This window comes from Trematomus bernacchii, unplaced genomic scaffold (assembly GCF_902827165.1).
Source record: "Trematomus bernacchii unplaced genomic scaffold, fTreBer1.1, whole genome shotgun sequence".
NCBI classification, from domain to species: domain Eukaryota; kingdom Metazoa; phylum Chordata; class Actinopteri; order Perciformes; family Nototheniidae; genus Trematomus; species Trematomus bernacchii.
This window is the reverse complement of record NW_022987648.1, coordinates 14,252,522-14,467,937: the sequence shown is the minus strand read 5'-3', so window position 1 is coordinate 14,467,937 and position 215,416 is coordinate 14,252,522. Positions and strand designations below refer to the sequence as shown.

At 39.6% G+C, this 215,416-nt stretch overlaps 3 protein-coding genes and 151 non-coding genes across 156 annotated transcripts; 152 read left to right on the top strand and 2 right to left on the bottom strand.

Annotated features, from left to right (window-relative positions):
- Window positions 1-11,115: 11,115 nt before the first annotated feature.
- tsc22d1 (TSC22 domain family, member 1) lies at window positions 11,116-45,268 on the top strand. Of its 3 annotated transcripts, XM_034134277.1 has the most exons (4): window positions 11,116-11,350; window positions 11,811-14,464; window positions 42,417-42,468; window positions 43,647-45,268. In XM_034134277.1, the coding sequence occupies exons 2-4, from the start codon at window positions 11,892-11,894 to the stop codon at window positions 43,914-43,916; spliced, it is 2,895 nt and encodes a 964-aa protein (XP_033990168.1). In that variant the 5' UTR covers window positions 11,116-11,350; window positions 11,811-11,891; the 3' UTR covers window positions 43,917-45,268. The 3 variants fall into 3 exon arrangements, with proteins under 3 accessions (XP_033990168.1, XP_033990167.1, XP_033990170.1); XM_034134276.1 differs by having other exon boundaries at window positions 11,116-14,464; XM_034134279.1 differs by lacking the exons at window positions 11,116-11,350; window positions 11,811-14,464 and adding an exon at window positions 41,521-42,105.
- A 927-nt stretch (window positions 45,269-46,195) lies between these two features.
- serp2 (stress-associated endoplasmic reticulum protein family member 2) lies at window positions 46,196-52,282 on the bottom strand. The gene is made up of 3 exons (XM_034134531.1): window positions 52,132-52,282; window positions 47,412-47,484; window positions 46,196-46,658 (listed from the first exon to the last, which is right to left on the bottom strand). Exons 1-3 carry the CDS (start codon window positions 52,213-52,215, stop codon window positions 46,618-46,620), a joined length of 198 nt encoding a protein of 65 aa, XP_033990422.1. The 5' UTR covers window positions 52,216-52,282; the 3' UTR covers window positions 46,196-46,617.
- Window positions 52,283-75,454: 23,172 nt separating this feature from the next.
- trnaa-ugc lies at window positions 75,455-75,526 on the top strand. Its single transcript has one exon. It is a non-coding gene; the product is annotated as a tRNA-Ala (tRNA).
- A 2,333-nt stretch (window positions 75,527-77,859) lies between these two features.
- Window positions 77,860-77,931, top strand: trnaa-cgc. Its single transcript has one exon. It is a non-coding gene; the product is annotated as a tRNA-Ala (tRNA).
- Window positions 77,932-78,015: 84 nt separating this feature from the next.
- On the top strand, window positions 78,016-78,087 carry trnag-ccc. Its single transcript has one exon. It is a non-coding gene; the product is annotated as a tRNA-Gly (tRNA).
- A 555-nt stretch (window positions 78,088-78,642) lies between these two features.
- trnaa-ugc lies at window positions 78,643-78,714 on the top strand. The gene has a single exon. It is a non-coding gene; the product is annotated as a tRNA-Ala (tRNA).
- Window positions 78,715-80,698: 1,984 nt separating this feature from the next.
- trnaa-ugc lies at window positions 80,699-80,770 on the top strand. The gene has a single exon. It is a non-coding gene; the product is annotated as a tRNA-Ala (tRNA).
- Window positions 80,771-81,169: 399 nt separating this feature from the next.
- Window positions 81,170-81,241, top strand: trnaa-cgc. The gene has a single exon. It is a non-coding gene; the product is annotated as a tRNA-Ala (tRNA).
- Window positions 81,242-82,132: 891 nt separating this feature from the next.
- On the top strand, window positions 82,133-82,204 carry trnaa-cgc. The gene has a single exon. It is a non-coding gene; the product is annotated as a tRNA-Ala (tRNA).
- A 505-nt stretch (window positions 82,205-82,709) lies between these two features.
- On the top strand, window positions 82,710-82,781 carry trnaa-ugc. The gene has a single exon. It is a non-coding gene; the product is annotated as a tRNA-Ala (tRNA).
- Window positions 82,782-83,180: 399 nt separating this feature from the next.
- trnaa-cgc lies at window positions 83,181-83,252 on the top strand. The gene has a single exon. It is a non-coding gene; the product is annotated as a tRNA-Ala (tRNA).
- A 966-nt stretch (window positions 83,253-84,218) lies between these two features.
- On the top strand, window positions 84,219-84,290 carry trnaa-ugc. The gene has a single exon. It is a non-coding gene; the product is annotated as a tRNA-Ala (tRNA).
- Window positions 84,291-84,485: 195 nt separating this feature from the next.
- Window positions 84,486-84,557, top strand: trnaa-ugc. Its single transcript has one exon. It is a non-coding gene; the product is annotated as a tRNA-Ala (tRNA).
- Window positions 84,558-85,182: 625 nt separating this feature from the next.
- trnaa-cgc lies at window positions 85,183-85,254 on the top strand. Its single transcript has one exon. It is a non-coding gene; the product is annotated as a tRNA-Ala (tRNA).
- A 505-nt stretch (window positions 85,255-85,759) lies between these two features.
- Window positions 85,760-85,831, top strand: trnaa-ugc. Its single transcript has one exon. It is a non-coding gene; the product is annotated as a tRNA-Ala (tRNA).
- Window positions 85,832-86,230: 399 nt separating this feature from the next.
- Window positions 86,231-86,302, top strand: trnaa-cgc. The gene has a single exon. It is a non-coding gene; the product is annotated as a tRNA-Ala (tRNA).
- Window positions 86,303-87,124: 822 nt separating this feature from the next.
- trnaa-ugc lies at window positions 87,125-87,196 on the top strand. The gene has a single exon. It is a non-coding gene; the product is annotated as a tRNA-Ala (tRNA).
- Window positions 87,197-87,391: 195 nt separating this feature from the next.
- trnaa-ugc lies at window positions 87,392-87,463 on the top strand. Its single transcript has one exon. It is a non-coding gene; the product is annotated as a tRNA-Ala (tRNA).
- A 626-nt stretch (window positions 87,464-88,089) lies between these two features.
- trnaa-cgc lies at window positions 88,090-88,161 on the top strand. Its single transcript has one exon. It is a non-coding gene; the product is annotated as a tRNA-Ala (tRNA).
- A 505-nt stretch (window positions 88,162-88,666) lies between these two features.
- On the top strand, window positions 88,667-88,738 carry trnaa-ugc. Its single transcript has one exon. It is a non-coding gene; the product is annotated as a tRNA-Ala (tRNA).
- Window positions 88,739-89,137: 399 nt separating this feature from the next.
- trnaa-cgc lies at window positions 89,138-89,209 on the top strand. The gene has a single exon. It is a non-coding gene; the product is annotated as a tRNA-Ala (tRNA).
- Window positions 89,210-89,560: 351 nt separating this feature from the next.
- Window positions 89,561-89,632, top strand: trnaa-ugc. Its single transcript has one exon. It is a non-coding gene; the product is annotated as a tRNA-Ala (tRNA).
- Window positions 89,633-90,298: 666 nt separating this feature from the next.
- On the top strand, window positions 90,299-90,370 carry trnaa-ugc. Its single transcript has one exon. It is a non-coding gene; the product is annotated as a tRNA-Ala (tRNA).
- A 399-nt stretch (window positions 90,371-90,769) lies between these two features.
- Window positions 90,770-90,841, top strand: trnaa-cgc. Its single transcript has one exon. It is a non-coding gene; the product is annotated as a tRNA-Ala (tRNA).
- A 351-nt stretch (window positions 90,842-91,192) lies between these two features.
- trnaa-cgc lies at window positions 91,193-91,264 on the top strand. Its single transcript has one exon. It is a non-coding gene; the product is annotated as a tRNA-Ala (tRNA).
- Window positions 91,265-91,930: 666 nt separating this feature from the next.
- Window positions 91,931-92,002, top strand: trnaa-ugc. Its single transcript has one exon. It is a non-coding gene; the product is annotated as a tRNA-Ala (tRNA).
- A 399-nt stretch (window positions 92,003-92,401) lies between these two features.
- trnaa-cgc lies at window positions 92,402-92,473 on the top strand. The gene has a single exon. It is a non-coding gene; the product is annotated as a tRNA-Ala (tRNA).
- A 351-nt stretch (window positions 92,474-92,824) lies between these two features.
- On the top strand, window positions 92,825-92,896 carry trnaa-cgc. The gene has a single exon. It is a non-coding gene; the product is annotated as a tRNA-Ala (tRNA).
- Window positions 92,897-93,522: 626 nt separating this feature from the next.
- Window positions 93,523-93,594, top strand: trnaa-cgc. The gene has a single exon. It is a non-coding gene; the product is annotated as a tRNA-Ala (tRNA).
- Window positions 93,595-94,099: 505 nt separating this feature from the next.
- trnaa-ugc lies at window positions 94,100-94,171 on the top strand. Its single transcript has one exon. It is a non-coding gene; the product is annotated as a tRNA-Ala (tRNA).
- A 555-nt stretch (window positions 94,172-94,726) lies between these two features.
- trnaa-ugc lies at window positions 94,727-94,798 on the top strand. The gene has a single exon. It is a non-coding gene; the product is annotated as a tRNA-Ala (tRNA).
- Window positions 94,799-94,993: 195 nt separating this feature from the next.
- On the top strand, window positions 94,994-95,065 carry trnaa-ugc. Its single transcript has one exon. It is a non-coding gene; the product is annotated as a tRNA-Ala (tRNA).
- A 399-nt stretch (window positions 95,066-95,464) lies between these two features.
- Window positions 95,465-95,536, top strand: trnaa-cgc. Its single transcript has one exon. It is a non-coding gene; the product is annotated as a tRNA-Ala (tRNA).
- Window positions 95,537-96,247: 711 nt separating this feature from the next.
- trnaa-cgc lies at window positions 96,248-96,319 on the top strand. Its single transcript has one exon. It is a non-coding gene; the product is annotated as a tRNA-Ala (tRNA).
- Window positions 96,320-97,030: 711 nt separating this feature from the next.
- Window positions 97,031-97,102, top strand: trnaa-cgc. Its single transcript has one exon. It is a non-coding gene; the product is annotated as a tRNA-Ala (tRNA).
- A 711-nt stretch (window positions 97,103-97,813) lies between these two features.
- trnaa-cgc lies at window positions 97,814-97,885 on the top strand. The gene has a single exon. It is a non-coding gene; the product is annotated as a tRNA-Ala (tRNA).
- A 351-nt stretch (window positions 97,886-98,236) lies between these two features.
- trnaa-ugc lies at window positions 98,237-98,308 on the top strand. Its single transcript has one exon. It is a non-coding gene; the product is annotated as a tRNA-Ala (tRNA).
- Window positions 98,309-98,707: 399 nt separating this feature from the next.
- trnaa-cgc lies at window positions 98,708-98,779 on the top strand. The gene has a single exon. It is a non-coding gene; the product is annotated as a tRNA-Ala (tRNA).
- An 83-nt stretch (window positions 98,780-98,862) lies between these two features.
- trnaa-ugc lies at window positions 98,863-98,934 on the top strand. Its single transcript has one exon. It is a non-coding gene; the product is annotated as a tRNA-Ala (tRNA).
- Window positions 98,935-99,284: 350 nt separating this feature from the next.
- On the top strand, window positions 99,285-99,356 carry trnaa-ugc. The gene has a single exon. It is a non-coding gene; the product is annotated as a tRNA-Ala (tRNA).
- A 605-nt stretch (window positions 99,357-99,961) lies between these two features.
- Window positions 99,962-100,033, top strand: trnaa-ugc. Its single transcript has one exon. It is a non-coding gene; the product is annotated as a tRNA-Ala (tRNA).
- Window positions 100,034-100,431: 398 nt separating this feature from the next.
- Window positions 100,432-100,503, top strand: trnaa-cgc. Its single transcript has one exon. It is a non-coding gene; the product is annotated as a tRNA-Ala (tRNA).
- Window positions 100,504-100,803: 300 nt separating this feature from the next.
- On the top strand, window positions 100,804-100,875 carry trnaa-ugc. The gene has a single exon. It is a non-coding gene; the product is annotated as a tRNA-Ala (tRNA).
- Window positions 100,876-101,541: 666 nt separating this feature from the next.
- On the top strand, window positions 101,542-101,613 carry trnaa-cgc. Its single transcript has one exon. It is a non-coding gene; the product is annotated as a tRNA-Ala (tRNA).
- Window positions 101,614-102,168: 555 nt separating this feature from the next.
- Window positions 102,169-102,240, top strand: trnaa-cgc. Its single transcript has one exon. It is a non-coding gene; the product is annotated as a tRNA-Ala (tRNA).
- A 711-nt stretch (window positions 102,241-102,951) lies between these two features.
- trnaa-cgc lies at window positions 102,952-103,023 on the top strand. The gene has a single exon. It is a non-coding gene; the product is annotated as a tRNA-Ala (tRNA).
- A 351-nt stretch (window positions 103,024-103,374) lies between these two features.
- trnaa-ugc lies at window positions 103,375-103,446 on the top strand. The gene has a single exon. It is a non-coding gene; the product is annotated as a tRNA-Ala (tRNA).
- Window positions 103,447-103,845: 399 nt separating this feature from the next.
- trnaa-cgc lies at window positions 103,846-103,917 on the top strand. Its single transcript has one exon. It is a non-coding gene; the product is annotated as a tRNA-Ala (tRNA).
- Window positions 103,918-104,001: 84 nt separating this feature from the next.
- Window positions 104,002-104,073, top strand: trnaa-ugc. Its single transcript has one exon. It is a non-coding gene; the product is annotated as a tRNA-Ala (tRNA).
- Window positions 104,074-104,423: 350 nt separating this feature from the next.
- trnaa-ugc lies at window positions 104,424-104,495 on the top strand. Its single transcript has one exon. It is a non-coding gene; the product is annotated as a tRNA-Ala (tRNA).
- Window positions 104,496-105,100: 605 nt separating this feature from the next.
- trnaa-ugc lies at window positions 105,101-105,172 on the top strand. Its single transcript has one exon. It is a non-coding gene; the product is annotated as a tRNA-Ala (tRNA).
- A 398-nt stretch (window positions 105,173-105,570) lies between these two features.
- On the top strand, window positions 105,571-105,642 carry trnaa-cgc. Its single transcript has one exon. It is a non-coding gene; the product is annotated as a tRNA-Ala (tRNA).
- A 300-nt stretch (window positions 105,643-105,942) lies between these two features.
- On the top strand, window positions 105,943-106,014 carry trnaa-ugc. Its single transcript has one exon. It is a non-coding gene; the product is annotated as a tRNA-Ala (tRNA).
- Window positions 106,015-106,681: 667 nt separating this feature from the next.
- trnaa-cgc lies at window positions 106,682-106,753 on the top strand. The gene has a single exon. It is a non-coding gene; the product is annotated as a tRNA-Ala (tRNA).
- A 1,134-nt stretch (window positions 106,754-107,887) lies between these two features.
- Window positions 107,888-107,959, top strand: trnaa-ugc. The gene has a single exon. It is a non-coding gene; the product is annotated as a tRNA-Ala (tRNA).
- A 399-nt stretch (window positions 107,960-108,358) lies between these two features.
- Window positions 108,359-108,430, top strand: trnaa-cgc. The gene has a single exon. It is a non-coding gene; the product is annotated as a tRNA-Ala (tRNA).
- Window positions 108,431-108,514: 84 nt separating this feature from the next.
- trnaa-ugc lies at window positions 108,515-108,586 on the top strand. Its single transcript has one exon. It is a non-coding gene; the product is annotated as a tRNA-Ala (tRNA).
- Window positions 108,587-108,936: 350 nt separating this feature from the next.
- On the top strand, window positions 108,937-109,008 carry trnaa-ugc. The gene has a single exon. It is a non-coding gene; the product is annotated as a tRNA-Ala (tRNA).
- Window positions 109,009-110,466: 1,458 nt separating this feature from the next.
- On the top strand, window positions 110,467-110,538 carry trnaa-cgc. The gene has a single exon. It is a non-coding gene; the product is annotated as a tRNA-Ala (tRNA).
- Window positions 110,539-111,043: 505 nt separating this feature from the next.
- On the top strand, window positions 111,044-111,115 carry trnaa-ugc. The gene has a single exon. It is a non-coding gene; the product is annotated as a tRNA-Ala (tRNA).
- A 399-nt stretch (window positions 111,116-111,514) lies between these two features.
- Window positions 111,515-111,586, top strand: trnaa-cgc. The gene has a single exon. It is a non-coding gene; the product is annotated as a tRNA-Ala (tRNA).
- Window positions 111,587-112,563: 977 nt separating this feature from the next.
- Window positions 112,564-112,635, top strand: trnaa-cgc. The gene has a single exon. It is a non-coding gene; the product is annotated as a tRNA-Ala (tRNA).
- Window positions 112,636-112,984: 349 nt separating this feature from the next.
- Window positions 112,985-113,056, top strand: trnaa-ugc. The gene has a single exon. It is a non-coding gene; the product is annotated as a tRNA-Ala (tRNA).
- A 398-nt stretch (window positions 113,057-113,454) lies between these two features.
- trnaa-cgc lies at window positions 113,455-113,526 on the top strand. Its single transcript has one exon. It is a non-coding gene; the product is annotated as a tRNA-Ala (tRNA).
- An 84-nt stretch (window positions 113,527-113,610) lies between these two features.
- On the top strand, window positions 113,611-113,682 carry trnaa-ugc. Its single transcript has one exon. It is a non-coding gene; the product is annotated as a tRNA-Ala (tRNA).
- A 399-nt stretch (window positions 113,683-114,081) lies between these two features.
- On the top strand, window positions 114,082-114,153 carry trnaa-cgc. The gene has a single exon. It is a non-coding gene; the product is annotated as a tRNA-Ala (tRNA).
- Window positions 114,154-115,367: 1,214 nt separating this feature from the next.
- On the top strand, window positions 115,368-115,439 carry trnaa-ugc. Its single transcript has one exon. It is a non-coding gene; the product is annotated as a tRNA-Ala (tRNA).
- Window positions 115,440-115,778: 339 nt separating this feature from the next.
- trnaa-ugc lies at window positions 115,779-115,850 on the top strand. The gene has a single exon. It is a non-coding gene; the product is annotated as a tRNA-Ala (tRNA).
- Window positions 115,851-116,250: 400 nt separating this feature from the next.
- On the top strand, window positions 116,251-116,322 carry trnaa-cgc. The gene has a single exon. It is a non-coding gene; the product is annotated as a tRNA-Ala (tRNA).
- Window positions 116,323-116,673: 351 nt separating this feature from the next.
- Window positions 116,674-116,745, top strand: trnaa-ugc. The gene has a single exon. It is a non-coding gene; the product is annotated as a tRNA-Ala (tRNA).
- A 195-nt stretch (window positions 116,746-116,940) lies between these two features.
- Window positions 116,941-117,012, top strand: trnaa-ugc. The gene has a single exon. It is a non-coding gene; the product is annotated as a tRNA-Ala (tRNA).
- A 399-nt stretch (window positions 117,013-117,411) lies between these two features.
- Window positions 117,412-117,483, top strand: trnaa-cgc. Its single transcript has one exon. It is a non-coding gene; the product is annotated as a tRNA-Ala (tRNA).
- A 351-nt stretch (window positions 117,484-117,834) lies between these two features.
- On the top strand, window positions 117,835-117,906 carry trnaa-ugc. The gene has a single exon. It is a non-coding gene; the product is annotated as a tRNA-Ala (tRNA).
- A 399-nt stretch (window positions 117,907-118,305) lies between these two features.
- Window positions 118,306-118,377, top strand: trnaa-cgc. Its single transcript has one exon. It is a non-coding gene; the product is annotated as a tRNA-Ala (tRNA).
- A 505-nt stretch (window positions 118,378-118,882) lies between these two features.
- Window positions 118,883-118,954, top strand: trnaa-ugc. The gene has a single exon. It is a non-coding gene; the product is annotated as a tRNA-Ala (tRNA).
- Window positions 118,955-119,591: 637 nt separating this feature from the next.
- Window positions 119,592-119,663, top strand: trnaa-ugc. Its single transcript has one exon. It is a non-coding gene; the product is annotated as a tRNA-Ala (tRNA).
- A 339-nt stretch (window positions 119,664-120,002) lies between these two features.
- Window positions 120,003-120,074, top strand: trnaa-ugc. The gene has a single exon. It is a non-coding gene; the product is annotated as a tRNA-Ala (tRNA).
- Window positions 120,075-120,473: 399 nt separating this feature from the next.
- On the top strand, window positions 120,474-120,545 carry trnaa-cgc. Its single transcript has one exon. It is a non-coding gene; the product is annotated as a tRNA-Ala (tRNA).
- A 351-nt stretch (window positions 120,546-120,896) lies between these two features.
- Window positions 120,897-120,968, top strand: trnaa-ugc. Its single transcript has one exon. It is a non-coding gene; the product is annotated as a tRNA-Ala (tRNA).
- A 616-nt stretch (window positions 120,969-121,584) lies between these two features.
- trnaa-ugc lies at window positions 121,585-121,656 on the top strand. The gene has a single exon. It is a non-coding gene; the product is annotated as a tRNA-Ala (tRNA).
- A 665-nt stretch (window positions 121,657-122,321) lies between these two features.
- Window positions 122,322-122,393, top strand: trnaa-cgc. The gene has a single exon. It is a non-coding gene; the product is annotated as a tRNA-Ala (tRNA).
- Window positions 122,394-122,476: 83 nt separating this feature from the next.
- trnaa-ugc lies at window positions 122,477-122,548 on the top strand. The gene has a single exon. It is a non-coding gene; the product is annotated as a tRNA-Ala (tRNA).
- Window positions 122,549-123,309: 761 nt separating this feature from the next.
- On the top strand, window positions 123,310-123,381 carry trnaa-ugc. Its single transcript has one exon. It is a non-coding gene; the product is annotated as a tRNA-Ala (tRNA).
- A 399-nt stretch (window positions 123,382-123,780) lies between these two features.
- trnaa-cgc lies at window positions 123,781-123,852 on the top strand. Its single transcript has one exon. It is a non-coding gene; the product is annotated as a tRNA-Ala (tRNA).
- An 84-nt stretch (window positions 123,853-123,936) lies between these two features.
- On the top strand, window positions 123,937-124,008 carry trnat-ugu. The gene has a single exon. It is a non-coding gene; the product is annotated as a tRNA-Thr (tRNA).
- Window positions 124,009-124,203: 195 nt separating this feature from the next.
- Window positions 124,204-124,275, top strand: trnaa-ugc. Its single transcript has one exon. It is a non-coding gene; the product is annotated as a tRNA-Ala (tRNA).
- Window positions 124,276-124,470: 195 nt separating this feature from the next.
- trnaa-ugc lies at window positions 124,471-124,542 on the top strand. Its single transcript has one exon. It is a non-coding gene; the product is annotated as a tRNA-Ala (tRNA).
- A 399-nt stretch (window positions 124,543-124,941) lies between these two features.
- trnaa-cgc lies at window positions 124,942-125,013 on the top strand. Its single transcript has one exon. It is a non-coding gene; the product is annotated as a tRNA-Ala (tRNA).
- Window positions 125,014-125,364: 351 nt separating this feature from the next.
- On the top strand, window positions 125,365-125,436 carry trnaa-ugc. Its single transcript has one exon. It is a non-coding gene; the product is annotated as a tRNA-Ala (tRNA).
- Window positions 125,437-125,835: 399 nt separating this feature from the next.
- On the top strand, window positions 125,836-125,907 carry trnaa-cgc. Its single transcript has one exon. It is a non-coding gene; the product is annotated as a tRNA-Ala (tRNA).
- An 84-nt stretch (window positions 125,908-125,991) lies between these two features.
- trnaa-ugc lies at window positions 125,992-126,063 on the top strand. The gene has a single exon. It is a non-coding gene; the product is annotated as a tRNA-Ala (tRNA).
- A 1,232-nt stretch (window positions 126,064-127,295) lies between these two features.
- On the top strand, window positions 127,296-127,367 carry trnaa-ugc. Its single transcript has one exon. It is a non-coding gene; the product is annotated as a tRNA-Ala (tRNA).
- An 822-nt stretch (window positions 127,368-128,189) lies between these two features.
- On the top strand, window positions 128,190-128,261 carry trnaa-ugc. The gene has a single exon. It is a non-coding gene; the product is annotated as a tRNA-Ala (tRNA).
- Window positions 128,262-129,443: 1,182 nt separating this feature from the next.
- trnaa-ugc lies at window positions 129,444-129,515 on the top strand. The gene has a single exon. It is a non-coding gene; the product is annotated as a tRNA-Ala (tRNA).
- Window positions 129,516-130,397: 882 nt separating this feature from the next.
- trnaa-cgc lies at window positions 130,398-130,469 on the top strand. The gene has a single exon. It is a non-coding gene; the product is annotated as a tRNA-Ala (tRNA).
- Window positions 130,470-130,820: 351 nt separating this feature from the next.
- On the top strand, window positions 130,821-130,892 carry trnaa-ugc. Its single transcript has one exon. It is a non-coding gene; the product is annotated as a tRNA-Ala (tRNA).
- Window positions 130,893-131,447: 555 nt separating this feature from the next.
- On the top strand, window positions 131,448-131,519 carry trnaa-ugc. The gene has a single exon. It is a non-coding gene; the product is annotated as a tRNA-Ala (tRNA).
- Window positions 131,520-132,401: 882 nt separating this feature from the next.
- Window positions 132,402-132,473, top strand: trnaa-cgc. The gene has a single exon. It is a non-coding gene; the product is annotated as a tRNA-Ala (tRNA).
- A 351-nt stretch (window positions 132,474-132,824) lies between these two features.
- trnaa-ugc lies at window positions 132,825-132,896 on the top strand. The gene has a single exon. It is a non-coding gene; the product is annotated as a tRNA-Ala (tRNA).
- A 144-nt stretch (window positions 132,897-133,040) lies between these two features.
- Window positions 133,041-133,112, top strand: trnaa-ugc. Its single transcript has one exon. It is a non-coding gene; the product is annotated as a tRNA-Ala (tRNA).
- An 822-nt stretch (window positions 133,113-133,934) lies between these two features.
- On the top strand, window positions 133,935-134,006 carry trnaa-ugc. Its single transcript has one exon. It is a non-coding gene; the product is annotated as a tRNA-Ala (tRNA).
- Window positions 134,007-135,767: 1,761 nt separating this feature from the next.
- Window positions 135,768-135,839, top strand: trnaa-ugc. The gene has a single exon. It is a non-coding gene; the product is annotated as a tRNA-Ala (tRNA).
- A 410-nt stretch (window positions 135,840-136,249) lies between these two features.
- On the top strand, window positions 136,250-136,321 carry trnaa-ugc. The gene has a single exon. It is a non-coding gene; the product is annotated as a tRNA-Ala (tRNA).
- Window positions 136,322-137,144: 823 nt separating this feature from the next.
- trnaa-ugc lies at window positions 137,145-137,216 on the top strand. The gene has a single exon. It is a non-coding gene; the product is annotated as a tRNA-Ala (tRNA).
- A 2,655-nt stretch (window positions 137,217-139,871) lies between these two features.
- On the top strand, window positions 139,872-139,943 carry trnaa-ugc. Its single transcript has one exon. It is a non-coding gene; the product is annotated as a tRNA-Ala (tRNA).
- A 1,447-nt stretch (window positions 139,944-141,390) lies between these two features.
- Window positions 141,391-141,462, top strand: trnaa-cgc. Its single transcript has one exon. It is a non-coding gene; the product is annotated as a tRNA-Ala (tRNA).
- Window positions 141,463-142,283: 821 nt separating this feature from the next.
- Window positions 142,284-142,355, top strand: trnaa-cgc. The gene has a single exon. It is a non-coding gene; the product is annotated as a tRNA-Ala (tRNA).
- A 1,398-nt stretch (window positions 142,356-143,753) lies between these two features.
- trnaa-agc lies at window positions 143,754-143,825 on the top strand. The gene has a single exon. It is a non-coding gene; the product is annotated as a tRNA-Ala (tRNA).
- A 144-nt stretch (window positions 143,826-143,969) lies between these two features.
- Window positions 143,970-144,041, top strand: trnaa-ugc. The gene has a single exon. It is a non-coding gene; the product is annotated as a tRNA-Ala (tRNA).
- A 399-nt stretch (window positions 144,042-144,440) lies between these two features.
- trnaa-cgc lies at window positions 144,441-144,512 on the top strand. The gene has a single exon. It is a non-coding gene; the product is annotated as a tRNA-Ala (tRNA).
- A 759-nt stretch (window positions 144,513-145,271) lies between these two features.
- Window positions 145,272-145,343, top strand: trnaa-ugc. Its single transcript has one exon. It is a non-coding gene; the product is annotated as a tRNA-Ala (tRNA).
- Window positions 145,344-146,163: 820 nt separating this feature from the next.
- On the top strand, window positions 146,164-146,235 carry trnaa-ugc. Its single transcript has one exon. It is a non-coding gene; the product is annotated as a tRNA-Ala (tRNA).
- Window positions 146,236-146,634: 399 nt separating this feature from the next.
- On the top strand, window positions 146,635-146,706 carry trnaa-cgc. Its single transcript has one exon. It is a non-coding gene; the product is annotated as a tRNA-Ala (tRNA).
- Window positions 146,707-150,551: 3,845 nt separating this feature from the next.
- Window positions 150,552-150,623, top strand: trnaa-ugc. The gene has a single exon. It is a non-coding gene; the product is annotated as a tRNA-Ala (tRNA).
- Window positions 150,624-151,022: 399 nt separating this feature from the next.
- On the top strand, window positions 151,023-151,094 carry trnaa-cgc. Its single transcript has one exon. It is a non-coding gene; the product is annotated as a tRNA-Ala (tRNA).
- Window positions 151,095-151,600: 506 nt separating this feature from the next.
- trnaa-ugc lies at window positions 151,601-151,672 on the top strand. The gene has a single exon. It is a non-coding gene; the product is annotated as a tRNA-Ala (tRNA).
- A 921-nt stretch (window positions 151,673-152,593) lies between these two features.
- trnaa-agc lies at window positions 152,594-152,665 on the top strand. Its single transcript has one exon. It is a non-coding gene; the product is annotated as a tRNA-Ala (tRNA).
- A 144-nt stretch (window positions 152,666-152,809) lies between these two features.
- On the top strand, window positions 152,810-152,881 carry trnaa-ugc. Its single transcript has one exon. It is a non-coding gene; the product is annotated as a tRNA-Ala (tRNA).
- A 172-nt stretch (window positions 152,882-153,053) lies between these two features.
- On the top strand, window positions 153,054-153,125 carry trnaa-cgc. The gene has a single exon. It is a non-coding gene; the product is annotated as a tRNA-Ala (tRNA).
- A 759-nt stretch (window positions 153,126-153,884) lies between these two features.
- trnaa-ugc lies at window positions 153,885-153,956 on the top strand. The gene has a single exon. It is a non-coding gene; the product is annotated as a tRNA-Ala (tRNA).
- Window positions 153,957-154,355: 399 nt separating this feature from the next.
- trnaa-cgc lies at window positions 154,356-154,427 on the top strand. Its single transcript has one exon. It is a non-coding gene; the product is annotated as a tRNA-Ala (tRNA).
- Window positions 154,428-155,405: 978 nt separating this feature from the next.
- trnaa-cgc lies at window positions 155,406-155,477 on the top strand. The gene has a single exon. It is a non-coding gene; the product is annotated as a tRNA-Ala (tRNA).
- A 2,795-nt stretch (window positions 155,478-158,272) lies between these two features.
- Window positions 158,273-158,344, top strand: trnaa-ugc. The gene has a single exon. It is a non-coding gene; the product is annotated as a tRNA-Ala (tRNA).
- A 399-nt stretch (window positions 158,345-158,743) lies between these two features.
- Window positions 158,744-158,815, top strand: trnaa-cgc. The gene has a single exon. It is a non-coding gene; the product is annotated as a tRNA-Ala (tRNA).
- Window positions 158,816-159,321: 506 nt separating this feature from the next.
- Window positions 159,322-159,393, top strand: trnaa-cgc. Its single transcript has one exon. It is a non-coding gene; the product is annotated as a tRNA-Ala (tRNA).
- Window positions 159,394-160,370: 977 nt separating this feature from the next.
- trnaa-cgc lies at window positions 160,371-160,442 on the top strand. Its single transcript has one exon. It is a non-coding gene; the product is annotated as a tRNA-Ala (tRNA).
- A 2,795-nt stretch (window positions 160,443-163,237) lies between these two features.
- Window positions 163,238-163,309, top strand: trnaa-ugc. The gene has a single exon. It is a non-coding gene; the product is annotated as a tRNA-Ala (tRNA).
- Window positions 163,310-163,708: 399 nt separating this feature from the next.
- trnaa-cgc lies at window positions 163,709-163,780 on the top strand. Its single transcript has one exon. It is a non-coding gene; the product is annotated as a tRNA-Ala (tRNA).
- Window positions 163,781-164,286: 506 nt separating this feature from the next.
- On the top strand, window positions 164,287-164,358 carry trnaa-ugc. Its single transcript has one exon. It is a non-coding gene; the product is annotated as a tRNA-Ala (tRNA).
- A 921-nt stretch (window positions 164,359-165,279) lies between these two features.
- On the top strand, window positions 165,280-165,351 carry trnaa-agc. The gene has a single exon. It is a non-coding gene; the product is annotated as a tRNA-Ala (tRNA).
- A 144-nt stretch (window positions 165,352-165,495) lies between these two features.
- trnaa-ugc lies at window positions 165,496-165,567 on the top strand. The gene has a single exon. It is a non-coding gene; the product is annotated as a tRNA-Ala (tRNA).
- A 172-nt stretch (window positions 165,568-165,739) lies between these two features.
- trnaa-cgc lies at window positions 165,740-165,811 on the top strand. The gene has a single exon. It is a non-coding gene; the product is annotated as a tRNA-Ala (tRNA).
- A 1,231-nt stretch (window positions 165,812-167,042) lies between these two features.
- Window positions 167,043-167,114, top strand: trnaa-cgc. Its single transcript has one exon. It is a non-coding gene; the product is annotated as a tRNA-Ala (tRNA).
- A 976-nt stretch (window positions 167,115-168,090) lies between these two features.
- trnaa-cgc lies at window positions 168,091-168,162 on the top strand. The gene has a single exon. It is a non-coding gene; the product is annotated as a tRNA-Ala (tRNA).
- A 505-nt stretch (window positions 168,163-168,667) lies between these two features.
- Window positions 168,668-168,739, top strand: trnaa-ugc. The gene has a single exon. It is a non-coding gene; the product is annotated as a tRNA-Ala (tRNA).
- Window positions 168,740-169,138: 399 nt separating this feature from the next.
- On the top strand, window positions 169,139-169,210 carry trnaa-cgc. The gene has a single exon. It is a non-coding gene; the product is annotated as a tRNA-Ala (tRNA).
- Window positions 169,211-169,704: 494 nt separating this feature from the next.
- trnaa-ugc lies at window positions 169,705-169,776 on the top strand. Its single transcript has one exon. It is a non-coding gene; the product is annotated as a tRNA-Ala (tRNA).
- A 399-nt stretch (window positions 169,777-170,175) lies between these two features.
- Window positions 170,176-170,247, top strand: trnaa-cgc. The gene has a single exon. It is a non-coding gene; the product is annotated as a tRNA-Ala (tRNA).
- Window positions 170,248-171,223: 976 nt separating this feature from the next.
- Window positions 171,224-171,295, top strand: trnaa-cgc. The gene has a single exon. It is a non-coding gene; the product is annotated as a tRNA-Ala (tRNA).
- A 505-nt stretch (window positions 171,296-171,800) lies between these two features.
- Window positions 171,801-171,872, top strand: trnaa-ugc. The gene has a single exon. It is a non-coding gene; the product is annotated as a tRNA-Ala (tRNA).
- A 193-nt stretch (window positions 171,873-172,065) lies between these two features.
- trnaa-ugc lies at window positions 172,066-172,137 on the top strand. Its single transcript has one exon. It is a non-coding gene; the product is annotated as a tRNA-Ala (tRNA).
- Window positions 172,138-172,536: 399 nt separating this feature from the next.
- Window positions 172,537-172,608, top strand: trnaa-cgc. The gene has a single exon. It is a non-coding gene; the product is annotated as a tRNA-Ala (tRNA).
- Window positions 172,609-173,585: 977 nt separating this feature from the next.
- On the top strand, window positions 173,586-173,657 carry trnaa-cgc. Its single transcript has one exon. It is a non-coding gene; the product is annotated as a tRNA-Ala (tRNA).
- Window positions 173,658-174,634: 977 nt separating this feature from the next.
- Window positions 174,635-174,706, top strand: trnaa-cgc. Its single transcript has one exon. It is a non-coding gene; the product is annotated as a tRNA-Ala (tRNA).
- Window positions 174,707-174,946: 240 nt separating this feature from the next.
- trnaa-ugc lies at window positions 174,947-175,018 on the top strand. The gene has a single exon. It is a non-coding gene; the product is annotated as a tRNA-Ala (tRNA).
- Window positions 175,019-175,778: 760 nt separating this feature from the next.
- trnaa-ugc lies at window positions 175,779-175,850 on the top strand. The gene has a single exon. It is a non-coding gene; the product is annotated as a tRNA-Ala (tRNA).
- A 399-nt stretch (window positions 175,851-176,249) lies between these two features.
- trnaa-cgc lies at window positions 176,250-176,321 on the top strand. Its single transcript has one exon. It is a non-coding gene; the product is annotated as a tRNA-Ala (tRNA).
- A 505-nt stretch (window positions 176,322-176,826) lies between these two features.
- trnaa-ugc lies at window positions 176,827-176,898 on the top strand. The gene has a single exon. It is a non-coding gene; the product is annotated as a tRNA-Ala (tRNA).
- A 762-nt stretch (window positions 176,899-177,660) lies between these two features.
- trnaa-ugc lies at window positions 177,661-177,732 on the top strand. The gene has a single exon. It is a non-coding gene; the product is annotated as a tRNA-Ala (tRNA).
- Window positions 177,733-178,131: 399 nt separating this feature from the next.
- On the top strand, window positions 178,132-178,203 carry trnaa-cgc. The gene has a single exon. It is a non-coding gene; the product is annotated as a tRNA-Ala (tRNA).
- A 505-nt stretch (window positions 178,204-178,708) lies between these two features.
- Window positions 178,709-178,780, top strand: trnaa-ugc. Its single transcript has one exon. It is a non-coding gene; the product is annotated as a tRNA-Ala (tRNA).
- Window positions 178,781-179,179: 399 nt separating this feature from the next.
- On the top strand, window positions 179,180-179,251 carry trnaa-cgc. Its single transcript has one exon. It is a non-coding gene; the product is annotated as a tRNA-Ala (tRNA).
- A 977-nt stretch (window positions 179,252-180,228) lies between these two features.
- On the top strand, window positions 180,229-180,300 carry trnaa-cgc. Its single transcript has one exon. It is a non-coding gene; the product is annotated as a tRNA-Ala (tRNA).
- An 854-nt stretch (window positions 180,301-181,154) lies between these two features.
- Window positions 181,155-208,313, bottom strand: LOC117485994 (alsin-like). The gene is given in 43 exon segments (XM_034134713.1): window positions 181,155-184,009; window positions 184,552-184,648; window positions 185,017-185,166; window positions 185,642-185,703; window positions 185,854-185,899; window positions 186,018-186,197; window positions 186,375-186,473; window positions 187,206-187,363; window positions 187,961-188,075; window positions 188,182-188,337; window positions 188,936-189,072; window positions 189,333-189,410; window positions 189,774-189,885; window positions 190,157-190,321; window positions 190,548-190,646; window positions 190,933-190,998; window positions 191,347-191,454; window positions 191,456-191,526; window positions 192,011-192,077; window positions 192,590-192,660; window positions 193,570-193,593; window positions 194,310-194,438; window positions 194,694-194,825; window positions 195,298-195,454; window positions 195,769-195,834; window positions 196,385-196,580; window positions 196,859-197,030; window positions 197,562-197,789; window positions 198,744-198,821; window positions 199,101-199,197; window positions 199,799-199,967; window positions 201,508-201,683; window positions 202,018-202,105; window positions 202,354-202,562; window positions 202,656-202,780; window positions 202,917-203,111; window positions 203,210-203,242; window positions 203,382-203,566; window positions 203,717-203,941; window positions 204,124-204,284; window positions 204,747-204,877; window positions 205,444-205,694; window positions 208,216-208,313. Coding segments are annotated over 41 exon segments (4,941 nt in total). The 5' UTR covers window positions 204,767-204,877; window positions 205,444-205,694; window positions 208,216-208,313; the 3' UTR covers window positions 181,155-183,970.
- Between the last annotated feature and the right edge of the window lie 7,103 nt (window positions 208,314-215,416).

The following is a 215,416-nucleotide window of genomic DNA, read 5'->3' as shown; positions in this document are numbered from 1 at the left end:
GATCCAGTAGTGGGCTAGAATACTTTGCAACTCACAAATACTTGATTAATTTTCAAGAACTAATTTATCTTTACATATATTCATTGTTTACCTGAAGGACAAAGCAACTGGAAAATAAAATAAGATTACGCCTACACACTGAAAAGTCTAAGACAAATGTCTCAGGTGTGTGTGGTGTTGGGAACTGCAGGCTGCCTATTAAAATTACATGACAGTAAGACAATCACCAACTGTGTGTTTATATTATAGATTCTAGTGTCAAGGCCTTGAACTGTGATGTACTTATAAAGTGATTGAGGATTTGTTTTAAATAAAATCACCACACTGCAAACTTGGGCCATATAGTATTACAGCAAAAGAAAACACTGCACACCCTGCAAAGTGAAGAGGCGGAATAGGAGGTTTAACAGGCCAGCAGCTCATTTTTGCCCTGAAGCCAAACCAAACCATAATGGCCAAATTCCTTATCAGTTGCTGCAACTACTGCAACGGCTGCTGTCCTCTTAAAACATATCCTTCAATTAAATTGGATGTCAAAAAAATGGATATAGACTGAGGTCCTAACCTACCATAAAGTCCAGACCTCTCAATCACCACCCACTTATTATTCAGCAATGTCAAACTCAATGACTGATTATCAGGCCACTAAAGTCCAGGGTCAATCCTCACAATGAATGTATAACACGTCCAGACTGTAGGTGGCTTTTTTAGATTGACTCTAGCCAACAGGTACATTTCGTCACACATATTTATACCACCAAACTAACAGCCTAAAGGGGTATCAATCTATATAATAGTAATCACTTTTTTAAATTGTTGTGCCCTTATTTTGAAATTCCCTGCATGCATATATATATATATATATATATATATAATTATTTATATTGAAAGATTTAATACATTACTGGAATAACACGTAAAAATGTCCTATACTGAATAGTTCATATGCAATCAAAAATGAGCTCATAATTAATATTGTAACAATATCAAACATCCTAAAAAATGTAATAGGACGGGGCATAATACAACAGGCTTAATTAAACAGAGTGCTTAAGCAATTGTCAAAAATGATTTACAAGGCAGTGGACTTGGACTGAGGCAAAACACAACAAGTCAATTTTCATTTAATATTTAGCAGCTGGCCCTGGCAAAAATAACAAGAAAAAGCATTTCATAGTCTAATGTTTAAAGACATGCTAGACAACAATACTCACATGTAACATGACTTAAAGTTACTGCTGTTTAAAAAAAGATTACTTCTAAAAAATGTTTACTCTGTGGTGTTACTACTTTTATTTTGCACAAGATCTAGGTATTGTGTCTATTATAATAGGAATATGTATTTGATGTAATGAAGAGCAATTTAAACTGTAGTTTCCTTGTTTGATGTTATCTTTTTTTTCTTCTTCATAACAGGGTCATTCATTTAAAAGCCCTAAACAAATCATTATTTAAATAAACTCATGTGACACTCATTAGAGCAATTATGCACTGATTTAAGACAAAGTTAATGCCCTACCAATTTGTAACTATTTCAAACAGACTGTCATTTGCATTGAAAAATAAAGAGGACAAACCACAGCGTGAAAAAGGGAAAACCATCGCCATCCCTCCGGTGGGGGGGCGCTAATCACTCATATAGACGCTTTACTTTATTTTTAACGGAGATCGTAGCGACACCACGTGGATCAAGATACAACCTGCACTCTTTCACACTGTTGTGGAAGAGCTAAACCAGCAGGACATAAATTATGTACACAGAGTTTGAGAGTGAATCAAGATTAGCTTCCGAGGTCATTAACATGAATCATTGGAGACTGACTCACATGTAATTGGTCGACTAGACAACGGCATCTGAAAATACAAACAGGGTCAATTAAATAAATTATAATATTGGATATACAAACACAAAAACATTGGGTCCCATTACTTAATATGAAATGACATTTAATATATGACTGTCTGGCCACAACTGGTAAACGTTTTTAGAGGGTTGTTTATATTCATTATGACAATTTTATAAAAACTCATTTTGAGGAAGTTAAATATATAGTTTATAGCATTTGGATTTATTAAATAATTTTCCATCTCCATTTACCCCTGCAGCTGACTTGTATGTATTGCCACCTTGTGGACAACTGCAAGAAATGGACATGGTGCTACTGTATGAATGATGAATGAAATAGCAATGAGAATAATAACATTTCTACACACTCCGTAGCCTCAAGATTTGTTCTCTTCTGTATGATATGCTTCTTATTATGATTGAATAATTATGATTACACTAGGACAGGTAAACTACAGTGTTTCACATGTATGGCAAGCCATCGTAAAGCACCAGGGTTGTTTAAAGAAAGTTCAAGGCAGATGCAATTATTTTACTTTTTAAACAGCTGGCCAGAGGTGATAGCAAGTGGTTTTCTATCTCCTTCCGCCTTTATTACCATTGCATATTATGGTACCCATAAGATGAATACTAATTATCTTGTGGACATAACATTCTTTACTCTAGGTTCAGTCTCTAGTTAAAGGTTATCACATTCATGCCCCTAAGAGGATAAATCCTCTCCTTTTCTAATTACCTTCTCCTCTAGTGTTCAGCTGGTTTGGCTTTTGACTAGTATGACACCTTGCACAGCACACATTTAGCTAAAATGAATTATACCTACCATGACTTCTATGTAAAATTGCTATAACTGTATTGTCCTTGGCAGGGACGTGCACAGGTACGGGCTAATGTTGCCCGGGCAACGGCCCGTTTGGCCTTTTTGGCTGACCTGCCCCTCTGGAGAGAGCGAGAGTTTGTTTTTCTTTTTTCTGTTGTGGCCGAATCACAAAAGTCAGCGCTGTCATCTGCCGGTGCGTTAAGACCACCTCAGTGTCGGATTTTGGAAACTTAATTTTGAGTTGTCTCATCATGGCAGTTAGGGTATAAGGGACAAACCAGGGGACTTTACTTCCTCTTGATACCGTCGGTTATTTACAAAAAAACACCTAAATATAGCCTAGGCTACTTGTTGTTATTGTGCTTCTGTCTTTCTGTGTCTTTTCATATGTAAACTCCCTCAACGGGGCCGCTCGCTCTCTTTTCTTGATCGCCCTTTCGCGGGTGAACAGTTCACTGTCCCGCTTCATTGTAGGATTTCTGCCATCTCTACCACTTTAGTTTGACCATCTCTGTTATCAAAGGTGGGGTAGGTAAGTTTGAGAAACCGGCTCGAGATACACTTTTTGTTATATTCCATGGAATTTTCTTAACATCCCGATAGCAATGAATATCTTAAGTGCTTTGACAAAAAATCCATAAAAAAATGTCATCTGTGGAAGCCGTAGTACTGTAAAAAGCACGACCAATCATTTTAGCCGGCCGGCTAAAATAACTGGATGGCCTACCTGCCTGTCAGCCTTTTCTGTGCACAAACTTATCTCGTGCCCTCATTGGTCATGTGCGCGTTCGTGTGTGTTGGAGGAGGGGCTCTGTAAGGAAGTGGCAGATTTTTTCCGGCTGTGTATTTTCAAATTCTAGAGCACTCGAGCTGGTTTCTCCAAAATTACCTACCCCACCTTTAAGTTATGGAATACTAAATAAATAAGTAATTAGATACCTTACCGTTACTGCGCTCATAAAGAATGATAAGAATAAGAATAATGCGTATTGAACTGGTTTCATTAATTAGTGAGTTTATTTAAGGTAATTAGTTAGAGGCCCTATTTTATCAGTAGCCTATGTATGTCTGCACAGCAGTTACAATGGTCAAACTACATTAGAACAGAATTGTCCCCATTTTGTCTTTAATAGTTACTAACATTAGATATTTTTGATGAGATATGGACCGCAAAACAAAAAATGTCCCTGGTTTTCATTTTTAGAATGAAGTTACCGAATGCAAGTAGTCGCCTTAGCTTATTTTGTTATGAGATGTGAATTACTGTTCAATTTAGTTGATGTAATAATCGTTTGGTTTCTTTTACATTAAAAACAAGTTACGATTTTCAAAAGGTCTTGTGTTTTTTATCGGGGGGAGGCCCTTTTTCCAGTTTAGAGCAATAGCCCCTCCAAATGTCTGTGCACGTCCCTGGTCCTTGGTGTAAATAGTTACTGGGATGCAGATTTAATAACAAAAGGGTGCAGGGAGTTGTAGCACTGGCTTATAGAATAACTTCCTGTGCCCCAAATGGATTACTCAGCAGTATGAGCTTTAACAAATGAGCCATATCTGTTCAACTCAAATATTTTGCTCACAAAACTTATGAGTCTCCTCTGTCGGCTGACCAGCTGTCAGCACATTCACAAAAAACTTAACACAGACAAAGCTCTCACGGAAACACAGCCCTCAAAGTGTCCCAGCTGCTGGCCGCAGTTTATCTGCTTCATTGGAACTTGTTGAAAGTGTGTGTGGGTTGGGGTGTGTATTTAGGACAATGAAGCCTAACTTCATCCTATTACCTAAGTTTGAGAACTACAGAAACAGTCTATCAGTCCTTCGCTGGTTGAAAGATTCAGAAAGCTCTTTTCATCAGGGATAAAATGAGCTTGGCAGCGAATGACAGGGAGTTTTGGCTTTCCTCTCAAGGTCAGACACGCTTTGAGGTAGGCATTTTTGTTTTGCCCACAGTCTGGGTACATTTCAGAGGCCAGGCTAGGGAGATAATTCAGCCACAAACTGAAATACCAGCACACTGATTTATTCTGAACTATGTCCACCGTCATACCCTAACCTTTAGATGCTTAAAAATCATTCTCATATTTATATCATCATTTCTTTTTTAAGGCCTGATCAAGCACTTGTCTCAGTGAAATGATAATTTCCTCCAAAAACTGAAATGATTTGGCGTTAATGTAATATCAACATGATTGCCATTGTTGTGTTCTCTTCAGTAAGTGCTCACATTGCATTGAAGGGCTGTTTCCATGGCAGCTCTTAGTTGGCAGATACAATCTCAGCACACTGTCAAATATTTTACTTTTACATCATTTTGTGTCTTCATTTTGTTGTAGGTAGTCGTCGCTGAGTTGTTGTCAGAAGAGCCTTAAATCTGCTGTTTTGCTGGAGCCATTCTGAGATGATGAGCGATTTGTGATGCTGTCCATTATGGTCTCCATGGAAAAACTGTACACATTAAGTATGTCCATCTGCAATGAATATTTCTTTTTAAACACACCTGTACACTGAAATGTGGCTCCCTCAGGTGGAAAGGCTGTGTATTGAGAACATTTTGTGTAAGGTCAAAGGTCATCTGGCAGGTTTATTTCAACCTGTAAGAGCTGCTGTATATTTCTACCACATGTACACAAATGCTGTTCTGTCATACTGTACATTTCTCATGCTATCACTACTATTTATTTCAACATGAGGCGAACAAACATGAAATTAACTATATTGTTTACATTTATATTCTGTGAACATTCTGTGTTTTTGTAAAGGCTTTTCTATAGGGATGGGCTATTGAAAATTGTAACTCTATTGTCTTTGTCCATATTAAATAAAATAAACTTCTCATTCAGAGGCAGCAACTGTCAACAAGTATAGTTTAATATGTTGTATAAGTTCTATATTGTTGATGAGATTGCATTATTTAGCTGTATGTGAAAGTTGAACGGAGGATGTGTCTCTTTCGGTATTTAACAATGACATGGATCAACCTGAAGGGGGTGTTATAATAAGAGGCTTCTTTCTTTTCTTTTTTTATAAATAAAGCACAATAAATTGAATTAAATAAACTAACTTATAATGAGGGGATATATATATATAACAAGACACCTGCCTATGGATGGGGCTATTATAATTTAAGGACCTAAATATTTGGACATTGACCAAAATTTAAAAAACTAATGGTTTAAATGATAACATAGAGTTTCACTTTACCTATCATCATATATATATACATGATTCGATATTAGAACACAAAGTCATGCTAGATATATTTCTACAAGTTTGATTTGTCCTCTAAAGACAAATCATAACCTAATTTACATAGCACACACAACCTATTTTTACCAACACATCTCATGGCCTCCGTTGTTTAAGGAAGTTTTGCCAAACGTTGTTCCTGTGGACTTGAATGTGAGTCTGTGCCATCTCCTTTATTATTAAATACAGTATTTCCACTGGCTGCTCTCAAGTTTCCCTTTCACTCATCAGTCAGGCATGCAGCTCTCAGGTTTCTGCTTTGATTAATTCATTGTGCTGACTGTATTTATGCCTGTCAGTGCAATAATGACTTAATAAGAGACCATTTTTATCATGACTTGATTTTTAAAGGCAAAACCATGACATTGTATATTCTCTTACTTAAACAAAAACATGCATGAAGCTGCCAAGTATAGACATGCTTCAAACGAGAGACTCAGTGCCTATGCTACAAAAAGTCAGTGTTTAATTTTATTTCATGGCAAGGTCATAGATCTTTTGACAAGACAGTTATAGGGGTGTGATGTATGTCTGCTATGCTGTACATCAGGAAAGAACATGTCCTCAGGCATTCCCCTCATTCAGCTACAAGAACAAAACAAACACTGAAAGGTTGTGTGTTTAGGCAATACATTCCTGACTTTGTGTGTTTCCATGCGGCGATCCCCAGAGGTGGGATGTTACCTAGTACATTTAGTCAAGTACTGTACTTAAAAACAATCTTAGGTTATTTTTCTTTCCTTCAGTATTTCCATTTTATGCTACTTCATGGTTTTACTTTAATACAACGTGGAAGCAAATGTAGTGGGCTTCTTTCTACTCCACCATGTGTATATGGCATCATATTAGAAATGTGCAGATACAAATCATTAATGAAAAATAAAAAATAAACTAATAAATTATTATGAATTATCATGGATTAAGCTACTAGGCAGGAATTTAAATAGCTGACATCAACATAACCTTTACTAGCTGCAACATCAGTGATGCTTACACATTATTTAATGCCTCTCCTTTACTAATTTTTTTCTTTTGCCTTAACTACTTACAATATAGCACCTTATTACTCTGTGACTTTAGTGTTGATATTTCTTTGGACTTTACTAAATCTGCTCTGAAAAAACTGTCAAAACTGCAATTTTTGAATTTGAATAACCTGTTATGGTGTATTCCTTTGAATAATCAAATATGAAAGTGGATATGAACTCTGCTCATGAGGAACACACATGATAAGTATGACTATGTGAAGCTGTGTTCAGCCCTGTTCAGCCCCATTGCATCTTCTACTGGCTTCTATAGTGCGTGATATTTCTTTTTTACTCATTCTTTACAGTGACTTACATCAGTGCCAAGTTGGGTTTGTTTTGCAGTATGTTTGGGAAGAAACATTCATGAATGAATGTAGTGGGCCTGGGTATTTTGACATCTAGTAACAATTCAAGTTTATTTATATAGCCCAAAATCACAAATCCTATTTGTCTCAGAGGGCTTCACAAGTCAACAAACAACACACACTGTGATCTTCTGCTGGGAGGGCTGTCCAATGAAAATATAAGCCAGCATCTATTCTGGTCTCCATTCAGAGCGGAGAGGCTCAGTGGACACAAGCCCCAGACAGAGACACAGACCCCCTGCCCGCATCACTGGGCATGGCCCTGTACTCTGCACGTCCAAAGCCTCTGTTGTTTCAAGAATGTTAGGTTGGTTTCACCACCATCACCACCACCACCACCACTCTGCTCCCACAGATCTGTCTTTATATTCTCAAAGTACGACAACTATATACTTCAGAAAGCATTGACTTATGGTCAAATACGTGCAGCTAGTCTAAACAATGCCTCTCTCATAGACAACTAAAGAGATTTTGTGTGAATTCACAGAAGCAATTGGCATGCTGAGATTAATTACAAGAAGCAACACCACATGTAAAAATACTATATTATAAATAAATGTAGAATTCAAATTGTTTACTAAAGTAAATGTACAGTCGTTTGACCAAAATGCAAACAAAAATATGTTTTACTTTTAATTTCACCCAACTGTATAGTGTTAGGTTGTGACATCTATAAGGGTTTCATATTTTATGACCTCATCATATATTTTCTGTAAAAAAACTTAACCTGGCAGACAATGTACCTTGCTAAAAAGTAAAATATTGTCTTGTTAAATGCATAGTTGTGAAGTTCAATATGTATATTCTCTGTGTTTCTGCATGTATATCCTCCCCTGTGTGTGTAATGTGTGTAAACACAACAGAGTGGGGAATGACATTTCCCTGTAAGGGATTAATAAAGTATATATTCTTCTTCTTCTTCTTCAAGGGAAAATCACAAGAACTTAGAAACACAAGTGCCTTTTTTGGATAATTTGTGTAACCGTGCAGTAATTGTGTATTCCCCAATTGCTTTGCACTGCAGTTCGCAGAAATGACCTGTTACCTGTGCTACATTCATTCGACAGATGCCTTTAACCGAAGTGACTTACATTTGATGAGCAATTTGGGATTCAGTGTCTTACTCAAGGGCTTGTAGACAGGAGCTGGTAATTGAACTGCCCACTTGATAAATAGCCTGAGAAAAAGCCACCGCTAACTACCTTCTTAATGTCGAATTAAATTGCAAACAACCAATGAGAGGCTCATCCAACAACTGCATATCTTCCAAATCAGCTAAATAGAGAGCATAAGAAGTGTTTTTTTTACTGGAGTGTTTGCAAAATCAAAGTAGAGTCCAAATTGTTCATTATAGTGGGGCAGCAGTACAATAGTGCTGGGTGTTTTTTGTTGTTGTGGAGTGCCAGTGTGATTTAAAGCTGCTGACAGCACCAGACGCTTACACTGCACTAGGCTCCTGCTGTCTCTCGCCCTCTATCATTTGTGTCGATGGATATAGCCTGTCTGCCCGCCTGACAGCCGATCTGTGCTTCTCTTCTCTCCCTTCTTGCTCCTCCGCCTCCATCTCAACTCCTCTTCTCTCTGTTTCTAGCACTCCCCCCTCCTTACTTCTCTTATGTTCAATGCTTTTGACATTCATAATTCCAAATGGCTAAGGTTGGAAAACCGAGCTAAAAAAATACATCTTTTAACAAAAATATATCCGCTATTCAGCTTTTTTCTCAGTTCTGCTGATTGTGATCCGGAAAGTCACTTGCATTAAAGCATCCACATATTGAGTCAAATGCTAAATAAACACTCATGAATGAAGAATAATGTGTAGCTTCGGCAAAACTAACAATGCTTTGGAATAATTAATGTGAAGCTAAATATATACTGCACTAAAGGGAAGCCTGTGTAAACTTGACTTGTGTAGGATATTGAAACGTTTTTATGGGGAGGTGTTATTGCCGATGAACTAGTAGAGCGAAGCCTTTGTGTTGTTAAGAGTCAATTCAATTGATTGAGTGAATATTTATAATGAATATTTTAAGTGATTAAATATAGCTTTATAATGTTTCAAAATGTTTGCTTCTGTATTAAAACTAACTGTAATGTTACATAACATATATATATATAAAAAAAGATATATATATTCAAATATTCACCTGATGTAATTTTGTAATAAGGATTTTGTTTTGGATTATCAAGAAAAAAGCAAGGAAGATAAAAAGTTGAATAAAAAAGGGTTTTTAATTAGAAAAGGATCTTTATGTCCAGATATGAACAGAAGAGGCCAGAACAGAGAAAATGGAGATGTTTGACCAGATTACAAGAGTTCATTGACCTTGAGTGGCAACATCACAGACCAACAATGTCTCACACACACACACACACACACACACACACACACACACACACACACACACACACACACACACACACACACACACACACACACACACACACACACACACACACACACACACACACACACACACACACACACACACGACAGAGAGAGAGGCCCACAGCACCTGTGTGTAGAATAATCCTTCAGTGTAGTTAACCTGTGTCTGCAGAGAGATCTAGCAGCTCTCTGTCCACCTTTGTTTCAGAAACATTGTTGTGATGTTGATGTTTTGCTCGATCCAAAACAATTGCTCGGGAGGATGGATTTCATTGATAGGATATTTACAACCTGATTCATTTGTTTTTTGGGTTATTTTTTATTATTTCCGCAGAGATATACCCATCCCTTGATCATTAAATAATATATGTCTACCTGTCAGTAGACACAGTTTTTTCAAGTCAAAAGTCAACTTTATTATCAATACCTCTGATTGTGTTACAAACAGGGAGACTGAAATGTATATAATTGTACATATAATTTCCTGAAAGGGGACCTATCATGCAAAATGCACTTTTGTACGTCTTTTATACATGAATATGTGTCCCCGGTGTTCCAGGGAACTCACCAAGTGTCAGAAAACACAACCCTCTCTATTTTCCTCCATACCCAAATCTCTAAAAAAGGGGCTGCAACGGATCTGATAAAAACTGATCCAGATTTGAACACTGTCCTGACGTCAGGACAGTGGCGCTACGGCTATTGGGCCAACTCCACCAATCAGGAGGAGACAGCCACGGCCATTGCCGTTCGAAAGCGCTGGAGACGCTGTAGTACATATGCCAGGCCAGTAGATGGTGCTGTTCTCACTGAATCTGCCCTTGCTAAAACAGAGCTAGAAATTGTCAAATTGAGCAAAATGAGGCATGGCTAAAATGCATGATCTGTTTGGTATTTTGAAAAACAAAAAAAAGTATAAATATGCCTTATATAGGTATGGTCCTACACTATATTATTCAAATATAGCATGATAGGTCCACTTTAAATAAAAGTACAAGTATTACAATGGACCAATCAAAATAATTAGAAATAATGTCAAATACAGCGATATTAACATTAAAATATAATAAGCATAAACAGAGGATTATATTGCTATATCATTATTGTATGTGTCTTGCAATTAAAGTAAAGCCACACATTTGTCCTGTATTATAGCATATATATAATCAATATTAAATGTTTTGTATAATGTAAATACCTTATCATATACTTCATATATGTATTTTTTCAACTGTCATGTTTATGTATGTTTTGATAGGGGCTATCTATCTATCTATCTATCTATCTATCTATCTATCTATCTATCTATCTATCTATCTATCTGAGGGTGCGCCCTCTCCTCGGCTCTTTCCGGCTCTTTCCGGTGATGTTGATATTGGGCTCGTCCCCGCCTCTCCCAGACTGCTTTATGTCTGGCAGCAGAGACCATGCGCGGTCGCCATATTACGGAGCACCCCTCCCCTTCAGCCCGTCACAGGCAGCACGGAGCCACAGCAGCGGTGCAGGAGGCAAGCTACAACGCTGAACAACGCTGGGGAGGACCAGTGATACAGCAAAACCAACGACAAAACGAGGATTCAGTGGCATGGATTTAACATTTGTACGCCGCTATTAAGGGATCGTATTCGGTATACATCTCTGTGCACCGGAAGAAAGGTTGCTTGTTTACATTTTCATTCCTTTGAGCACATTCAGCAGCTAAAACGGCTCGCTATATTCTATGTTTAGCTAGCCGGTGAAGGAGACTGGCAGCTAGCTAGCTGACGTTACTCCTCTGTCAGGCTAGCATCTACATTAAGACTAACTTATCTAGCAGCTATTTGCTTTCAGTACGGGTGGCATAGTTTCTCATTAGAAAACCTACAAAATGTTAGCTTGTGTTTACAAAGCCACTAACGGATATCACTGGTGATTTAACACTGGCATCAGCTGACGTTAGCTCGCTAGCTACTCAGCGAGCGGCCACTAGCTTCTCTTGCCTCGCTAACTGTCACCGTAAAACACTTCATCGTGTTTTAGAGGCTGTAAATATTGGCATAACTTCGCCTGACATTTGCAAACAGTCAGTACTTGGTTGATATATTTATTTTTCGATTGTGTTGTCTGTTGGTCGAAGTGTAGTCAAAACGGCGCCGTTAACGAGCTGCAGCCTTATTGCATACTGTCAGAGAGCAACCACCCCCCGGATCCTCTCGAAATGCATCATCCGGACCCTGCAGGAGACTCTGGCAGTGTTAGAAAGATGGCGCACCCGGCTGTCTTTCACAGAAGGGGTAGCAACACAGGCAGCGGGAGCGGTTCCGCGCTGTCAACACCGGCAAACCCGGTCGTCAATAACAGCCACGTCCCGGCCGATGATTACCAAGCCTCCCTGTTGATTCAGTGCCAACCCCCTGCTGGGTCATCCTCCCCGGGTCCCCATCACATGCCACCCCACAGCCTGAATCTGCATGCCCAGCCCCAGCCCACACAGACTGGAGCTCAGATAAAAAAGAAGAGTGGCTTCCAGATTACAAGTGTGACTCCAGCTCAGATATCTGTGAGTACCAACAACAGTATTGCAGAGGACACCGAAAGCTATGATGACCTGGATGAGTCCCACACAGAAGATCTCTCTTCTTCTGAAATACTGGATGTGTCTCTATCCAGACCTAATGACATAGTGGGAGGAGAGAGGAGCTCTTCGGAGGAGACTCTGAATAATTTCCATGAGGCTGATACCCCTGGAGCTGTCTCCCCCAACCAGCCTTCACACCCACATGCCATGAACCAAGCTCAACAGCATGGTGGGACCATGGTGAACGGGAATATGCATCATCACCATCACCATCACCATCATCACAACCATGCCCAGGTCTACCCTCTGTCCTCTGGGCCTGGGAGCACTCCATCTGCCCTCAATTCTGGAGCTTTACCCTGTATCACCCAGAAAATGCCTTCTAACGTGGGGGGCCCTCAAGAGAATGTTTCCCAGGCCGCTCAGCCCCAGGGGGTTGTGGCCCCGGGATCCCTCCCTGGAATGCATAGCTCTGCTACGGACACAGTTAGCATAGTTAATCCCCAGACCAGCACTGTTAGTAATGTGAATATGTTGAGCTCTGCCAACGTGCCTGTGAGAGGGGGGATAAGCATGAGTGCTAGCAGTAGCAGTGGTGGCTTTCCTTTCAATGTGATGAGCAGCAGTGCAGGGAGCGGAGGTGCTGTTATAGCCGCAGGTAACCTTATAACCCCCACCTCTAATGTCAACATGATCCAGCAACACCAAAACATCAACTCCAACATTACTATGACTACTACGACTTCTGCTGTTAGTGCCTCTGGAGGGATGGGGGTCCCAGCTGGGATCCATGGAAGAGTTGGATCTGCCGTGCTGCAGCCTGCGAGTGCTCCTAACACATCTGTGGCCCCTGTAACATCGGCCCCTGCCCAGCCTGCCCCAGCTCCAGCCCCTGCTGTGACTACCACCAGCTCTCGCTTCCGGGTGGTGAAGCTGGACTCTAGCTCTGAACCCTTTAAGAAGGGAAGATGGTTATGCACTGAATTCTACGATAAGGAGACCCCTGCCTCTGCTCCAAGCTCCGCTGCGTCGGAGACTGGCTCTCACAACATGCGTCAGTTTGTCTCTGAGAGTTTTGCTGGGACCTCAGAGCGAGAAAGCACAAGTGGTAGTTCAGTGAGTAGCACGATGAGTACACTGAGCCATTATACTGAGAGTGTGTGCAGTGGAGATGCTGGGGGACACCCAGTACCCCAACACGCCTCCCCTCCACAGGGATATCAAGGAATCCTCCCCAGTGGTTTAAGCATGGGAGTGTCCCAACCTTACATGCCCCCGCACGATATTACCCCCTCGGCTCCAACTAGCATTCATCAACCTGCTTCCATGCAAGGCCACCAGACCGCCATCCCGACATCCGCTTTACCCCACCATCAGCTCACTTATGCCCAGGCAGTTGCTAATCCGCCCTTAGGCTCCACACAGGGCCTGGTAGGTGTTCAGCAGCAACAGGGAGGCTATGCCCTGCCACAGCAACCACAATATAACCACCAAGCAGCCGCGGTGCAGGTGAGACCAGCTGAGTACACCCATTCACACCAAGGTGTCCCCCAGGCAGTTGCCTCTCAACCTCTGTCCAACCAAACTGGATCAGCTCCCTCCGGGTCTGCTAACGGATTATGTCAGATGATAGGAGGCCTGCAGCAGTCACTCCTTCACACACAGACCTCCTCCTCTAATATGCCCTCTCATGTTGGAGCACCAGGTCTTGGCCAGCGGCCTCAGAGCCACCCAGGCCACCTAGGCCACCTGGACTGCCAGCAGCAGACACAACAGTCACTCTCAACACAAATCCAAAATCTGGGGACCCAGCTGCCCACAACAGTCCACCAGAACCAAGTATCTGCATCAAGTGTGCCTCCACCCAACCCTCAGAGCGCCCCCCAAGCCCACAACAGGGGTGTTCCTCAGAGCCAGGCGTCTTTTCTCAGTTTGTCCCATGACCACAGCAGCGCCCTTGCTCTGGCTCATGCTGCCCAGGCCAGTGCCCTCTATGCCAGTCTGCCTACCTTCACCACCACGCAGCTGCAGGACGCCCACCGGCTACTCCTCCAGCACCAGTCGGCTCTGTTGGGGCTGCCCAAGCTGTCCGGAAGGGAAGTTGGGTCTGGATCCAGCGCTAGCCAGGGTCAGGAAGCTGATGTCAACGCCGCTGCCGCCAGTGCCTTAACTGCATCAGCTGTTCTAAAGACTGGTGATGGAGAGGATGATGGGTAAGAGATTATATTTCTTTACTTTTTCTTTGGATTTATTTAATTGGTTGTAAACATGTATTGGCACATTTTGTCTAGATTACTGAGAGATGCTTCCTGTAACATGTGTGCTGGTTGACCCAATCGGCATTCATAGTGTGTGATTGATGCTGGATAATATCACTGGTTGCTGTGGCAGCCGTGAGGGAAGAAAAGTGTCATTGTGTTTCTCGTTAGCCAGCAGACAATTGCCAGGCTTCCACAGGCTGTCTGTCCTCTTTCAGTTGGACACAGTGCAGGGTTCAGATGAATGTGACTTGTCTTTAACAAGTGGCTGCAGTGATTCGACATTTTACTCCTTTCTTGAATCCTGATTGTCTGCCTTACAGCGCACAATTTCTGCTGGGTGCACAGATCGCTGTACACACTCTCTCAGCACATTATTTTGTTGTTGAAAAGCAGGAAAAAAGAAGGAGGAGGCAGGATTATTTAATTAGAGATAGCAGGTGCTAGGTTGCTGCAAATACAAATGGAGCAAACTAGTCTTATCCTACAGATGAAACAAAACATTAAAGACTACTTCATTTTGTTTCCCAAAGCAGGCCTTATTCATAATCGTTCTACCTTTCCGTTGAACTCATGAGGAGGGGATGTCGGTTTACTAGTGGACATGAAAAGTGTTGTGCAGTAGTCCTTTCCTTCACTGAAAGCTTATTGATTTAATTAAGAGCTCTCTCTATATTCACTATCTCTTCTTTCTCCCATCTCTCTTTGACACTCCTCCAGCTGTTACAGTTTGGTTGTAACGTGTGCTGTGAACCCGCTGAAAGCTCTCCTCTGGAATGCCTTTCCAACAAGTTTCAAGCACTGATTTCTGAGGTTACAGGGGAATTTTAATCACCCAACAACAGGAAATTGTCCACATTTCAGCCGCTCTTACAGTCTTAAACCCGTTTTCCCAACCTCTGAAAATGTTATTATAACCTCCAGTTTCTAGGATGTTTTGCATGCCTCAGTTATAATTACAAAGATGAGGTTGATGACTTGACTAGTTTTCATTCTAGGAATGTTAAGGGTAGCATGGATTTTATAATGATGCTCGTTCTGTTTCAGTCCCTCTTTATGGGCTGGTAAATGGATACTGAAGGATGGCTACTGTTATCACATGACGTTTAACTCTGGGGAATGTGAAATCTATGGGGATCAGGTGGATTATTGTCTTTGATGATAAGTAGCATTTGGGTGAGACCAAAGCCCTTGTTTCAAATGAGAAGATTGTCCTGGTGAATTAGGCTCACAGTACATTTCTATGTAGTTTACCTGCTGTCACGCGAATACAATTAGGGGACAGTGCCTGAAGTTGAAGTCTGTGTTTCACTCACTGATGTGTGGCTGCAACTGAAACTGGACAATTTCAACTAATCTTAACCAACAAACCTCATTGGTAAAATAACTGCTAAAGTTTGCTATTGCACACTTACAAAGAACACACACTAGGCATGGCCAAATCAGTCTTGCGATGTTTGATTTTGATAATCAGCTGAAGCTTAATTCACTGTTAGGTTAGGCTTCAATTCTAAATTCAAATAACTGACAAACCACTGATTTAATCTGAGCACCCATGTTATTATAGCATAGAAATAGAATTGTAATTTTTCTTTAGGTGAATCTTTGCTCCTCATGAATAAGAGCACACACAGAGCTTTTCAGCTGCTCATTAGGATGTATAACCATCTTTGAGGTCACACTTTTCAATATCTTACTGCTATACTGATTAGTGTTACTCTTACAATAAAGATGTTTCTTTCAGCATACAGTCCAGCTACTGTTTCTGGATCATGGCTGTGTCTTCGTAATTGTTAGGAACTTTTTATTTAATTTGAGGTTTCCTACCACTTGCAAATGTTGTGTGTGTCACTTGTGTTCAGGAGAAACTAAAACCAAGTTCAAACTGCACAGTGATTGGTTTAGGGAACCTAGAATAGTATTTCCAGCAAAAATACATCAACAAGCTGTCTTTCGTCTCAACCAATAAAATCGGGGGTTTTGTTTGCATTTATTTTCAATTTTTACTCATTTGGACAACACAATTTGCTAGCCTATATGATTACAATAAGATTGCACTTAAAGTTCATGTCCAGTTTTATTGAATCATTGCTATAAATGTCATTTTCGTAACAGAGGAGGGTCTGGTATTGATTCCTTTCACTTCCCTGCCTCAAATGATGGCCATTTTGTATATTGCGACATTAAAGTATATGTGATAGCACCTTTTCAAGGTCACTTTAATGGAACCATACTAAGATCCAGAACCTTTTGCCTTTGTGTACTAATTGCAGAAGGGCCGGTCCATCTCCATAAAAGCTGATCTGTTCATGGTCTGAGTTTACAAGCAAGGCTGGGGGGGGGTCTGTGTGACATATCAGTGGTTGTTCTGTTCCCGGGGTCTGCTGTGAGGCTCCTGTCAACATATTTTCAGGTTTTTAGTGTGTGGGATGACCCTAACCCCCATAAATCACCTCCTAAGGCGAGGTTGTAAAAACACCCGGGTCTCTTTAGAGTGTCAGTGCAGAATAGTGTGTGTGTGTGTTAGAGAGTGTGTTTGAATGAAGGAGGCTGTCAATTGTGCATTTGCACTAACATGCCTTGCATTAAGGGAATATGTTCAAAATGGGTGGGTGGTCTGTGCGTGTGAGTGAGGAGACAGCTGCGTCTTGACTGCTGGTGGTTATAGGCTCATTCACAGTAAAACAGTGATTACAAAATAGTAATGAGCGAAATGTAAGTAGTATGAAAGTATTCTAATGTGCAATATGCATATTTTCACATGCATGAGTCTTTGTCTTTGAGGATGTGGTTTGGTGCTGCGCTGCGGTTCTCATTGTCAAAGTTTCCGATGGAAGACAGTGTTTTGACGAAAGGTAATGTAGGCCTGCTTGCAAACTTGGCTAAATTAGTTTGGTTAAGGGTCTACTTAACTTTAGTGCATGGTCTTATTTTCTGTTCCTTTTTTATGTAAAACCCTTTTAAAGTTATTCTTAGTATTGTTCATTATTATGTAGGTTTGTGGTGAGATCTGGCTGTGAACTAATGTCAGATATTGCATTAATGTATCATGTTTAGTTTGTTTGAAGTTGTTCAGTCCTAGCTTAGTTAATAATCTTATGTTATTGAGACAATGACTCGGGGTAATTCCTTTTTTCAAAATCAGATGTTTGGTCTAAGTTTATTTTTATACATTTTTTCAGTTTAATATTAGTATTAGCCAGTGACATGGTCATCTATTGATGTTAATACAGTTATGTTTTATTTTGTTTTAATACTTGCCCTATCAGACCTACTATAATGGTAAAAACAGGATATTACATTTCTACTAATAATACTACAAATTATGTGTGTTTTTAGAATGGCCAACAATGACGATGGATTGTGGTAAAAGTTGAGCAAAGTACAACTTTTTATTAACCAGCCTACATCTTTTTTCTCAAGACCTTGCTCTGCCAGAGAAATGGTCTCATTGAAACAAATGAGGATACTGCAACACATCCCTATTGTTAGTCTGAATACAGACTAAGTGTGAGTGTGAAGGCTCAGGGGAATGTGGCTTTGGCTGGCATAATGATGGCTATCTCTGCCGCTGGCTGTTTTGAATGTAATCTTGCCACTGGCAGTGCAGAGAGCCAGTGTGTGCTGGGCCCGTTGCTCATTGTGCAGAGATCAACGAGATCCCCAGAATTCCCAACACACAGAGGAAGTGACCCAACCTGACCCAACCTGACCCAACCTGACTCAGTCAGACCTACTGACGCTGGTATAGAGCGGTGAGGGCACAGCAGGCTGGACCAGATGGAACCAGATTGAGCAGAGTCCAGCTCTGATAAATCCTGTCTTTGTGTTGCCCCACTGTTCCCTCCATCAGTGCCCACTCTGCAGATGGTTTTGTACGATCATTGGCTCATGGAAGGTTATACTATAGAAACACCTGATGCCCAGATGTTCCAGTCTTCTAAAGTGAGTCTTAGATAAAAACAGATTTTAAACAGTGGCCATACTTAGTTTGTTTTTCTTTCAGACCACATTTCCATTAATGACAGCTGTATGAGTTTAGAGGCAGACACTCTAACCCTGTGCCAACTTAGCCTTTCCTCTGCTGTTACATTTAGCTTGCGATCAATCATAGATCGAATCTTGTAATAAATTGCTAAAGGCAGCATCTGTGGTGTAATACTATTGTTGTCTTGCTCTAAATATTGTACATTTTGAATAACAAACACTTGTAGTATTTTAAGATGGCTCTAAAAGTTCTAGATAGCCATTTTTGTTGTGATCTAAGTTACAATGGATTCCAATTTGTCATGGGACTACATAAAACATGCATGTCACTGGACAAAATAATTTATATTCACAAAATTATACACTTATTATACTACTGAAACACTTGGATCACTTTACATTTACAAGCATTTTTATTTCATTACAAATAGGACATATCTTTTTTTGTAAAATAGGGCCATATATGCCAATGGATCCAATCCAATATTGTCCCTAGCGTTTATCGATTCAATGATCAATGACCCAATTTCACTGATGCAAATTAACGACCCAAATCACCTCTTTGAATTATGTTATTTGCACCCCGAATTGTCTCATCCCTAATTCTTATGTTGACCCTTTATCCGTTTTATTTTTTTACTTGATCATTTTCTGAAATTGATCTGCAAATTAGCCATGGACTTAAAATGCACACGGGTGTATAGATTGGACAGATGTTGAGCTTTTTAAGCTGTGACAAGCATTTACTGATGTAATGAAAAACACTAATTTGCTGTTATTTTTGTAGTATATGCACCAATATTGTGGCAGTGTTTGTTTTTATATATCGAGCTCTGGCTTTTCCACAGTTGCACTATAAAAGGTGTCTCAGTAAAAGTAAACAGCATTTGTTATTTATTTTGCTGCTGACACCTCCCCCATCCCAGCACACAGACCGAGCCAGAGAACACCAGAACACAGCAGAGCGCTAACAGGCTGTGTGTGAGCGACAGGGAGGGAGGGAGGGAGGGAGGTCTCACTACACCACATTGAATATTTACTGTCTTTCCATGCCAGGCAGTGAGAGCATGAATGGCAGGATAAAACTAAACAAGAAGATTGTGAGCTGTTTACTGGGTATTAATAAAACAGAGTTTAATACAAACCACTTGCACGTGAACATCTCTATAAATCCCCCCCTGTCTCTGTGTATTTGTGTGCAGATGCATCATTGATTTCAATTATCTGCTCGTCCCCCTTCTCTCAAATGGTTTATTTTTCCATCAATAAACAGGATTGTTTCACTTAAGAGTGTGGCGGGAAAACTAATGGCTCGTAATGGAGGATAATGGATTGTGTTTTTAGCAGGCCTTTCATCTATGGGAAAATTGCCCTTCCACCTCTAAATGCACGCACGCGGACCAGCACGAGCACATGCATGCACGTTGCACGCTCATATATATCCACTGAAGGGGTTTGTCTGTAGTGCAGGGAAATCAATAGACTGGGGTCGTCCTGTTGGATTCCGGAGAGGTTCAATGTTCGCCTCATTTGTTCTGGGGGAATAAGACAGTTTGTAGCACTGCGGGGATCAATTGTTAACCAAAATTGGATTGTCATGTGTTCATATCCTTACTAGTAGGGATGTCCCGATCACCTTTTTTTGCTCCCGATCCGATTCCGATCATTTGATTTTGACAATCTGCCGATACCGATTTTTCCCGATCCGATCTTTATGCAATGCATTAAGAGAAAAAAAAGGTAACAGATAACGGCTGGTCATCCAACGCGATGAATTCAGCTATCTTGGTTGTTATTTTTTTGGCCTTTTCACTGTTCTGGGGCAGTTTCTCTTTCCTTTTAAAAGTCTCTGAAAGTGTCGGTTGTTTCAGTGCCGTTACCTGAGTGGCCGCTGTGTACTCGTCGTGTTGTTGTTGGTGTTTGTATTAGATTGGTCGTGTTGAACGTAGCTCTGTTCTTTCCACCACGCGGAACCTCCGCCTTGCAAACATTGCATCTGGCTGTTACACTGCCTTCGCTTTCAATTTTATAATACTTCCAAACTCCTGACATTTTCTCTGTCCCGACTCCCGAGGCACCAGCTGAACGTAGCCTCTTGTTAGCTTACTGCTACTATTAGATACTGCGCCCTGCGATACTGTTGCCAGATTTGAGAGAAATAAGCAACCAGGTCTATGAAAACAAGCCCAAAAGAAGCAACACATACATGATGTTGTGTAATTTTAAACCAAAACTAAGGCCTCAGGATGACTTTAAGACGTGAACATGGTCATTTTTCTTTTGTAACATTAAATAAAAAAATAAAAAAAAATAATAAAAAAAAGAAAAAAAAAGAAATCCCGATCCCCGATTTTTTTCTCCCGATTCCGATCTTTTGAAAATCACGTGATCGGCTCCGATCCCCGATCACGTGATCGTATCGGGACATCTCTACTTACTAGTTCAGGAGAACATGGACTAATATTGAGTCGTTGTACTTGTAAAAACAGAGACTATTTTTTAAACTATTGTTCATGGATTGACACAGGAATGACCTAAAACCCTTACAAAACGCCTACCTGAATTAGGGCTTTTACCTGGATTATATGAGAGATGTGTATGGCATCTGTGGCATGCCAATCACATTCTGGTTGCTGCTCAGACTGACCCTCAGTTCCTCCTGAAAGGGCTCTGGCTGGTCGGTTGACTGACAGTAGAATGACGGTGCATTAAACGGAGGAGAGACGGGTGTTAAATAACCTATCCCTCTCTTTATTTTGCCAAGAAAACCGTTTACTTTATATTTTGGCTGGATGTCAAATTTGATTTAAATTGTTTGATACTAATATTTGAGGCAGATATGCCTATTGCCGCTACAGTAACCAAGGTAACCACAGTAAACAATGCTGCTGTAGGTGCAACATGTTTTAGAGAAACATGCTGTGACCATAGAGAAAGGACTACAGGTTTATTTATAATAAAAACACAGTATACATACATAGGATCAAATTGTATTAATATTAAGATTGGAAAACTTGGAGTCAAATATGTGCAAGTTGGAGAGACTTGCTGGAGCTACTGTATTATTGTAACGTGCCATATTAGAGGAAATTAGTATTACCTAGGTAACAATACATTCTTCTCATCATGTTTTACAGAAGTAACTATTTTGTGGCAATATAAACCTCCGGTAATCTACGAGGTGTGGCCTAACATCAGTGTGATGTACTATGAAGGGGTGTTGATGGAGGTTTGATGTTTAGCCTCTCATTTTTTTTTTTAGGCTTGAGTGGGCTGCCACTGTCATCCCCCCCCCCCCCCCAAAAACATGCAGACATTGTGCTGAATCATGGCCGGCATTCCTGTGGCCAGAACACTGTCCAGTCAGCTCCAGGAATCTCTATATCTTTGCATCTCTCTCTCTCTCTCTCTCTCTCTCTCTCTCTCTCTCTCTGGCACACACACACACTCTCACGCACACACTCACACATAGACAGAATGCATTACATGACTTTGCTATTGGCGCAAACATTCCTGCTTTTGTTATCCATATCCAATCGTTTTTTTAAAGATTTTACAGGGATAGAAATGTCCAAGGTCATCCGATATAGGCGAAGTGATTGATAAAAATGTATTTTTCAGCCTGTGTGGAGGGTTGTGTTGATGGTTATTGGAGCGTTAGTTGACGATTGAACGGTAGGCAGATATTAAGGTGCTTTTAAATGCAAAACTGCAACTCATATTAAGTGAAGCACAACATTTAGTAAAATAACATGTTGTGAATTTTGGAAATTATAACAAATCACAACTTGTGATTGAATACGAGTTAGATATTACTCGCTGGACATTATTATTATCATGCCATAGAAGTTGAGAAGGAAGTAAGAATCTGTTGGGACTGCACCAAACCTTTTTTTAATTATTGATTAATCTGATGATTATCAACAGGATAAATTGGTTGTTATAAAAAATATCACAAAAAAAGGAAACAATGTCCAAGGTGTTGCCTTTTTAAACATCTTTTTGTCCAGTATTTAAAGATATATTTAGCGCAGAGGAAACATCAGAGAGGCTTGAAGACTGATTAAGAGTTTTTGCTCTGAATTATTGTAACAAGTAATTGATACATACTACACACTACATGTCAAAAAGGTAGATTAAATGCACAAATTGAACCATGGTTTGGTAACTGCAGGGAAATGCAAAGAGGTTCGGAAGGACGGATATCCACAGATAGATGTCGTGATACTAAAATGCACCTTGAAGCAAAGAAAACTTAAATTAAACATGCTCCCAGTCTATTAAAGTAATAGTTTGACATATTAGTAATTGACCTTTTTCTAAGAATAGACAACAGATAACAAGAGCAATCTCATGCCTGTGCAAAGCTGCAGTTGGGACAGGGTTAGTCTAGCTTGGCAAAAACACCATGAGTAAGAGAAAATGGTTAGACAGGCTCTATTTAAAAAAACACAGATGTTCTGCTGAAATATTAGAACGAGTCTGATGATCATCATGAAGTGTCACAGGGGGAAAGTTGGTTCATGTGGTTTGCTCAGGCTCTCTGTGAGGCTGTTATGACGTGAGATCTATCCAGCGAGTGTCTTTCCCACAGGGACGATATTCATTCACTCTCGCTTTGTGTGAGCTAATCCCTTTCTCTACGCTTTGTGGCTGAGTGAGGAAGGCTGCTGGAGGGACAGAGTGATTTCTTTTTGTGTGTGTTTATCAAATTAATTTTCTCTCAATAGTCTAGCCAGCTGCTTCTCTTAATAGCACAAATTAAACAGAGAGCCACTTCATCATTTGTGTGTCTGGTACTTAAATGTCCATGTACTGTCCCTATTATTTCCCATATATTGAATTTATTCAGACAGCCCACACAAATGGACTTGCTCTGTTAATGTGGGTGAGTTCATTTGATTGTGTGTGCTGGAGATGCACTGTTTTAAAAGAAATAGAAAAAACTATTCAATTTAAAAGTGTAAAGCAATCTCTGTTTGAAATAAGATCATTTATTAGGGTTACACAGCAGGGTGATTTGCATAGTCATCTCAAATTTAAAAAAAAATAATCAGAATGTATTATATATTCTAAATAACTATAACTATAGAGACTGTATGGTTACAATTCAGATTTTAAATTGGTATGTCAGAGCCTCTCCCCCAATTACTTTTAGAGTGACCAGATATACATTAAACAACCTTTTTTCCTTTCCTTTGGATTAATGCGCTGTTAGCAATATATACCTTATACATTCCCTATGGCCTGTTTTGGCACGGATACTCTAGCATTAATGCCAAATATTTTCAGCTCTGTAAATAGTGCTGTACTACCACCTGCTGGTAGGCAAGCTGTGAACTGCCTACATACACCAGGCTCATCCTATGGATCTACATATATTGGGCTTCTGAAGGCTGCTTTTCGGCTGGTTCGAGCCCCATATGTCTAACATTGCCTGCAGAGTGCCGTGTATATAGCTGCTGAATGAATGCTACCTCCCAGCATGCCTTCATTGATGCTGGGATGGTAGTATACATTTCCTTTTTTACCTGTAAGACTTGGAATGATTCTACTTGACTTACTTGGCCAATACACGTTCAGTCATATTTTTACTATGCACATCTTTTTGTAAGTTATATATTTAAAAGTCAGCTTTTCAATTTATGAGGTTTGCATGAGATAGTTCGTCCATCATTGTTATCATTAAATCATTTCTCATTCCTGAATGAAACATGTTCAGTGCGTGGTGCTGCAGTTGGAAAATGAATCGGTTTGAAAAGGTTTACGCATTCTTGTGCTTCATCATCTGAGACTTGAGACGGAGTCATGTGAGAGTTATTGAGGTCAAAAGCAGTCATAAGAGTTGTTGCATTCACAGAAATGATGGTGTGAATTGTTATGAAACAACTGGGGTAAGGATGAAAGGATGAAAGGAACTCATAAGCATTGTTTAAATCCATTCACAGTAAGCATATTTATGAGTAAGAAACACAATATTTTACAGAACAAATCTCAAATTAAACTGGGAACAGTTAGTCCATGTGTGGCTTATTCCAGAAGATGGTTCGAGGAAGAGGGCTGCTGTCCTTCATCCTATTGGTGCTTTAAGTAAGACTCAACCAAAGTACTCCACAGTGTGGACATGAGAGAAGTGGATAACTGTTATTCGACCCTAACATATATTTAATGACTGTAAATCGCATGGTTGGTTTGTAGTATTTAAGTGTGATTGTGGTTGATGAGGTCTTGTAGGAGCTCATGCCTCTCCAAAAGGGCTTAAGGGAAATATTCCAATGATTTCAGCAAACATCTATTCTTTCTGAGTAGACTATGGTTGCCAAATTTGGGGAATATTCTAGCTGGGAACATTCCGTGGGAATGGAATTATTGTGAATGAAGTCTAACTGGAATATACGGATTATGTGCACGGATAAACTTTTTACCATATCAAAAGGAGACATAGTCCATTATCTTGCCAATTCAATTCATGAATTTGATACAAACAATGTTAAATGACCCAATGTGTTTTCAATTGGACTTTCAGAATCAGAAACTAATTGTCAGTTTAAAAGAAATTGTCTTTTTCACAAATCTAGACAAAAACAGATTTAGAGAAATGTATTCCACTCTAGGATTTAAGGAGCCTTGGATTAAAAATGGGCTACATGTCCCTATAGTGGCTCATCAGAAACACTACATGACAGAAAATACCTGACATTGTTTAAGGCTTTGTTCAGCAAATCACTTTTTTATTTATCTTTTCTTTTTCCAAATAAGTAGTAATTTAAAATAAATTCACTTTTAAATGTTTCCATAATTGCTAATGCAGCCCAAATAATGGTAATCATAGGCCCTGCATTTAAGTAATGAGCACTCTTGTGACATGTAAAAGTATATCATGCTCACAGACAACCAACCACCTTTTTTCCCCTTTTTATCTCTATAGTTCAAATGTGAGGATACAATTATGACAGCGTTTATCGTGGTAAAAAACATAGCTTTTTTGTTTGATGACAGAGTTTGCAATCATGATGTGCTTTTCTAATGTCATTCACTATCAGATGTCAAATTAATGTTGCTTTTGTGTAAACTGTTTTTGTTAAATACCGTACAGAGATGAAAGCGTGCAGATTGAATGAGGCTTTGTGTTCAAAGAAAAGCAGTGAGCGACTCAGCAGGCTTGTTGAGTCTGGATATGTCAGACACTTCAGGGAACAACAAAGGGTTTGGGATTAATTGGTGGCGTTCTGGCAGAAAGCGAGTACTTGACAGGAATTCAACCCTACAGAAGGAGGTCTATTCAGGTCCTTAATTGGAGTTGAATTAGTATTGACTGAGTCGGCAGTAGTTTCCACCAGGTGGCAGTGTATACCAACCAGTCTTAACAATAATACAATGTACTGATTAAGCATTTGCCTCGCAGTGTTGTCTTTCAATAAGTCAGCTGTTTTTTTTTTTTATCGATTTTAGCAGGGCGGTATATTTTGGCTTCTTGGTTGTCCATTTTTTTTAAAGAGTCTTTAACAGCTAATTACTAGTGTAAAGTAACGGTGTTTTATGCTCAGGAGGAATGTTTTCTGTTAGGATCCCGTATATATTTTTAAATTATTTGATATATTGAAGAAGAAAACTAGCTTGTGTGTACCTTGTGACCCCCTGTCATTAATCAGCTTTTCTCTTTTCTTCCTTTCATGTTTTCCTGTGGCCTCCCCTTTTTGCTGCAACAGGTAAGACTTATTTTTAAATAATTGTAGTTTTTACTCACTTTTATCCAAATATTACTTTAACAAGTGGCTGCAATAACAGTTTGTTATCCATATTGATTAATCTGCAAAATATTTTATAGATAAATCCATTTATTGTTTGGGTCTATAAATTGTCAGAAATTAGTCAAATAAATTGGGCCAAAAATATTGTGTTGAATACGATGAAATACAGAGAGAAGCAAGGAATCTCCACTCTTGAGGCTGAAAACAACATTAATGCCATTTATGCATGAAAAATGACTTTAAATGATTATCAAGATATTTGGCGATTCATTTGTTGTCAACTGGGTAATGATTGCACCATGTTTAGTATATTCCAGGTTATAAGAGAGCAGCATAAGGCTCAAAGAGAGCAGCATGAGGTTATCCTGTTGTCTGTTGCAGTCAGAATCACTTCTGATTCTCAACTGAACATCCTGAACCAACTGTCCTCATGTTACACCTAAAGCGGTGAAACAGTGGAGAATCTCAAGAATTGCTTAATCAGACAAGAGTGAAGAGAGTGCATGAGGTTGCTTCCTATGTAGATCCCAAGTCTGCCACTTGTCCAGTTGCTCCTTTTACTTGACACAAAGGACAAAAAGCATGTAAACCAAATATCATTTAAAAGGATTTGAAAGGAATTGCAGGGGAACCTTAAATTGAACTCTGATTTGTCACCAGAAGATGGCGTTGTTGGTTCCGGTTACTCTTTCTGCATAAATGTGTTGCTGGACACGTTGTATTGGCATTTCTTACCACATGTTGGAAACCATTCCTCTGTTTAGCTGCATTGTAAATTGGTGAAACACACTTTTTGTTCATGAATTTTGGTTACCTATTGTACTCAGTAATATGGTATTCACTGGGGGTGTCTTTAGAGAGCATGCCAGCAATTTGCCATTTAAGGTTGATTACCAAATCAGACCAGGATGCAGGTACCCTGAATATAAAGCAGGAATACCCAGGGAAGGATCACCTCAGTGAGAGTGGCATGAGGAGGATGATGATGATGATGATGATGATGATGATGATGATGGGGTCTGTGTTGTCTTTCCTGATTGTAAGGCCGTGCTGAAAACAAGAGTTTGTTAGTTTGTAGCTAAGCCAAGCTTTTGATAGCTCTGATGTCGTCAGAGCAAAGTTAATCCACTCACTCAGTCCTCTGTCCTCCCCTCAACACACACACACACACACACACACACACACCAGGGCATGTAGCCTAATTGTTCCCAAATGTTTCAGTGATTTATTGATTGTTTGAACTCTCCCTGACCTAATTCAGCAGCAACTATGAGAACCTATAGGAGCATCATTCTTTTCTCTATACATGTATACAATATATTTTATATAAACAGGAATAAGTCTCATTGAGATGTAAATCTCTTTCCCAAGAGTGACCTTGCCAAGAGAACAGCAATAATTTTTCTAGAACAATAAAGACAAACAACACAAACAGACCATAAAACACACTACAAATGAACGAGCACAATATCTACTCATCTGAAAAACAAAACAAGAATTCTGATGCATGAAACAGGTAAAATGGGAATTCAGTGAATTTTTATATATTATCGCAATTTCTAATCATTTGGTGTGCAGTTTCCAAAGACAATCAATGCAATAGCTTTGCTTCAAGGCAACATTCCCCTTTGTAAATGCTGGGACAAACTCAGATAAACATTACCATTCTCCATCAATTTCCTGGCCGGTCAATGACAAATCAATTCTGGCACACCCAAACCTTCAGTCCCTCTGTTCTCAGAGACGCATCCCAAATGAGGACGGAGCAGAGTAAATCGACTGCAATGGTAAAAACTGGGTCAGAAAAGCACGGGGGGTTGGGAGAAATGGAACTGTAAAACGCAGCAATCCAATCTCATGTCAGGAGGACATTTAGATGAGGTTTTTCACTAGTTGCAGGAGGTTTTAAATACTATGTATTTTCAGAGATGTTAAACAGAAAAGTTATACGAAGTTCGGCTGGGAATTTGAAGAAGAGAACAAGAAACCTTGCTATTAAGCCACTTTTTGAACTGGATCTTAATATCTAAAGGCTGTTAATAAAATAGCGGTTTGTTTACCATAATACTAGCTTAATTTGACCATTTACATACGTTTTTTACTGTCTGACATTTTCCAGCTTTTCTATCAGCTAATAATGTCAGAAGACATTGTTGAAGTTGCCTTCAGGAAAAACTCTTGGAGGATTCGTCTTTTTGCAGGAGAAGTGAGCTTTGTCAGAAGATAGGTTTGAAAACAGGAATTCTGCTGATGCCAAAAACATCTGTATACGTTACCAGTGCGTCCACAGCTTGGACTGTTTTAGTTACGAGGATTGCTGATCCTGTCAGAGGGAGATTTGCTGAAATGTAGAGTAGGGCATGAGGGAATCATGACTCACCTGGTCATGTGCTTCGGTGGAGTATCTGAATAAACAGCCTCCTACAATGTGGAGGCTGCGTTTGTGACCCAGACATTAGTGTGAGTAAGCTCTCCTCCTCCATCAGCCTTTAAGAGATAGGAAGCTCTAGAAAAACAGAGATGTTGGAATCGAAGAGGAGGATACGCTTGTTTTTTATGAGCACTAATAAGAGTTGAGAGTAGAGATGTGGTTTCATCAATACCAACTTGAAACTGTCCAAACATGAAAACTAAGCACAGGCGACTTAGGGGTCTCTCTCTGAGGCCCCGGCTCCACGAGGACGAAAACGGGTTGAATCCGCATATTTCTCATGCGTATAGCCCTCTAAGCTCCACGAGGCCGTAAGGGAAACGTAGAAACAGACCCCGCAAACGACAACGGGTCCAAAGGTGGATAGATCTGGGAACGGAGCGCTCTGGGGGGTCCAACGGGGCCGTGGAGTCGCCTATACGGTCATTCGTTTTCATAGCCCCGCCTCTCCCCCACAGGGTTGCTATCGTGCTCCAGTCGCTACTGACCATGCTACAGTTCTTTGTGCAACATCTACAGGAGCTCCTCCTTGAATTCAGATTATTTATCTTTATCTCGATATGGACATAAACGCGAGTGAAGTCTAATCTGACAGGACGGAGACACGCAGCTCCTGCCGCTGTGATGCAGCGGGAGCAAAACACACACTTCAAGTCAGATCATCACCCTTAGCTATTTTAATTACCTCTCAAACTAAACTAGTTATAAATATGTTCATTTTTACTGTCGGGTCACTCATTACAGGATCAGCTGCTGCATGAGACAGACACTGACGCTGTGAGAAGAGAGGAAAAAGAGACAGGCTCTGTGTATTTGATGATTATATATCATTATATCGTCGTTATTCATTTGTTTTAAAGCTCAATAAATAACAATGAAGACCTTTGACCGGCACTTTTATAATTTTGTCCGGAAGATTTAAACTTTAACACACGCTGACCGGCGAAAAACTCTGCCCGGTTCTGTCGGCCCCCACCGCGGAGAATACACAGAAGTGCAGCCATGACAACCATTCTTCTTCGCTGCTTTTGTGGAGGAAGTTGCTGCTTTTGTGGAGGAAGTTACAGCGCCACGTACAGGTTCGGCATATGTACTGCAGCTTTTCCAGCGTTTGGATGTAAACGGAGCCGTCTCGTGGAGCTTGACACAATCCGGTGTATATTGCGTGGGGACGGAAGGTTTTTTGCGGTTGCATTTGCGTTACTCCGATGCGTTTTGCCGTATTTGTCCTCGTGGAGCCGGGGCCTCAATAAGGACATGTCCTCTTTTGATGCATTAGTGAGAGCAGTGCTTTGTTTATATGAATGTGAAAGTGCAAAATATTTGTTATCATAATTTCAGCGACACTGCTGCAGCTCAGACTCACCCATTGTGTGCATATATAGCTGTGAGGTGTAACAGTAACTTGTTGGAAATACTAAGTTTGAGTTCACCTTTAGCTCAGGGAAATATTAAGAGACCACTCCAATTTTTCCTTCAATCTCTACATGTATGGCAGCCAGTGTTGTAGTCAAGTCACCAATTCACGAGTCCAAGTCACTCTCGAGTGCACTCTCCACTCTTCGAGTCCAAGTCACCAAGGGAGAGTCGTAGTCGAGTCCAAGTCCAGGTCCGAGTCACCCAAGAAGAGTCCGAGTCACAAGTCTTCATGTATTCATCTTCGTGGATATATGTGTTGAAATGTAGCTGCTCCTCTACATTGCTTTTATCCTGTCATGTTATACTAATGTGTCTATTGAACTGCTGTGAAGCGAGTTTGGCTACAATTCTTGTAATAGGTGCTATACAAATATAAAGCTTATTACTAATATTCATATTATTATTATTATTGTAAATGACCTTTAATATGTCTAACTATATTTAAAATGGGTTACCTTTTAGAGAAGTGATTATATTTGTATGCCAATATTTTCTTATGGTAAAGTTTTCATTTTGCACTTTTATTTTGATAGTAATAAGATCGGGACTCTTATTTTGAAGGAACTTTTACCGGAAGTCAATGGACAACGGAGCAGTGTAAACATACATGTATAATGACGGATAGATGACGAATAAATTAACATACTAAATAGTTGCATTCGGTTTTTAGCACCTGGCTGATAAGGGCACAAGCTCTTACGTTGGTAATGATTGTATAAAAGCAAGGGTGTGCAATAAACAGATACCATCAGTTAGAGAGTCTGACCATCATTCAGCCGGGGACGCTACAATTATTATAGTGAATGTTTAAATTCTATCAATAAATATTGAGCCCCAGAAAGCACCTGGCTACTTAGCATGCAAAATGACCATTCTGCATGTTAAGTAGCCATGTGCTTTCGTGTTATCGGCTGAATCTTTATTTATTGATTAGATCACGTTACTCTGATGATAGTGTTCAAGACAGCCTATATGTCTGAACTCGATCCTTAGAGTAATGTGTTACGGAGCCTTCTCTTCAATATTGTTTCCACATAACGAGCATTTTGCGCTGCTCTTTTCCAATGTGGAAGCAGAATGTGTGAAAACATACAGCACGATGCGGGGTGTGTCTCTAGACATCTTTAGACTGGAATAGCGGGGCCCATTACGTGAACTCGCCTCGCAGCCGGTGCACACGCCAGGATAGAGGACATCAGACTCCAGAGAAAACTAGCTCGAGTCCAAGTCGGAGCTTCAATGTACAAGTCGAGTCCGAGTCATCGTGGGGGGAAATATTCACGAGTCCGAGTCCAAGTCATCGTGCACGAGAATTCACGAGTCCAAGTCCGAGTCGCGTCAATTAGTGCACGAGTCAAGAGTCGAGTCACGAGTCCCGAAAAGCGGCACTCGAGTACTCCATCTCTGATGGCAGCCATTCCATTCCAGTGTCTGTTGACCTCCAACACAGAGAAATGTTGTCAGTAGTTTGTAGAATAATAAAAAAAAAAAATCACTTTATTCAAACACATGCCTATAAATAGTAAAACCAAAGAAACTGATTATGCGAATGTCAAAAAATGTAATGCGTTTACATGCAATGTATGTGTTAGCATCACTACATTACCCCCACCCACCCCACAGTGGGCTTCTCTCCTCATCTTTGCTCTATCTTTATTGCTGCGGTCGGCATTACTCCTATCCTCTGTTGTCTGGACTCGGAGCGCTGTGTGTTCTTTGGATGCTAATCCTTTTAATGCCAGGTTTCACCCCACATTACTCAAACCTGCTGCTCAATCACACTTATGCAACTTGGATCTTCTGTGAGTGTGCAAGAGAGTGGGGACCTACTCTGAAACAGGTTTATTTTCCTCCCTGAGGTTAATAAAGAGGCTATTTGTTGAGCAAATTGCTACTGATAGAATTTAGTAGAGGGAGGCTATGATTGAGAAAGCATTGGTTAATTCCTTTAGTCTTGAATCATTATATGGTTGTTCAAGGACCACGCCTTTGTTTGTTTTTGCATGTTAAGGCTATTTGCTTGATGTGATTTGCACAGAGTTGCTGTGTATTGTTTTCCCAACCATGGCTGGTGGTTAAGGTTGGTCAGTTAGTCCGGCGTCTTCTATGGTTGGAAAAAAAGAATGACAAATATTTCTTCTACCATCATATATCATAAGTTGTATTTTATGAAATGCAAACCATGAATTTGATATGTCAATACATAAATGTTTGCTTTTTAATTCAGAAAGGCTTTACGCTAAAATATGAGCCAATGATAAGCTACATTAAAGGTAGGGTATGTAAGTTTGAGAAACCGGCTTGGGATCGCTAGAATTTGAAAATACACGACCGGAGAAAATCTGCCACTTCCTTACAGAGCCCCTCCTCCAACACACAGGAACGCGCACATGACCAATGAGGGCACGAGATAAGTTTGTGCACAGATGGAAGGCTGACAGGCAGGTAGGCCATCCAGTTATTTTAGCCGGGCCGGCTAAAATGATTGGTCGTGCTTTTTACAGTATTACGGCTTCCACAGATGACATTTTTTCATGGATTTTTTGTCAAAGCACTTAAGATATTCATTGCTATCGGGATGTTAAGAGCATTCCATAGAATATAGCAAAAAGTGTATCTCGAGCCGGTTTCTCAAACTTACATACCCTACCTTTTAAGTGCAAAGATATATAAAAAATATCAACTTTAAGAATCGAACATGGCGTAAAAAATACAAAACATATACATCAAACCATATAGAGTGATGCAGTGATGACTTATTATGAAAGCAGACACGGAAGTTAGCATTGTTTTGCTCTCTTAACAAAAAGCAATGGGATTTTGGAATATGGCAAACACACTGACATGTGCTCAGCAGGATAATCCTGTCACATTTCAATAATTTCCCAACATTCATGGAATAGATGAATGGTAAAGGCAATCGCCAGAAGTAAAAGTAAACATAAAGCTATAACTGACCTACATGACGGTCTCATGACTGCATGGAACCACTGCTTAGCTAAAGGGCGGACTCGTGTTCAGTGTGATGCTGTTTAGTAGTCTCATTTAGTCAGTTGTGAGCAAGCTCCATCTTTAAGACACATAAAGTTTCAGACATTCATCAGGGTGGAATTTACTGTCGTTTAATGTGTTCTACAGACCTTATTTCAGGCATCTCACAAAAACTTTGAGACGAGGAAACCAGGAAGTGCTAAATGCTAACTCATTCCCGGGCTTAGAACTGATTCCTGCACCGCTCTTTTAGAGTGTATTTGTCTTTGCTTCTGTTTTCCGCTCTCCCTGTAACCCTGACCCTTTGAGACAGTATGAATGCTGAGGCGGTGGATCTAGGCATTTCTAGCTCGTGTCTCTGGGTGACTCTCTCTCCCTCCTTCTCTCCCGCCGGCTCTCCCCCAGTGTGTGCGCGTGAGTATAGTATAGAGCGAGCACTAAGGACTTGCTGCTGTCAGCCCAAATGCCCCAATAGCACCTCTCTCTCTCTCTTGCGTACGGAGGCCAAAATGGCCACTCATCATTCCTCCCTTGCCTCCCTGACTGACTCACTCAGTAGCTCTCAGTCATTCTCCATAGTCAGGGTGTGACTATGGAAAACCACTGCCAGGGCTTACTGGTAAAGTCTGTGTGTTCTTTCCACTATCAAACTACAGCACAGCCAAAAGCCTTTACAATTCAACTATTCAATAGGCCTCTTTTATCATCGCTGGGTCATGCCAGGCCCCTTTTATTAACTTTCATTTCCGCTGAAACGCAGCATATGTGAGAGGAGTTCCTCTTCCTGGGAGTAAGACACATTTTGCCAATAGATAGAAATAAGGAACTAAACCAGAAACATAACTGACATACATATAGGACTTCTCTCCAGGGCTGCACAATTAATCACAAGTTTATGAAGAAGGGCAATATCCAATACTAAGGGCAATATTTTGTAAAAGATTCAATATTTTTCTGAATTAAGTATTGTAAAGCTACAGAGATCGTCCGTCACACCATAATCATTCTTATATATTTTTCAACGATGCAAATAATGGTTCAAAATTATCTTTCCCTCTCATATCACAAAACGTATCGCAATTTCCAAATCAGTCAGAAAAATTATTCATCAAATCATCAAAACGATGTCTTTGCATAGCTGAAGCAAGTTTATCAGCAGTGCTAGTAAACATTACTAAGGAAATAAACCCTGTCAGGCGGCTGTACCCAACAGCCAGTAACTGGATAGATTGCCTTTCTGTGTGTGTGATTCGATCATTTAATGATGTTTGAAATTGTAGCTGAAGAGCACATTTGTTTGATGAGTAGAAGACATGCATTAATAAATGGGCCTGCTGCTCATGGCTGCATACATTAACCTTTGTTGCTTCACAAGCCAGACTACATTTGATCAGAGTAGTTGGTGGCATATGATTCAAGTGAATGAATGGGAAGCATTCACAGTGATGCATTCCTCATTAGAGAATTGAAGCAGGGAGTGAACTATGTGTAGTGTTTAGAGGATGACTTCTACAACTATCAGTTATAGTCATTGTTGATATGAAATTAAGCATGATGCTGCAACTGCACAGCCTGTTTGGCTCAAGTGTATTCAAAAGCTGCTTTGGGTTAAAAGTTGGATGACTAAATTAGAAGCAAAGACTGATGATAGCCCAGCAACAGGTGTGTTTTGCACTTGGCTGTTAGGACAGATGTTGCTGATGTCTGACAAACGTGGCCTTCATCAGGCTGGGGCTGTGCAGTTTCTAGAGCACATATTTTTTGCATTTTCCATATAGGGAAGATGTAAAGGAACCTTGGGTTTAGCTCGTACATCAAAGGTTTAAGCGTGTAAAGCAGAAATCCCTCCGCAATAATTGGGTGTACTCTTGGACTGTGGTGTAGTGTATGGTGTATTTGCAGGTTAAGACGATACATAGTGAATATTGAGCCTTTAACATTTAGAAAACTTGTTTTTCTTCAATTTAATAATAATAAAAATAATATATGGTTGATATATAATATATCAACCAAAAAGGTTGATAAGCAAGAATATTATTTTTTTTGATAAAAAGTGAGGGAGGCAGAGGTTCAAAGTGCTTAAGCAGGCTTCTGTATAACCCAGGTCAGAAGTCATGTGATAGCGATTCACCCCAGCACATGGAGTCTGTTAGGACAAGTGAAATCCCCGGCATTATGCCCCTGCTCTACCTGTTGTTTCTTGGCCGGCTGTCTCTAAGCCGCGGAGGCCCTGCGAGTGCATGTTGTGTTTTCTGTCTGCAGAGGCACTAAGCCATCTTGAGGGGGCTTTCAATGAGAAATGACAAGATAAGACCCTGAGGCACAGGGTCACTATCGCGCTGGCATCGAAAAGTACAGCGTGTTCAAAAATGACAATCTGAACTGTCCTATAGGGTTGGAGAAATAGATTATACCAAATGTCACCAAATATTTGGCCAAAGATATCGACATTGGGACCATATTTGAGGGTTTGACGGTTGATTGGTGCTTTGACAAAATATTCAATTTTTTATATATTTAATATTTTTGATAAATATCAGTGATGTGGATGTATGGTGATGCATAATTATCGAATGCAAATTAACATTTAGAAAAAGAACTATTAGAAAATGACATCGCTCTACTGTTATGCAGCCATTAAAGCCTGGAAAATACAACACTTAAGCCAAATAACCATATTATAATATCCTCATTTGACAATATGGATATCAATATATAATTCTAAGTTCTACGGTCAAGTCTGTTATATATCACATTAAAATGGTGCTAGCACTGACAATTATTTAATTATTTATTAATCGTTTGTTCTGTAAAATATCAGGAAAAGGTGAAAAACGTCCATCCCAGTCTCTGAAAGGACAAGATGATGTCCTTAAACGTATTGTTTGGTCAGCCCATAACTTATAGAAATGCAGTTAATTATATTATCAAACAAATTAAAGCAGGAGTTTGAGCTAAAAACTGCCTTTTCTGCCACTTTTGATGCAACGATTGTTTTTTTCGGTAAGCCGATTATTCCAAAAAATTGCTGATTATTTATTCGCCAAATGGCTGTTGATTTCTCGATAATTACTGCTAATTTGAACCTTCTATATACAAACAATTGCAGGGGACATTTAGATATTTATATTGCATTTACAGTACATCTACATTCATGTGTGCTCATAACATTCCATCCTGCTATAGGGCCACATAATTGTATGTTCCCAGTAAAAAGAGAGCTGCTGAAGGGTTGTTGAAGACTTGAGTCTTAAAGTTATTGTACATCCATGTGTGGGCTATAGAGGGCGGAGGATCACGGAGTAGGAGCAGGGAAATCACTGGACCACATGCTAATCCCAGTTGATGGTTTATGTAACTCCCAGGATCACGTGATCCCACGTCACCACACGCCCAGCTTCTGTCTGTACGCAGTAATTCCCTCACCAGTCAGCCATTCAAACACAAATGGATGACATAGACAGAGGAAAATGAGGAGCACACATATACAGTCATCATAACCTGGCACGCTGCCTCTGATTCCCAATGCAGCCGCACTCACCAATGCATCTGTAGGGAGCGACCCAGATCTGTTCACTACATTAAAGAAGGAGCGAGGGGTGTCAGAAAATACTACACAAAGAGGCTCGGGAGGCTCTGATACTTTGGAGTTTACATGATTCCGCTGACGGACGGCTCCATGAGAGCACGGGGAGTACGAGGCCATGACGAGATGGCAATGAAGCTTTTGTTCTGGGAGCTGGAGCAGCATCTCAAAAGGTAAAATAAAGACAGGGGGTCCCCAGAGAGGGCGGCTCAGCATGGGCCAATCACTACAGTAGCTGCACACAAAGGGCTCTCGGCTATACTGTTTCCATTCAGTCATTCATAGCTTCAGGGGCAGCTTTTACACTGTGGAATACTTAAAGCCTATTTTTTAAACAGGTTTGCTGGGTAGGCATATCTCAAGTGATAATCTAGGAGAGTGCGGTGATAACAAATGAACTGTAGAAAAGTGTGGAAAGAAAGATGACATGCATCCGTTATGTACATTTGTGACATTTAGTAATCAATCCAGGAGACTGCGAGTAACCAAACCCACAGCGTGTTCCTTTTTTTGTCACTGATTTGCTGGCCATATTTTGGCTGTTTTGTAACAGCTCTGTTGGTCCGTTTCACATGAAGTCACCTCTTCTTCTGCAACAATGTTGCAACACATAGGTAACTCCGGTAAATTCCTTAAAACAGAAGCTTGACTTCCTTTGTTATGATTGTTTTGTTGTGATCTTAAAGGCTTTCTGTTGCAGTGATCGATCTGGGGCTGTTTTCATTTTGAAAATATGTTTTAACTAAAAGCTGGAAATATACATGCAGTGCTACATGGACACTAGTTTTCTTTAGGTACACCTGTACAATGTAATGTGAGTAAGCCCTGTAGTAAATCAGATCTCAGAGGAATGTTTTTTTATGTTGTTTATTATTTTAGGCAACATTTAGTGGTATCGCTGGATTGTTAGCATTATATTGAGAGGTATTTCTAACATTTGCCTTCTATGTAGATAAGCTTTGTTTATTTTATTTATTTTTCTTAAAGATAACCCATTACAATATACTGTGACCGATTCTCCATATATTTTGATAGAAATACAAAAATCCAAGTCATATTTTGTATTCTATGCATAGTAGAATATATATTTATATCTGAAAATTGTAAACTATGTTTGGACGCAGTTTTGGATATTTGTTTTGCAAACCTGACCACGAGCAATTTGCATAAAGTTTGGGTCATTTCCCTCTTACGGACCGTCCACACAGCAGCGTTAAAAAAATCTTGAAACGCTTCTGCCCATTCACTTTGAATGGGGTGACGTCACTTTCCCTCACTTTTCGCCGAACTGCATTGTGGGCAGGCGAGCGGAGATTTTCAGGATTTTCAGGATTCAAAGTTGAACAATGTTCAACTTTTGAGGCTGAGGTGGAAGCGTCAGCCAATCAAATCCCGTGTACGCAAATCTGACAGTTCAAGCTCTAGCCAATCAAACGGCGTGTATGCTGGGAGAGACATACCGCAGGTCATTTCCTCATATTCCAAAAAATGGAGGAGAAATTAGCGGTAGGTAATCACCCGGTGCTTTATGACCAGTCCCTATTTACCTACCGGGATACAAACCGGAGGAGCCAGGCATGGAGGGAGGTGGCAGAGACAGTGGTAGGTTTTCGCCTGTTTGGGGAGTTTATATCCAGTTTACTTCAAACTTTTTTGCTTCGTATGTCGGGGGCGGGAGATTCATGTGATTGGTTGTTGGTGCCTTGCTCGCAAAAAATCCCCAAGCTTCAGATACGCCCACCTCCAAGATTTTTTTAACGCTGCTGTGTGGACGGTCCGTTAAGGTGCTTCAGTGGGTCACTGGGCTGTTGTTGTTTTTCAGCAAAGCAGCAAGGCCATGCAAGTGGTGTACCAATACAGCAGTATTTCTGAGATGTAAGCATCTCCACTAAGCCCCACAGGAACAGTCAAATGTGTCCACTCAACTGGTGCAAACTAGATATGGTGATTTAGCAGTTTCTTAGATAAAGAAATGTTATACATCCAAGCAAATTCCCTGAAGGTGTACAACTTCTTGACAATAAACCAGATTCTGATTCTAAGGAAAAAGTCAATGTTGTGTTCTGAAAGGTCAAAATATTAACTTTAATTTCCAAACCTCACTAATCAGACTAAACAATACTCTGGATGTATTTTTTAAATCATCATGTCTTGCTTGAAATGTGACGTATAAAAGTAAATTGTCTTAAAAAAATATATTGTTAGCAGCCAATTATAGTTCCAGTGTGTTTTCAAACTGTGTGACTCCTCAAGAGCTGCAGTTTTGGCGGCTATTATGATCTGGATAATTAGTTAAACCCTTCTTCTAGTCAGTGAGGAGACCGGAAGAGATAAGAGTAGCTTAGAGTCTCTCATTAAGCGATTTGACTTCTCAATAAGTGTTTGACTGGGATCTGAGGTGAGCAGCTGACGGTACACACAGGCTTGTCTTCTCGGTACTGGTGCTTAATGAGCCAGGACTATGCTGTGACGCCTACATTAGCATAAGCAGCTATTGAAAATCCTACTATTCACTTTCAAATGACTTGAAAAGGTACTCAACCTGTTCTCTGTTCAGGATTTGAATATGTCTCCCTATCCTCCCCCTCTCCCATTCATCTTCCCCAATACTCCATTCGGCTTTGGAAGTTTCCCCGCGGTCACCCTCTTTAAACAACATCTGCGCTTCAGTAGTACTTAGCACTTCAATTACTTGTTTTAGTACTATTTGAGGGTGTTTTTTAATATAAACCTCAGCATAATTCATAGATGGCCTCCTTTTTTTGCTCATGTTTGCTCAATGGGACACCCAACTTTATTCTTGTATTTTATTGTAGTATTTAACAGTTGTGTGAGATAGAGCTGCAATGATAAGTTGAATAATCAATGAGTTGCAACCAAAACATTATCAACTGTTTTGATGGATGATTTCTTTTAAATGTTCATGCAAAAATGGCGGAAAATGCAGTTTGAAGCCTCCAAAAATATGGATATTGGCAGCTTTTCTATGTTTTACATACCTGAATATCGTTTTTTTTTACTGACAAAACAAGATATTTACATATCAGCCTTGGGTTATTATCTTTAATTTCATAAAACAAAGGATGAATCTGGAAAACAACTTTCAGATTAATCAATAAAGTAAATCACTGTTAGTTGCAGCCCTAATGTAATAAAATAAATCAGGATTCTGTTTTTGTTTCTCTCAAGAGGTCTGCGTAGACACATGATTTTTGAGGTTTTGGGTGTACCTGGAATGTGTGAGAGCGGCCTTTCAGACTGTACAGGAGGTGTTTTTGTGGGGGGGGTGGGGGTCTTATTGAGTATTATGTCGATGTTGGGAATTTCTGTATGGAGCAGTTATTATAGGTGCGTCTGTCTGACCCAAGATACTCCTCTCTGTAAAGGCATTTTTGGATGTGTAGTAACATTTGAGTCAGATTGACCTCATTAAATTCCCATGACTTCCATTGTCTTAGAGACCTTTGACAGGTGTTTCATCTCCCATGGAAATTGATTATGTAGTATCTAGCAATCAACAGTTGAAAACCTGGGGTGTCTGAACCCACCGGGGAATTATAAAACCCATGGGACATGATTTCAATCAAGTCAGGGAATGTCCAGGCATGTCCAGGGACAAATGGCATTCTCAAGCCATTTGTCCCTGGACATGCCTGGACATTCCCTGACTTGGCATGTTATTTATTGTCTTATTTTTGAAGAGCCAGTTGGTGCTACAGGAGAGTATAATGATGGATTTGTTGATATGCACCTTCCAATAGTTCAAGCCCTTCGCGCTAAGTAAGACTCAATCATTTTAATTAAATGTTGGAGGTTGTTTTGCCAGGCTTTCTGTGATGTGGCTAAGTCTGCACTGCTGTACAGGGCCACATGGGGGCATCATATGTACAGGCAACATGATAGCACTTTATAAACATTCACAGAATTTGATTCAACCACTTCTCCTGGTGTATTTCTATCTGATTATTATCCCATGGATATTATGCCTTTACTGTAAATATCAGTTATTTTCCAAGGTGGAAATATGATGCAGGCCATTTTGATGTAGGTATTTAGGATTTGTAGGCTATATGTTGGTGTTCCTGAAACAGGGTGATTAATCTTGCCGAAGAGTAGTGTAAACATTAAAATATACACTCTTCAAAATATAGGTAAATGATCCAGAATATGCGTTAAAGTCTATGAAATAAATACTTATTTTTTTATCCAAACCTGTAACATGTTAATATTTACTATTGCATTGTGGAGAGAGAACACTTTACCCAACACATTGTTTCTACATTATCCTAGTAATTTCCTTACTGTTAAAACACTTTGATTTGGTTCATATCTCGATAACAAAACAGAGGGCCTCATCATATAACTTTGCGTGGGACCTCAAGTTGGCCAGGGACGGCCCTGGAGGTAGGGTAGGTAAGAATGGAGAAACCAGCTCGAGTGCGCTAGAATTTGAAAGTACGCAGCCGAAAAAAATCTGCCCCTTCCTTCAGACTTCCTTACAGAGCCCCTCCTCCAACACACACGAACGCGCACATGACCAATGAGTGCACGAGATAAGTTTGTGCACAGATGGAAGGCTGACAGGCAGGTAGGCCATCCAGTTATTTTAGCAGGGCCAGCTCAGATGATTGGTCTGCTTTTTACAGCGCCATGGCTTCCACAGATGAAATTTGTTTATGTATTTATTGTCAAAACATTTAATGTATTCATTGCTATCGGGATGTTAAGAGCATTCCATGGAATATAACAAAAAGTGTTTCTGAAGTTAATTACCAATACCTACCCTACCTTTAAGATACGGGTACATTCCTTTGATTATAAAGCCTTAGGGGCTGACACAGATATTTAAACAGTAGCTGATTAACGTGCATTGTCCAGCCCAAAATATAGCCCTTCCCCTGTCCTGTTTTCCAGCACTTCTGCTCTTTCTCTTTCCCTTCCCATCCGGTTTCCCCCGGTTTCATCCGCCTTCTCTCTGTTCTCAGACTATTTTATGATAAACGCATCAGCTGAGCAGCAGGTGGGGGCGTTCCTGAATAAATTACGCAAATAGTGTCACTCTCGACCAATCAGGGGCCGGGCTCTCTGTGTGTCGCTGGATAAATTATGCGGGCTTGTCCCGAGCTGCAGTTTTTTTGTGTGTGTACCTCCGAGATGAGCTGACCTTGGATTGTATTGCTACCGCTGCTGTCGGTGCACCACCCTTAACGGACAGTGTTAGAAGAGCCCGTGTGGATGTGCCTTATAGACCGAGGAGGTCGAGTCGGGACACGGGTGTGTTTGTTAGCGGACTGTGAAACATGACCAGCATGAATACTCCGTGCTTCACCGTGGCTATGGATCTAGGCGTCTGCCAGCTAAGACATTTCTCCATATCTTTTCTGTCGTCGTTATTGAGCGCAGAGAGCTCACACGTCAAACTCGACAATGGGTAAATACATATATGTTACATATGGAGCACTTTTATTCCCGCAGAGCTGCCTGTGTGTTCAGGGGTCGGTAATGTCTGTGTGATGGAGGAGGGATGCTACGGTATTGTTACACCCAGAGGCCACACTGCCATAAACGCTTTCCAGGACATCAGGAATTGTCCCGTTGATTTTATAGACATTTCCAGAAGCTTCCAGTAACGACCCACATTTCTAGCAAGAGCAAAGGAAAGGCTGCGGCTCTAAATGCTTTTGTATTAATGTTACACTATAGCAGTCTGTTTTAAAACATTTCCCTTTTCTTTTTTTGCAGTTCCTCGGGAGCCAGTGTTGTGGCCATAGACAACAAGATTGAACAAGCAATGGTGAGTTTCAACTTCTTCCCTTTTGCTTGGTGGAAAATGTTGTTATATACTTCATACTGAGTGGGTGTTTAAAAACATTAGTTAACAAGAAAATATAGGCTATTTAAGGATTTGTATTGTGATGAGATGCAGTTGAAACAGTGAGTTTATTCATTTAAAACCTTAGTGACAAAATAAAAAAAGGACTAAGTTTTACTGTGGAGTGAAATTAGTGGAACTTTGAATCGTACTGTAATAACCACTCCATAAATAACTGTAAAGATATGATGTCTTCAAAAAAACTGTTCATGCTAATGTAAAAGTATTAAATTAGCTAACATTACCTGAAACGACCGGCTGTTCCCGACTTGAGACAAAGTCACGAACGTGTTATTGAAGTTTATTTTTCATTTCTTTATCACACTACAGTTGCTAAACTATGATAATATTTTTTTTCATTAAAAAATCGTAGTTTTATTTTCTGTTTCCCTTTGTTGTTGTCGCTGCTATCGGCTCTGTTGCTAGGCAAACTGTAAGGCTCTCACGCCTGGTTAAATATATCTCGGCCTCTGATTGGCCCACACGTAAATGTGGACAGGGTTAATGACGTGGCACCATTGAATATACTCAGTTTCTCTTCTGCAATAGTAGCGAGATTATGTTTTATATGGCATCACATTTAAATATATTTTCCCACTTACTACACGTAATTATTTAATATCATAATTTTTTCAGCACTTCATCACATTATAAATTGTGTTGATTTTTAAGTTATTCTTCATTCTTATTGGAAGAAAACTGTTTCATATTATAGTAGGTTACAAGGCAAGGGAATGCCACACTATTTAAAGTGTAATATTCTTACACGTGCAAGTGATATAGGATACAGGATTTGCCCATAAATGTTTAGTTGTCATATGTAGGATTATTATCTTAAACATACACATGTATGACAAACGCAATATATTGAACAGCATTTTATGTGTACTTCATTGTCATATAAGAGCAGTTGGCCGGGGCCAGCACCCCAGGTAGGATAGCCTGATATTCAGTTGTTATTTAAGTGACTTTACATGACAGAAATGAGATATTAAACGTCAAGAATGGACCACAGGTTGGTTAAGATGATTGCCTAACTCTTCTTTAAGTCAATACGTTTTTATATTTCAGTCATTAACCCATATCTCTTTGTGTCTCAGGACCTGGTGAAGAGTCACCTGATGTACGCCGTGCGTGAGGAGGTGGAGGTCCTGAAGGAGCAGATCAAGGAGCTGATCGACCGTAACTCCCAGTTGGAGCAGGAGAACACCCTGTTGAAGACCCTGGCCAGCCCTGAGCAGATGGCCCAGTTCCAGGCGCAGGTTCAGACCGGCTCCCCGCCCGCGCCTCCAACAGCGGCAACACCGGGACCCCCAAACACCACCCAACTCACCCAGCCCAACTCGCACAGCTCTGGCCCGTCGGCGTAGCATGGTTTGCACAGACTGACGGACTAACTGAAACGTTTTTCAGTTCTGCTACAGCAGCAGAGCTAAGCCTTGCCTTCTGCAGCTGGAGGCTACGCTGTCAAGACAAAAATTTGCACATATTTATCTCTCAGAAGGATGCAGCCAGCGGGACGAGCAGCGCAGTGCTTTACAGCATGGCGGTGGAGGGGGACAATTTCGAAATGCTGTGTGGGGGGCGGTTGGTTTCGGGGAGGATTCAATCATCAGAACATTTGCCAAAAAACCCTTGGACATATCAATGAGAATGTCTTACCAAGAAGAAACAAAACTGCTTATCAGTGGCGATAATACCCTTAGCTATAGATTAAAAAAAAATCACTGTGCCTGTGTCTGGATTTTAAGTGATGTCGATTTTACTGATGGTGGCGATGGAAGAGTACGAGGTAGAGGATTGTATTAGCTGTTACCTTTTTGCTGAATGATGTAAATAAAAAGTGGTTCCCTCTCAAGGCTATATCCTAAAGTTACAGGCTGAGATATTCGAGAGAAAGATAAAAAGGCCTTCAGAGTGACAAATGAAGAATGTGAGCAATTATTAAGACAAAGTCCCCATCTGGAATGGGGGAGGGGTGGGAGGGTGTTTTGAACAATACATGGCAGCATTGATGACGTTACTTCAAATGTGGGTTGCTGGGATGAACAAACGGTGGTTTCTTATGGAGGTGATGATATTCTATTTCAGTATTTCACTTTCAAGCTCCTCATTTTGCCCTAGACAAAGCTCATCATTGCTGTTCTCTCAACCCTGCAGTGGCATGTAATTTAAACCTTATTCGACAGGGTTGAGACATTGGGCTTAGCTGCATTTTCTCTTTTTCCTAAAAGTTTGATGGGCAGAAGAAGATGTATATTTCTGTATAGTGTAAGTACCATGTAAAATAAGGAGGAGAAGGAGAGAAACAGAGGTTATCTTGGTCACACAGATTGAAACGGGTGAGCGAGGAACGTCTGTGTCGTCTATTTTTAATGCTGTATTTTCATGACTGGGTGGACAAGAGTTTAGGTTATTTAACTTACAACACAACAGCCAACAATGTTATCCATATCCCTTACTGCAACAATAACTTAATGTAAAATCATTTTTCTTTCTGGCGTATTGCACTTTTTTTTGACTGAAGTCTTTTTGGATGAACAATATCTTAAAACTCAACATAAAAAACTTTTTTTCGTAACATTCTGTGTATCAGTTGTATGCTCATGTTCTGTGCATGTTTCTGCAAAAACCGGATAAGATATAGTAACATAAATACCACAATTGCACTTGACAGTTGTACATCACAACTTTCAATAAACTGCTTAAGGAAGAATAATCACCTGGGTCAGCTTCTCTTTCTTATTCCTCCTCCTGAGCTCAGTCTGCTGGATGCTGACCGGCCGCTTGTCGTGTCACGCTGCTTCCTGTATGCTTGCTGTGTTGCTGAAGTCCTCTGCTTCTAGCTGTCATTGAATCACTGCCAGCTATGTTGTAGAACTCTCTTGTTAGCAGTCAGGTAAAAGCTATGACCAAGAGGTGTTTTGGTTCAAACTGCTCATGGATGGCCCTCTGATTTTAGACCAAAAATAATTGCCAACGCTATACATGTTATTCTTTCCTTGGAAATGTCTGTATAATTTGGCACCACCTAAAATTAGACAATATTATTTTCTTACATTCACTTTAACATATGCTGTATGAAGGCTAGGAATTCATAAACGATTGATGAATATATTTGTGCTTCAGTTTGAATGGAGTTGTTCCCTAAAAGGAAATACTCTCAAGAGACACAACTGCTATTCAAGTTAAACAACAAGCTAAACCAAGGATACTCTATTTCCTTATCCATAGGCCACTTTTGAAAAAGGATAGGATGCTGGGTCATTTTATATTGATAATAATGAATGAACGAATTCTAAGATGTCTATAACTCATCTTTAACTATGATTTAAGGCCATTCTTGGCTTAGTCCGGACCTCTAATGGAGTGTCTGGGAGTCCTTCACTATACAATATATCCTGGGGCTGCTGCATAGTCATGCATATTGTATGGACAATTACAAGGCTTAGATAAAAATGTCATAAAGGTCGATGCATTTAAAACTTTGCAGACATACAACAAACGTAACTTTTAGTAAGTTGTCTACTTTATTTGATTAGTTATTTTACAGGGTGTAAATACCCTTAATACAATCCAAGCAAAATGGTGTGTGTGCACTGATAAACACAGGGACTTGGATGAAAGAAGTACAACTTGTTCTTGACATTTATTTGAAAAAATATTATTTTCACACAGCACAGACATATACTTGAACAGACAGATATGGCACATATCAGCAGGATTCACTGGCTGCACACACTCTCACGTCAACAGTCAAAACTCTGTACACACAAGTGCCAAGCGAGTAATGAGACACACATGTTCTCCAGCCGGCGTGGTTTGAGACTGTCCATAGAAAAGCTGTCAGTACCACAGAATGCAACACTGTAAACACTTATGGGGGGGGGGGGGATGTCCCCGGGATGTCCCCAGGATGTCCCCAGGATGGGCGGGAGGATAGGGAGGCTTCTTTCTATGAGGGCTGTAGCGTCAGTCTGCGTGGCCTCTGGATGGGGTGGGGGGGGTGCAGGTGCAGGTTAGCCAGGCTCAGTGAGGGTGTGGGGGTGAGGTACGGATGCTTCTTCTGCGTCACATCCCCATACGGATGCTCTGGATGATCTGAAATATGGCTGAGAGACAACCAAAATACAATCAGCGCTGTCAAAACCCCGCAATTCTATGGATATTTTTCAGAGAAACATCAGTAAAGGAAAACATAGCTCAATTCATAGCTGAACTCAATTCAGCTGCATCAGTTTCAGGGTTAGTTATTGCTCAATGTAATGTTATTGACACTACTCTAGTTTGCTACATTATGATTTGAATCCACCAGCATATGAACATATCTTGTTGATGTTTGCATAATTAACCAGCGATTTTCTCACTCCCAACTCTTGGGCCTAGGCGTTTAACTCTGACACTCCCTGAACCCCTCAATGCTGCCACTGTTATTATGACAGGATTAGAGAAGGAAGTCGGGGTGGTTGGAATCAACAATACACAGGACTCTAAACCAGGGGGCTGCCAAAAGTACATTTTTATCTTTTTAATTTACAAAAGTTAATTTAAGTAATGTGAATACCTGTGTCCCATACGTAGCTTGAGTTACTAAACAAACATACTTATTTGAACACACACCAATATTTTTTTCCTAACACTAATCAAGTAGTCACAACGATAGCCATGTGTAGAAGTCTATTGGACAACCCTGCACGTTGAAAAGTGACACTAAAGGATTTAAATGTGTATTAAAAAGTGAAGCCAAGGGGTCCTAACCAATCGTTCGGAGTGAGAACTTGTTGAATCCGGGACTATATTAGCTATACTCATTTACTTCATTGCGCAAACAGACCCTTTCTTTTGTAAGAAACAAAAGTGCATACCTGATCCACACACAACAAATACAAAGAGGGCAAGCAGCCAGGGACCCACAGGATACTTCTCCTCTTGTGGTCGCTATGGAAAACACACACACATATATCCTTAGTGTATCAGCATTTCAACAGAAATGTGACAGATGCTGCAGAGCGAAAGTAAAATAGCTTTACATGGATAGATTTACAAAAGGGATTCCATTTCCATCCCGCTCAGGTAGTTGTTGCTGCTGCTTATTTCCTGGTCACCCTTTGTCCTCAAAACCTGCCACCACAGATGATCGGGTTTGTTGTGCTGCTCACCAAAATGACCACAATAACAACTTTGTGGTTACACTGAACACAGCTGAGTGTCTAATTATACACTGAGAGGTGCTGAGTTAGTGTTTTTTGATGAGTGGAACAGCATGAGTCAGTCAGTCTAGACCGATTTAGGGAGAAACCATCAGCCTCCAACAGATGATTTCATCAGTTTGGAAGTGTTATGCCGCGTTTCCACTATACGGCCTCGCTCGGCCCCGCTCGGTATGGCTGGGCCGCGATTGGCCTCGTTAGGACCAGCTCACTTTATGGCGCGTTTCCATTACAGTTTAGGAACTGGGGTAGTATCTATAGTAACGCAGTATAGGCGGAGCGACGCTGCTTAAAACTGCCGTGACGTCATCTTCAATGCGACACAACAATGGAGGATGTGAAGATGTGAAAGCGATCGTTTGCTTGTTTTTTGCTGTGTGGTTTATTATCACAAGAAATAGACAAGAGTTGTTTCGAAAGAGGCGACGTATAGAAGAAGCTGACGCGAGAGTTCGGGCAGTCCTCCTACGCCGCAGAGACTACAGGACGACTCGAATCACTACTAACTACGATGCTACTTGGTAAGCTAACGTTCGCTAACTAGCAATGTGTTTAGGCTCACGCTCCCTATACGACCAAAGTATTTCAAGTATTTAATTAATTGTAGCTACCACTTTTACGTATTAAAATATGTATGCTTTTGTTTGTGTATTTCAGAAGTTACCGACCGAGCTACCGAGTGGTGGAATGTGATTGTTCCATCTTTCACACACAAAGTGGGTGGAGAACTTCAGGATGCCTGAGGAAAACCTACGTTCATTACATGAATTCAAAAGAGGGCATTATGAACAGAAAACAGCGAAGTTGTCATTCAGGAATTAAGGTGTTTAAAAATGTGTAAAACTGATGTGTTTTTTCATGTTTGCAAAATGTAATACATGTTTATTCAGTGATAAAAGCAATAAATACTGAGGACATTGTGAGAAAGCGACATTATTGTATAATATATGTTAAAAACCGGAATGTTTTGCTCGTTATAAGTTAGTCAACATTACATTACATGTTACTTGGGTCTGATGCGCACCTGAATACCTAGAATGTATAATGTAATACCTAAATATTCATTGTATTGAACATAAATACATCTTTTCTTTTTCACATACATGTGTTTGTCAAATTATTTAAACCAAAAAAATGTTATCAGAATTGACTATTTAGTAAATATTTGAATTTCAAGCACCAGTACTGCCCCCATAATAATAATAATCTAATAAATGAAGCAAATATCAAAGCAAACTATAAACATAAATACAAAAGTGTAAAACACAACAGAACTATATTCATAAATGCAAGTGTAAAAAATTGTTAACATGGATGGAGGCTAAAGTATCCACAGCATAAAATAATATGATTATGATGGTTTGTCTGAAAGACACAGCCTCAAGGTTCAAGGTTTTTTATTTTGTCATACGAACATAGCTAGTGTAGTTATGACAATGAACATCTTAGGTCACAGGCTCCTCCAACAGTGCAACACAATAACCCAGATCAACAGAAATATAGTGCAAGTAAATATTAAGCGCTGTGCACCGCTCTCTTTGTATAGGTGTTTTATTTTGTTCTCTTCTCTTTGAAATATATAAGCAATGTGTTTGAGTCTAGCACAACGAGGGTATTACAATTGAGTAATTTTTACTACATGTATTTATCATGTATTCTTAATACCATTATGTAATGTTATGTTTTAGAGGAGGACCTCAAGCTAGCAAACTCAATTTCAAACAGTATGCAGAGTTGTCCTGCTAAAGAGTTAAAATGTATTATTTAACCAAGTATTTATTCTCTTATTTGCTTTAATTGCAACAGATGATAAAGGTTTCACTGTGATAAGTATTCTCTTAAATCCATAAACCCCTGTACAGTGCTTTGTGGACGATGGTGTTTATGATATTTCTGACTGCAGAGGGACGCCTAGATGATGCCATCTTTCTGTGTGATCGCTGGTGGGTGCAATTATTTATCAACAAGCAATAAGATAAGACATGGCATTGATTCTGCTGGGCCAGTTGCCGTTCCTGCAGGGCCAGATCGTCTCCTCCTCGGTTTGTGCTGTTGATGCAGAGGACGTTGTTCGGAACTGTTCCTCCTCGCTAGTCCCAATGTAATCATCTAGAACAGAAACATGACTTGTAAATTCCACAAACTACTGCAGCACAATACTATAAATAGCAACAACAACTATAGAAAAGACAAACTGAACGTAAACAATGGCACATATGGTGTTAGCAAACAATAGCTCTCGCTAATGCTATCTGCCTAGCTAGCCTTCGGGGCTCCATAAAATCATGGGTTGTCGAACATAAATGTAAGGATAAAATAGACTTATTTGTTAGAAGTGAGCTTTAGAACAGATAGGGACACAAAGCTTTCAAGCAAATAACAGAACGTTAGCAAAAACGTACCATGCAGACTCCAGTAACGCCAGTGTCTGTGTAGAGACCTCCTGAAAGACTTTGATATTGCGAGTTGTCCCGTCGAGCACCCGCTGGACCTTATCATCTGCAATATAATGGACGTCGTCACTTCCTCGACCGACCATGGTGTGCTTTTCTTTGCCATTGTTGTAGCTCCTCTGTTAACAAAAATGCTGTTTGTAAAAATGGATTATCTAGCGCGCAGATTGTGACGATTCTCTCCGACCAATCAGCAGCCGAGAGCGTTGACGTCACAAACTCAGCCTCGTTGTCTCTGGCCCTGGCCCCACGATTTTATGAGGCCAGAAAAACTGTGAATTAGGACCCGCCGGCCGGTACTAGGCCAAGTGGAAACGCAACCACAAACGGGCCGCTGACGTCACAGCCCTCTTAAACCGGGCTGCGGGCTGTAGTGGAAACGCGCCATTAGATGGTTGTCTGCTTTTGGTGAGGGAAGTTGTTACTGTCAGTTAACGATTCTGGAGGAAAACAGAGCCTGAGCAGCCTCAATGTTTGACCTTTAAGCTGCTGTTTAAATTACATTTAGTGACAGAGGAAGAGGAGGATAATAAATAATTGTCAGATTGTCAGACTGTCAGACTGTAATGGCTGGGCTGTTAGCAAGAGTCTCAAAGGGTTGAAGAAGCCTTTCTTTTTCACTGCTAATTATGGCTAAATTAACTGAATACAACCCCCTTTTAAATAATGTGTGGATAGCAAAAAAAGGTGATTTGTTTATTGTTGGTTGGAAAAGAGATATATCATGGCAAAGAGAATAAGTGGAAGAGTCTTCATCAGCATTTCTTGACCTTGGAAACTATGAGATCAGATACTAAATGGACATTGTGGTGAGTTTATTTTGTCAACTGCTGTTTCCAAGGTCAACAATGAACCTTGAAATATTTTCAGCCAACATGGATGAGAGGCCCTCAGAGGAGTGGAAACTAATGTCCAAATCCATCAGCTTACAAATGTGATACAATCAAAAGTATGATTGTTTTGTCAACTGTCACAAAGTAGTGGTAAAATCACAAATCCACAAGAGCAAAAGGTGATGTCTTCAAATCACAGTAAAGATATTCAGTTTACAATAAACAGATAATCAGCTAATAATCACATTTGAGAAGCTACTATCAGTAAATAGGCAAACTGATTGATATGACTCAAATGATGAACACATTAATTTAATCTCAAATCAATAATTGATTTATTGATCGGTTTATTGTTTGTAATGTTTACCAGATAAAACATAACACCTTGGTATGCTAACTAGTCACTACACATTTATATCCCAATCATAAATGAAACTACAGCCAGTAAATCCAAACATCTGATGCTGTCTTTAGACTCAGACATATGCCTGGTTGTTATCATTTATCTTTCGATTAATTAATAGTTTTTTCTATTACATGTCAAAAAGACACTTAATTTGCCATCACATGAACATTTGGTACACTAAAACTATCACACAATTACATTTGAGATTTAATTTATTGGAATGTCAGCTTTAAATATTGATTGGACTCATTTACTGATATATTTTTGGGTTTTTCACCTGGGTAATGCTTTAAAAAGTGCTTCATATCACCACCAACATTTTGGCATGTATTACAAAAATCAACCAGCAGCACTGACCTAGCTATATCCGAGCCTACATTACATAACCTGCACATGTTTCATTATCATAATTTCACAAAAAAAAAAAAGAATAACGTCAAGTGACACTGCGGAGGGCGGTGTGAATAAATAAGATGTTTAATGATGAAGCAGCTCAGCCTGGTGGGTCATAATGTATCACATAGGAAAAAGATGTGTTGCTGTATGACATCTGTGTGATAAGCAGGAGGACACACTTCACCACCACCACCACCCCTCATCATGCTGCTTCCATACTGGAGAGAACGTCACCTATCTGGGCTAATGTCATGCTGGCACCTCGCTGCTGTCAGTTAGCGGCTCACCAGCGTCTTGGCCACGTTTCCTCTCTGCGTGATGTTCTTGCTGTGTTTCTCGTTGGCCATGCGGATCCTCTGTTTAGCCACCATCTTCCGGCACGATTATAAAACCCAGGATAAATTAGTCTGCTTTATTTTTCTGAAGCTCCAGGCTTTCGACAGCACCCCTGCATCAAGCTAGGAGACCTCTGACACTTTAACACCGGAAACTGGATGTAATTACTTTCAAAATACGAGCATGGGATTTTAGAGGAACAATGTTCGCATTTTAAGAGGAGGTATGGAGAGACATTTTGTATTTTACATCAACAGTAAGTGGGGTTTTACTCTCTTAATGTGTTGTAAGTGTGTTCTGATTTCTCAAAACAACTTAAATGTAATATGTGTATTTTAACCTTTTATTCTGAAGGTCTTCACAGGAACTAACTTGCTTCATTTTGGTTTTCTTCACGCGGCTCCTCTTTGCACCTCGCGAAGATGAGCGCGTGTCCAGAGGCGCGCTCCACAATTGATAATAGATTTAATTGATAACGTTCAGAAGCGGAGAAAGAAAAAGTATTTATGTCATTATCACATATTCTACAATATAAACAAGCAGAGATCAAGCAGGTCTGTAGTATTTAAAATACGATTCCTTGGGAAAATTCACATTTTACAGCAGTAGCCTACCAAAAACCGGCCAAGATATTCGTTAAATATAAAAATTATTTGTGAAAAAATATATGCATTTAAATAAACGAGATGTACAAATATATTTGTGCAATTCCGAATGATGAGCCTTGAGATACATTTGTGTGTGTTTATTAGTTATTTGCATGATTTCTGCTCTTCATAGAGCAATATAAAAACGTCCAATTAGACTAATTGTCTTTATATTCTCTACATGAGTAAAACTCAACAAAAAGAAAAACAAAGACAACTAGATAATGCAATTCCTGAAGAAATTGCTAGTGGGAATGCTTTATGCTGAAAAGCTGACGCTGAATTGCTATGCTGAAATGTAATGTGTAAGAAGAAAGTGAAGAATTTAGATTGAAATGATACATGAACACTGGGGGCTTGAATGTGTGATGAGAGAAGAAAAGAAAGTAAAAAGGCTTGGAAAAGCAGCAGAATATTTGAACTGCAAACTTTTGAACTAACTTGATGGCGAATGATCTGTCGCCATGCCAACGGCATTTGATGACATCCCATAATACGCTTAGATGCGTTGATGGCTGCATCGTTACCAAACCTGTGAAGTTTTGGGCCATTTGGAGCATTTTTACTGAAGTTATGAGAAAACCGTGTTTCATGGCGAGCATTGTGTTGCCATGGCAACGGCATTTGAAGAAATCTCAAAACTGTCCTGTAGATGTCTTCACAGCTGGACTGTTAGCACACATGTGAAGTTTGAGCACTTTTTGAACATTTTCATAGGAGTTATAGCGACATCGTCTTTTATGGCGAAACGGCATATGATGCATATGATGAAACCCCATAATTGACGTAGAGCTGTTGAGGGCAGGACCGTTAACCATTATCTGAAGTGTGGTGCTGTTCTGACCCTTTTCATAGGCATTACGACAACATCGTGTTTTATGGCGAGGGATGCGTTTCCATGGAAACGGCATATGGTGAGATGTCAGATTGGACGTAGAGCTGTTGAGGCATGGAGAGGTGATATACAGGTCAAGATTGTGGGATGACCGGACCGTGTCCATTGGAGCTACAGCGACATCGTGTTTTATGGCGAGGGATGCGTTTCCATGGCAACGGCATATGATGACACCCCATAATTGACGTAGAGCTGTTGAGGGCAGGACCATTAACCATTATCTGAAGTCTGCTGCTCTGAGCATGTCAGTTGGAGTTATGACATCATCGTGTTCCATGACACAGGTGTTTATATTTGAGCTAACGACGTGTCCAGAGATCAGAGGTTTCCATGGTGATGTGCAGTAATCAGTGAGAGGAGAGCATTTTCATTGTTCTGAATGAGAGATAAACCTCTTACATGTGAACGTTTTGTTGAAGAACCGTAACGGCCCCTACACACGGCGGCGTGCGTTGTCGCTTGCCGGCGGGCATATCTGAAGCTAGACCAACAACCAATCACCTGAATCTCCCACCCCAGACACACAAGCAGCGGTTTGATTGGCTAGAGCAGTGGTTCTCAAACTTTTTCTGTCAGGCCCCCCCTTTGGAGAAAAAAAAAAGTCGGGCCCCCCCAACACAAGTCAGGCTCAGTGGCGGCGCCAGAGATTTATTTTGGGGGTGCTGTGGGGTAGCTTGACGTTTCATAGAGGGTGCTCAAACATTTAGGGTTTCCCATTAATGTACCGGTCGCTACAGTGGAATTTTCTACTGCAACAATCCCCACGCATATACACAATGTACCCGCGACTGTTACAATGAAGGCTCGATAATCAGCTCACGGCATATAGGTGTAAGCAGGGGTAAAGTGCTATTTTTATAGGTGATGTGTGGACCTCACATAGGGGGGTCCGGGGGCAAGCTCCCCCGGGAAGATTTATTTTTAAATATTGAAGTTGAATGCATCAATCTGGTGCACTTTGAGAGCAAAATGAAGAGATCTATGGATACATCTCTCAACACCCATATGAAACAGAACTGTAAGCAGATTTACTTTTTCTTTATGGATATTTTACAAATCACCCTTTTAAATGTTATTCTTTTTTTACTGTCATATAGTATTTCATACCTGTTTTTCATTTATTCTCTTATTTTTTTATAACTATAATGATCATATAAACGTGTGCCTCGGAAATAATTGTTTACATTAATGGTGACCAAAACGTTTGAGACCCACTGAGATAACACTGAGAGAGTCCTTTAGCTCACTGAGTCTCTCAGTCTGACAGGAGAGGACTCTCCTCCACTTTGTTGTTGAAAAAACTCCTTATATCCGTTAGCGTAGCTCGCTAGCACCAGAAGCTAACAACAACGATCTCCGGTATCGGTGCGCTCTCTCTCTCTCGCTCGCGCACGCACACAAAATGGCTCATTCCACACACACACAGAGCCGAGCTTCAATGAAACACAGAGACCCAGACGTACTGTACTGTATCATATTATTTTCGAATCAATAATCTTTCAAATTATGATTTTTTTTTTCTTTATCTTTTTTTTTTTTTTTTTAATAACCATTTTTCCTCCTGGTCTCTCGCGTCCCCCCTGTCATGCCTCTGCTCCCCCCAGGGGGGGGCGCGCCCCCAACTTTGGGAACCACTGGGCTAGAGCTTGTACTGGCATATGATTAGATTGGCTGACGCTTCCGTCGAAGCTTCAAAAGTAGAACATTGCTCTACTTTTGCAGCGAGCACCGCGAGAAAAGCTACGCTTTGCTCCCACAATGCAGTTCGGCGAAGCGTGATGTCACCCCATTCAAAGTGAATGGGCAGAAGCGTTGAAGTGTCAACGCACGCTGCCGTGTGTAGGGGCCGTAACAGATATCGGTGAAATTTCAAAGCGTGAAGCATGTCAAAGAACTTGAGCATCTGAAGTGTACTTTTTGTGTACTTTCGGGTTAATAATGTGGCCTTTTTGGCAGATTAACTAAAGGTGTGCGGCTGCTGTGGTGGGGAAAGCTGAGGCTGAACTTACAATGGGGTTTAATGGAGACATGTTGAAAGTTTTTGTCACTTCATGCCCTCAAGAAGCATTTTGTTTAATTATTTTTGCTTAATTTTTTTTTATCTTTCAAGCTACGAGATGTTTTCCTACGTTTCTCATGAAAAATTATGTCTCAGGAATGTAGGGTTTGGGAATTATGGCAGGTTTAAAAGAAAATATGAAGGCAAAATTAAAGCTCCCATGTCATGCTTTTCCGGTTATTACCCGTCCCCTTGTGTGTTATGAAGGTTTTTATGCATGTAAACGGTGTGCAGAGTCAAAACCCTCAAAGTACACCCTGTAGCGAGTAAAACTCTAACACAGAAAATACCTCCCCAAAACGCCTCGTTGGAGATACGTCACTGCCCATTTGATTCTTCCGGGTACCGCCTGATGTCATGCGGTACCCGGAACGAAATGGACCAATCCCGAAGAGCTATGGCCACACCAGCAGCGGCGTGTTCCTCCTCCAGAGGTTCGAAGAACCGGCATTTCACAGACGAAAGCTTCCAAAACATTGCCCAGTTTGAGGCCGGATATGCACAGCTTGTTTGGACCGTTTGGAGCAGGGGAAGATCTGGGTATACAACTTGTAAGTTTGCATTGTTATTTGTGTATTTATCAAACAAGACTGTTTAAATGTGTAAACTGTGTTGGACTGCTAAGCCATTGACACAGTGCTAACTGTGCTAACTAAGTTGCTAGAGTTTCCATATATCAACTCTAATATCAGCAGATGGCCTTGCATACATGTATCTCATAGCAGGAGAATGTCTGCATTCACACACACGGAATACTCATACAGTATACTGTACTGTGATTTACCGTACATTGTGACCGTACATATACTGCATGTAGCTAACGAGGCTAGCTGTATGCTAGCGCAAAACAATGTATTCATGCAAGTTACATTGTATGGTAGCAGAATACCCGTATACGATTGCAATTATAAACACGTTATTGCTAGCCTAATATGAACCACTAGCTTTTGTTCATAGTAGTTTTATTACACTGCATTATAGTTGCCTTTCCTCCAAGCTAACGTTCATATCGTGTTAGCTACCAAGGTAAACAAAGCTAGGTTAGCATATTAGCAGGCAAGCTGTTCATTACACAACTACTACTAACGAATCTAAAACAACTAAGTTTCTCTAATATTTTGTGATTTGCATTTGATTTCGTCCAGCCAGATCCTGGCGGACAATCCATGACGTGCTAAAAGGCACTTCTACTACTACTGAGGCGTCGTGCTAAAAGGCACCGCACCGACTGTGCGCAGGCAAGATGCGAGGAGGAGGAATGGATGATATACCGTGTATATATGTATATTTATGTTCATTTTGTACATTTCTAAAAATAAAGTTTAATGGAAATACTTAGTAGGCCTATCCTTTCTTCCCTGAATTCATATATAGCAAACCATGATTTGATTTCTCATCAAACAGTAGTAGTTTATAACGGGTAAAAATAACTTACTCTTTGTTATGAGCGGCTCGTAGGCCACAAAGACAAGGAGACATACACGAGTTTACAAAACCACGGCACATTTATTGTGGTAAATGCAGAGATAGGTGGTTGAGAGGATCGCAGAGTTAGTCTTCCTGCAGCCGCTTTGGAGAGAGACTGGGGCCGTAGTGTCCGGAGGTGTCCGTGATCGTGCTGATTAGCCTCTTCAGCTCCACCCCATCGTAAGACAAAGGCCCTGGGGCCGTCACACTCTTCTATAACAACAGTTAAAAATATATATGTATATAAAATATACGGCTGTGCCGACGCCATGATAAGACTGATGTTACGCTGAGAGCAGCCGGGAAAAGCACTGTTAGACATGGGCGCAGCCTCTCTGGTGGTTGACTAATCAGAACGAGTGGCCGAGCTGACCAATCGGAGCACACTAGGCTCACAGGGAGGGGGGGGCAAGAGCTCCAACGAGTCGTTTAGTGGAGAAAGTGAATACTGCTGAATACACATGCTTGACAGAGATGCTGTATGCGAAACCAATGTGAGTTTGGAAAATTGCACAGTATAAATCTATTTTAGTATACCTCAACAATGTAATTATGATCAGTGGAAATGGCCATGACATGGGCCCTTTAAATCTGTCCAGCTGTGACATCAACACGCACTCTAAAATCTGAAGAAGGCCTCTTTACCAAGGTCTGAACAATGTTTAATATCTCTAAAAGTAAGAATCAGATTTAAAAATTGTGTTACACGAATAACGTCAGGAGGATGTATAACATTTTAAAGTTGGAATGAGGTTTCTGAGTGAAAGTATGAAGGAGCAGTTAGCAGTTGAAGAAGGAGCAGTTAGCAGTTGAAGTTGCATGAAGATTGTTCAAGTCTGAAGAGTTTCTCCATTGACTTCCATGTTAAAAATGTGATGAATTATGGGATGTATCTCTGGAATTATGAAAGTTATGAATGATAAAAGTAATAGCCATCGATTCCCGACCGAGCTGAACGTTTTGATGTTTGAACGGAGTTTCTGCGATGTTGAATGTGGGAGAAGAAGAGGTGCAAAATAACCCGGCGGAATAATAAAGAATTTCGTGCGTAGCATAACAGATAGTTGGAATGCTGTATCAGCATTCCCACTAAATAAGTCACAATAGTGATAGCAGTAGAGACACAACCTTAGTTCTGATTGAATAGTAGCCATTAAGTAAACCCACCTGTAGCTGAAGTAAATACAATCCTGCTTCATGAAGGATTATCAGCACAACAAACTTTATGTAAAGTTAAATCAACCCATCTCTAAACCAACTAAGCCTGAACATTTAACGTTTATGAAGGCAGGATTAATAGTAGGACAGTGAAATGGTGCTCTAAGACTGAGTTATTGATGGAATACACGGGTGCTAGAACCTCCCACTGTTAAAGGTCACCTATTATGCAAAATCCACTTTTCCATGTCTTTTATACATAAACATGTGTCCCCTCTGTGTTAAAGGAGAGGTGTCATGCTTTTCCGGTTATTACCCGTCCCCTTGTGTGTTATGAAGGTTTTTATGCATGTAAACGGTGTGCAGAGTCAAAACCCTCAAAGTACACCCTGTAGCGAGTAAAACTCTAACACAGAAAATACCTCCCCAAAACGCCTCGTTGGAGATACGTCATTGCCCATTTGATTCTTCCGGGTACGGGATGATGTAATCCCGTACCCGGAACGAAATGGACCAATCCGTGGAGCCGTTACGTTACGTCAGCGGAGCCGTTACGTTAAGCCCCCCGCTGATTGGTCCAAATTGACCAATCCACGGACTTCCTCACACACAGGCAGCTCTGCTGATTTCTCCTCCCTGGCTGCAGGCTGATAACAGACAGTTGGGATCGCGGCGAAATTCTCCCTGCAGACCCATTCTCACAGCGTTTATCAACCTTTTTCTTACTCAGTATCAAGCCACACTTATTGTTTTTAATTCGGCTGTGAGTTTGTGTGTGCTCAGGATGAGTTTGGCTGTGTTTCGCTATGTATCCTAAACAAGGAAACAACACCTCCACGGAGCTCAGCGCGATTCACAACGTCCCGACCAATCAGAGCACACTGTGCTGTGCAGAGATGCTGTATGAGAAACCAATGTGAGTTTGGAAAAATGCACGGTATAAATCTAGTTTAGTATACCTCAACAATGGAATTATGATCAGTGGAAATGGCCATGACACCTCTCCTTTAAGAGATTCTGAACGTTTCAGGAAAAAAATATTTGCTCACTTTTTGTCCTGATCCATTTATATAAAAACCTGTCTGAAATTGAGCTGATCAGATTTTGGCCACTTTATGATGTCATAACGATTTTTTGGCTTGTCTAACCATTAGCTAATAACCAACCAAGGTAACCCCCCCCCCCCATGCCTCAGCTTTACCCAGTATGATGTGCACATGTTTTTATATCAGTTACGGCTGACTTACATCATTCATCACTCCGTCCGACAAGACATCAAGCCAGCTGCTCGGAGATAAAGGAGGGCAGAGAGAGAGAGAGAGAGCAGAGGTTGCCTAGCAACTGCATCAAAGGGTTTGCTTGGGGAGTGAAAGTCCAGCAACGGAGAGAAGAAGAAATGTCCAACTCCTCTAAACAGCCAACTTATAATTAAGTGTGATTGAAAGGCGGCAGGCCAGTTTCTCTGCTATATGTGTAACAGAAGGATTCCTTTGGCTGTATCAGTCACTGATCGTTTGTACTGATGTCTTACATAAATGATAAATTACAAGACGTCATACACCTGTACCACCAGAGCATGCTGGGATAGAAAATACATTGAAAGGGTCCCCTACAGCAGACTCAAATAAACCAAATAAATCTACAATTTAATATAGTTTTATTAAAGAAATAGTTTGACATTTTTGGGAATATTTTCTTGTCAAAGTTTAGGATGAGAGGATTAATATTTATCTCACGTAAATTAAAGGAGTATTTTATCCAAAATAACGACAATTTGTATATCAACAGTTATTATGTGCTACCTTGAAATGTTGAAGTTGTTATATTTTGCTGATGTTAAACAAGACCTCTCTTATTTTGTTTTATTCTGTGTTCCTTGTGAAAGCATGTGAGAGAAATACAAGTTTTCTTCAAGTATTTAAGGTAACACGATGCGAATAATTGACAAAAAAAAATAGATTTTGGGGAGTTTAGAGCCAGAATGGTTTTAGCTTGGACTGTAAGAGGGCAGAAACCAAGATCTTCCCCACTTATACACACCCACACATGTTTATATTGCCTGGTATACATTTAGCAAAATTCTCTCAGCGCTGTGGTTTGCTTTTCCGGACTCCTTCCAAATGGTTCTTTACAAGTTCCCTTTAAACTCATGATGTTTTCCATCAAGGTTAAGAAAAGATCCTCTGCAAAGGAGGAAGGACATGTTTTTCTTAGTATTAAAAACAACCCATTCATGTCAAAATGGCCTTGAAATCGAATGTGAACAAGACGTTATAAACAATCAAGGATGTGGGCAATGCTCGTGTTGAATGCAAAGACACAAACAAAGCTAAATGTGAAACAAAACGTAAAATACAGACATGAAGAAGCTCTTTTTCTCTTGTGTTTTACATTGACACATGGAGATATGAGAAAATGCCAGTGATAACACATAATAAGAACATATAGCTTTTATTGAAATCAGACAAAATGAGAGAGTTTGCATCTGCCTTGCCCTTGGATGATAATTATGCAAAAAAGTCACCTAAACATGAACACACGCAACAGCTGTTGCAGCCTTTAACTGGGGAAATACCTATATCCTTGAATCCAGACAAACACCTTCAGGAAAAGGATGTGAAATCAAATACTATGCAGGACAACACACAGGAGGTAATGTGAAGTGAGCATCTCCTGTGGTGCAAAGCTTCCCATTTATGTTACTACAAAGCCATTTGTCAGAAACACCACCGCAGCAGGATCTATTTTCAGATTGAGAATATATGACCTACATTCTGCCTTTTTTTTAACCTGCTCCCCTAATTACAGCCAAAACACACCATGTAAGGGAGAAACATGTAGTTGAACCACCTCTCTCGAAGAAGGGAAAACCGTAGTTAACGCTAGCAAAATAAACCTGACATGCGAGGTGAATTTAAGTAAAGAGAGACGAGGGTGGAGGGAAGGAAGTGTTTGATGTTTTCTGCATGTGAGGGTGTGACATGAACAAAATAAGCTCTGTATGAAAACATACAGGCGGGTCGCTGGGTTGAAACCTCATTACGCCCCAACAAGCCCCCTTCTTCTCTTTTGATCACCAGGCTCATTTTTCCCGCCCACTCCCACTAGCCTTGATGCTTCCGTGCCAGACAGAGCTTCATCTGTGATTTCATATCCAGTAGCTCGCTCCAACACCAGCAGCTGTATTACGGTCGGTTTATTTTATGTCAGCAAACTGTGATGTTCAACATCATTGCTGTCAGTGTATCTGCTCGCTTTCTGGATCCCTCAATACTGCTGTAAATGTGTCTGAAAATGAGCTGATCAGATTTTGGCCACTTTATGATGTCATAACGATTTTTTGGGTTGTGTAACCGTTAGCCAATCACCAACCAAGGTAACTGCAGCCCACCTTATCACCTGAATCTCCTCTTAGAGCACCATTCTGTTCTTTTTAACCAAATATCTCTCAAAGGGGCGTGGGGAGTGGAACCTTATTTTCATCTAAAGCAGTGTTCATCAACCAGTCGATCACGAGTGTGGTGCGGGTAGATCACGCACCGTTAAAAAAAAAAAGAGTAACAAAAGAAAGAAAAGTAAAAAAAAATAATAATAATGTTTTTTTTTAATAAAGTTTTTAGATGTAAGCCTATCATCCACCACCCCGTTAGCAGGTGCCACTTGATTGACGTATCTTTGAAACATTCCTTGTCGCTCCCGAAAGTAATAGACTGACTTCAAGTGATGATGCATATTTTTGAACTCACTGCACTTATGGTAGATACCAACTACAACAAAATGAACATATTTTACCGTGATTTAATTGTAATACACGTTTCAAAATGATGCCGGAATAACTACATACTGATACCGGTTAGTAAAAAACATGAATTAATGCTTTGACAAGTGTTTTCTGAATGGAGATCAGATCGATCAGGCTAAACTAACGTTGTAGCTGCTCCGTCCAAACTCACAACAACATGATACAGACACAGATACAACAGCGACTGTATTCACCATGACACAGACAGTCTGTGGTTTGTACTTGTTTAACTTTTGTCCAGTTTCTGAACAGATATGAGGAGCTGTGAGCTCTGAGTGCTAACGGCTGCTGTCTTGGTTTTCTGATTCAACGTCAGTGACGGCAGGCTGAGATCCTCACCGCTGATTGGCTACCGCGCGAACGCGTCATTTGCATCAACCGCGTCTGTCCGCGTCTTTGCTTTGACTTTACATGTAATCGCGCCGCCCCCAAAATCGCACCGCGTCCGGTGTGAACGCACCAATGGTCGATGCACGGATCAAGAATGTTGTTAGAATTTTGAATTTGTAAGAATTGTGTTAAAAATAACTAGTTTTAATGTTAATGTTAAGTGTTGCACTTGCATGAAGCTTCAGTGGATAAGCCTCACAGTTAAAATGGCACGTTATGTTATCTGCTCACTGCAAGATGTTATTTTTGTCTTTGTTGTTGTTGCTGTCAACAAAATAATGTACTCATTCACTACATACAAGCTACATACATTTATATTTAGGATTGTAATGAAGGAATGAATGAAACTTAAAATGATAGGTATGATGTAAATATATATATTTATCCTTTTTGACATGTTAGTTATGTTGTGTTCTTGGTTTAATCAAATTGGAAGTTGCACCAAATTATTATTGTTTATTTGCATTACACAGTACAGGTACTATGTAATGAAATGGTTTCTCTGCATTTGACCCATCCTATTGTTAGGAGCAGTGGGCTACCATTATGAACGGCGCCCCGGGAGTAGTGTAGGGAACGGTGCCTTGCTCAGGGACACCTCGGTAGCACTTGGTCTTGCCGGGACTTGAACTGGTGACCTTACAGTTGCCAAGCCAAGTCCCCTATGGACTTCGCCACCACCATTTGATGTAATTCAGATGCAATTAGCCTACATAAAAGGCCTCAAATTGGAAGTACTGTCTGGGCTGTCTGTTTCACTCAATTGCAATAGGTAGATCTCGCCTTTCACCAAGGCCGAGGTCGGGGATCTTGGGCTTAAAAAGGTTGGTGACCACTGATCTAAAGTAACAGACACAGAATCAGCACTTTTGAAATAGGGCTGAAACAGAGGGGTTTATGGGATGCTATAATGCACAATCTGTTTGGTATTTCAAGCCAAACACTTCAGAGACATGTTCTGTATATATCTGAGACCTATAATATATTGATAAAAAACAGTATAATAGGGGACCTTTAAACTTGAGTTTACTACTAGCTAAGTATTACAGGGTGTTGGCGTTTTTTTTACCAATATTCAGATGATGGGGGATACAGCAGCTCCACCAACACAACTTGAAGCAGATTCCATTCTGGCATCAAGTTTACCTTAGCTGGTTCAAATGTCCCCCGAGAGACTGGGAGACAGAGGTGTAGCTATGCACCGCACCCCCGCCCTCTCCAAATATGTGACCCACTTTGAATGCCAGACTTTAGAACTACCTTGAGATGTTGGTGTGTGTGTCTTTATTTGTGTTTCACTGTGTTTGTCTGTGTGTGTTGGCAGCTTCTTTATTATAGCAGTTCTTATACATTTTATAATGTAAACAAATAACCTTATGCTAAGTATGCCACTACAAGCTTCAGACGCTTCCTTTGACAAACTGAATAATTATGTTTGGGAATCAATGCACACAGCTTCTAAATGTTTTAGATACAGTTTAAGACATGTGTTTAGATTAAGATCAATTTAAGATGACAGCCTCTGGGCTTCCAGGACACCTTTTATTTTACAGACAGTGGATAATGGAAGGTGACCTTGTTTTCTACCTCAAAGTGTTCCTAATGGAGGATTTGCTTTTTTAATAACCCTTTCTTTGGACTTTTTAAAGTATTTTAATTACTACCTACCACGTGCAACATCTCCGAACTTTGAGACCACACTGTCTAATTTCCAAAAATATAAAAAATGTATTTGTGTGTGCTGTAAGAGTGTGTACCGCTTTCTGAAACTTATCAACCTTAAATCACAACCACTCATCAAGTGGAGGTGTGGAAGTATGTGTGTAGTTAAGACAACTCAGATGTAAAGCTCTCTGGTTGGTATGAGCATCCTTTCATATGTCTTTTGAGTCTGAATCACTCCTAAACCATCTTCACTCAAGTTCAGATCATTCACCACAATTTGAACTACAGAAAAGGTGAAATGGTTGGAGTAAAGCTGCAAACCCAGGTCTTGCAGGGGTCGGGAGCTGGGTCTGGGTTTTTGGTGATGTAGGGGTCGCTCATCTCTCTTTGTTTTGTCGATTATTCCTCCTAAAACTTCTTTGTATAGGTCTTCTGTCAGTTATGTAACGGCGGCTCACTTTATTCTGTTCTGCTGTGTTGAGACACAAAACCAGTGTGCTGGTTGAGCCGCTAACCGCTGCTGTTCTAACACTGGATAAACAAAGCAGCCGCTGACAAAAGAAACACAATGACGGCAAGCCTGAAAACCCGAGAGAACACAAGAACATTGGCCAAAGGGCAATGACACACACACACAGTCATACTTATAGTATGTTTGTGAAGGCAAAGATGGACACACACATGGGGAGAAGCTTGTACATGCAGAAGCCAGCTAAAATGTAAATGAGTCAAAGAAAGTCATGCAAACAATAATCTTTGTGTGTGTGTGTGCTCCACATTGTTTAGTGAGTGAATGTAGTGAAGGAACACAGGTACAAAACAATGGCTCTAGCATGTTGGGTTAATCAAAATGATGGCCTGACTCCTATAGAAAGTGGTAGGGTTTATTACATTACATTTAGCTGACGCTTTTATCCAAAGCGACCTACAATTACCGATTATAGGGACATTCTCCCTGGTTAAACTAAGGGCTAAGTGCCTTACTCAAGGGCACACTAGTGGTGGTGTTCCAGGCAGGATGTGTTCCAGGTGGGATTTGAACTCACAACCTTCCGATCTTCAGCCCACGTCACTATCCATTAGACCACCACTACCCACTATACCACTATAATGTGATATTAATACATTTGATAAATCCAACAAAATAATCATTATTTTCTTTAAACAATTTGTTCTGGATTGCTCCTAGTTTTATTGTCCTGTTTCAGCCCTCAGAACACAGTGGACAGACAATGGTGTGTGTTACTCTGTTAACAGACCAGACATGTGGAATCCCATGAAAATTATGATCCTAAGGCGCTGCAGCATTTTTCAGACCATACACTGAAACCTGCACTGTTCATTTCCTACCATGTGACACATTTACTGTTGGGGAGAATTATGTTCATTTTGAAAAGATAACAGCCAATAGTAGGACTTCATTCGAAGCCTCAGTGACAGATTTTCAGGTTTATTGTGCTAATCTTGCTTTGCTGCGGTTCAGCTGTAGAACTCCAGATGGTAAGATGACTGTGTGTGTGAGTGACACTGCTCTGTGGAAGCCAACCTCCTTTTTCATAAAAACTGTTTACATCCCTCCTAGATTATCACAAATGTTTTGCTTTTCTGCCCTTTGCTATGCCTTTCTCAGTCAGTCTTGCATACCTGCAGGAGTAAACATCCACCTGTTTCTGGTTTTACACATTGTTTCACCCTGTACTTCATCATTATTCACAGTCACAGAAGTCTCTGAAGTCTCAGAAGTCCAAGTTTTACTGCATGTCATTTTTTTTTAAAGTGTATAATCACTGCAACAAGACGAGCAAACATTGCCGTCATATTTTGACTTGGCGATCACCCCAGACAGTCAAGCTCTTTTTTCCCCAGTTCAAGCGCTGTATGTTATTCAACTTATTCGTGGTGTAGCTTGTAGCCTGCATGGATTCCACGGCAACTAAAGCTGTTATTGAGAGTTTTCTGTGGAAAGCCTCACTTTGTATTTTTATTGGGAATAAAAACAAGTTTTATACTTCATCTTCCTGAATCATTTGAATAATTCTTCCACAAATATTTGAATGCTTGGCAAACACATAAACCCACTTGTGTGTTTGTTTTTGTGTGTTTTGGAGAAATATGCTGGAAACTACCTGGAGACCCGGGCCTTCCCCAGGATAGTCCTAACGAGTGCTGAGTCTCTCTTTACCACAGCCAAGGTCAACACACACACACACACACACACACACACACACACACACACACACACACACACACACACACACACACACACACACACACACACACACACACACACACACACACACACAAACAAACAAACAAACAAACAAAATACAGATAATGTAATCATGGCTGATTTTGGGGTGTCAAAGGTCTCTTCTGCCTGGCAAGGCTCAAAAGCAACCCCAGAGTTTTAAAACTAATAAGAGGTCAGCAGCGAGGACACTCACACCAAACTTCTTAATCTGTTGCAGAAAATGAAGTGTCTGGTGGGACTTTTTAGTCAAATGGTAGCTGGTGTTGGCCTATTGCTTCAGTGTGGCATATTAAGAGCTACAAGTCTCCCCCTAACATTTATCCCCAGCTGATATAACTCTAACCTGGAACCCAAGTGATAACCCTCAAATAAGATAAAAGAGAACCAACCAAAATGTTCTTCCTTTTCAAAAATATTTATATATATATATATATATTTCTGGGCCAACAGTAAAAGGCTGTGATTGCTCTCGGAGGCCATTGTGAATTATATGATTTCATGCTTTTAAGGCAGGTGTTGTTGGATCAGAACCAGACGCATGAGCTAAAAAAGTATTTAAAACAAACAAACAAAAAGAACAAGGCTTAAAGCCCTGCTTGTACAACCAAACAGTGATGAATGAAGTGAAAAACGTGGCGGGGGTTTTGCCTGGGTGTGGTGCAAGAGAGAGTAAAACACAAACATTTGGGCTAATTTATGGATCAGTTCACCCACATGATAAAAATACTTTCTCCCCTGAGCTGCAGAAATCCTACAGATTTGGATTTTCATCTAAATGTTTTTGTCAGTTTTTGAGATGTCTTCTCTGAATCTGTTAAAATGTAGCTTAATGAATCTGCAGACTGTTTGCTGTAGTTCAGTGATGCTTTACTGTGAACAAAGTTGCCTCCTGGCCCAACCACCATTTTCGTATTAACAATTAAACATTTTTATGACACTCTATCCTTAGACTGTTATATCTCAGTCCTGTGATCAAACTTTGTTTTTCTTGTCTCCTTTTTTCTCCATTGTTATTTCATGAAAGCCCATTGAGAGGAACCATTTGATTCTGGAAGTCATTATTAGTCCGAGCAGCGGGAGCGGAGGACTTATTTTAACCCCTCAAATTATTATTATTATTGGCAATACAATCAATTATTGGCATTGACCAAACTAAACCAATTAACTCTGAGCCTAGAAGGTGAAAAGAGTAGTTCTAAAACTGTCAGAGCTGGTGTTACGGCTGCCGGATTTGTCACCCCCTGTGACTTTGGCCTTGATTTGCCATAATCTCACAGAAATAGTTATTCTCCTTTAGTTTAAGCAAACACGAGCATTTTAATTTGGATTCATGGTGAGTATAGAATGGCAGTTTTTTTCCCCGGATGATGATGACCTCATACCATGTGTGTGTGCGTTTGTGTATGTTGTGAAATTCCTCTGGTTTTTCCTGACGACATGTATTGGGGCCTTAGGACAATCAAACTCATCTCGTCTACCTCTCACCCTGATGTGAGGAGCATTCCAGCAGGACTCCAGATGCTGACACAGGAATTAGAGCTAGCTGTATATTGATATGTCATGCAAGATTAACAGTGTTTGAGGTGTCTTTATGAAAACATGTTAATGCAATTGACTCTCAGCATGAATGCATACAGAGGAAAGGTTGTGACTGTTTCAAAAGTGAAGTCACAACGAGACAAAGATTTGTTATTAACCTGAGTTATCCTACTCCTTCCTGTCCTTCGTAGCCACACATCAATAGTAGTTGCACCTCTGAGGTAATATTTAGCTAGGCTATTTGTGTGTGTGTGAATCAGACATTCCTCATACGGATGTGAAAAATAATTACATAAGTTGTGACGTGTGTGTGTGTTCCTTTCTGTGTGTGTGTGAATCTCCTCTCCCAGTGTTTTTTTCCTGCAGATGTCTTTAATACCACCAGCTCCTCATCAGGCCTCGGAAACACAGAAAGAGACGTGTGTGATTAATTGATGCGCATCTGTGGGAAATGCTTGTTTGACACTTTCCATGGAAGTGAAAGGAGTCATGCTGCAGAAATGCACTGGCTGTATCCAGGAATGTGCCAATAAGGATGAGAGGAAAAAGACTGCTTTTCTTTCATACAGACGTTGCACATTGCACCTTAGAATATTTACCTGACTCTACAGTAAACAGGAAGTGAAGGTACGTTTGTTGAAGAATAACAGGTGTCTACTGTAACTACCAACATTACCACACACAAATACAAATTTAAAAAACTGATCTTGTCCTTTTCCGTCAAACACTAATGTAAGTACTTTCTTTTCGCAATCATTTCTTATGTTCTTATTTTCTCCAGGTGGTATAATTATGACTTCAGAAACTATATTTGGTAAAACATTGCATTTATAAAAAAAACCTGTGGACTAAGGAAGCTTGCAGTGGGAACCTCATAGCAGACATGTCCCTGTCACCCCTGTAGTCACTTAGGAAATACATGTGGTAGGGAACAAAACGTACATTTTATATTTTTGTTTTGAGCCAACAGTCTCTTAACATTCTTGCTATGTTGCATTCTTATCCTCCCCAAAATGTCAACATGTAATCAACTTTTTGCTGAGCCTGAAGTCAGACCTATGGCTCACCATTATATTTAAAGTACTTCCTAAGCAGCACTAGATATGTGATGTAGGTAAACATGTACAGGAAGTGATGCAATGTCTAATGGTGCATTGAGATGAAAAAAAAAGAAAAGCATATGGTTGCATGAACACACACAAACTCACAGTTGACTGTGATAACACAACATGTTGTCACAGTAAACTGCAGCATCACCTTTGCCCCGTTGTTGCACTATAATGAAACCCAGCTGTTCCTGCACCAAGGTCTAACCTGTTGAGATTTACAGTAGAAGATAATCACAGTTTTGAAAAACTTTTTATATTATTGCGTGGTTAGCAAACACTGTCTGGAAACTCTTCCCTGAGGTGTGTTCAGGTAATGTCAAATATATTGAGTGTACAGTTGTGTACAAAGAAAGTTGAAATCATCCTCAGCTTCATCTGCATTAACATACAATAATAGAGTAACTTGGAACAAAAAATGCAGGTGACAGCAATCTGTGTACAGTTTTTTATTCATTTTCATATAGTTGATTTTCACCCCATATAAAAACACTGACTTGAACAGTGCAAATCCTGTCATGGTGGATGTCAATATTCTTAGTACAAAAATGTTCCCTTCAAACTTCCTCTGCTTTATTTATGATGTGCTTTGCGTAAACAGGAATTTTCTTTTAACATTTCTGTTTGTATTCTAAGAATTTAGATGGTATCTGTTTCAAGAGGCTGAAATTGCAAAACCATCTTTGTGGAGATGTATGTCTCTACCTCTACACTAACAAGCACCTGCACATGTTCACTCTGACACACAGATATGAGCGGGGCATCTTGAAGACTGTGATGTTTACGTGATTTGGTTTCACTTGGGTAGACATAGAGCTATTGTGGCTGCAGACTGCTGTGAAGATGACACCGATCACAAACATCGCTGGTGTGTGTGTGTGTGTGTGTGTGTGTGTGTGTGTGTGTGTGTGTGTGTGTGTGTGTGTGTGTGTGTGTGTGTGTTTGTGTGTTTGCGTGTTTGCGTGTGTGTGTGTCCCCGCTGGGAGTGAAACTCAACACCCATCTCAGAAGGTAGCGTTGATGAGTGCATGGTGTGGGAACAGCTCATTAATGCACATTGACCAGCTGACCAACTATGTCTCTCATTTCTTTCTTTTTTTTATCTACCAAGTGACACAATTACAATTAGAGCCAACGCTGACATCAGTAAAAATGAATGTATTAGGGAAAAAGATCAGGATAGAAAGATTCCTTAGGGTTTACTGTATATGTCGAGAATATCCACATCTCTACTTTATTCTTGACATAAAATGTAAAAAAAAAACATACCTACAATGGCCTCAAATAAACAGTATATTATTATATATTTTATTTATTGCGTTTTTCTCCATCTCTTCCACTTGCTCTTTGCCATGGACTAGCAGTGTGTAGGTTACACAAGGTAAAGGTCAATAACATTACAGTAAATCAATTCCTGTCACAAATCTAAACTTGATTTGTGTTTCGTGGCATCATGTCGTTCCTCTGCTGTAAGTTACATGATGTGCAGCGAGGAGTCACAGTCAGGACAGAGAGCATGACTTGTTTTCCATCTCGTGCTTCAAATAAGAGTATTTTTTCGGATTTTGGCTGCACACAGGAGTGAGTAAGGGTGATAATCATATAGTTTACCCGTAAAGCCTTTCCTATTATCCTCTGGTATGGTTGATGCCAATTAGCAAGTGTTAGCATGCTAACACGCTAAATGATGATGGACACCATGCAAAAGCATTTCTCACGACTTAAATCAGCATGTTAGCATTGCCGCTTTGAGCATGTTAGCATTAAGCTCAGATGACATATTTTAGAAACTTAATTTAATATACTTTAAAGGTCCCATGTCATGGCCATTTCTATTGATCATATTTCCATTGTTGAGGTCTACTAGAATAGATTTAAATTGTGCAATTCTCCAAAATCACATTGGTTTCTCATACAGCATCTCTGTATAGTATGTGTGTGAGGTGCTCCGCGGATTGGTCCATTTGTGCCAATCCGGTCATTTGTTGTTGATTTGGGTATTGACACGTCAGAGAACCCAGGAAGCAAACAATGGAAAATGAGAAATCTCCAACGAGGCGTTTTGGGGCAGCATAGACAGGTATTTTCTGTGTTAGAGTTTTACTCGCTACAGGGTGTACTTTGAGGGTTTGTGACTCTGCAGACCGTTTACATGCATAACACACAAGGGGACGGGTAATAACCGGAAAAGCATGACATGGGCCCTTTAATTCAATATTTCAGGCAGACAACAGTAACAATATCAGGTTTTCAATGAAATCGGATTACTTTGGCCCTTGATGTCGAAGTGCCTACAACATGGAGATTTTGGGCAGTGTTTGCATTTTGAGAATAGGTGATGCTGACAATTTGTTTTTATTTTCAACATGTGTATGTATATTTCAATAATGATATGTGTAATATGCATGCATTAGGTTGATATGATAGATCATTGATCAGAAGCACTGCAGGTATGAGGACAAATATGTAATCTATAAATGGTGAGCATTTAGTCCTCTGTTGATGATGTAGCTATGCACATTTGGTCTACGCCCCTCTATAAGTTCAATTTTCTTTATTAAAGATGCAAAGACTTTTAAGCCTTTTAAATAACCAGGTATTTATTTTCAAACTTGGTGACTTTTTAAAAAACAAATACTGATTTTCTTTGAAGTGAATGTACTCTTTGGTTTATTGGGAAGAAATCATGTTTTTAATTCAGTTAATTGAAGTCCCTGGCATGTGTTGTTTCAGTGTTTACTGCTCGATGACTGGCGATGGCAGAGTTCTGTCCTGAGGCCTGGATGGCTGGGCCGGGCCGGTGTAACGGGCCAGCATTTAGTCACGGTAGGTCACTTGGGTCAATAAGCCAGAATCCTCTGTGTCCTCCTTCGACCTCTCTGAGGGACAGAGAGACACTCAGAAGAGACTAAAACCTGACTTTAAAATAAATTAATATTTCGGACATTTTATCCTGCATGGCCTTTTTCAGCTCCATTTATGTGACACAGTGAGTTATCAGGTCTTCAGGCTGAATCTGTTACACATTGTCTCTAATCTTTCAATCAAATAAAAATGCCCTCTGGAGACATATTCTGCAGGAGAAACAGAGGGTTTCTTTCCTTCCTTCCTTCTCCACCTGCTTTGTATTCCCTCCTGCGCTCTCCCTGTCTGTCTCTCTTCCGGCATACTTTCTGTCATCCTCTCTGCAGAATAAAACAGAGCTGAAGTACAGGCAAACCCCCCAAAATGTATGTGTGTGTGTGTGTGTGTGTGTGTGTGTGTGTGTGTGTGTGTGTGTATATGCGTGGGAGAAACTGTGCCAGTCTGAACCCTCTGAACTGCAGCTCTGACAGACCTCAGCCACGTCAAGTCAAGTCTTTACAGAAAATGCAGAACAGAAGAATCAGTCTGATACGTGATTTCTTGAAAGAAGCATCACTATTGAGATTTTCAAACATCATTTTTGTCACTTTGAGCACGCAAGCTGAGTGCTATCTAGTTCCATTATACTGGCAGACATATTCTCTGCAACTCACACCATGCAATCTAGGTGATGACCAACCGTATTACATCCTATAAAGACAATAATACATGTCCTTATCAGTGACTGTGTACAGTACTGAATGCTGCAGTTTTAATAGTTTCTAAAGGTCACCGATCCCACATTATTCTAAAAACAACTTCCTCCCTGTCTCTGGCTTCTGGATTTCCAAAACACAGGCCAGCAGGTTTGGTATTTTTTAAACACTCTCCAGTTCCTGTTTTTCCTTGAATTACCTCCGGCTTTGACACCTGGTTACAGGCCGCTGACAGTGTAAAGAGCAAACGAGTGAGCAAACAATACATGTTGCATCATCATTCAGGTACATGGAAATAACCATTTCCATCTGCAGCAGTGTTTAATATGGAGTCACTGCTTTCCTCAGTGATACTGGAATCTTTAATAGTGTCCAAAGTAAGTATGAATGAACACACTGCTTTGTCATGTATGTTGAAAGCAATTGTCTTAAGTGTGGGGTTTCTGACAGAACAAATTCTTTAACCTCAGCTCCAAATCAGACTTTTCTTTACACTTTACGTGTAAATTATGAACAACTTTACTATATACTTGCTGTTTTATACATGCACCAACACTGTACTCCAAATGGACGGCAAACACATAAATAAAGCAATGTGCTAAAACACAAAGGTTGCAGTTGTATTTTTTGGTTTTCTCAGGAGAAAAAGCTTCTGTCACTTACTATTTAGACTCAGCAGATTCACACAAATTAAATTTTTTCTCTACATATAATCGATATTTTCTCTGTGCAGGGTGTGATGACTTGAGATTTTAGAGAAAAATACTGCGTCAGCATCTGACTCAATGTTCCTTCACTGGCCGGTTTAATCAAATCTAAGCATCAATAAAAGAAACTCCTGACCTGAAGTTAAAATGTGCCGCACTACATCCCTCCATACGCTGCTGACTCACTGACGTGGAAAGGTGTCATCACAGGTCAAGGCTTGAAATGAGGACATACACGCACACACACGCACGCACGCACACACACACACACACACACACACACGCACGCACGCACGCACGCACGCACGCACGCACGCACGCACGCACACAATGTCTGTGTCACACCCATTCCATTGCTGACATCAAGTGAGTAACTACAACATAAAATATGAATGAAAAAGATAGTGTCTCACGTTTCAGCACAGCTGCTGATCCATGATCAAACTCCACGGGCAGGCGTGACATTTAAGAGGCTCCAGTTGCACCGACAACATCTGCTGTAATTGGAATAAATGTTAACACACACCTTGGTTGCATCAAACACACTTATCTATGACCAGAACATTTTAGAGAAAAATACTGCATCAGCATCTAACTCAATGTTCCTTCACTGGCCGGTTTAATCAAATCGAAGCATCAATAAAAGAAACTCCTGACCTGAAGTTAAAATGTGCCGCACTACATCCCTCCATACGCTGCTGACTGACTGACGTGTAAAGGTGTTGGTGTCATCACAGGTCAAGGCTTGAAATGAGGACACACACACACACACACACACACACACACACACACACACACACACACACACACACACACACACACACACACACACACACACACACACACACACACACACACACACACACTCACGCACGCACGCACACACGCACGCACGCACGCACGCACACAATGTCTGTGTCACACCCATTCCATTGCTGACATCAAGTGAGTAACTACAACATAAAATATTAATGAAAAAGATAGTGTCTCACGTTTCAGCACAGCTGCTGATCCATGATCAAACTCCACGGGCAGGCGTGACATTTACTGTAAGAGGCTCCAGTTGCACCGACAACATCTGCTGTAATTGGAATAAATGTTAACACACACCTTGGTTGCATCAAACACACTTATCTATGACCAGAACATCTCACATACTCCTCATGGATGTCCTTTACCAAGGTTGTTATTATTGTGCAAAGCTACTATTTGATGATGAATGTATTACAGTAATCAAGCATTACTGCAAAAAGACCAATATGTGAGTCTTCATCCTGCAGGTCAAGACTGAGACTACAACAACAAAAAATACAAAATTTTTCTTGCATCTGTATCAGTGTTATTTACAGTAACATGTAAAAAAAAAACATGTTACGGATGTGCTTGTAGACACTCTGGAGGAATATCAGCTTTGTCATAGTTTTTTTGCCTCTTTTAGCTTTTTGTTTTTACGGCATTTCCATAAAATGATGTATGAGGTATGAAGTCTCCCCACTAAGAATGCCTTTGGATAGCATACATTTGTTTCTCTTCATAGTCAAAGCAAACGGTTCCCTCTGGTGTCCATTGTGTGTCAGTAGCCAACCAACAGCAGCATGCTGAAATTGCTGTTTTGCTCAATTTGAATTTGAATTTTTTTCAGGATTGTAAAGTCAGAATTGTACTATACTAAGTACTGGACTTTATTAAATAAATATTAAGCTTCGTCATCCTTTATTTGAGATCATCGAACTCCTTGCCAGCAACTTTCTGCAGGAGCAGAAGATGTGTTTTTTAAGGTTGCTTATGTCCATGCTCTATCTTTAGAGGTGAAGGGGATGTAGCTCAGTGGTAGAGCGTGAGATTCGCATGTACAAGGTCCTGCGATCAATCCCCAACACCATTTAAACAGATGACTTCTTCTGTACTAAATTGACAGCCATACTCAAATCATTAAGTAGTGTCCTTTTCTTGAAAATCAGGCCCTTTGTTCATTTTTACCTCATTATCAAAAATAGTAATTACAGAAGATAATGAGGACACCATGAAGGGGATGTAGCTCAGTGGTAGAGCGTGTGCTTTGCATGTACAAGGTCCTGGGATCAATCCCCAGCATCTCCAACAACATTGAGCCAGAATAGTTAATCTGTACTACATTTAAAGAGTTACTCAAACCATTGAGGAGAGCCCTCTATCCATGTTTCATTTGAACTGTGATCACGAGAGCTCTTGAAAGTACTTCTTTGTTTAATTAAGCATCGGATTGGTCAAAGACTGTTCAAACAAGTACCTACCGATTGATATAATAACATGAAGGGATGTAGCTCAGTGGTAGAGCGTGTGCTTTGCATGTACAAGGTCCTGGGGTCAATCTCCATCATTGCTCTTTTATTTAATACTGAATTGAGTCTCAGTTTACAAACTCCATCATAGCCAATAAGATCTTAAGGTCTCGACAAATGGACGCTCAAGGAATCTGTTCATTTTTGTTGTGATAATAAGAGCTCTTGAAAGATATCTTTTTATATAATCAAGTAATATAATTAGTAAAATAATAAACAAACAAGTACATATGTAAGGGTTGATGTGACACAATGAAGGGGATGTACCTCAGTGGTAGAGTGTTTGCTGAGCGTGTGCTTAGCATCAGTGTTAATTTCGTCAACGAAAACTATGACGAAAAATGTTCGTCAACGACCTTTTTTACATGACTAAGACGAGACGATAACGAGCTAAAAATAGATTCTTGATAACGAAAATTTGACGAAATGTATATTTAGTTTTCGTTGACGAGACGAGACAGGACTAAGGTGTTAATGGTGGACTAGCGGACATTCAAAATGCAGCATATTTCCCCCCAATTGCCCGTCTTGTCTGTCAAAATGCATCTTACATTTCTAACTTGCAATATCATTATTTCCGCTCTCTTCACTCCAGAAGAGCGATCTCCCTGTGTCTCTGTGTGCGGAGGGCGGGGCCTAACAGACACGCTGCAGCGGCACACAGAGATCTGCCGGGGACGGAGCGTTCAGAAGTATAGAGACACTACAAGGCTCGATGTGGACAAAGCTCGTTTGCCATGTTTTCGCGTTAGCGCGTTGACACGAGTAGAGTAGTCTGTCCAAACAGCCGGCCAAAAGGCGTCATATTCAGTCGGAGAAATGCACAATTTTCGACTTCCTTAACTCGTAGCTCTGTTGCCCCAATTACGAGTAACGTTATCACATCAGGTGTGCAGAGGTGGGAGAAGTACTCAGATCTTGTCGCTAAGTAAAAAAATACCATAGTGTAGGAAGAGTTCCTCAAGTCAAAGTATGATCATCAAAATATATTTAAAGTAGCGACAGTACAAGTAGTGATTGTGCAGATTGTTCCATTTCAGAATAATATATATGATATGTTTTATAATGATTGATCATTAAAGTGTTCTCAAAGCTGGTAAAGGTGCAGCTAGTTTGAATGATATATTATATATCTGTATACTGCAGGGTAGCTTGTGAATTTACTAAAGTCTGAGTTAAAACTTGATTATATTTCACATCATTCATCCACATCTGTAAAGTAACTAAAGGTATTAAATACATGTAGTGGAGTAGAAGTACACCATTTAACTATGAACTGTAGTGGAGTAGAAGTACACAGTAGCAACACATTTAAATACTCCAGTAAAGTACAAGTACCTCAACATTTTACTCAAGTACAGTACAATATTTTAACATAATTATATATATTTAATTTATTTCACATTTTAAATAAAGCAATTAATTCGGTTAACAATTTGTTAGTTTTTTCCTTTAAAAAATAACAAAAAGTAAATACAAGAATACCGTTAAAGTACCGGATCGATAAGCAGTATTGATAAGACTAGCAGTACCGTAGAAAACCTTAATGATACCCATTCCTAGATATTACACAAGTAAAGTGTTAAGAGAGTGAAATGTTGCTTTACGAATTTCAACACTTGATGCTGTCACCTTGATTACAATGTCAGAAACCTGTATTTGCCTAACTGAATTGGTTTAAGAGAGAAAACATTTTGACTAAAAGTTGACTAAAATGTAATTTTTCATCGACTAAAAGTAGACTAAAACGTTTTGAGTTTTCGTCGACTAAAACTAGACTAACACGTTTTGAGTTTTCGTCGACTAAAACTAGACTAAAACTATGAAGGATAGAAATGACTAAAATGTGACTAAAACTAATTACCATTTTCGTCTAAAGACTAAGACTAAGACTAAATCAAAAACAGCTGCCAAAATTAACACTGCTTAGCATGTACAAGGTACTGGGATCAATCCCCAGCATCTCCAACACCATTTAAACAGATGACTTCTTATATACTCAAACCATAAAGTAATGTCCTTTATTAAAGTTTCTTGAAAATCAGGCCCTTTGTTCATCTGTACCTCATTATCCAAAATAGTAATTAGAGAAGATAATGAGGACACCATGAAGGGGATGTAGCTCAGTGGTAGAGCGTGGGCTTCGCATGTACAAGGTCTTGGGATCAATCCCCAGCATCTCCCTCATGGCTCTTTAATTGAATAATTAACTGAGTCTCAGTTTACAAACTAATCCACAGTCACACAACATTTCATACAGAATGAAAAGGGGATGTAGCTCAGTGGTAGAGCTTGTGCTTCCCATGTACAAGGTCTTGGGATCAATCCCCAGCTTCTCCATCATGGCTCTTTAATTGAATGATTAACTGAGTCTCAGTTTACAAACTAATCCACAGTCACACAACATTTCATACCAAATGAAAAGGGGAAGTAGCTCAGTGGTAGAGCGTGTGCTTTGCATGTACAATGTCCTGAGATCAATCCCCAGCATCTCCATCATTGCCAATAACATCTTAAGGTCTCGACAAATGGACGCTCAAGGAATCTGTTAATTTTTGTTGTGATAATAAGAGCTCTTGAAAGTTATCTTTTTATATAATCAAGTAATAGAATTAGTAAAATAATAAACAAACAAGTACATATGTAAGGGTTGATGTGACACAATGAAGGGGATGTACCTCAGTGGTAGAGTGTTTGCTGAGCGTGTGCTTAGCATGTACAAGGTCCTGGGATCAATCCCCAGCATCTCCAACACCATTTAAACAGATGACTTCTTATATACTCAAACCATAAAGTAATGTCCTTTATTAAAGTTTCTTGAAAATCAGGCCCTTTGTTCATCTGTACCTCATTATCCAAAATAGTAATTACAGAAGATAATGAGGACACCATAAAGGGGATGTAGCTCAGTGGTAGAGCGTGTGCTTTGCATGTACAAGGTCCTGGGATCAATCCCCAGCATCTCCAACAACATCGAGCCAGAATTGATATTCTGTACTACATTTAAAGAGTTACTCAAACCATTGAAGAGAGCCCTCTATCCAAGTTTCATTTGAACTGTGATCATAAGAGCTCTTGAAAGTACTTTTTTGTTTGATTAAGCAATTGGATCGTTAAAAGACTGTGCAAACAAGTACCTACCGATTGATATAATAACATGAAGGGGATGTAGCTCAGTGGTAGAGCGTGTGCTTTGCATGTACAAGGTCCTGGGATCAGTCCCCAGCATCTCCATCATTGCCAATAACATCTTAAGGTCTCGACAAATGGACACTCAAGGAATCTGTTAATTTTTGTTGTGATAATAAGAGCTATTGAAAGATATCTTTTTATATAATCAAGTAATAGAATTAGTAAAATAATAAACAAACAAGTACATATGTAAGGATTGATGTGACACAATGAAGGGGATGTACCTCAGTGGTAGAGCGTTTGCTGAGCGTTTGCTTAGCATGTACAAGGTACTGGGATCAATCCCCAGCATCTTCAACACCATTTAAACAGATGACTTCTTATATAATCAAACCATAAAGTAATGTCCTTTATTAAAGTTTCTTGAAAATCAGGCCCTTTGCTCATCTGTACCTCATTATCCAAAATAGTAATTACAGAAGATAATGGGGACACCATGAAGGGGATGTAGCTCAGTGGTAGAGCGTGTGCTTTGCATGTACAAGGTCTTGGGATCAATCCCCAGCTTCTCCATCATGGCTCTTTAATTGAATAATTAACTGATTCTCAGTTTACAAACTAATCCACAGTCACACAACATTTCATACCGAATGAAAAGGGGATGTATCTCAGTGGTAGAGCGTGTGCTTTGCATGTACAAGGTCCTGGGATCAATCCCCAGCATCTCCAATAACATTGAGCCAGAATTGTTGTTCTGTACTACATTTAAAGAGTTACTCAAACCATTGAGGAGAGCCCTCTATGCAACTTTCATTTGAACTGTGATCATGAGAGCTCTTGAAAGTACTTTTTTGTTTGATTAAGCAATTGGATCGTTAAAAGACTGTACAAACAAGTACCTACCGATTGATATAATAACATGAAGGGGATGTAGCTCAGTGGTAGAGCGTGTGCTTTGCATGTACAAGGTCCTGGGATCAGTCCCCAGCATCTCCATCATTGCCAATAACATCTTAAGGTCTCGACAAATGGACACTCAAGGAATCTGTTAATTTTTGTTGTGATAATAAGAGCTATTGAAAGATATCTTTTTATATAATCAAGTAATAGAATTAGTAAAATAATAAACAAACAAGTACATATGTAAGGATTGATGTGACACAATGAAGGGGATGTACCTCAGTGGTAGAGCGTTTGCTGAGCGTTTGCTTAGCATGTACAAGGTACTGGGATCAATCCCCAGCATCTTCAACACCATTTAAACAGATGACTTCTTATATAATCAAACCATAAAGTAATGTCCTTTATTAAAGTTTCTTGAAAATCAGGCCCTTTGCTCATCTGTACCTCATTATCCAAAATAGTAATTACAGAAGATAATGGGGACACCATGAAGGGGATGTAGCTCAGTGGTAGAGCGTGTGCTTTGCATGTACAAGGTCTTGGGATCAATCCCCCAGCTTCTCCATCATGGCTCTTTAATTGAATAATTAACTGATTCTCAGTTTACAAACTAATCCACAGTCACACAACATTTCATACCGAATGAAAAGGGGATGTATCTCAGTGGTAGAGCGTGTGCTTTGCATGTACAAGGTCCTGGGATCAATCCCCAGCATCTCCAATAACATTGAGCCAGAATTGTTGTTCTGTACTACATTTAAAGAGTTACTCAAACCATTGAGGAGAGCCCTCTATGCAACTTTCATTTGAACTGTGATCATGAGAGCTCTTGAAAGTACTTTTTTGTTTGATTAAGCAATTGGATCGTTAAAAGACTGTACAAACAAGTACCTACCGATTGATATAATAACATGAAGGGGATGTAGCTCAGTGGTAGAGCGTGTGCTTTGCATGTACAAGGTCCTGGGATCAATCCCCAGCATCTCCATCATTGCCAATAACGTCTCAAGGTCTCGACAAATGGCCGCTCAAGGAATCTGTTAATTTTTGTTGTGATAATAAGAGCTCTTGAAAGATATCTTTTTATATAATCAAGTAATAGAATTAGTAAAATAATAAACAAACAAGTACATATGTAAAGATTGATGTGACGCAATGAAGGGGATGTAGCTCAGTGGTAGAGCGTTTGCTGAGCGTGTGCTTAGCATGTACAAGGTACTGGGATCAATCCCCAGCATCTCCAACACCATTTAAACAGATGACTTCTCATATACTCAAACCATAAAGTAATGTCCTTTATTAAAGTTTCTTGAAAATCAGTTCCTTTGTTCATCTGTACCTCATTATCCAAAATAGTAATTACAGAAGATAATGAGGACACCATGAAGGGGATGTAGCTCAGTGGTAGAGCGTGTGCTTCGCATGTACAAGGTCCTGGGATCAATCCCCAGCATCTCCAACAACATGGAGCCAGAATTGTTATTCTGTACTACATTTAAAGAGTTACTCAAACCATTGAGGAGAGCCCTCTATCCAAGTTTCATTTGAACTGTGATCATGAGAGCTCTTGAAAGTACTTTGTTGTTTGATTAAGCAATCGGATCGTTAAAGACTGTACAAACAAGTACCTACCGATTGATATAATAACATGAAGGGGATGTAGCTCAGTGGTAGAGCGTGTGCTTTGCATGTCCAAGGTCCTCGGATCAATCCCCAGCATCTCCATCATTGCCAATAACATCTTAAGGTCTCGACAAATGGACACTCAAGGAATCTGTAAAAAAAATGTGTGATAATAAGAGCTCTTGAAAGTTATCTTTTTATATAATCAAGTAATAGAATTAGTAAAATAATAAACAAACAAGTACATATGTAAGGATTGATGTGACGCAATGAAGGGGATGTACCTCAGTGGTAGAGCGTTTGCTGAGCGTGTGCTTAGCATGTACAAAGTACTGGGATCAATCCCCAGCATCTCCAACACCATTTAAACAGATGACTTCTTATATACTCAAACCATAAAGTAAAGTCCTTTATTAAAGTTTCTTGAAAATCAGGCCCTTTGTTCATCTGTACCTCATTATCCAAATAGTAATTACAGAAGATAATGAGGACACCATGAAGGGGATGTAGCTCAGTGGTAGAGCGTGTGCTGAGCGTGTGCTTAGCATGTACAAAGTACTGGGATCAATCCCCAGCATCTCCAACACCATTTAAACAGATGACTTCTTATATACTCAAACCATAAAGTAATGTCCTTTATTAAAGTTTCTTGAAAATCAGGCCCTTTGTTCATCTGTACCTCATTATCCAAAATAGTAATTACAGAAGATAATGAGGACACCATGAAGGGGATGTAGCTCAGTGGTAGAGCGTGTGCTTCGCATGTACAAGGTCTTGGGATCAATCCCCAGCTTCTCCATCATGGCTCTTTAATTGAATAATTAACTGAGTCTCAGTTTACAAACTAATCCACAGTCACACAACATTTCATACCGAATGAAAAGGGGATGTAGCTCAGTGGTAGAGCGTGTGCTTTGCATGTACAAGGTCTTGGGATCAATCCCCAGCTTCTCCATCATGGCTCTTTAATTGAATAATTAACTGAGTCTCAGTTTACAAACTAATCCACAGTCACACAACATTTCATACTGAATTAAAAGGGGATGTAGCTCAGTGGTAGTGTGTGTGCTTTGCATGTACAAGGTCCTGGCATCAATCCCCAGCATCTCCAACAACATTGAGCCAGAATTGTATTCTGTACTACATTTAAAGAGTTACTCAAACCATTGAGGAGAGCCCTCTATCCAAGTTTCATTTGAACTGTGATCATGAGAGCTCTTGAAAGTAGTTTTTTGTTTGAATAAGCAATTGGATCGTTAAAGACTGTACAAACAAGTACCTACCGATTGATATAATAACATGAAGGGGATGTAGCTCAGTGGTAGAGCGTGTGCTTTGCATGTACAAGGTCCTGGGATCAATCCCCAGCATCTCCATCATTGCCAATAACATCTTAAGGTCTCGACAAATGGACACTCAAGGAATCTGTAAAAAAAATGTGTGATAATAAGAGCTCTTGAAAGTTATCTTTTTATATAATCAAGTAATAGAATTAGTAAAATAATAAACAAACAAGTACATATGTAAGGATTGATGTGACGCAATGAAGGGGATGTACCTCAGTGGTAGAGCGTTTGCTGAGCGTGTGCTTAGCATGTACAAAGTACTGGGATAAATCCCCAGCATCTCCAACACCATTTAAACAGATGACTTCTTATATACTCAAACCATAAAGTAATGTCCTTTATTAAAGTTTCTTGAAAATCAGGCCCTTTGTTCATCTGTACCTCATTATCCAAAATAGTAATTACAGAAGATAATGAGGACACCATGAAGGGGATGTAGCTCAGTGGTAGAGCGTGTGCTTCGCATGTACAAGGTCCTGGGATCAATCCCCAGCTTCTCCATCATGGCTCTTTAATTGAATAATTAACTGAGTCTCAGTTTACAAACTAATCCACAGTCACACAACATTTCATACCGAATGAAAAGGGGATGTAGCTCAGTGGTAGAGCATGTACAAGGTCTTGGGAACAATCCCCAGCTTTTCCATCATGGCTCTTTAATTGAATAATTAACTGAGTCTCAGTTAACAAACTAATCCACAGTCACACAACATTTCATACCGAATTAAAAGGGGATGTATCTCAGTGCTAGAGTGTGTGCTTTGCATGTACAAGGTCGTGGGATCAATCCCCAGCATCTCCAACAACATTGAGCCAGAATTGTTATTCTGTACTACATTTAAAGAGTTACTCAAACCATTGAAGAGAGCCCTCTATCCAAGTTTCATTTGAACTGTGATCATGAGAGCTCTTGAAAGTACTTTTTTGTTTAAATAAGCAATCGGATCGTTAAAGACTGTACAAACAAGTACCTACCGATTGATATAATAACATGAAGGGGATGTAGCTCAGTGGTAGAGCGTGTGCTTTGCATGTCCAAGGTTCTCGGATCAATCCCCCGCATCTCCATCATTGCCAATAACATCTTAAGGTCTCGACAAATGGACACTCAAGGAATCTGTAAAAAAAATGTGTGATAATAAGAGCTCTTGAAAGTTATCTTTTTATATAATCAAGTAATAGAATTAGTAAAATAATAAACAAACAAGTACATATGTAAGGATTGATGTGACGCAATGAAGGGGATGTACCTCAGTGGTAGAGCGTTTGCTGAGCGTGTGCTTAGCATGTACAAAGTACTGGGATAAATCCCCAGCATCTCCAACACCATTTAAACAGATGACTTCTTATATACTCAAACCATAAAGTAATGTCCTTTATTAAAGTTTCTTGAAAATCAGGCCCTTTGTTCATCTGTACCTCATTATCCAAAATAGTAATTACAGAAGATAATGAGGACACCATGAAGGGGATGTAGCTCAGTGGTAGAGCGTGTGCTTTGCATGTACAAGGTCCTGGGATCAATCCCCAGCATCTCCAACAACATCGAGCGAGAATTGATATTCTGTACTACATTTAAAGAGTTACTCAAACCATTGAAGAGAGCCCTCTATCCAAGTTTCATTTGAACTGTGATCATAAGAGCTCTTGAAAGTACTTTTTTGTTTGATTAAGCAATTGGATCGTTAAAAGACTGTGCAAACAAGTACCTACCGATTGATATAATAACATGAAGGGGATGTAGCTCAGTGGTAGAGCGTGTGCTTTGCATGTACAAGGTCCTGGGATCAATCCCCAGCATCTCCATCATTGCCAATAACATCTTAAGGTCTCGACAAATGGACACTCAAGGAATCTGTAAAAGAAATGTGTGATAATAAGAGCTCTTGAAAGTTATCTTTTATATAATCAAGTAATAGAATTAGTAAAATAATAAACAAACAAGTACATATGTAAGGATTGATGTGACGCAATGAAGGGGATGTACCTCAGTGGTAGAGCGTTTGCTGAGCGTGTGCTTAGCATGTACAAAGTACTGGGATCAATCCCCAGCATCTCCAACACCATTTAAACAGATGACTTCTTATATACTCAAACCATAAAGTAAAGTCCTTTATTAAAGTTTCTTGAAAATCAGGCCCTTTGTTCATCTGTACCTCATTATCCAAAATAGTAATTACAGAAGATAATGAGGACACCATGAAGGGGATGTAGCTCAGTGGTAGAGCGTGTGCTGAGCGTGTGCTTAGCATGTACAAAGTACTGGGATCAATCCCCAGCATCTCCAACACCATTTAAACAGATGACTTCTTATATACTCAAACCATAAAGTAATGTCCTTTATTAAAGTTTCTTGAAAATCAGGCCCTTTGTTCATCTGTACCTCATTATCCAAAATAGTAATTACAGAAGATAATGAGGACACTATGAAGGGGATGTAGCTCAGTGGTAGTGCGTGTGCTTCGCATGTACAAGGTCCTGGGATCAATCCCCAGCTTCTCCATCATGGCTCTTTAATTGAATAATTAACTGAGTCTCAGTTTACAAACTAATCCACAGTCACACAACATTTCATACCGAATGAAAAGGGGATGTAGCTCAGTGGTAGGGCGTGTGCTTTGCATGTACAAGGTCTTGGGATCAATCCCCAGCTTCTCCATCATGGCTCTTTAATTGAATAATTAACTGAGTCTCAGTTTACAAACTAATCCACAGTCACACAACATTTCATACTGAATTAAAAGGGGATGTAGCTCAGTGGTAGTGTGTGTGCTTTGCATGTACAAGGTCCTGGCATCAATCCCCAGCATCTCCAACAACATTGAGCCAGAATTGTATTCTGTACTACATTTAAAGAGTTACTCAAACCATTGAGGAGAGCCCTCTATCCAAGTTTCATTTGAACTGTGATCATGAGAGCTCTTGAAAGTAGTTTTTTGTTTGAATAAGCAATTGGATCGTTAAAGACTGTACAAACAAGTACCTACCGATTGATATAATAACATGAAGGGGATGTAGCTCAGTGGTAGAGCGTGTGCTTTGCATGTACAAGGTCCTGGGATCAATCCCCAGCATCTCCATCATTGCCAATAACATCTTAAGGTCTCGACAAAAGGACACTCAAGGAATCTGTAAAAAAAATGTGTGATAATAAGAGCTCTTGAAAGTTATCTTTTTATATAATCAAGTAATAGAATTAGTAAAATAATAAACAAACAAGTACATATGTAAGGATTGATGTGACGCAATGAAGGGGATGTACCTCAGTGGTAGAGCGTTTGCTGAGCGTGTGCTTAGCATGTACAAGGTACTGGGATCAATCCCCAGCATCTCCAACACCATTTAAACAGATGACTTCTTATATAATCAAACCATAAAGTAATGTCCTTTATTAAAGTTTCTTGAAAATCAGGCCCTTTGTTCATCTGTACCTCATTATCCAAAATAGTAATTACAGAAGATAATGGGGACACCATGAAGGGGATGTAGCTCAGTGGTAGAGCGTGTGCTTCGCATGTACAAGGTCTTGGGATCAATCCCCAGCTTCTCCATCATGGCTCTTTAATTGAATAATTAACTGAGTCTCAGTTTACAAACTAATCCACAGTCACACAACATTTCATACCGAATGAAAAGGGGATGTATCTCAGTGGTAGAGCGTGTGCTTTGCATGTACAAGGTCCTGGGATCAATCCCCAGCATCTCCAACAACATCGAGACAGAATTGTTATTCTGTACTACATTTAAAGAGTTACTCAAACCATTGAAGAGAGCCCTCTATCCAAGTTTCATTTGAACTGTGATCATGAGAGCTCTTGAAAGTACTTTTTTGTTTGATTAAGCAATCGGATCGTTAAAAGACTGTACAAACAAGTACCTACCGATTGATATAATAACATGAAGGGGATGTAGCTCAGTGGTAGAGCGTGTGCTTTGCATGTCCAAGGTTCTCGGATCAATCCCCCGCATCTCCATCATTGCCAATAACATCTTAAGGTCTCGACAAATGGACACTCAAGGAATCTGTAAAAAAAATGTGTGATAATAAGAGCTCTTGAAAGTTATCTTTTTATATAATCAAGTAATAGAATTAGTAAAATAATAAACAAACAAGTACATATGTAAGGATTGATGTGACGCAATGAAGGGGATGTACCTCAGTGGTAGAGCGTTTGCTGAGCGTGTGCTTAGCATGTACAAAGTACTGGGATAAATCCCCAGCATCTCCAACACCATTTAAACAGATGACTTCTTATATACTCAAACCATAAAGTAATGTCCTTTATTAAAGTTTCTTGAAAATCAGGCCCTTTGTTCATCTGTACCTCATTATCCAAAATAGTAATTACAGAAGATAATGAGGACACCATGAAGGGGATGTAGCTCAGTGGTAGAGCGTGTGCTTTGCATGTACAAGGTCCTGGGATCAATCCCCAGCATCTCCAACAACATCGAGCCAGAATTGATATTCTGTACTACATTTAAAGAGTTACTCAAACCATTGAAGAGAGCCCTCTATCCAAGTTTCATTTGAACTGTGATCATAAGAGCTCTTGAAAGTACTTTTTTGTTTGATTAAGCAATTGGATCGTTAAAAGACTGTGCAAACAAGTACCTACCGATTGATATAATAACATGAAGGGGATGTAGCTCAGTGGTAGAGCGTGTGCTTTGCATGTACAAGGTCCTGGGATCAATCCCCAGCATCTCCATCATTGCCAATAACATCTTAAGGTCTCGACAAATGGACACTCAAGGAATCTGTAAAAGAAATGTGTGATAATAAGAGCTCTTGAAAGTTATCTTTTTATATAATCAAGTAATAGAATTAGTAAAATAATAAACAAACAAGTACATATGTAAGGATTGATGTGACGCAATGAAGGGGATGTACCTCAGTGGTAGAGCGTTTGCTGAGCGTGTGCTTAGCATGTACAAAGTACTGGGATCAATCCCCAGCATCTCCAACACCATTTAAACAGATGACTTCTTATATACTCAAACCATAAAGTAAAGTCCTTTATTAAAGTTTCTTGAAAATCAGGCCCTTTGTTCATCTGTACCTCATTATCCAAAATAGTAATTACAGAAGATAATGAGGACACCATGAAGGGGATGTAGCTCAGTGGTAGAGCGTGTGCTGAGCGTGTGCTTAGCATGTACAAAGTACTGGGATCAATCCCCAGCATCTCCAACACCATTTAAACAGATGACTTCTTATATACTCAAACCATAAAGTAATGTCCTTTATTAAAGTTTCTTGAAAATCAGGCCCTTTGTTCATCTGTACCTCATTATCCAAAATAGTAATTACAGAAGATAATGAGGACACTATGAAGGGGATGTAGCTCAGTGGTAGTGCGTGTGCTTCGCATGTACAAGGTCCTGGGATCAATCCCCAGCTTCTCCATCATGGCTCTTTAATTGAATAATTAACTGAGTCTCAGTTTACAAACTAATCCACAGTCACACAACATTTCATACCGAATGAAAAGGGGATGTAGCTCAGTGGTAGGGCGTGTGCTTTGCATGTACAAGGTCTTGGGATCAATCCCCAGCTTCTCCATCATGGCTCTTTAATTGAATAATTAACTGAGTCTCAGTTTACAAACTAATCCACAGTCACACAACATTTCATACTGAATTAAAAGGGGATGTAGCTCAGTGGTAGTGTGTGTGCTTTGCATGTACAAGGTCCTGGCATCAATCCCCAGCATCTCCAACAACATTGAGCCAGAATTGTATTCTGTACTACATTTAAAGAGTTACTCAAACCATTGAGGAGAGCCCTCTATCCAAGTTTCATTTGAACTGTGATCATGAGAGCTCTTGAAAGTAGTTTTTTGTTTGAATAAGCAATTGGATCGTTAAAGACTGTACAAACAAGTACCTACCGATTGATATAATAACATGAAGGGGATGTAGCTCAGTGGTAGAGCGTGTGCTTTGCATGTACAAGGTCCTGGGATCAATCCCCAGCATCTCCATCATTGCCAATAACATCTTAAGGTCTCGACAAAAGGACACTCAAGGAATCTGTAAAAAAAATGTGTGATAATAAGAGCTCTTGAAAGTTATCTTTTTATATAATCAAGTAATAGAATTAGTAAAATAATAAACAAACAAGTACATATGTAAGGATTGATGTGACGCAATGAAGGGGATGTACCTCAGTGGTAGAGCGTTTGCTGAGCGTGTGCTTAGCATGTACAAGGTACTGGGATCAATCCCCAGCATCTCCAACACCATTTAAACAGATGACTTCTTATATAATCAAACCATAAAGTAATGTCCTTTATTAAAGTTTCTTGAAAATCAGGCCCTTTGTTCATCTGTACCTCATTATCCAAAATAGTAATTACAGAAGATAATGGGGACACCATGAAGGGGATGTAGCTCAGTGGTAGAGCGTGTGCTTCGCATGTACAAGGTCTTGGGATCAATCCCCAGCTTCTCCATCATGGCTCTTTAATTGAATAATTAACTGAGTCTCAGTTTACAAACTAATCCACAGTCACACAACATTTCATACCGAATGAAAAGGGGATGTATCTCAGTGGTAGAGCGTGTGCTTTGCATGTACAAGGTCCTGGGATCAATCCCCAGCATCTCCAACAACATCGAGACAGAATTGTTATTCTGTACTACATTTAAAGAGTTACTCAAACCATTGAAGAGAGCCCTCTATCCAAGTTTCATTTGAACTGTGATCATGAGAGCTCTTGAAAGTACTTTTTTGTTTGATTAAGCAATCGGATCGTTAAAAGACTGTACAAACAAGTACCTACCGATTGATATAATAACATGAAGGGGATGTAGCTCAGTGGTAGAGCGTGTGCTTTGCATGTACAAGGTCCTGGGATCAATCCCCAGCATCTCCATCATTGCCAATAAGATCTTAAGGTCTCGACAAATGGACACTGAAGGAATCTGTAAAAGAAATGTGTGATAATAAGAGCTCTTGAAAGTTATCTTTTTATATAATCAAGTAATAGAATTAGTAAAATAATAAACAAACAAGTACATATGTAAGGATTGATGTGACGCAATGAAGGGGATGTACCTCAGTGGTAGAGCGTTTGCTGAGCGTGTGCTTAGCATGTACAAAGTACTGGGATCAATCCCCAGCATCTCCAACACCATTTAAACAGATGACTTCTTATATACTCAAACCATAAAGTAAAGTCCTTTATTAAAGTTTCTTGAAAATCAGGCCCTTTGTTCATCTGTACCTCATTATCCAAAATAGTAATTACAGAAGATAATGAGGACACCATGAAGGGGATGTAGCTCAGTGGTAGAGCATGTGCTTTGCATGTACAAGGTCCTGGGATCAATCCCCAGCTTCTCCAACAACATCGAGCCAGAATTGATATTCTGTACTACATTTAAAGAGTTACTCAAACCATTGAAGAGAGCCCTCTATCCAAGTTTCATTTGAACTGTGATCATAAGAGCTCTTGAAAGTACTTTTTTGTTTGATTAAGCAATTGGATCGTTAAAAGACTGTGCAAACAAGTACCTACCGATTGATATAATAACATGAAGGGGATGTAGCTCAGTGGTAGAGCGTGTGCTTTGCATGTACAAGGTCCTGGGATCAATCCCCAGCATCTCCATCATTGCCAATAACATCTTAAGGTCTCGACAAATGGACACTCAAGGAATCTGTTAATTTTTGTTGTGATAATAAGAGCTATTGAAAGATATCTTTTTATATAATCAAGTAATAGAATTAGTAAAATAATAAACAAACAAGTACATATGTAAGGATTGATGTGACACAATGAAGGGGATGTACCTCAGTGGTACAGCGTTTGCTGAGCGTGTGCTTAGCATGTACAAGGTACTGGGATCAATCCCCAGCATCTCCAACACCATTTAAACAGATGACTTCTTATATAATCAAACCATAAAGTAATGTCCTTTATTAAAGTTTCTTGAAAATCAGGCCCTTTGTTCATCTGTACCTCATTATCCAAAATAGTAATTACAGAAGATAATGGGGACACCATGAAGGGGATGTAGCTCAGTGGTAGAGCGTGTGCTTCGCATGTACAAGGTCTTGGGATCAATCCCCAGCTTCTCCATCATGGCTCTTTAATTGAATAATGAACTGAGTCTCAGTTTACAAACTAATCCACAGTCACACAACATTTCATACCGAATGAAAAGGGGATGTATCTCAGTGGTAGAGCGTGTGCTTTGCATGTACAAGGTCCTGGGATCAATCCCCAGCATCTCCAACAACATCGAGACAGAATTGTTATTCTGTACTACATTTAAAGAGTTACTCAAACCATTGAAGAGAGCCCTCTATCCAAGTTTCATTTGAACTGTGATCATGAGAGCTCTTGAAAGTACTTTTTTGTTTGATTAAGCAATCGGATCGTTAAAAGACTGTACAAACAAGTACCTACCGATTGATATAATAACATGAAGGGGATGTAGCTCAGTGGTAGAGCGTGTGCTTCGCATGTACAAGGTCCTGGGATCAATCCCCAGCATCTCCATCATTGCCAATAAGATCTTAAGGTCTCGACAAATGGACACTGAAGGAATCTGTAAAAGAAATGTGTGATAATAAGAGCTCTTGAAAGTTATCTTTTTATATAATCAAGTAATAGAATTAGTAAAATAATAAACAAACAAGTACATATGTAAGGATTGATGTGACGCAATGAAGGGGATGTACCTCAGTGGTAGAGCGTTTGCTGAGCGTGTGCTTAGCATGTACAAAGTACTGGGATCAATCCCCAGCATCTCCAACACCATTTAAACAGATGACTTCTTATATACTCAAACCATAAAGTAAAGTCCTTTATTAAAGTTTCTTGAAAATCAGGCCCTTTGTTCATCTGTACCTCATTATCCAAAATAGTAATTACAGAAGATAATGAGGACACCATGAAGGGGATGTAGCTCAGTGGTAGAGCGTGTGCTTTGCATGTACAAGGTCCTGGGATCAATCCCCAGCTTCTCCAACAACATCGAGCCAGAATTGATATTCTGTACTACATTTAAAGAGTTACTCAAACCATTGAAGAGAGCCCTCTATCCAAGTTTCATTTGAACTGTGATCATAAGAGCTCTTGAAAGTACTTTTTTGTTTGATTAAGCAATTGGATCGTTAAAAGACTGTGCAAACAAGTACCTACCGATTGATATAATAACATGAAGGGGATGTAGCTCAGTGGTAGAGCGTGTGCTTTGCATGTACAAGGTCCTGGGATCAATCCCCAGCATCTCCATCATTGCCAATAACATCTTAAGGTCTCGACAAATGGACACTCAAGGAATCTGTTAATTTTTGTTGTGATAATAAGAGCTATTGAAAGATATCTTTTTATATAATCAAGTAATAGAATTAGTAAAATAATAAACAAACAAGTACATATGTAAGGATTGATGTGACACAATGAAGGGGATGTACCTCAGTGGTACAGCGTTTGCTGAGCGTGTGCTTAGCATGTACAAGGTACTGGGATCAATCCCCAGCATCTCCAACACCATTTAAACAGATGACTTCTTATATAATCAAACCATAAAGTAATGTCCTTTATTAAAGTTTCTTGAAAATCAGGCCCTTTGTTCATCTGTACCTCATTATCCAAAATAGTAATTACAGAAGATAATGGGGACACCATGAAGGGGATGTAGCTCAGTGGTAGAGCGTGTGCTTCGCATGTACAAGGTCTTGGGATCAATCCCCAGCTTCTCCATCATGGCTCTTTAATTGAATAATGAACTGAGTCTCAGTTTACAAACTAATCCACAGTCACACAACATTTCATACCGAATGAAAAGGGGATGTATCTCAGTGGTAGAGCGTGTGCTTTGCATGTACAAGGTCCTGGGATCAATCCCCAGCATCTCCAACAACATCGAGACAGAATTGTTATTCTGTACTACATTTAAAGAGTTACTCAAACCATTGAAGAGAGCCCTCTATCCAAGTTTCATTTGAACTGTGATCATGAGAGCTCTTGAAAGTACTTTTTTGTTTGATTAAGCAATCGGATCGTTAAAAGACTGTACAAACAAGTACCTACCGATTGATATAATAACATGAAGGGGATGTAGCTCAGTGGTAGAGCGTGTGCTTCGCATGTACAAGGTCCTGGGATCAATCCCCAGCATCTCCATCATTGCCAATAAGATCTTAAGGTCTCGACAAATGGACACTGAAGGAATCTGTAAAAGAAATGTGTGATAATAAGAGCTCTTGAAAGTTATCTTTTTATATAATCAAGTAATAGAATTAGTAAAATAATAAACAAACAAGTACATATGTAAGGATTGATGTGACGCAATGAAGGGGATGTACCTCAGTGGTAGAGCGTTTGCTGAGCGTGTGCTTAGCATGTACAAAGTACTGGGATCAATCCCCAGCATCTCCAACACCATTTAAACAGATGACTTCTTATATACTCAAACCATAAAGTAAAGTCCTTTATTAAAGTTTCTTGAAAATCAGGCCCTTTGTTCATCTGTACCTCATTATCCAAAATAGTAATTACAGAAGATAATGAGGACACCATGAAGGGGATGTAGCTCAGTGGTAGAGCGTGTGCTGAGCGTGTGCTTAGCATGTACAAAGTACTGGGATCAATCCCCAGCATCTCCAACACCATTTAAACAGATGACTTCTTATATACTCAAACCATAAAGTAATGTCCTTTATTAAAGTTTCTTGAAAATCAGGCCCTTTGTTCATCTGTACCTCATTATCCAAAATAGTAATTACAGAAGATAATGAGGACACCATGAAGGGGATGTAGCTCAGTGGTAGTGCGTGTGCTTCGCATGTACAAGGTCCTGGGATCAATCCCCAGCTTCTCCATCATGGCTCTTTAATTGAATAATTAACTGAGTCTCAGTTTACAAACTAATCCACAGTCACACAACATTTCATACCGAATGAAAAGGGGATGTAGCTCAGTGGTAGAGCGTGTGCTTTGCATGTACAAGGTCTTGGGATCAATCCCCAGCTTCTCCATCATGGCTCTTTAATTGAATAATTAACTGAGTCTCAGTTTACAAACTAATCCACAGTCACACAACATTTCATACTGAATTAAAAGGGGATGTAGCTCAGTGGTAGTGTGTGTGCTTTGCATGTACAAGGTCCTGGCATCAATCCCCAGCATCTCCAACAACATTGAGCCAGAATTGTATTCTGTACTACATTTAAAGAGTTACTCAAACCATTGAGGAGAGCCCTCTATCCAAGTTTCATTTGAACTGTGATCATGAGAGCTCTTGAAAGTAGTTTTTTGTTTGAATAAGCAATTGGATCGTTAAAGACTGTACAAACAAGTACCTACCGATTGATATAATAACATGAAGGGGATGTAGCTCAGTGGTAGAGCGTGTGCTTTGCATGTACAAGGTCCTGGGATCAATCCCCAGCATCTCCATCATTGCCAATAACATCTTAAGGTCTCGACAAATGGACACTCAAGGAATCTGTAAAAAAAATGTGTGATAATAAGAGCTCTTGAAAGTTATCTTTTTATATAATCAAGTAATAGAATTAGTAAAATAATAAACAAACAAGTACATATGTAAGGATTGATGTGACGCAATGAAGGGGATGTACATCAGTTGTAGAGCGTTTGCTGAGCGTGTGCTTAGCATGTACACGGTACTGGGATCAATCCCCAGCATCTCCAACACCATTTAAACAGATGACTTCTTATATACTCAAACCATAAAGTAATGTCCTTTATTAAAGTTTCTTGAAAATCAGGCCCTTTGTTCATCTGTACCTCATTATCCAAAATAGTAATTACAGAAGATAATGAGGACACCATGAAGGGGATGTAGCTCAGTGGTAGAGCGTGTGCTTTGCATGTACAAGGTCTTGGGATCAATCCCCAGCTTCTCCATCATGGCTCTTTAATTGAATAATTAACTGAGTCTCAGTTTACAAACTAATCCACAGTCACACAACATTTCATACCGAATGAAAAGGGGATGTAGCTCAGTGGTAGAGCGTGTGCTTTGCATGTACAAGGTCCTGGGATCAATCCCCAGCATCTCCAGCAACATCGAGCCAGAATTGTTATTCTGTACTACATTTAAAGAGTTACTCAAACCATTGAAGAGAGCCCTCTATCCAAGTTTCATTTGAACTGTGATCATAAGAGCTCTTGAAAGTACTTTTTTGTTTGATTAAGCAATTGGATCGTTAAAAGACTGTGCAAACAAGTACCTACCGATTGATATAATAACATGAAGGGGATGTAGCTCAGTGGTAGAGCGTGTGCTTTGCATGTACAAGGTCCTGGGATCAATCCCCAGCATCTCCATCATTGCCAATAACATCTTAAGGTCTCGACAAATGGACACTCAAGGAATCTGTTAATTTTTGTTGTGATAATAAGAGCTCTTGAAAGATATCTTTTTATATAATCAAGTAATAGAATTAGTAAAATAATAAACAAACAAGTACATATGTAAGGATTGAGGTGACACAATGAAGGGGATGTACCTCAGTGGTAGAGCGTTTGCTGAGCGTGTGCTTAGCATGTACAAGGTACTGGGATCAATCCCCAGCATCTCCAACACCATTTAAACAGATGACTTCTTATATACTCAAACCATAAAGTAATGTTCTTTATTAAAGTTTCTTGAAAATCAGGCCCTTTGTTCATCTGTACCTCATTATCCAAAATAGTAATTACAGAAGATAATGAGGACACCATGAAGGGGATGTAGCTCAGTGGTAGAGCGTGTGCTTCGCATGTACAAGGTCCTGGGATCAATCCCCAGCTTCTCCATCATGGCTCTTTAATTGAATAATTAACTGAGTCTCAGTTTACAAACTAATCCACAGTCACACAACATTTCATACCGAATGAAAAGGGGATGTAGCTCAGTGGTAGGGCGTGTGCTTTGCATGTACAAGGTATTGGGATCAATCCCCAGCTTCTCCATCATGGCTCTTTAATTGAATAATTAACTGAGTCTCAGTTTACAAACTAATCCACAGTCACACAACATTTCATACCGAATGAAAAGGGGATGTATCTCAGTGGTAGAGCGTGTGCTTTGCATGTACAAGGTCCTGGGATCAATCCCCAGCATCTCCATCATTGCCAATAACATCTTAAGGTCTCGACAAATGGACACTCAAGGAATCAGTTAATTTTTGTTGTGATAATAAGAGCTCTTGAAAGATATCTTTTTATATAATCAAGTAATAGAATTAGTAAAATAATAAACAAACAAGTACATATGTAAGGATTGATGTGACACAATGAAGGGGATGTACCTCAGTGGTAGAGCGTTTGCTGAGCGTGTGCTTAGCATGTACAAGGTACTGGGATCAATCCCCAGCATCTCCAACACCATTTAAACAGATGACTTCTTATATACTCAAACCATAAAGTAATGTCCTTTATTAAAGTTTCTTGAAAATCGGGCCCTTTGTTCATCTGTACCTCATTATCCAAAATAGTAATTACAGAAGATAATGAGGACACCATGAAGGGGATGTAGCTCAGTGGTAGAGCGTGTGCTTCGCATGTACAAGGTCCTGGGATCAATCCCCAGCTTCTCCATCATGGCTCTTTAATTGAATAATTAACTGAGTCTCAGTTTACAAACTAATCCACAGTCACACAACATTTCATACCGAATGAAAAGGGGATGTAGCTCAGTGGTAGGGCGTGTGCTTTGCATGTACAAGGTATTGGGATCAATCCCCAGCTTCTCCATCATGGCTCTTTAATTGAATAATTAACTGAGTCTCAGTTTACAAACTAATCCACAGTCACACAACATTTCATACCGAATGAAAAGGGGATGTATCTCAGTGGTAGAGCGTGTGCTTTGCATGTACAAGGTCCTGGGATCAATCCCCAGCATCTCCATCATTGCCAATAACATCTTAAGGTCTCGACAAATGGACACTCAAGGAATCAGTTAATTTTTGTTGTGATAATAAGAGCTCTTGAAAGATATCTTTTTATATAATCAAGTAATAGAATTAGTAAAATAATAAACAAACAAGTACATATGTAAGGATTGATGTGACACAATGAAGGGGATGTACCTCAGTGGTAGAGCGTTTGCTGAGCGTGTGCTTAGCATGTACAAGGTACTGGGATCAATCCCCAGCATCTCCAACACCATTTAAACAGATGACTTCTTATATACTCAAACCATAAAGTAATGTCCTTTATTAAAGTTTCTTGAAAATCGGGCCCTTTGTTCATCTGTACCTCATTATCCAAAATAGTAATTACAGAAGATAATGAGGACACCATGAAGGGGATGTAGCTCAGTGGTAGAGCGTGTGCTTCGCATGTACAAGGTCCTGGGATCAATCCCCAGCTTCTCCATCATGGCTCTTTAATTGAATAATTAACTGAGTCTCAGTTTACAAACTAATCCACAGTCACACAACATTTCATACCGAATGAAAAGGGGATGTAGCTCAGTGGTAGGGCGTGTGCTTTGCATGTACAAGGTATTGGGATCAATCCCCAGCTTCTCCATCATGGCTCTTTAATTGAATAATTAACTGAGTCTCAGTTTACAAACTAATCCACAGTCACACAACATTTCATACCGAATGAAAAGGGGATGTATCTCAGTGGTAGAGCGTGTGCTTTGCATGTACAAGGTCCTGGGATCAATCCCCAGCATCTCCATCATTGCCAATAACATCTTAAGGTCTCGACAAATGGACACTCAAGGAATCAGTTAATTTTTGTTGTGATAATAAGAGCTCTTGAAAGATATCTTTTTATATAATCAAGTAATAGAATTAGTAAAATAATAAACAAACAAGTACATATGTAAGGATTGATGTGACACAATGAAGGGGATGTACCTCAGTGGTAGAGCGTTTGCTGAGCGTGTGCTTAGCATGTACAAGGTACTGGGATCAATCCCCAGCATCTCCAACACCATTTAAACAGATGACTTCTTATATACTCAAACCATAAAGTAATGTCCTTTATTAAAGTTTCTTGAAAATCGGGCCCTTTGTTCATCTGTACCTCATTATCCAAAATAGTAATTACAGAAGATAATGAGGACACCATGAAGGGGATGTAGCTCAGTGGTAGAGCGTGTGCTTCGCATGTACAAGGTCTTAGGATCAATCCCCAGCTTCTCCATCATGGCTCTTTAATTGAATAATTAACTGAGTCTCAGTTTACAAACTAATCCACAGTCACACAACATTTCATACCGAATGAAAAGGGGATGTATCTCAGTGGTAGAGCGTGTGCTTTGCATGTACAAGGTCCTGGGATCAATCCCCAGCATCTCCAATAACATTGAGCCAGAATTGTTGTTCTGTACTACATTTAAAGAGTTACTCAAACCATTGAGGAGAGTCCTCTATGCAACTTTCATTTGAACTGTGATCATGAGAGCTCTTGAAAGTACTTTTTTGTTTGATTAAGCAATTGGATCGTTAAAAGACTGTACAAACAAGTACCTACCGATTGATATAATAACATGAAGGGGATGTAGCTCAGTGGTAGAGCGTGTGCTTTGCATGTACAAGGTCCTGGGATCAATCCCCAGCATCTCCATCATTGCCAATAACATCTCAAGGTCTCGACAAATGGCCGCTCAAGGAATCTGTTAATTTTTGTTGTGATAATAAGAGCTCTTGAAAGATATCTTTTTATATAATCAAGTAATAGAATTAGTAAAATAATAAACAAACAAGTACATATGTAAAGATTGATGTGACGCAATGAAGGGGATGTAGCTCAGTGGTAGAGCGTTTGCTGAGCGTGTGCTTAGCATGTACAAGGTACTGGGATCAATCCCCAGCATCTCCAACACCATTTAAACAGATGACTTCTCATATACTCAAACCATAAAGTAATGTCCTTTATTAAAGTTTCTTGAAAATCAGTTCCTTTGTTCATCTGTACCTCATTATCCAAAATAGTAATTACAGAAGATAATGAGGACACCATGAAGGGGATGTAGCTCAGTGGTAGAGGGTGTGCTTCGCATGTACAAGGTCCTGGGATCAATCCCCAGCTTCTCCATCATGGCTCTTTAATTGAATAATTAACTGAGTCTCAGTTTACAAACTAACCCACATTCACACAACATTTCATACCAAATGAAAGGGGATGTAGCTCAGTGGTAGAGCGTGTGCTTTGCATGTACAAGGTCCTGGGATCAATCCCCAGCATCTCCAACAACATGGAGCCAGAATTGTTATTCTGTACTACATTTAAAGAGTTACTCAAACCATTGAGGAGAGCCCTCTATCCAAGTTTCATTTGAACTGTGATCATGAGAGCTCTTGAAAGTACTTTGTTGTTTGATTAAGCAATCGGATCGTTAAAGACTGTACAAACAAGTACCTACCGATTGATATAATAACATGAAGGGGATGTAGCTCAGTGGTAGAGGGTGTGCTTTGCATGTACAAGGTCCTGGGATCAATCCCCAGCTTCTCCATCATGGCTCTTTAATTGAATAATTAACTGAGTCTCAGTTTACAAACTAATCCACAGTCACACAACATTTCATACCGAATGAAAAGGGGATGTAGCTCAGTGGTAGAGCGTGTGCTTTGCATGTACAAGGTCCTGGGATCAATCCCCAGCATCTCCATCATTGCCATTAACATCTTAAGGTCTCGACAAATCGCAGCTCAAGGAATCTGTTAATTTTTGTTGTGATAATAAGAGCTCTTGAAAGATATCTTTTTATATAACCAAGTAATAGAATTAGTAAAATAATAAACAAACAAGTACATATGTAAAGATTGATGTGACGCAATGAAGGGGATGTAGCTCAGTGGTAGAGCGTTTGCTGAGCGTGTGCTTAGCATGTACAAAGTACTGGGATCAATCCCCAGCTTCTCCATCATGGCTGTTTAATTGAATAATGAACTGAGTCTCAGTTTACAAACTAATCCACAGTCACACAACATTTCATACCAAATGAAAAGGGGATGTAGCTCAGTGGTAGTGTGTGTGCTTTGCATGTACAAGGTCCTGGGATCAATCCCCAGCATCTCCCACAACATTGAGCCAGAATTGTATTCTTTACTACATTTAAAGAGTTACTCAAACCATTGAGGAGAGCCCTCTATCCAAGTTTCATTTGAACTGTGATCATGAGAGCTCTTGAAAGTACTTTTTTGTTTGATTAAGCAATCGGATCGTTAAAAGACTGTACAAACAAGTACCTACCGATTGATATAATAACATGAAGGGGATGTAGCTCAGTGGTAGAGCGTGTGCTTTGCATGTACAAGGTCCTGGGATCAATCCCCAGCATCTCCATCATTGCCAATAAGATCTTAAGGTCTCGACAAATGGACACTGAAGGAATCTGTAAAAGAAATGTGTGATAATAAGAGCTCTTGAAAGTTATCTTTTTATATAATCAAGTAATAGAATTAGTAAAATAATAAACAAACAAGTACATATGTAAGGATTGATGTGACACAATGAAGGGGATGTACCTCAGTGGTAGAGCGTTTGCTGAGCGTGTGCTTAGCATGTACAAGGTACTGGGATCAATCCCCAGCATCTCAAACACCATTTAAACAGATGACTTTTTATATACTCAAACCATAAAGTAATGTCCTTTATTAAAGTTTTTGAAAATCAGGCCCTTTGTTCATCTGTACCTCATTATCCAAAATAGTAATTACAGAAGATAATGAGGACACCATGAAGGGGTTGTAGCTCAGTGGTAGAGCGTGTGCTTCGCATGTACAAGGTCTTGGGATCAATCCCCAGCTTCTCCATCATGGCTCTTTAATTGAATAATTAACTGAGTCTCAGTTTACAAACTAATCCACAGTCACACAACATTTCATACCAAATGAAAAGGGGATGTATCTCAGTGGTAGAGCATGTGCTTTGCATGTACAAGGTCCTGGGATCAATCCCCAGCATCTCCAACACCATTTAAACAGATGACTTCTTATATACTCAAACCATAAAGTAATGTCCTTTATTAAAGTTTCTTGAAAATCAGGCCCTTTGTTCATCTGTACCTCATTATCCAAAATAGTAATTACAGAAGATAATGAGGACACCATAAAGGGGATGTAGCTCAGTGGTAGAGCGTGTGCTTTGCATGTACAAGGTCCTGGGATCAATCCCCAGCATCTCCAACAACATCGAGCCAGAATTGTTATTCTGTACTACATTTAAAGAGTTACTCAAACCATTGAAGAGAGCCCTCTATCCAAGTTTCATTTGAACTGTGATCATAAGAGCTCTTGAAAGTACTTTTTTGTTTGATTAAGCAATTGGATCGTTAAAAGACTGTGCAAACAAGTACCTACCGATTGATATAATAACATGAAGGGGATGTAGCTCAGGTGTAGAGCGTGTGCTTTGCATGTACAAGGTCCTGGGATCAATCCCCAGCATCTCCATCATTGCCAATAACATCTTAAGGTCTCGACAAATGGACACTCAAGGAATCTGTTAATTTTTGTTGTGATAATAAGAGCTCTTGAAAGATATCTTTTTATATAATCAAGTAATAGAATTAGTAAAATAATAAACAAACAAGTACATATGTAAGGATTGAGGTGACACAATGAAGGGGATGTACCTCAGTGGTAGAGCGTTTGCTGAGCGTGTGCTTAGCATGTACAAGGTACTGGGATCAATCCCCAGCATCTCCAACACCATTTAAACAGATGACTTCTTATATACTCAAACCATAAAGTAATGTTCTTTATTAAAGTTTCTTGAAAATCAGGCCCTTTGTTCATCTGTACCTCATTATCCAAAATAGTAATTACAGAAGATAATGAGGACACCATGAAGGGGATGTAGCTCAGTGGTAGAGCGTGTGCTTCGCATGTACAAGGTCCTGGGATCAATCCCCAGCTTCTCCATCATGGCTCTTTAATTGAATAATTAACTGAGTCTCAGTTTACAAACTAATCCACAGTCACACAACATTTCATACCGAATGAAAAGGGGATGTATCTCAGTGGTAGAGCGTGTGCTTTGCATGTACAAGGTCCTGGGATCAATCCCCAGCATCTCCATCATTGCCAATAACATCTTAAGGTCTCGACAAATGGACACTCAAGGAATCAGTTAATTTTTGTTGTGATAATAAGAGCTCTTGAAAGATATCTTTTTATATAATCAAGTAATAGAATTAGTAAAATAATAAACAAACAAGTACATATGTAAGGATTGATGTGACACAATGAAGGGGATGTACCTCAGTGGTAGAGCGTTTGCTGAGCGTGTGCTTAGCATGTACAAGGTACTGGGATCAATCCCCAGCATCTCCAACACCATTTAAACAGATGACTTCTTATATACTCAAACCATAAAGTAATGTCCTTTATTAAAGTTTCTTGAAAATCGGGCCCTTTGTTCATCTGTACCTCATTATCCAAAATAGTAATTACAGAAGATAATGAGGACACCATGAAGGGGATGTAGCTCAGTGGTAGAGCGTGTGCTTCGCATGTACAAGGTCCTGGGATCAATCCCCAGCTTCTCCATCATGGCTCTTTTATTGAATAATTAACTGAGTCTCAGTTTACAAACTAATCCACAGTCACACAACATTTCATACCGACTGAAAAGGGGATGTAGCTCAGTGGTAGGGCGTGTGCTTTGCATGTACAAGGTATTGGGATCAATCCCCAGCTTCTCCATCATGGCTCTTTAATTGAATAATTAACTGAGTCTCAGTTTACAAACTAATCCACAGTCACACAACATTTCATACCGAATGAAAAGGGGATGTATCTCAGTGGTAGAGCGTGTGCTTTGCATGTACAAGGTCCTGGGATCAATCCCCAGCATCTCCATCATTGCCAATAACATCTTAAGGTCTCGACAAATGGACACTCAAGGAATCAGTTAATTTTTGTTGTGATAATAAGAGCTCTTGAAAGATATCTTTTTATATAATCAAGTAATAGAATTAGTAAAATAATAAACAAACAAGTACATATGTAAGGATTGATGTGACACAATGAAGGGGATGTACCTCAGTGGTAGAGCGTTTGCTGAGCGTGTGCTTAGCATGTACAAGGTACTGGGATCAATCCCCAGCATCTCCAACACCATTTAAACAGATGACTTCTTATATACTCAAACCATAAAGTAATGTCCTTTATTAAAGTTTCTTGAAAATCGGGCCCTTTGTTCATCTGTACCTCATTATCCAAAATAGTAATTACAGAAGATAATGAGGACACCATGAAGGGGATGTAGCTCAGTGGTAGAGCGTGTGCTTCGCATGTACAAGGTCTTAGGATCAATCCCCAGCTTCTCCATCATGGCTCTTTAATTGAATAATTAACTGAGTCTCAGTTTACAAACTAATCCACAGTCACACAACATTTCATACCGAATGAAAAGGGGATGTATCTCAGTGGTAGAGCGTGTGCTTTGCATGTACAAGGTCCTGGGATCAATCCCCAGCATCTCCAATAACATTGAGCCAGAATTGTTGTTCTGTACTACATTTAAAGAGTTACTCAAACCATTGAGGAGAGCCCTCTATGCAACTTTCATTTGAACTGTGATCATGAGAGCTCTTGAAAGTACTTTTTTGTTTGATTAAGCAATTGGATCGTTAAAAGACTGTACAAACAAGTACCTACCGATTGATATAATAACATGAAGGGGATGTAGCTCAGTGGTAGAGCGTGTGCTTTGCATGTACAAGGTCCTGGGATCAATCCCCAGCATCTCCATCATTGCCAATAACATCTCAAGGTCTCGACAAATGGCCGCTCAAGGAATCTGTTAATTTTTGTTGTGATAATAAGAGCTCTTGAAAGATATCTTTTTATATAATCAAGTAATAGAATTAGTAAAATAATAAACAAACAAGTACATATGTAAAGATTGATGTGACGCAATGAAGGGGATGTAGCTCAGTGGTAGAGCGTTTGCTGAGCGTGTGCTTAGCATGTACAAGGTACTGGGATCAATCCCCAGCATCTCCAACACCATTTAAACAGATGACTTCTCATATACTCAAACCATAAAGTAATGTCCTTTATTAAAGTTTCTTGAAAATCAGTTCCTTTGTTCATCTGTACCTCATTATCCAAAATAGTAATTACAGAAGATAATGAGGACACCATGAAGGGGATGTAGCTCAGTGGTAGAGGGTGTGCTTCGCATGTACAAGGTCCTGGGATCAATCCCCAGCTTCTCCATCATGGCTCTTTAATTGAATAATTAACTGAGTCTCAGTTTACAAACTAACCCACATTCACACAACATTTCATACCAAATGAAAAGGGGATGTAGCTCAGTGGTAGAGCGTGTGCTTTGCATGTACAAGGTCCTGGGATCAATCCCCAGCATCTCCAACAACATGGAGCCAGAATTGTTATTCTGTACTACATTTAAAGAGTTACTCAAACCATTGAGGAGAGCCCTCTATCCAAGTTTCATTTGAACTGTGATCATGAGAGCTCTTGAAAGTACTTTGTTGTTTGATTAAGCAATCGGATCGTTAAAGACTGTACAAACAAGTACCTACCGATTGATATAATAACATGAAGGGGATGTAGCTCAGTGGTAGAGGGTGTGCTTTGCATGTACAAGGTCCTGGGATCAATCCCCAGCTTCTCCATCATGGCTCTTTAATTGAATAATTAACTGAGTCTCAGTTTACAAACTAATCCACAGTCACACAACATTTCATACCGAATGAAAAGGGGATGTAGCTCAGTGGTAGAGCGTGTGCTTTGCATGTACAAGGTCCTGGGATCAATCCCCAGCATCTCCATCATTGCCATTAACATCTTAAGGTCTCGACAAATCGCAGCTCAAGGAATCTGTTAATTTTTGTTGTGATAATAAGAGCTCTTGAAAGATATCTTTTTATATAACCAAGTAATAGAATTAGTAAAATAATAAACAAACAAGTACATATGTAAAGATTGATGTGACGCAATGAAGGGGATGTAGCTCAGTGGTAGAGCGTTTGCTGAGCGTGTGCTTAGCATGTACAAAGTACTGGGATCAATCCCCAGCTTCTCCATCATGGCTGTTTAATTGAATAATGAACTGAGTCTCAGTTTACAAACTAATCCACAGTCACACAACATTTCATACCAAATGAAAAGGGGATGTAGCTCAGTGGTAGTGTGTGTGCTTTGCATGTACAAGGTCCTGGGATCAATCCCCAGCATCTCCCACAACATTGAGCCAGAATTGTATTCTGTACTACATTTAAAGAGTTACTCAAACCATTGAGGAGAGCCCTCTATCCAAGTTTCATTTGAACTGTGATCATGAGAGCTCTTGAAAGTACTTTTTTGTTTGATTAAGCAATCGGATCGTTAAAAGACTGTACAAACAAGTACCTACCGATTGATATAATAACATGAAGGGGATGTAGCTCAGTGGTAGAGCGTGTGCTTTGCATGTACAAGGTCCTGGGATCAATCCCCAGCATCTCCATCATTGCCAATAAGATCTTAAGGTCTCGACAAATGGACACTGAAGGAATCTGTAAAAGAAATGTGTGATAATAAGAGCTCTTGAAAGTTATCTTTTTATATAATCAAGTAATAGAATTAGTAAAATAATAAACAAACAAGTACATATGTAAGGATTGATGTGACACAATGAAGGGGATGTACCTCAGTGGTAGAGCGTTTGCTGAGCGTGTGCTTAGCATGTACAAGGTACTGGGATCAATCCCCAGCATCTCAAACACCATTTAAACAGATGACTTTTTATATACTCAAACCATAAAGTAATGTCCTTTATTAAAGTTTTTGAAAATCAGGCCCTTTGTTCATCTGTACCTCATTATCCAAAATAGTAATTACAGAAGATAATGAGGACACCATGAAGGGGTTGTAGCTCAGTGGTAGAGCGTGTGCTTCGCATGTACAAGGTCTTGGGATCAATCCCCAGCTTCTCCATCATGGCTCTTTAATTGAATAATTAACTGAGTCTCAGTTTACAAACTAATCCACAGTCACACAACATTTCATACCAAATGAAAAGGGGATGTATCTCAGTGGTAGAGCATGTGCTTTGCATGTACAAGGTCCTGGGATCAATCCCCAGCATCTCCAACACCATTTAAACAGATGACTTCTTATATACTCAAACCATAAAGTAATGTCCTTTATTAAAGTTTCTTGAAAATCAGGCCCTTTGTTCATCTGTACCTCATTATCCAAAATAGTAATTACAGAAGATAATGAGGACACCATAAAGGGGATGTAGCTCAGTGGTAGAGCGTGTGCTTTGCATGTACAAGGTCCTGGGATCAATCCCCAGCATCTCCAACAACATCGAGCCAGAATTGTTATTCTGTACTACATTTAAAGAGTTACTCAAACCATTGAAGAGAGCCCTCTATCCAAGTTTCATTTGAACTGTGATCATAAGAGCTCTTGAAAGTACTTTTTTGTTTGATTAAGCAATTGGATCGTTAAAAGACTGTGCAAACAAGTACCTACCGATTGATATAATAACATGAAGGGGATGTAGCTCAGGTGTAGAGCGTGTGCTTTGCATGTACAAGGTCCTGGGATCAATCCCCAGCATCTCCATCATTGCCAATAACATCTTAAGGTCTCGACAAATGGACACTCAAGGAATCTGTTAATTTTTGTTGTGATAATAAGAGCTCTTGAAAGATATCTTTTTATATAATCAAGTAATAGAATTAGTAAAATAATAAACAAACAAGTACATATGTAAGGATTGAGGTGACACAATGAAGGGGATGTACCTCAGTGGTAGAGCGTTTGCTGAGCGTGTGCTTAGCATGTACAAGGTACTGGGATCAATCCCCAGCATCTCCAACACCATTTAAACAGATGACTTCTTATATACTCAAACCATAAAGTAATGTCCTTTATTAAAGTTTCTTGAAAATCGGGGCCCTTTGTTCATCTGTACCTCATTATCCAAAATAGTAATTACAGAAGATAATGAGGACACCATGAAGGGGATGTAGCTCAGTGGTAGAGCGTGTGCTTCGCATGTACAAGGTCCTGGGATCAATCCCCAGCTTCTCCATCATGGCTCTTTAATTGAATAATTAACTGAGTCTCAGTTTACAAACTAATCCACAGTCACACAACATTTCATACCGAATGAAAAGGGGATGTAGCTCAGTGGTAGAGCGTGTGCTTTGCATGTACAAGGTATTGGGATCAATCCCCAGCTTCTCCATCATGGCTCTTTAATTGAATAATTAACTGAGTCTCAGTTTACAAACTAATCCACAGTCACACAACATTTCATACCGAATGAAAAGGGGATGTATCTCAGTGGTAGAGCGTGTGCTTTGCATGTACAAGGTCCTGGGATCAATCCCCAGCATCTCCATCATTGCCAATAACATCTTAAGGTCTCGACAAATGGACACTCAAGGAATCAGTTAATTTTTGTTGTGATAATAAGAGCTCTTGAAAGATATCTTTTTATATAATCAAGTAATAGAATTAGTAAAATAATAAACAAACAAGTACATATGTAAGGATTGATGTGACACAATGAAGGGGATGTACCTCAGTGGTAGAGCGTTTGCTGAGCGTGTGCTTAGCATGTACAAGGTACTGGGATCAATCCCCAGCATCTCCAACACCATTTAAACAGATGACTTCTTATATACTCAAACCATAAAGTAATGTCCTTTATTAAAGTTTCTTGAAAATCGGGCCCTTTGTTCATCTGTACCTCATTATCCAAAATAGTAATTACAGAAGATAATGAGGACACCATGAAGGGGATGTAGCTCAGTGGTAGAGCGTGTGCTTTGCATGTACAAGGTCTTAGGATCAATCCCCAGCTTCTCCATCATGGCTCTTTAATTGAATAATTAACTGAGTCTCAGTTTACAAACTAATCCACAGTCACACAACATTTCATACCGAATGAAAAGGGGATGTATCTCAGTGGTAGAGCGTGTGCTTTGCATGTACAAGGTCCTGGGATCAATCCCCAGCATCTCCAATAACATTGAGCCAGAATTGTTGTTCTGTACTACATTTAAAGAGTTACTCAAACCATTGAGGAGAGCCCTCTATGCAACTTTCATTTGAACTGTGATCATGAGAGCTCTTGAAAGTACTTTTTTGTTTGATTAAGCAATTGGATCGTTAAAAGACTGTACAAACAAGTACCTACCGATTGATATAATAACATGAAGGGGATGTAGCTCAGTGGTAGAGCGTGTGCTTTGCATGTACAAGGTCCTGGGATCAATCCCCAGCATCTCCATCATTGCCAATAACATCTCAAGGTCTCGACAAATGGCCGCTCAAGGAATCTGTTAATTTTTGTTGTGATAATAAGAGCTCTTGAAAGATATCTTTTTATATAATCAAGTAATAGAATTAGTAAAATAATAAACAAACAAGTACATATGTAAAGATTGATGTGACGTAATGAAGGGGATGTAGCTCAGTGGTAGAGCGTTTGCTGAGCGTGTGCTTAGCATGTACAAGGTACTGGGATCAATCCCCAGCATCTCCAACACCATTTAAACAGATGACTTCTCATATACTCAAACCATAAAGTAATGTCCTTTATTAAAGTTTCTTGAAAATCAGTTCCTTTGTTCATCTGTACCTCATTATCCAAAATAGTAATTACAGAAGATAATGAGGACACCATGAAGGGGATGTAGCTCAGTGGTAGAGCGTGTGCTTCGCATGTACAAGGTCCTGGGATCAATCCCCAGCTTCTCCATCATGGCTCTTTAATTGAATAATTAACTGAGTCTCAGTTTACAAACTAACCCACATTCACACAACATTTCATACCAAATGAAAAGGGGATGTAGCTCAGTGGTAGAGCGTGTGCTTTGCATGTACAAGGTCCTGGGATCAATCCCCAGCATCTCCAACAACATGGAGCCAGAATTGTTATTCTGTACTACATTTAAAGAGTTACTCAAACCATTGAGGAGAGCCCTCTATCCAAGTTTCATTTGAACTGTGATCATGAGAGCTCTTGAAAGTACTTTGTTGTTTGATTAAGCAATCGGATCGTTAAAGACTGTACAAACAAGTACCTACCGATTGATATAATAACATGAAGGGGATGTAGCTCAGTGGTAGAGGGTGTGCTTTGCATGTACAAGGTCCTGGGATCAATCCCCAGCTTCTCCATCATGGCTCTTTAATTGAATAATTAACTGAGTCTCAGTTTACAAACTAATCCACAGTCACACAACATTTCATACCGAATGAAAAGGGGATGTAGCTCAGTGGTAGAGCGTGTGCTTTGCATGTACAAGGTCCTGGGATCAATCCCCAGCATCTCCATCATTGCCATTAACATCTTAAGGTCTCGACAAATCACAGCTCAAGGAATCTGTTAATTTTTGTTGTGATAATAAGAGCTCTTGAAAGATATCTTTTTATATAACCAAGTAATAGAATTAGTAAAATAATAAACAAACAAGTACATATGTAAAGATTGATGTGACGCAATGAAGGGGATGTAGCTCAGTGGTAGAGCGTTTGCTGAGCGTGTGCTTAGCATGTACAAAGTACTGGGATCAATCCCCAGCTTCTCCATCATGGCTCATTAATTGAATAATGAACTGAGTCTCAGTTTACAAACTAATCCACAGTCACACAACATTTCATACCAAATGAAAAGGGGATGTAGCTCAGTGGTAGAGCGTGTGCTTTGCATGTACAAGGTCTTGGGATCAATCCCCAGCTTCTCCATCATGGCTCTTTAATTGAATAATTAACTGAGTCTCAGTTTACAAACTAATCCACAGTCACACAACATTTCATACTGAATTAAAAGGGGATGTAGCTCAGTGGTAGTGTGTGTGCTTTGCATGTACAAGGTCCTTGGATCAATCCCCAGCATCTCCCACAACATTGAGCCAGAATTGTATTCTGTACTACATTTAAAGAGTTACTCAAACCATTGAGGAGAGCCCTCTATCCAAGTTTCATTTGAACTGTGATCATGAGAGCTCTTGAAAGTACTTTTTTGTTTGAATAAGCAATCGGATCGTTAAAGACTGTACAAACAAGTACCTACCGATTGATATAATAACATGAAGGGGATGTAGCTCAGTGGTTGAGGGTGTGCTTTGCATGTACAAGGTCCTTGGATCAATCCCCAGCATCTCCATCATTGCCAATAACATCTTAAGGTCTCGACAAATGGACACTCAAGGAATCTGTAAAAAAAATGTGTGATAATAAGAGCTCTTGAAAGTTATCTTTTTATATAATCAAGTAATAGAATTAGTAAAATAATAAACAAACAAGTACATATGTAAGGATTGATGTGACGCAATGAAGGGGATGTACCTCAGTGGTAGAGCGTTTGCTGAGCGTGTGCTTAGCATGTACAAAGTACTGGGATCAATCCCCAGCATCTCCAACACCATTTAAACAGATGACTTCTTATATACTCAAACCATAAAGTAAAGTCCTTTATTAAAGTTTCTTGAAAATCAGGCCCTTTGTTCATCTGTACCTCATTATCCAAAATAGTAATTACAGAAGATAATGAGGACACCATGAAGGGGATGTAGCTCAGTGGTAGAGCGTGTGCTGAGCGTGTGCTTAGCATGTACAAAGTACTGGGATCAATCCCCAGCATCTCCAACACCATTTAAACAGATGACTTCTTATATACTCAAACCATAAAGTAATGTCCTTTATTAAAGTTTCTTGAAAATCAGGCCCTTTGTTCATCTGTACCTCATTATCCAAAATAGTAATTACAGAAGATAATGAGGACACCATGAAGGGGATGTAGCTCAGTGGTAGAGCGTGTGCTTCGCATGTACAAGGTCCTGGGATCAATCCCCAGCTTCTCCATCATGGCTCTTTAATTGAATAATTAACTGAGTCTCAGTTTACAAACTAATCCACAGTCACACAACATTTCATACCGAATGAAAAGGGGATGTAGCTCAGTGGTAGAGCGTGTGCTTTGCATGTACAAGGTCTTGGGATCAATCCCCAGCTTCTCCATCATGGCTCTTTAATTGAATAATTAACTGAGTCTCAGTTTACAAACTAATCCACAGTCACACAACATTTCATACTGAATTAAAAGGGGATGTAGCTCAGTGGTAGTGTGTGTGCTTTGCATGTACAAGGTCCTGGCATCAATCCCCAGCATCTCCAACAACATTGAGCCAGAATTGTATTCTGTACTACATTTAAAGAGTTACTCAAACCATTGAGGAGAGCCCTCTATCCAAGTTTCATTTGAACTGTGATCATGAGAGCTCTTGAAAGTACTTTTTTGTTTGAATAAGCAATTGGATCGTTAAAGACTGTACAAACAAGTACCTACCGATTGATATAATAACATGAAGGGGATGTAGCTCAGTGGTAGAGCGTGTGCTTTGCATGTACAAGGTCCTGGGATCAATCCCCAGCATCTCCATCATTGCCAATAACATCTTAAGGTCTCGACAAATGGACACTCAAGGAATCTGTAAAAACAATGTGTGATAATAAGAGCTCTTGAAAGTTATCATTTTATATAATCAAGTAATAGAATTAGTAAAATAATAAACAAACAAGTACATATGTAAGGATTGATGTGACGCAATGAAGGGGATGTACCTCAGTGGTAGAGCGTTTGCTGAGCGTGTGCTTAGCATGTACAAAGTACTGGGATAAATCCCCAGCATCTCCAACACCATTTAAACAGATGACTTCTTATATACTCAAACCATAAAGTAATGTCCTTTATTAAAGTTTCTTGAAAATCAGGCCCTTTGTTCATCTGTACCTCATTATCCAAAATAGTAATTACAGAAGATAATGAGGACACCATGAAGGGGATGTAGCTCAGTGGTAGAGCGTGTGCTTCGCATGTACAAGGTCCTGGGATCAATCCCCAGCTTCTCCATCATGGCTCTTTAATTGAATAATTAACTGAGTCTCAGTTTACAAACTAATCCACAGTCACACAACATTTCATACCGAATGAAAAGGGGATGTAGCTCAGTGGTAGGGCGTGTGCTTTGCATGTACAAGGTCTTGGGAACAATCCCCAGCTTCTCCATCATGGCTCTTTAATTGAATAATTAACTGAGTCTCAGTTAACAAACTAATCCACAGTCACACAACATTTCATACCGAATTAAAAGGGGATGTATCTCAGTGGTAGAGTGTGTGCTTTGCATGTACAAGGTAGTGGGATCAATCCCCAGCATCTCCAACAACATTGAGCCAGAATTGTTATTCTGTACTACATTTAAAGAGTTACTCAAACCATTGAAGAGAGCCCTCTATCCAAGTTTCATTTGAACTGTGATCATGAGAGCTCATGAAAGTACTTTTTTGTTTAAATAAGCAATCGGATCGTTAAAGACTGTACAAACAAGTACCTACCGATTGATATAATAACATGAAGGGGATGTAGCTCAGTGGTAGAGCGTGTGCTTTGCATGTCCAAGGTTCTCGGATCAATCCCCCGCATCTCCATCATTGCCAATAACATCTTAAGGTCTCGACAAATGGACACTCAAGGAATCTGTAAAAAGAATGTGTGATAATAAGAGCTCTTGAAAGTTATCTTTTTATATAATCAAGTAATAGAATTAGTAAAATAATAAACAAACAAGTACATATGTAAGGATTGATGTGACGCAATGAAGGGGATGTACCTCAGTGGTAGAGCGTTTGCTGAGCGTGTGCTTAGCATGTACAAAGTACTGGGATCAATCCCCAGCATCTCCAACACCATTTAAACAGATGACTTCTTATATACTCAAACCATAAAGTAATGTCCTTTATTAAAGTTTCTTGAAAATCAGGCCCTTTGTTCATCTGTACCTCATTATCCAAAATAGTAATTACAGAAGATAATGAGGACACGATGAAGGGGATGTAGCTCAGTGGTAGAGCGTGTGCTTCGCATGTACAAGGTCCTGGGATCAATCCCCAGCTTCTCCATCATGGCTCTTTAATTGAATAATTAACTGAGTCTCAGTTTACAAACTAATCCGCAGTCACACAACATTTCATACCGAATTAAAAGGGGATCTAGCTCAGTGGTAGTGTGTGTGCTTTGCATGTACAAGGTCCTGGGATCAATCCCCAGTATCTCCAACAACATTGAGCCAGAATTGTATTCTGTACTACATTTAAAGAGTTACTCAAACCATTGAGGAGAGCCCTCTATCCAAGTTTCATTTGAACTGTGATCATGAGAGCTCTTGAAAGTACTTTTTTGTTTGAATAAGCAATCGGATCGTTAAAGACTGTACAAACAAGTACCTACCGATTGATATAATAACATGAAGGGGATGTAGCTCAGTGGTAGAGCGTGTGCTTTGCATGTACAAGGTCCTGGGATCAATCCCCAGCATCTCCATCATTGCCAATAACATCTTAAGGTCTCGACAAATGGACACTCAAGGAATCTGTAAAAAAATGTGTGATAATAAGAGCTCTTGAAAGTTATCTTTTTATATAATCAAGTAATAGAATTAGTAAAATAATAAACAAACAAGTACATATGTAAGGATTGATGTGACGCAATGAAGGGGATGTACCTCAGTGGTAGAGCGTTTGCTGAGCATGTGCTTAGCATGTACAAAGTACTGGGATAAATCCCCAGCATCTCCAACACCATTTAAACAGATGACTTCTTATATACTCAAACCATAAAGTAATGTCCTTTATTAAAGTTTCTTGAAAATCAGGCCCTTTGTTCATCTGTACCTCATTATCCAAAATAGTAATTACAGAAGATAATGAGGACACCATGAAGGGGATGTAGCTCAGTGGTAGAGCGTGTGCTTCGCATGTACAAGGTCCTGGGATCAATCCCCAGCTTCTCCATCATGGCTCTTTAATTGAATAATTAACTGAGTCTCAGTTTACAAACTAATCCACAGTCACACAACATTTCATACCGAATGAAAAGGGGATGTAGCTCAGTGGTAGAGCGTGTGCTTTGCATGTACAAGGTCCTGGGATCAATCCCCAGCATCTCCATCATTGCCATTAACATCTTAAGGTCTCGACAAATCGCAGCTCAAGGAATCTGTTAATTTTTGTTGTGATAATAAGAGCTCTTGAAAGATATCTTTTTATATAACCAAGTAATAGAATTAGTAAAATAATAAACAAACAAGTACATATGTAAAGATTGATGTGACGCAATGAAGGGGATGTAGCTCAGTGGTAGAGCGTGTGCTGAGCGTGTGCTTAGCATGTACAAAGTACTGGGATCAATCCCCAGCATCTCCAACACCATTTAAACAGATGACTTCTTATATACTCAAACCATAAAGTAATGTCCTTTATTAAAGTTTCTTGAAAATCAGGCCCTTTGTTCATCTGTACCTCATTATCCAAAATAGTAATTACAGAAGATAATGAGGACACCATGAAGGGGATATAGCTCAGTGGTAGAGCGTGTGCTTCGCATGTACAAGGTCATGGGATCAATCCCCAGCTTCTCCATCATGGCTCTTTAATTGAATAATTAACTGAGTCTCAGTTTACAAACTAATCCGCAGTCACACAACATTTCATACCGAATGAAAAGGGGATGTAGCTCAGTGGTAGAGCGTGTGCTTTGCATGTACAAGGTCTTGGGATCAATCCCCAGCTTCTCCATCATGGCTCTTTAATTGAATAATTAACTGAGTCTCAGTTTACAAACTAATCCACAGTCACACAACATTTCATACTGAATTAAAAGGGGATGTAGCTCAGTGGTAGTGTGTGTGCTTTGCATGTACAAGGTCCTGGGATCAATCCCCAGCATCTCCAACAACATTGAGCCAGAATTGTATTCTGTACTACATTTAAAGAGTTACTCAAACCATTGAGGAGAGCCCTCTATCCAAGTTTCATTTGAACTGTGATCACGAGAGTTCTTGAAAGTACTTTTTTGTTTGAATAAGCAATCGGATCGTTAAAGACTGTACAACCAAGTACCTACCGATTGATATAACAACATGAAGGGGATGTAGCTCAGTGGTAGAGCATGTGCTTTGCATGTACAAGGTCCTGGGATCAATCCCCAGCATCTCCAACAACATGGAGCCAGAATTGTTATTCTGTACTACATTTAAAGAGTTACTCAAACCATTGAGGAGAGCCCTCTATCCAAGTTTCATTTGAACTGTGATCATGAGAGCTCTTGAAAGTACTTTGTTGTTTGATTAAGCAATCGGATCGTTAAAGACTGTACAAACAAGTACCTACCGATTGATATAATAACATGAAGGGGATGTAGCTCAGTGGTTGAGCGTGTGCTTTGCATGTACAAGGTCCTGGGATCAATCCCCAGCATCTCCAACACCATTTAAACAGATGACTTCTTATATACTCAAACCATAAAGTAATGTCCTTTATTAAAGTTTCTTGAAAATCAGGCCCTTTGTTCATCTGTACCTCATTATCCAAAATAGTAATTACAGAAGATAATGAGGACACCATGAAGGGGATGTATCTCAGTGGTAGAGCGTGTGCTGAGCGTGTGCTTAGCATGTACAAAGTACTGGGATCAATCCCCAGCATCTCCAACACCATTTAAACAGATGACTTCTTATATACTCAAACCATAAAGTAATGTCCTTTATTAAAGTTTCTTGAACATCAGGCCCTTTGTTCATCTGTACCTCATTATCCAAAATAGTAATTACAGAAGATAATGAGGACACCATGATGGGGATGTAGCTCAGTGGTAGAGCGTGTGCTTTGCATGTACAAGGTCCTGGGATCAATCCCCAGCATCTCCATCATTGCCAATAACATCTTAAGGTCTCGACAAATGGCCGCTCAAGGAATCTGTAAATTCTTGTTGTGATAATAAGAGCTCTTGAAAGATATCTTTTTATATAATCAAGTAATAGAATTAGTAAAATAATAAACAAACAAGTACATATGTAAGGATTGATGTGACACAATGAAGGGGATGTACCTCAGTGGTAGAGCGTTTGCTGAGCGTGTGCTTAGCATGTACAAGGTACTGGGATCAATCCCCAGCATCTCCATCATGGCTCTTTAATTGAATAATTAACTGAGTCTCAGTTTACAAACTAATCCACAGTCACACAACATTTCAAACCAAATGAAAAGGGGATGTAGCTCAGTGGTAGAGCGTGTGCTTTGCATGTACAAGGTCCTGGGATCAATCCCCAGCATCTCCATCATTGCCAATAAGATCTTAAGGTCTCGACAAATAGACGCTCAAGGAATCTATTATTTTTTGTTGTGATAATAAGAGCTCTTGAAAGATATCTTTTTATATAATCAAGTAATAGAATTAGTAAAATAATAAACAAACAAGTACATATGTAAGGATTGATGTGACGCAATGAAGGGGATGTACGTCAGTGGTAAAGCGTTAGCTGAGCGTTGTGCTTAGCATGTACAAAGTACTGGGATCAATCCCCAGCATCTCCAACACCATTTAAACAGATGACTTCTTATATACTCAAACCATAAAGTAATGTCCTTTATTAAAGTTTCTTGAAAATCAGGCCCTTTGTTCATCTGTACCTCATTATCCAAAATAGTAATTACAGAAGATAATGAGGACACCATGAAGGGGATGTAGCTCAGTGGTAGAGCGTGTGCTTCGCATGTACAAGGTCTTGGGATCAATCCCCAGCTTCTCCATCATGGCTCATTAATTGAATAATTAACTGAGTCTCAGTTTACAAACTAATCCACAGTCACACAACATTTTATACGGAATGAAAAGGGGATGTAGCTCAGTGGTAGGGCGTGTGCTTTGCATGTACAAGGTCCTGGGATCAATCCCCAGCATCTCCAATAACATTGAGCCAGAATTGTTATTCTGTACTACATTTAAAGAGTTACTCAAACCATTGAAGAGAGCCCTCTATCCAACTTTCATTTGAACTGTGATCATGAGAGCTCTTGAAAGTACTTTTTTGTTTGATTAAGCAATTGGATCGTTAAAAGACTGTACAAACAAGTACCTACCGATTGATATAATAACATGAAGGGGATGTAGCTCAGTGGTAGAGCGTGTGCTTTGCATGTACAAGGTCCTGGGATCAATCCCCAGCATCTTCAACAACATCGAGCCAGAATTGTTATTCTGTACTACATTTAAAGAGTTACTCAAACCATTGAAGAGAGCCCTCTATCCAAGTTTCATTTGAACTGTGATCATGAGAGCTCTTGAAAGTACTTTTTTGTTTGATTAAGCAATTGGATCGTTAAAAGACTGTGCAAACAAGTACCTACCGATTGATATAATAACATGAAGGGGATGTAGCTCAGTGGTAGAGCGTGTGCTTTGCATGTACAAGGTCCTGGGATCAATCCCCAGCATCTCCATCATTGCCAATAACATCTTAAGGTCTCGACAAATGGACACTCAAGGAATCTGTTAATTTTTGTTGTGATAATAAGAGCTCTTGAAAGATATCTTTTTATATAATCAAGTAATAGAATTAGTAAAATAATAAACAAACAAGTACATATGTAAGGATTGATGTGACACAATGAAGGGGATGTACCTCAGTGGTAGAGCGTTTGCTGAGCGTGTGCTTAGCATGTACAAGGTACTGGGATCAATCCCCAGCATCTCCAACACCATTTAAACAGATGACTTCTCATATACTCAAACCATAAAGTAATGTCCTTTATTAAAGTTTCTTGAAAATCAGGCCCTTTGTTCATCTGTACCTCATTATCCAAAATAGTAATTACAGAAGATAATGAGGACACCATGAAGGGGATGTAGCTCAGTGGTAGAGCGTGTGCTTCGCATGTACAAGGTCTTGGGATCAATCCCCAGCTTCTCCATCATGGCTCTTTAATTGAATAATTAACTGAGTCTCAGTTTACAAACTAATCCACAGTCACACAACATTTCATACCGAATGAAAAGGCGATGTATCTCAGTGGTAGAGCGTGTGCTTTGCATGTACAAGGTCCTGGGATCAATCCCCAGCATCTCCAATAACATTGAGCCAGAATTGTTATTCTGTACTACATTTAAAGAGTTTCTCAAACCATTGAGGAGAGCCCTCTATCCAACTTTCATTTGAACTGTGATCATGAGAGCTCTTGAAAGTACTTTTTTGTTTGATTAAGCAATTGGATCGTTAAAAGACTGTACAAACAAGTACCTACCGATTGATATAATAACATGAAGGGGATGTAGCTCAGTGGTAGAGCGTGTGCTTTGCATGTACAAGGTCCTGGGATCAATCCCCAGCATCTCCATCATTGCCAATAACATCTTAAGGTCTCGACAAATGGACACTCAAGGAATCTGTAAAAAAAATGTGTGATAATAAGAGCTCTTGAAAGTTATCTTTTTATATAATCAAGTAATAGAATTAGTAAAATAATAAACAAACGAGTACATATGTAAGGATTGATGTGACGCAATGAAGGGGATGTACCTCAGTGGTAGAGCGTTTGCTGAGCGTGTGCTTAGCATGTACAAAGTACTGGGATAAATCCCCAGCATCTCCAACACCATTTAAACAGATGACTTCTTATATACTCAAACCATAAAGTAATGTCCTTTATTAAAGTTTCTTGAAAATCAGGCCCTTTGTTCATCTGTACCTCATTATCCAAAATAGTAATTACAGAAGATAATGAGGACACCATGAAGGGGATATAGCTCAGTGGTAGAGCGTGTGCTTCGCATGTACAAGGTCATGGGATCAATCCCCAGCTTCTCCATCATGGCTCTTTAATTGAATAATTAACTGAGTCTCAGTTTACAAACTAATCCGCAGTCACACAACATTTCATACCGAATGAAAAGGGGATGTAGCTCAGTGGTAGAGCGTGTGCTTTGCATGTACAAGGTCTTGGGATCAATCCCCAGCTTCTCCATCATGGCTCTTTAATTGAATAATTAACTGAGTCTCAGTTTACAAACTAATCCACAGTCACACAACATTTCATACTGAATTAAAAGGGGATGTAGCTCAGTGGTAGTGTGTGTGCTTTGCATGTACAAGGTCCTGGGATCAATCCCCAGCATCTCCAACAACATTGAGCCAGAATTGTATTCTGTACTACATTTAAAGAGTTACTCAAACCATTGAGGAGAGCCCTCTATCCAAGTTTCATTTGAACTGTGATCACGAGAGCTCTTGAAAGTACTTTTTTGTTTGAATAAGCAATCGGATCGTTAAAGACTGTACAACCAAGTACCTACCGATTGATATAACAACATGAAGGGGATGTAGCTCAGTGGTAGAGCGTGTGCTTTGCATGTACAAGGTCCTGGGATCAATCCCCAGCATCTCCAACAACATGGAGCCAGAATTGTTATTCTGTACTACATTTAAAGAGTTACTCAAACCATTGAGGAGAGCCCTCTATCCAAGTTTCATTTGAACTGTGATCATGAGAGCTCTTGAAAGTACTTTGTTGTTTGATTAAGCAATCGGATCGTTAAAGACTGTACAAACAAGTACCTACCGATTGATATAATAACATGAAGGGGATGTAGCTCAGTGGTTGAGCGTGTGCTTTGCATGTACAAGGTCCTGGGATCAATCCCCAGCATCTCCAACACCATTTAAACAGATGACTTCTTATATACTCAAACCATAAAGTAATGTCCTTTATTAAAGTTTCTTGAAAATCAGGCCCTTTGTTCATCTGTACCTCATTATCCAAAATAGTAATTACAGAAGATAATGAGGACACCATGAAGGGGATGTAGCTCAGTGGTAGAGCGTGTGCTGAGCGTGTGCTTATCATGTACAAAGTACTGGGATCAATCCCCAGCATCTCCAACACCATTTAAACAGATGACTTCTTATATACTCAAACCATAAAGTAATGTCCTTTATTAAAGTTTCTTGAACATCAGGCCCTTTGTTCATCTGTACCTCATTATCCAAAATAGTAATTACAGAAGATAATGAGGACACCATGATGGGGATGTAGCTCAGTGGTAGAGCGTGTGCTTTGCATGTACAAGGTCCTGGGATCAATCCCCAGCATCTCCATCATTGCCAATAACATCTTAAGGTCTCGACAAATGGCCGCTCAAGGAATCTGTACATTTTTGTTGTGATAATAAGAGCTCTTGAAAGATATCTTTTTATATAATCAAGTAATAGAATTAGTAAAATAATAAACAAACAAGTACATATGTAAGGATTGATGTGACACAATGAAGGGGATGTACCTCAGTGGTAGAGCATTTGCTGAGCGTGTGCTTAGCATGTACAAGGTACTGGGATCAATCCCCAGCATCTCCATCATGGCTCTTTAATTGAATAATTAACTGAGTCTCAGTTTACAAACTAATCCACAGTCACACAACATTTCAAACCAAATGAAAAGGGGATGTAGCTCAGTGGTAGAGCGTGTGCTTTGCATGTACAAGGTCCTGGGATCAATCCCCAGCATCTCCATCATTGCCAATAAGATCTTAAGGTCTCAACAAATAGACGCTCAAGGAATCTATTATTTTTTGTTGTGATAATAAGAGCTCTTGAAAGATATCTTTTTATATAATCAAGTAATAGAATTAGTAAAATAATAAACAAACAAGTACATATGTAAGGATTGATGTGACGCAATGAAGGGGATGTACGTCAGTGGTAAAGCGTTAGCTGAGCGTGTGCTTAGCATGTACAAAGTACTGGGATCAATCCCCAGCATCTCCAACACCATTTAAACAGATGACTTCTTATATACTCAAACCATAAAGTAATGTCCTTTATTAAAGTTTCTTGAAAATCAGGCCCTTTGTTCATCTGTACCTCATTATCCAAAATAGTAATTACAGAAGATAATGAGGACACCATGAAGGGGATGTAGCTCAGTGGGAGAGCGTGTGCTTCGCATGTACAAGGTCTTGGGATCAATCCCCAGCTTCTCCATCATGGCTCATTAATTGAATAATTAACTGAGTCTCAGTTTACAAACTAATCTACAGTCACACAACATTTCATACGGAATGAAAAGGGGATGTAGCTCAGTGGTAGGGCGTGTGCTTTGCATGTACAAGGTCCTGGGATCAATCCCCAGCATCTCCAATAACATTGAGCCAGAATTGTTATTCTGTACTACATTTAAAGAGTTACTCAAACCATTGAAGAGAGCCCTCTATCCAACTTTCATTTGAACTGTGATCATGAGAGCTCTTGAAAGTACTTTTTTGTTTGATTAATCAATTGGATCGTTAAAAGACTGTACAAACAAGTACCTACCGATTGATATAATAACATGAAGGGGATGTAGCTCAGTGGTAGAGCGTGTGCTTTGCATGTACAAGGTCCTGGGATCAATCCCCAGCATCTCCAACAACATCGAGCCAGAATTGTTATTCTGTACTACATTTAAAGAGTTACTCAAACCATTGAAGAGAGCCCTCTATCCAAGTTTCATTTGAACTGTGATCATGAGAGCTCTTGAAAGTACTTTTTTGTTTGATTAAGCAATTGGATCGTTAAAAGACTGTGCAAACAAGTACCTACCGATTGATATAATAACATGAAGGGGATGTAGCTCAGTGGTAGAGCGTGTGCTTTGCATGTACAAGGTCTTGGGATCAATCCCCAGCTTCTCCATCATGGCTCTTTAATTGAATAATTAACTGAGTCTCAGTTTACAAACTAATCCACAGTCACACAACATTTCATACTGAATTAAAAGGGGATGTAGCTCAGTGGTAGTGTGTGTGCTTTGCATGTACAAGGTCCTGGGATCAATCCCCAGCATCTCCAACAACATTGAGCCAGAATTGTATTCTGTACTACATTTAAAGAGTTACTCAAACCATTGAGGAGAGCCCTCTATCCAAGTTTCATTTGAACTGTGATCACGAGAGCTCTTGAAAGTACTTTTTTGTTTGAATAAGCAATCGGATCGTTAAAGACTGTACAACCAAGTACCTACCGATTGATATAACAACATGAAGGGGATGTAGCTCAGTGGTAGAGCGTGTGCTTTGCATGTACAAGGTCCTGGGATCAATCCCCAGCATCTCCAACAACATGGAGCCAGAATTGTTATTCTGTACTACATTTAAAGAGTTACTCAAAGCATTGAGGAGAGCCCTCTATCCAAGTTTCATTTGAACTGTGATCATGAGAGCTCTTGAAAGTACTTTGTTGTTTGATTAAGCAATCGGATCGTTAAAGACTGTACAAACAAGTACCTACCGATTGATATAATAACATGAAGGGGATGTAGCTCAGTGGTAGAGCGTGTGCTTTGCATGTCCAAGGTCCTCGGATCAATCCCCAGCATCTCCATCATTGCCAATAACATCTTAAGGTCTCGACAAATGGACACTCAAGGAATCTGTAAAAAAAATGTGTGATAATAAGAGCTCTTGAAAGTTATCTTTTTATATAATCAAGTAATAGAATTAGTAAAATAATAAACAAACAAGTACATATGTAAGGATTGATGTGACGCAATGAAGGGGATGTACCTCAGTGGTAGAGCGTTTGCTGAGCGTGTGCTTAGCATGTACAAAGTACTGGGATCAATCCCCAGCATCTCCAACACCATTTAAACAGATGACTTCTTATATACTCAAACCATAAAGTAATGTCCTTTATTAAAGTTTCTTGAAAATCAGGCCCTTTGTTCATCTGTACCTCATTATCCAAAATAGTAATTACAGAAGATAATGAGGACACCATGAAGGGGATGTAGCTCAGTGGTAGAGCGTGTGCTTCGCATGTACAAGGTCCTGGGATCAATCCCCAGCTTCTCCATCATGGCTCTTTAATTGAATAATTAACTGAGTCTCAGTTACAAACTAATCCACAGTCACACAACATTTCATACCGAATGAAAAGGGGATGTAGCTCAGTGGTAGAGCGTGTGCTTTGCATGTACAAGGTCCTGGGATCAATCCCCAGCATCTCCATCATTGCCATTAACATCTTAAGGTCTCGACAAATCGCAGCTCAAGGAATCTGTTAATTTTTGTTGTGATAATAAGAGCTCTTGAAAGATATCTTTTTATATAACCAAGTAATAGAATTAGTAAAATAATAAACAAACAAGTACATATGTAAAGATTGATGTGACGCAATGAAGGGGATGTAGCTCAGTGGTAGAGCGTTTGCTGAGCGTGTGCTTAGCATGTACAAAGTACTGGGATCAATCCCCAGCTTCTCCATCATGGCTCTTTAATTGAATAATTAACTGAGTCTCAGTTTACAAACTAATCCACAGTCACACAACATTTCATACCGAATGAAAAGGGGATGTAGCTCAGTGGTAGAGCGTGTGCTTTGCATGTACAAGGTCTTGGGATCAATCCCCAGCTTCTCCATCATGGCTCTTTAATTGAATAATTAACTGAGTCTCAGTTTACAAACTAATCCACAGTCACACAACATTTCATACTGAATTAAAAGGGGATGTAGCTCAGTGGTAGTGTGTGTGCTTTGCATGTACAAGGTCCTGGGATCAATCCCCAGCATCTCCCACAACATTGAGCCAGAATTGTATTCTGTACTACATTTAAAGAGTTACTCAAACCATTGAAGAGAGCCCTCTATCCAAGTTTCATTTGAACTGTGATCATGAGAGCTCTTGAAAGTACTTTTTTGTTTGATTAAGCAATTGGATCGTTAAAAGACTGTGCAAACAAGTACCTACCGATTGATATAATAACATGAAGGGGATGTAGCTCAGTGGTAGAGCGTGTGCTTTGCATGTACAAGGTCCTGGGATCAATCCCCAGCATCTCCATCATTGCCAATAACATCTTAAGGTCTCGACAAATGGACACTCAAGGAATCTGTAAAAAAAATGTGTGATAATAAGAGCTCTTGAAAGTTATCTTTTTATATAATCAAGTAATAGAATTAGTAAAATAATAAACAAACAAGTACATATGTAAGGATTGATGTGACGCAATGAAGGGGATGTACCTCAGTGGTAGAGCGTTTGCTGAGCGTGTGCTTAGCATGTACAAAGTACTGGGATAAATCCCCAGCATCTCCAACACCATTTAAACAGATGACTTCTTATATACTCAAACCATAAAGTAATGTCCTTTATTAAAGTTTCTTGAAAATCAGGCCCTTTGTTCATCTGTACCTCATTATCCAAAATAGTAATTACAGAAGATAATGAGGACACCATGAAGGGGATGTAGCTCAGTGGTAGAGCGTGTGCTTCGCATGTACAAGGTCCTGGGATCAATCCCCAGCTTCTCCATCATGGCTCTTTAATTGAATAATTAACTGAGTCTCAGTTTACAAACTAATCCGCAGTCACACAACATTTCATACCGAATGAAAAGGGGATGTAGCTCAGTGGTAGAGCGTGTGCTTTGTATGTACAAGGTCCTGGGATCAATCCCCAGCATCTCCAATAACATTGAGCCAGAATTGTTATTCTGTACTACATTTAAAGAGTTACTCAAACCATTGAAGAGAGCCCTCTATCCAACTTTCATTTGAACTGTGATCATGAGAGCTCTTGAAAGTACTTTTTTGTTTGATTAAGCAATTGGATCGTTAAAAGACTGTACAAACAAGTACCTACCGATTGATATAATAACATGAAGGGGATGTAGCTCAGTGGTAGAGCGTGTGCTTTGCATGTACAAGGTCCTGGGATCAATCCCCAGCATCTCCAACAACATCGAGCCAGAATTGTTATTCTGTACTACATTTAAAGAGTTACTCAAACCATTGAAGAGAGCCCTCTATCCAAGTTTCATTTGAACTGTGATCATGAGAGCTCTTGAAAGTACTTTTTTGTTTGATTAAGCAATTGGATCGTTAAAAGACTGTGCAAACAAGTACCTACCGATTGATATAATAACATGAAGGGGATGTAGCTCAGTGGTAGAGCGTGTGCTTTGCATGTACAAGGTCCTGGGATCAATCCCCAGCATCTCCATCATTGCCAATAACATCTTAAGGTCTCGACAAATGGACACTCAAGGAATCTGTAAAAAAAATGTGTGATAATAAGAGCTCTTGAAAGTTATCTTTTTATATAATCAAGTAATAGAATTAGTAAAATAATAAACAAACAAGTACATATGTAAGGATTGATGTGACGCAATGAAGGGGATGTACCTCAGTGGTAGAGCGTTTGCTGAGCGTGTGCTTAGCATGTACAAAGTACTGGGATAAATCCCCAGCATCTCCAACACCATTTAAACAGATGACTTCTTATATACTCAAACCATAAAGTAATGTCCTTTATTAAAGTTTCTTGAAAATCAGGCCCTTTGTTCATCTGTACCTCATTATCCAAAATAGTAATTACAGAAGATAATGAGGACACCATGAAGGGGATGTAGCTCAGTGGTAGAGCGTGTGCTTCGCATGTACAAGGTCCTGGGATCAATCCCCAGCTTCTCCATCATGGCTCTTTAATTGAATAATTAACTGAGTCTCAGTTTACAAACTAATCCGCAGTCACACAACATTTCATACCGAATGAAAAGGGGATGTAGCTCAGTGGTAGAGCGTGTGCTTTGCATGTACAAGGTCTTGGGATCAATCCCCAGCATCTCCAATAACATTGAGCCAGAATTGTTATTCTGTACTACATTTAAAGAGTTTCTCAAACCATTGAGGAGAGCCCTCTATCCAACTTTCATTTGAACTGTGATCATGAGAGCTCTTGAAAGTACTTTTTTGTTTGATTAAGCAATTGGATCGTTAAAAGACTGTACAAACAAGTACCTACCGATTGATATAATAACATGAAGGGGATGTAGCTCAGTGGTAGAGCGTGTGCTTTGCATGTACAAGGTCCTGGGATCAATCCCCAGCATCTCCATCATTGCCAATAACATCTTAAGGTCTCGACAAATGGACACTCAAGGAATCTGTAAAAAAAATGTGTGATAATAAGAGCTCTTGAAAGTTATCTTTTTATATAATCAAGTAATAGAATTAGTAAAATAATAAACAAACAAGTACATATGTAAGGATTGATGTGACGCAATGAAGGGGATGTACGTCAGTGGTAAAGCGTTAGCTGAGCGTGTGCTTAGCATGTACAAAGTACTGGGATCAATCCCCAGCATCTCCAACACCATTTAAACAGATGACTTCTTATATACTCAAACCATAAAGTAATGTCCTTTATTAAAGTTTCTTGAACATCAGGCCCTTTGTTCATCTGTACCTCATTATCCAAAATAGTAATTACAGAAGATAATGAGGACACCATGATGGGGATGTAGCTCAGTGGTAGAGCGTGTGCTTCGCATGTACAAGGTCCTGGGATCAATCCCCAGCTTCTCCATCATGGCTCTTTAATTGAATAATTAACTGAGTCTCAGTTTACAAACTAATCCACAGTCACACAACATTTCATACCGAATGAAAAGGGGATGTAGCTCAGTGGTAGAGCGTGTGCTTTGCATGTACAAGGTCCTGGGATCAATCCCCAGCATCTCCATCATTGCCATTAACATCTTAAGGTCTCGACAAATCGCAGCTCAAGGAATCTGTTAATTTTTGTTGTGATAATAAGAGCTCTTGAAAGATATCTTTTTATATAACCAAGTAATAGAATTAGTAAAATAATAAACAAACAAGTACATATGTAAAGATTGATGTGACGCAATGAAGGGGATGTAGCTCAGTGGTAGTGCGTTTGCTGAGCGTGTGCTTAGCATGTACAAAGTACTGGGATCAATCCCCAGCTTCTCCATCATGGCTCTTTAATTGAATAATTAACTGAGTCTCAGTTTACAAACTAATCCACAGTCACACAACATTTCATACCGAATGAAAAGGGGATGTAGCTCAGTGGTAGAGCGTGTGCTTTGCATGTACAAGGTCTTGGGATCAATCCCCAGCTTCTCCATCATGGCTCTTTAATTGAATAATTAACTGAGTCTCAGTTTACAAACTAATCCACAGTCACACAACATTTCATACTGAATTAAAAGGGGATGTAGCTCAGTGGTAGTGTGTGTGCTTTGCATGTACAAGGTCCTGGGATCAATCCCCAGCATCTCCCACAACATTGAGCCAGAATTGTATTCTGTACTACATTTAAAGAGTTACTCAAACCATTGAAGAGAGCCCTCTATCCAAGTTTCATTTGAACTGTGATCATGAGAGCTCTTGAAAGTACTTTTTTGTTTGATTAAGCAATTGGATCGTTAAAAGACTGTGCAAACAAGTACCTACCGATTGATATAATAACATGAAGGGGATGTAGCTCAGTGGTAGAGAGTGTGCTTTGCATGTACAAGGTCCTGGGATCAATCCCCAGCATCTCCATCATTGCCAATAACATCTTAAGGTCTCGACAAATGGACACTCAAGGAATCTGTAAAAAAAATGTGTGATAATAAGAGCTCTTGAAAGTTATCTTTTTATATAATCAAGTAATAGAATTAGTAAAATAATAAACAAACAAGTACATATGTAAGGATTGATGTGACGCAATGAAGGGGATGTACGTCAGTGGTAAAGCGTTAGCTGAGCGTGTGCTTAGCATGTACAAAGTACTGGGATCAATCCCCAGCATCTCCAACACCATTTAAACAGATGACTTCTTATATACTCAAACCATAAAGTAATGTCCTTTATTAAAGTTTCTTGAACATCAGGCCCTTTGTTCATCTGTACCTCATTATCCAAAATAGTAATTACAGAAGATAATGAGGACACCATGATGGGGATGTAGCTCAGTGGTAGAGCGTGTGCTTTGCATGTACAAGGTCCTGGGATCAATCCCCAGCATCTCCATCATTGCCAATAACATCTTAAGGTCTCGACAAATGGCCGCTCAAGGAATCTGTTAATTTTTGTTGTGATAATAAGAGCTCTTGAAAGATATCTTTTTATATAATCAAGTAATAGAATTAGTAAAATAATAAACAAACAAGTACATATGTAAGGATTGATGTGACACAATGAAGGGGATGTACCTCAGTGGTAGGGCGTTTGCTGAGCGTGTGCTTAGCATGTACAAGGTACTGGGATCAATCCCCAGCATCTCCAACTCCATTTAAACAGATGACTTCTTATATACTCAAACCATAAAGTAATGTCCTTTATTAAAGTTTCTTGAAAATCAGGCCCTTTGTTCATCTGTACCTCATTATCCAAAATAGTAATTACAGAAGATAATGAGGACACCATGAAGGGGATGTAGCTCAGTGGTAGAGCGTGTGCTTTGCATGTACAAGGTCTTGGGATCAATCCCCAGCTTCTCCATCATGGCTCTTTAATTGAATAATTAACTGAGTCTCAGTTTACAAACTAATCCACAGTCACACAACATTTCAAACCAAATGAAAAGGGGATGTAGCTCAGTGGTAGCGCGTGTGCTTTGCTTGTACAAGGTCCTGGGATCAATCCCCAGCATCTCCAATAACATTGAGCCAGAATTGTTATTCTGTACTACATTTAAAGAGTTTCTCAAACCATTGAGGAGAGCCCTCTATCCAACTTTCATTTGAACTGTGATCATGAGAGCTCTTGAAAGTACTTTTTTGTTTGATTAAGCAATTGGATCGTTAAAAGACTGTACAAACAAGTACCTACCGATTGATATAATAACATGAAGGGGATGTAGCTCAGTGGTAGAGCGTGTGCTTTGCATGTACAAGGTCCTGGGATCAATCCCCAGCATCTCCATCATTGCCAATAACATCTTGAGGTCTCGACAAATGGACACTCAAGGAATCTGTAAAAAAAATGTGTGATAATAAGAGCTCTTGAAAGTTATCTTTTTATATAATCAAGTAATAGAATTAGTAAAATAATAAACAAACAAGTACATATGTAAGGATTGATGTGACGCAATGAAGGGGATGTACGTCAGTGGTAAAGCGTTAGCTGAGCGTGTGCTTAGCATGTACAAAGTACTGGGATCAATCCCCAGCATCTCCAACACCATTTAAACAGATGACTTCTTATATACTCAAACCATAAAGTAATGTCCTTTATTAAAGTTTCTTGAACATCAGGCCCTTTGTTCATCTGTACCTCATTATCCAAAATAGTAATTACAGAAGATAATGAGGACACCATGATGGGGATGTAGCTCAGTGGTAGAGCGTGTGCTTTGCATGTACAAGGTCCTGGGATCAATCCCCAACATCTCCATCATTGCCAATAACATCTTAAGGTCTCGACAAATGGCCGCTCAAGGAATCTGTTAATTTTTGTTGTGATAATAAGAGCTCTTGAAAGATATCTTTTTATATAATCAAGTAATAGAATTAGTAAAATAATAAACAAACAAGTACATATGTAAGGATTGATGTGACACAATGAAGGGGATGTACCTCAGTGGTAGGGCGTTTGCTGAGCGTGTGCTTAGCATGTACAAGGTACTGGGATCAATCCCCAGCATCTCCAACACCATTTAAACAGATGACTTCTCATATACTCAAACCATAAAGTAATGTCCTTTATTAAAGTTTCTTGAAAATCAGTTCCTTTGTTCATCTGTACCTCATTATCCAAAATAGTAATTACAGAAGATAATGAAGACACCATGAAGGGGATGTAGCTCTGTGGTAGAGCGTGTGCTTTGCATGTACAAGGTCCTGGGATCAATCCCCAGCTTCTCCATCATGGCTCTTTAATTGAATAATTAACTGAGTCTCAGTTTACAAACTAATCCACAGTCACACAACATTTCATACCGAATGAAAAGGGGATGTAGCTCAGTGGTAGAGCGTGTGCTTTGCATGTACAAGGTCCTGGGATCAATCCCCAGCTTCTCCATCATGGCTCTTTAATTGAATAATTAACTGAGTCTCAGTTTACAAACTAATCCACAGTCACACAACATTTCAAACCAAATGAAAAGGGGATGTAGCTCAGTGGTAGAGCGTGTGCTTTGCATGTACAAGGTCCTGGGATCAATCCCCAGCATCTCCAACACCATTTAAACAGATGACTTCTTATATACTCAAACCATAAAGTAATGTCCTTTATTAAAGTTTCTTGAAAATCAGGCCCTTTGTTCATCTGTACCTCATTATCCAAAATAGTAATTACAGAAGATAATGAGGACACCATAAAGGGGATGTAGCTCAGTGGTAGGGTGTGTGCTTTGCATGTACAAGGTCCTGGGATCAATCCCCAGCATCTCCAACAACATCGAGCCAGAATTGATATTCTGTACTACATTTAAAGAGTTACTCAAACCATTGAAGAGAGCCCTCTATCCAAGTTTCATTTGAACTGTGATCATAAGAGCTCTTGAAAGTACTTTTTTGTTTGATTAAGCAATTGGATCGTTAAAAGACTGTGCAAACAAGTACCTACCGATTGATATAATAACATGAAGGGGATGTATCTCAGTGGTAGAGCGTGTGCTTTGCATGTACAAGGTCCTGGGATCAATCCCCAGCATCTCCATCATTGCCAATAACATCTTAAGGTCTCGACAAATGGACACTCAAGGAATCTGTTAATTTTTGTTGTGATAATAAGAGCTATTGAAAGATATCTTTTTATATAATCAAGTAATAGAATTAGTAAAATAATAAACAAACAAGTACATATGTAAGGATTGATGTGACACAATGAAGGTGATGTACCTCAGTGGTAGGGCGTTTGCTGAGCGTGTGCTTAGCATGTACAAGGTACTGGGATCAATCCCCAGCATCTCCAACACCATTTAAACAGATGACTTCTTATATAATCAAACCATAAAGTAATGTCCTTTATTAAAGTTTCTTGAAAATCAGGCCCTTTGTTCATCTGTACCTCATTATCCAAAATAGTAATTACAGAAGATAATGGGGACACCATGAAGGGGATGTAGCTCAGTGGTAGAGCGTGTGCTTCGCATGTACAAGGTCTTGGGATCAATCCCCAGCTTCTCCATCATGGCTCTTTAATTGAATAATTAACTGAGTCTCAGTTTACAAACTAATCCACAGTCACACAACATTTCATACCGAATGAAAAGGGGATGTATCTCAGTGGTAAAGCGTGTGCTTTGCATGTACAAGGTCCTGGGATCAATCCCCAGCATCTCCAACAACATCGAGCCAGAATTGTTATTCTGTACTACATTTAAAGAGTTACTCAAACCATTGAAGAGAGCCCTCTATCCAAGTTTCATTTGAACTGTGATCATGAGAGCTCTTGAAAGTACTTTTTTGTTTGATTAAGCAATCGGATCGTTAAAAGACTGTACAAACAAGTACCTACCGATTGATATAATAACATGAAGGGGATGTAGCTCAGTGGTAGAGCGTGTGCTTTGCATGTACAAGGTCCTGGGATCAATCCCCAGCATCTCCAACACCATTTAAACAGATGACTTCTTATATACTCAAACCATAAAGTAATGTCCTTTATTAAAGTTTCTTGAAAATCAGGCCCTTTGTTCATCTGTACCTCATTATCCAAAATAGTAATTACAGAAGATAATGAGGACACCATAAAGGGGATGTAGCTCAGTGGTAGAGGGTGTGCTTTGCATGTACAAGGTCCTGGGATCAATCCCCAGCATCTCCATCATTGCCAATAACATCTTAAGGTCTCGACAAATGGACACTCAAGGAATCTGTTCATTTTTGTTGTGATAATAAGAGCTCTTGAAAGATATCTTTTTATATAATCAAGTAATAGAATTAGTAAAATAATAAACAAACAAGTACATATGTAAGGATTGATGTGACACAATGAAGGGGATGTACCTCAGTGGTAGAGCGTTTGCTGAGCGTGTGCTTAGCATGTACAAGGTACTGGGATCAATCCCCAGCTTCTCCATCATGGCTCTTTAATTGAATAATTAACTGAGTCTCAGTTTACAAACTAATCCACAGTCACACAACATTTCAAACCAAATGAAAAGGGGATGTAGCTCAGTGGTAGAGCGTGTGCTTTGCATGTACAAGGTCCTGGGATCAATCCCCAGCATCTCCAACACCATTTAAACAGATGACTTCTTATATACTCAAACCATAAAGTAATGTCCTTTATTAAAGTTTCTTGAAAATCAGGCCCTTTGTTCATCTGTACCTCATTATCCAAAATAGTAATTACAGAAGATAATGAGGACACCATAAAGGGGATGTAGCTCAGTGGTAGGGTGTGTGCTTTGCATGTACAAGGTCCTGGGATCAATCCCCAGCATCTCCAACAACATCGAGCCAGAATTGATATTCTGTACTACATTTAAAGAGTTACTCAAACCATTGAAGAGAGCCCTCTATCCAAGTTTCATTTGAACTGTGATCATAAGAGCTCTTGAAAGTACTTTTTTGTTTGATTAAGCAATTGGATCGTTAAAAGACTGTGCAAACAAGTACCTACCGATTGATATAATAACATGAAGGGGATGTATCTCAGTGGTAGAGCGTGTGCTTTGCATGTACAAGGTCCTGGGATCAATCCCCAGCATCTCCATCATTGCCAATAACATCTTAAGGTCTCGACAAATGGACACTCAAGGAATCTGTTAATTTTTGTTGTGATAATAAGAGCTATTGAAAGATATCTTTTTATATAATCAAGTAATAGAATTAGTAAAATAATAAACAAACAAGTACATATGTAAGGATTGATGTGACACAATGAAGGTGATGTACCTCAGTGGTAGAGCGTTTGCTGAGCGTGTGCTTAGCATGTACAAGGTACTAGGATCAATCCCCAGCATCTCCAACACCATTTAAACAGATGACTTCTTATATAATCAAACCATAAAGTAATGTCCTTTATTAAAGTTTCTTGAAAATCAGGCCCTTTGTTCATCTGTACCTCATTATCCAAAATAGTAATTACAGAAGATAATGGGGACACCATGAAGGGGATGTAGCTCAGTGGTAGAGCGTGTGCTTCGCATGTACAAGGTCTTGGGATCAATCCCCAGCTTCTCCATCATGGCTCTTTAATTGAATAATTAACTGAGTCTCAGTTTACAAACTAATCCACAGTCACACAACATTTCATACCGAATGAAAAGGGGATGTATCTCAGTGGTAAAGCGTGTGCTTTGCATGTACAAGGTCCTGGGATCAATCCCCAGCATCTCCAACAACATCGAGCCAGAATTGTTATTCTGTACTACATTTAAAGAGTTACTCAAACCATTGAAGAGAGCCCTCTATCCAAGTTTCATTTGAACTGTGATCATGAGAGCTCTTGAAAGTACTTTTTTGTTTGATTAAGCAATCGGATCGTTAAAAGACTGTACAAACAAGTACCTACCGATTGATATAATAACATGAAGGGGATGTAGCTCAGTGGTAGAGCGTGTGCTTTGCATGTACAAGGTCCTGGGATCAATCCCCAGCATCTCCAACACCATTTAAACAGATGACTTCTTATATACTCAAACCATAAAGTAATGTCCTTTATTAAAGTTTCTTGAAAATCAGGCCCTTTGTTCATCTGTAACTCATTATCCAAAATAGTAATTACAGAAGATAATGAGGACACCATAAAGGGGATGTAGCTCAGTGGTAGAGCGTGTGCTTTGCATGTACAAGGTCCTGGGATCAATCCCCAGCATCTCCATCATTGCCAATAACATCTTAAGGTCTCGACAAATGGACACTCAAGGAATCTGTTCATTTTTGTTGTGATAATAAGAGCTCTTGAAAGATATCTTTTTATATAATCAAGTAATAGAATTAGTAAAATAATAAACAAACAAGTACATATGTAAGGATTGATGTGACACAATGAAGGGGATGTACCTCAGTGGTAGAGCGTTTGCTGAGCGTGTGCTTAGCATGTACAAGGTACTGGGATCAATCCCCAGCATCTCCAACACCATTTAAACAGATGACTTCTCATATACTCAAACCATAAAGTAATGTCCTTTATTAAAGTTTCTTGAAAATCAGGCCCTTTGTTCATCTGTACCTCATTATCCAAAATAGTAATTACAGAAGATAATGAGGACACCATGAAGGGGATGTAGCTCAGTGGTAGAGAGTGTGCTTCGCATGTACAAGGTCTTGGGATCAATCCCCAGCTTCTACATCATGGCTCTTTAATTGAATAATTAACTGAGTCTCAGTTTACAAACTAATCCACAGTCACACAACATTTCATACCGAATGAAAAGGGGATGTATCTCAGTGGTAGAGCGTGTGCTTTGCATGTACAAGGTCCTGGGATCAATCCCCAGCGTCTCCAATAACATTGAGCCAGAATTGTTATTCTGTACTACATTTAAAGAGTTTCTCAAACCATTGAGGAGAGCCCTCTATCCAACTTTCATTTGAACTGTGATCATGAGAGCTCTTGAAAGTACTTTTTTGTTTGATTAAGCAATTGGATCGTTAAAAGACTGTACAAACAAGTACCTACCGATTGATATAATAACATGAAGGGGATGTAGCTCAGTGGTAGAGCGTGTGCTTTGCATGTACAAGGTCCTGGGATCAATCCCCAGCATCTCCATCATTGCCAATAACATCTTAAGGTCTCGACAAATGGACACTCAAGGAATCTGTTAATTTTTGTTGTGATAATAAGAGCTCTTGAAAGATATCTTTTTATATAATCAAGTAATAGAATTAGTAAAATAATAAACAAACAAGTACATATGTAAGGATTGATGTGACGCAATGAAGGGGATGTACCTCAGTGGTAGAGCGTTCGCTGAGCGTGTGCTTAGCATGTAAAAGGTACTGGGATCAATCGCCAGCATCTCCAACACCATTTAAACAGATGACTTCTTATATACTCAAACCATAAAGTAATGTCCTTTATTAAAGTTTCTTGAAAATCAGGCCCTTTGTTCATCTGTACCTCATTATCCAAAATAGTAATTACAGAAGATAATGAGGACACCATGAAGGGGATGTAGCTCAGTGGTAGAGCGTGTGCTTTGCATGTACAAGGTCCTGGGATCAATCCCCAGCTTCTCCATCATGGCTCTTTAATTGAATAATTAACTGAGTCTCAGTTTACAAACTAATCCACAGTCACACAACATTTCAAACCAAATGAAAAGGGGATGTAGCTCAGTAGTAGAGCGTGTGCTTTGCATGTACAAGGTCCTGGGATCAATCCCCAGCATCTCCAACAACATCGAGCCAGAATTGTTATTCTGTACTACATTTAAAGAGTTACTCAAACCATTGAAGAGAGCCCTCTATCCAAGTTTCATTTGAACTGTGATCATGAGAGCTCTTGAAAGTACTTTTTTGTTTGATTAAGCAATTGGATCGTTAAAAGACTGTGCAAACAAGTACCTACCGATTGATATAATAACATGAAGGGGATGTAGCTCTGTGGTAGAGCGTGTGCTTTGCATGTACAAGGTCCTGGGATCAATCCCCAGCATCTCCATCATTGCCAATAACATCTTAAGGTCTCGACAAATGGACACTCAAGGAATCTGTAAAAAAAATGTGTGATAATAAGAGCTCTTGAAAGTTATCTTTTTATATAATCAAGTAATAGAATTAGTAAAATAATAAACAAACAAGTACATATGTAAGGATTGATGTGACGCAATGAAGGGGATGTACCTCAGTGGTAGAGCGTTTGCTGAGCGTGTGCTTAGCATGTACAAAGTACTGGGATCAATCCCCAGCATCTCCAACACCATTTAAACAGATGACTTCTTATATACTCAAACCATAAAGTAATGTCCTTTATTAAAGTTTCTTGAAAATCAGGCCCTTTGTTCATCTGTACCTCATTATCCAAAATAGTAATTACAGAAGATAATGAGGACACCATGAAGGGGATGAAGCTCAGTGGTAGAGCGTGTGCTTCGCATGTACAAGGTCTTGGGATCAATCCCAAGCTTCTCCATCATGGCTCTTTAATTGAATAATTAACTGAGTCTCAGTTTACAAACTAATCCACAGTCACACAACATTTCATACCGAATGAAAAGGGGATGTAGCTCAGTGGTAGAGCGTGTGCTTTGCATGTACAAGGTCTTGGGATCAATCCCCAGCTTCTCCATCATGGCTCTTTAATTGAATAATTACCTGAGTCTCAGTTTACAAACTAATCCACAGTCACACAACATTTCATACCGAATGAAAAGGGGATGTAGCTCAGTGGTAGAGCGTGTGCTTTGCATGTACAAAGTCTTGGGATCAATCCCCAGCTTCTCCATCATGGCTCTTTAATTGAATAATTAACTGAGTCTAAGTTTACAAACTAATCCACAATCACACAACATTTCATACTGAATGAAAAGGGGATGTAGCTCAGTGGTAGAGCGTGTGCTTTGCATGTACAAGGTCCTGGGATCAATCCCCAGCATCTCCAACAACATTGAGCCAGAATTGTATTCTGTACTACATTTAAAGAGTTACTCAAACCATTGAAGAGAGCCCTCTATCCAAGTTTCATTTGAACTGTGATCATGAGAGCTCTTGAAAGTACTTTTTTGTTTGATTAAGCAATCGGATCGTAAAAAGACTGTTCAAACAAGTACCTACCGATTGATATAATAACATGAAGGGGATGTAGCTCAGTGGTAGAGGGTGTGCTTTGCATGTACAAGGTCCTGGGATCAATCCCCAGCATCTCCAACACCATTTAAACAGATGACTTCTTATATACTCAAACCATAAAGTAATGTCCTTTATTAAAGTTTCTTGAAAATCAGGCCCTTTGTTCATCTGTAACTCATTATCCAAAATAGTAATTACAGAAGATAATGAGGACACCATAAAGGGGATGTAGCTCAGTGGTAGAGCGTGTGCTTTGCATGTACAAGGTCCTGGGATCAATCCCCAGCATCTCCATCATTGCCAATAACATCTTAAGGTCTCGACAAATGGACACTCAAGGAATCTGTTCATTTTTGTTGTGATAATAAGAGCTCTTGAAAGATATCTTTTTATATAATCAAGTAATAGAATTAGTAAAATAATAAACAAACAAGTACATATGTAAGGATTGATGTGACACAATGAAGGGGATGTACCTCAGTGGTAGAGCGTTTGCTGAGCGTGTGCTTAGCATGTACAAGGTACTGGGATCAATCCCCAGCATCTCCAACACCATTTAAACAGATGACTTCTCATATACTCAAACCATAAAGTAATGTCCTTTATTAAAGTTTCTTGAAAATCAGGCCCTTTGTTCATCTGTACCTCATTATCCAAAATAGTAATTACAGAAGATAATGAGGACACCATGAAGGGGATGTAGCTCAGTGGTAGAGAGTGTGCTTCGCATGTACAAGGTCTTGGGATCAATCCCCAGCTTCTACATCATGGCTCTTTAATTGAATAATTAACTGAGTCTCAGTTTACAAACTAATCCACAGTCACACAACATTTCATACCGAATGAAAAGGGGATGTATCTCAGTGGTAGAGCGTGTGCTTTGCATGTACAAGGTCCTGGGATCAATCCCCAGCGTCTCCAATAACATTGAGCCAGAATTGTTATTCTGTACTACATTTAAAGAGTTTCTCAAACCATTGAGGAGAGCCCTCTATCCAACTTTCATTTGAACTGTGATCATGAGAGCTCTTGAAAGTACTTTTTTTGTTTGATTAAGCAATTGGATCGTTAAAAGACTGTACAAACAAGTACCTACCGATTGATATAATAACATGAAGGGGATGTAGCTCAGTGGTAGAGCGTGTGCTTTGCATGTACAAGGTCCTGGGATCAATCCCCAGCATCTCCATCATTGCCAATAACATCTTAAGGTCTCGACAAATGGACACTCAAGGAATCTGTTAATTTTTGTTGTGATAATAAGAGCTCTTGAAAGATATCTTTTTATATAATCAAGTAATAGAATTAGTAAAATAATAAACAAACAAGTACATATGTAAGGATTGATGTGACGCAATGAAGGGGATGTACCTCAGTGGTAGAGCGTTCGCTGAGCGTGTGCTTAGCATGTAAAAGGTACTGGGATCAATCGCCAGCATCTCCAACACCATTTAAACAGATGACTTCTTATATACTCAAACCATAAAGTAATGTCCTTTATTAAAGTTTCTTGAAAATCAGGCCCTTTGTTCATCTGTACCTCATTATCCAAAATAGTAATTACAGAAGATAATGAGGACACCATGAAGGGGATGTAGCTCAGTGGTAGAGCGTGTGCTTTGCATGTACAAGGTCCTGGGATCAATCCCCAGCTTCTCCATCATGGCTCTTTAATTGAATAATTAACTGAGTCTCAGTTTACAAACTAATCCACAGTCACACAACATTTCAAACCAAATGAAAAGGGGATGTAGCTCAGTAGTAGAGCGTGTGCTTTGCATGTACAAGGTCCTGGGATCAATCCCCAGCATCTCCAACAACATCGAGCCAGAATTGTTATTCTGTACTACATTTAAAGAGTTACTCAAACCATTGAAGAGAGCCCTCTATCCAAGTTTCATTTGAACTGTGATCATGAGAGCTCTTGAAAGTACTTTTTTGTTTGATTAAGCAATTGGATCGTTAAAAGACTGTGCAAACAAGTACCTACCGATTGATATAATAACATGAAGGGGATGTAGCTCTGTGGTAGAGCGTGTGCTTTGCATGTACAAGGTCCTGGGATCAATCCCCAGCATCTCCATCATTGCCAATAACATCTTAAGGTCTCGACAAATGGACACTCAAGGAATCTGTGAAAAAAATGTGTGATAATAAGAGCTCTTGAAAGTTATCTTTTTATATAATCAAGTAATAGAATTAGTAAAATAATAAACAAACAAGTACATATGTAAGGATTGATGTGACGCAATGAAGGGGATGTACCTCAGTGGTAGAGCGTTCGCTGAGCGTGTGCTTAGCATGTAAAAGGTACTGGGATCAATCGCCAGCATCTCCAACACCATTTAAACAGATGACTTCTTATATACTCAAACCATAAAGTAATGTCCTTTATTAAAGTTTCTTGAAAATCAGGCCCTTTGTTCATCTGTACCTCATTATCCAAAATAGTAATTACAGAAGATAATGAGGACACCATGAAGGGGATGTAGCTCAGTGGTAGAGCGTGTGCTTTGCATGTACAAGGTCCTGGGATCAATCCCCAGCTTCTCCATCATGGCTCTTTAATTGAATAATTAACTGAGTCTCAGTTTACAAACTAATCCACAGTCACACAACATTTCAAACCAAATGAAAAGGGGATGTAGCTCAGTAGTAGAGCGTGTGCTTTGCATGTACAAGGTCCTGGGATCAATCCCCAGCATCTCCAACAACATCGAGCCAGAATTGTTATTCTGTACTACATTTAAAGAGTTACTCAAACCATTGAAGAGAGCCCTCTATCCAAGTTTCATTTGAACTGTGATCATGAGAGCTCTTGAAAGTACTTTTTTGTTTGATTAAGCAATTGGATCGTTAAAAGACTGTGCAAACAAGTACCTACCGATTGATATAATAACATGAAGGGGATGTAGCTCTGTGGTAGAGCGTGTGCTTTGCATGTACAAGGTCCTGGGATCAATCCCCAGCATCTCCATCATTGCCAATAACATCTTAAGGTCTCGACAAATGGACACTCAAGGAATCTGTGAAAAAAATGTGTGATAATAAGAGCTCTTGAAAGTTATCTTTTTATATAATCAAGTAATAGAATTAGTAAAATAATAAACAAACAAGTACATATGTAAGGATTGATGTGACGCAATGAAGGGGATGTACCTCAGTGGTAGAGCGTTTGCTGAGCGTGTGCTTAGCATGTACAAAGTACTGGGATCAATCCCCAGCATCTCCAACACCATTTAAACAGATGACTTCTTATATACTCAAACCATAAAGTAATGTCCTTTATTAAAGTTTCTTGAAAATCAGGCCCTTTGTTCATCTGTACCTCATTATCCAAAATAGTAATTACAGAAGATAATGAGGACACCATGAAGGGGATGAAGCTCAGTGGTAGAGCGTGTGCTTCGCATGTACAAGGTCTTGGGATCAATCCCAAGCTTCTCCATCATGGCTCTTTAATTGAATAATTAACTGAGTCTCAGTTTACAAACTAATCCACAGTCACACAACATTTCATACCAAATGAAAAGGGGATGTAGCTCAGTGGTAGAGCGTGTGCTTTGCATGTACAAGGTCTTGGGATCAATCCCCAGCTTCTCCATCATGGCTCTTTAATTGAATAATTACCTGAGTCTCAGTTTACAAACTAATCCACAGTCACACAACATTTCATACCGAATGAAAAGGGGATGTAGCTCAGTGGTAGAGCGTGTGCTTTGCATGTACAAAGTCTTGGGATCAATCCCCAGCTTCTCCATCATGGCTCTTTAATTGAATAATTAACTGAGTCTAAGTTTACAAACTAATCCACAATCACACAACATTTCATACTGAATGAAAAGGGGATGTAGCTCAGTGGTAGAGCGTGTGCTTTGCATGTACAAGGTCCTGGGATCAATCCCCAGCATCTCCAACAACATTGAGCCAGAATTGTATTCTGTACTACATTTAAAGAGTTACTCAAACCATTGAAGAGAGCCCTCTATCCAAGTTTCATTTGAACTGTGATCATGAGAGCTCTTGAAAGTACTTTTTTGTTTGATTAAGCAATCGGATCGTAAAAAGACTGTTCAAACAAGTACCTACCGATTGATATAATAACATGAAGGGGATGTAGCTCAGTGGTAGAGGGTGTGCTTTGCATGTACAAGGTCCTGGGATCAATCCCCAGCATGTCCATCATTGCCAATAACATCTTAAGGTCTCGACAAATGGACGCACAAGGAATCTGTACATTTTTGTTGTGATAATAAGAGCTCTTGAAAGATATCTTTTTATATAATCAAGTAATAGAATTAGTAAAATAATAAACAAACAAGTACATATGTAAGGATTGATGTGACGCAATGAAGGGGATGTACCTCAGTGGTAGAGCGTTTGCTGAGCGTGTGCTTAGCATGTACAAGGTACTGGGATCAATCCCCAGCATCTCCAACACCATTTAAACAGATGACTTCTTATATACTCAAACCATAAAGTAATGTCCTTTATTAAAGTTTCTTGAAAATCAGGCCCTTGTTCATCTGTACCTCATTATCCAAAATAGTAATTACAGAAGATAATGAGGACACCATGAAGGGGATGTAGCTCAGTGGTAGAGAGTGTGCTTCGCATGTACAAAGTCTTGGGATCAATCCCCAGCTTCTCCATCATGGCTCTTTAATTGAATAATTAACTGAGTCTCAGTTTACAAACTAATCCACAGTCACACAACATTTCATACCGAATGAAAAGGGGATGTAGCTCAGTGGTAGAGCGTGTGCTTTGCATGTACAAGGTCCTGGGATCAATCCCCAGCTTCTCCATCATGGCTCTTTAATTGAATAATTAACTGAGTCTCAGTTTACAAACTAATCCACAGTCACACAACATTTCATACCAAATGAAAAGGGGATGTAGCTCAGTGGTAGAGCGTGTGCTTTGCATGTACAAGGTCCTGCGATCAATCCCCAGCATCTCCATCATTGCCAATAAGATCTTAAGGTCTCGACAAATAGACGCTCAAGGAATCTATAATTTTTTGTTGTGATAATAAGAGCTCTTGAACGATATCTTTTTATATAATCAAGTAATAGAATTAGTAAAATAATAAACAAACAAGTACATATGTAAGGATTGATGTGACGCAATGAAGGGGATGTACCTCAGTGGTAGAGCGTTTGCTGAGCGTGTGCTTAGCATGTACAAAGTACTGGGATCAATCCCCAGCATCTCCAACACCATTTAAACAGATGACTTCTTATATACTCAAACCATAAAGTAATGTCCTTTATTAAAGTTTCTTGAAAATCAGGCCCTTTGTTCATCTGTACCTCATTATCCAAAATAGTAATTACAGAAGATAATGAGGACACCATGAAGGGGATGTAGCTCAGTGGTAGAGCGTGTGCTTCGCATGTACAAGGTCCTGGGATCAATCCCCAGCTTCTCCATCATGGCTCTTTAATTGAATAATTAACTGAGTCTCAGTTTACAAACTAATCCACAGTCACACAACATTTCATACCGAATTAAAAGGGGATGTATCTCAGTGGTAGAGTGTGTGCTTTGCATGTACAAGGTCCTGGGATCAATCCCCAGCATCTCCAACAACATTGAGCCAGAATTGTTATTCTGTACTACATTTAAAGAGTTACTCAAACCATTGAAGAGAGCCCTCTATCCAAGTTTCATTTGAACTGTGATCATGAGAGCTCTTGAAAGTACTTTTTTGTTTAATTAAGCAATCGGATCGTTAAAGACTGTACAAACAAGTACCTACCGATTGATATAATAACATGAAGGGGATGTAGCTCAGTGGTAGAGCGTGTGCTTTGCATGTCCAAGGTCCTCGGATCAATCCCCAGCATCTCCATCATTGCCAATAACATCTTAAGGTCTCGACAAATGGACACTCAAGGAATCTGTAAAAAAAATGTGTGATAATAAGAGATCTTGAAAGTTATCTTTTTATATAATCAAGTAATAGAATTAGTAAAATAATAAACAAACAAAAACATATGTAAGGATTGATGTGACGCAATGAAGGGGATGTACCTCAGTGGTAGAGCGTTTGCTGAGCGTGTGCTTAGCATGTACAAAGTACTGGGATCAATCCCCAGCATCTCCAACACCATTTAAACAGATGACTTCTTATATACTCAAACCATAAAGTAATGTCCTTTATTAAAGTTTCTTGAAAATCAGGCCCTTTGTTCATCTGTACCTCATTATCCAAAATAGTAATTACAGAAGATAATAAGGACACCATGAAGGGGATGTAGCTCAGTGGTAGAGCGTGTGCTTCGCATGTACAAGGTCCTGGGATCAATCCCCAGCTTCTCCATCATGGCTCTTTAATTGAATAATTAACTGAGTCACAGTTTACAAACTAATCCACAGTCACACAACATTTCATACCGAATGAAAAGGGGATGTAGCTCAGTGGTAGAGCGTGTGCTTTGCATGTACAAGGTCTTGGGATCAATCCCCAGCTTCTCCATCATGGCTCTTTAATTGAATAATTAACTGAGTCTCAGTTTACAAACTAATCCACAGTCACACAACATTTCATACCGAATTAAAAGGGGATGTATCTCAGTGGTAGAGTGTGTGCTTTGCATGTACAAGGTCCTGGGATCAATCCCCAGCATCTCCAACAACATTGAGCCAGAATTGTTTATCTGTACTACATTTAAAGAGTTACTCAAACCATTGAAGAGAGCCCTCCATCCAAGTTTCATTTGAACTGTGATCATGAGAGCTCTTGAAAGTACTTTTTTGTTTAATTAAGCAATCGGATCGTTAAAGACTGTACAAACAAGTACCTACCGATTGATATAATAACATGAAGGGGATGTAGCTCAGTGGTAGAGCGTGTGCTTTGCATGTCCAAGGTCCTGGGATCAATCCCCAGCATCTCCATCATTGCCAATAACATCTTAAGGTCTCGACAAATGGACACTCAAGGAATCTGTAAAAAAAATGTGTGATAATAAGAGCTCTTGAAAGTTATCTTCTTATATAATCAAGTAATAGAATTAGTAAAATAATAAACAAACAAGTACATATGTAAGGATTGATGTGACGCAATGAAGGGGATGTACCTCAGTGGTAGAGCGTTTGCTGAGCGTGTGCTTAGCATGTACAAAGTACTGGGATCAATCCCCAGCATCTCCAACACCATTTAAACAGATGACTTCTTATATACTCAAACCATAAAGTAATGTCCTTTATTAAAGTTTCTTGAAAATCAGGCCCTTTGTTCATCTGTACCTCATTATCCAAAATAGTAATTACAGAAGATAATGAGGACACCATGAAGGGGATGTAGCTCAGTGGTAGAGCGTGTGCTTTGCATGTACAAGGTCTTGGGATCAATCCCCAGCTTCTCCATCATGGCTCTTTAATTGAATAATTAACTGAGTCTCAGTTTACAAACTAATCCACAGTCACACAACATTTCATACTGAATTAAAAGGGGATGTAGCTCAGTGGTAGTGTGTGTGCTTTGCATGTACAAGGTCCTGGGATCAATCCCCAGCATCTCCAACAACATTGAGCCAGAATTGTATTCTGTACTACATTTAAAGAGTTACTCAAACCATTGAGGAGAGCCCTCTATCCAAGTTTCATTTGAACTGTGATCATGAGAGCTCTTGAAAGTACTTTTTTGTTTGAATAAGCAATCAGATCGTTAAAGACTGTACAAACAAGTACCTACCGATTGATATAATAACATGAAGGGGATGTAGCTCAGTGGTAGAGTGTGTGCTTAGCATGTACAAGGTACTGGGATCATGCCCCAGCATCTCCAACACCATTTAAACAGATGACTTCTTATATACTCAAACCATAAAGTAATGTCCTTTATTAAAGTTTCTTGAAAATCAGGCCCTTTGTTCATCTGTACCTCATTATCCAAAATAGTAATTACAGAAGATAATGAGGACACCATGAAGGGGATGTAGCTCAGTGGTAGAGCGTGTGCTTTGCATGTACAAGGTCCTGGGATCAATCCCCAGCATCTCCATCATTGCCAATAACATCTTAAGGTCTCGACAAATGAACACTCAAGGAATCTGTTAATTTTTGTTGTGATAATAAGAGCTCTTGAAAGATATCTTTTTATATAATCAAGTAATAGAATTAGTAAAATAATAAACAAACAAGTACATATGTAAGGATTGATGTGACACAATGAAGGGGATGTACCTCAGTGGTAGAGTGTTTGCTGAGCGTGTGCTTAGCATGTACAAGGTACTGGGATCAATCCCCAGCATCTCCAACACCATTTAAACAGATGACTTCTTATATACTCAAACCATAAAGTAATGTCCTTTATTAAAGTTTCTTGAAAATCAGGCCCTTTGTTCATCTGTACCTCATTATCCAAAATAGTAATTACAGAAGATAATGAGGACACCATGAAGGGGATGTAGCTCAGTGGTAGAGCGTGTGCTTCGCATGTACAAGGTCTTGGGATCAATCCCCAGCTTCTCCATCATGGCTCTTTAATTGAATAATTAACTGAGTCTCAGTTTACAAACTAATCCACAGTCACACAACATTTCATACCGAATGAAAAGGGGATGTAGCTCAGTGGTAGCGCGTGTGCTTTGCATGTACAAGGTCCTGGGATCAATCCCCAGCTTCTCCATCATGGCTCTTTAATTGAATAATTAACTGAGTCTCAGTTTACAAACTAATCCACAGTCACACAACATTTCATACCGAATGAAAAGGGGATGTAGCTCAGTGGTAGAGCGTGTGCTTTGCATGTACAAGGTCCTGGGAACAATCCCCAGCATCTCCATCATTGCCAATAAGATATTAAGGTCTCGACAAATGGACGCTCAAGGAATCTATTATTTTTGTTGTGATAATAAGAGCTCTTGAAAGATATCTTTTTATATAATCAAGTAATAGAATTAGTAAAATAATAAACAAACAAGTACATATGTGAGGATTGATGTGACACAATGAAGGGGATTTACCTCAGTGGTAGAGCGTTTGCTGAGCGTGTGCTTAGCATGTACAAGGTCCTGGGATCAATCCCCAGCATCTCCAACAACATTGAGCCAGAATTGTATTCTGTAATACATTTAAAGAGTTACTCAAACCATTGAGGAGAGCCCTCTATCCAAGTTTCATTTGAACTGTGATCATGAGAGCTCTTGAAAGTACTTTTTTGTTTGAATAAGCAATCGGATCGTTAAAGACTGTACAAACAAGTACCTACCGATTGATATAATAACATGAAGGGGATGTAGCTCAGTGGTAGAGCGTGTGCTTTGCATGTACAAGGTCCTGGGATCAATCCCCAGCATCTCCATCATTGCCAATAACATCTTAAGGTCTCGACAAATGAACACTCAAGGAATCTGTTAATTTTTGTTGTGATAATAAGAGCTCTTGAAAGATATCTTTTTATATAATCAAGTAATAGAATTAGTAAAATAATAAACAAACAAGTACATATGTAAGGATTGATGTGACACAATGAAGGGGATGTACCTCAGTTGTAGAGTGTTTGCTGAGCGTGTGCTTAGCATGTACAAGGTACTGGGATCAATCTCCAGCATCTCCAACACCATTTAAACAGATGACTTCTTATATACTCAAACCATAAAGTAATGTCCTTTATTAAAGTTTCTTGAAAATCAGGCCCTTTGTTCATCTGTACCTCATTATCCAAAATAGTAATTACAGAAGATAATGAGGACACCATGAAGGGGATGTAGCTCAGTGGTAGAGCGTGTGCTTTGCATGTACAAGGTATTGGGATCAATCCCCAGCTTCTCCATCATGGCTCTTTAATTGAATAATTAACTGAGTCTCAGTTTACAAACTAATCCACAGTCACACAACATTTCATACTGAATTAAAAGGGGATGTAGCTCAGTGGTAGTGTGTGTGCTTTGCATGTACAAGGTCCTGGGATCAATCCCCAGCATCTCCAACAACATTGAGCCAGAATTGTATTCTGTACTACATTTAAAGAGTTACTCAAACCATTGAGGAGAGCCCTCTATCCAAGTTTCATTTGAACTGTGATCATGAGAGCTCTTGAAAGTACTTTTTTGTTTTAATAAGCAATCGGATCGTTAAAGACTGTACAAACAAGTACCTACCGATTGATATAATAACATGAAGGGGATGTAGCTCAGTGGTAGAGCGTGTGCTTTGCATGTACAAGGTCCTGGGATCAATCCCCAGCATCTCCATCATTGCCAATAACATCTTAAGGTCTCGACAAATGGACACTCAAGGAATCTGTAAAAAAAATGTGTGATAATAAGAGCTCTTGAAAGTTATCTTTTTATATAATCAAGTAATAGAATTAGTAAAATAATAAACAAACAAGTACATATGTAAGGATTGATGTGACGCAATGAAGGGGATGTACCTCAGTGGTAGAGCGTTTGCTGAGCGTGTGCTTAGCATGTACAAAGTACTGGGATCAATACCCAGCATCTCCAACACCATTTAAACAGATGACTTCTTATATACTCAAACCATAAAGTAATGTCCTTTATTAAAGTTTCTTGAAAATCAGGCCCTTTGTTCATCTGTACCTCATTATCCAAAATAGTAATTACAGAAGATAATGAGGACACCATGAAGGGGATGTAGCTCAGTGGTAGAGCGTGTGCTTCGCATGTACAAGGTCCTGGGATCAATCCCCAGCTTCTCCATCATGGCTCTTTAATTGAATAATTAACTGAGTCACAGTTTACAAACTAATCCACAGTCACACAACATTTCATACCGAATGAAAAGGGGATGTAGCTCAGTGGTAGAGCGTGTGCTTTGCATGTACAAGGTCTTGGGATCAATCCCCAGCTTCTCCATCATGGCTCTTTAATTGAATAATTAACTGAGTCTCAGTTTACAAACTAATCCACAGTCACACAACATTTCATACCGAATTAAAAGGGGATGTATCTCAGTGGTAGAGTGTGTGCTTTGCATGTACAAGGTCCTGGGATCAATCCCCAGCATCTCCAACAACATTGAGCCAGAATTGTTTATCTGTACTACATTTAAAGAGTTACTCAAACCATTGAAGAGAGCCCTCTATCCAAGTTTCATTTGAACTGTGATCATGAGAGCTCTTGAAAGTACTTTCTTGTTTAATTAAGCAATCGGATCGTTAAAGACTGTACAAACAAGTACCTACCGATTGATATAATAACATGAAGGGGATGTAGCTCAGTGGTAGAGCGTGTGCTTTGCATGTCCAAGGTCCTGGGATCAATCCCCAGCATCTCCATCATTGCCAATAACATCTTAAGGTCTCGACAAATGGACACTCAAGGAATCTGTAAAAAAAAATGTGTGATAATAAGAGCTCTTGAAAGTTATCTTTTTATATAATCAAGTAATAGAATTAGTAAAATAATAAACAAACAAGTACATATGTAAGGATTGATGTGACGCAATGAAGGGGATGTACCTCAGTGGTAGAGCGTTTGCTGAGCGTGTGCTTAGCATGTACAAAGTACTGGGATCAATCCCCAGCATCTCCAACACCATTTAAACAGATGACTTCTTATATACTCAAACCATAAAGTAATGTCCTTTATTAAAGTTTCTTGAAAATCAGGCCCTTTGTTCATCTGTACCTCATTATCCAAAATAGTAATTACAGAAGATAATGAGGACACCATGAATGGGATGAAGCTCAGTGGTAGAGCGTGTGCTTCGCATGTACAAGGTCCTGGGATCAATCCCCAGCTTCTCCATCATGGCTCTTTAATTGAATAATTAACTGAGTCTCAGTTTACAAACTAATCCACAGTCACACAACATTTCATACCGAATGAAAAGGGGATGTAGCTCAGTGGTAAAGCGTGTGCTTTGCATGTACAAGAGCCGCGTTCACACCGGAGTACTTTCACCGTACTTTTCGCGTTTTAGTTCCGTGAGTCGCGTTCACACCAAAAATCGTACTTAATCTCGGGTACTTTTACCCCCATTTTTAGAGCCAACTCAGAGAGCGTACTTTTCTGTGGGTGAAAAGTTCTCCAAAAGTGCCCCAGTGCTGATTGGCTGGGCGAATTGCAAACCACGCCCGTACAACTCTGAAAATGTTGTGTAGAGCCGCCATTGTTTTTCCTCGCTACAAAAACACAACGCTCCGTGCGTTGTGTTTGTTTTTGAAAGCAGTTATGGCAAGCATCAAGAAATGATGAGGAGGTGTCGGCGCTTCTGGAAATCTACGCAGAGGACGCGACCCAGGGAATGCACTGAAGCCAGTTCAGTAGCTTTCACTCGACCTGGGAATGTGCACAGCCCCACGGCACACCGGCTAAAAATAAAGAAACTCGGGCAGGACTACAAACGGCGGATTCAGTGGCCAACGATGACGACCACGACGAAGGTAAAATCAACTACATGCACTGGGGTTTTAATCTGCACAATAATGGTCTCAGATGTACTTTTATTTGCTCAGTAGATCAAGCTAGCCATGCTAGCCATAATAGGCTAACACCGGCCCCGAGCACACAGTACACACACACTGTAACTTTGTCTTGAAAGAACGTTGCGCATCGAACTGATGTTCACAATCATGTTTATTTCATAATATTCATCATATTTTATGTTTAACTTGCCTCAACAACATTAAACAAAGTTCAAGCATACATGAAGCACTCTTCAAAAAGGAACAATCTTCCGTGTTTGAACCTCTTAAATCGCTGCATAGCCGATTTATTTGGACTGGATTACCCCAGAGGGTCTAAACATTCTTTATAACACAGTTTCAGATTTGTGAAACCTTAATTCTATTTGTGAAAATACAAAAAACACATTCCTAGTATGTTGTAAAACTACATGGCGACTAAACTTGTATATTGTATATTGCTTATTTTCCCCTCTTAGGAAAGCGGACACGGGATGCGAATTTCTTTGACACCGCCCAGGCGTTGGAGGACCGGCGTGCCGTGGTGAATGAGTCGCTGCGTGGAGATCAGATGGTGCTGTTCACCAAGGCCCAGGAAACGGAGGACAAGATGCTCACCTCGATGGAGCGCCAGGCAGAAGTGTTCAAGCAGCAGATGGAGCGCCAGCAGCACCAGGATGAAGTGTGGGCGCTGCGCCATGAGGAAGCGTCGGCGCAGCGGCAGGATGAGCGACAAACTGCATTTAATAACAGTTTATTTGGTATAGTTTTTGTAAATACTGACACACGACACACAACGTTGCACTAAGGTGTGCATGCTGCTGAGAATATCCCTACACCTGGGACAGTTTATTTTATATTGTTATTACTGTTATGACTTTATTTTATATATAATGTTTACTAACATGTACAACTGACACTTTATTTACATTTAAAATTGTTCTATTTAATGTTATGTCTTGAGAGTGCAATAAAGAAAACCGACATGGCGATTAAGCTTATTTCTACTGACACTTTATCTTTTGTGACCTGTGTAGCATCCTATACATCACATGCAAGTGATTATTCTGATACCATCATGTTTCATCGGTTATAAACTGGCAAAGCTTTATTTGTCATTTATTTATCATCAATGTTGCAACCTTGTGGGGGAATGGCAGGGGCACATACACAAATATGACAATTTATATCATTTTAAATACTATTTGACCTAAACTTTTAATTCCCCCCCATTTCACACAACACAACATGGAGTCCACTATGGGCCAAAACTAACATGTATGTTTGCATAGTGTTTATGGCAGACGGATGCAGTGGGTCTCAGGAAGATATATAATAAAGGTGGGTTTGCTGCTGAGACTCCCTACAGCTGGGAGTTTATTTTATATTGTTATTACTGTTATTATATAGTACAACTGACACTTTATTTTATATTGACAATGTTTACTGACATGTACAACTGACACTTTAGTTACATTTAAAATATTTCTATTTAATGTTATGTCTTGAGAGTGCAATAAAGAAAACCGACATGGCGATTAAACAGATCCTGTATCAGTTTTTCTTCTTCTCTTGTTTTGTAGCGGGTTGCAAACAACTTTAAGGTGCTTACCGCCACCTACTGTACTTGTAATCTTCCCTCAGGGAAAAGTACTCCGGTGTGAACGCGATCTGTACTAAGTACCCTGGGGTTAAAAGCGCCAGGGCTCTTAGTGCCGGAACTAAGTACAGGAAAGTACTTGGTGTGAACGCGGCTAAGGTCTTGGGATCAATCCCCAGCTTCTCCATCATGGCTCTTTAATTGAATAATTAACTGAGTCTCAGTTTACAAACTAATCCACAGTCACACAACATTTCATACTGAATTAAAAGGGGATGTAGCTCAGTGGTAGTGTGTGTGCTTTGCATGTACAAGGTCCTGGGATCAATCCCCAGCATCTCCAACAACATTGAGCCGGAATTGTATTCTGTACTACATTTAAAGAGTTACTCAAACCATTGAGGAGAGCCCTCTATCCAAGTTTCATTTGAACTGTGATCATGAGAGCTCTTGAAAGTACTTTTTTGTTTGAATAAGCAATCGGATCGTTAAAGACTGTACAAACAAGTACCTACCGATTGATATAATAACATGAAGGGGATGTAGCTCAGTGGTAGAGCGTGTGCTTTGCATGTACAAGGTCCTGGGATCAATCCCCAGCATCTCCATCATTGCCAATAACATCTTAAGGTCTCGACAAATGGACACTCAAGGAATCTGTAAAAAAAATGTGTGATAATAAGAGCTCTTGAAAGTTATCTTTTTATATAATCAAGTAATAGAATTAGTAAAATAATAAACAAACAAGTACATATGTAAGGATTGATGTGACGCAATGAAGGGGATGTACCTCAGTGGTAGAGCGTTTGCTGAGCGTGTGCTTAGCATGTACAAAGTACTGGGATCAATCCCCAGCATCTCCAACACCATTTAAACAGATGACTTCTTATATACTCAAACCATAAAGTAATGTCCTTTATTAAAGTTTCTTGAAAATCAGGCCCTTTGTTCATCTGTACCTCATTATCCAAAATAGTAATTACAGAAGATAATGAGGACACCATGAAGGGGATGTAGCTCAGTGGTAGAGCGTGTGCTTCGCATGTACAAGGTCCTGGAATCAATCCCCAGCTTCTCCATCATGGCTCTTTAATTGAATAATTAACTGAGTCTCAGTTTACAAACTAATCCACAGTCACACAACATTTCATACCGAATGAAAAGGGGATGTAGCTCAGTGGTAGAGCGTGTGCTTTGCATGTACAAGGTCTTGGGATCAATCCCCAGCTTCTCCATCATGGCTCTTTAATTGAATAATGAACTGAGTCTCAGTTTACAAACTAATCCACAGTCACACAACATTTCATACTGAATTAAAAGGGGATGTAGCTCAGTGGTAGTGTGTGTGCTTTGCATGTACAAGGTCCTGGGATCAATCCCCAGCATCTCCAACAACATTGAGCCAGAATTGTATTCTGTACTACATTTAAAGAGTTACTCAAACCATTGAGGAGAGCCCTCTATCCAAGTTTCATTTGAACTGTGATCATGAGAGCTCTTGAAAGTACTTTTTTGTTTAATTAAGCAATCGGATCGTTAAAAGACTGTACAAACAAGTACCTACCGATTGATATAATAACATGAAGGGGATGTAGCTCAGTGGTAGAGCGTGTGCTTTGCATGTACAAGGTCCTGGGATCAATCCCCAGCATCTCCATCATTGCCATTAACATCTTAAGGTCTCGACAAATCGCAGCTCAAGGAATCTGTTAATTTTTGTTGTGATAATAAGAGCTCTTGAAAGATATCTTTTTATATAATCAAGTAATAGAATTAGTAAAATAATAAACAAACAAGTACATATGTAAGGATTGATGTGACACAATGAAGGGGATGTACCTCAGTGGTAGAGCGTTCGCTGAGCGTGTGCTTAGCATGTACAAGGTACTGGGATCAATCCCCAGCATCTCCATCATTGCCATTAACCTCTTAAGGTCTCGACAAATGGACGCTCAAGGAATCTGTTAATTCTTGTTGTGATAATAAGAGCTCTTGAAAGATATCTTTTTATATAATCAAGTAATAGAATTAGTAAAATAATAAACAAACAAGTACATATGTAAGGATTGATGTGACACAATGAAGGGGATGTACCTCAGTGGTAGAGCGTTTGCTGAGCGTGTGCTTAGCATGTACAAGGTACTGGGATCAATCCCCAGCATCTCCAACACCATTTAAACAGATGACTTCTTATATACTCAGACCATAAAGTAATGTCCTTTATTAAAGTTTCTTGAAAATCAGGCCCTTTGTTCATCTGTACCTCATTATCCAAAATAGTAATTACAGAAGATAATGAGGACACCATGAAGGGGATGTAGCTCTGTGGTAGAGCGTGTGCTTTGCATGTACAAGGTCCTGGGATCAATCCCCAGCATCTCCAACAACATCGAGCCAGAATTGTTATTCTGTACTACATTTAAAGAGTTACTCAAACCATTGAAGAGAGCCCTCTATCCAAGTTTCATTTGAACTGTGATCATGAGAGCTCTTGAAAGTACTTTTTTGTTTGATTAAGCAATCGGATCGTTAAAAGACTGTTCAAACAAGTACCTACCGATTGATATAATAACATGAAGGGGATGTAGCTCAGTGGTAGAGTGTGTGCTTAGCATGTACAAGGTACTGGGATCATTCCCCAGCATCTCCAACACCATTTAAACAGATGACTTCTTATATACTCAAACCATAAAGTAATGTCCTTTATTAAAGTTTCTTGAAAATCAGGCCCTTTGTTCATCTGTACCTCATTATCCAAAATAGTAATTACAGAAGATAATGAGGACACCATGAAGGGGATGTAGCTCAGTGGTAGAGCGTGTGCTTTGCATGTACAAGGTCCTGGGATCAATCCCCAGCATCTCCATCATTGCCAATAACATTTTAAGGTCTCGACAAATGAACACTCAAGGAATCTGTTAATTTTTGTTGTGATAATAAGAGCTCTTGAAAGATATCTTTTTATATAATCAAGTAATAGAATTAGTAAAATAATAAACAAACAAGTACATATGTAAGGATTGATGTGACACAATGAAGGGGATGTACCTCAGTGGTAGAGCGTGTGCTTCGCATGTACAAGGTCTTGGGATCAATCCCCAGCTTCTCCATCATGGCTCTTTAATTGAATAATTAACTGAGTCTCAGTTTACAAACTAATCCACAGTCACACAACATTTCATACCGAATGAAAAGGGGATGTAGCTCAGTGGTAGAGCGTGTGCTTTGCATGTACAAGGTCCTGGGATCAATCACCAGCTTCTCCATCATGGCTCTTTAATTGAATAATTAACTGAGTCTCAGTTTACAAACTAATCCACAGTCACACAACATTTCATACCGAATGAAAAGGGGATGTAGCTCAGTGGTAGAGCGTGTGCTTTGCATGTACAAGGTCCTGGGAACAATCCCCAGCATCTCCATCATTGCCAATTAGATATTAAGGTCTCGACAAATGGACGCTCAAGGAATCTATTATTTTTGTTGTGATAATAAGAGCTCTTGAAAGATATCTTTTTATATAATCAAGTAATAGAATTAGTAAAATAATAAACAAACAAGTACATATGTGAGGATTGATGTGACACAATGAAGGGGATGTACCTCAGTGGTAGAGCGTTTGCTGAACGTGTGCTTAGCATGTACAAGGTCCTGGGATCAATCCCCAGCATCTCCAACAACATTGAGCCAGAATTGTATTCTGTACTACATTTAAAGAGTTACTCAAACCATTGAGGAGAGCCCTCTATCCAGGTTTCATTTGAACTGTGATCACGAGAGCCCTTGAAAGTACTTTTTTGTTTGATTAAGCAATCGGATCGTTAAAGACTGTACAAACAAGTACCTACTGATTGATATAATAACATGAAGGGGATGTAGCTCAGTGGTAGAGCGTGTGCTTTGCATGTACAAGGTCCTGGGATCAATCCCCAGCATCTCCATCATTGCCAATAACATCTTAAGGTCTCGACAAATGGACACTCAAGGAATCTGTAAAAAAAATGTGTGATAATAAGAGCTCTTGAAAGTTATCTTTTTATATAATCAAGTAATAGAATTAGTAAAATAATAAACAAACAAGTACATATGTAAGGATTGATGTGACGCAATGAAGGGGATGTACCTCAGTGGTAGAGCGGTTGCTGAGCGTGTGCTTAGCATGTACAAAGTACTGGGATCAATCCCCAGCATCTCCAACACCATTTAAACAGATGACTTCTTATATACTCAAACCATAATGTAATTTCCTTTATTAAAGTTTCTTGAAAATCAGGCCCTTTGTTCATCTGTACCTCATTATCCAAAATAGTAATTACAGAAGATAATGAGGACACCATGAAGGGGATGTAGCTCAGTGGTAGAGCGTGTGCTTCGCATGTACAAGGTCCTGGGATCAATCCCCAGCTTCTCCATCATGGCTCTTTAATTGAATAATTAACTGAGTCTCAGTTTACAAACTAATCCACAGTCACACAACATTTCATACCGAATGAAAAGGGGATGTAGCTCAGTGGTAGGGCGTGTGCTTTGCATGTACAAGGTCTTGGGATAAATCCCCAGCTTCTCCATCATGGCTCTTTAATTGAATAATTAACTGAGTCTCAGTTTACAAACTAATCCACAGTCACACAACATTTCATACCGAATTAAAAGGGGATGTATCTCAGTGGTAGAGTGTGTGCTTTGCATGTACAAGGTCCTGGGATCAATCCCCAGCATCTCCAACAACATTGAGCCAGAATTGTTATTCTGTACTACATTTAAAGAGTTACTCAAACCATTGAAGAGAGCCCTCTATCCAAGTTTCATTTGAACTGTGATCACGAGAGCTCTTGAAAGTACTTTTTTGTTTAATTAAGCAATCGGATCGTTAAAAGACTGTACAAACAAGTACCTACCGATTGATATAACAACATGAAGGGGATGTAGCTCCGTGGTAGAGCGTGTGCTTTGCATGTACAAGGTCCTGGGATCAATCCCCAGCATCTCCATCATTGCCATAAACATCTTAAGGTCTCGACAAATCGCAGCTCAAGGAATCTGTTAATTTTTGTTGTGATAATAAGAGCTCTTGAAAGTTATCTTTTTATATAATCAAGTAATAGAATTAGTAAAATAATAAACAAACAAGTACATATGTAAGGATTGATGTGACGCAATGAAGGGGATGTACCTCAGTGGTAGAGCGTTTGCTGAGCGTGTGCTTAGCATGTACAAAGTACTGGGATAAATCCCCAGCATCTCCAACACCATTTAAACAGATGACTTCTTATATACTCAAACCATAAAGTAATGTCCTTTATTAAAGTTTCTTGAAAATCAGGCCCTTTGTTCATCTGTACCTCATTATCCAAAATAGTAATTACAGAAGATAATGAGGACACCATGAAGGGGATGAAGCTCAGTGGTAGAGCGTGTGCTTCGCATGTACAAGGTCCTGGGATCAATCCCCAGCTTCTCCATCATGGCTCTTTAATTGAATAATTAACTGAGTCTCAGTTTACAAACTAATCCACAGTCACACAACATTTCATACCGAATGAAAAGGGGATGTAGCTCAGTGGTAAAGCGTGTGCTTTGCATGTACAAGAGCCGCGTTCACACCGGAGTACTTTCACCGTACTTTTCGCGTTTTAGTTCCGTGAGTCGCGTTCACACCAAAAATCGTACTTAATCTCGGGTACTTTTACCCCCATTTTTAGAGCCAACTCAGAGAGCGTACTTTTCTGTGGGTGAAAAGTTCTCCAAAAGTGCCCCAGTGCTGATTGGCTGGGCGAATTGCAAACCACGCCCGTACAACTCTGAAAATGTTGTGTAGAGCCGCCATTGTTTTTCCTCGCTACAAAAACACAACGCTCCGTGCGTTGTGTTTGTTTTTGAAAGCAGTTATGGCAAGCATCAAGAAATGATGAGGAGGTGTCGGCGCTTCTGGAAATCTACGCAGAGGACGCGACCCAGGGAATGCACTGAAGCCAGTTCAGTAGCTTTCACTCGACCTGGGAATGTGCACAGCCCCACGGCACACCGGCTAAAAATAAAGAAACTCGGGCAGGACTACAAACGGCGGATTCAGTGGCCAACGATGACGACCACGACGAAGGTAAAATCAACTACATGCACTGGGGTTTTAATCTGCACAATAATGGTCTCAGATGTACTTTTATTTGCTCAGTAGATCAAGCTAGCCATGCTAGCCATAATAGGCTAACACCGGCCCCGAGCACACAGTACACACACACTGTAACTTTGTCTTGAAAGAACGTTGCGCATCGAACTGATGTTCACAATCATGTTTATTTCATAATATTCATCATATTTTATGTTTAACTTGCCTCAACAACATTAAACAAAGTTCAAGCATACATGAAGCACTCTTCAAAAAGGAACAATCTTCCGTGTTTGAACCTCTTAAATCGCTGCATAGCCGATTTATTTGGACTGGATTACCCCAGAGGGTCTAAACATTCTTTATAACACAGTTTCAGATTTGTGAAACCTTAATTCTATTTGTGAAAATACAAAAAACACATTCCTAGTATGTTGTAAAACTACATGGCGACTAAACTTGTATATTGTATATTGCTTATTTTCCCCTCTTAGGAAAGCGGACACGGGATGCGAATTTCTTTGACACCGCCCAGGCGTTGGAGGACCGGCGTGCCGTGGTGAATGAGTCGCTGCGTGGAGATCAGATGGTGCTGTTCACCAAGGCCCAGGAAACGGAGGACAAGATGCTCACCTCGATGGAGCGCCAGGCAGAAGTGTTCAAGCAGCAGATGGAGCGCCAGCAGCACCAGGATGAAGTGTGGGCGCTGCGCCATGAGGAAGCGTCGGCGCAGCGGCAGGATGAGCGACAAACTGCATTTAATAACAGTTTATTTGGTATAGTTTTTGTAAATACTGACACACGACACACAACGTTGCACTAAGGTGTGCATGCTGCTGAGAATATCCCTACACCTGGGACAGTTTATTTTATATTGTTATTACTGTTATGACTTTATTTTATATATAATGTTTACTGACATGTACAACTGACACTTTATTTACATTTAAAATTGTTCTATTTAATGTTATGTCTTGAGAGTGCAATAAAGAAAACCGACATGGCGATTAAGCTTATTTCTACTGACACTTTATCTTTTGTGACCTGTGTAGCATCCTATACATCACATGCAAGTGATTATTCTGATACCATCATGTTTCATCGGTTATAAACTGGCAAAGCTTTATTTGTCATTTATTTATCATCAATGTTGCAACCTTGTGGGGGAATGGCAGGGGCACATACACAAATATGACAATTTATATCATTTTAAATATTATTTGACCTAAACTTTTAATTCCCCCCCATTTCACACAACACAACATGGAGTCCACTATGGGCCAAAACTAACATGTATGTTTGCATAGTGTTTATGGCAGACGGATGCAGTGGGTCTCAGGAAGATATATAATAAAGGTGGGTTTGCTGCTGAGACTCCCTACAGCTGGGAGTTTATTTTATATTGTTATTACTGTTATTATATAGTACAACTGACACTTTATTTTATATTGACAATGTTTACTGACATGTACAACTGACACTTTAGTTACATTTAAAATATTTCTATTTAATGTTATGTCTTGAGAGTGCAATAAAGAAAACCGACATGGCGATTAAACAGATCCTGTATCAGTTTTTCTTCTTCTCTTGTTTTGTAGCGGGTTGCAAACAACTTTAAGGTGCTTACCGCCACCTACTGTACTTGTAATCTTCCCTCAGGGAAAAGTACTCCGGTGTGAACGCGATCTGTACTAAGTACCCTGGGGTTAAAAGCGCCAGGGCTCTTAGTGCCGGAACTAAGTACAGGAAAGTACTTGGTGTGAACGCGGCTAAGGTCTTGGGATCAATCCCCAGCTTCTCCATCATGGCTCTTTAATTGAATAATTAACTGAGTCTCAGTTTACAAACTAATCCACAGTCACACAACATTTCATACTGAATTAAAAGGGGATGTAGCTCAGTGGTAGTGTGTGTGCTTTGCATGTACAAGGTCCTGGGATCAATCCCCAGCATCTCCAACAACATTGAGCCAGAATTGTGTTCTGTACTACATTTAAAGAGTTACTCAAACCATTGAGGAGAGCCCTCTATCCAAGTTTCATTTGAACTGTGATCATGAGAGCTCTTGAAAGTACTTTTTTGTTTGAATAAGCAATCGGATCGTTAAAGACTGTACAAACAAGTACCTACCGATTGATATAATAACATGAAGGGGATGTAGCTCAGTGGTAGAGCGTGTGCTTTGCATGTACAAGGTCCTGGGATCAATCCCCAGCATCTCCATCATTGCCAATAACATCTTAAGGTCTCGACAAATGGACACTCAAGGAATCTGTAAAAAAAATGTGTGATAATAAGAGCTCTTGAAAGTTATCTTTTTATATAATCAAGTAATAGAATTAGTAAAATAATAAACAAACAAGTACATATGTAAGGATTGATGTGACGCAATGAAGGGGATGTACCTCAGTGGTAGAGCGTTTGCTGAGCGTGTGCTTAGCATGTACAAAGTACTGGGATCAATCCCCAGCATCTCCAACACCATTTAAACAGATGACTTCTTATATACTCAAACCATAAAGTAATGTCCTTTATTAAAGTTTCTTGAAAATCAGGCCCTTTGTTCATCTGTACCTCATTATCCAAAATAGTAATTACAGAAGATAATGAGGACACCATGAAGGGGATGTAGCTCAGTGGTAGAGCGTGTGCTTCGCATGTACAAGGTCCTGGAATCAATCCCCAGCTTCTCCATCATGGCTCTTTAATTGAATAATTAACTGAGTCTCAGTTTACAAACTAATCCACAGTCACACAACATTTCATACCGAATGAAAAGGGGATGTAGCTCAGTGGTAGAGCGTGTGCTTTGCATGTACAAGGTCTTGGGATCAATCCCCAGCTTCTCCATCATGGCTCTTTAATTGAATAATGAACTGAGTCTCAGTTTACAAACTAATCCACAGTCACACAACATTTCATACTGAATTAAAAGGGGATGTAGCTCAGTGGTAGTGTGTGTGCTTTGCATGTACAAGGTCCTGGGATCAATCCCCAGCATCTCCAACAATATTGAGCCAGAATTGTATTCTGTACTACATTTAAAGAGTTACTCAAACCATTGAGGAGAGCCCTCTATCCAAGTTTCATTTGAACTGTGATCATGAGAGCTCTTGAAAGTACTTTTTTGTTTAATTAAGCAATCGGATCGTTAAAAGACTGTACAAACAAGTACCTACCGATTGATATAATAACATGAAGGGTATGTAGCTCAGTGGTAGAGCGTGTGCTTCGCATGTACAAGGTCCTGGGATCAATCCCCAGCTTCTCCATCATGGCTCTTTAATTGAATAATTAACTGAGTCACAGTTTACAAACTAATCCACAGTCACACAACATTTCATACCGAATGAAAAGGGGATGTAGCTCAGTGGTAGAGCGTCTGCTTTGCATGTACAAGGTCTTGGGATCAATCCCCAGCTTCTCCATCATGGCTCTTTAATTGAATAATTAACTGAGTCTCAGTTTACAAACTAATCCACAGTCACACAACATTTCATACCGAATTAAAAGGGGATGTATCTCAGTGGTAGAGTGTGTGCTTTGCATGTACAAGGTCCTGGGATCAATCCCCAGCATCTCCAACAACATTGAGCCAGAATTGTTTATCTGTACTACATTTAAAGAGTTACTCAAAGCATTGAAGAGAGCCCTCTATCCAAGTTTCATTTGAACTGTGATCATGAGAGCTCTTGAAAGTACTTTCTTGTTTAATTAAGCAATCGGATCGTTAAAGACTGTACAAACAAGTACCTACCGATTGATATAATAACATGAAGGGGATGTAGCTCAGTGGTAGAGCGTGTGCTTTGCATGTCCAAGGTCCTGGGATCAATCCCCAGCATCTCCATCATTGCCAATAACATCTTAAGGTCTCGACAAATGGACACTCAAGGAATCTGTAAAAAAAATGTGTGATAATAAGAGCTCTTGAAAGTTATCTTTTTATATAATCAAGTAATATAATTAGTAAAATAATAAACAAACAAGTACATATGTAAGGATTGATGTGACGCAATGAAGGGGATGTACCTCAGTGGTAGAGCGTTTGCTGAGCGTGTGCTTAGCATGTACAAAGTACTGGGATCAATCCCCAGCATCTCCAACACCATTTAAACAGATGACTTCTTATATACTCAAACCATAAAGTAATGTCCTTTATTAAAGTTTCTTGAAAATCAGGCCCTTTGTTCATCTGTACCTCATTATCCAAAATAGTAATTACAGAAGATAATGAGGACACCATGAAGGGGATGTAGCTCAGTGGTAGAGCGTGTGCTTCGCATGTACAAGGTCCTGGGATCAATCCCCAGCTTCTCCATCATGGCTCTTTAATTGAATAATTAACTGAGTCTCAGTTTACAAACTAATCCACAGTCACACAACATTTCATACCGAATGAAAAGGGGATGTAGCTCAGTGGTAAAGCGTGTGCTTTGCATGTACAAGAGCCGCGTTCACACCGGAGTACTTTCACCGTACTTTTCGCGTTTTAGTTCCGTGAGTCGCGTTCACACCAAAAATCGTACTTAATCTCGGGTACTTTTACCCCCATTTTTAGAGCCAACTCAGAGAGCGTACTTTTCTGTGGGTGAAAAGTTCTCCAAAAGTGCCCCAGTGCTGATTGGCTGGGCGAATTGCAAACCACGCCCGTACAACTCTGAAAATGTTGTGTAGAGCCGCCATTGTTTTTCCTCGCTACAAAAACACAACGCTCCGTGCGTTGTGTTTGTTTTTGAAAGCAGTTATGGCAAGCATCAAGAAATGATGAGGAGGTGTCGGCGCTTCTGGAAATCTACGCAGAGGACGCGACCCAGGGAATGCACTGAAGCCAGTTCAGTAGCTTTCACTCGACCTGGGAATGTGCACAGCCCCACGGCACACCGGCTAAAAATAAAGAAACTCGGGCAGGACTACAAACGGCGGATTCAGTGGCCAACGATGACGACCACGACGAAGGTAAAATCAACTACATGCACTGGGGTTTTAATCTGCACAATAATGGTCTCAGATGTACTTTTATTTGCTCAGTAGATCAAGCTAGCCATGCTAGCCATAATAGGCTAACACCGGCCCCGAGCACACAGTACACACACACTGTAACTTTGTCTTGAAAGAACGTTGCGCATCGAACTGATGTTCACAATCATGTTTATTTCATAATATTCATCATATTTTATGTTTAACTTGCCTCAACAACATTAAACAAAGTTCAAGCATACATGAAGCACTCTTCAAAAAGGAACAATCTTCCGTGTTTGAACCTCTTAAATCGCTGCATAGCCGATTTATTTGGACTGGATTACCCCAGAGGGTCTAAACATTCTTTATAACACAGTTTCAGATTTGTGAAACCTTAATTCTATTTGTGAAAATACAAAAAACACATTCCTAGTATGTTGTAAAACTACATGGCGACTAAACTTGTATATTGTATATTGCTTATTTTCCCCTCTTAGGAAAGCGGACACGGGATGCGAATTTCTTTGACACCGCCCAGGCGTTGGAGGACCGGCGTGCCGTGGTGAATGAGTCGCTGCGTGGAGATCAGATGGTGCTGTTCACCAAGGCCCAGGAAACGGAGGACAAGATGCTCACCTCGATGGAGCGCCAGGCAGAAGTGTTCAAGCAGCAGATGGAGCGCCAGCAGCACCAGGATGAAGTGTGGGCGCTGCGCCATGAGGAAGCGTCGGCGCAGCGGCAGGATGAGCGACAAACTGCATTTAATAACAGTTTATTTGGTATAGTTTTTGTAAATACTGACACACGACACACAACGTTGCACTAAGGTGTGCATGCTGCTGAGAATATCCCTACACCTGGGACAGTTTATTTTATATTGTTATTACTGTTATGACTTTATTTTATATATAATGTTTACTGACATGTACAACTGACACTTTATTTACATTTAAAATTGTTCTATTTAATGTTATGTCTTGAGAGTGCAATAAAGAAAACCGACATGGCGATTAAGCTTATTTCTACTGACACTTTATCTTTTGTGACCTGTGTAGCATCCTATACATCACATGCAAGTGATTATTCTGATACCATCATGTTTCATCGGTTATAAACTGGCAAAGCTTTATTTGTCATTTATTTATCATCAATGTTGCAACCTTGTGGGGGAATGGCAGGGGCACATACACAAATATGACAATTTATATCATTTTAAATACTATTTGACCTAAACTTTTAATTCCCCCCCATTTCACACAACACAACATGGAGTCCACTATGGGCCAAAACTAACATGTATGTTTGCATAGTGTTTATGGCAGACGGATGCAGTGGGTCTCAGGAAGATATATAATAAAGGTGGGTTTGCTGCTGAGACTCCCTACAGCTGGGAGTTTATTTTATATTGTTATTACTGTTATTATATAGTACAACTGACACTTTATTTTATATTGACAATGTTTACTGACATGTACAACTGACACTTTAGTTACATTTAAAATATTTCTATTTAATGTTATGTCTTGAGAGTGCAATAAAGAAAACCGACATGGCGATTAAACAGATCCTGTATCAGTTTTTCTTCTTCTCTTGTTTTGTAGCGGGTTGCAAACAACTTTAAGGTGCTTACCGCCACCTACTGTACTTGTAATCTTCCCTCAGGGAAAAGTACTCCGGTGTGAACGCGATCTGTACTAAGTACCCTGGGGTTAAAAGCGCCAGGGCTCTTAGTGCCGGAACTAAGTACAGGAAAGTACTTGGTGTGAACGCGGCTAAGGTCTTGGGATCAATCCCCAGCTTCTCCATCATGGCTCTTTAATTGAATAATTAACTGAGTCTCAGTTTACAAACTAATCCACAGTCACACAACATTTCATACTGAATTAAAAGGGGATGTAGCTCAGTGGTAGTGTGTGTGCTTTGCATGTACAAGGTCCTGGGATCAATCCCCAGCATCTCCAACAACATTGAGCCGGAATTGTATTCTGTACTACATTTAAAGAGTTACTCAAACCATTGAGGAGAGCCCTCTATCCAAGTTTCATTTGAACTGTGATCATGAGAGCTCTTGAAAGTACTTTTTTGTTTGAATAAGCAATCGGATCGTTAAAGACTGTACAAACAAGTACCTACCGATTGATATAATAACATGAAGGGGATGTAGCTCAGTGGTAGAGCGTGTGCTTTGCATGTACAAGGTCCTGGGATCAATCCCCAGCATCTCCATCATTGCCAATAACATCTTAAGGTCTCGACAAATGGACACTCAAGGAATCTGTAAAAAAAATGTGTGATAATAAGAGCTCTTGAAAGTTATCTTTTTATATAATCAAGTAATAGAATTAGTAAAATAATAAACAAACAAGTACATATGTAAGGATTGATGTGACGCAATGAAGGGGATGTACCTCAGTGGTAGAGCGTTTGCTGAGCGTGTGCTTAGCATGTACAAAGTACTGGGATCAATCCCCAGCATCTCCAACACCATTTAAACAGATGACTTCTTATATACTCAAACCATAAAGTAATGTCCTTTATTAAAGTTTCTTGAAAATCAGGCCCTTTGTTCATCTGTACCTCATTATCCAAAATAGTAATTACAGAAGATAATGAGGACACCATGAAGGGGATGTAGCTCAGTGGTAGAGCGTGTGCTTCGCATGTACAAGGTCCTGGAATCAATCCCCAGCTTCTCCATCATGGCTCTTTAATTGAATAATTAACTGAGTCTCAGTTTACAAACTAATCCACAGTCACACAACATTTCATACCGAATGAAAAGGGGATGTAGCTCAGTGGTAGAGCGTGTGCTTTGCATGTACAAGGTCTTGGGATCAATCCCCAGCTTCTCCATCATGGCTCTTTAATTGAATAATGAACTGAGTCTCAGTTTACAAACTAATCCACAGTCACACAACATTTCATACTGAATTAAAAGGGGATGTAGCTCAGTGGTAGTGTGTGTGCTTTGCATGTACAAGGTCCTGGGATCAATCCCCAGCATCTCCAACAACATTGAGCCAGAATTGTATTCTGTACTACATTTAAAGAGTTACTCAAACCATTGAGGAGAGCCCTCTATCCAAGTTTCATTTGAACTGTGATCATGAGAGCTCTTGAAAGTACTTTTTTGTTTAATTAAGCAATCGGATCGTTAAAAGACTGTACAAACAAGTACCTACCGATTGATATAATAACATGAAGGGGATGTAGCTCAGTGGTAGAGCGTGTGCTTTGCATGTACAAGGTCCTGGGATCAATCCCCAGCATCTCCATCATTGCCATTAACATCTTAAGGTCTCGACAAATCGCAGCTCAAGGAATCTGTTAATTTTTGTTGTGATAATAAGAGCTCTTGAAAGATATCTTTTTATATAATCAAGTAATAGAATTAGTAAAATAATAAACAAACAAGTACATATGTAAGGATTGATGTGACACAATGAAGGGGATGTACCTCAGTGGTAGAGCGTTCGCTGAGCGTGTGCTTAGCATGTACAAGGTACTGGGATCAATCCCCAGCATCTCCATCATTGCCATTAACCTCTTAAGGTCTCGACAAATGGACGCTCAAGGAATCTGTTAATTCTTGTTGTGATAATAAGAGCTCTTGAAAGATATCTTTTTATATAATCAAGTAATAGAATTAGTAAAATAATAAACAAACAAGTACATATGTAAGGATTGATGTGACACAATGAAGGGGATGTACCTCAGTGGTAGAGCGTTTGCTGAGCGTGTGCTTAGCATGTACAAGGTACTGGGATCAATCCCCAGCATCTCCAACACCATTTAAACAGATGACTTCTTATATACTCAGACCATAAAGTAATGTCCTTTATTAAAGTTTCTTGAAAATCAGGCCCTTTGTTCATCTGTACCTCATTATCCAAAATAGTAATTACAGAAGATAATGAGGACACCATGAAGGGGATGTAGCTCTGTGGTAGAGCGTGTGCTTTGCATGTACAAGGTCCTGGGATCAATCCCCAGCATCTCCAACAACATCGAGCCAGAATTGTTATTCTGTACTACATTTAAAGAGTTACTCAAACCATTGAAGAGAGCCCTCTATCCAAGTTTCATTTGAACTGTGATCATGAGAGCTCTTGAAAGTACTTTTTTGTTTGATTAAGCAATCGGATCGTTAAAAGACTGTTCAAACAAGTACCTACCGATTGATATAATAACATGAAGGGGATGTAGCTCAGTGGTAGAGTGTGTGCTTAGCATGTACAAGGTACTGGGATCATTCCCCAGCATCTCCAACACCATTTAAACAGATGACTTCTTATATACTCAAACCATAAAGTAATGTCCTTTATTAAAGTTTCTTGAAAATCAGGCCCTTTGTTCATCTGTACCTCATTATCCAAAATAGTAATTACAGAAGATAATGAGGACACCATGAAGGGGATGTAGCTCAGTGGTAGAGCGTGTGCTTTGCATGTACAAGGTCCTGGGATCAATCCCCAGCATCTCCATCATTGCCAATAACATTTTAAGGTCTCGACAAATGAACACTCAAGGAATCTGTTAATTTTTGTTGTGATAATAAGAGCTCTTGAAAGATATCTTTTTATATAATCAAGTAATAGAATTAGTAAAATAATAAACAAACAAGTACATATGTAAGGATTGATGTGACACAATGAAGGGGATGTACCTCAGTGGTAGAGCGTGTGCTTCGCATGTACAAGGTCTTGGGATCAATCCCCAGCTTCTCCATCATGGCTCTTTAATTGAATAATTAACTGAGTCTCAGTTTACAAACTAATCCACAGTCACACAACATTTCATACCGAATGAAAAGGGGATGTAGCTCAGTGGTAGAGCGTGTGCTTTGCATGTACAAGGTCCTGGGATCAATCACCAGCTTCTCCATCATGGCTCTTTAATTGAATAATTAACTGAGTCTCAGTTTACAAACTAATCCACAGTCACACAACATTTCATACCGAATGAAAAGGGGATGTAGCTCAGTGGTAGAGCGTGTGCTTTGCATGTACAAGGTCCTGGGAACAATCCCCAGCATCTCCATCATTGCCAATTAGATATTAAGGTCTCGACAAATGGACGCTCAAGGAATCTATTATTTTTGTTGTGATAATAAGAGCTCTTGAAAGATATCTTTTTATATAATCAAGTAATAGAATTAGTAAAATAATAAACAAACAAGTACATATGTGAGGATTGATGTGACACAATGAAGGGGATGTACCTCAGTGGTAGAGCGTTTGCTGAACGTGTGCTTAGCATGTACAAGGTCCTGGGATCAATCCCCAGCATCTCCAACAACATTGAGCCAGAATTGTATTCTGTACTACATTTAAAGAGTTACTCAAACCATTGAGGAGAGCCCTCTATCCAGGTTTCATTTGAACTGTGATCACGAGAGCTCTTGAAAGTACTTTTTTGTTTAATTAAGCAATCGGATCGTTAAAAGACTGTACAAACAAGTACCTACCGATTGATATAACAACATGAAGGGGATGTAGCTCCGTGGTAGAGCGTGTGCTTTGCATGTACAAGGTCCTGGGATCAATCCCCAGCATCTCCATCATTGCCATTAACATCTTAAGGTCTCGACAAATCGCAGCTCAAGGAATCTGTTAATTTTTGTTGTGATAATAAGAGCTCTTGAAAGTTATCTTTTTATATAATCAAGTAATAGAATTAGTAAAATAATAAACAAACAAGTACATATGTAAGGATTGATGTGACGCAATGAAGGGGATGTACCTCAGTGGTAGAGCGTTTGCTGAGCGTGTGCTTAGCATGTACAAAGTACTGGGATAAATCCCCAGCATCTCCAACACCATTTAAACAGATGACTTCTTATATACTCAAACCATAAAGTAATGTCCTTTATTAAAGTTTCTTGAAAATCAGGCCCTTTGTTCATCTGTACCTCATTATCCAAAATAGTAATTACAGAAGATAATGAGGACACCATGAAGGGGATGTAGCTCAGTGGTAGAGCGTGTGCTTCGCATGTACAAGGTCCTGGGATCAATCCCCAGCTTCTCCATCATGGCTCTTTAATTGAATAATTAACTGAGTCTCAGTTTACAAACTAATCCACAGTCACACAACATTTCATACCGAATTAAAAGGGGATGTAGCTCAGTGGTAGAGCGTGTGCTTTGCATGTACAAGGTCTTGGGATCAATCCCCAGCTTCTCCATCATGGCTCTTTAATTGAATAATTAACTGAGTCTCAGTTTACAAACTAATCCACAGTCACACAACATTTCATACCGAATTAAAAGGGGATGTATCTCAGTGGTAGAGTGTGTGCTTTGCATGTACAAGGTCCTGGGATCAATCCCCAGCATCTCCAACAACATTGAGCCAGAATTGTATTCTGTACTACATTTAAAGAGTTACTCTAACCATTGAGGAGAGCCCTCTATCCAAGTTTCATTTGAACTGTGATCATGAGAGCTCTTGAAAGTACTTTTTTGTTTGAATAAGCAATCGGATCGTTAAAGACTGTACAAACAAGTACCTACCGATTGATATAATAACATGAAGGGGATGTAGCTCAGTGGTAGAGCGTGTGCTTTGCATGTACAAGTTCCTGGGATCAATCCCCAGCATCTCCATCATTGCCAATAACATCTTAAGGTCTCGACAAATGGACACTCAAGGAATCTGTAAAAAAAATGTGTGATAATAAGAGCTCTTGAAAGTTATCTTTTTATATAATCAAGTAATAGAATTAGTAAAATAATAAACAAACAAGTACATATGTAAGGATTGATGTGACGCAATGAAGGGGATGTACCTCAGTGGTAGAGCGTTTGCTGAGCGTGTGCTTACCATGTACAAAGTACTGGGATCAATCCCCAGCATCTCCAACACCATTTAAACAGATGACTTCTTATATACTCAAACCATAAAGTAATGTCCTTTATTAAAGTTTCTTGAAAATCAGGCCCTTTGTTCATCTGTACCTCATTATCCAAAATAGTAATTACAGAAGATAATGAGGACACCATGAAGGGGATGTAGCTCAGTGGTAGAGCGTGTGCTTCGCATGTACAAGGTCCTGGGATCAATCCCCAGCTTCTCCATCATGGCTCTTTAATTGAATAATTAACTGAGTCTCAGTTTACAAACTAATCCACAGTCACACAACATTTCATACCGAATGAAAAGGGGATGTAGCTCAGTGGTAGAGCGTGTGCTTTGCATGTACAAGGTCTTGGGATCAATCCCCAGCTTCTCCATCATGGCTCTTTAATTGAATAATTAACTGAGTCTCAGTTTACAAACTAATCCACAGTCACACAACATTTCATACTGAATTAAAAGGGGATGTAGCTCAGTGGTAGTGTGTGTGCTTTGCATGTACAAGGTCCTGGGATCAATCCCCAGCATCTCCAACAACATTGAGCCAGAATTGTATTCTGTACTACATTTAAAGAGTTACTCTAACCATTGAGGAGAGCCCTCTATCCAAGTTTCATTTGAACTGTGATCATGAGAGCTCTTGAAAGTACTTTTTTGTTTGAATAAGCAATCGGATCGTTAAAGACTGTACAAACAAGTACCTACCGATTGATATAATAACATGAAGGGGATGTAGCTCAGTGGTAGAGCGTGTGCTTTGCATGTACAAGGTCCTGGGATCAATCCCCAGCATCTCCATCATTGCCAATAACATCTTAAGGTCTCGACAAATGGACACTCAAGGAATCTGTAAAAAAAATGTGTGATAATAAGAGCTCTTGAAAGTTATCTTTTTATATAATCAAGTAATAGAATTAGTAAAATAATAAACAAACAAGTACATATGTAAGGATTGATGTGACGCAATGAAGGGGATGTACCTCAGTGGTAGAGCGTTTGCTGAGCGTGTGCTTAGCATGTACAAAGTACTGGGATAAATCCCCAGCATCTCCAACACCATTTAAACAGATGACTTCTTATATACTCAAACCATAAAGTAATGTCCTTTATTAAAGTTTCTTGAAAATCAGGCCCTTTGTTCATCTGTACCTCATTATCCAAAATAGTAATTACAGAAGATAATGAGGACACCATGAAGGGGATGTAGCTCAGTGGTAGAGCGTGTGCTTCGCATGTACAAGGTCCTGGGATCAATCCCCAGCTTCTCCATCATGGCTCTTTAATTGAATAATTAACTGAGTCTCAGTTTACAAACTAATCCACAGTCACACAACATTTCATACCGAATTAAAAGGGGATGTAGTGTGTGTGCTTTGCATGTACAAGGTCTTGGGATCAATCCCCAGCTTCTCCATCATGGCTCTTTAATTGAATAATTAACTGAGTCTCAGTTTACAAACTAATCCACAGTCACACAACATTTCATACCGAATTAAAAGGGGATGTATCTCAGTGGTAGAGTGTGTGCTTTGCATGTACAAGGTCCTGGGATCAATCCCCAGCATCTCCAACAACATTGAGCCAGAATTGTATTCTGTACTACATTTAAAGAGTTACTCTAACCATTGAGGAGAGCCCTCTATCCAAGTTTCATTTGAACTGTGATCATGAGAGCTCTTGAAAGTACTTTTTTGTTTGAATAAGCAATCGGATCGTTAAAGACTGTACAAACAAGTACCTACCGATTGATATAATAACATGAAGGGGATGTAGCTCAGTGGTAGAGCGTGTGCTTTGCATGTACAAGGTCCTGGGATCAATCCCCAGCATCTCCATCATTGCCAATAACATCTTAAGGTCTCGACAAATGGACACTCAAGGAATCTGTAAAAAAAATGTGTGATAATAAGAGCTCTTGAAAGTTATCTTTTTATATAATCAAGTAATAGAATTAGTAAAATAATAAACAAACAAGTACATATGTAAGGATTGATGTGACGCAATGAAGGGGATGTACCTCAGTGGTAGAGCGTTTGCTGAGCGTGTGCTTAGCATGTACAAAGTACTGGGATAAATCCCCAGCATCTCCAACACCATTTAAACAGATGACTTCTTATATACTCAAACCATAAAGTAATGTCCTTTATTAAAGTTTCTTGAAAATCAGGCCCTTTGTTCATCTGTACCTCATTATCCAAAATAGTAATTACAGAAGATAATGAGGACACCATGAAGGGGATGTAGCTCAGTGGTAGAGCGTGTGCTTCGCATGTACAAGGTCCTGGGATCAATCCCCAGCTTCTCCATCATGGCTCTTTAATTGAATAATTAACTGAGTCTCAGTTTACAAACTAATCCACAGTCACACAACATTTCATACCGAATTAAAAGGGGATGTAGCTCAGTGGTAGAGCGTGTGCTTTGCATGTACAAGGTCTTGGGATCAATCCCCAGCTTCTCCATCATGGCTCTTTAATTGAATAATTAACTGAGTCTCAGTTTACAAACTAATCCACAGTCACACAACATTTCATACCGAATTAAAAGGGGATGTATCTCAGTGGTAGAGTGTGTGCTTTGCATGTACAAGGTCCTGGGATCAATCCCCAGCATCTCCAACAACATTGAGCCAGAATTGTATTCTGTACTACATTTAAAGAGTTACTCAAACCATTGAGGAGAGCCCTCTATCCAAGTTTCATTTGAACTGTGATCATGAGAGCTCTTGAAAGTACTTTTTTGTTTGAATAAGCAATCGGATCGTTAAAGACTGTACAAACAAGTACCTACCGATTGATATAATAACATGAAGGGGATGTAGCTCAGTGGTAGAGCGTGTGCTTTGCATGTACAAGTTCCTGGGATCAATCCCCAGCATCTCCATCATTGCCAATAACATCTTAAGGTCTCGACAAATGGACACTCAAGGAATCTGTAAAAAAAATGTGTGATAATAAGAGCTCTTGAAAGTTATCTTTTTATATAATCAAGTAATAGAATTAGTAAAATAATAAACAAACAAGTACATATGTAAGGATTGATGTGACGCAAAGAAGGGGATGTACCTCAGTGGTAGAGCGTTTGCTGAGCGTGTGCTTAGCATGTACAAAGTACTGGGATCAATCCCCAGCATCTCCAACACCATTTAAACAGATGACTTCTTATATACTCAAACCATAAAGTAATGTCCTTTATTAAAGTTTCTTGAAAATCAGGCCCTTTGTTCATCTGTACCTCATTATCCAAAATAGTAATTACAGAAGATAATGAGGACACCATGAAGGGGATGTAGCTCAGTGGTAGAGCGTGTGCTTCGCATGTACAAGGTCCTGGGATCAATCCCCAGCTTCTCCATCATGGCTCTTTAATTGAATAATTAACTGAGTCTCAGTTTACAAACTAATCCACAGTCACACAACATTTCATACCGAATGAAAAGGGGATGTAGCTCAGTGGTAGAGCGTGTGCTTTGCATGTACAAGGTCTTGGGATCAATCCCCAGCTTCTCCATCATGGCTCTTTAATTGAATAATTAACTGAGTCTCAGTTTACAAACTAATCCACAGTCACACAACATTTCATACTGAATTAAAAGGGGATGTAGCTCAGTGGTAGTGTGTGTGCTTTGCATGTACAAGGTCCTGGGATCAATCCCCAGCATCTCCAACAACATTGAGCCAGAATTGTATTCTGTACTACATTTAAAGAGTTACTCTAACCATTGAGGAGAGCCCTCTATCCAAGTTTCATTTGAACTGTGATCATGAGAGCTCTTGAAAGTACTTTTTTGTTTGAATAAGCAATCGAATCGTTAAAGACTGTACAAACAAGTACCTACCGATTGATATAATAACATGAAGGGGATGTAGCTCAGTGGTAGAGCGTGTGCTTTGCATGTACAAGGTCCTGGGATCAATCCCCAGCATCTCCAACAACATTGAGCCAGAATTGTATTCTGTACTACATTTAAAGAGTTACTCTAACCATTGAGGAGAGCCCTCTATCCAAGTTTCATTTGAACTGTGATCATGAGAGCTCTTGAAAGTACTTTTTTGTTTGAATAAGCAATCGGATCGTTAAAGACTGTACAAACAAGTACCTACCGATTGATATAATAACATGAAGGGGATGTAGCTCAGTGGTAGAGCGTGTGCTTTGCATGTACAAGGTCCTGGGATCAATCCCCAGCATCTCCATCATTGCCAATAACATCTTAAGGTCTCGACAAATGGACACTCAAGGAATCTGTAAAAAAAATGTGTGATAATAAGAGCTCTTGAAAGTTATCTTTTTATATAATCAAGTAATAGAATTAGTAAAATAATAAACAAACAAGTACATATGTAAGGATTGATGTGACGCAATGAAGGGGATGTACCTCAGTGGTAGAGCGTTTGCTGAGCGTGTGCTTAGCATGTACAAAGTACTGGGATAAATCCCCAGCATCTCCAACACCATTTAAACAGATGACTTCTTATATACTCAAACCATAAAGTAATGTCCTTTATTAAAGTTTCTTGAAAATCAGGCCCTTTGTTCATCTGTACCTCATTATCCAAAATAGTAATTACAGAAGATAATGAGGACACCATGAAGGGGATGTAGCTCAGTGGTAGAGCGTGTGCTTCGCATGTACAAGGTCCTGGGATCAATCCCCAGCTTCTCCATCATGGCTCTTTAATTGAATAATTAACTGAGTCTCAGTTTACAAACTAATCCACAGTCACACAACATTTCATACCGAATGAAAAGGGGATGTATCTCAGTGGTAGAGCGTGTGCTTTGCATGTACAAGGTCTTGGGATCAATCCCCAGCTTCTCCATCATGGCTCTTTAATTGAATAATGAACTGAGTCTCAGTTTACAAACTAATCCACAGTCACACAACATTTCATACCGAATTAAAAGGGGATGTATCTCAGTGGTAGAGGGTGTGCTTTGCATGTACAAGGTCCTGGGATCAATCCCCAGCATCTCCAACAACATTGAGCCAGAATTGTTATTCTGTACTACATTTAAAGAGTTACTCAAACCATTGAAGAGAGCCCTCTATCCAAGTTTCATTTGAACTGTGATCATGAGAGCTCTTGAAAGTACTTTTTTGTTTAATTAAGCAATTGGATCGTTAAAGACTGTACAAACAAGTACCTACCGATTGATATAATAACATGAAGGGGATGTAGCTCAGTGGTAGAGCGTGTGCTTTGCATGTCCAAGGTCCTCGGATCAATCCCCAGCATCTCCATCATTGCCAATAACATCTTAAGGTCTCGACAAATGGACACTCAAGGAATCTGTAAAAAGAATGTGTGATAATAAGAGCTCTTGAAAGTTATCTTTTTATATAATCAAGTAATAGAATTAGTAAAATAATAAACAAACAAGTACATATGTAAGGATTGATGTGACGCAATGAAGGGGATGTACCTCAGTGGTAGAGCGTTTGCTGAGCGTGTGCTTAGCATGTACAAAGTACTGGGATAAATCCCCAGCATCTCCAACACCATTTAAACAGATGACTTCTTATATACTCAAACCATAAAGTAATGTCCTTTATTAAAGTTTCTTGAAAATCAGGCCCTTTATTCATCTGTACCTCATTATCCAAAATAGTAATTACAGAAGATAATGAGGACACCATGAAGGGGATGTAGCTCAGTGGTAGAGCGTGTGCTTCGCATGTACAAGGTCCTGGGATCAATCCCCAGCTTCTCCATCATGGCTCTTTAATTGAATAATTAACTGAGTCTCAGTTTACAAACTAATCCACAGTCACACAACATTTCATACTGAATGAAAAGGGGATGTAGCTCAGTGGTAGAGCGTGTGCTTTGCATGTACAAGGTCTTGGGATCAATCCCCAGCTTCTCCATCATGGCTCTTTAATTGAATAATTAACTGAGTCTCAGTTTACAAACTAATCCACAGTCACACAACATTTCATACCGAATTAAAAGGGGATGTATCTCAGTGGTAGAGTGTGTGCTTTGCATGTACAAGGTCCTGGGATCAATCCCCAGCATCTCCAACAACATTGAGCCAGAATTGTTATTCTGTACTACATTTAAAGAGTTACTCAAACCATTGAAGAGAGCCCTCTATCCAAGTTTCATTTGAACTGTGATCATGAGAGCTCTTGAAAGTACTTTTTTGTTTAATTAAGCAATCGGATCGTTAAAGACTGTACAAACAAGTACCTACCGATTGATATAATAACATGAAGGGGATGTAGCTCAGTGGTAGAGCGTGTGCTTTGCATGTCCAAGGTCCTGGGATCAATCCCCAGCATCTCCATCATTGCCATTAACATCTTAAGGTCTCGACAAATCGCAGCTCAAGGAATCTGTTAATTTTTGTTGTGATAATAAGAGCTCTTGAAAGTTATCTTTTTATATAATCAAGTAATAGAATTAGTAAAATAATAAACAAACAAGTACATATGTAAGGATTGATGTGACGCAATGAAGGGGATGTACCTCAGTGGTAGAGCGTTTGCTGAGCGTGTGCTTAGCATGTACAAAGTACTGGGATCAATCCCCAGCATCTCCAACACCATTTAAACAGATGACTTCTTATATACTCAAACCATGAAGTAATGTCCTTTATTAAAGTTTCTTGAAAATCAGGCCCTTTGTTCATCTGTACCTCATTATCCAAAATAGTAATTACAGAAGATAATGAGGACACCATGAAGGGGATGTAGCTCAGTGGTAGAGCGTGTGCTTCGCATGTACAAGGTCCTGGGATCAATCCCCAGCTTCTCCATCATGGCTCTTTAATTGAATAATTAACTGAGTCTCAGTTTACAAACTAATCCACAGTCACACAACATTTCATACCGAATGAAAAGGGGATGTAGCTCAGTGGTAGAGCGTGTGCTTTGCATGTACAAGGTCCTGGGATCAATCCCCAGCTTCTCCATCATGGCTCTTTAATTGAATAATTAACTGAGTCTCAGTTTACAAACTAATCCACAGTCACACAACATTTCATACCGAATGAAAAGGGGATGTAGCTCAGTGGTAGAGCATGTGCTTTGCATGTACAAGGTCCTGGGATCAATCCCCAGCATCTCCATCATTGCCATTAACATCTTAAGGTCTCGACAAATCGCAGCTCAAGGAATCTGTTAATTTTTGTTGTGATAATAAGAGCTCTTGAAAGATATATTTTTATATAATCAAGTAATAGAATTAGTAAAATAATAAACAAACAAGTACATATGTAAGGATTGATGTGACACAATGAAGGGGATGTACCTCAGTGGTAGAGCGTTCGCTGAGCGTGTGCTTAGCATGTACAAGGTACTGGGATCAATCCCCAGCTTCTCCATCATGGCTTTTTAATTGAATAATTAACTGAGTCTCAGTTTACAAACTAATCGACAGTCACACAACATTTCATACCGAATGAAAAGGGGATGTAGCTCAGTGGTAGTGCGTGTGCTTTGCATGTACAAGGTCTTGGGATCAATCCCCAGCTTCTCCATCATGGCTCTTTAATTGAATAATTAACTGAGTCTCAGTTTACAAACTAATCGACAGTCACACAACATTTCATACTGAATTAAAAGGGGATGTAGCTCAGTGGTAGTGTGTGTGCTTTGCATGTACAAGGTCCTGGGATCAATCCCCAGCATCTCCAACAACATTGAGCCAGAATTGTATTCTGTACTACATTTAAAGAGTTACTCAAACCATTGAGGAGAGCCCTCTATCCAAGTTTCATTTGAACTGTGATCATGAGAGCTCTTGAAAGTACTTTTTTGTTTGAATAAGCAATCGGATCGTTAAAGACTGTACAAACAAGTACCTACCGATTGATATAATAACATGAAGGGGATGTAGCTCAGTGGTAGAGCGTGTGCTTTGCATGTACAAGGTCCTGGGATCAATCCCCAGCATCTCCATCATTGCCAATAACATCTTAAGGTCTCGACAAATGGACACTCAAGGAATCTGTAAAAAAAGTGTGTGATAATAAGAGCTCTTGAAAGTTATCTTTTTATATAATCAAGTAATAGAATTAGTAAAATAATAAACAAACAAGTACATATGTAAGGATTGATGTGACGCAATGAAGGGGATGTACCTCAGTGGTAGAGCGTTTGCTGAGCGTGTGCTTAGCATGAACAACGTACTGGGATAAATCCCAAGCATCTCCAACACCATTTAAACAGATGACTTCTTATATACTCAAACCATAAAGTAATGTCCTTTATTAAAGTTTCTTGAAAATCAGGCCCTTTGTTCATCTGTACCTCATTATCCAAAATAGTAATTACAGAAGATAATGAGGACACCATGAAGGGGATGTAGCTCAGTGGTAGAGCGTGTGCTTCGCATGTACAAGGTCCTGGGATCAATCCCCAGCTTCTCCATCATGGCTCTTTAATTGAATAATTAACTGAGTCTCAGTTTACAAACTAATCCACAGTCACACAACATTTCATACCAAATGAAAAGGGGATGTAGCTCAGTGGTAGAGCGTGTGCTTTGCATGTACAAGGTCTTGGGATCAATCCCCAGCTTCTCCATCATGGCTCTTTAATTGAATAATTAACTGAGTCTCAGTTTACAAACTAATCCACAGTCACACAACATTTCATACTGAATTAAAAGGGGATGTAGCTCAGTGGTAGTGTGTGTGCTTTGCATGTACAAGGTCCTGGGATCAATCCCCAGCATCTCCAACAACATTGAGCCAGAATTGTATTCTGTACTACATTTAAAGAGTTACTCAAACCATTGAGGAGAGCCCTCTATCCAGGTTTCATTTGAACTGTGATCACGAGAGCTCTTGAAAGTACTTTTTTGTTTGATTAAGCAATCGGATCGTTAAAGACTGTACAAACAAGTACCTACTGATTGATATAATAACATGAAGGGGATGTAGCTCAGTGGTAGAGCGTGTGCTTTGCATGTACAAGGTCCTGGGATCAATCCCCAGCATCTCCATCATTGCCAATAACATCTTAAGGTCTCGACAAATGGACACTCAAGGAATCTGTAAAAAAAATGTGTGATAATAAGAGCTCTTGAAAGTTATCTTTTTATATAATCAAGTAATAGAATTAGTAAAATAATAAACAAACAAGTACATATGTAAGGATTGATGTGACGCAATGAAGGGGATGTACCTCAGTGGTAGAGCGTTTGCTGAGCGTGTGCTTAGCATGTACAAAGTACTGGGATCAATCCCCAGCATCTCCATCATGGCTCTTTAATTGAATAATTAACTGAGTCTCAGTTTACAAACTAATCCACAGTCACACAACATTTCATACCGAATGAAAAGGGGATGTAGCTCAGTGGTAGGGCGTGTGCTTTGCATGTACAAGGTCTTGGGATCAATCCCCAGCTTCTCCATCATGGCTCTTTAATTGAATAATTAACTGAGTCTCAGTTTACAAACTAATCCATAGTCACACAACATTTCATACCGAACTAAAAGGGGATGTAGCTCAGTGGTAGTGTGTGTGCTTTGCATGTACAAGGTCCTGGGATCAATCCCCAGCATCTCCAACAACATTGAGCCAGAATTGTTATTCTGTACTACATTTAAAGAGTTACTCAAACCATTGAAGAGAGCCCTCTATCCAAGTTTCATTTGAACTGTGATCATGAGAGCTCTTGAAAGTACTTTTTTGTTTAATTAAGCAATCGGATCGTTAAAAGACTGTACAAACAAGTACCTACCGATTGATATAACAACATGAAGGGGATGTAGCTCAGTGGTAGAGCGTGTGCTTTGCATGTACAAGGTCCTGGGATCAATCCCCAGCATCTCCATCATTGCCATTAACATCTTAAGGTCTCGACAAATCGCAGCTCAAGGAATCTGTTAATTTTTGTTGTGATAATAAGAGCTCTTGAAAGATATCTTTTTATATAATCAAGTAATAGAATTAGTAAAATAATAAACAAACAAGTACATATGTAAGGATTGATGTGACACAATGAAGGGGATGTACCTCAGTGGTAGAGAGTTCGCTGAGCGTGTGCTTAGCATGTACAAGGTACTGGGATCAATCCCCAGCATCTCCAACACCATTTAAACAGATGACTTCTCATATACTCAAACCATAAAGTAATGTCCTTTATTAAAGTTTCTTGAAAATCAGGCCCTTTGTTCATCTGTACCTCATTATCCAAAATAGTAATTACAGAAGATAATGAGGACACCATGAAGGGGATGTAGCTCAGTGGTAGAGCGTGTGCTTCGCATGTACAAGGTCCTGGGATCAATCCCCAGCTTCTCCATCATGGCTCTTTAATTGAATAATTAACTGAGTCTCAGTTTACAAACTAATCCACAGTCACACAACATTTCATACCGAATGAAAAGGGGATGTAGCTCAGTGGTAGAGCGTGTGCTTTGCATGTACAAGGTATTGGGATCAATCCCCAGCTTCTGCATCATGGCTCTTTAATTGAATAATTAACTGAGTCTCAGTTTACAAACTAATCCACAGTCACACAACATTTCATACTGAATTAAAAGGGGATGTAGCTCAGTGGTAGTGTGTGTGCTTTGCATGTACAAGGTCCTGGGATCAATCCCCAGCATCTCCAACAACATTGAGCCAGAATTGTATTCTGTACTACATTTAAAGAGTTACTCAAACCATTGAGGAGAGCCCTCTATCCAAGTTTCATTTGAACTGTGATCATGAGAGCTCTTGAAAGTACTTTTTTGTTTGAATAAGCAATCGGATCGTTAAAGACTGTACAAACAAGTACCTACCGATTGATATAATAACATGAAGGGGATGTAGCTCAGTGGTAGAGCGTGTGCTTTGCATGTACAAGGTCCTGGGATCAATCCCCAGCATCTCCATCATTGCCAATAACATCTTAAGGTCTCGACAAATGGACACTCAAGGAATCTGTAAAACAAATGTGTGATAATAAGAGCTCTTGAAAGTTATCTTTTTATATAATCAAGTAATAGAATTAGTAAAATAATAAACAAACAAGTACATATGTAAGGATTGATGTGACGCAATGAAGGGGATGTACCTCAGTGGTAGAGCGTTTGCTGAGCGTGTGCTTAGCATGTACAAAGTACTGGGATAAATCCCCAGCATCTCCAACACCATTTAAACAGATGACTTCTTATATACTCAAACCATAAAGTAATGTCCTTTATTAAAGTTTCTTGAAAATCAGGCCCTTTGTTCATCTGTACCTCATTATCCAAGATAGTAATTACAGAAGATAATGAGGACACCATGAAGGGGATGTAGCTCAGTGGTAGAGCGTGTGCTTCGCATGTACAAGGTCCTGGGATCAATCCCCAGCTTCTCCATCATGGCTCTTTAATTGAATAATTAACTGAGTCTCAGTTTACAAACTAATCCACAGTCACACAACATTTCATACTGAATGAAAAGGGGATGTAGCTCAGTGGTAGAGCGTGTGCTTTGCATGTACAAGGTCTTGGGATCAATCCCCAGCTTTTCCATCATGGCTCTTTAATTGAATAATTAACTGAGTCTCAGTTTACAAACTAATCCACAGTCACACAACATTTCATACCGAATTAAAAGGGGATGTATCTCAGTGGTAGAGTGTGTGCTTTGCATGTACAAGGTCCTGGGATCAATCCCCAGCATCTCCAACAACATTGAGCCAGAATTGTTATTCTGTACTACATTTAAAGAGTTACTCAAACCATTGAAGAGAGCCCTCTATCCAAGTTTCATTTGAACTGTGATCACGAGAGCTCTTGAAAGTACTTTTTTGTTTAATTAAGCAATCGGATCGTTAAAGACTGTACAAACAAGTACCTACCGATTGATATAATAACATGAAGGGGATGTAGCTCAGTGGTAGAGCGTGTGCTTTGCATGTCCAAGGTCCTCGGATCAATCCCCAGCATCTCCATCATTGCCAATAACATCTTAAGGTCTCGACAAATGGACACTCAAGGAATCTGTAAAAAAAATGTGTGATAATAAGAGCTCTTGAAAGTTATCTTTTTATATAATCAAGTAATAGAATTAGTAAAATAATAAACAAACAAGTACATATGTAAGGATTGATGTGACGCAATGAAGGGGATGTACCTCAGTGGTAGAGCGTTTGCTGAGCGTGTGCTTAGCATGTACAAAGTACTGGGATCAATCCCCAGCATCTCCAACACCATTTAAACATATGACTTCTTATATACTCAAACCATAAAGTAATGTCCTTTATTAAAGTTTCTTGAAAATCAGGCCCTTTGTTCATCTGTACCTCATTATCCAAAATAGTAATTACAGAAGATAATGAGGACACCATGAAGGGGATGTAGCTCAGTGGTAGAGAGTGTGCTTCGCATGTACAAGGTCCTGGGATCAATCCCCAGCTTCTCCATCATGGCTCTTTAATTGAATAATTAACTGAGTCTCAGTTTACAAACTAATCCACAGTCACACAACATTTCATACCGAATGAAAAGGGGATGTAGCTCAGTGGTAGAGCGTGTGCTTTGCATGTACAAGGTCTTGGGATCAATCCCCAGCTTCTCCATCATGGCTCTTTAATTGAATAATTAACTGAGTCTCAGTTTACAAACTAATCCACAGTCACACAACATTTCATACTGAATTAAAAGGGGATGTAGCTCAGTGGTAGTGTGTGTGCTTTGCATGTACAAGGTCCTGGGATCAATCCCCAGCTTCTCCATCATGGCTCTTTAATTGAATAATTAACTGAGTCTCAGTTTACAAACTAATCCACAGTCACACAACATTTCATACTGAATTAAAAGGGGATGTAGCTCAGTGGTAGTGTGTGTGCTTTGCATGTACAAGGTCCTGGGATCAATCCCCAGCTTCTCCATCATGGCTCTTTTATTTAATAATTAACTGAGTCTCAGTTTACAAACTAATCCACAGTCACACAACATTTCATACCAAAAGAGTGTCTTTAGGATGTGGTGTAACAGGAGATTTGTAGCATTAAACTGCTGCTGACAAGTCTGCAGCAACAGAAGAATTGGGGCTGTTCTTTGGACATTGTCATTAACATCAGCAACTGTTTGGATAATTAAAAAAAACACGGAAAAACCGGGAATGTAGCTCAGTGGTAGAGCGTGTGCTTTGCATGTACAAGGTCCTGGGATCAATCCCCAGCATCTCCATCACCAATGATTATTCTATAAATACTAACACAACACTGTGAGACACTCAAAAGATCTTTGTAAATAATTTATCAGGAGACATTTCCAGAATCAAACCAAATTTAATTGCCTTTTTCTGAGTAAACACATTTTTATTTCTCATTTTGCATTCATCCATCCAAATTAACTGCAATCGATTCCCTTGATCATCTCTTTCTACAAATGTATGAAGTTGCAAAAATATAGAATTAGTTAGAAAAAGAATAAACACAAGTCATACATTCAGTCAGGTTATAGCCTCATAGTGTGAAACCACTGAGGAATGTAGGTTTCTACTAAACATCATGAAACGTTTTACATGTTGAGCCCAAAAGAAGAAGCTATGTGAGCTTTACATTACTTAGTAACATTTTCAGAAATCATAACTAGGTTTTGTAAGTCATTAGTTTTAGTTCATTTCAAGTGCAACATACTCAAAACTGCAAGTAAAAACATGCGAAACATCTGCAGAGATGAATAGTTTTGTCTCATCCATCATGAGTTGCTACATCACATGTATGTACATCACACTGCAGTGGGTTTAATAACACAAAGAAGAAAACTTTCCCAACATATACATCTCTTAATTCTTCAAAAACTTGAGTAACAATAAATACAGTACAAACATATTTCAGTAACGCTGGAAGAATCCAACAGCTGCTTCCCTGCTATGCTTTTCAAATTAACGTCATAGTTCTGAGGGGATTTTTCTGTCAGATGGTAACTCAAAATGTGACTCCATGACGACGCTTACTATTGTAATTTCTTTGATATAGAATTTAGGATTTGAATATCTCTAATACACAATTTACATTGTTTTCTATGAATACATTAATGAAGTAACATTGCTTTTAAAGTCATTTGAAGCAGTCTTCTTTAAAAAACACATGTCAAATGCTGGTGCTGTGACAAATCTGAGAGCCAAATATGCTTTTTGATCATGACCATAATAAACTTATAGCCAGAGTAAGCTAAATTAAATGATACAGAGTACTGGAAGCTATGCTTTGATGTTTGGATAAGATTTGAAAATACAATCATTTATCTAACACTTACAGATGGATTATAAATATCAAATCAAAATGAGAAAACCTTTTTTTTTAGTACCTTATGGTTTTCTGTAGCTAATTATCTACATTAAAACACACAGTGATAGACAATCATGGCATAGATTAAATTACTTTTTAATTTAAGTAAGTACAGTAGTTCATAAGAAAATAGTGACAATGCTTAAAATGTCCTATGTAGCAATGTGAATAAACCCTTAAGAAATATCAGATGCATATCAGGTTGTTTTTCAGAGTCAACCTTCCACCACATTTCACTGAAATCTACAGAAATGAATATTTCTTTATCTATATTTTTAAGGTAACAACGTGAAGAATATGTGTCTTTACACACTCTCCTAGCAGATTACGGAATAAACTAAAAAGCTATCAGTGCAACATTGTAGGCGTTCCTCGTCAGACTTGTTCATGTTTGCTCGTTCACACACACCATACACGCACACACACTCCATAGAATTACAAACTGAGGATTAAGCATTTTCTTAATGCTTAGCTAATCAGTGTTCCCTCATTAATTATATTAGTAAAGTACAGAATGGTTTCCCTCTGTAGTGACATGGCACTGTGTAGTAGTCGGTCAGACCTGAGACAAACGGCTTCATGGTGACTTTCAACATGAAGCAGCAGCATGCCGTTTGGGTTGTAGTGCTCAAAATGGAATTCATAAAAATAAACTGAAAGACTTTATAATGTGATGTTTGGAAATCCAAATAAATATGTAAAACTAGCTTAGGCAGGGAGAAGGGATGCTACTGAAATGGAGTGTAGAGAACAAATGTATAAATGTTCCTCTAATTTACGTTTGCAGAAACCGACTGTTACATTGGAATTAAGTTTTCTGACTCAGGCACTATGGTTTGGAGTTAGATGAATTTAACCACAACTGAAACATTAGTGTCCCAAGCCATATGCCCTGTGTTCACACAGACATTAAAACCCACCAACTTTGATCGAATTTGAGTTGTGTTTTGTTTAAAGAGAGAAACCCTTCTTTCAGTCTGCTCACTGACTGAGCGGGCAGTATTAACTGTCTCCTGTCACTGCTTAGAGAAAAGTCATTAAATCATCACAATACTCAAATTCTACGATTGGTATAAAGATTCTAAGGGGCAAGGAAATATATTTTTTTTGCAAAGCTGCAGCCTAAAAGCATTTTTGTTCTGTTTTTTCTCTCTCAGATGTCCATGCTTAACAAACTGCAGTTCCCATATTCAGTTTACTGTAGGCAGTTATACGCTGTAGGCTTCATTTAATCATGATATTTACAACAGTGCATTTACTGTTAAATTCAACATGTGGGAAGACAGACATCAAAAGTTCTCTTTGAGGAGTGCTTGGTCATTAAAATAATATCTACATCATTTTTTTTAGATTTTAAGCTACGAGCCTCTTACAGTAAGTTTTCCTTAAAATCTGATAATATTTCAGACTTCATGAGAGACGTGGTCTGTCAGTTCCCTTTGCTTTGAGTCATACACAGAACATTGTGACATCAATGTGTGTCTAATGAATAACCCTTAAAGGAAAAACACTGTGGAGTAATGAGAACTGCACTGTTGCTACACCTTCTGTGCATCTTACCAAATGTTATGAAGACTAAAGTGCAGTTTTCTAACATGTGCAGAAGAGGGCGATGTGTCACTTTCCTGTGAAAATGTGTCTTTCATGAATAAGAAAGAGCTTTGGCGTGCTGAAACATACTGAAGGATCCACAGTGAAGGAGGTGCCGGGGATCACCCCCCCCCTCTTCTGTTGTTACAGCTCCTGTGTGAAGCTCCTGGCTGTTCTATCTGTTGACTGTCCGGTGTCTTTGCTCTTAAATAGCTGACTCCTGCTGGATCTGCATGTAGCACGCCTGCAGCAGATTCAGTGATGATTAGATGACAGAGGTATAATGACAATTTTAGCTATAAAATATAAAAAAGTATTGTTTAACATTTCAAATGTGTTTTCTTTATTCTTGAGAGTATTTTAAAAATCATTCTGTTTTCACAGCAGACTTATCTCATCATTACTCTTTTATATACGTAAGCAAAAACTTTAAAAAAAAAGATTTGTGTGATCAGCAAAATAAATAGTGGTTCATTTAAGCCTTACAAATGTATATATATTTAAAAAAAGCACCTATAACACCTTAGTGCTTTTATCAACCCAATATGACAGACCAATATTTCTGAAATCTGCTTACTTACAGCTGTAAGTAAAAAGGTAATTATCTCCATTATATATATCATTTTAATACACTTTTTATAACAGTTTTCTTACTTGCTGCCAAAAATTGGCCTAGGTATAGTAATGAAATCCTTCTTAAAGGAATTAATTACATTGCAGTCCAAGGTGTGTTTCCACCATGAGTGTGTGTGTGTGTGTGTGTGTGTGTGTGTGTGTGTGTCCTACCTTCAGCGTGGTGAACATCAGTCCCATCTCTCCGTGCTGTACGTTGAGATCCATCAGGTCTTCTATCAGACTGACCTCAGCTCCCAGGCTCCTGATCCTGCAAAGACAACATGTTCAGCGTCCAATCATATCGCTCTAATCATCAAACCAAAGCCTCTCATTCAAAGTGGACCTTGACCCTTTTAAAGAAGAAAATGGCTATATTAGTTCTAAAACTGAAACGAGGTGATAACTGAAAGGCGTAATACAATAAATAAACAATGTGTGTGTGTGTGTGTGTGTGTGTGTGTGTGTGTGTGTGTGTGTGTGTGTGTGTGTGTGTGTGTGTGTGTGTGTGTGTGTGTGTGTGTGTGTGTGTGTGTGTGTGTGTCAAATCAAATCAAGTTTTATTTATATAGCACATTTATAAACGATTTTTGGTCGAGCCAAAGTGCTGTACAAATAGTAAGTGTGTGTGTGGTATACCTCGCCCTGAGCACCACATAGAGGAAGAGAGGAAACAGGTCGTCCATGCACCACAGGAAGTTTCCATCCAGCATAGGTTTCCCTTCCTGGGTCATCTCCTCAAACGTCCTCTGGATGATGAGGAGTTTGTCTGACGGAGTGAAGGTGGTGCTGCATGTGGAGGGAGACATATTGTTTTTCATACACATAATAATAACTTCCAGGTTGTTAATGGTTCTGAGTTGCGCTGTTATACAAATCACAATTGTTACTGAAGTATTATGTCAGAGTTTGTTGCATCAAGCCAAAGAGTTGAGGGGGTGTTTAGTAAAACTATTAAAATGGGACACTTGATTCATGAGTCAGTTTGCCACCTTGTGATCACAAGAAATTAATACAAATTCCACTCATCAAAGTATTATTTTCAGGTTTTTTCCAATCCAAAAATGTCTGATTACATACAATTTTATGATGCAAAGACAAAATCTGTCTCGAGCCTTAATAACAAAACAAGTTTGAGATGTTGGACACGAACTGAAACTCCATGGGCCTGGATGGGATTTTGTTTATCTGCTAATCACATGACTCTGTCCTATCACATTTAGTGATATTAGTGTTTAATGGTGTCAGGTGACATGGCAGCTACCTGATTAGTTGGAGAGTCTCAACAGCAGAAACAAAACAGGCATCTTTACTGCTGGATACAATCTGTGGTACAAGTAAAGAAAAACAGTTTTAGAGGACAAATCAAAAGCACACTTTGAAAGATGAGAGGAGCAAAGTTGGTGGAGGAAATGCAGAAAGTGCAGAAAATGAAAAAAAGTACACAAAGAAAAATAATAATATTTAGAATCCAACCTGCTTTTTATCTCCAAGGATCGACATCCACACTGGCCAGAACTTCCTACAAGTGAAACAAAAGAGCATATTGTTTTTGAGGTCATCCTTTTTAAGGGTTTTTAAATCAAATAGCCCTTCACTGAATCAAATGCCTGTGGGAGTTTTCGGATGCACACACTCACTCCTGCACTCCCAGGAAGCTGAGCAGTGATTGGTCGGGCTGCTTGTTGAGTCGGAGGACGCGCTCCCAGTACAGAGCCTCCTCCTGCTCCTCCTGCAGGCAGTACAGGGTGAAGAGGGGGGGGTAGAGACGGGGGAGCAGCTGGGGGAGGAGCAGCGAGGAGCAGCTCACCACCATAACACTGAGGAGGAGGGGGAGGAGGAGGAGGAGGAGGGAGGTTAATGTCTCATGTGCAATACAACCGGATGTAGTTAAATAGCATTGAGATGGAACAGGTGATAAAAGCATATTCAAGGCTAAACATATCCATCATTGCCTTTGTGTGTATTTGTATTTATGTGTTTGTGTTGACACTCACACTTGCTCTGCTATGTTAGAGTTGTGTTTGCCTTCAGAGGCAGAGGCAGGAGGGTCTGGGATGATGCCGCCATCTTCTGGTAACCCCGGAAACAGAAATCTGCAGGCAACAGTTTATGTTATGAAGTGTTTTTAAATACACCATGCAAAGTATTTGGGCTGTATTAAATATCAATCGTCTATATTCAAAACTGTTTTTGTTATTTTAATATGCAATTTTATGCATCTGTTATAATTTAACATGATGCATCAAAAACATATTTAAAAAAATTAATTTCTTTGTTATTGTGGTTACATAAAATGTGATATAAGGTGCTGTTGGATTGCTGCAACAGCATGTACTTCCTGTAGGTGCGTGCTGCCCTTTGTGTGCAGCAGGGGGAGTGCAAACTGTTGTGTTTTATAAAAGTGAAATGTGTTATAAAAGCTATTCGCCCACAAATATTAATTAAGGTACAATCTTCAGTTTGAAATCATGTCATGACTTTACAACGCTGTGAATTCATCGGAAATGTTTGGATTTGAGTCGGGAACAATCCTTGCCAGCAATCACTCGATTCCTAATCTATAGATACTTAAATAAGTGATGGTTTATTTGTATTAGACAACTGTGTAGACAAACTGGGTTTGCACAGAATGAATAGACAGGAAGAAAAGAAAAGAAGCTACACAGCATTCAAATGTTAATTTAGGATGTCAAAGTCATTGTTATGGATGAAGCTTAGAAGCTCCGGAATATTCAGTACGGTTCTAAAGAGTAAACTGAATGCAGGTCTGCAGAAGTCTGTGGTCTGAGCAGTAAAGAGGTGAGAGGCGTCCGGACGTGATCTACCTGACGATGCTGTAGAAGTGTGTGAGGAAGGCCAGCAGCTCCTGCACCGCCTGCCGGAGCAGCCGTCGGTTTGACCCCACCCCCACGTACGTCATCCTGTAGACCGTCACCAGGGTCTCCACCAGCCAGCCCAGAGGGTGGTGGGGGGTCTCACACGCCTGACACACAATTCATTATTATAACAACATGTCCACAGGTAACAAACTGTATTTCCCATGGTTTAGTCGGTGATGACAAAATAAATGAGCTTCACAATTATTTCGTGATAATCATCAAAATGTGCTCAGAATGTCCGAACTGGATTCACTTTAAAATAATTATATTGAATCGCAGAGAGGACAACTTAAAACAAACATCCGCAGTTCTTACTAGTATCCGTAGTAAGGTAGTTATAAATGAGAAAGTCCCCCTTTTCTGTATTAACCAGATTATTAGTTTAGTACAGCTAGCTTAAAGTCATGCATTGTGATGCCACAGTCTTGCAATAAATCCTCCCTTCAATAAGGTTGAATTGTTTGGCTTTTGATCGAGAGATGTCAATTCAACTAGATTGTGCTACTGCTGACTTGTATTACTTCTTACTAAGATGAATTTCTTATACTTTATCTATTCACATTAAAGAAGAGAGGGCTTAAGTACCGTTTGTTTTAACTCATTTATTGCGGGGCTGTCTATTGTTCTATATTGCTTTAAATGCTTTCTTCTTCACATGCAAAGATTATTATAAACACAGTCACATATCCAGCCACTTGTACCTTGCTGAGGTATCGTCGTATGTTGTCGTAGTTAGCGGTGGTCACTGGGTCTCCATGCTGGGGAATGAACTCCAAACACTCCAACACTTTACTCTGAGACCTAGTGAGATCTATGCTACAAACACACACAAACAATCAGACACTCACACATATACAGCTGTATAGCCAAGAAGGGTATCAACTATTTGAATTTGCTCCTGTGTGTGTGTTGCTGCATGTACCTCTGTCGTCGTGCGGTTGTTATGGTAACGGCGATGTTGTCCCAGGCTGTGGCCCTCTCTCCTCTCCCCGGAGCCTCACAGCCCAGCCGACTCCAGCACTCATCGAATACACACAGCCACCTCTGAGCTGCAGGAACCACGTACTGACCCACTTTGCTGAACACACACACATTTTTAAGGTTTAAAATAACACAACATGAGGAAGAGATATACAAAACGTCTTGGACTCCAATAGCCTGTTTCCAGTCACATGCATCACTTTATATAAATAATATCCTGCTTATACTGTGTTAACAGAAAATGGGTCCTTCAATAGTGTTTTTATTTATTAGTTTATAGATGTTTTATCTTCACAGTCATCTGTATATTTTTCCAACTCTCTAATGCTGGTTTATTTCTATTTCTATTTTGAGATGTTTATATTTTAGAATTGTTTATTTCTACTCTTTTCATTTGTTATAATGGGCAATGCCTTGTTTTCTTTTATGCTGCTGCAACACATTTCTTTTCCCAAATTGGGATTAATAAAGTACATCTTATCTTATTATCTTACAATAGAAAAACCTTCATACACAAGGAATATCAAAAGGCATAGGAATGAATATACCAAAAACAGCTTGCACACTTGTTGGTGTCATCATTAAATAGGATGCTTTATTCAATATCCTCAATTGAGGATTCAAATGAAATAAAGGTGGTACAGTCCTAACGATCAGCAAGTTTCAGGTTAATTTAAGTGCAAAGTAATACTCACAGCAGGCTGCTCCTCTCTTTGTTTTCTGGTTCTTCTGGGGGGGGTTTGGTGTACGTTCCCACCACCTTCAGCCCGGAGGTCCACTCTCCACTGAACTGGCCCTCCAGACAGTCCCCGTTAGCCAGGGATAAAACCCCCTGTAGAAGGGAGGGTGAGAAATGAATGTGTGTGATATCACTTTAACGCCCTTCAGTTGTATAGGTCAGACTTTTTAGTGTGTTTGACTAGGCTTCTTGGTAGTGGCATGTATCCACTTTGCATTAACAACTGTGACATTTTAAGTTGGAATTACAAAAGGACAAGTCACTATTTTAAACAATTACTCATGTAGGTTTAAACAAGGAGAGCCAGAGATCATGACACACACACAGCCAAATTACATATACAAACATTCTACCTTCCCATTGACAATCCAGTCATCAGAAAACTCCCCATGTAAAGCTGTGTCGTCATCCGACACCAACAGACCTGGACCCTGAAATAAAAAACAGTAAACAAATAATCAATTACCCATACAAATAAAAATGTTGTACATCACTACCTAAGGATATTGGTTTAAAATTGTATCAAATACATTTTCAAATGACTTGGCACATATATCACTAACACTAACTCACGCAGACTAACTTTTTGAATTGATGCTGCTGCTTCCTCAATCTGTTGCGGACAGTAAAACATTTTCACATTCAGCCATTTACTATATGCCAGAATTAAGAAGTACATATTTTAGGGGAGGCATCACCAAATGCCAGACTGTCAAGTGTTTGTTCTATATACATTTGAGTGACTTCATCTCTTTGAATTGTTACTGAATACCCCTGCTTGAGAGTGAACTTACACACATCTTGTTGTCTTTGAAGGTCCCTTCATAGTACACACCGCACTGAGTGACAACCACAGCGTTGCCATGGCGCTGCTCGTCCAGCCATAGTCCCATGTATTTCTCACCTCTGGGAAGAGCACATGAGACAGGTGTGTGTCTTAATGAACAACATTTAATCCACTCATTGCACATTCAGTACTGACAGCAAACTGCCCATTTGCACTGGGAATTTGTGGAAGAAACCACTGAAATAATTTGGACTAACTAAAACTAAAGTTTATTAGATAAAAAAACGAATACATTTTTTAGGTTAAATTAAGAAACCCTGGCTGCTCTCCTGAAATGTCCTTTTTTTTTGTACTTGTCATTATTATTATTATTTGTACAGTAAATCAGACCTGGTCATGTCGTCGTAGACTCCGTATCCTGACTTCCCGTCATGGACCCACTGGCCAATGAAAACGCTGGAGGAGTTCTTGGCCAGTTTACCGGAGCTCAGCATGCCGTAACCGTGGCGCTGTCCGTCACAGAAACAGCCCTCGTACACCTCGCCACTCGCATACCTGCACAGAACCGCAGATACATGAATACACACACAGGTAGTCTATATCGTTTCTTTAAAATGGCATGATATTTGGGGATTTTTTTGTTTACTCTAACACTTATAGTGTCTTGCCTTCACACCATACATGGCTTTGTACTTAAGCAATAATATTAGTGATAAAGACATGACCCCTGTGTTGTGGTTGTGTACACGCAAAAAAAAGTTAAAAAAAAACATGTACTGACTTGTACTTGCCGAAACCATGGATCTTGCCATCTCTCCACTGTCCTTGGTAGCTGTCTGGCTTATTCAGTACTTTGTTAGGTATTAAACACTCTCCATAGCTAGAAATAGAAAGAACAAATGTAGCGAAATATTGAGAAATTAGTTTTGTTTTTGCTGGTTAATCACACAGATATAAATTGCCAAAAATCATCAGCTGGTTTTACTGTTTAAGGAGATACTGAATGGTTAAAACCCAACAGGACTGAATAAGAAAAGTAGTTACCACCACTATGTTATGTTTCTGAAGGTTTTTAAACTATTTATCTCCTCCGTAAAAAAAACACAAAAAAAACAACATTACACGTTAACAATTTTTATATTTTTTCACCAGGTTGGTGTGCTTACCCTTCCTCCTGTCCTTTCTTAAAGTTCCCTCTGTAGTTGCGTCCATCTGGCCACTTCATGGTGCCTCTGTAAAGGCAAAGACATTTAACTATCCAACTATCTGCCCAAAGACCATCATTACAAAAGTTTAGAATCAACTTGTATCTAACATTTAACAAGAAATGGAAGGAAATGGGGCTGAACTATTGTCATCCTAAAACCATCTTATCACACCTCACCAGCAGGAACATTTTCAATATGCTTTCTTAAATGTGAATTCAAGAAAACTCAAATGTCCAAGAGATGGTAGTAGAGAGAAACCAATGCGCATACATTTCAGGAAGACACCCATATGCAAACACATTATCCTTGTACATACTGTGGCTGCAGAGATGGAGATGAGATATGCGCACAAAAACAAAGCAGCACTCTAACCTGCCATGAAGTCGCCCTGCCAGCCAGGCCCCGGTGTACTGGCCGTCTTTAAGGCGTCCCTCTCCAGTGAACGTGTAGGGCGCCGTGCGGGACATCGCTGTCAGCCCAGGGAGACGACCCCTGACCTGCCCCCCCCAGCACCTGATCCACCGCCTGGTTAAGAGACCGTAGCCACTTATTCTGGAGAGACGGAGAGAAAGACTTTTAAGAAAGAGGCCAAACAAGAGCAGTGGTTTCTGAATTGAAGATAACAACATATCAGAGTTTCATAACAGGAGTGTCTCCATCGGCTGAGAGGAAGACATGTTATCTTATCAGAACATGGAAAGAGAAAATGGAAACACTCAAGCGGTAAAGCAGTTCAAGGTCATATTTTAGATGTTTTATTCTAGTTGTATTTGATGTTTGCTGGTGATGGCCACCAAACATACAGAGAGCTGTTATCGTGTTAAACATTGAATAGAAATATGAAGCTCTTTTGCTTCACAGTAACAATGAAACTTTCAAAACATACCTTCACTAGTGATTTGTACTTCTTAATGATGAAAATACATTATACAGCAAGCAGGCAATACAGCTTTTATTTATAAATATGCAGCGAAGTTGTATAACATTTTCTAATGAAAAGATAAATGGGTGATACGCTTCTAACCCATAAATGTACCTTCTCTTGTGGGGTTGAAGCCACCAGGGTGAAACTCTCCTCCGGGCATGTAATCTTGATGGCATAACTGGTGAGGAAATGCAAAAAAATAAGTTTTCAACTGTATCAAATAAATCAGGGTTGAGAGCACAGACAGTTAACCGATGGAAGATGTTTTCATAATTTGGAAAACTAATTTAAGATAGATCAACTTTTACAAGCTTTATTAACCTTCTGACCTGGATGACCCCACACTGTGTCTATGGCTGATGTTATAGTATAACATTACTGTACATATGAGGGTCAGTGAGATGTCTTTGTGAGATGTGTAGCCTTTTCATCATCTTAATCTCAATCTCAATCTTTATTTATTTATATAGCACATTTAAAACAACCTTCAGTTGACCAAAGTGCTGTACAGGCAATAAATATTAAATAACACAATGGGAGTACAATAATAAAACAATAATTAAAAACATGATAAAAAGCACAATAACTAGAAAAATATTTTTTTTTAAAACACATACAAATGTAAAAATGTAATGTTCAACTAGTATTAAAACATTAAACATTGATGGTTTTCAAATGCAACAAACTCACTGTCCACTGCTGTCTTCAGTAACTGGTTTCACCCACAGACAGCTCAGAGGGTAGATGTGATGCGTGGAGAACTGCAGAGAGCAGAAGTTTAGGTGTTTTTATGTTGTCAGTAATTAAGACAATTTAGATCATGAATCATTTTAAGTTTGTCTGTGTGTCTTAATGTTATAATAATAGAACACATGACATGAAGCCAAAACAACAGAGAGAAACAGGACAGGTTTCACCACTATCTGCTGTCTATTAACACACCACCCCACACCAAACAGAGAGGAAGGACAAACTATTCTAGACTGAAACAAACACAGTGCAGAGGGAAAGCACAGAGGAAAGGTCAACAGTAAATAGGTTTTAATCCGCCAAGATGCCCCTTGAAGCTGATGTTCTCTTGAATCAGAGTCTTGTGAAAGCTAGAATTCAGCTCTGAGTTGCATCCTTTCCCCAGCACGAGCTACTGCAACAATGACCTTTAGACCCCTAGCTGACTAACGTCAGTGTTGCGTCTAAACACACGGTCACACACACGGTCACACACACAGCAGCCTGTTTGGTAGCGGCCCAGTTTAGATCAGCCATCAGGATAACGTGTAAAAAATAAATGTTAACACAGGATTTCTGCAATGCTAAGGAGTGCAAAACTACAATGCTCAATATTTAGCTAGTGTACACTGATTGGCGTGACCAAAAGGACAAGACAACACAATACTTTTTAACAGATGATTGGGGAAAATATTATAATCCTACGTGAAATAATGAGTTATTACGTCTCTTGGCCTGAAAGACATAAGATCCAATCGAAAACATGTATGTGTTTTTGCGTAAACAGTCCCTTTAACATTGCATTTAGTCCTGTGTTATCATTCATTAACTAATTCCATGTGAACCTGTCAGAGTGTAAGCACTGAACTGAGGCCAGCCACCCATGCTGCTGCAGCACAAAGCTCAGGAGAGTTTGGTGAACTGCTGTCAGATATACTCACGAGGCTCTGAGAGGGAATGGCACCCTGAGTGAATGAAAGATACAATGTCAAGTATAAAGTTTAATGGAAGAACACAGTAGTGGATGTCCAGGAAGATAGAGCCAGTGGAAGCATTGTCATATCCCAGATTTTCTCAAATGTAAAGATTTGGTGGACTTTCAAACTCTACAATGAATGTATTACATTTAAAATAAAGTGCTTCCAGGCCTTACCTACAAGTTGAGCGAGTCAATATGAATAAAGGAATTTAAATTTTCACAAAAACACAGATAAAAGAGTAAAATAAGTTAATTTATGGAATAGTTGAAAAGGAAATGAACTTTTGAGACACACTTAATAGATTTAAGTAAAACAGGAAGGATGGATTAGGAATATAAAACTGAGGTATGAACACTGGCGTATATTATATTTTCTTGAGTAGGACTTGTTGTGTATATATAATCTACATTTAAATTAGTTAGTATCGATCATTTATTATTTGTTATGTGTATTTGAGTTTAATAAGTAAAAAAACTACAGAAATATACTAAACAGATCTGAACTGCCATAATATAATGTGGAGTTTCTATGATGTGTGGAAAGTGAATGTAGATGGAAATAAATCTACGGTTAAAAGGCTTTAAAGGGTCACCATGGTCACCTGATGACACCATGAAGCAAAAGGAAAAATATCTAGCATCATTTTGCTATTATTTGTACAGGCGTTCTGTGTTTGCATCTGTGTTTGCATGTGTGTGTACCTGTGTGTGCACCAGTGTGTCGTTGAACAGAATGAACCAGTGGTTGGAGAACCGCCCGGCGTTCTGCAGAGTCAGAGATCTGTTGCTGCTCTCACACACCACGCGGCGCTGAGGGAGGCGCAGGACCTCCTGATGACAAACACACAGGGATATTTGCTCATTAAAATCTCACAATCTGTTAAAAAATACAATATGTGAACTACAACTTAGAGTGGAGACCAACTGTACCACTTTAGAAAGTAGTGGTGGTATTGGTTTAAAACCTCAGAGATGCATACCTTCTTCATCTTGTGTGTATCATAGTTTGTTTGGCAATGTAAACACTCTTTTCACACCTAAACAAATCAATCAGCTTTAAATAACTTAACACAGAGTTGTGCTCACTGTAGTTTTTCCAGAGTGGCTCTTCCAGAAGAGGAAGGTGGTTTCAGCCTCCTTTTTCTTCCTCAACAGGGACAAGGACAGGGAGTCAAACTGATTGCAGCCCTGATGGAGGAACTGATACTCTGCAGTTAACTGGGGGAGGAAACGAAAAAAGAGAGAGACTTTAACTCTTTTTATCGTCTTAGAACATGTTGAAAAGTCCACATGGCCAGCTCTTAATGGTATAGCTCCATTAACAGACCTACACTGTAGTAAATATGTTAATACAGAATATAACAATTCTAACTTCTGTCACAACTGCAATGTAAAAAATATATTATTATAATATTGGATCAAAAGGAAGTACTTCTTTATTTTAAATGTATCTAATTTACTGCTCATTAACAATAAATTACAAATGTCAATATCGTCATGAAGTCTTTATCTAGGAATAGGTGTTTGAGCCAATACAATGAAAGTAACTGATATCAATATATTCACAGTTATTAATTTAGAGGAAGGAAAAACATTTGGAGAAAAGGGAAGAGAGAGATAATAAAAGGAAGATAAAAGAGTAAACAGCAGACAGAAAGGAGAACAGAGAGCGGAGGGTTTCCTTTCTCACCACATCGAAACAGGCAGCCAGTTTGAGCATGACTTGGCTGTACTGGTGCAGCTGCTGCAGCGGCCGGTAAAACACAGAAACCAGATCAACGTCACCACCGAGGGACTGGTCTGCACACAGCTGAGCCAGCACCGTCTGCTGAGAGCCCAAACACTCGCTGGACGCAAAACAAAGACAACACACGACTCAATTATCCTAATCATTTAACAACATGTCTTTTTGTTGATGGGAGCTTTTCTGAAATATGCTGTGTTGGAACTCTTTCTGGCTGCACATGATCACTTCCTGTTTAAAACGTATGGTTCGTCTGGTTATTTAGCCTTCTCGTGATCATCAGCTAAATAATATATGTTCAAACTGACATTAAGGCTGTGTTTCAACCAAAAATGCACATTTGCTGTGGCACTTGAAGAGATCTCATTAATTTGCATTTTTTGGTAAAAACATGAAGAAAAAAACAAAGGATCTTACAGTGAGAGTTTATGGAGTGATCGGAATCCACCCATCACCTCAAAGTTACCTACTGAAGAACAATACCTGGAGAGAGACACAGAGAGAGAGAAAGAGAGAGAGAGAGATGTCAATGTGTGTTTCCATTTCATTTCCCATACTAGATTCAATATAGAACGTACAATTAACTACTAATGTAAGTCCTTGGTGTGAACTATTTGTACCTGTTGTATCTCTTATCAACAGTATTCCTGATATTGTTCCATCTACTGTCAATATAAACTCAGTAAGATTTCATTTCATTTGCTCTGGAAAATGTGTTGCACCTTCCTCGTTTGTGTCTGAAACCAATGTACCTAAATTCCACATTCGTCCAAACAAGATTAAAGAACATAATACTCAAATTCAGGAAAATACATTTACAGTACAGTTACAGCATGCGGGGACTGTTGTTACATTAGTGGACTTATCATTGAGTCAATTAATATAAGTTGTTAATGAATGTAATTTCTAACTGTTAAAGCATTTGTAAAAAAATTAGTCACATCAACTAAAGCAAGAACGTTTTATATTTGCAATAAAACAAATATGAAAATGTACTCGTAAATATAGTGAGAGACAAAAAGGAGACCCTTACTCTTTATAAATGTCCATAAAGTGCTCAGTGTGCGTCAGCAGGGGAAGGGCAGTGACGTCAGAGCTCTGCACTTCAAGCAGGAAATAGCTTAGTGACGTGGAGTGTCGGCCAATCAGGACGCTCAGACGAACAAAACTCTCACAGAGAGAGAAGAAGAGGTGCGTGCATGGCTCACCTAACGAAGGACACACACTCTCTGTGGAATACACACATAAAAGGTTGATGTAGTCACCATTACCACACTGAGTAGATGCTCAAATAATGCGTCTACAATTTCACAGATTATTCGTTGTATTTTACAATGTTCTTTTTCCATTTGCCACAATTCAATTAATGTACATCCAAGAGGAACATTACATTTCTCATATACGAAAGCCCCAGCAGTAAAGGGTTCCGAGGTGCAAATACAGAATGATACAGCACAGCATTTGGCGCTTATCATCAAAGATGGAGCCAGTACAGATTCCTTCTCACCTTTACTCCGCAGCGGAGTGAGGAGGAGCTTCTTAGCGCTGCTCAGCCAGCAGTAGAAGTGTCTCTCTCTGGAGGCCAGCTCATGGATGGCCGAGATGAATCCCATGACGTTCTGGTCTGCCAGCACCGCACAGCGCTGACCCCCGCTGCACACGCTGCTGATGTAACCCATCTACACACACAGAGGGAATAAGCATGATTTTTTAGTTTTCTTTCATCCAAGCGCTTTCTCTTCGTTGCTTTTGATATAGTTTCCCAGCTTTCCCCTGACTTCCTCCCTTTGTTTAATGTACAATCACCAGATTTCAGCTGTGAATGACTGTTGTCTTTGTGTGCTGTATGTAGGTTTCTCAAGTTTCAAGGCTTTATTGTCATTTGCACATTAGCTACAGTGTAGATATGTCAATGAAAAACTTAGGTCACAGGCTCCTCCAACAGTGCAACATATATAGGACATAGAACAAATAGAACAGAAAAAAATTGTGCAATAGAATATTTTGAGATGTGCAAGTAAATACAAATAAAATAGAAATAGTGCAAGAATAGTCTATATACAAGTAAATGGAATGATGATTCTGCTGTGGGATCAAGGATTTCTGCAAATACCAATTTAGAAGCATACTTTTTGTCGTTTTAGTCATAAACTGAGAACTATGTTAAAGATTAGAAGAAAAAACATCAGTTATGTTTTGGAAATACAAACCTCCATGCAGAAGGGCAGCAGGCTGGGTCTGACTGTGTAACTCTCGGCTCTGTTGGGTGACCTCTGGCATGACCTTTGACCCCGCTGTGACTTCTCACTCTGGGCTGACGTTTGCTCTTGCTGCTGGCCGCAGTACAACAGGACCGGCTGCACACAGTCTCCATCAGCCAGGAGGAGGGAGTGGCTCTGCCCCGCGGACAAGTCCCAAACCCGAAGACCATCAGACAGCTACAGCAGCCAGCCAGGGACAAAACACACACTTCTGTTAGGGTTATTCGCTGGTTTGTTGTAGATTTGTTACCATAACAAAACCCAGATTACTCCACTGTATGTTGTAAGACAGCATCCACACTAGGGCTGAACAATTAATCGATTTTAAATCGAAATTGCGATTTTAAATGATGCAATTATCAAATCGCAAAGCCTGCGATTTTTGTTTACATTTTTTTTTTACTTTTTCTTTACTTTTTTTTGTTCTTCTTGTGTGTCAGTCATCCACACCAATCAGAAGTGCTGTGCTCCACATGTACCAGCCATTGTTAACCAATCAGAAGTGGCCCATGATGGAAGGTGATAGACAGATTGATCCAATCACCTGCCAAGTATTTTTGAAAGTGCCTGCCCTTTCCAAATGGCTTCCAATGGAGCTTTCCTAGATGGTTTGGTGAAACAAAGCATCTGAGTCAGGTTAGTAATGCTCCATCACATGTTTTACATCTATTACAGGGTGAATCTTAAACTGAAGCTTGACTTTAAAGCAACCCAACGGAAGTTTCATGTAAGTTTAGTTATTTCACTCGTAGCTCGGGCTGCGGGGGTGCTAGAGACGGGAGCACGTTGATGCGACCTTCCTAGCCGGAGATATGGCCGCATTTTCAAAGAGTCAATCTGCTGTAAGTAGCAACTGCAATCTTTTCAAGTCACCAAACCCACATTTTTTTTAATCCGGCAGCCCCCAAGACTACGCTTTACACAATGTACAATTGAGGAAGTGTGGATGTGTTTAGTTGTCAATGAAAGGATTCAGCGAGTGTAGACGCTGATGTCATGGGAGTTTCCATACCATGCAGAAGAATTGCAGCACATGAGACATACAGTATCTCTTTTGCTGTCTCTCTCTTTCTTATTTCAGCTAATATATTTAATATATATATTATATTATATACTGACAGATTGCCGTACCTTTATCTGTTGAGGTACAGTGACAGGACTGTTGACGTGACCGAGTTGTCCACACATGTTGCTGCCCCAAGAGTACACCTGAAGAACAGGAGGTCAGTGAGTTGGTGTCAATGTATTAGTACAATTGTGCATCTCTGTTCATGAGGAACAGTTTGACTTTTTAAACTTGGCTGACATTTAGGTCAGTTTACTTCTTTAAGCCTTGTATGATGCTTATACTGTATTTCAGTCTAAAGTTACATCCAGGTTAGGTTAGGGCCTGCAGTGGTGATGATTAACCAATAGTGTCAGAGGTGTCAAATAGAGTGCTCATACAATCAAACAATAGCGGGTGTGTGTCTGCTGTGTCTCTTTTACCTGGCAGTGGGCGGTGAGGGCGAGTGAATGGTGGGACCCTGCAGCAACTTTGATTACCTCCTCGCCGGTCAAAGGCTTGATACACAGAGGCTGGAGTCTGGACACACACACACACACACACACACACACACACACACACACACACACACACACACACACACACACACACACACACATTCGCAGACAGTATAATAGCTTGTCTACATTGGAAGCATTTTCAGATTTTCAGCAGTCAATCTCTTGTTTTTCACTCGCAGTACACATTCATAAACAACTACAGATACTGCATTTTTTTTTTTTTTTTTAAATGTTCAAATTTCGGCCCGTTAAATTTACTTCAAATATAGAACTATATAGAATATAGAAGAATGTAAAATATTATTGCTTTTTAAAATGTGTTGTACACTAATAATCCATTCTGTTTCTGATGTTAAAATCAGCGCAGTATAGCCAAAGTATATTTACCATTAAAAAATCAAATGTACTGACATTTGAAGAGAAAGAAATCAAACCTTATTAATTTGACTGTGTTTTATTAGGAACTGTTAAAGAGACTATAACTGCATGATGGCTTCACATGGAGCAAGTAAACATTGAACATCCAAATCTGCCGCAGGACAAACTGTGATAACGATGGTTTGTGTCAAAAAAATGTTTTTCTATTATTACTAAGAGTGCATGTGAGTGTTTGTCCGCACCTGGCCAGCTGGTCTCCGTGGCCCAGTTGCCCCTCTGACCCGCGGCCCCAGCTCCACACTTCTGTCTCCAGAGAGGGCAGCCCGGCTCCAGCCTCCTCCGGGGCCGCGGCCTGGGGCCGACCGGCGGAGGACGGCCTGCAGGCACAAGGCCTCCGTCGCTGTGGAGACCCTGGAGGAAAATATACATTTGAGCATCTGTCAACGCAGCAAATGCACTTCGTCTTTAGAATGTAGCAACAGCCACTTCAAACAGAAGAAGTGAATGATTTGTTTTATACTGGAAAAGGGTAAAGGAAACATGGCCAGAGTCACATTTCCAGTGTATCTCAAGTGTAACATGAGTCTGTAGCATGTCTATGTTGCCTTTCCTCCACAAATAAACTGCCCCATATTTAACATACATTGTTTTTACCAGCCTGGATGAATGGTACAACATGGGCAAACACACACACAGCACATGCCCTAATTACTTTGTGAGCTCCTCTTGCACACACTTTTAAATCCTTTTGTCCTTAAAGTAGCCAGCAATGAACTGTGGTAATTTCTTGATAAGAGGTAGGATTAGGAAATCATAAGAAGAAAAAGGAAATATATAAATAACATGGGTTGTGTGGAAGATCCTAAAGTCCTAAACTTATGATATATTATTTACTGCTATTCAATATGTAATTAATACGAGTACTTAAACGGAAAAGGGTCTATATACTGGATGGTTTAAAAATCTGTGTTGATAAGGGATATCACTTTGACACTTTGTAAAGCCTGGTCAAACTAGAAAACAGGAAGATTCAAAATGTCCCTATAGGTTCAACTAACAATTTCTGGATTTTTAACAGACATTTCTTTAACTATAGATATTCATAACTCAATAAAAGGACAATACGGAATAAAGTGTTATTCATTCTCAACTTTCCCTATTTTGCATAATAATTGACATTATGAGTATACCTTTTATGGCTACCAAGAGGTTTTCTGATTTGTAATGTGTAGTCATCTATCGATCATAAATCTATCGATTAGATTTATGATTAGAAAATTATAAAAGTAGGGTAGACATGTGGAGATTATCCGGCTGAAAAAAACGTGATCTGTCTCTTAAATGTGTGTCAACCACAGACCTTATTTCGAGCTATTTTCCAAAATCCTATGGAGAAATGTTATTGCATTTTTGTCGAAGGAACCGAAAGAAGTTTACTTCCGGGTTTTAGGGTTTTTAGGGTTTACTTCCGGGTTTTACTGCGGTTCTCTATTTGTGAAACTAATTGCCACTTAAAATCTACCAAGCCCACTGAATCCCACTTTTAAATGCTGTATGTTTCTGTTTCACACATATTTATTTACAGATTTTATCCCACATTTTAGCTCCTTGGTTTGTTTGTTTTTGTATGTGCGTTTACTGTGTTTCTGCATAAGACTTATTGCCCCTTGGGGGAATAACAAATAACTTTAACATTTGAAAGATTGAAAAAAGCAAGCCTTGCTCTCTCAAAATCAAAGTTCAAAATGTATGCTACCAGGAGCAAAAACATGTTAATTAGCTCATGGCTTCACGTTTCTTGGTCGACATCTTCTTCAGTCTTTATGCTAAGCTAAGCTAAGCTAATAGCCTCCTTGTTTAATGCTCATGGTTCAGGTATAAATCTTCCTATCTAACTCGTTGCAACAAAGTAAATATTTCCCAAATGTGGTCCACACCCTGCCATTCCTACCACGGGTGGGTGTTCCAGGCAGGGAGCGTCTCCTGCTGGCTGCTGCGTTCCCCTTCTGGTTTATATTTGTGAGACTGGTGCTCTTCTGCCCCTGTAGTGCCTGTTTCTCCGCCTCCAGACAGAGCCGAACTTCTTCCAAACACACTGGGGAGGAGGAGTACGCCACAGCCACTCCACTGTTACAGTAGGAAAGAAGATCAGAGATCTGGCATCATACATGTGTTTACGCTGAGAAACATCCTGGTATGTGAATACTTCACAATGACTAGGTTTTCACTGTTTATCTGCATTAGTAAACCTCTGTATTAAAATGAAATGTTTCTAGTCAGCCTTGCCTTATTTTTAAAGTAATTAAACAAGTGTTAAATAGGTTTAAGATCTACAAAAGTTGCAATTCAAATGTTCTTTATGCAATTTGAGTGTCAACCTCTCAACACAATATTATTGAAAAATGTAATTCACTGCCTAAAAAAAGTGCATCACTCTCAACTTTAGTAAAATTGGCCTTACTTGTTGGATTGACCCTTAATTGGTGAGTCTTCTTTGTAACTGGAAGTCAACAGATCCGTGGAAGGAGTCGAGGAAACACAGCTGTCATCTGGTAAGAACCATGGCAAGAGGGAATGAATAAAAACATTTTACACACAACGGATCTAGCAAAGCAATGAATAACCAATAAACAAGCTACAAACATGAACAAATAAAAAAACTAGTGAAAAAGAATAAACAAATGAATGGGAAAACGCTAAAAGAACACAGGGATACAAATTTGAAAGAAGTAACCACAAAAGAACAAATAAACAAACTTCTACATGAAGACAGAAGAAAGAAAACTGAATTCCCAACCTGAAGTGTAACTGCTCAGTGAGTCAGTGTCTCCTGGGCCGGTGCTCTGGTGAATCTCCAAGGGCTGACTGGAGAGTTTCTGGAGGAGGTTATTAATCTCCGTTTCATCAGAGAACGCAGAGTTCTTATTGGCTCTCCAGCCTAAGGGCCGGTGAGACTTTGGGCTGCTGTCAGTCTCACTGAGAGGGTGCCCAAATGCAAGATTAGTCCTGACGTTTTGCAATGGAGGAAAGAGGTTACAAAGAGAACATTTGGAAAACAAAACGACTATATGAGGGATAAAACAACAAACAATACCGTACTGTTTAGTGTAAGATTTGCCATCTTCAGAATATGGACATGAACCGGTTGCAGAGCCAGGACTGCTGCCAGCTGACCTTCCCCCAGGATGCAGCCTTCGTCTGGGGCCTCTTCTTCTGGGAGAGCTCTGGGGATGCAAACCATAGAGGGGCATCAACGAAGGCTGACAAATCTAAACTTTATAAATTAGCAAAAAACTAAATATGAAGGCTGTCCAGAAACACATATTTTTCTTCTGTTTCTTCTTTATGGTGTATAGTTACCTCGCCTGTCATGAATTCACTCAGCTCCACCCCCAGCGGACAGTAGTGACCGGCATCCACTGCAAACTGCTCTTCCCTTTCAGTCACTGAATAATGAGGTGACTGACCCCGCTCCCTCTTCTCAGAAGGATTCTGGGTCTTCTGTGGAGGTAAACTGCGAACCACGGCCAGGCTGTGGTAGGCACCACAAGCCACCTGTTGAAAAATAAATAGAGAGGATATTCCCGGACACAGAATAGAGTATTTTATTGTAAGTTAAATCTGGCAATGAACATTTCAGGAAGAGAAACTACCTGAATAACATGTCTGCCTGCCAGATGCTCCACCTGTTCCAGTGTTTAAAGGGATTAATAAAATAAACACAGTTTTGTCAGTTGCTCACCTGCACAAACATTCAAAAGCACTATTGATCTACCAGTGGTGGAATTTTGAATTCTGAAATTCATTGAGCTTTATACAAATTACCTTCTTAGGTCTCCACACAGGAAAGGTACTGGTGACCAGTCCAAGCTGGCAGCCGCTGCCCCAGGCCCACAGCTCGTTCTGGGCCGACAGAGCCAGGCTGTGCTCCCGTCCAAGAGCCAGATCCACAACCCGAACCCCTGCTGGAGGAACGGCCTCGCTGTCCACCACTGTGACCGGGCAGGGCTCTGAAACTTACACAGAATGTTCCACATAAGTTTTCCCCAAAATGTTGTAATGGATGAAAAGAAAAAATGTATAGAGCACTTTCCAAGCAGAGGTATGATGGACAGAAAACCTTGTGGGAAGAAAAGAAGAAAGGAAGAACGTCGACCAACCTGTGATGTTTGTGACTGTGTCCCTCTCAGTCAGCCCACACTGTCCTGCAGTGTTCTCCCCCCACATGTAGACGTTGCCCTGCTCGCTCAGTGCTCCACAGTGAAAACCACCGGCAGCCACACGGACCACCACCCTCCCCATCAGAGAGGCCTCCAGCAGGGGAGCAGACACCGGGACGCTCAGATCCCTCCATGACAACTCTCCAAAAGAGTACACCTGTCCACCTGGAAGACAGCAACAGTAGAAATAGATGTATTGACTTTAAAGGTCTTCAATATAATAATAACCAGCAGCAACTTTAAAGCAATCCCCGCCTACAGATATAATGTATATAAAAAAAACTCTCGCTTTTCAATACAAATGTATTTCTCCTCATTACAATACCATGTTATATTGACACACCCACCCTGTGTGAGCAAGAGTCCATGGTGTTCTCCAAGGGCCACCTGCAGGACGGGCCTGGCCAGCAGCACTCTCCCCGGACAGAGCTGCGCGGGGGGGCCCGCTGACTGCCATGTGTGGAGCAGGCCTCGCTCTGGAGGAGTAGGGGCCTGTTCGTCTGCAGGGCTGCAATATTACGTACATGCAAATGCATCATCAAAAATAAGGCTGAAAGCCGCCGCAAATAGAGATAACCCGATCATGATTCAGCCTAAACACATGTGAACACAAGTACCAAATTTGAACCACCATCCAAGTTATGAAACCACCTGTGATTTCTAATTGTTTTATGTAATGTGATTCACCGACATTAACATGAGTTCTCTCAAAGTTGGATTACATTCCAAAGCATTCATCCCTAAACTTGTTAATTCAGCACCAGCAGGCCATGACATGCAGAGATCAGTGGTCCAATCACAGGTCTATTCACACACAAGGGAAACAAGATTTGGCATCTTGTTTTGATATTTAACATTTTTCCAGTTGAGGTTGCTAAGGATATATAATCAGGACAGGGTGTGTGTATGTATGTGTATGTGTATGTGTATGTGTATGTGTATGTGTATGTGTATGTGTGTGTGTGTTTACCTCTCCTCTCTGTTTTCCATTACTTCAGACTATCCATTCCAGAGGACAGTGAAGGCATCTTTAATAACATTTTTCCGAAGTTTATTAACGTTTTCCTGTCTGGTTTCAAGCTCTTGTTATTTGTAGTACACCTGTTGATAAAAAAAGATATATTGATTGACAAGAATAAAAACTGAAATGTGCCTTCACCGTGAACATTTAGAGACCTTATTATGAATACACTCACAGTCCTCAGCAGTTTGAGAAACCTTAAATTACGATTATATTGACAAACTAAGAATTTAACTTCAGGAAGGGAGGTTAGTGATTGTTATGTCAGTCACTGGGAGGACGAGGAGTGGTTTCTTTTATCTTTACTGGATTCTGTTGACAAGTCCCCACAGCTCAATACTCGGTGAAACTATGTGAGAGCTGGGTCATTGTTGTCCAGTCTGTGGTATGTCTAACGTTAAAGCCTGTTAGTAAATTACACAGAGATTAGCTTAAAAACAGCAGACATGTTCTGTCACCGAGTGAAAATAGAGACCATTGTTGCTATCTTGCCAGCTTTGCATGTGTCAACAGTTTAGTATATAGCGATATTAACTCTCCCCTTAGATAAAACAGCAATGTTGTGTGTTATAAGTTAGGGTTAGGCTAAAAGACTGAAGTTGGTTAGCTTAATGCTACCGCTGCTAAAGAAGCTAACTAAACTTACCAACTCTCGGTTTGAAGTCGTCGTCGCTGAGACTTTGTGAGACTGCAGCTCTGTTAAGCCGGGTAGCTGTGTGCAGCTGTCACGGCAGAAACACCGAGCTATGACATGAGTTACTTCATATTCAAATCAGTGCAGCGCAGTGAAAGCAGAAGTTGTATCTGACAGTTGTGTGTTGGGATCCACCTCTCTGACGGCAGCCGGGCAGGGACAAACATCGCAGCCGTGCCACACCTGTGGCTGCTGCAGTGTGTCTGAAAAGAGGGGTTAGAGAAATGAGGAGGGGCCACTCTGTTATTTCCAGTGCTGGGGTCTGGCTGCCAGCATGACCTTTTCAGATACAGAATTCTAACCTTCTTTGCTTAGGCCAATCCGGACCGCATCTGCTAATAAAATAGCAGTATATTTCCACCATATGCCTAGTTTCAAAGTTAATGCAGGTTATTGTTGGCTGTTTTTTCCTGCTATAGCCCATAAATGTACTGTTTAAACAAGAATATAATAATAATAATAATAATAATGTGTAGCGCAGCGCTCAAGGTTTTCTTCCTCAATCCATTCTCAAATATGTGAAAGTCTATACTTAACCCTACATTAAATATGTTTAATTATCAATGTAAGCAATAACTGTAATTGCAGTGATGGATTGCAGCACAGCGTATTTACTTACTAATATTGTCCACTAAAGGTATTTGATGGACTTCCCAAATTCATTTTTCAAAATATAATTAACAAATAAATCATCATATTGTTAGTTCCACCTTTGCTATCTTCAACATTAGACACAAGTGGTGAAAACATTTGTGCATTATTAATTATAATCCAATAATGTCCTATCATGTACATTATTTCGAAGTCAGTCAACATAATAAGTACCTTTACTTTTGCTACCTTAAGTATATTATTAAGGACTTATTCTCAAGAGATGTTTCTACTGTAGTTAATTAATACTTTTCCTTGAGAAAAAGTTCTTACAACTTCTTCCAGCACTATGTGTTTTTTGTATCATCCTACTTCCATAATGGCTGCTACATTTTAAGTATTGTGTATGAGTGAATGTGTGTTAGCACAGGATACGATGGGTTCCTCAGCTGTGTGTTGAAACAGCAGAGGTCTCCCTCCTCTGAGCTGCACAAGCAGAAATGGCTACACCACACCTTCCCTTTTATGGTTCCGATTGCCGCCCAGATGTTGAGCAGCAGTACCAGCATTCATAAACCACTGAAACCTTTAAACTTAGAAATGTTGGAAAAATAGACACAGAATAACCCTTTGAGTCCTTGGATACAACATAAGACGACACAGGATCATGTTTTACAGCAATACATTTTGTGATAATGTCCAGTTGTCCCTCTAGCAGTATTCTCTGTTTATATTTGAATCATCCCTATTGTGTATAAAGGGTGTGCAGTCCATGACAGAGAAGCTCTACGCAGTTTTTCCATGGATCTGGTGTCTGGAGGTTCAGTGAGTCAGCCTCTGAAGAAATACCTAAAGCTAAATGCAACATCTGCTCATTTGCTCCTCAACATTTAGTGTTATTTTATTGCTCCTGACTCACACACCGCCGATGCAAAAAAGAAATAAAAAAAGTGGCCACGGTTATGTTTGACTAAGAAAGACTTTGATATATTACCAATTGCAAAAAGTATTAACCTCAAATATGTGTTGCTGATCTCTGTTGCAAGAGGCCCATTTGAGTATCAGATTCTCACAAATGTCCCAACACAGTCCTCAATCCCATTACATCACCTTGTGGTTCCTTACCCTTTGGGCATCCACAACTCTTTTTTTTTACTCCGAAGATAAACAGTTTTTATGCGTCATTTCTACAATTTACTACCCCTTTCCTTGTTATTATTAATGTACATTAACAAAATGGGTCAATAAATGTATATAAATGTATATATATATATTATAATGCTAGATTCTTTTTTCCCCTTTCATTTCTTTTCCCTCCCTGTCACCCATGTTCGTGATCAGCTCTTGTTTGCAGTTTAAGTGCTTTCTATTTAAAAGTGTCCAGCAGGTTTTGGCTCTGACTTTAACTGCCTGTTGTAAAACAAGGGGGGGGAAATGAAAAAACTATACTAAAAAAGGAAAAAGGGCAGGAAATCCAGAGAAAGAGTGGTGTAATATTTTTTCTTTTTGGAGCTGAATCCAAGACATAAAAGAATAGAGCTGCTGGCAGTAGCTTCTGGGGTCCTAAATGTGGCATGTGCTTCTTTTTCTTCCTAATCTAATATTAAGTGTTCACCACACAGGCATCCCAGTGTTGAGAACTTCAGCTCTATCCTCCTAAGAGACACGTCACTGTTGTTCAAGTTCTATTTTCAAACCATCAGCATCATATTGGATTACAGTAAATTCACCACTCCCTGTTAAAAATCTCACCATAACTTGAACTCACCACCTCAGCTGACTCGATTGTGATTTCAAATGTATTTCTTTGGGACAATAAGACTACGTCTGTCAGCACGAGTAGTTAAGATTAAAATTAAGCTTGAGTACGAAGATGAGCTTGGTCTGAGCAAGGGGGGCCAATATTCTCCAAACAAAAAAACTGATCTCACAATCTTCCTGTACCCCTTTTTACCCTCTATGCATGCAAGCACAAACATACACACACACATTCACAGTAAACCCATGTCGTGACCTGAACAGCCTGTATTCCCCCGTCCAAATCCTCATAAACGTCTACTGCTGCTGGAAACAACACAGCCTGGATTCAAAAGTGTTTGTGTGTGTGTGTGTTTGTGTGTGTTTGTTACCTACTCCGCTGCTACTCACGACATCGTGGTCAATCAAACCACTTTCTCAGACTTGCTGTGTCTCCGCGGCCTGGCTGTAACCCTGTATGGCACACACACACACACACACACACACACACACACACACACACACACACTCAATATGTCACTACTCCACTTGCTATTGATATTTGTTTTTTTTTGTCTTTACAAAAAATCATATTAATGTCTAAACATCCTGCCTTGATTAAGAGTTCTGAGATCATGTGATTTCTTAAATGACTTATCTTATAGCAGCACGTGTAAGATCCAATTTAATGTTCCCACGTACAGATACACGCCTACAGTGAGCTCTGCACTTCTGTCTTTATCAGTTTGTAGTCTGATGCCAAAAGAAGAAAAAAATTAACTTGGTCTCAGACAACAAGGGAGGGGTTTCATTTTAACTATCTGGCAATGAAAGTACTGTGCGTGTGTGTAGGCAGCGTATTTGAAGAACATTGGAAACACATGTCTGGAGCCTGATAAAAACATTTTAGGCACAGAGTAATTTGGCATGATCTTCTCTCACACACACATAGACACACACACAAACAAGTATTCTTTCTTGGATAGAGGAAGTTTCACCTTCTTGGAAAACAACATCAAGACAACTTAAACTAAGTTAATTGACTTAATTGATTTTAAAATGTTTCCATAATACCAAGATGTATCCATTATGGACATTGAACCACCAGTATGTCCTGCATAGGATGCAAGTTGTGAGAATGCACACAACTAAAACTTAGTCAGGTTAGATAGGGGCAGTATCGGAAGATAACTCTAAAGGTAAAATAAAGTATTCATGTATTTTGGATGTATAAACACATCATCAACTGGAATAAGTTGTATATGGGTTCTGTTTAGTTTTTTTGTATCACATTACTACCTTCATTAAAATAATGCAAGGGTTTGCACATAACAGGCTAAAGTTAAGGATTAAGACAAATGGCGCACTGCAGAGTTTTGGAATTTGGATCAAAAGCAAGATAAAGAGTGCATAGCGCTGTTTGTCTGGACAGGGGATAAGGGAGACAACATCAACCACCTCTGGATCATCCTGATAAACAAGCCTCAACCTGGCCTGATGAACTGAGGATCTGGACTAAAAGTTTTAACATTCATTTTTTAAATAATTGTAGAATAGTCTTTTGAAAAATGTTTTGAAAAGGCTGTTAAAAGATCAAACTGAACCATAAAAAGTTATTTCATGTCGAAGTGGTTTTAGACTTATCTTTTTTCTTTTTGTAATGTCCCACCACAGACAATTTTTTTGTTTTAGTTTGTGTAGTTGTTTGTGATCTCCATTGGCATTTAAAATGTGCCATCACAGAGAGCTTGCGAGAGAAATGTGTCTTCTCAGTATACAACTCCCTGTGAAAGCATGTTATTGATACATAATTGATTTGGCATTGTTTCCCTCGTTCACGCTACAATGCTAGACTGGTGTTTTGAAACGTACCCCACTCTGGAGAGCGTATTCGAAAAGCTCAGTTTTTTAGGTGTGAAAAACACTGGCTTAGTGTGGACGTGACAGAAAAAAGAGTCATAAAAAGAGAGCGGTGACCATCTGGCCTAGGTCAAACTCCCACAGAGGGTGATGATCACAGTGGTGTGTGCGTGTGTGTGTGTGTGTGTGTGTGTGTGTGTGTGTGTGTGTGTGTGTGTGTGTGTGCGTGCGTGCGTGCGTGTGTGCGTGCGTGCGTGCGTGCGTGCGTGCGTGCGTGCGTGCGTGTGTGTGTGTGTGTGTGGGTGTGTGTGTGTGGGCGTGTGTGTGTGAGTCCCCTGCAGTGTAAGGTGATGACCACAGCTGTGTGTTTGACCTCGAAACCGCAGGAGGCCCCCCCCTCTTCCTAATCCTCTTCCTTCTTCATGTTTCTTTTTTCCTCCCGTTGCTCCTATTCTTTTTGTTCTTCTTCCTCTGCTTCTCAGCTGTCTTTATTCAATGTTCTGTATTAATTCTCAATCCAAAACACACTCCCAGAAACTTTAAGATTACTGAATACAAGCCATGCAAGTAAAAAAAGCTCTGTGTAAAGCTTAGCGGGGCAGACATTGTGGCTTCACCTCCTCCATTACTTTGCATCAATTAGCACATCACCTCAAAGACAGCTGTGTGTGTGTGTGTGTGCGTGTGTGAGTCTGTGTGTGTGTGTGTGTGTGTGTGTGTGTGTGTGTGTGTGTGTGTGTGTGTGTGTGTGTGTGTGTGTGTGTGTGTGTGTGTGTGTGTGTGTGTGTGTGTGTGTGTGTGGGGGGGGGGGGGGGGGGGGGGGGGGGGGGAAGGGGAAGTAGAGACTATTGTGTTTAGTCAAGAAAATGACTGAGTTAAAGCGAGTCTATGAGAGGTCATATGTAGCTTCAGTTTGTTGCCATAGTTAATAACAGTCTAATTTCACCTTAAGTTTACATGACCCTTTGATACTCTGCTTCCTATGCATCCTCAACTGAAGGCTCTGAAGAAACTTTATGCTCTTATATATTTTATCCATGCAGGGTTTTGATGGTTACTTTAAAAAAGATTCCAAACAGTTACTGATGGTAACTTAATCCAAGCAACCCACTATTAAATACAGGTAACTTGATCCCTCTTTTACTTTTAAATGAACTCAACACCAAATATGCAAATAAGGCAAGACAAGAAAAAATGTTAAAATGTTGCTATTATGTTGCATGTAACTCAGAGCAAGTTCTGACTTCCAGCTGTGAAAATGCTGTCATTATCAAGGATTTGAATAATTTATCACATTAGTGTTTGCAGACTTTAACTGCATCAGCAGTACCCATACAAATTAAATTAAATTAAATTAACCTGCCTACAAATGTGTCCTTTATTTAGTTGGACTGGACCAGAAATTTAAAGCAGTTGGCTCATATCCTACGAACTATCTTTTCGTCCCGGGATGCCTCTCTGCAAAGAAAATAATCTTGATGAATTGGAAAGTATGCAAACCATCCTGCTTTTCAGAACTTGCATTGTACTTTGATGTTGTTCAGTTTTCTGCCTCACATTAAGAAATGTTGGATATTTCCAACCAGTAAAAGCTAACATTAGAGCCAACTGTGTGTAACTCTTGTTTTGAAATGTTGTAATATGTTCACATGTGCAGCATATAATTCTTTATTTTTAAATGTATATAGAAATTGTAGTCCTTCTAACAATCACCTTTTTCACTTAATGTATTGGTAATCGGATGATATCCTAGGAACACTTTGTGTACAAAAGTCTATGTAATCTGTTACTTGCCAAGCTTAAATTTAACCGACACTAAACAAAATGTCACAACCGACTACCAACTAGTAACAACCATAAATTCCCATGTGTTAGTTCTTTGCAAAACAAAGAATAGGTCATTTAAACCCCACTTCCAAGTATCCCTCTAGCTAATGCGTATTCCCTAGATAACCATGAACTCTTCAAACTAATTAAGAACCTGATTATGTGTTTTCCACTGTGACACAACTCTGTAAGAGGAGGCTTTAATGAAGCTACGTATATGCCCACCACACAAGCTTACACAAGGTTCACTTATGTAGTTCATAACTTGAGATGTAAGACTCTTCTCCCTCCCCTGAGAGGTCAGCTCAATTACTCTAACTATAGTTTACATTCCACAACAAGCGGAAAAAGCTGATGCCATGGATGAACTGAATGATATTATCATTGCTTTGGAGAATGCCCATGCAGAGGCAGCGTCCAGTTTCTACAGCGCCAACATGAAAACGTTTCATCTTAAAATATTACAAGCATGTTAACATACCTACCAGAAGTTAATGCACATTGGAGCGCTGCTGTATAAACTTCCCCCCGCCCTGCCTTTGGGAAAGCAGATCATATCTCCATTCTCCAGCTCCAACAGACAAGAAAAGACTGAAACAGGACAAACCTGTTCTCAGTAACTGTCCAGTGTTGAGTGACCACACAGTTGTCACTCCCCATGACTGTTTCAGACTACAGACGGACTCCTCTGATGGCAACATTGGTATGTAACAGTTACTCTGTCGTTGATTTTTTATCACAAAGTGCATTAAGTACTCTACCAAAATAAATGTACACAGATTGTCCCTAAACAAAACAACTTAAACATGCATTAAACATGCATACAGTGAAAGTCCGTTTTAATCTAGTGGAGTGCGACCCACTGCCTGAAGTTATGGTCACATGGCGTTGGGACTTGACACCTCACTCTGCAGCTTGGTCCTTGATCTCCTGAGGGAAATGCCCTGGGTGGGGAGAATTGTCAACCCCACCCCTCCCTAAGCACTATTGTCCGCCAGGGCTGCATCCTCAGCCCTCTACTGTTTACGTACAAATACATCAAAAAACACTGCTAATGCTTATAAAGAAAATGTATGGACTCCACAACCATCAGAGGCCTCATCGATAACATTAAAAAGTTAGAATACCAGCATGAAGTCCAGAGGCTCACTTTTCGCAGGCTGCATATTGACGTCCATGCGGACACTCGTGCATGTGGCGACCCTCGTGGACAAGCAGATGTGTAAAGCATGAATTTTTCTTGATTTCAAAACATCAGCAATACATAAAAAAAAGATAGTGGACCACAGGAAGCTGCTGGAAAAGACCACATCCCTGGCGAGAGGGTCTGCAGTTTTCACAACCACAAGGCTCTCCAGAGATCAGTAAGAACAGTGGAGCAGACCACTAGTGGTGAGCTTCCTGCCATTCAGAACACTTACCACACACGATGTCTGTGTGGACGGCCGTATGATAATCTTGGTCTCTTGCCACCCCAGTGCACAAACTGTTTACCCTGCTGCCATCTGGCAGACAGTATCAGTATCAGAGCATGGACCTGCATGCTGGAAGACCCTCAGTTCTAAAGGCTCTATAACATGAAGACCTACAGCTCACTCAGGACTATTCTGATAATTGAGTGCTTTCATGCCGCTGCTACTCATTCACCATGTGTCATCATGTCAACAACCATATGGATTAAAGTTAATATAACAGGTTTGGCATTAACAGATCTGTCATCTGTAATGTTACTATTACATTCCTATACCTATTGCTTTCCTGTATTATTATACATTGTATCATGTTGATGTTAATCCATTCTAGGGGAATGGCTCTGTCTGCTTAGCATCAGCATGTTAGCATTGTCATTGTGAGTATGTTAGCAGTCTGACATTAGCATTTAGCACACAGCCAAGCCTTTCAGTGGTACTAGCATGGAAAAAGACTCTCAGCCATTTTATTTTGATATAATTCCCTCTGAACGGTTGCATTTATTGCCCAGTGTTTGCATATCACGCATACGCTAATAATGCTGTACATCTTGGCTGATAAATTACAAGAAATTCAAGTTAAAAACTGTGAACAGATCATAAAATGTACTTTGAAGCTGAAAATTAAACTTTATAGTACATTTTTCAATTACAATGTGATGTTCTTGAGTACAAAGCCAAAACATTTGAAAACACTGTCTTCGTCTTTTTCTTTTTGACTGCACTGTAAGTTTTATGCATTTTGACTGCACTTTAAGTGTGAGTTCCCAGCCATTTGTCTGCAGCTATAGTAAGGTGATCCCAGTGCTGAGCCGCCCATTGATGTGTGCCAGGAGCATAAATACAACTCTGACCTACACCTACAGAACGTGCATACTTTGACTGTATTTGATATGATTGTACTTTATTATTGCAACCAACATTTTTGTGTGTAATTTACTGCTTAGACTGTTCTGGCCACACACTCTCATGTGGAGTTTTTGTCCAAGTAGTTGAGATGTCAGCCAGTGAGCTTCCTGCTGCCTGCCACTGGACCGAACATACTCTGTTGGTCCAAATAAATCGTTCTTTCATCACAGTGTGTGTGTATGAGTAGTCCAGTACTGTAGGCTCTCTGTGTTGCACTGACAGACACAAACCAGCTGCCTGCATTCCTCTCTCTCTCTGCTGACTTCTTAAGGTCGATATCCCCTCCCCCCACTCAGACGAGTGTCCCACACATACTTCTATAATGCTATATATATATACCAACCCATAACTCAGACATACACACACAGACAAGTAAACCAGGCAGGAGGCATGCCTAATGAAGAAACATATCGTTATAGAGCAGAACTTGACTCTTTTGCATGTTAAACCTTTTACGTCTGGCCTTATTCAACTCCCGTTACTCATCCTGCCATCTCAGCCTGAGTCTGAACACTGACATAACGGAATCCTCCTCAGCCAATCAGAGGCCTTTTTCAACTATGTTAGCCTCACTTGTTTGGTCTATTTCTGCTTTCCTCCACTATTGTTGTCATGACTACCAGCTCTATGGGTGCTAGCTCACCTCAAAAGTACTATTAATATTTATTTTGAGTTTTTGCGAGTAGAAAAACCAGCAGATATGGACCAACATTAGCATTCATCTGCAGTTGTGTTTGTGACAAGAGATTAATTCAAACCCGAGTAATTCACTCGATTTTAGCTCTGTTTTGGGAGCTGATGGGAAAACGTTGTTCTATATCCGCTAAATGAAACTAGCCAATGAAATGGTTAGTGTCTAACTTTGTCTGTCTGCATTAGGTGCAGGACATGAAGCATACAATTACTTTATTAGAGCTTAATGAATAGTTGCTTGCTGCAGCTGAAAAAAAGACTAGAGAGCGTTGGGAGTGAACCAAAACAGACAAGTTGTGGGCTTGGGGCTAAAACCATTAGCTGATAGTCGGTGAAGAGATCCATCAATCAGAGAGAAGTTGCAGAGTGGGATGAACATTCTCTGTAGATTTACTGCTTATATAAAAATATCTATTATAGCTACTTTAATACTTAAAGTCTAGAACCAGACTTATATTAGAAGAGGTCGAAGTATGCATTTAAAATGTCCATCCACGAACCCCTGTATTTGGTGGAACAGAATGCAGCAGTATGCATATTAAAATAAAAAATGTAACTGTATGAGGAGCAGTGGTTTTATAGTCCCATAAAGGGCACTAGGCCCAACATCTCTCTAAGTTTTTCTAATTAAACTATGAAAAAGTCCAAAAATATTCAGATAATCGACATTAACATCACTCATAATCTCTCATAAATGGATTAAAGTATGAACACACATGGTGCATGACATTTTTTCTCACTCCTCAAAAACACTTAATGCTGGTTAGACCGACATGGTCAGCCAACATGTCCTGTAAGCCGTGCTCAAATTGAAAACCTCGTCAGGCCAAACAGAAAGG

Coding starts and splice junctions, on each gene's coding strand:
- tsc22d1 (XM_034134277.1), top strand. CDS start 11,892: ATGCATCATCCGGACCCTGCAGGAGACTCTGGCAGTGTTAGAAAGATG. Junction 14,465..42,416: donor GGTGATGGAGAGGATGATGG/GTAAGAGATTAT, acceptor CTTTTTTTGCAG/TTCCTCGGGAGCCAGTGTTG. Junction 42,469..43,646: donor ACAAGATTGAACAAGCAATG/GTGAGTTTCAAC, acceptor TTTGTGTCTCAG/GACCTGGTGAAGAGTCACCT.
- serp2 (XM_034134531.1), bottom strand. CDS start 52,215: ATGGTGGCTAAACAGAGGATCCGCATGGCCAACGAGAAACACAGCAAG. Junction 47,485..52,131: donor GAAACGTGGCCAAGACGCTG/GTGAGCCGCTAA, acceptor TGTTTTCCATAG/CGACCACAAGAGGAGAAGTA. Junction 46,659..47,411: donor ATTTGTTGTGTGTGGATCAG/GTATGCACTTTT, acceptor GTTGTCTCTCAG/CCATATTTCAGATCATCCAG.